The following is a 254,441-nucleotide window of genomic DNA, read 5'->3' as shown; positions in this document are numbered from 1 at the left end:
CGGAAAGACCTCTGTGTGCTCCCGTGGGTACGTGGTGTACCCCTGGTCGAGAACGACTGCTTTGAAGGAGTGGAACTTGCCCATTGTGGAGCCAGAAGGAGGAGTTAGTTAAAGTCGTCCCAAACATCATTTAACACCCCACTTTATAAGTTACACCCACTGACATGCTATTACCCACCAAAAGAGCAGGGCTACGTGATCTTAAGTGAGTGTAAAGGGGTTGACACCATCTTACACATCACTCTGAACCTGGTTCCATATTTTTCAGTCTTCTGTGAAGTTCCTAGTAAACTTTCGCGTGCTATAAAATAGCTAGCTGTAAGTCAAGCAATGCTCAAGTGATGATGGTCTTGAGTGAAGTAGATTGTCTCTTGCCTTATCTCTGGTAGATTTGAAGTGGTCCCACAGAAGAGCCAGACTTGTTATCTCCCAATGATGTAATTTCATTTGCTCCCTGCAAAAGTGTAGGGCCAGGATAGCTGGGTTAGATTTCATTTCAACTGCCCCCTCTTTGGTAGGCAGCCTGCCATGGGCCTGTCTCAGAGATCTCTGGTTTTCTTGGCTTCGTTTGTGACACAGAGCCCGCCCCCCGTCCCTTGCCTGCCCCGGTGACCCAGTCCACTTTAAGGGCTGTGGATAAGGGCCCCTATTACAAAAGAACTACTTATTCAATGAACTGGGCATCTTTGCCAAGGATGGGCTCCTGGAATTGGGCAAATTCCATGTACATTTGCCTAATCCTGGGTTTGATACAGTTCCTTGGCATGTACAAGGCTGATCCTAAGAGTCAGGCCATTGAACCCCTCCCAGCAGTTTCTGGATAAATAGAGGACATTAATTTCCAGCATCACAAAGCTCACATAAGTGTCACATCCACCCACGTCCTATGGGGATTGATCCTGCTTTGAGCAGCAGGGTTGGACTAGATGACCTCCTGAGGTCCCTTCCAACCTGATTTTCTATGATTCTCTGTGCACGGGAAAGGGTGTTATGGGAAGGGAGGTGGAGTTATTGGTGAGATCAATCACGTGTTTCACTCTCTCTCAAACTGTTGCTCTAAACTGAGATTATTGAAACTTTATCCTTGATGATAGCCCTACTTCCTCTAGCATGTGCATTTCTGTATGCTTGATAGGGTGCACAGCTCCTAAAGGCTACCCTCCAGTGGGCCTGCACTCCTGGGCTAGGCTGTGATACTCCTCTGCTCACCTTGTCAGGTGCAAATAGCTATGTTTTGCAGCCTTAGGGGGGCAGATCCTCAGCTGGTATAAATTGACTACAAGGGAGCTATGACAATTTATACCAGTAGCTGAAGACCTGCCCCAGCACAGTGAAGCAGCCCTGCTCCTGAAAAAAGACTGCAAGGCTGTTTTGCCCTGGCCCTGCCCCTTGGGTAGTCATTCGCACCAGTGCATTGCATGTGTGAAGTGGTCCCATTCCGATGTGGTAGCATTTTACATCCCATTGGCACTGGTGTAAATGATGAGCCCAGGGGCTGGGCAATGGAGAACTGGGCCTGGCCTGTTGCTCCAGCCCTGCCACCGGTGTTTCTGGAGTCAGTAAAGCCTGCTTGGCCTAATGCAATGCTGTGGAGCAAGCATGCCAACGGCATGTAAAAGAACACCCACCCCTGAAGGCTTTCAGAACTCAGCAGCCATACAGCAGCCTTGGGAGCATGTTAGCTTCCCTGTGATATCTGTCAGGAGATGAATAAGAGCCCCATCCATGCCATTTACCCTTCCCTTGATCTGTCTCGAGGGAAACAAGTGCCCCATCCAGGCCGCTTAGCTCTCCCCTACCTCAGAGCCAGACTGCATCCCTAGCTCACCTCACCAGGCCAGATCCACAGACAAGAGGGATGCACCTTTTTTTTTCTGGTGTGGCTTTTTGCTTTTAAAGGTTGCTGCTGACAAATCTATCTATTTGGGGCAAATTGTCAGTGAGAAACTTCCGCTCGAACTCTTTGGGACAAAACTGGTTCTTTGAAAGGGTAAATCCCATTGCATGAAGGGCTGAACAATGGGCAAATGTGTTGCTGCTGCTGCTGCCACTGCCGCTGCTGCTGCTGAGGCTGGGGCTGTGACAAAGAGCGGATTAATTGGTGCCGCGGCTGACTGGTTCGAGATGGCTCCACTCAGCCTGCGCCGCGGGGAGCCCCATTGACTGGGCCCCGAGTCCCACTTCTCACAAACTCCAAACAAAAGTCAATTTCTTTTTTATAAGGCGGGGGAAGAAAAAAAAATCAGTTCGTGTTTGAGCTCGGGAAGTTGACTTGTTGGATTATAGGGCGTCATGCTCTCTCTGTCTGTCTCTCCCATACTTTAAAGTTGCTTCTCCCCTAACACAAGAGTGAGGAAAAAAAACAAATGAAAGGACCAACAAACCATCCATACTGGTGTATGTGTGCATGCCAGCAAACCAACTGGGTCCTAGGTGTGTGTACTTGTACATGGGGGATTTAACGTGAGCTCTTGTTTAATGGTGATAAACGTCTCCATATATTATAAGGCCATTCCTACAGTTTTCTCTAATGCTTTGTGCTCCTTGGATGCAAGGCACTGTATGATAATCATGAATAATAACATGCTCATAGGTTTCAGAGTAGCAGCCGTGTTAGTCTGTATCCGCAAAAAGAACAGGAGTACTTGTGGCACCTTAGAGACTAACAAATGTATTTGAGCATAAGGTGCCACAAGTACTCCTGTTCTTTTAACATGTTCATAGAGGACATCATGGCCTACTACTACTTCTACCATTCTTTGTTTTAATTATGGAGGTTTTCCCATGTGGAAATGGGCAATACGCATTGATTACTTTGTGTCTGACTTCAGTGGTCTCTCTGGCTCACCCCAAACTCCCACTGACTTCAAGGTGAGATTTGGATGTACAAGGAATGCAGGTTAAGTCCCATACTTGGTTGATTTAATGCATGCATGAAAACTTTGCAACTTATAAAGGAGCAGTCAGAAATAAAAAGAGAGGTGATGTATCCTTTTCAAATATCAAGTTACATACAGATCTTACTAGACATTTCAGATTCCTGCAGTCATTCCGTGGTTGAGGTTATCTGGGCATAGTTTGGGGGTAATTAATCACTTTAATGGTTGTGATGATCTCATGACACTTGATACACCATTTCATCATATTTGGTCCTTCTTTCAGAAAAGGTGATCCTTACAATACCACACACGAAGAAGAGAGACTCTTATCAGATGGTGCTCTCCTCATTGGGGTGGTATAATGACATGATATATGCACACAAATACCAGAAAAGTTACCTGCAGTTCATTTTCATGTATTTTTGTCTTGTAAGGGAAAATCAGAAATTAGGGTTTTTCCTCCCCCTTTGACCTAGGTATCTGATGTTCCACCTATTTGCGCGCATTGCTCTGACATATAGGGGGCATATAGGCATACTACAGCACAAAATTAAAAGGCGTCCATTTCAGAGGCTTTAAAATAATATTATAGACATAATTATTAGTAATCTAAATATGAACTTTGAAGATAAAATATGTATTCGCTATGCTAATAAATTAGTATTATTAGTTTTGTAATTGATTATGTAGTAGGTAAACAGAACATGACATAAGGCTGAAGAATATGAAGTGCGGTGATTTTGATTTCCCAGGTTGATGTGAAGCTTAAGATGATTTCCATGTATTATGTGTTTATATGCTCTGGGCATGAAATTGTAATTTAAAGTCCACGTAACTGACTCTAGATTTTATTACATACACTCATGCAGCAGAAGTAAGGTGTTCTGAAAATGGGTACAATTAGAGCTGAATGTTGCATATAGCTAATAGCTCTGTAAGTCTTTTCCAGCTTGAAAAGAGCCTTCTAATGAGAGAAGGTAACTACTGTAGCTTCATCACTGAATCGGAGGGTGGAATGAAAATCTCTTGAAGCTTCTATTCTAAACCCAGCTATGTAGCAGGATCTGCTTCTACTAGATAGTAAAGCCTTTACTGAGAGTGACGGTGACTGCACTGCACCCACTGTCTGATCCTCTTACTTTTATATTCTCTGCCCCCCGCCCTGATATGTGTCCTGAATTGCTTCATGTTTAGTCATAGTTATTGACAACTGAACTCCCAGGCTCAGATAATAATGAGTCTGGGGCAGTAGACAATTAGATTATAATCACAGAAGATGATTCACTGTTTTCTTCTTCCTTAATAGAACCCACTTAGGAGACCATGAAGATTTTAAAGGCAAATTTTTTCACAAGTCTAAAAGAGGGATCTTCCTGACAGCTGGATTTTGCTCTTAAAAACTTCATGTGGAGCCCACTTAGAGGGCAGAAGACAATTTAATAATTAGTCTTATTCATTCTGCCCCTTTATTATCATGATTCTGTCGATTTCGCTACCAATAACTAAACCTAAACATTTTCAGGAGAGCACCTAACTGAGGAAGGCCAGGCCAGCTCCAAGAACAGGAATTACCAGTTTTTTTCAAAGGTGGTGGAAAAATTAAAGAGAAAAAGACTGGAGATGGGGCATTTAAATCTGACTAAAAGGCAGTCATTGGTTGCTTTAGCAAGAGCAGCTGCAGTGGAGTGAAGTGGCTGAAAACCAGATTGAACAGTAGCAGAAAGAAATGGAAGAGTATGGAAGTAAATGAGTCACTTGAAGAGATGAGAGGAGAAAAATGTACTGGAACAACTAGATCACTAGTCTGACTTCCTGTATATCACAGACCACCACGTGCACCCTAAGCCAAACAATGGAAACGAGACCAAAGTAAATGAGATCCACACATAGAGAATAGGAGAGACCTGAGATGGCAGAGAAATAATTAAATGAAATATATTGAGATAATCCTGGCCAGCGACCTGCAGCCCTGTGCTGCAGAAGAAGGTGGAAAAACTCCCAAGGTCACTGCCAATCACGAGAATTGTGACGTGGATAAGAAAGTGGCTAAAGAGGAGAAGGCAATGGATTGTGCTGAAAGGTGAGTTATTGTACTGGAGGGAGGTCACTAGTGGAGTCCCTCAAGGATCTGTCTTGGAGCAAATCATATTTTTATTAATGACTTTGGCACAAAAAGTAGGAGCGTGCTAGTAAAATTTGCTGATACAAGTTGAGGCATCATCAGTACAGAAAAGGATTGGAATATTATACAGGAAGATCTGTATGGCCTTAATGGCTGGAGTTACACAAATGGGATGGAATTCAGTAGTGTAAAGTGCAAAATCATGCAGTTAGGGTCTAATAATAAGAATTAGGGCTGTTGATTAATTGCAGTTAACTCACACAATTAACTAAAAAATTAATTGCGATTAAAAAAATTAATCATGATTAATCGCAGTTTTAATTGCACTGTTAAACAAGAGACTACCAATTGAAATTCATTAAATATTTTGGATGTTTTTCTACATTTTCACATAGATCTTGTATTCTGTGTTGTAAATTGAAATCGAAGTGTATATTCTGATTATCATTTTTACAGTGCAAATATTTATAAACAGAAGAAATAGTATTTCACCTCATATAAGTACTGTAGTGAAATCTCTTTGTTCTGAAAGTGCAATTTACAAATGTAGATTTTTTTTTGGGTTACATAACTGCACTCAAAAACAAAACAATGTAAAACTTCAGAGGCTACAAGTCCACTCAGTCCTACTTCTTCAGCCAATCACTAAGACAAGGATGTTTGTTTACGTTTACAGGAGATAATGCTGCCTTCTTCTTATTTACAAAGTCACTAGAAAGTGAGAACAGGCATTTGCATGGCACTTTTATAGCTGGGGTTGCAAGGTATTTACGTGTCAGATATGCTAAACATTCGTATGCCCCTTCATGCTTTGGCCACTGTTCCAGAGGACATGCTTCTATGCTGATGACGCTAGTTAAAAAAAAATGTGTTAATTAAATTTGTGGCTGAACTCACTGGAAAAGAATTGTACGTCTCCTGATTTGTTTTATCTGCATTCTGCCATATATTTCATGTTACAGCAGTCTTGAAGATGATCCAGCACATGTTGTTCATTTTAAGCACACTTTCACCGCAGATTTGACAAACTGCAAAGAAGGTACCAATGTGAGATTTGTAAAGATAGCTACAGCACTCGACCCAAGATTTAAGAATCTGAAGTACCTTCCAAAATCTGAGGGGGACGAGGAGTGGCACATGCTTTCAGAAGTCTTAAAAAAGCAACACTTTGATGCAGAAACTACAGAACCCGAACCACCAAAAAAGAAAATCAACCTTCTGCTGGTGGCATCTGACTCAAATAATGAAAATGAACATGTCAGTCCGCACTCCTTTGGATGATTTCAAGCACAACCCATCATCAACATGGACGCATGTCCCCTGGAATGGTGGTTGAAGCATGCACATCTGGCACATAAATATCTTGCAATGCCGGCTACAACAATTCCATGAGAACACCTGTTCTCACTTTTAGGTGACATTGTAAACAAGAAGCAGGCAGCATTATCTCCTGCAAATGTAAACAAACTTGTTTGTCTGAGCGATTGGCTGAACAAGAAGTAGGACTGACTGGACTTGCAAGCTCTAAAATGTTACATTATTTTATTTTTGAAGCAGTATTTTTGTACATAATTCTATATTTGTAAGTTCAACTTTCATGATAAAGAGATTGCATTAAAGTACTTGTATTAGGTGAATTGAAATATACTATTTCTTTTTTCTTTTTACAGTGCAAACACTTGTAATCAAAAGTAAATATAAAGTGAGCACTGTACACTCTGTATTCTGTGTTGTAATTGAAATCCATATATTTGAAAATGTAGAAAACATCCAAAAATATTTAAATAAATGGTATTCTATTATTGTTTAACAGTGCGATTAATCCCGCAATTAATGTTTTTAATCACTTAACAGCCCTAATAAGAATTTCTGCTATAAACTGGGTGCTCATCAGCTGGAAGCAAAAGAGGACAAGAGAGACCTGGGTGTGGGGGAGGACCGCAGGATGACTAGGAGCCACTAATGTGATGCCTCAACTTTGTATCAGCACATTTTATTAGTACAGTCCTATTTTTTGTGCCAAAGTCATTAATAACAATATTAAGTAAGCTTGGTCCCAATACAGATTCTTGAGGGACTCCACTAATAACCTTCCTCCAGTCCAATGACTCACCTTTCAACACAATCCATTGCCTTCTACTCTTTGCCAATTTCTTATCCACTTCACAATTCTTGCACTGATCCCCATCTTTCCTAATTTAATTCCTATTTGGTACCATGTCAAATGCTTTACTGAAGTCCAAGTATAAAAAGGATCAATTATTTTCTCAAAGAAGGAAATCAGGTTAGATTCTCACAATGAACCTTCGGTAAGCCCAAGTTGCATTACATTCCTTTTACCATTTATCTCAGTGAATTTAATTATTCTTTCCTTCACAATTTGTTCTAAAGCCTTGCAGACTTCTGAGGTCCAACTAGCAGGTCTATAACTGCCCAGATCACTTTTTTTCCTTTTCCTGAATATAGCTACAACATTAACTAATGTCCAGTCATATGGTACCACCTCTATATAGATTATTAAAAATTCTTGCTAGCAGACTAGAAATCGCATGTGCCAGTTCTTTCAGTATTCTGAGATGGAAATTATCTGGTTCCCACCAATTTGAGTGCATTACACTCTTTAAGATTTTCCTCCACCTCAAAGGTGGTCATTTCCACTTCTAGACATTCATTTCCATCAGCCATACTGCCTTCATGGCTATGTTCTATATTATCATCCTTATTGAAAATTGAGGCCAAGTATTCATTTAGTTTTTGGGTCATACCTAGATATCTTTAATCTCTTTCCCATCAACACTGCATAGCAGCCCAAGCTCATCAGTCCTTATTTTCTTATTATTTTATAACTAAAAAACCCCTCTTATTAATTTTAATTTCTTTGGCAGGAGCTAATTCAGCTTGACTTTTAGCAATTCTCACTTTAGTCCTACATTTTCTAACCTCTGCAATGAAACTTTCTTTGCTGATCAGCCCCTTTTCGCATTCCCTGTAGGCTCTCTGCTTACTCCTAATAACCTTTTGAGGTGGATATTCATCCAGATGGGCCTGGAGCCTTTCTCTACATGTCTTTTCCCCTTGCTTGGGATCCTCCTTCACATTTAAGTCCTGAAGCTCTTCAATCCATATCACTTCTTTGATTAATTCTCCAAAATCTGCCCTCTTTGAAATAAAAATATCATAGCTGCTGATCCGGTTTGGCTTATCCTTCCATTATCCTATAGAGAGATAAGTGGAGATGGAGAGAGGGATGCATTGTTATGGAGGATACAGGGACATGTTTGAAAACAAAAAGAAAAGGAACCCAAGGCACGAGTGAAAGTAGAGAGCAGAAGATAGTACAAAGCCTAGGGGTCAGTGGGGACGAATAGGCAACAGGTGTCAAGTGTTGAGGAGAGCATGAAGTTATAGATAAATACAATGGAATCAATGGATTGGCGGGAGGGTGGAGAGAGTCCAAGTCTGCAGCAAAATTGGAGTGGTGAATGAATGGGAAGTCACAAACGGGGTGAGGGGAAGCTCAAGGGGGAGGGAACAGGCAAGGCTGAAGGAGTGGAGATAGTAGTGAGAGGTTAGAACCTGAGGATAAATCGGCAAGTCAGCCAGTAGGAGAGTTGGTCCATTGCTGGAGCCCAAAACAGAGGAGGTGAGGGGTGCTGGGCTTGACTAGATAGTCATGGTGCTGGTTTAAATCCCAGGAACCTCCAGGTAGAGAATGACACTAGAAGAAGAGAGAGAGAGGAAGCCAAGCAACAAAAATGCAGCAGAGGGGGAGGAGGAGGTGCCCGGAAGACTGTAGATGGCAGGGAGAGAAAAGATGTGGGCACCAGGTGTTAGTCCCAGTTAGGATTATACTGAGATGAAGGGGAACTAAGGAGAGACTGGATGCCTTTCGGAACAGGAGATTTGAGACAAGACTAAATCTAGTCCCAGATATGGGATTATATTTGCCAAACACTGTGTACATCATGAATCCAGCTCTGTTCTCTTGTATTGTTCCATTTCTTGCCTGCATGTGCCAAGACCGTTAAACCCCTGGGACAAGGACCCTGGATATTTATTTGCTACACCTCCCTCACTCTATGGCCCTGTGTACACTTACAGGGCTGAATAGACAATAACATACCATTATGCTGGTTAACCTAGGTCGCAACAGTTGACTCATAGGGTTCCAGAAACGTGTGCCCAGAGTTTACATATCACATAAAAGGCAAACATCATGCAGTTCCTCTGCTGGATCCTCAACTGAAGCCATGCTTTCTGTTACTCAGAGTTTAGTCTGCTAAAGAGTCTGTAGTATTTTGTAGGAAGTTGCAAAAACTGGCCCATAGGGGTTCACAAAGCCCAGGGTTGGGGGACTTCCCTTTGTTTGGGAGAGCAGGAAATGTAAAGGAGAATCTCAGCTTTCTTTCAAAAACAAAACTAAATCCTCACCCTCCTTGCAGAGGCAGCCTTGAAACTACAATCAAAGCAAACTGACCTCTCCAGTTGAAAGGTTGTAACTGACCCCAGATTATTTGCTATCCCATCATAGCTACTCAGAGCTGGCCTTTTGGTCCAGAAAAACTTGTGCTATGAGTCTCTTGAAAGCTTTAGATCCAATATTTTGTGACTATCCAGGGTGAGAAATGAGAAATCTAGGGAAAGGGTCAATCTGAACTTCCCTATATATAGATAGAGAGACACACCGATCTCATCAGATCTGGAAGGGATCCTGAAAGGTCATGAAGTCCAGCCCCTTGCCTGCACTAGCAGGACCAAGTACTGGTTTTGCCCCAGATCCCTAAGTGGCCCCCTCAAGGATTGAACTCACAAGCCTGGGTTTAGCAGGCCAATGCTCAAACCACTGAGCTAGCCCTCCTCCACAGTGGGGCACATGTAATGCGCCTCTGGCCCTGAAAGGAAGGGGCGGCTCGATGTATTTTGCCGTCCCAAGCATGGCAGTCAGGCTGCTTTCGGCGGCGTGCCTGCGGGAGGTCTGCCGGTCCGGCGCCTTTGGCATACCCGCCGCCGAATTGCCGCTGAAACAGTGGGACTGGCGGACCTCCCGCAGGCGTGCCACCAAAGGCAGCCTGACTGCCGCCCTCATGCCAACCGGCAGGCTGCCCCCCCATGGCTTGCCCCCCAGGCACGCGCTTGGTGTGCTGGTGCCTGGAACCGCTGCTGCTGAAAGGTCCTGTGGCATTGGATTTTTAATTATGACATTTGTATGGCTAAAAAGATTCTTTAGGTTCATTTTTGAGGTGTTTTGAATGGCTTAGTTTCATTTTTTTCTGCTTCTGAACCTCAAACAGCAATGCTCTTAGTAACCAAGGATCCTGTGTTTGCTGGGGGATGGGTACAAGAAATCCTCCTCCCTTGAGTAATCTGTACTCACATGTGTAGTCCCATTGACTTCAGTGGAGCGACTCATGTGAACAAGGACAGCCGGCTTGAGTGAGGCTGCTGTTCTCCATCACTGGGAAATCTGAGGAGACTCAGAAGGATAAAGAGCAGGAAGCAAAGCATACCGCAGCTCCAGCAGCACCTCAGGCTTGTCTCTGTATGGGAAGACTGGCCAGACTGAATACTCTCAGTACTTAACAGTGGGTTTTCCAAGAGACTTTATGCAAAATAATTCCCCAGGTTATTTCTTCAGTGCTGTGATATCTGATGCCATTCGCCACATACTGTGCCCCTTTTACAAACTTATTGGTGTGCTGAGATGTAGGGTAGAATTGCTTCAAGATGTGAACTCCTAGCATCTGGAGTTCTCCCACAGGAAGGACTGGATGCTGATGCACCCTAGTTTGCCTCTGCTTTCCTGTCAGAGCCCTGTGAGTCCCCCACTTCAAGGCCTCAATGCCCGGATCACTGAGGGATGGGGGCTCCCTGCAGAGCCTGGCTTTGGTGCTACTCAGTTAGCCAGAGAGGGTTGCGCTGATCCAAGTGAGGTGCTCCCTCCCAAAGGCTGAGCATGCTGCTTCCCCGACATCCCTAGCCCGAGGCTGGGCCTGGAACCTCGTCCCTAGATCCCTATCGATCCAGGTTTCTATACCTTCCCCATTTTGTCCTCCGTAACATTTCCAACTCTGACCCTTTCACTCTGTCCAGGCTGCTAAACTTTAATTCAAGCCTTTATTATCATTCCTTCCTCTTGGCTACTGCAGTCTGCTTCTCTCTGACACACTCACCTCCCACCGCCATTCACATTGCAACCACGAGACTATTTCTCTTACCTGTTGCTCTGACCATATCTCCCTCCACCACCTCTTCAGATCCCTCCACCAGTGCCCCCTCTTTCGCCACAGCCCAGTCAAACTTCCTGTTCTCATCGCCAAGGACCTTTACAATGTTGTTCTGCCCTGTTGTTTGTCTCTTGTCTTTTGTGCTGTTGCTCCTCACCCAGCACTCCATCAATGAGAGAAGCTTTATCCGTCAGTATGTCAGCTTCTCCCACAACCTTCTCTGTGCTGGGACACTCTACCTTAATAAATAGATAAGGCCACTGCCCTCTCCTCCTCAAAAGCCACCCCTGCTGTGAGGCCTACGAGTAGTTTAGTTGTGCATCAGTCAGGGATAGTTGACTTCATTTATTTTTTAAAAACAGAGACCTTCTGAGCCATCAAGTTATGCAATAGCCACTTAGGGAACCAGGTGATCATATTTTCATTATCCTTGTTCTCCCTTCCACCCCTTTCCTCCGTTTGCTTGTCCATTGCTTAGCACAAAGGAGCCCTGATCTTGACGGGGCTTGTAGGAAGTACCGCAACACAAATAATAAGCAACAAGAATACTAAGTGGAGGTTGCAAGATCAGGCCCTTGCATTGTACCTTTTTCTTCCGTGATACGAATAGTTTCCTTCTTTCTTCATGTATAGTGCCATTCTGCTCTGAAAAGTGACTGCATTTACGCTAAGGCCCAGATCCTCAAAGGTATTTAGGCGCCCACCTCCAATTGATTTCAGTGGGAGGTAGGCACCTAAGTACCTTTGAGGATCCAGGGCTAAGCCCCTTTACATGGCTCTGGCAGTGTAAAGGGGCCTTAAAATGGGTGTGAATATAGTTTATGCCCACTTTAAGGCCTCTTTACACTGTGAGAGCAGTATGACGGGGTCTTTGTGTAAGTGAGAATCGGGCTCATTATGTTAGAACAGCGGTTCTCAAACTTTAGCAACCCGAGGACCCCCATTTTGATTTAAATTTTTTCATGGACCCCCAAGCCCCCTGCTCAGCCTCAGTCTGACACATTTCTAAGTTTAAAGCATTTTGTTGTGTGTTATTAAAGACTAGACCTTATGTTTATCTTAACTAAATACAGAATTAATTCGCCATATCACACTTTAAAGATGCACAGGCAGTTCAAAGGAAGTTTACAGTGCATCTAAGTTATTTATTTATTATTCATTATTCATTATGATTATAGTACCTAAATTATAGCCATCCAGACACGGGGACCCATTGTGCTGGGTTGTGTACAGACACACAGTAAGAGACAGTCCCTGTCCCAAAGGACTTACAGTCTAAGCTGAGAAAAGCCATGGTTGGAAGAAGGGAAATATTATTATCTCCATTTCACAGAAGGGGAACTGAGGCACGGATAGAATCATAGAATCATAGAATCATAGAATTCAAGATCAGAAGGGACCATTATGATCATCTAGTCTGACCTCCCGCAAGATGCAGGCCACATAAGCCGATCTACCCACTCCTTTAGCAAGCGACCCCTGCCCCATGCTTCGGAGGAAGGCGAAAAACCTCCAGGGCCACTGCCAATCTGCCCTGGAGGAAAATTCCTTCCCGACCCCAAATATGGCGGTCAGCTGAACCCCGAGCATGCGGGCAAGACTCTCCAGCCATACCCTCTGGAAAAAGGTTAAGAATATCATATCATTGACCCATTGTACTATTTACCAGTTTGGCACTTAATTGACCTATTGACTAAGCCCGTTATCCTATTATACCATCTCCTCCATAAACTTATCTAGCTTAATCTTAAAGTCACGGAGGTCCTTCGCCCCTACTGTTTCCCTCGGTAGGCTGTTCCAGTATTGCACTCCCCTGATGGTTAGAAACCTTCGTCTAATTTCAAGCCTAAATTTCCTGACTGACAATTTATATCCGTTTGTCCTCGTGTCTACATTAGCACTGAGCTGAAATAATTCCTCTCCCTCCCTGGTATTTATCCCTCTGATATATTTAAAGAGTGCAATCATATCTCCCCTTATCCTTCTTTTGGTTAAGGAAAACAAACCGAGCTCCTCAAGTCTCCTTTCATACGACAGGCCTTCCATTCCTCGGATCATTCTAGTGGCCCTTCTTTGTACCCGTTCCAGTTTTAACTCATCCTTCTTAAACATGGGAGACCAAAACTGCACACAATACTCCAAATGAGGTCTCACCAACGCCTTATATAACGGGACTAGCACTTCCTTATCCCTACTAGAAATACCTCGCCTAATGCAACCCAAGACCGCATTAGCTTTTTTAACGGCCACATCACATTGCCTACTCATAGTCATCCTACGATCAACCAGGACTCCCAGGTCCTTCTCCTCCTCCGTTACTTCCAACTGGTGCGTCCCTAGCTTATAACTAAAATTCTTGTTAGTCATCCCTAAATGCATAACCTTACACTTCTCACTATTGAATTTCATTCTGTTACTAATACTCCAGTTTACAAGGTCATCCAAATCTCCCTGGAGGATATCCCGATCCTTCTCCGAATTGGCAATACCTCCCAACTTGGTGTCATCCGCAAACTTTATCAGCCCACTTCTACTCTTGGTTCCCAGGTCAGCAATAAATAGATTGAATAAAATAGGACCCAAAACCGAACCTTGAGGAACTCCACTGGTAACCCCCCTCCAACCCGACAGTTCCCCTTTCAGTACTACCCTCTGCAGTCTCCCCTTTAACCAGCTCCTTATCCACCTCTGGATTTTCATTTCGATCCCCATCTTTTCCAATTTAACCAATAATTCCTCATGCGGTACCGTATCAAACGCCTTACTGAAATCCAGATATATTAGATCCACCGCATTTCCCTTGTCTAAAAAATCTGTTACTTTCTCAAAGAAGGAGATCAGATTGGTTTGGCACGATCTACCTTTCGTAAATCCATGCTGTAATCTATCCCAGTTGCCATCGGGCTCCTGCTCCGTAACCACTCTCTCTTTTAAAAATTTTTCCATTACTTTGCATACTACAGATGTTAAACTAACAGGCCTGTAGTTACCCAGGTCACTTTTTTTCCCCTTCTTGAATATAGGAACTACATTAGCTAATCTCCAGTCAAACGGTACAATCCCCGAATTTAGAGATTTATTAAAAATCATCGCCAACGGGCGAGCAATATCACTCGCCAATTCCCTTAATATTCTAGGATGAAGATTATCCGGGCCCCCCGATTTACTTCCGTTAAGCTGTTCAAGTTTGGCCTCCACCTCAGATACCGTAATGTCTACCCCCATATCTTCATTCCCATCGGTCCCTCTATCACTATTCCTTAGCCCTTCATTAGCCTCATTAAAGACCGAGGCAAAATATTCATTCAGATATTGTGCCATTCCAAGATTATCCCTAATCTCCACTCCGTTTAAAGTTTTAAGCGGTCCCACTTCTTCCTTCTTGGTTTTCCTCCTATTTATATGGCTAAAAAACCTTTTGCTGTTGGTTTTAATCCCCTTCGCTAGGTCCATCTCCACCCGTCGCTTTGCCTTTCTCACTGCATCCCTACACCCTCTGACCTCAATAAGGTAGGTTTCTTTGCTGATCCCTCCCATTTTCCACTCCTGGTATGCTTTCTGTTTTTTCTTAATGACCCCTCTAAGACGCTTGGTCATCCAGCTCGGTCTAAAACTGCTACCTACGAGCCGTTTTCCCTTTCTCGGGATACATGCCTCTGACAACTCCTGCAATTTCAACCTGAAGTAACCCCAGGCGTCATCTGCCTTTAGATTCCTAAATATGCTGGTCCAGTCCACTTCCCTAACTAATCGCCTTAATTTAGTAAAGTTAGCCCTTTTGAAATCGTAAACCCTAGTCTCAGATGCAATATTGATTATCCTCTCATTAATTTTGAAACGAATTAGCTCATGATCACTCGAGCCAAGGTTGTCCCCTACAACTATTTCCTCAACAAGGTCCTCATTACTCACCAAAACTAGATCTAAAATGGCATCCCCCCTCGTCGGTTCAGCAACTACTTGATGGAGGAATTCATCAGCTATTACGTCTAGGAAAAGCTGAGCCCTATTGTTATTACTAGCATTTGTTTCCCAATCTATATCCGGGAAGTTAAAGTCTCCCATGATCAAGCAGTTCCTATTAGTGTTTACCTCCTTAAAAACATTAAAGAGCTCTCTATCCGTCTCCAAGCTAGATCCCGGCGGTCTATAGCACACCCCAATCACTATCCCTGGTGAGGCTCTGGTAGTTTTCTTCCCCAATGTGACCATTGCCCACACAGACTCCGTATTATCCATTGCGTTGCTAGTTATTTCATTACATTTCACCTCATTATTGATATACAATGCTACTCCCCCACCTCTACCTTTGCATCGGTCTTTTCTAAACAGCACATACCCTTCCATACCTGTACTCCAGTCATGGCTATCGTTCCACCATGTTTCGGTTATTCCTACGATATCCGGTTTCAATTCTCGGACCAGGAGCTCCAGTTCCTCCATTTTATTACCTAAGCTTCTCGCATTGGTGAACAAACATCCTAACTTTTGCTGTTGGGCTCCTCTCACTCTTTTCACCCCGCTCGGTAGGGACACAGTACTACCAGTATGACCTGTCGATCTAGTATCTGTCCCCCCCCTCTTCCTTACACCTAACCGTCCCCCTCTGGCTATATCTGTTGTTATCTCCTTGTTCTCACTCCCAATGTATAAATTTGGCGTGGAGAGCACCAGGACCTCTCCCAACCATCTCCCCCCAGTGTCTAGTTTAAAGCTCTTTTAATCAGATGAGCCAGCCTCCCTCCAAGAAGTCTACTTCCTTCCCTACTTAGGTGGAGCCCATCCCGTGAGAACAGTTGTCTGTCCCCAAAAGCCTCCCAGTGCCCATACATCCCAAAGCCCTCCTTGTAACACCACTCTCTCAGCCAACTATTAATCTTCAGGATTCTCTCACCCCTTTGGCGCCCTTCCCTAGGGACAGGTAGGATCCCACTGAAGATCACCTGAGCCTCAATTTCCTTAAGCGTCTTACCCAACCTGGCATAGTCTCCCTTGATCCTGTCTAGATGAAGGGACTTGCCCAAGGGCACCCAGGAAGTCGGTGTCAGAGCCAGGGCCGGCTCCAGACCCCAGCGCGACAAGCACGCGCGTGGGGCGGCACTTGCCGGCAGGGGCGGCAGATTGGGCCGGCGGACCTGCCGCAGTCACGCCTGCGGGAGGTCCACCGGAGCCCCGGGACGACCGGACCTGCCGCAGGCATGACTGCGGAGGGGGCGCTCCTCCCGCGGCTCCAGTGGACCTCCCGCAGGCGTGACTGCGGACGGTTCGCTGGTCGCGCGGGTCGGCTGGACCTCCCGCAGGCATGCCTGCGGATGCTCCACCGGAGCCGCCGGACCAGCGAACCGCCCGCAGCTGCGGGAGGTCCAGCCGAGCGACTAGCGGACCCTCACCAGTCAAGCCCGCGGGAGGTCCGCTGCTCCCGGGGCTCCGGGGCGCCTCCCGCGCATGACTGCTTGGGGCGGCGGAATATGTAGAGCCGGCCCTGGTCAGAGCCAAGAACTGAACCTAGATTTCCTGTGTGCCTTACCCACAAGGTCCTCCCTAAGGATCTCCTGTTTTTGGAAGAAGGCCTCTCCACAGGTGGAACCTGGCACTGGGGACACTGAACACTTTCAGCCAAGTAAGCCACCAAAATGAAAGGGCCAGTAACGACGGATCATCTGTCTCCCCCAGAAATGTCCATCTCCTTATCTTTAATCAGTCTAAAATACACAAACTCTACCTAATTGCCTGTGATTTTTTAGTCACAGGCTGGCAGGGTTCTGGTCTTCCTTTTTCCTCTAGTTGCATGTCATTGACATTAATAGTGTCTCTGCCTACCAGTGCCAGGAGGAGAAGATATGCTTCCATTCGCATTTTTTCTTGGAAGTTTAGCTGCAATCAGCTTTCTTTTTCTTACAGAGACCTCGTGTTGAAACTCGGTTGTATGTGATCCCATAAATGGGACTGTAGCGCTCTTGCTTGGAGAACCAAGCTCTAACATGCCAGGCTATAATTAAAGTGCCCATTCCAGCTGACAGTGTTTCCAAGAGGGCCGAATCTGAATAATATGAGGAAAAAGCAGAGCATGCAGATGCTTACCTTCTTAAACCATGCAACTTCTGGAAAAGTGTGCCTTTAATTAGTGTTGTAGATGCTGCACCAGGCACAAGTCATTTGGAGCCATGCAAGAGCAGAGCTGAACGATATCTTTAAAACAATTTTCTACAAATGTTGATTCTCACTGTCCAGCTCCACTCTATATGCAACTTCCTTGTTCTGAGAAAGGCAGAGAAGAAACTCTTCAACAGATCGAGAAGGGCTTTGAATCTAAAATAACTCAGACTTGTTATTTATTATTTATTGTTGGGCTAAAATGCATAACAAATGTGAAAGGCAATATTCACCTTGATACACAGGATTATACATCCCCTCATTGAAGGCATTCAAATCATTACCAAAAATATATTCTCACACAGGCCAAGTTCTGTCCTTTTGAAGATCTGTGACCAACATATGTAAATGTGAGGGCCATATACTGTCCTAGATCTGTCCATACAGTTTCTACTGAGATTAGTGGAAGCTCAATATAGGGCCTAGAAGCAGTATATGGCTTGGTTAGGCCCACAGACAGAGGACAGTTTAAAGGGCTCTGTCCTGTTCCTGTTGAAATCAGTGGCAAACTCCCACTGACTTAAACAATTGCAGGATCTGGCAAGTGACAACAGGATTGATACCTTCTGTTTCCATTTGATATATATCAGTCAGTGTTGGTGTATCTGGCCGTGGACATGGTTGTTCAGAGCAGTATTTCTCTAAAACATGGTCAGTGTTTAATCCTTGCATTGATCCAGAGATATGTGTCAATCTGAACAAGTTTATATCTATTATATGCATCGTTCTGACTGTCCAGTTCAGAACAGGCTCCCTAATCGTATCTTAATTTTGACTTCTATGGTTACAAAATACTTTCAGTTCAGCTGCACAGCACATCTTGCACTAATTTTTATGAAAACAGCTTCAGTTTTTTCATGTTCTCTCACATATGTGTTCTTAAGTAAAGGAAGACAATTTTAAACCGTATCACTGACTTGATTATACCTGGAGTACAGCAGAACCTCAGAGTTACAAACACCAGAATTACGAACTGACCAGTCAACCACACACCCAGGGGTGAGCTGGAGCTGGTTCGCACGGGTTCGCGCGAACCCGTTGTTAAATTTAGAAGTGGTTTTAGAACCGCTTGTTAACTAGCTTCCCTGCGAGGGAAGCTTTGATGGGCTCTGCCTGGGAAGCGTGTAATTCCTCCTCCCGGCCGCCGGGGGCGCTGCGCTGTGCTGCGAGAGCCATGTGAGCTGCCTCCTGGCCCTGTTGCTGCTCCTGCTCTTTGGACCTCTGGCCCTGGGGCTCCTGCTGCTGCCCCGTGAGTCCCCGGCTGCGTCCTGCTGCTCCCAGCCCCCCCCCGTGTGAGTATCTGCGCCCCTCCCCCGCCTTCCCTGCCCCCAGCCAGCCCCTGCCCCCAGCCACCCCCTGCCCCCAGCCAGCCCCAGCCCCTGCCCACAGCCCACAGCCGCCCCCCTGCCCACAGCCACCCCCAGCCAGCCCCAGCCAGCCCCTGCCCCCAGCCAGCCCCAGCCAGCCCCTGCCCCCAGCCAGCCCCAGCCAGCCCCTGCCCCCAGCCGCCCTCTGCCCCACCCCCTGCCCCACCCCCTGCCCCCAGCCACCCACAGCCAGCCCCTGCCCCACCCCCTGCCTCTGCCACCCCCTGCCCGCAGCCAGCCCCTGCCCCCAGCCAGCCCCTGCCCCCAGCCACCCACAGCTGCCCCCTGCCCCCAGCCGCCCCCTGCCCCCAGCCACCCGCAGCCAGCCCCTGCCCACAGCCGCCCCCTGCCGCCCCCTGCCCGCAGCCGCCCCTGCCCTGCCCACAGCCACCCGCAGCCAGCCCCTGCCCACAGCCACCCTCTGCCTGCAGCCAGCCCTTGCCACAGCCACCCTCTGCTCGCAGCCAGCCTCTGCCTGCACCCCCTGCCACAGCCACCCCCTGCCTGCAGCCAGCCTCTGCCCACAGCCGCCCGCAGCCACCCCCTGCCCACAGCCACCCGCAGCCCGCCCGTCTGCATCACCTACCCACAGCCAGCCCGTGTCACTCCCTGCCTCCAGCTAGCCCTGCCCCACGCCCCTATCTGCAGCCAGCCCCACATCCACTGGTGCCCTGCAGTTCCCAGGGCAGTAACCCTGCACACCTGTTTTAATGAGGGGGGGCAGGGAGCAGCTGGGACCCACACATGTGCACACCCTAGAGTGACCAGACAGCAAGTGTGAAAAATCGGGACGGGAGTGAGGGGTAATAGGAGCCTATATAAGAAAAAGACCCAAAAATTGAGACTGTCCCTGATCACCACCCACACATGTGAAACGGAGCTCATTTCTAGTTCAGCCCCATCTTTTTAAAAAAGAACTTTAGGTAGGGTTAAAATACATCTGTATTTTCCTGGACATGTCAGGCTTTTCGGTTCTTAATCACCTCCTGGGAAAATATGGACGTATGGTAACCCTATTGGTACAAAAAATACATGCTGTCGCACATCCCTTAAATCAGAACTTTTTATAGGGAACCCGTTGTTAAATCAGAACTTTGTATAGGGAACCCGTTGTTAAGATTTTGGCAGCTCATCACTGCACACACCTCATTTGGAACAGGAAGCAATCAAGCAGCAGCAGAGACTTTAAAAAACAAACAAACAAAACAAATACTGTCCAGTACTGTGTTAAATGTAAACTACTAAAAAATAAAGGGAAAGCAGCATTTTCTTCTGCATAGCAAAGTTTTAAAGCTGTATTAAGTCAATGTTCAATTGTAAACTTTTGAAAGAACAACCATAGCAAACAACCTCCATTCCTGAGATGTTCGTAACTCTGAGGTGCTACTGTAATAATTAAATGAACAATATTATAAACCTCTATCTGGTGCAGAAGTAAAAGTCACATAATAGAATCATAGAATTGTAGGACTGGAGGGAACATCGAGAGGTCACCTAGTCCAGTTCTCTGCACTCAAGGCAGGACTAAATAATAACTAGACCATCCCTGACAGGTGTTTGTCTAACCTGCTCTTTAAAACCTCCAATGACAGAGATTCCCCAACTCCCTTTATCAATTTGTTTCAGTGCTTAACTACCCTGACAATTAGGAAGTTTTTTGCTAATGTCCAACCTAAACAGCCCTTGTTGCAATTTAAGTCCATTGCTTCTTGTCCTATCCTCAGAGATTAACGAGAACAATTTTTCTCCCTCCTTCTTGTGACAAACTTTTATGTACTTGAAAACTGTTATCATGTCCCCTCTCAGTCTTTTCTTTTCCAGACTAAATAAACCCAATATTTTCAATCTTCTCCCATAGCTCATGTTTTCTAGACCTTTCATCATTTTTATTGCTCTTCTTTGGACTTTCTCCAATTTGTCCACATCTTTCCTGCAATGTGGCACCCAGAACTGGATACGATACTCCAGTTGAGGCCTTATCAATGTGGAGTAGAGCAGAAGAATTACTTTTTGTGCCTTGCTTATAACACTCCTGCTAATACATCCCAGAATGATGTTTGCTTTTTTTGCAAGTGTTACACTATTGACTCATATTTAGCTTGTGGTCCACTATGACCCCCAGATCCCTTTCTGCAGTACTCCTTCCTAAGCAGTCATTTCCCATTTTGTATGTGTGCAACTAATTGTCCCTTCCTAAGTGGAGTACTTTGCATTTGTGCTTATTTAATTTCATCCTATTAACTTCAGGCCATTTCTCCAGTTCGTCCAGATCATTTTGAATTTTAAGCCTATCCTAAAATCCTATCCTATCCTCCCAGGTAGGTATCATCCGCAAACTTTCTATGCCATTCTATTCTCTATGCCATTATCTAGATCAGGGGTCGGCAACCTTTCAGAAGTGCTGTGCCGAGTCTTCATTTATTCACTCTAATTTAATGTTTCACATGCCAGTCATACATTGTAACGTTTTTAAAAGGTTTATTTCTATAAGTCTATAATATATAACTAAACTATTGTTGTATGTAAAGTAAATAAGGTTTTGAAAATGTTTAAGAAGCTTCATTTAAAATTAAATTAAAATGCAGAGTCCCCCAGACTGGTGGCCAGGACCCAGGCAGTGTGAGTGCCACTGAAAATCAGCTCACGTGCTGCCTTCGGCACACATGCCATAGCTTGCCTACCCTTGATCTAGATCATTGATGAAGATATTGAACAGAACTGGATCCAGAACTGACCCCTGCAGGACCCAACTTGTTATGGCCTTCCAGCATGACTGTGAACCACTGATAACTACTCTCTGGGAACAGTTTTCCAACCAGTTAGGCACCTACTTTACAGTAGTTCCATCTAGGTTGTATTGCTCTAGTTTGTTCATGAGACGGTCATGCGAGACAGTATCAAAAGCCTTCCTACTCCCCTGGAATTCAACAGGCGCAGGAGCTGGCCTGTGTTGCCCCTGGGTCCCAGCTATTTCATCTGAATCTTTGATTTAGGTCAGAGAGATGGAAAAACTCACAAAGCCAAATAGCTGCTTATTGGCTACACAGCTGGAGAGTATCAAGATGTATGTTATTCTCAATTAAACTCAGCGGCAATTTATGCTCAATGAATTCACACCTGAGTCACCTGTTTCAGACAGTAGTTGAAAAAAAGTATGGGCCAAATTAACCCCAGTTACACTGGGGAGTTACATTAGGGATGACTTTGACCTGACCCTATATACCTGATTCCCTCCTACTCCTTTTCTGTGCAGGGCCACCCAGAGGATTCAGGGGGCCTAGGGTCTTCGGCGGTGGGGGGCCCCCACTTTGGCGGTAATTCGGCGGCGGGGGGTCCTTCCGCTCCGGGACCCGCCGCTGAATTGCCACCAAAGACCCAGCACTTCGGCGGCGGGTCCCGCTTCGGCGGTAATTTGGCAGCGGGGGGGTCCTTCTGCCTCGGAGCGGAAGGACCCCCCGCTGCCGAATTGCCACCAAAGACCCGGAGCGGAAGAAGCTCTGGGGACCTGCGCCCCGTGAGAATTTTCTGGGGCCCCCGGAGTGCAGAGGCCCTGAAAAACTCTTGTGGGGGCCCCTGCGGGGCCCGGGGCCTGGGGCAAATTGCCCCACTTGCCCCCCTCCCCCGGGTGGCCCTGTTTCTGTGCTGGATACACGAAAGTATATGTGTGTGGAGGTGGAAAGAGGGGAATCAGGTGGGCAAAAGTTGCTTTAAGTCACCTCTGTGTCTCCTGAATTCTGGCCTGGATTAGGGCCTCCTTGCCCCTTCCCACTGCAACCTAGAGCAATCCAGAGCTGCTCTAAGTTGCATTGGCTTCTATGATTCATTCAAAATAGGACAGAATATCTGTGCTGCACTGTAGGGACTCCTACCTTGTCCCTAACCCTTCCCACCTCTGGCCCATCCCCTACACTGCAGGCTGTGAGAGTGGCCGGTATAAAGCCATTATTTGGGTTCTGTGCAAGCCCAGGAACCCTCCTGAGACAAAGGGATTCGGAGGGTACCATTTCTGTTTCCATTGCAGCCCCTTTATGTTACCTCAGTACAATTCACAGTCTAGCCCTATGTGTATAGGGATAGCCATCCCCTTTTGAGTAAACTACATCTCCTGCTGGGCTTTGCCATCACAAATGCAGAAGACTTATCAAACCAAAGTAAACTTTAGAAAGAAGATGGAATTCTAGTGTATCAAAAGTTAAGCGGGGGAGCCATGTACTTCCCTGGATTTGCACAGGGAATGCCTGTTGGTGACCCTGGGAGTTCTCTATATGAACGGAGGGCAGTATATAACAGGCTGCAGGCCAGACCTTACACTTGGCCTATTACAAAATTCAGTGCTATGCAACATGCACACAGTGGCAGAATCGAACCATTGTAATAAAAGACTTAACTGTTTGAAAACCTAGATCTTTTGGTTTGTTGCTTAATATTTGGGACTGCTATTGTGCATCCCATCTGAGGATCTCAACGTACTATATAAACATTACGCTATTGGCGCACCTACCACAGAGATGGAGAAACGAATCAAAGAGAATCCATGCCTAGCTTTTCACTAGAAATGCTGCAGCCGCACAGCTGCACCACTGTTGTGCATCAGTGTAGACACTCACTACAGTGACTGAGAGGTGGTAGCTAGGTTGATGGAAGGGGATTAGGCCAGTTTAACTAAGTCGCTTAGGGGTGTGGATTTTTCACACCACTGAACAACGTAGCTGGGTTGACTTAATATTTTAGTGTAGACCTGGCTTAGTGGCTTTCCTAACATCCCACTACAAGTTAGTAGCTGATCCAGGAATCGAATGCAGATAGCTTGATTGCCAGCCCTGTGTTTTAATCACAGATCAGACTTCCTCTTCCTCATTGCAAAATGTGCTCTAAATTATCCCTCCCCAGGCAACATTTTTGAACAAGTAAATTGTTGGGGCTCTGTATTCCTGTTTATATAAGAGAAAGGAACTGTATGTGAGTTTGTGTGTGAGTGTGCATATGTGTGTTATATTATTATCCTATTCTGTACTATCTTATTACTATTCTACGTTAGTTAGAGAACTGTTAATTCCATGTGTTTTCCCAAAGCCACAGAACCACTCATATTCATTACTTTTCAAGACACCATTAATTTCAGGTTTATTAACTTCAGGTTGCCACCATGAAGTTTTATTTTCCATCCTACGCCATGCACTTTAATAGCAACTTCTGAAAAGAATCCGATTAACTTCAGTAGGGCTGCATGGGTGTGAAGGAGGGCAGAATTTCCCTGAAAACATTGTAGACACAGGAAAAGGCCACCCAAATGCCTTCTGCCCACCCTTTTTTGGTTGCATCAGTCTGTTTGAAAGGGAACTGTGTTCATCATCTTTGATGTCTCCAGTTCAATGGTCTGTCCATATTAGATTCCACAAAAGGTAGTGGGCCAAATTCGTTCCGACATGATTCCATTGATTTCAGTGGTTTTACACTGATAAATCTGGCCCAATATTATAGTATTAGATGGTGTGTGTGTGTGTGTGTGTGTGTGTGTGTGTGCGCACGCACACACACACTATTAGCCCATACTCTTTGCCTGAGATCATTCAGTAAAAAGACTGATTGCTGTTGCAGTTGCAATTTGCACAGTAAATCTAAATCCTTTTGTTGACCTGCCCAAGTTCATATTCTAAAAAGGTGTGCATCTGAATTTAGATGCATTTTGCTAATTTGTTTTATTATGCATGGAAATATTGGTATAAATGGTGTTTCAATTATTTTCTAAGGCAGGGACCTATGCATTCTCTGTAGTCACAAAGACTTTAAATGGAGTTATTTTTCTCTGCCTATAATCATTCCCCCTATTAAGTATCCAGGCAGAAAAAGTAAGTTTACTGCTCCTAGCACAATGGCCCTCTTCACTTTTAGGTTTGGGAGACCTGGGTGACCTATGAAAGTTAATTAGAAGGTTAACAAAGACTAAGGCAGAGTAGAATACATCGCCTCTCCTCCAGCCAAAGATGTCATCCATTAATTAGGGAAATCGTTAAGGTGGCCTTTATTGAATCCATAGAAAATCGGCAGTTGGCGGTCGACAGTTTTGATCAGATTTTCCTCTCCCCAATAATGCTCCCCTTAATAGTACGAAAAGCCGAGGGTTTGGGGTGGGATAGGGGGGCTGGTCGGGGGAAAGTGGGGGGTGGAAAGTATGTGTTTCAGCGACATTACAGTTAAACAGCCGCCAATTGTGACGGCTTTGAGTCTCAGGCTACATTGCATACTTTCTCCATGATGTAATCTTTATTGAACCTGGAAGATGGGGTTGGGGGGGAGGGCGGGGAGAAGAGCAAGAGAAACTCATTGCTGCTGCTGTTGCTGCTGCCTCTCAGCCCTTGTAGTTAATATCCCAGTCTTCCTGGGCAGAACACATTGCTTTTGCATGGTAAAATGCTATCCATCCCCCTTCCTTCCTAACATTAAACCAGTCTGTTAAGCAATGGTCAGTGAACATGCATCTGTGCTGCAAACGTTTCGTCCTACACTCATACATTCACTTTAATGTTGAAGGGCCTTGATGGAGACTATGGCTTTTTTGCCCTCTTTGAACCGCTGCAGTTCCAGTGTCACTGTGGAAAACACCACGTGAAACATTGTAGAGTCCCCGTGTTTTAAAATGAGACTATTTTCTTTTACCTACCAGGAGCAAGGGGCGGGGGCATGATTTTTGTGACTATTTTATTTATAATTTTGCACTTCACATTTTGAACGGATGGGGTGGCTTTTCTGTTCGTGTGTCTCTACATATCTACCGTAGCAGTTATGGAAAATCTGATGCGCAGTCATTGCCAAATAAGTCCCATTGCACATCTCTCTCTCACTGGCTCTCTCTCTCCCGTCACCCGCTCAATGTATTGCTCATCACCATAATATCTGAGCAACACTTCGCATGGACATGAGGGGCTGTCATTTTCCAGAGACTGAAGGCAGGGTCAACAGTTACCCGCAAATGACATATTTATGTTTAAAGGCCCAACCCTGCATCCATTACATCTGTTGACCACAGTGAGAGTTCTGAGTACTTCAAAAATACAGGATCAAACCTTATATGAATGTACAGATACCTTCAGTGATGCCAAGTGATAGAAAATGTATTAGTAACATTTCAAAAATAAAGTAGTTGCATGAATAGCACTTTATTTCATTGGCTTTCTCCATGATAAACAACAAATGTATACACTTTCAGGCCATTAAATATTACCAGGACATTGAAAGGATGTTGTGCCTACGCTGGCACTTCTAACTCGGACAAAACTTCTCCCGCCATCAAAAGGAATTTTGCTACTATTCCATTGTACCGTGAAATAGTCTAACCTTAAAAATCTGTTGCTACATTTTAGAAGTAAATATTAAATAAGAGACATGCAGGACTACTTTACCGTCTATGTTTGTTATACTCTATAGCAAAAGTCAATACTATATTTTGTATCACATCTTTCATGCAAGTGGTACCTTAAAACGTTTTAGAGTTAAATAATACCATTACCATAGAAAGCAATTTGTCCAACTGAGAAGGAACTGGCAGCATCTCTTCCATATAAATGGTGGAGAAATCTCAATATACTCACTAGAAGCTCTTCACTGCAACCTCCACTCAAGTGAGTAGTCACCTTGCTTTCAAAGGGACTGCTTGGTGAGTAAGGATTACTTGGTGAGTAAGGGCTGTAAGTCTCAGGGCCTCTGAATGGACATTTTTAAATGTGATCCCAGACCTAAGCACACCTTGCTCCATAGCAGTATTTCTCTCCGGTGGAGTGTGATCTGAAAGGGGGGTTACATAGCTCTTCTGTTTGGGGCCTAGCTAGAGCTCATCATAAATGATTATAGAGCTCATGGACCACATGCTGTGGGTCAAGAGGGGAATATGGGAATAAAGTAGGTAAACCAGGGGATAGAGCACAGGGGATGGGGAATATAATGGTTCTATTCTTGTTTCTGTCGATAACTCACCAGAGACCAAACTTTTCAAAAGTGTCTTCTTATTTTGAGCATCTCAACGGGGATATATAGAGCCCGACTTCCAGAGGGGGTGAGCATCCATGACTCCAGTTTTGGTCCTCAATGTTTTGTGTCTTTGTTTCTCACCCTGTAAAATGGAACAGATACTTCTCCACCATTGTAAAGCATGTTGAGAGAGGAAAAGTGCTGTATAAAGGCTCAGTATTATTACTGTATTATGTAGCAGCAGTAGGTTCCACAGTAGTAAATGAAGATTAATAGATTTATAGATTTTAAATCCACAAGGGACCATTATGATCATCTAATCCGACCTCCTGCATAACCCAGGCTATGGAATGTTACCCAGAGATTCCTGCACCATGGCCATAACTTCGGGTGGAGCTCGAGCTTGTTCTTTAGAAAGACATCCAATTTTGATTTAATGACTTCAAGTGGTGGGAAATCAACCACGGCTCTGGGTAGGTTGTTCCAATGGTCAATTATTCCAACTTAAAAATTAGCACTTTACTTGTAGTCTGCACTTGTCTAGTCACTGGATTTTGTTTATGCCTTTGTCTGCTAACCAGATTTTCAACCCCTACCCTTAACTTCTCCCGAAAGAACCAAATTCCTCTGCCACTTCGCAACTGAAAGGAGAATTTTTTCTGGGAAGTCTGGAAAAAAATTGGAAAGCAGTTTTAAAATTCTGGGGTGGGGAAAGATTCCCTTTCCTGCTACAGGGGCTGTGAAAGCCCCTTAGCTAGCCAGGGAGTGTTTCCTTGGGGGTGTAATCCCTGGGTAGGCTGCCGTTTCCAAGCCCCAGTGTAGGGAATGTGCAAAGGGCCAAAAGGGGTGTATCAAGGGGAGGTGGACAGTCCTTGTAGCTCCTGCAGCTATGAGGCTTCTCCACTGTTGTGGACCATGGAGCAGGCCCTAATTAGCCTAGGAGGTTGGGCAGGGTACTGTGACTTAGATAGACTCCTGGCTGCTCTGACTTATGCTGGGAGGCTGCGGTAGCTCCAGGAGGAATCCAAAATAGGGAGGACAAAAAGGTGGCCCAAGGCTGTGCCTTTCTGTGCTGCTCCTCCTGGGGCTGTCCCCCAGAATCCCACCCTTCACGTTAAAAACATTTCCTTGGTTTTTCACTTTTTGAAAAACTTCCTAATTTTTTCTGGGTTTGGTTCACCCTAGCTCCAGAAGGGTTGGTTTATAACCACCACATGCTTTCTGTTTTGCTAACCTTGCTGAGGAGAAGTAGCTCGCAGTGTTCTGAGTGGCTGTGGTGGAGTGTATATACCCCATGCTATGGTAGGCCAGAAAGGAGTTTATTAGGGGCAAATTAGTGCAGGGATATATGAAGGAGACGCAGCTAGAGCACCTTCTTTCTCTCACTCTGCCGCCCCACCTCCACCCAGCCCAGGTAACAAACAGGGTCAGGGAGTTCCCAGGTCCAAACAGCAAGGAAAATTGGCCATCTTGCTATGCATAGGTAAGGACTGCAGGGCAGATCATCAGCCGGGCTAAATCACTATGGCTCCATCTACTTCTATGGCACTATGCTTATCTACCTCAGCTGAAGAGCTGGCCCTCTCTGCTCTTTTCATTTGGCTGAAGCAAGCCACCCTTTCCTGGCAGTTTTTCTTTTTTGTCTGGTTTTGGTCAGGATCCCAGTTCTGATTCCCCATAAGTGGGGAGAAATGCTCTGCGCAGACAAGTGAGTTCTGTAAAGAGACTCTAGGGCTGGGTTACCAATATAATTCTTTGGACACACTTTTTGTGCAGTAAATCAGGGATGTGTGTGTGTGCGCGTGCATGCGTGCCTGCACGAACAGCTTGCTGATCCAGAAAGGGAGCCCAGATGTTTGCATCTTTCAGCCACTGCAAATGGTTTACATCAGTTTATCTTTTCAAGGCTACTTTCAAAAGGAAAGGGCTAGAAATTACATTGATGTGCTTTTTAAAATTGAAAGCTGAGATTTCTCTTTCCTGGGGCCCAAAGGTTGCCTCTGCTATCAAGGAGCCCCCTCCTGCTCTTTAGTGGCACAGAGCAATGGATACCATTATTTGATAGTGTTTATAACTGTAAATTGACCTGCTGCAGACTGACTCAATGCTATGCTTCTGCAGTTGTGTGGGGATGGGAAATGGATGAGAGGTAGGAGAGCAGGGAAAGATCTGGAGGGGTTGGAGTCAGGATGGGGATATGAATGAGGGGTATAAAGAAGGGGGTGACAGGGACAAATGGCAGGGACTATCTGTTTGTATTGTGTTTGGACAATACCTAGCACAACGAGGCCCTGGTCCATGACTGGGGATATGTCTACACGGCAATTAGACACTTGCGGCTGGCCCATGTCAGCTGACGTGGCCTCGCGGGGCTCCTGCTAAGGGTCTGTCTAATCGTGGTATAGACATTAAGGTGTGGGCTGCAGCCCGAGCTCTGGGACCCTCCCACCTCGCAGGGTCCTAGAACCCAGGCTCCAGCCTGAACCCAAAAGGCTACACCGCAGTTAAAGAGCCCCTTAGTCTGAGCCCCACAAGCCCAAGTCAGCTGGTACAGGCTGGCTGTGGGGTTTTAATTGCAGCATAGATATGCCCTTGGGCTCCTAGGTGCTACTACAATAAAATAAATACAAGCCCAATTAATAATGAACTGGAGGCAGGGTACTGGGGGCATGTAGAGGGAAGATATGGAGATCTGCTCCCCATTCTTGGAATGAGGAGATCCAGGGGTGCTAGGAAGCTGGCATGCAGGGACTATAAAGGGGGTGCTGGGAGCGTGGGGATCACAGGGAAAGGCCATGGAAAGCAGAGGAGATAGGAAGTGGGGAATGGACAAATTAGCAGGAGATACAGAAGCCAGAGGTGGGGAGAAGGTTGCAGGGAATTGGAGAGCATAGAGATGGGGGCAAAGGGACCAGAAGAGGTAGAGAATAGAACAGGGAAAGGCAGAGTCTCTCTTCACGTCAAACTTTACACACTTAATATTTCTAGATCTAACCATGTAAGTGGTTCACGCCTCCCTCCACTGTCCACCCGCCTTCTGTTTTACCTGCCTGTCCCCACCTACCTTCTAAGGACTCACTAACATTTCCAGGAGAGAAGCCCTGCTTTGATGGGCATCCTGAGATCTGCCAGGCAAGGCTTCCCTCTTGCAGACTGTAGCCATGTATGCTAAGCTAATTTAAGCCTTCCCTGTTCATGAAAAAACAGGCACATTCACAAACAAAACACTAAGTTCAGAAGAGTTAAGGTTGTGAGTGTGTGTCAGTGAAGCGCAGCTAACACACCAAAGCAATGTTCATGTTCTCTGTGTAGAATTCTACACCTTTATAAAGTGTGGAAATAAACAGTGAAGGGATCCAGCCAGGTTCCAAGTGCCATATAAGCCTTCCCCATACACTATCCCCCACCCACCTCATTTACTCTTCCCTCCCAACCTGAACGTTGCCTCCTAAAGTGTGTAAAAATAGATGCAATGGTCCAAATAACTAATTGTTATGGGCTCAACTGTGCCTTTTTCATAAGTGCTGAATAAGGGGCAGCACAACTAGTGAAGACCTGAAACCAGATTGTGACCCAGAGGGTCTGGTCCCTGGTGTCCTCCTTGTCCCAGAGGGGAAATGATCGTTGCCAGCCCTATATCTGGTGCAGGTTGCTTCCCGCTCCACACCAGCAGCCCAGCTGTGCATTCTAGTGCATAGGGGCGAGTGGGCAGAGCCAAGATTTCACCTACTCCCCACCCCTGGCTGCCCACCTGTGTGGGATGGGGACTAAGAGCCCCCAGCTATTCTCTGTCAACACTGACATCCATCCCTCAGAGGCGTTACAGTCTCAGCCTATATTAACATTATCATTTTTATTATTACAGTAATGTACAGAGGCCCCAGCCGAGACTGGAGCACCATTGTGCCTGGCACTGTAAAAAACGCCGAACGGGAGACAGTTCCTGCCCTCAGGAGCTTACAGTCTAAATAGACAGGACAACAAAGGTGGGAATTCTAAACTTCCTAATCAAAGGATCTCTTTCCAATGTACTGTAAAATTAATAATACTTACACCATAATATTACTTACTACAAAAAAAGTACTACACAACACAGCAAATATATTTAAAATACAAACTTTCCAGGTCATTTACTATAGCACCATAGAACCAACACACTTCATAACACCAAGCACAGCAGTCATTCAAAGTGTATTCATTAAGATATTCTACTCCACTGTGCTCTGTAGAAACTGATAGAACACTCAGATTGCTTAATATACTCTGGGACTATCCAAAGCCTGCTGAAGTCACTGAGACTCTTCCATTGACTCTAGTGGGCTTTGGATCTGGTCCTGTGTTCCTCTTGAAATCTTTACAAACAGGTTTACACTGGCTGGTGTAATCAGAAACCAAAATTAAATTAAGAGGTCACCTGCCAGCAGCATAAACAAAACAAGGGAAATATTTCCTAATCAGAAACCACCATGGAATAAGAGTTTTGACATAATAGCAAAATCAGGGTTTGGATAACTGGTATTCTTCAACCAACTTTGTAGAAATATTCCCCGGAACAAGCCCAAGAAGAGAATCCTAATTTAGGCTATTCTTTTTCAGATGTAATTGAATTCACTTGCTTAGCTTTCTGCCTTCCCCCACCTTTTCATTCAGTGGTAATGTGAATTCTGCTAATCTCTTTGCACAACAGTCAGTCTCCTCTACTTTTACCAATGATCATTCACAGAGCCGGTAATGTAAAACAGCTTTAATCTGCCTCTCCCTGCCCTCCCTTTACTGCAGCTCCAGAAAATAGCCTTGTGTAAAAAACCCTTTCCTTCATAAAATCTATCATTTGACGTGCTTTCTAGGGCTAGTTTAGTATGCTTTTTTTTCCTCTGCACTGAGTTGTTTGTGAAATTCTGAGACATTCTAAGAAAACCACACAAAGGTCCCAGAACTGTGGGACTGGATAAAAAGTGTTCTGATATAGGTGGCAAATGGTTACACAAACCATGGAATGATAAATGGAGGAGAGAGGGGAAATATTGAACATTGAGGAAGCAGATTACTTGGGGAATGTCTTTGGATACGCTGCTTATCAATATATCTCTCTTTGTCACCGATCCTTCACACATATCAGAGTGCAACAAAAGTCCTATTGCGTGCAACTACCCGGTGTAGTATTCATAAGATGTAAGTCCTGATAAATTGGCCAGTGTTTCTGATATCTCTAAAGTGAAGAGACATGAAAACCATCTCCACAGGAGATAACATTACTTGCCAAACAAATATACGCTAACCAGTGTGGACACTGCCACCACGTTTGGTCAGGGTTGCTTGTTGGCAACCTAGATACCCTTATTTGATGCATTTTTCCACAAGATTATTTTAAAATATTAATTTTACATTTTCTCAGTCAGGTTAAAGTATTTTCAGGGGGCAGGGAGTGCGCGCGCGCACACACACACACACACACATACACGTCTCTACTCTGTGCTTTTCTTGAGTAAAGAATAGAGTTGCAGAAATTGTTAGAACTTTTATTTTTGTCATACAAATGAATCATTCCCCACCTATTTTCTCAGAATCCAAAGAAGCTACGTTTTCATAAAAAGAGCCAGTACTTTACTTTTAAAAGTGGATGAAAATTCCCATTTCTCTGCATTCCATATAACATACAACTAATTTTATAAACCACGAGGGTGCATTATTTCTGCAGTGAACCCTTGCAGTCCAAGAGTATATTTTTGTGGAATGATTTAATGGTAAATATTATTTTAATTTTCAGATCTTGGGGTCCCATTGTGTTCTGGTGAATAACACATTTTCTAACCCAAGGGAACAGTGTTACTATACATCTTTGAACTTACACAGCACTCTTCAACCATGACTCGCAGAGCATAGTGCAAACATTAACAAATAAAGCCCCACAAGACTCTTACGATACAGCTAAATCCAGGAGAATACTGTGAGTAAATCATTTAATCAACTGACATACAAATATATTTATATACACATACAAATGTGTGTGTATGTGTCCTTTTATTTTTCATAGACAAATTGGTTTTGGTTGCTTAGCCATTGTTGTCATCGTCTGGCCCTGTGCTTTATGCGTGCATTATCTGTGGCAAGGGCTGTCACTGAAGAACTGGACTTTTTAGCCATTTGTGATGCTGCAGCAAGACACACAGGAACTGAAGGGCTTTGGCACTTACACCATTGTCTTTCGAGATGGCCCGTTGCCATTCAGAATTACACACTGCGGTGTCAGTGGCATGCAGAATTCTTCACTTCCTGTCCTAAATTGTTGTGTGCAGCTAAACAGCCACTGTGCGGTTGATGTAAAGAAACTTCAGCAAAATAGCTGGTGATATAAAGTGTTTTGGCATGCGTTTAGGATGGACACATTACCCACAACTGGCAAAACCGTGAGTGGGTTATGCAGCTCCTCCCAGATGAGACTCACTAACATCTGTCTACCACACTATACCCTTATGTACTTTGCACAAGCCACATTCATTAGAGAAATGCTAACTGAGCCATGTTTCAGAGTTTAAAGACCTTTCATTAGGATTATTTCTTGTATCCCTCCAGCCATAAAGCGAAGTGCCTTAGTAATCATGGGCCAGATCATCCGCTCGCTTGTCAATACCCACAGGCGTGGGGGCTAAAAGAGGGAAACTTCCCAAGAAGTCCCGCTCAGAGAGATTCCTCACATCACGCCACCAGTGGAAGTCAGGTTTTCCCCTCCTGGAGTAGGACCCAGGACACAGGACTGGAGCGCCTCTGCTCCTTTGCCCCTTTGTATGTTTATCACATAGCTTTGCAATGTATTGCATGGATGTTACACGGGTGCAAATCTGGTGGTGATAGCCATCACCTGCAGGGTCATGTGATTAACAGCACTTATTGTTCCCCTTTGATTGCCTTACCTAATTAGTCCTTCTCTGCAAGGAACAGATTTCAAACCTCTGGGCAGCTTCAAACAGACACCTTTTTAAAACAACCTTCCTCCACAGTGGTTCCTTCCATTTGCACCCCAAAATGAAACTGGTCCAAGGCCCAGGGTGGACAACATGCAGGACTGCACCAATCGCAGATGTAAGGTCTGCTATGCTGAGGCCCTGCAGACTAGAATTCGCGTAATATACTTTTCTTTATAAGTTAGCACACATGTCTGTTTGCTGATATCTTTGAAGTCAATGGGAGTTAAACGGTTCAGTTGGGATTCACATATTCATTAATTTGCAGCAGTGACATGTACAGAGTTTAGAGCATAGAGTAGTCTTATTAATAACGTAAACAACTTCCTGCATCACAAAGCTGTTGCAGAAATTAGGTCCCATTGTACTGAGATGAAGGGAATGAGTTAGGAAATATTTCCTTTGCAAAGCAAGCTGTGCCCTCAGAGCTACAATATCATTACACTGAAGTAATCTTGGATGTTCTCCACCTGGCTAGCCAAAGGATTTCTGCAGTGCCACAGTTCATTGCAGCACAGCATGAATTTAGCATCTGTTAGCAGAGGCTTGAAGAAGTCCTTGACTTACTATGAAATTCCTATGGAAATAGATAGAACATCTGTAGGAATACAAAATAATATACTGATTCAAGGGCAACTCCAATTGAAATGTTACTCAGTGAAGAGAGAGTGCGCCATGGCATTGGGAGGGTTTCTTCAGGAGGAAATTGTCACAAGCACATGCTCTTGGGGATCCTCTCATGGCCAATTGGTGGGGTTTGTCTATTTGTGGAAGAGGCCAGGGAAAAGCCCCCACCCAGTAGATCCCTGGGGACTTGAGAGAGGACAGGGCCATTTACAGCAAAGCCCTTTGCCTCTGCCTGGCTCCTGGCTCCCTAAGACTGGTTATTGGAACTGGTGTGCTTCCCCTGGACCCCAGCCCATCCCTCTCTTTTGCCCAATCTGCCAGGTCTCCCCTGCACAGAGCTCACTGATCTGAGGGGCTTTCCAGGTCCTCAAGGGAAGTGAAGATGGTGCAGGGGAGGTGGTTGAACCCTCCTTCAATGACAGTGCCTCCAGTTAGGATGGGCTGGGGGAGTGAATGACCCCCCTCCCTAATGTTTTAACACTTGCTCAAAGTTCCATAGGCTGCAGATGGGGGCCTTGGCCTGCCCACTTTTAAGCAGTGATCCCATCAGTAGGGCAGCTGCTGGTCGCAATGCTGCTGAGATTTGACCCAGCTGCCCCTCTGAGATTGTCCCCAGTGCAACGTAAGCAGCTCAAGTTGCTGCTCTAAGTTGCAGCAGCACTTGCCTGGGCTGCCTATAGGCATCTCTACAACCCAGAGATACCCAGAATGGCTGCAGCGGCATGGCCTATGCCCCCTTCCCTGGCACACTCTCTGTGATCCGATGTGGAGGGGCCCTGCACAGAACAACCTATGGCTGTCTAAGGTAGTTCCTGCACTGGGAGGTTTCTTCCCCAGGGAATTAAGAGGCTTTTACTGGGCAGTAATGGAGGGCCGAATCCCCCTCAGAGACTCTGGAGCCATTCAAGAAGGGATCTATAGGATATGTTTGCTGTTATGTTATCTTAAACAGATTGTACTATCACAATTCCCGTACGTGACCTGTGCCCTGCGTTTATTGTGAAGCTACAGAACTGCAGAAAACTTACAACACAGGCACGGCTCCACTTTACTTAATTACAGTGTAGTAAGACCCCATTAACATACTGTACAAAATGCTATCAAAATATATTCTCTGTGACTTTAGCAGTGGAAACAGCCACAGGAACTCTCCCATTTTCATGAGGAGAGCCATCTTCTCTTCTTCCTGCTTTTCACTGCCCAGGCTTGCTCAGCAGACATCTCTTGCAGTTTTGTGTCACAGACAGATTCCTTTCTTAAACACACTATAAAAACCCAACTCACAGTTCAGTCCGTTTCCTGACCAGTCCAGGAAGGGCCATTTTAGAGCAAGACAAGAACATTCTGGCTTGGTTGAGGCAGGGTCAGATTTTTTTGCCCCTCTCTTCCCGCAGTCATCTGGGGAGCACCTGACCCATCCCAAGTGACTCAGAGTGCAGAGTCGGGCCCTTGGAGTTTGGAAATGCTTTGGCTTGCTTCTCTTGAGCTCAGGGGGAGTTTTGCCATTGAGGCCATAGGAACAGGATCAGACCCATAGGAAGGCAGATGGTGAAGGATCCTTTTAGGCTCTTTCTGATGCTTTCTGTGCCTTTGACGGAGGCAGTGTGTACAGATCTGATTAGCGCTTGTACCATAGGAAATAAAGTCAGAAGCACCTAGACTGCAAGCTCCCTGGGGCCCGGACTGCCTTTCCTGTTCCTTGTCTTGTGTGCCTAGTATAATGGGACCCTGGGTCCTTTAGTGGTGTTCCTGGGTGCTGCCACAATAGAAATAATCAGAGGGTATAAACACTGCTCCAGCTAGGTGATTATTAAATCAAAGCTTTACATCAGCTTATAAGTAAAGATGATGGATGGGCATTTCTGTAAAGGAGGCTGGCATGTTTAATATCATGAAGTGGCTTGATTGTTATCTTTTTTCTAAATGACAAGACAGGGCCATCAGCGCTCTCCTCCTCCTCCCTTCACCCTTCCAGCCACCCCCCTCTTCATAGATGCTGCTTGTTTCTTCTTCTTTTGGGGGGAGGGGGGTTTGAGAGAGAGAGAGAGAGAGAGAGACATTTTCTTTCACACGAGCCCTCAGAATTACAGTTCATGAACTATTCAGTAAACTGACCGGCGTGAACCTCCCCTTCAACGGCCTAATCTAAGGGGTGGATCTATGTGTTTTGTTGCTTGTCAAAAACAATCACTCCTCGGCCCATTACATTTACAGCACGTCGTCCTTTAATTGGTGTAACACACTGAGGGCTGAAAGGAAGAAAGTCCCACAAAAGAGCCCGAGTGAATGAACCCTGACTCACACAAAAATACTCTTCAGAAGTTCAGAGCTGGGCACTAACAAGGAGGTAGAGAGTTAGCTTGAAAAGGGGTTAAGTTCAGAAATGTGCCACCTTGAAGATCCTCCCATCAAAGCCATGATAGCATTGACAAGATGCAAGGGGGGAAAAGGTTAATATTCCAGGATTGGGTAAGGGGGTTAATATAAGGGATCGAGGATCCCTCTATCCCCCCTCCCCGATCTCTTCATTTTCATTGTACACTTCCACCGTGCGTAAGGAAAAAAACCTAACCCACCCTGAGCCTGTAAAGCATTAAAAATGGCCCAGATGAACAAAGCCTCCTAAAGCTGCTTGTATGTTTCATCCCCCACGGAATATAGTCTCCCTTTCTCTTCCTCGCCTCTCCCCAGAGCCGCTTTCCCTGGTCCTTAATGATTCGACTAATTCAACAACATCGAGGTTTAAACATCTCAAGTCACACTTCATGCGGCGGGGGTGGGGTGGTGGTGGTCCGGTGCAGTCCGAATGCCAAGGGCCAGAGCGAAGGGCTCTCTCCTAGACCTTTAACGCCAGGAAAGCTAAACTGGACGTGATCCGAGGAAGGCAAATAAATAGCAGAGGCTGGGGGGGGGGGGGGGGAGAGAAAGTCGAGTCCTTTCTCTGACAAGTTTGATTAGTGTGATCTGCATGGAATAATTATAACATATCTTCTGTGTCACAAAGTTCTGGGGCAAGACTTTTCTTCCTGTGAGCTCCCAGCCATCGCTTTGGGTTAGCGGCTGTCAGCGATGCTGGGGGGAGGGGGGGCTGTTTAAAGGGGAGGAGGGAAGAACTCGTTGCTTTTAGCCTTCGGTGCAACAGAGCTGAAAAAAAAAGTCAGATTCCTACATTCTGCTCATCTGTTCCTAATTTTCCACTGGGTGTCCCTGCTTTTCCTTAAACACACAAACACTCTCGGCCTTTGGGGGCTCTTGGCTTTCGGGGTTCTGCAGCGACAGCTGAGTTACAGCTCTGCCCCCGATACAGCTAAGCGCGCTGTATTCATTAGTAGTATTTTGTTTACCAACGTGGGTGACTTGCAAACAAACAGCCATGAGGACTGAGGCTCACTCAGACCCCTCTCCCTGAAGTCAATGAGGAGTCTGGCCTGAGTGAGGACTGCAGAATGGGATCTATAGCTGGGAGGGAGGGAGGGAGAGATCTGTAAGGCAGTTCAGGGTGGGAGGAGGGGGTGGGGGTAATCAGTATCTTCTTGTGAAACTCTGTCCTTACTTGGGACGAAGTCAACTTCCCTTTCTCCCCGTCTTAATGAACCTTCCCAGCAACTTGCACACTCAATGCATCTAAATCCCTGTCTAGATCTCAGATTGCTGGTTTTCTTTCTTTCTTTCTTTCTTTCTTTCTTTCTTTCTTTCTCCGAGCTTTTACACGCAGTTTTGCTGCTGTAGGATTTTTCTGTGTGAAGCTACAATAACTATTTTGATGTAAATGGCAGGCTTTGGGTGGGTGCCTGGGGTAGGGAGTTAATGATTCTTCTTACACTGGACTGTTCTTTCACTTTGCCTGTGTGCACCATGTTAATAAATTAATGCACCTTTCATTACTCCTACATGCATCAAACCTCAGCTTTGTGTTTTCGGGACTGACCCTCGTTCCTACACTTTTGTGAGTAAGCTGCCCCCATGCTAAGGCTGGGGCACTTTTAAATGCAGCTCCATAGTTCTGTCAAGGTTTGTAATCCGTCAAAAAGCCGTTGATTGCTGCAAGCGTTACTTTTCATTAAGAAAACTTAGAAGCAATTTGGGAGAACCCTTCTCAATGAATACATTTACCCCCAAATGCTTTTTATTCTTCGCCTATACTTGATGAGTTTCTCTGGCACAAATCAGTTCTTACAGGCACAGAATGGGCAATCCCTTGATCCCCATCAATTGTCATCCAGAGTTTGGGCCACTTTGACCGCCAATAGTGGGGAAGTCAGAGCTAATCCGCAGAAGGAATCACGGGAAAAGAAAAGCAACAATAACCAAGTCAAGCGTAAAAAATGAAAGAGAAATCTCTATTATCACTCACTACATTTCCCAGCGATGTACTGAAAAAATCAGCTCGTTTGTCATTCGAGTCAGACACCCGGAGAAGAATATGGGGTCGTGGTGGGTTGGTAGACTCACACGACGTAAGGAGCAATATTTTAGAGCGAAAGGGCCTCTTCATGTGCCAAATCCTCCTCACATCCGCCATAACCATTAAATACAGACTGACTTTATTCTGTATGGGAAGAACAAGGGGGAAAGGAGCCCTCAGCCACAGAGCTAGACAAAAAGTCCAAAGAGCGAGGGCTAGGGAGGCGAGGCAGAAGAAATAGGCAAGTCTGTAGCCTCGGCACAGAGCCGTGTGTGTGTGTGTGTGTGTATGTGACAGAGAGAATGTGTAATGCATGTGCTTCAGAGAGAAACTATCTGGGAGAGGAAATATGTGTGTGTGTGTGTGTGTGTGTGTGTGCGTGCGCGCGTCAAAGAATAAATGTGAGCGTGAGAAAGGGAGGTGTGTATGTGAGGAGAGAATGTGTGTGTGCGAGACAGTGTGTGAAACATGCCTGGGACACTCACGGGCCCCGGAGAAAGAAAATGAGAGGGAGTGAGGCTGTGTGTGTGTGTGTAAGTGTAAGGGAGGGGGTGTGTATGTGGGTAACAATGTGTATGTGAGACAGAGTGAGAAGGTCTGTGCTCTGAGCGCTCCTCTTTCTGCCTACTGCCCGTACTCTCAACCTGATCTGATCTTTCTCAAAATCCCCCTGCGCAAACCGCGCATCTAGCTGAGGACGGGGCGCAGCACGGCTAGGGACGGGAGCTGTTAAGGGGAAGAGAGACAGGGACACTTCTGAAAGCCCCTTTCCAGGCTGACACCTGCAATTACCCAAAATAAGGCCAGGATTCCTTTCCTCCGCAGCCACGTGAGGGGCAAAGTCAGCACCAAAGAGCTGGCTGCCCGTGCCAGGCGCTCATGGGAATGGCTGGTTTTTAGACAAGTAAACAACTTGACAGACCTGAAAATCACTCTTGCACGCGCTCAGTTTTCCTGATCCGCCATTGATTTCCCCCTCCCCATTTGGGTCACCTCCGCTTTTGTTTGTGGTTTGCGCGGAACCCGCACGATTTATTTCCTTTGAACTTCCAGACTAGATGAAGAGTTTGAATCAAACCTCCCGGGAAAACAACAAGAGCGGGCACATGTGTTGTGAGCAGGCTGTTCGGAGCCGGAGCGGCTAGAAGAGGGGGCTTTTGTGTAACGGAGACCCACTAAGAGGAGTCTAATTTGGTGAAGAGAAAATCAGCCAGCCTCAGCCGTCCCGTGGTGTTGTTACAGGCCATTTCTCCCTCGCTTGTGCCCGATCGGCGGGAATGTAGCACCGATGGGGAGTATGGGCTCCCCCCCATCTCGCAGACCAGGGCGAGTGCAAACCAGTAGCAGCGCTGGTGACTCCACTGGGAACAGACAAACCGTGGTGCACCCTCCGACCTCGCCTTCTCCTCCCGCCTTCAGGACACACAGTTGCTGAAATGCAGCTTCCTTGATTAGCACAACGATCTCTGGAGGGTGCATACAAAACCTGCTAGCCCGTTTTCCTTCAGCAACCCGGAACATTTCCAGCAAAAGCAACCAACCCCCCCCCCCAACAAACACCGGGAAACTCCAAGTTCAGCCCCCCTCACTAACAATTTTTTGCGTGCTGTCTATTGATCATTAATATTGGCGTGTGCGGGACGGAGGCAGTGTGGCACAGTGTGGTTTATAGTGTTAAGGACCTGGAGGGGGAAATCTCCTGCCTGGAAAACAGCTACGGTAAATGTAGCAGCTTGTTAGACCCGGCTATGTAACTAATTAAAGAGTCTGCTAGCCCTGCTTTGTATTGACATGTGCCTGTGGGTTTCTAGTACAGTACCGGAATCTTTTGTCTAAGTCATTATACACGTCTATAGGTGTGTATACACCCCCGATGTGTACATAGACACAGACACACACGTGGATACACACACAGAGAATCTCACACACTCCTATTCGCACACATAGCTATGCATCTGAAACGGCCCATATCCATCTATCTATCCACGCAGTTTTGAAATGCTGTCAATAATCACTTAGGTCTAGTTTCCAAAAGGTATCTGCTAACGATAGATCCACTTTTTTTTACTGACTATCTTTACTACTCTTTTCTCTCAACAACCCCGAGGAATATAATTCTTTTTAAAGTGGGATCGAAATTAAATTATTAATGAAATTAGCTGCCCAGGGAACCCTCGCTGCCAGGGCAGTGTTTGGTTCAGGGTACAGAGGGAATTCACCAAAGTGTAGGATGGGAACGCCTTCAAGTGTATCCGACATGAGTAAGCCCCCATTCTCCTTGCTGTCTCCTCCTCATTCATTTTAGTGTCTACTAGCGTCCAAGACACTGGGAATCTCTCTAGCAGAGTGCCCGGCCCCTTGCTCAGGCCTGCATCAAAGAAACGGGTTGGTAATTGACAGACGCATGCAGAAGACAGAGGACATTTCAAACGGGGCAGCTAGTGAGACAGACCACTCGCAATTTTTAACATAACGAAATGCTCTCTCCAGACCTTCCCAGCTCTCTCCCGGTCCCTTTTGCAAAGCGGATCTGGTCCATAGCGCTAGAATTGCGCATATCTATCTATCATCTATCTATCCACAGAGCTATAAAACCGCTGTCCCTTGGGGCGGTCAGGAATACTCAGATAATCGCTGCTTATAAGCAACATTTCCACTGTGGTGTCCTGTCCCAGATTTCCATAAAAGTGCGATCTTTGCATCATCTCTCATCTCCAGAGGGTGCTTGAAGAGCTGGAGACACTCTGCAATCCTAATTAGTGATTTTTGTCCTCTTGTTACTGGGCTCAGCAGCTCATGCAAATGAACTCTTCAGCGCAGGCACCATTACCCCAGCTCCAGAATTAACTGACTCTTATCTTTAATGATATGCCGCTGAACTCCTCGGAGCCCGGCTAGCTTTTTATCTTGATTACTCTAATCAATAAGAAATGATAGAGTAGAATTATAAACTCTATTGGCTTTTAAATGTTGCCGACAAGCCCTCGAGATGCGCGTCCCTGTCATTGTTATTTATTAAAATGATCTTCAGCTAACAGCGGATGCAAATAGGAAAATGAACAAGAGGAAATTACCCGGAGGGGCTTCCCCCCCCCCTTGCCGAGATCCCCGCTGGTTGTTGGTTTAGGGCTGGGTAGGTGTGGGACTGGAGCGCTTTGAAAACCAATTGCTCTTTTACGAGGTGCAAGAAAAACAAAACAACAAATTAGGGCAGAAGAGGCTCCCCCCCCCCAGCCCTCCGATCCCAGCCCAGCACCGGGGCTCCAGCTCCGTTTGGTGGATGTGTAACTGAGGGACACGCTCAGTCGTGCCCGATGTGCAAGGCCAGGTACAAGGAGGCAGAGGGGGGAAAGGCAATCCGCGCCTGCCCGCCGCCTGCAAACGTTAGGGGCCCGAGCCTCGCCTTCTTTCTCCGGCGAAACTGCTGGGAAGCAGGGGGCGGGTTTGCCTCCCAGGGCGGGATCGGGCCCCGATCTATGATGCTTACCACTGTGGGGTCTCGCGAAAGCAATGGCATTGGGAACAGCCACGTGCTACGTAAGGCTGGGGCCGAACCCACAGAGGGGCCGGATCCCGCAGTCGCCTCTTGACTTTCCCAGGAGTTGAATCTGGTGGCTCGGCCGGCAGGGAACGTCTCCCTCCCTCTGCTCCTCATGTCCCACCGCTTCTTGGGGTAGATGAAAACGTCTTTTCTGATCTGTCACTAGTAATTAGCGGCCCCTCCCCCCTGACACATAGATCCCCAGCTACTTTGTTTCAGGGAACTTGTTGGCGGGGCTGGGGCGAGAGGAATCTAATCTAAATATATATATATAGCAAATGTCACAGTGTCTTTTATTACAGACCCGCAGAGAACATCCAGCAGCGTGTTCCTGTTGGAAATCTACAAGTAAGGCACAGGATGGAGCGAATTTCATTTACACCTAATGTCTGATTCCCAGGCAAACATAAGTGCTGGCATAACTATGAATTTGTGGTCTCGTGAGGAAATGTGTGCAATGGATGGAACACGGAAACAGCCTGTCCGACAGCCCACTGGCATTCCCCTAAAAGCATTCCCGTCTCTTCTGGCGTACTCTTTGCTTGCATTTAGGAGTGTGCTTTATATTAATACTTGAAATGTATCTAAATTGTTAGCTGGTTAAAAGTAGATTATTTTACATACAAATTCTCAGCGACGACAAATAGAAATGAACAGATTTAATTAGCTGTACACAAGTGGAATCCCTCTGAAACGAATTCCTGGTAGATAAACACTTTGGGGAAAGAGATTGAAGTGCCATATTAGGGGATTCCATAGTATTTCCAAAACACGGCTGAAAATATTGAAAACGAGGACTGCACTTGTATGATTCTGCATGTATCGCCATTTGTAATCACGAATAGGAAAAGCACTACGCATTTATTATCATTTCATAGTACTTTAACTCCCTCTATGATATAAACTCTTGCAGCAAATAATTTTTCATAGACTTTTAATTAGCTTTCATGCAGGTCTTCATATCATTCTGGGTTAAATACATATTATGCATATAATTAATAAAAGAATGTAAACAGTTAAAAGGCTAAAAAGAGTTTGATAGAAAAATAAAAAATACAATTACATGCCCACTAACGTATTGTTTGTCTTTTGGTATGCCAGATCTATCTATCTATCTATCTATCTATCTATCTATCTATCTATCTATCTATCTATCTATCTATCTATCTATCTATCTATCTATCTATCTATCTATCGTAATTGGCATATAACAGAGTAGTCTGCTGGGCATGATTAACAAAGTAATCGTAGGCATGAGCACAGAAGTTGTGTACCACAAAGACAGACTCTTTTATGGGGGGAAGGGCTGCGTGTAGCAAAATCATGTCAAATCGCTGTTCTTAGTAACATGCTCGTTATTAGGAATGATGACTAAACCTCCAGTATTATTCTGGACTGTAAGTTATCAAGAGCCCACTAATTTCACATTAAAACCCATTGACTGCAACCGCGTGATTGAAGGGTTTTTAACAATTAACATAATCAGAAAATGAGCGGAGATAATTTTTATTCAACTCATTACTTTTTAATCATGTATTTCTTTTAATTAATATCTTCTCTGGGAAAATAACTGCAAGCCGAGTCGGAGAGCCCGTCCGGGCAGTGCGAGACAAGTGAAAGTGACATGTAAACATTTCACCGCAGCATGACGAATGGGATCCGGAGTCAGACTGGGGGACCTGGGGAGGGTGGGGGGAGCGGGGAAGCGGGGCCACACGAACACTCGTCCCCCAAAGTCACAATCTTGTTTTCAAAACGCGTCGAATTCCTCTGTGAGTGTGTGAGTAAGTGTGTGTGTGTATGTGAGAGAGTGTGTGTGAGTGAGTGTGTGTGAGTGTGTGTGTATGTGTGTGTCTAAGAGATTGAGTGAGTGTGGGTGTGTGAGAGAGTGTGTGTGTGTGACAGATTGTGTGTGTGTGTGAAAGAGTGTGAGTGTGTGTGTGTATGTGTGTGTCTAAGAGATTGAGTGAGTGTGTGTGTGACAGATTGTGTGTGTGAGAGTGTGAGTGTGTGTGTGAGAGTGTGAGTGTGTGTGTGAGAGAGAGAGTGTGAGATTGTGTGTGTGTGTGTAAGAGAGAGAGCTATATAGAGAGTGTCTCGGCCATAGAAAGCTCACATTCCGATTTCCCCTTTAGCAAAGGAGTTTCTTAGGTCAGCCTGGTGCAGGGGGCTCTGGCCATCCCCGGGAGACCCCACGTTGGCAGCGGGGGTTGCTCCCGGGATTTCACCTACACTGCAATCAGTGCCGTTACTGAGACCTAGGAGAGGTTCCGCTCCCCCGCTGCCCCCGGCAGGGATAGAGCCGAAGTCCCAGGAGGGGTTTTGTCCATTGAGCCAAAGTCCCCCCTGAGCCCAGTGGCAGGCGCGAGGCCTGTGGAAAGACACCCCAGGGAGCTCTCAACAATGCGATGCCTCCCGGACAGCATCAGCTCATTCCCGAGAGGGGGCCGCGGTGCGGGACAGCGGCGGTTGCACTCAGCGGGACAAAAAGTCTTTGCTGTTGTTGCCTCACAAATCTACCTGCTCCACTACATTCACCTTCCCCGAGACTCGCTCTGAAAGCTACTCTCGGCGGTTCCTCAGCAGCCAGCTAGATCCTGCTGGGTAAACTCCCCGGCCGCTACACCAGGGATCTCTGCCTAGTTGTGTGGTTTTAATTCTTGCTGCTTGGGAGCAACCTGACCTGGAGCGACACACCTTCATGAACGCGCCGTTCCTCCAGGATATTGGACCGTGGGTGTTTTGATGACGGCTGCCTCCAGGGCTTGAAATACCGCGACACATTTTGGGGCGGTATAAAGCTGCTCTAAGGAGCTTACTGAACAAGGGAGTCACATCAGCCGGGAGAAAAAAGAAGCAACGTCGACCCCTGGTGGAAGAACCTGGAAATCGGAATATGCTGTGGACAAAAAATAAAGAACTAACCTAGGAAAACTCCCCAAGGATCATCACTGTCTCCCCCCGCCCCGTCCCGTCCGTCCCCCCTCCCGTGACAGATGGAAAGGGACATTTGTTACAGATTCACTTTCAGATCAAAAGCTCGATCCTGCATCCGGAATAGGTACCAGAGCCCTCCAATGACATGCTGGCATCCTTTCCGTCCTTTTTATTGGCGGAAAGGATTCAGACTCTTGGGTGAAAAAGATTATTGTGCATCACAAACTCAGCTCCAATCCCCTTCATGACAGCAGCAGTTCTGGGCTTAACCACGCTACCCCAAAATGAATGGGCAGAGTATGAGGACACAGAGTAACTGGGGCAGCAACAGCAAAGGGATTTTGGCATTCAGAATAATTCGATCCTTAGTGTTTGTAATACATATCGCCATGAAATGTCGAAATAATTTACCCTTGTTACACGTTTATCATAAAGGCTCCGTTTTAGGACCTGCCATACCCAAAGGTGGTTTCAGTCTAGGGCTCTTGTGGTTTGGAAACAGGGCCTTTTAAGATGTTATCCAGGGTTTCAGGTTTAATCTGTGCAGTGCAATACAGTAGAGGCTTAAAAATGCTGAGCTGTGATTCAACATTCAACTCCAAGTATGAACTCCATGTAGACAGAGATCACAGTGAAATTAAACGAGTGAAGTGCAGTACTTCCATTGTGCAGTTCAGTGAGGAAATCTTCACTGTATGGAAGTTCCACTGAGCTCAATGATTTACATTTATCACCTGTTTTATTTTTATTGTATTGCTCAAGCCAGGCTCCCTTTCCTCTTCTGTTCCTTCTCTCATTAACACATAGCAGCTCAGACTCAGCTCCCTTCGCCCCTCCTCCCTGCCTCCTCTCAACATTCACAAGAAGATCAGGACACATTAACCTCGTCTTGAACATTTCAGCAGCTCCATTGCCTCCTGTGCTGACAACAGGTTGAATTTCCCACCAGCATGGTGGTGTGATTTGCAGCGTTTCGTTGTAAAACCCTTGCTCTCCACTGAAAGCTTCTTGGGCACATTCGAGGCTTGTGATGAAGACAGCGCTCCCTGGGTGAATGGCAGTAACAAACCAAAGCTCACAACTTCCAAGGGCTTGTTGTTCTCCGGATTGCACAGCTTTGATGAAAAATTCACTGCAGTTGTTCTTCAATCCACTTTAGACTGGGCCCAGAAGGTGAGGTGTATAAGTCAAAATATTTGTGTATATTCATGCACGAATGATAGGACACAGCAAAGCTTTAAAAAATCCCTCCCCCAAAGATTTTTTTATGGTTCTCTGTCAGAAAGGCAAGATCAATTTACAGCATGGACTAAAGGAGCAGACATTCTATAGAGGTCAGAAGGGATAGTACTTGAAAAAAGTTTAGTTGAGAATTGGATTAATGTGGGGCACAGATGTAAGGGTGTTTTTTTTTGTTTTTGTTTTTTTTCTAGTGTTAAAGGGGCCTCAGACTGCATGCAAAACTCCCCCTGGAACACAACGGAAGTTATGTCATTTTAAGAAATCCGGGATTGGGACCAGTGATAGTCATTAATTCTGAAATTAAGCACAGCAGGGAGGAAGATCTTTCTTTCTTTCTTTCTTTCTCATTGAATTTTCCCTCCCTCCCCAAAATAAGGGAAAACAGAAAATGACAAAAGAACAAAACCAAAAGGAATGGGAAAGGAGGGAAAGGAAAGGAAGAAAGGGGCAGGAGGGGGAAGGAAAGCAACATCTTGCTTTCCATCTCAGAGATTAATCAAAGGCTTCTAAAAAGTTAGACCAAATCTTCTCAAATTTGTCTGAGGTCTCTCTTCTCCAAAACATTATCCATTCTTCAGCTGCCAAGACAGCCAAGTTACTGTGTCAAACTTCTGCCCCTGGAGGCAGTTTGCTCTTCCATCAAAACACTATGAGTCGTTTGGCAACATGCACTGCTTCAGAGAATTGTGCTTTCCATGAGATGCAGAGTTTACATGGTGATGGGATAGATCCCAAAACAGTGCTGGGAAGTAATTTTTAAGGAGATATCCACTGTCATATTAATCCTCCTATCTACTTCTACCTAGAGGCACTGTATCCTGGGACAGTCCCAAAACATGTGAGCCAGTGTGGCTCTGGGAGCCCCACATTTCCTGCAGTAATCTGTTTTGGCAAGGCCTGTGCACTGTAATGAGGGCTTCTGATTTTAGATTTTAACTGCTAGACACTGATAAAATATCCTCAGTACAAACAAATAAAGAAGAAGAAGAAGAAGAAATGAAATTTGTGTTTATCCAACAAATACAGGAAAAAACACCAGCAATGGTTACTTGTATCTATGAGTTTGCTTACATAGAGCAGTAATGCAGGCTATGGGGGTGTGATTTCTAAAGTGCACTAAAATGCTGAGTACTAATTGGTCCATGTAGACCCTGCTGGTGTGCACTAAAGGTTTCCTAGTGTGCTTTAATGTAGTACAGTTTGAAACAGTACTCCTTAAAGCACTACAAAGAGATGACTTATTATAGTATATATTACTGTAATGAGTAATGTATATCATATACATTACTCATTATGGTATATGCAAACAGACGTAAAATGGAGGGACAATAACTGTGAGACCTCTCAGGATATACAGGATTCTGGGGAGCACATTCGTTTTGATAAATATTCCATTTGCCCCAAAGGCTAAGTGGAAGGATTCGCTGTCTGCCCAAATCTCTCACTACCTGGGCTCAAGTGGGCTCTAGATTAATTTTGACCAGACCTGCATAGCTGTCTTGTGATATCAAACACCTGGGTACCAATGAATGTTGTTTTAAAATACAAGAATAAATGTTTATTTATTTATTTAAATGTGGGCTTGCTCCTGTGAGGTGCTGAGTACCCTCCACTCCCACGGACATCCCATTGACTCTTAATGTTACTGCAGCCTTCAGTTTTGTCATTTTGTAGACAGACTTTATGTAGCACATCCAGATCCTCAGTATTGTGTACCTCTGATATGACATGAGATCAAGTCACGTCATATTAGTTTGCTGTCCAAGAAGATACAAAGTTTTGATATCTATCGATAAATAGCCTTCCTCAAACATTTTAGTTAAATGCTGCATGAATTGGCAATCACTGTGCAGATCAGAAGATACGAACACACAAAATCAAGTAAGAATATGAAAATGGAATGTCATCTTGCTCTAGAATAGCACAGCTAACTATTTTATCCTTCAGATCTAATCCTGCATTCTGTACCCAGGCAAAACTCCCATTGGATTGGATCCTGAAATGCTTTCTTCACAAGAGCAATGTTTGCTCACATGAGTAGTCCCATGGAAGTAGCTACTTGGACTGCTCAGTTGAGTAAGGATTACTCCTATGAGTAAGGGTTTGCCCATTGATTGGCATGGAAATATTGCCTGAGTAGTCTAGATAGTTGCTAATTTGAACAGATGTTTTGTTTTTTATAATTCACCGGAAAAGATTAAACAAAGATTTTCTGTTCAGAATTTAAAATTGGGAATGATTTCGGGTTTTTTTCAAGAGCTGGTGCAGTGTTGAAAAATATCCTTAAGGTTAAACAGAGAGAGAGAGAGAGAGAGAGAGAGAGAATTAAAAATATGTAGTGCCCAAAATCTTTCCCAGCCAGAAACACAGCTTTGATTCATTGGTTGTGTTGCCTAATAATTGTGAATCCTTGCAATGTGATGAGTGAATTTAAGACTTTAACAAACAGTATGGGATCAAAATGATGCCACTGCAATTATTTTTAATGTTTCATTCACCACATTGAACCATTTGTAGTCTCTAGAAGGCTCCTTTTTGGCTCATGCAAAGCATAAAGAATATAATCTGATATCCAATATGGTATTTATACCCCTCTAAATCAAATCCTGCATACCTTAATTCATCAGTGGCGTATTATCGCCCAGGCCAACAAGGCCTAGGTCTAGGGTGGCAAATTTGCAGGGGTATCAAATTTATAATAGCAGCATTTTTGTAATCGTGGCATCAGTGTAATCTACGAATCATAGCGCGTATTGAAACCACCAATGACGGCGCGACACCATTTAGTAAACATATTCACGAGAATCCTAAACGTTAATAATATGACCAGAAGGAAGAAATTAAGCGGTTCTCAGTTTTGGATCCATGTGCAGTCCTGTGCTATAAGCGACATTGCGCTATACAGACGCGTGTTCAAGCGAGGGTCCGCTGTACTTGTAATTTTATTTATAATAAAACTTGTAAATGTTCAATTATTTTAATGATATTTAGATGCATTTTAGTTCAAACAAATTTGTAAAATAACTAAAACAAGTTCATATGGGGCTGGGGGCGGCAATTATTTCAGGCCAAGGGGTGGCAAAATCATTAATCCGCCACTGTAATTCATGCAAGTAGTTCCACTGAAGTCAGCAGAAGTACTTACATGAATAAGATAAGCAGATTTGGCCCTTAGTGGTAAACAACTCTTGAACAATGTTTGTAAAATATGCTGCAATGTTGAACAATACTTAGCACCTTTCATTCCAGTATTTCAAAGCACTGAACAAATATTAATTAATCACACCACACAAGACTCCTGTGAGTAGGGAAGTATTAGTAACCCCATTTCACAGATCATGTAACGGGGCTACACAGCCGTTAGTGGCAGAGATAAGGGACTTGTTCAGATTCACACAGTGAGACAATAGCAGAGCCAGGAACGGAACAACAAAAGCCCCGTTCCCTATCATAGAATCAAAGAATCATAGAATATCAGGGTTGGAAGGGACCTCAGGAGGTCATTTAGTCCAACCCTCTGCTCAACCAGTGATCTAAGCACCACACCGCACTTCCTCCCATAATTTCATTGAAGGAAACTCACGTCCCATGGAACCCTTCGTTTTAATACTGGAGACCTCAAGTTTTCCAATCAGTGTAAAGACTGAGCTCCCCAGTGCACTTTCAGACTACTAGAACAATGGGTCCTCAGGCTCTGAGTAGGCCTTCGTTGAAATAATCCAGCATTCTTAAAAGGAAGCTCTTCTGTTATTGTTTTCCTTGTTAAAGGAGTACATCTCCTAATTAGCAGGAGGGTGGCGGAAAGCTGTCAGCGAGGAGCAGTGTTAGCAAAGAGGCAGAAGCTGCTATGTTAGAGCAGGCCTGCACAACTCGTAATGCGATGAAGGCCATATTACTCCAAAGAAAACAGCTGAGGGCCAAAACCCCCCAGCCCCGCGGAAACACCCCCACAGCACCTCCCGGCCCCGTGGAAACACCCCGCCCCAGCACCGCCCAACCCTGCAGAAACAAACCCTCCTTCCCCAGCGCCGCCCCACCAAAACAGCTGTGGGCCAAAAAGGAAGGTTGGGAGTGGGGAGGTGATACTTGATTTTAAATCAACCAGGGCTCCCAGCTGAAGAGGTGGCTGGGAGCCCTCAGGGGCAAATTAAAGGGCCCGGGGCTCCGGTGGCTGGGGGACTCCGGAGCTATGTGGGGCTGGGGCAGGGATTTAAAGGTCCCAGAGCTCCTGCCGCTGAGGGGAGCCCGAGCCCCTTAAATCCCAGCCCCAGACCATCCGCTGGAGCCATGGCCGGGATTCAAAGGGCTCTCGGCTGCCCGCAGCTGTGGAGAGCCCTGAGCAGGCAGCCCAGAGCCTTTTGAATCCCGGCCACGGCTGAGATTTAAAGGGCTCAGGGCTTCCCGCCGCTGTGGGCAGCCCAGAGCCTTTTGAATCCTGGCTGCGGCTGAGATTTAAAGGGCTCAGAGCTCCCCGCCGCTGTGGGCAGCCCAGAGCCTTTTGAATCCCGGCCACGGCTGAGATTTAAAGGGCTCAGGGCTTCCCACCGCTGCGGGCAGCCCAGAGCCCTTTGAATCCCGTCCGTGGCTGAGATTTAAAGGGCTCAGGGCTCCCCGCTGCTGCGGGCAGCCCAGAGCCCTTTGAATCCCGGCCGCGGCTGAGATTTAAAGGGCTCTGGGCTGCCTGCAGAGTGCCGTGTGCACGGGATTTAGAATTCCCCCACGGGCAGCATAGTGAGGCTCTGCAGGCCGCATGTGGCCCGTGGGTCATATGTTGTGCAGGCCTGTGTTAGAGGACTGACCAGAACAGATATCTCTAGAGAAATAACTAGCAAACTGGAGACATTTGCCAAATTCTTCTCTCTTCGCTCATACGAGTAGGCTTCTGCTCTGCATGTAAACTGCCTAATGACTGCAGTGTAAAATGGAATTGGGAGGGAAATAAGGAGAAAAGGATGCTAATTTGCTTCTGTGGGTATCTTTGTACAAGGAAGGTCATCTGGATTAGACCCACTCTGGGGATTAAAGATAGGAAGAGATTATTATTTTTCCCCTTCACCTTCTCAATTTCTCTTTCATAGGTGCAGTTACAATAGCTTACAGCCAGCTAAAAGTGCAGATGACATCTGCGCCAATGTCTGTAGTATTCATGTGAACTTGTTACCACTTCTGCCCTGACATACATCCCGTGTTGTCCATGGAGTGATCATTAGGGAATATTCTTCTGTGTTTCTAGAGAATAGCCAGCCCCTGAGCAGCACTTCTAATAAAGATCAATAGCAATTGTCTGTTATGAAAAGTGCAATACATAAAATCATATTGCAATTACACCAGGACAAATATAAAATATAAGATGAGATTCTGCTCTTCCTGAGAACCTGATCTAAAGTCTATTGAAGTCAGCAGAGAAGACTCTTGTTGACTTCAACAGGCTATGGATCAGGCCTGTATAGCTAGGAAATCCCACTGAAGTTCAATGGGCTTGTACGGATATGAGAGCAGAATCTGGCTCTGAATGAACTATGCATAGGATTTGCAGAATTCACTGTTTATTTTTGATAATTCTGAGGGATACTATCAATGGTTATTTTAAAGATATTTTTTCTATTTTTATTGATTTAAATGTTCACAGTTTTGGGAAATTATTGGGGGCAAACAATAGGGGATCCGAAAATAATTAGTTAATGATGGTAGATGCTGAGATTCAAAAGATGAAAGCTTTATAACTATTAAAACATATTTTGTCAACATAACGTGTCAAAATATACAAAGTAAATACCCGCAAATCAAGTCTAATATGTTCTGAAGCAACGTTTTCTTACTTTGCCTACCTGTACATTTAGATTATTACTGATGGAAGTATTTTTTGTTGGTTTGTGTGCATATGGTGAAATCAATGTTGACTGACATTTACTGATAAAAATGGAATCCTTCCGAGTCTAGCTATGCAAGAAAAGATATCTATTTATTTTTATATCCTAGTTAGTGCATTTCAACAACAAATATATGTAAACAGTTTCTTATATTAACAAATATGCCTTTTCAAGGTGGCAAGACATTAAATATATAGCTATATGGAGACGAAAATGGAGTTACCCTAGACCGACCCCAGAGAAACTTACAGCATAATTTGGCCCCATATCGATTTCTGAACATAGATAGCCATCTACCCCAAATGGATATTTTTATGATTGTTAATAACCATGTACCTTTAACATCACTGATGTCAATCAAGAAATAGTGTTACTTATGATAATTTTACTATTATGCAGTTCTTTAATGTTTGTGTCATTTTTTCAGTGTTCTTACTTCTAAGAGGCTTTTTTGCATGTTTTTTTCTTTTTCAATACGTTAGCTATTTTACAAGGATCATCCTGTTTTCCTCTCATGAAAGGTACCCAGTCTAACAGCTCTTCTTTCACTTCATGTGGCACAATTAAGATTTAATTAGAAACATATGAGTAAAAGAAATTGAGAGTTACCCAGGACCCCTAAACAAAATGTTGCACCATTAAATTGCTCAGATGTAGCATTCCCCACCTAAAAAAAATGTAAACTTATTTCAGGATGGATCTTTTCAGTATAACATGATTGCTTATTAACAATGAACCATTTCCTAGTCAGGCTTAAAAAAAACCCCTCTTATTTTGTTTCTAAAGAAAATAACCTGACAGGTGCATTAAAATGGCATTTTTATTGCATTTGATTCACAAAGAATACTATGTGCAAACATTTAAGGGTGAGGAGAGGATTAGATGGTCCCATCCATGCCTTCTCTATCCATAACAATCCCTATAGTTTTACAAAGAAGCAAATCTGAAACAGAGAGTTATTATTTTTTCTGGAATTGTGGGTGTGCTACACATGGGAGAGGGGCTAATTGTGTACAGTTGTGGGTGCAAGCAGTGGGCGTGAGAATTAATGATGGCTTTTCTGCCTGCCTCACTTTAGATCACCCCTATGGCCTGTTGTGTATTTGGTTGTCATGGTTTTGTTGCTATGGCAACTGAGTTAGATTATTATGGGTTAGCTCAACCGGTTTCAACCGGCTGAGGAGCTCTCTGTATATATGTAAATAAAATGGAGGTTTTGGTTAGCTGCCTGCTCTCTGGCCTCAAGTGATTGCTTCCTACACCGGCTGCCCCAAGGATATAACACTGGCGACGAGGGTGGGATTCCGGTGCTGCTCCAGTAACAGAAGGAAGTAGAAGTTAAGGTAAAGAACAAACAAACAAAAAAGCTGCTTGTTGCACTGACTGTGAAAGTGAAACTAAAAATCATGGCTACTCTGACCAGGCCCCTGGAGCCTTTTGATGAGAATACAGAGCAGTGGCATGTGTATACTGAGCGTTTTGAGCTTTTTGGTATTGCAAATGACATTACAGAAGCGAAGAAGGTGCCAATATTCTTAACTGTTGTAGGGGCTAAAACCTACTCTCTGCTATGCAGCTTACTACACCCTGTTAAGCCTGAGACTAAATCTTACAGTGACATTGTGGAAATCCTGGGGTCTCATTTCTCCCCAAAACCACTGGTAATTGCTGAAAGATATAGGTTCCACAAAAGAGACCAAAAGGAAGATGAAACAGTTGTACAATTTGTAGCCATTTTAAAAAAGCTAGCAGAACACTGTGAATTTAAAGAAATGTTACATGATGCCCTGCGTGACAGGTTAGTGTGTGGCCTGTACAGTGAAGCTATACGGAAGTGCCTACTGACAGAGGCTCAGCTTACCTTACAGAAGGCTGTTGATATTGCTGTCTCCATGGAACTGGCTACAAGGGAGGCACAATACATCGGTGTACCCCCTAGGGTGCAAAAAGTGTCACAAGAACCGACCCACAAAACTGTGCAGAGTCAAGAATGTTACCGCTGTGGTAAGCCGGGTCACCAGGCATCAGAATGCTGGTGTAAGGACCTGGTGTGTCGACACTGTGGCAAAAAGGGACACATTGAGTGTGCCTGTAAACAAAAGAAAAAGAGGCCTGTGGTCTGGCCGACAAAAAGAGGAACCCTGCATACCCTAGAGCAGACCCAGGATGATCAAGGTGACACCTCATCGCAAGAGGAAGTGCCACTGCATGTTTTGTCTTTGGCAGCGGGCTCACATGAATACTGGGTAACCCCGTTATTGGATGGCAAACGTATACGCATGGAACTGGACACCGGTGCAGCCGTCTCACTGATCTCCGAGACTGTGTATAAAGAAAAGCTACAGCATCTTCCGCTTAAGGCAACAAAAACTGTTCTGAAGACGTATACGGGAGAAGCTGTGCCTATGCTGGGCACTATTGATGTTAAGGTGGAGCTCAATGGACAGGTGGCTAAATTGCCACTGTTTGTGGTGAGAGGTAACTACCCAGCCTTAATGGGTAGGTCTTGGCTTGGGAAGATTCAACTGAACTGGGCAGAAGTGCACCGGATGACTAAAGAAGAAACCAGTCTAACCCCTATACTAAGGAAACATGCTGCTGTTTTTGGAGATGATTTGGGAAGTATGAAGGGAATCACTGTGACATTGAACATTAAACCTGGCAGTCCACCAAAATATCTGAAAGCCCGAACTGTGCCATATGCCATCAGGCCAAAAGTTGAAGCAGACCTGGAGCGCCTGGTCACCAATGGAGTCCTAATACCAGTTACCCATAGCTCATGGGCCACTCCTATCGTTCCAATCGTGAAGAAAGATGGCTCTCTCCGGATTTGCGGTGATTTTAAAGTCACTGTCAACCCAGTGTTGTGTGCAGAGCAATACCCGCTTCCCCGCATCGATGACCTCTTCGCAGGCCTGGCTGGGGGACAAAAGTTCAGTAAGATTGATCTGAGTCAAGCATATTTACAGATGCACGTCGATGAAAAGTCCCAAGAGCTGTTGACTATTGTGACTCATAAGGGGCTTTATCGATACTGTCGTCTACCCTTCGGAATAACATCTGCTCCCGCCCTGTTCCAGAGGGCTATGGACCAGATCTTGTGTGGCTTGTCAGGAGTTCAGTGCTATCTGGATGATATCCTGGTCACTGGAAGAAATGAAGAGGATCACTTAAAGAATTTAGAGGCTACCCTACAAAGACTGGAAGAGTATGGCCTACGAGTTCGCAAAGACAAGTGTGAATTCTTCAAGCCCTCTGTTGAATATTTGGGACATATCATTGATTCTGCAGGTCTTCATAAGGCCCCTGCAAAAGTTAAAGCTATTGTGGAGGCTCCCCCACCTCGAAATGTAAGCCAGCTGCGCTCGTTTCTAGGACTCCTGAACTATTATGGAAAGTTCATCTCACAGTTAGCCACACTGCTAAAACCACTTCATGAGCTCCTTGGGCAGAACAAGGCCTGGAAGTGGACTGAAGCCTGTGATGTTGCGTTTAACAAAGCTAAGGATGCATTGCTAAATTCTGAAGTTCTAACGCACTTTGATCCATCCTTACCACTGCAATTGGCCTGCGACGCCTCCCCTTATGGAGTGGGAGCAGTCGTGTCACATATTATGCCTTCAGGAGAAGAGAGACCTATTGCTTTTGCTTCACGCACTCTAAGCAAAGCAGAAACTAACTACGCCCAAATCGAACGTGAGGCATTAGGAATTGTTTTTGGAATTCGGAAGTTTCATCAATACCTGTTTGGGCGAAAATTTACTCTTCTCACAGACCATTGACCTCTGACATCAATTTTTGGACCTTACACAGGCATTCCCCCATTAGCTGCTAGTCGTATGCAACGTTGGGCATTGTTACTTTCAGCACACACATATGAAATCAAATATTGGAAATCCACTCTACACGGCAATGCAGATGGCCTCTCAAGGTTGCCTTTGCCGGTCAAACACCAAGATAGTGCCCACAAGGAAATCTTCTACTTTGAACAGGTAGAGAATACACACATCACTGCTACTCAGATAAAGAAGGCAACTCGCGTTGACCCAGTATTGTCCCACGTTATGGACCTGGTGATGCATGGAACATCTCGACAAACCTCTCCGGTCTCATCCGACCTTGTTCCCTACATGTCCAAGCGGACGGAGTTATCGGTCCAATCTGGTTGTTTGTTGTGGGGGAGACGTGTCATTATTCCACCACCACTGAGATCACAGATGTTAGAACAGCTACATTCCGGTCACTGTGGAATAGTGCGCATGAAGGAAATTGCACGAAGCTATTTTTGGTGGCCTGGACTGGACAGCGCTATTGAAGAGAAGGCAAAAGCTTGTATGTCATGTCAGGGTGTGAGGAATGCACCCCAGTGGGCACCCCTACACCCATGGGACTGGCCTGAAAACCCGTGGCAACCTATTCACGTTGACTTTGCTGGCCCCATTGAAGGAAGCATGTTCTTGGTGGCAATAGATGCCCATTCTAAATGGCCAGAAGTCTCTATAATGCAGTCCACTTCTGCAGAGAGTACTATCCAAAAACTACGAGGACTCTTTAGTCGTTTTGGTCTGCCAGAACAACTTGTGACAACGGACCGCAGTTCGTTTCTCAGGAGTTTCAAAATTTTATGAAAGCAAATGGGATACACCACATCACGTCAGCACCATATCATCCGTCCACCAACGGATTAGCTGAAAGATTTGTGCAGACAATGAAAAACGCTTTGAAATCAGCAAGGGGACAACACTCCATTCAAAAGCGTCTGGATACCTTTTTACTTTCCTACAGAAACACACCTCATGCTACGACCCACGCATCTCCGGCCTTTCTAATGATGGGACGACAGCTGCGCACTTGCTTTGATCTGCTGAAACCTTCTGAACCCCGACAAATTGTGCAACATCAGCAGCAATATCAAGTCATCAGACGGGCACCCAGAGCAAAAGACCGAACCTTTAGCCCGGGACAGCCAGTTTTGGCTCGGAATTATACTTCCAGAGCTAAATGGGTTCCGGCCACAGTCATCACTCAAACAGGACCTGTTTCCTACACAGTCCGGACTGCAGAGAATCTTACCTGGCGGCGACATGTAGATCAGCTGTTGCCAGGTCATGCCAGTCCTCAGGACCCATCTGCAGTTGAGGGGTCTGACTTCACCTCTTCTGGTGAGGGATTGAATCACGAGTCACCTGTTTCTGACTGTTCTCCTCCATTACTGCCGGCAGCTGAGATACCCCTTTGCCCAGCACGAGCTGATACCACCTCCTCACCTGTTCGTGCTGCGGACCCTGAGCCCCTAGTGCTTTCGGGTGCAATAACACCAGTAGTTCGCCGTAATCCACCTAGAGACAGAAGGCCTCCTCATCGGCTGGATCTTTAGCTAGGGCGAACCCACGGTTATGGGGCAAAATAATCCCCAGGGTTTAGCCGGGAATGGAGGCAGTCTACCCTCCTTCTCTAGTCTAGTGTGTGTTTTATTTAGGGGATGTTCTTATTAGGGGGGGAGGAATATGTTGTGTATTTGGTTGTCATGGTTTTGTTGCTATGGCAACTGAGTTAGATTATTATGGGTTAGCTCAACCGGTTTCAACCGGCTGAGGAGCTCTCTGTATATATGTAAATAAAATGGAGGTTTTGGTTAGCTGCCTGCTCTCTGGCCTCAAGTGATTGCTTCCTACACCGGCTGCCCCAAGGATATAACATGGCCCACCCTCAGTGGCAGTGAGGCAGGAATGCTTTGGACAGTTTCCCCCTGTTTTGGTTGAAGGCGGGTGACTTATTCATCAAGAAGGAGTTCACTTTTGGGGCTTGTTGCAATGGGGTGGGGAAGATTAGTATCTTGCAGGAGAGTTTGGGGGAATTATGCCTGCGAGTTATGGGGCTGGAGGGGTATATTATTTTTTATGAGGGAGCTGGCAGCGTATGTCGGAAGGGTGGTGGTGTGTTGGGAGCGTGAACAGGCTGCTTGAGCCTTTGTAGCCTGCCCTGGAAAGCCCTTATCCTGGAACCCAGCTCAGCTGCAGCACTTGTGGCACGATGATGGCCAGTTTGAGGTTGGCAGAGATGTTGTATAAGGGAAGTAAAGATCTGGCGGGTACTGGAATAGTGGCGAGGGTTTGGGCTCCTTGATCCCTGTGGCAGTGGACAGGATAGATATGGCAGAAAAAAGCCTGTGTGTGTCATAAACTAGAGTAGAGATGTTAAATCTGGTACGAGGTTGGCAGGGTTTGCCTGGAACACCCGCACTTTGTTAGCATTGTTAGCAGGGTATTTCTGCTGGGAAGGGATTCGTGGGTTCTGATGACTCACAGAGGCCAGTGACTTGTGAACCCAATTGGATCCAAGGGAAACATGAATGGCTCTTTGAGGAGAAAGGATTTAAGATGTGGGCTGAATAGTCTTGAGGGAAGTACCCTGGGAGCAGCTAGCATTGCAGAGAGGCTTTTGCTGGAATCTGTGTTATCTTACTGCTAATGAATCCAAACACTGAGAGATGGTGAGTTCAGAGTCTCTGGGGGTGGGTGCATTATGTTTTGGAGCAGGATGGGAAAATCACCCGCTCACAAAATGTTTGCCATTTCATTGACCAAGTTAAACAAGATACAGTTCAGGTTAACTTGGCATTGAGGCATCATGAACTCAGATTAAAGATCCTTGGAAAACCAAATTATTACTAATTGTGCCCTGTTTTATTTGGTCATTGATATGACTAACTTTTGTAACCTGGCTGCTTTTAGTACGCATCACCTTTTATGTGCAACTAATTCATTTCAGGCTGTGGTTTTCCAGATCTCATATTAAGCAGGCTACCTCAAAATTTGAACAGGAAACCTTCAAGGAAATCCCCAGGTGCTGCAGGAAGCGATGCTGGTCTTTCAGTAGGGGGCTCTCTTTCATCTAAGCCAGTGCTGAACCAATACCCAAGAGGGTGGTAGGGCATATTGTGCCACCCGGCAGTGCCATCTTTAGGATGAAGCAGAACTCCAACTCCACATCACTTGTGTGGCACTTTTCTCAAGAGAAGAAGTGTTAAGCATAGTGTCCCAAGGACTCCCAACTAAATGCCAGTTATGGCAGGGTAACTCCCTCTTGCCAACCTAAAACGGCTCTGCATTTTCCGCTGGTGATGGTATTTTTATGGCGTGCCCTGCACTGTTGTTTAGTGCTGTGTGCACTGTTCAGCAATGGCTGTGTTTCACCACTCAGGTGTCTGCACCTCTGTGTAGAGTTAGAGATTCCTATTTAGCCAAATCCTACCCAGTTGCTAGATTAACAAAGAAGTATCCAAGAAAAGGATTGGGTGTATGGTTTGTAAATCCATTGGTAAAGTTTGCTTTGGGATCCTTCTGGATGAAAGTCATTATATAAATCTGAGCTTATTGGCAGTCATGTAATTTACCTGCTTTTCTACCTTGGATATTTTTGCTCACATTTAATGTTTTGGATTACATATGACTTCAGTTTCTTGTATGAAGCATGGTCATTTAGTGAAAAGAATCCTTGTCACATTTACAGAAAAACAACAATAACCAGCTCCAACAGGATTTTTGCCTATAGACTCCATAAGCTAGCCTGATTACATATGTTAACTAGATGACAGTGGTTTTGGTTGAAAATTGCTAGGTTTTACATGGATTAAATTAGCCACAAGAGGTTGCCAACATTGGTCCTTTGAATTAAAGTAATAGAGACATATGGGATCATAGTAGTTAGAAATAGAAAAGATTTATTAGATTAAATCCATGCTTTATAAATGCAGGATACAGACCTCCAAAAGAGGAGGCATTACATATTTAACTATAATACACTAGACCCTGAGTTCATGCCAACTTCACCACGTATGCAAATTTGTAATGAAATTATTTTATTTACTATATGCTATCATTCTCCAACAAGTAGATAAGAAAAAAGCTCATCCATATAGCTTCAGTGACCATCTCTATGTTGACTCTCAAATTTATCTCTCCATCCTAATAACTGCCCGTCTTTCAGACTCAGATCTGCCAATGCTTCTGAGGCCTTGTCTACACTACAGGACTATTTTGAATCTACTTAAGTCGAATTTGTGGATTCGACCTTATGAAGTCGAATTTGTGTATCCATACTAAATACACAAATTCGAACTTCTGAGTCCACATTCACGGGGCCAGCGTCGACTTTGGAAGCGGTGCACTGTGGGAAGCTATCCCACAGTTCCCGCAGTCCCCGCTGCCCATTGGAATGCTGGGTAGAGCTCGCAATGCCTGCTGGGTGAAAAAATGTGTCGAGGGTGGTTTTGGGTAACTGTCATCATTGAACCGTCAATCACGCCCTCCCTCCATGAAAGCGCCGGCGGGAAATCTGTTCGCGCCCTTGTCTGGTCGGTTACAGCGCGGACGCCACATCACTGCGAGCATGGAGCCCGCTGCGATCATCGCTGCACTTATGGCCGTTGTCAACTCCTCGCACCTTATCGTCCACCTCTTCCACAGCCAGCTGATGAGAAACCGGGCGAGGAGGCTCCGGCAGCGCGGTGAGGAGAGTGGCGCAGGCCTCTCACAAAGCAGGGTACGCCGGGCAGTGGAGATCATGGTGGCAATGGGTCACGTTCATGGTGTGGAACGGCGATTCTGGGCCCGGGAAACAAGCACAGACTGGTGGGACCGCATAGTGCTGCAGGTCTGGGATGACACAGAGTGGCTGCGAAACTTCAGGATGCGTAAGGGCACTTTCCTTGAACTGTGTGACTTGCTGTCCCCTGCCCTGAAGCGCCAGGACACACGCATGCGAGCAGCCCTGAGTGTGCATAAGCGAGTGGCCATTGCTCTCTGGAAACTAGCAACGCCAGACAGCTACCGGTCAGTAGCGAACCACTTTGGCGTGGGCAAATCTACCGTGGGGATTGCTGTCATTCAAGTAGCCCACGCAATCGTTGAGCAACTGCTCTCAAAGGTAGTGACTCTCGGAAATGTCCAGGTCATCATAGATGGCTTCTCCGCGATGGGATTCCCAAACTGCGGTGGGGCTATAGATGGGACTCACATCCCTATCCTGGCACCAGCCCACCAGGCCAGCGAGTACATTAACCGAAAGGGCTACTTTTCAATGGTGCTGCAAGCTGTGGTGGACCATAGGGGACGTTTTACCAACATCAACGTCGGGTGGGCGGGCAAGGTTCATGATGCGCGTGTGTTCAGGAACTCTGGTCTGTTTAGACGACTCCAGGCAGGTACTTTCTTCCCGGACCACAAAATAACGGTTGGGGATGTGCAGATGCCTACAGTGATCCTCGGGGACCCGGCCTACCCGCTAATGCCCTGGCTCATGAAGCCCTATACAGGCGCCTTGGACAGTGCGAAGGAACTCTTCAACTACCGGCTGAGCAAGTGCAGAATGGTGGTGGAGTGTGCTTTCGGACGTCTCAAGGGGAGATGGTGGAGCTTACTGACTCGCTCGGACATCAGCGAAAAGAATATCCCAGTAGTTATTGCTGCTTGCTGTGTGCTCCACAATCTATGTGAGAGCAAGGGCGAGACCTTTTTGGCCGCTTGGGAGGTTGAGGCAAATCGCCTGGCTGCTGTTTACGATCAGCCAGACACCCGTGCCGAGAGAATATCCCAGCGGGAAGCGCTGTGCATCAGGGAGGCTTTGAAAGCGAGTTTCCTCGCAGAGCAGGGTAACCTGTGACTGTCTACTTGATTTTAAGAGAGCCTGATCATGGGCCTGTGTCTGTATGTGTCCAGTTAGATCTGAGCTCACAAACCCGGTTCTCCAAGTTTCCCCCACTTCCAAAGCACGTTTTAAAACTAATGAAACGTAACAGTAATTAATAATAAATCTTTCGTTGACTTTGCATTTCTGTTTCTTGGTTGAAACATGTAAGCATTCTGTGCTGGGTAAGGTGTGCACTGATGTACAGACCGCTTGTCCAAAACAGGACGGACAGCCTCCTGCTCCTACATAGGTCTGTGGGGTGGGGGACGGTTTACGGTGGTTCTGCATGTAGGGGGAGGGTTGCAGGAATGGGTGGGTTTGCAGGAAGGGGCGAGGGGTGCCGTCTTTGGATAGGGGTTTACATGACGGCTGTGGGCTGTGGGTTTGGGCGTTGGAAGGGGTGAGGGGTGTGGGGGAAGGGTGAGTATCTGCCCCTGGATGAGGGCTCTTTTTGGGGCTCAGGGCACCGGGGAGGATCGTGGCTACGGTCGAAGTGCATGTGAAGGGAAGCCTGCCTTTACATTCGGGGATGGCAGGCACCAGGACCCTGGACAAGCATACACATCAACGAAAGACCCGGGGCAGCATACACCACACAGACTGACCCTGGTGCCTAGTGACTGCAGTCTGTGTGTGCCCTGCAGTTGACCCTGCACCCAAGTCTGTACCATGGTACTGTGGGCTATGCACTGCAATTACAATCCCCCCCCCACACACACCCACAGAAAGTCTTCTGACACGAGAAACGTGACGGAAACAGTGAGTAACACCAAACCGCTGTTAATCATGTAGTACACAGTGGGGGGTTTAAACTTGGAGTTGGGACTGGTTGATGCTGTAAGGAAAGAACTTGTACAAATTTACAGCGCGAGAGGTGTCTCGAACATTAGCGGTCTGCTGCGGTGCAGGGACAGTTCTCACGGCCCCTACCGCCCCTCCTTCTTGTAACTTTGGGTGAGGGGGGGACAGGACTTCTTGGCGTTGGAGGGCGGTTGCAGATGCACTGCAGGGGGGCTCTCTCCTCCTGCCTGCAGTCTTGCAGAACATCTACAAGGCGCCGGAGCGTGTCCGTTTGCTCCCTCATTAGACCAAGCAGCGTTTGAGTCGCCTGCTGGTCTTCCTGCCACCACCTATCCTCCCGTTCCATGTGTGTGCGATGCTGCTGACACAGGGTGTCCCTCCACTGTCTCTGCTCTGCCGCCTCCGTTCTGGAGCAGGCCATCAGTTCCTGGAACATGTCGTCCCTAGTCTTTTTCTTTCGGCGTCTAATCTGAGCCAGCCTCTGCGAGGGGGATGCCGGGGCAGTCCGGGAAAGAGCCGAAGCTGTGTGATGCGAAAAAGTAGGTGATTTCCTTGAACACATACATGTTTGCCAACAGTAAACACAGTCTAGTCAGTTTCAGTTAACAAGACCAAAGAGGGAACCAAGTCTCAGGAGATCTCAGAACTAGTCCGAGATTTCGGAATACGCTCTCATTGGCGGCGCCATTGCACTGGACAGCGCACAAGCGAGGAGACAGCTGCATCCCTCTTGCACAAAGTCCTCGTAAGCCTTACAGTACATACTGCTTATCAGTTAGTGGTTAGCTGTGCTCTCCTGCTAAAGGAAATGTGCAAAGCAGAAAGGATGAGCCTTTTGCAGCCCCTCCCGCCAGTGCACGGGAACGATCAATGGATGCTTGTTCTCTGTGGCCTCTCACACGTGGCTGTTAGGCGAGGGTCATTGTTATGCAACCTAATTGTAAACCATTAACAATAGTAACACTACACTAATTGCCCTACTTAGATGCAGTATTTGCAGAACGAGATCACCCTGAGGCGGGTCACTCGTGCCCAGAAAGACAGGATGTTACGGGACGCACTGCACAGACCAGGACCATATGCAGCAATGCTAGTCGAGGCAATGGTTCCACTCTATATTCGGATGTCCTGGCGTGGAAGAGTCTGCTTCCACGGAGCGCCCAACAAGGCACCTCTTCCGACGAACCTCATGCGGAGGCTTTGCGAGGAACTGAGTGACACCTTCGTGGAAATGTCGCTAGAGGATTATTTTTCTATCCCCATTTGTGTGGACCTTCTCTTTATATAGTTTAATATTTAGAATTTTGTAAATACAGTTTCTATTTTTTCTATAACAATGTTACAAAAAATAAATGTTTATACGTGTGTAGCACTTACTGCCTGATCCTTCCCCTGATTCCGAGTCCGGGTTAACGGCAGGGGAGGGTTGGTAGGGGATCTCTGTGAGGGTGATGAAGAGATCCTGGCTGTCAGGGAAAGCGGGAGTGTGTTCGCTGTCGCCTGCGCCGTCCTCAAAAGACCCTTCCTCAGCTTCCCCATCGGCGAACATCGAGGAGGAACTGTCCCGGTACACTAGTCCGTCCTCGGAGTCCACCGTCACTGGTGGGACAGTGGTGGCAGACCCACCTAGAATGGCATGCAGTGCCTCGTAGAAGCGGCATGTCTGGGGCTGTGCTCCGGAGCGTCCGTTTGCCGCTCTGACTTTTTGATACCCTTGTCTTAGGTCCTTGACTTTCACGCGGCACTGCATCGCATCCCGGCTGTATCCTTTCTCTTTCATGGCTTTCGAGACCTTCTCGAAGGTCTTCGCGTTCCGCTTGCTGGAGCGCAGCTCCGAGAGCACAGACTCCTCGCCCCACACACCGATCAGATCCATGACTTCCCTGTCAGTCCATGCTGGGGACCTCTTTCTATTCTGGGATTGCCCGGACTCCTCTGCTGGAGAGCTCTGCATCATGGCAGGTGCTGCGGAGCTCGCCCCGATGTGCAACCAGAACGTCAGATTCAAAGTGCCCAGACAGGAAAATGAATTCAAATTTTCGCGGGTCATTTCCTGTGTGGCTGGGCAGAGAATCCAAGCTCGGACTGCTGTCCAGAGCGTCAACAGAGTGGTGCAGTGTGGGATAGCTCCCGGAGCTACTAAGTTCGATTTGCATCCACACCTAGCCTAATTCGAGCTAGCCATGTCGAATTTAGCGTTACTCCACCTGCCGGGGTGGAGTACCAAATTCGAACTAAAGAGCCTTCTAGTTCGAATTAAATGGCTTCCTGGTGTGGACGGTTGAGCGGTTAGTTCGAATTAACGCTGATAAATTCGAATTAAAGTCCTAGTGTAGACCAGGCCTGAGACACCTCTCCTGGATGTTCTTTCTTCAACTTACATTCTAGATGGCAAAGCCAACCAGAACTCATTCATTTTCCTACTAGTCCCTCAAACCCTCTCCTTTCCCCTTTCTCCATCATGATAGACAATTCTATAATCCTTCCCATTCGCCAGGGCTGTAACCCCAGTGCCCTCATTCTTGACTCCTCCCTCTTTTACCCTTCACATTCAGGCTAGTGCTAGATCCTCTTGCATCTTCCCATACAACATAGCTAAACTTTTTCCTTTCTTTTCTATTCCTACTACTAAATCCTTTTGTCCGAGCTTTGATAACCCCTATTGAAAATTTCAAGAAAACATAATGAAAAAAAAGGAATTGCAATGATTAGTGCACACCACACCTCCACCAATAGATGGTGCTGTAGCTTTATCTCAGTGTTAAATTGTTGTTGTATGTTATTATGGTGTTGTGCCTGATTTTGGTGGGGGGGGGGGGCGACAGGGCGTTAGCAGAAGTTCAGTCCTGCCTATCTGTGCTGGAGTTGGTACTTACGGTGTTCCAGTAAATCTCGGTGATTCTGCAAGGGAGTATTACAATTGGTGGCAGTGCCTTCAAGATGGCAAAACCACTTTTGCTTGAGGAGAAATGGACATGCAGATGAGACTGGAACTTGTGAGTATTTGACGGACTTTGAGCTGTTGCTCCCTGTGAATGAGTGGACTCATGAGAGAAAAGCACAGTGCTTAGCAGTGTTCTTGGATGGTGATGCCAAAGCCTTTTACCAGCAGCTTCTAGTGTGGCGAGTGAGTCTTATAGATAATAACACAAACACATATGACTGCTATGAGGGGAGTTGGCCCTTCTGAAATAGAGGCAGGAATGGCAAACCAGGAGGTGGCAGAGAGGGAGCCCCTGAATAATTATTTGTGTGCACTGCAGAGACTGCTTAATAGGGCTTTCCCTGTGTTACCTTGACTGGGAGATGATTCAAATGAAGCAGAACTTGGTGCACTGAATCTGGAGCTAGCAATGCAGACTGGGGCCTATGCCCATTGGGAAGTCATGAGAGAATACTGTGTGAAAAGTCACTTTATAAACAGTTTAACAGGGGACTTCATAACCTGTTGGTGAAGGAAGATAACGTGCTGGATAGACCTATGGACCAGCTTACACAGATTTCAAGATATTGAAAAAAAATGCTGTTTTTTTAAAGGTATCAGCTGTTAATTCCCAGCCCCACAGTGACTCCTTTATACCAGATGCAGCTCTCTGAGAAAAGATTGCTAGGAAAATGGCTAAAAAATTGGAGGATGCCCAAGTGTAAATATTCGCAGGCAGCCTGTGGGTCAGATGAGAGAGACTGTTTCCCAAGTAGATCCCAGGTGACATTTGCAGGTGCTGAGGAGGCAATGACCATTCAGGATGGAATGACCCAAGCAGAGGGAAGCCATATCAAGGGAAACTAGATGTTGCTGAGCAATAGGGTGACTGTCAGCAACTACTAGAACAGCTCTTGTGAAGAGCTGCCCCGTACCTGTTACTATGTGTCTGGAGACATCGATGGCTGGAAAACCATAATGGTGTTGGACTCAGGATCTGAAATAAGTCTGATCAATGGAGAACACCCAGCGTGGAAGGGGAAGTAAATTGTACAGCAGGAGTTAAATTGGTGACTATTAATCATCAGCCACTGGAGATAACAGGAAAAATCCAGCTCCCACTGAACTTGGGGTCTCTGCATACTAAATGGACTTCTGCTGTGCTGACCAATATTTCTAGTGCTGTTGTATCGGGAGTGGATTTCACCTGAGGGCGTCACAAGAACTCCTAGAGTGTTAATAGAACACACCTGCCCCTGGACAATATTCAGATACCTTTGCTGTGTGCAGGCAGGAGGAAAGGTGGACCCTGGTCAGCAAGTTTTGGAGGCTTAGAAGTGCCTCTACAGGATGATGGAGAGGAATTGCCCCCTGAGGTGGCTCAGCATAAAGTTGTGGTTAAAGCAGGTCATCATGCAATAATACTCCTAAGGGTAAAGGACTGCCTCAGGGAACCTGGAAGACTGGTTGAAGCTACTAATATCCAATCTGGATTGCTGTTTAGCAGAACTGTCTCAAGCTGGACCAAAGTATGAGTTCTGAGTAAGAGCAATTTATGTGACTGACCAGGAAGTGCAGTTAGTGAAAAATCAGCTCCCGGGGACAGTGTTCAGTGAAGCTGATGTCTCAAAACCTCTTTTCCTGCTTTACCTGTCAAGAAAGGAAAGCACCAGCAAGGAGAGGCAGAACTCCTTTAGGAGAAATGCCCCAATGTAGTAAGCCCTGGGAGCTCATACAGATTGACTTGAGTTTATACAAAGTGGAATTCAGTATGTGCTGATAGTGTATGAGACCTTCTCAAAGAAGGTGGTGCAGCCACTGACGGATAAAAGGACTGAGACAGTTACAGATGCATTGATGAAACACGTAGTGTTGATTGGCCCATCAAGCTGCATCTGCAGTGATCAGAGGAAGGAATCTGAATAGTTCCAAATAACCAAAATGAAGCCTAGTGTCACCCACCCCACGAATAATGAGGGAGTGGAGCAAGCAAACTGCCCCATTTGTTCTAGGCTTAGAGTCTTGGTCAATGAAGACCAATGAGACTGGGATATGAAAACACCTTTTGTCATCTTTGGATATAACACCAACCAGCACTCAGCTATCCATACTCTCCTTATAAGATTATTTCTGGACTCTGCAAACCCATGCTTCCCTGAAACTTGATGTTCAGGCAGCAAGAACTGATAAGGCGCCCTGTATCTACACAGGTAAGAGACAGGGTTGAGTCCCATATCAGTGACCTCCAGACTGCATTCAAGAAGGAGAAGGAACAGATGAGCCAGAAGCAAGTATGCCAGGCTCGAGAGGCCAGGAAAAAGAATTGCATGTCCATCCAGGAAGAAGGGAAGGTGTGGCTATGCAACTGGAAAAAGCAGCCCGTAAAAAATCCCAAACGCATTACTCTTTGGAGAGGACCTTACAAGGTAATTAAACTAAACAACTTAGCCTTGCTGATATAGAAAAGCAAGAGCTTATCCCTTTATAGTGCATCAAGAACTGGTGCACCTATTCAATGAGAGAATGTGGAGAACAAACACTGAGGATACCCAACCTCCATTCCAAACAGGATGAAGAAGAAGATTTGGAGGTATCTCAGCAGGTTCCTGTGACTTTTGGTGGGAGACCAATCATGGCCGGTGCAACTATTTAGGTAACCTAGGAGGTCGCCTAGGGTGCTAGGATTTGGGGGGCGGCATTTTCTTTGGCAGCGACCACGGCGGCCGGATCTTCGTCCGCCCTGGTTGCTGCCGGCATTTAGGCAGAGAGAGCTGGGACAGGGGAGCACAGGGAGGGCCGCCTGCAGCAAGTAAGGGGGGGGCGGCATGCAGGGGAACTCCCCGCCACAGCTCACCCCTGCCCCGCCTCCTCCCCGAGCACGCCATGACGGCTTCACTTCTCCCACCTCCCAGGCTTGCAGCGCCTAAGCTGATTGGGGCCGCAAGCCTGGGAGGCGGGAGAAGTGAAGCAGCGACAGCATGCTCGGGGAGGAGGCGGAGCAGGGGTGAGTTTAGGCTTAGGCGCCGCAAGCCTGGGAGGTGGGAGAAGTGAAGCAGCAACGGCGTGCTCGGGGTGCTTGTGCTCGTGTGCAGAGCAGGGGTGCCTCAGGGCGGAGGGTGGGGGATGGGGAGCTGCTGCAGAGGGGGGCGCCTCAGGGCGGGGGCTCGGGGACACGGGAGGGCGCAAGGTGGAAGTTTCGCCTAGGGTGCGAAACATCCTTGCACCGGCCCTGAGACCAATTGAGAAGGAGAAGGTGCCAGAGTGTCCTTGGAAACTCAACACACTGCAGTCTTCAACAGTCTGTCCATAATGGATAGGCCTACCCTGGAGGACAAGAACTCTGTACTCATTGATAATGTAAATCCAGCTGAGTGATGTCGCCATGACCAAATAAAGGACTTGAGCAGGCAGTTGAACATGGAAACCTGTGTGAGTGGTAGACTATCTAGATTCTTAGGAGTTACTGTTTAAAATTGTTATTCAGCTAGAGGTGTGGGTGAGTGGTGGGAAGTTGTAATGATTAGTGCAGACAGCACCTCCAACAATAGATTGTGCTGTACCTTTATCTTAGTATTAAGTTGTTGCCTTGTATATTCTTATGTTATTGTATCTGATCTGTGGAGTTTTGGGGGAGGATTAGTCCTGCCTGTGTGTGCTCTAGTTGGTACTTTGCAGTGTTCCAATGAATCCCTGTGGTTCTATAAGCAAGTATTACAGAAGCTATGAATTATAGGGCCCCTTGCTGAATTCACTTATACTTGTATAAATCAGGAATAAGACCACTGAAGTCAATAGGGTTTACACTGTACAAGCAGCAGCATGAGATGAGAATCAGGTTCACAGAATAAAAACAAATTGTCCTCCCAGGTTCATATCAACAATTACACAAAATATCATGAGGAATCAGAGTTAATTTACTTTTTTTTTTCAACTTGAAGTGTAGAAGAAAAAGAAGACACTTCCTACTGTTTGGTTATGTTTCTCTGTAGTCTGGACAGGTATTCAACTAATATTTGTATGAATAATTTAGAATAATTAAGTCTGAATAAAAGCACTAAATTTAAAATGCTTGGTATTGTCAGTGCAGCCCAGGTACCTCAATAAGGGGCATGCAGGCTTTACTTATGCAAGGGTTCACTTCAGTGACACTTCAATAGGAAGTCAATGGTTCCATTAGTAAGGTGATTTGTCCTGAGCTGGGGTAAATGCTCATTTAAACTGGCAGAGAATTTGGCCCTGTCTTCCAGTCACTACCATGACTCTAAGTTGGAGAAGCGAGATCATTTCTAGTTTTGCTTTGTAATTTATTCCATTCCTAATGTTAAGAAAAATAGGAAACTGTTTAGCAGTTCAATAGCAACACTTTCTTCAATCTCAAAAACTATTAGACTACTTTGTATTCTGTAGAAGCAGCAAAGAATCCTGTGGCACCTTATAGACTAACAGACGTTTTGCAGCATGAGCTTTCGTGGGTGAATACCCACTTCTTCGGATGCAAGAAGAAGAAGTGGGTATTCACCCACGAAAGCTCATGCTGCAAAACGTCTGTTAGTCTATAAGGTGCCACAGGATTCTTTGCTGCTTCTACAGAACCAGACTAACACGGCTACCCCTCTGATACTTTGTATTCTGTGTGACTCCAGCATTATGTCTTGATTTTTTTTTACAGTTTTTCCCAATCTGAACAGTCTCTGCTCAGAGATGATAATGCAGCAGTACTTCTAAAGAGAATTTTAAATTTTGATAAGAATATCCATTAGTTTTTAGTTATCCTTAGTGGATGTGGGAAAACCTGTCTCTGACCTGTAGCCTTTAATCTGGCTAAAGCTATGGATGCCATAAAAACTAGGTCCTTCCTAGCAAGCATGTAATTCATTAGAAGAGAAAACATTAGTGAGCAAGACAATCACAATGAAAGGAATGGTTACTCTTGCATCTTTCTGTGAACAAAGTGGCTTGTTGGATTCCTGGTGCTGCTTATCCCGTTTGTAAGTAGGGTAATTAACAGTAAATTTCTAGACCTCAGTTTAACAACCAGAGAGAGTGGTGGTCTTTAGAACAGCAAATTGATGAGAAGAATGAGAAAAGGTCAAGACTGGGTATACTGAATTTTCTTAAAGCAAAATCATGATTCTTTGGGGCAAAATGCCATTCCGGTTGTGATGACAGGTGTTATGCACTGGGTTGTGTGTATGCATACTGCTGCCCTCTACTGGATGGCATATGTCAGACCCGCTCATTTTTTTATCAGTTCTTTTTACTATCCAAATTAATTGATTTGTTCCCTAATCTATTATAATTTGTATTATGGTAATACATAGAGTCACAACCAAGACCAGGGCTCCAGTGTGCTAGGCACTGTACAAATACACAGTAAGACAGTCACTGTCTCAAAGGCTTTGTAGACAAGATAAAGGGTGGGAGGGGGACAGAGATGAAGTGACTAGGCCAGTGTATACAGCAGACATAGTATAGACAGTAATGGAACCAAGATCTCTTGACTCCCAGTCCAATGCCATATCTACTGGACTTCAGAGCTATTCTAATCTAATTTATGCAACACATTTCTAGTGCACCTGTCACTGTAGCATTTGGACACCAACAGAATTACGTAGGGAATTTCTGTTCTAAGGACTGTACTCCAATCCTCTTTTGTTTACTTCTCCTGGTATGGTTTCCGTTTGTTTCTGCTCATTGCCTTGGAACCTGGTTTTGCAAGCAGGATAACTAGGTAATCACAAAACTGCACGTATGAAATTACCTGTTATCCACTGTGTTGTCTGTATCCATGCCCACATACAATCTTCAATGCAGTTGCGTTTTTATCCTTATAAAATAAATCTGTCCTTGGCTCTTAATCTGATAAAGCAATTCAATGATTTGATGTTAATCAAAGACTCATAGAAATGTAGGGCTGGTAGGGACCTCAAGAAGTTACCCCTCCCAGCCTCTTGTACTGAGGCAGGACCAAGTAAACCTAGATCATCCCTGACAGGTGTTTGTCCAACCTATTTTAAAAAACCTGCAGTGATGGGAATTCCACAGCCTCCCTTAGAAGCCTATTCCAGAGCTTAATTACCCTGACAGTAACCAAGTTTTTCCTACTAGCTAACCTAAATCTCCATTGCTGCAGATTAACCCCATAACTTCTTGTCCTACCTTCAGCGGACATGGAAAAAATTGATCACCGTCTTCTTAACATATTGAAGACTGAGGACCCTGATAACAGTCTTCATTTTCTCAAGACTAAAGATGCCCAGTTTTTTAAACCTTTTTTCATAGGTCAGGGTTTCTAAACCTTTTTATCATTTTTGTTGCTCACTCTGTATACTAGTCAATTTGTTCACATCTTCCCTAAAGTGTGACACTCAGATTTGGACACAGTACTCCAGCTGAGACCTCACCAGTGCTGAGTAGAGTGAGACAATTATCTCCTGTGTCTTACATATGACACTCCTGTTAATACACCCCAGAACATTAGCTTTTTTTGCAACTGCATCACACTGTTGACTCATATTCTACTTGTGACCCACTATAACCCCAAGATTCTTTTCAGCAGTACTACCACTTAGCCAGTTATTCCCCTTTTGTAGCTGTGTACTTGATTTTTCCTTCCTAGGTGAAGTACTTGCACTTGTCTGTATTGAATGTCATCTTGTTGATTTCAGACCAATTCTCCAATTTGTCATGATCATTTTGAATTCTAACCCTGTCCTCTGAAGTGCTTATAATCTCTGTTTGGTGTCATCCTCAAATTTTATAAGCGTACTCTCCACTCCATTATCCAAGTCATTAATGAAAATATTGAATGGTACTGGATGCAGAACTGACCCCTGTGCTACCCACTAAATATGTCCTCCCAGTTTGACAGCAAACCATTAATAACTACACTTTCAGTATAGCTTTTCAGCTAGTTGTAGTAATTTCTTCTAGGCCACATTTTCCTAGTTGGCTTATGAGACTGCCATCTGAGACTGTGTTAAAAGCCTTACTAAAATTAAGATATATCTTGTATACTGCTTTGCCCCATCCACTAGGCCAGCAACCATATCAGAGAAAGAAATTAGGGAGGGAGAGGCGACTGACGACATGTACCTAAAACCACCCGCGACAATGTTTTTGCCCCATCAGACATTGGGAGCTTAACCCAGAATTCCAATGGGCAATGGAGACTGCAGGAACTGTGGGATAGCTGCTCACAGTGCACCGCTCTGTAAGTCGACGCTAGCCTCGGTACTGAGGACGCACTCCGCCGACTTAATGCACTTACTGGGGACATACACAATTGACTGTATAAAACTGATTTCTAAAGATCAACTTCTATAAAATCGCCCTAATTTTGTAGCGTAGACATACCCTTAGAACAGTGGTCCCCAACGCAGTGCCCGAGGGCACTATGGCGCCCGCCGGGGCATTTTTGTGCGCCCACCTACTGCCCAGCAGGGGAGAGAAGCCGTGGCCCTGCGCCTGCCGGGGACAGAGAACTCTGGGGCCTGCAGGCTGTGGGCGCCGGTGTTCTCGGTCCCCAGCAGGCGCAGGGCCATGGCTTCTCTCTGGCTTCGAAGCCGGAGAGAAGCCGCGGCCCCGCCCCTGCCGGGCACTGAGAACTCTGGGGCTGCAGGCTGTGGGCACCGGTGTTCTTGGTCCCCGGCAAGCGCAGGGCCATGGCTTATGCCAGAGAGAAGCCACGGCCCCGTGCCTGCCAGGGACAGAGAACTCCGGGGCTGGGGGCTGCAGGCTGCAGGCGCCGATGTTCTCTGTCCCCGGCAGGCACGGGACCCGCCTAGTGCCCAGCAGGGGAGAGAAGCCAGGGCCCCGCGCCTGCTGAGAACAGAGTACTCCGGGGCTGCAGCTGCAGGCACTGGTGTTCTCGGTCCCTGGCAGGTGCAGGGCCGCGGTCTAAGGTGGAGAGAAGCCGCAGCCCCGCGCTTGCCGGGGACAGAGAACTCAGGGGCTGCAGGCTTCATTCTATGTTAAAGTAAGAATAATAAATATATTTGGACCAGCAGTTCAACAATGTTTTACTTTTTTTAAATAAATAAGATGAAAACTGTTTGTGATATTTATTTTGTAAAAACTCCTTAATTTTTCTTACAGGTAGATAAAAAAGAGCAAATTCACATGGTAAGGTGAAAGTAATTGCCGAATAATTTAATTAATACTTTTTACATGTAAAATTACTCTTTTTATCTTATGGATTCATATATTATGTAATATTAAATATGATGTTTTACATATTATTTAATGTACAAATACAAAATAAGCCTTGAAAAATTGTTGGCGCCTGCCACACTCTTCTGAAAACATGAATGTGCTACTGGCCACAAAAAGGTTGGGGACCACTGCCTTAGAAGAAATCATCAGGTCCCCCATTGTTGTGTTTCTTCCTGTGGCTCTGCAAATGCCGGAGGACAGTTCATCTTGTGTTTGCAATATTTATGACAATAGTAAGAACTGTGCAGGCTCCATGCTTCTGTGAGAGATGGTGGGTTGCGACAAGTGCCATGTAGGTTTGTGTGATTTAAAAAAAAACATGAAAATTATAGCATATGGATGGCATTATGCAATGGAGAAAGGTGTATGATGGGCATGTGATCACTTGCTCCCAGTCACCCTTGCACAACTTGTTTCTAGCCCACAATGCACGCATTGCGAAAATTTGCCAAAAAGCAGTGTGCAGCACAGTGGCATGTGCAAGCAGCACGGTATGTATGTGCACGAGCGATATACTAACTCTGGCCTTGGCTACACTTGCAAATTTGCAGCGCTGCAGCAGGGTGTGAAAACACACCCTCTCCAGCGCTGCAAATTGCGGCGCTGCAAAGCGCCAGTGCGGTCAAAGGGCTCCCAGCGCTGTACGTTATTCCCCACAGGGAGGTGGAGTATGGACAGCGCTGGGAGAGCTCTCTCCCAGCGCTGGCGCTTTGACTACACTTAGCGCTTCAAAGCGCTGCCACGGCAGCGCTTTGAAGTGCAAGTGTAGCCAAAGGCTTTGGCAGCTTTATGCTGCCGTAACCTGTGTGGACCAAAGTTTGTAGTGTAGACGTGGCTTTTAAATGTTTTAGCTACATCAGTGGCTGGCCATTGATTACAGGAATAATAGCAAAATGCTAATGTGGGCAAGGCCTATGTGTTTTAATCTGGTCCCTAGCACCAGCGTGGTAGGTGAGTGCCTCCCCCCTATGCTTTAATAAAAAGAGAAATGACAATCTCTCTCTTTCTTCCTGCCTGTCCTAGAGGGGAAAGTTTGACTGGTTGATATGTGGCACTTATTGATGGAAAGTTATGCTGAAGAACAGAGCCGCCCAGAGGATTCAGAGGGCCTGGGGGCTTCAGCAGCGGGGACCTGGCACTTCGGCAGCAGGTCCCGGGGCGGAAGGACCCCTCACTGCTGAATTGCAGCCGAAGATCTGGAGCAGAAGCTCCAGGGGCCCAACCCCCGCGGCAGTTTTCCGGGGCCCCCAGAGCGAGTGAAGGACCCTGCTCCAGGGCCCCCGAAAAACTCTCGTGGGGGCCTGGGACAAATTGCCCCATTTGCCCCCCCGGCGGCCCTGCAGAAGAAGCGAGAGTCACATTCCTTCTGAACTGGGCCAGAGGTGTGTGATAATTATCTCCCGGGGCAGAGTGGCAGGCCCAGCAGCGGGGGGGGTGTGTGTGGGGGTGTTTTCAACCTGATGTCAGGCCCCTTTCCCTGTGTGCCGCGCATTAGCAGGCAGGGCCCCGCTCGCCAGGCCGGGAAGCCCTGCGCGGTCCCCCACCACCCAGTACAAGCGCCCGCCCGGGGCAGGCCTGAACACAGCGCGTCCCACCCTGCCTGGCCGCACCCCCTGCCCGCCAGCCCCGCCCTTCCACCCCGAGTCGAACCCCCACCAGCCAATGAGGCGGCGCGCCTGACCCAGCTCCGAACGCTGACATCTCGCCGGGCTCCACGTGACCCCGGTTCGCTGAATCGCGCCCAGGAGCCGCGGCTGCCATGGGCCTGGCCGCGCGCCTGCTGCTGCTGCTGCTGGCCCTGAGCGCGGGGCAGGGCCTGGGGTCCGGCCGCCGCCCCCCGCCGCAGAGCGGCCCGGAGGGGTGGGCGCTCGGGGGCGGGCGCCGGCTGCTGTCCCTGGAGCTGCTGGAGGAGGCCGAGGACCTGTCGCTGGCCCTGCTGGGGATGGGGCTCCCCGGGGCGCTGCCGCCCGAATGCCGGGAGCTCCTGGTGGGCTTCGCCAACAGCAGCGTGAGGCTCACCGGCTGCCTGGTGCGGAGCGCCCGGCCCGTGCGCCTCTGCCAGAGCTGCTACCGCCACTTCCAGAGCGTCACGGAGCAGCTGGAGAACATCACCCGGGCCGTGGGGGTGCGTGCGGGGAAGGGCTCTCCCAGGAGCGGCCCGTGTGTGCGTGCGGGGGGTCCTCTCACCCACAAACTTCCCTGGGGTGCGGCTTAGCCAAGCCCTAGCTGGAGGTGGCCTCCCCCAAGCTGTTGGAGAGAGGCAGGGTGGGGGCAGTCCCTTGCCTTCTTCCCTAGGCCAGCTGGGAGACTAGCTGGCTCCCTTGCCTTACCCCAGAGCTGCTGTTTGTGCCTGGCGCTGGCTAAGGACTGCACGTGGGGGTGGGTGGATGGGGAAGCTGGGATACATAGCAGGCTTACATGGAAAGCTAAGATCGTGGAAGTAAGGAAGGGAGGGTAAAGGGTCCTCCTGGGTATCCCTTTGCAAATGACTCCCCAGCAGAAGAGGTGTCCAATGGATGCTCCCTCCCATTGGAGTGAGTGTTCCTGGCAGACTTATTAATGGAATCCTGTGTGACTGAAAAGAGGAACTAGGGGTGTTGAGTAAAATGGAGGCACAGACCTTTTAGTGTTATCAGACTTGTATCCTATGCAGGGAAATAGCATTTGGAGCACGAACTTGCACTGCCTGATTACTCATTGATATTGACTGTTCTCTGGAAATGCCCAGTCTGTGGTATATGATTAATGACTTCAGGCCACATGCACATAATAAAATAGCAAAACAACATCCACTTCTTATTTGCCCTGTCACATATTTAAAAAATATTTGATCCTTAAAAATCAGGGTGTTCTAGAATTTAGAGATTCATAACTAGCTGGGCCATCTGCGTCTCACAAATGCCTAGGAGCTTTCTTAGATATGAGTCATTGCTGCTTAAAGTGTTTTGCTCTTGTAAGCTTTTTGCCCATTGCTCTCCTCCTATGTAGGACTGCTAGTTCTTGTGCCTGAAAGGAGATGCCTGTTTCTTCTCTGTGCACCATATTGTGGGGTTGGTATTGCTTGTTTATGTGTCTTTCCTGACTGCGAATACTTTTGCTTTCAGTATTAGGCTGTGTGTTAAAGCTTACTTATTTTGATTTTGTACAAGAGATAGTATGTGCCCTTCCTTTCCCTTAGCATACTTAAAATTTACAATCTGATCTAGCTCCCAAACTCCATAATTCCACCAAACTCTGGTCTTCCCCTTACAAAAGGCCAAGGAAAAAGATGAGCATTGCAGTATGTTTGGAAGGTAACGGATCTGGGCTCTGAATGATGCCACTTGTGGCAGTGTGGCATGAGCAAAGCAGTGTCTCTCGGGTACCCTGGACTCAAACCACTTTTTTGGCTCTGAAAGTCATTACCTACACCTAGAATTAATTCCACCTAGAAGTGCATATGCAACTGCAGCTTGGAGGAGCACTGTAAAGCTGCCATGTTGTGGATTGGCTTTAGCTTCTACAATAGTCCTCTTGTGGTGTAGCCCAAGTAAAGTGTAGTAGTGTTATCTCAGGGTGCAAAGGCATGTAGCATGGTCTGCATCTGAAGCAAAAGGTCTTGCTTGCCAATGGAAAAATATCCAGTAGCAAACCTGACTTGTCAATAATGGCTGCACACCATCCGTGGTGTTGATGTAATTTAGGCCAGTTCTTCCAGTTGCATTCCACATCTTACTAACGTTGTTTGTCTGGTTTCTTAGAGCTGGAAATGGTTCATAACCAAAGGATGTTAATAGTCCTGCATCTTGCAAAGCTTTCTTTAACTCCTATAGTGTATCAACTTATACACATTTTACTCCCATCTCTGAAAATGTGGAGCTTAAAGGTGGGAAATCTAGTGATCAATACTATCATTTTTATATGGGAATGCTCATTGTGGAGGGCCTCAAATGCCTTACAGATTATATACATACAACTCCACTAGGTTACTGTTCCCTAGCCATTAGTCAGTCAACCAGCTGCACCACTCTTCTGGGTAAAGGTGGGGTGCCAGACGGATAAGCCCTAACTCTGACAGGACAGGTATACCAGCTAGGACCTGGTTTTTACGTATCTGCAGATTATTTGAGGCTAATTGAATGTCATCTGAAAGATCCAAATGTAACAAACTGCATGGTACTCAGTTTCTCTCTTTAAGAAGGATTAAAGGAGTGAGGTGACCCTGCTGAGATTTGAACCAGTGGCTGCAGTGAGTCAAAATATTTTAAACCTGATGTTTAGAACTTTAAGTCATCCCTTCCACCAGTTGTCATCAACTGATGTGGGAAGTCAGGGGAAAAAGCAGCCCAGTTTCATTCTGTGAATCTAGGTAACTTAGTTTTTGTTAGTATCAGTGATTTAAACCTTTTCCCCAAAGTTAAGTCTCCCATGAATTTGGGAGTTCAACTTTTAAGGAGCCCTCCCGGAAGGTGGTAGCCCCCTGCTGCTTATGCTTTTTCAGCATTTGCTAGGTCTTTTCTGCTTTTGTCCATAACCTAGAATGGTGGTTCTCAACCAGGGGTACACACATCTCTGAGAATACGCGGAGTTCTGCTGGGGGTACATGAACTCATCTAGATATTTGCCTAGTTTTACAACAGGCTACATAAAAAGCACCAGCGAAGTCAGTACAAACTAAGATTTCATACAGACAATGACTTGTTTATACTGCTCTATATACTATACACTGACATGTCAGTACAATATTTATATTCCAATTTGTTTTATTTTTAATTATATGGCAAAAATGAGAAAGTAAGCAATTTTTCAGTACTAGTCTGCTGACACACTTGTGTTTTTATGTCTGATTTTGTAAGCAAGTAGTTTTTAAGGGAGGTGAAACTTGAGGTACGCAGGAGAAATCAGGCTCCTGAAAGGGGTACAGTAGTCTAGAAAGGTTGAGAGTCACTGGCCTAGTAGATGTGAGTGTGTGTATATGACAGTTTCCCGTAGAAATTACCAGAAGTAGCAGTAATGGAAATTCCTGTGGTGTGAGTCCTAAAATGGAAGATTTGATGATCCTTAACCTTTTAACAAATCTTCCATTTTAACAGGGAAAATATAGAATAAATAGGGAAATGGATCTCTCCCAAACTTTTGTAGGGAGCACCACATTTTAATAGAGACTCTTGTGTTGCATGTCCCATTCCATTCATGGCCACTTAACATGTTTGTCAACTACAACAATTGCTTGCCATAAGCAACAACTTTATGGCAGTATCTAAATCAACTTAGCAGCTGGGAAGCAGGAGCCAGAGTCTTATGTCGAGTTAGCTCTCCAGAGATCAAAGTTTGGGAACCATGGGGTTGAAAGAAAACTAGTTTTGAAAGAGGAAAAATATTAGTCTGTCAGACTTGTTTTGCAGTAATAACTTAACAGTTATTCCTACACTTCTTTCCCATTCACTTCACCCTACTTCTTTGGTACTCTGCTCAAACCCAGGCTGCACCGTCACAGGAATTCCACCACTATCTCTTTCCATTGTGATCCCCGAATATATTGGATACTTAAGTATCAAATCATGGTAGAGAGGAAAAAAAGGAGTTTGCTATTAACAGCACTAAAATCTTTGCTTACTATAGCCTTAGATAGTTTGTCATGACTTGCAGAAAGGACATCAGCTGTCTGTGATACGAGTCTGGGTGGTAGATGGATCCACTATATCCCAAGAGGTACGTTGTAGCTTTTCCAGGCCAAAAAGTTAACACTTGTTCATACTTTGGAAATAAAACAATGAGGAAAAGAGAAGAGGAAGTACATAGTGTTCATGGTTTTTTTTTTTTTAAGGTGGAAAAATCTGTTCTTGTATGAAGGGGTGGAAAAAAACCAACTCATTAGCCAAAGGCAAGTGACTAACTAGGTTTAAACTTAAGTGTCAGTTTACAAGGGATACCTCATCATTCTGTGCTCAGCTGTGTAGAGCTTTGCCTTGTTCTTCTCAGAGTTAGTCAGTTTAAGGCTTTTCCTTTTCCTGATACTATTTATGTTCTAACTTGGGGGCAGTCAGTAGGGGGACTCTGGGCCGCCAGATGGCTTTTGAACAGACCCTGAAATCTTTTTACTTATTTAGTATCAGTGTTGTTGTTTTTTAATTATTTTCTCTGGAGTTTGGCTCTTGACCAAGACATTGACAAAAAATAATTGATTATCCCTGTTCCTATTTTTCCCAAGTACCCTTTCCACACCATGTATCTGTATGGTTGTGTGTGGCTCTGAACTAATTCATGAACCAGCTACCCAGAAAAGCATGAGTGTAAACACTTGGACAGGGACAGTCTTTGTGTCTTGCACAGACCTAAGCAGGTGGTGGATCTTGAACAATAATAGGACTGGCATCTCTTACTGCAGAGATCCTGAGCCTGTCCTCTCATGGCATTCTTAGCTAACTAGCTTGTGTGTGTTTGGGAGGATTTCATGGGACAGGTAAAGAGAGGATTCCTTGGTCATGGTTTTCCACTCAGTTTCAGGTTAGTAGTGTGTGAGAGCAATTGCCAACAGATGTCTGTTTGGGCTGCATGAAAGCTAGGTCATGTAGGGATGTTTCTTCTCTTGCTGGGCTGCAGGTGAGCTAACCTCTCTCCTACAGGTGGCTTATCCAGGTCAGCGTTGGGGCAGACAGGCTGTGATGGGGGCAGTAACTCGTGCTCTTGTGGCTGACATTGTACCTGCTAGAGCTGAGTGAAATAGTCCCACTGAACCACAGACCCTCTTAAACAGGGCTTTCAGTTTGAGCTTTTGTGGACATAGTTTGATAGCACAGCGACGGAAACTGCAGGGGGTCTAACCCTTAAACGTCTCCTGGTGGGGTTGGGGAAGGTGCCCCCCTCTTTCTCCTAGGCTAGTAGAGGGTCCTAGATGGCCGCTGCTCTTCCTCCCTCCCTCTTCGGGGTCCTGCTTAATAGAGGCTTTTACATCCCAAATTCTGAAAGGCTCCCTACCCCCAAAACAGGGTAGCAGACACGTCAGTGCCCCCTCTGCTAGCTGGCTGTGCTGAACTAGGGCTGAGAAGTTCCATAATTCTTAACTAGAGTTGCTTGGGAACTCCAAGCTCCACAAAATATCCTCTAGGGCCAAGAGAAGCAACCAGCCTCTCTGGGTATGTCTACACAGCATTTTGGAGCCTGTGGGACCAAGCCTCCCAGTCCAGGTTGACAGACTTTGGCTAGAGGGGCTTGCGCTGGTGCTCAGAACATAGCTGTGTCGACAGCACTTCGAAGTTGTGAGATTGACTTTGAAGCCTAGGGATGGGGTGGGGGCTTCAGAGCCCAAGTTGCAGCCCAGGCCATGACTTCAAAGCGCTGTCTCCACAGTTATTTTCAGAGCACTAGTGCAAGCCCAGGTCTGTTGACACAGGCTCCAGAATGCTGTGTGTAAGGAGGCTAGTGTGAAGGGTAGTTGTCACTCAGAACAAAAGAACGTGTTTCACTCATTCAACATGGATCTTCCATTGTCAATCAACTTGTATCTCTCTATGTATCAAGCTGTTAATGTTATATTGAAATGGTGTCTTGGCTGGGGTTGGGTGAGTGATAAATTATTGATCTTCTACCCCAACCTCAGTATAACTAATTACAAATCTTATTTTCATCAGCAAATGTTTTGTAGTCTTACTGACCCTCACCAGAGCTTGTACTCCATTTGCCAGACCAGTCTTTGTGCTTAATCTGGTTTTGGTCAAAAGCAGCTCAGGGGTGAGATCTATTCTGTTGTGGTTGGAAAATCAGCCTGGGGGTGTCCGGCTGATTCTGTCAGTCTGTGGTTTGTGCGGGGGAGACAAGAAGTGATGTTCTCAGTCTCTATTTTGAGTCTTATCTGTTTTCATTCCATTTAAGAGATGTGCACACTTTAAAATGCTATTTGGAGGCTTGATGCTCCTCTGTGTTTGCAGTCAGCAATCTCTGTACCAGAAGGCTCAGATGCATGCTAGGAGGGATTGACTCGTAGCGGAAGGCAGGTTGGGGTGACACAGGGCCAAGGGAGAGCAACTTTATGCTACATATGAGACTCCAGAGGAGTCATGCTGGCAGGTGCACTAAATCAGCCAAGCAGGAGTTATAGGCTTCTTGTACCAATTGGACTTGTGGAGCTCTGAATGCTGGGTTATGTCAGCTTCCATCAGTATTAACCCAGGATGGAATCTAACTCTGTAGTTGTATTATGGGAGCACCCAGAGGGCCCCATTGTGGGATCAGGGTCCATTATGCTAGTCATTGTACACATGCATAATGAAAAGTGTCCCTGCTCTAGAAAGCACCATGCACACCAACAGCTATCTTGACTGACACTCCTGTAGTTCTCATATTAAACCCTCTAAGAACGTACCTAAGTCCCCAACATGGTTATACATCTCACAATATTTAATGTTTTTTTTTTTAAGTCCATTGTTTGGAAAGACTCCGGCTTTGCCCTGTCGGACTAGTTCTCAGCCTTTCTAGTCTCTGAAATTCTCAGAATTCTGACAAGGGATGTAAAACTGGCCACATTACTCCCGATGGGTGAAACTGACACGCTTAAAATGGCAGACTTGGCCTCCATGTCACCAGTTATCTGAATTAGTTTCAGAGTTGTTTCCATATGAATTCATAATGCTGTGGGGTTTTTTCTTCCAGAATTCTTCTGAGAGCAACTGTGCAAAAAGCCTCTTGATGTCCGATAGGGTACAGCTAGTTGTGATCCTTTCGCAGTTCTTTAACAGTACTTGGGAGAAGGCCAACTGTGCAAGTATGTGATTTGTTCTGTCCTTTTTCATGCTACTGTTATGACTCAGATGACAGATTTAGCCTTGCCTTTAAAATTTCTCAATTGATCAGAACTGAACAGCATTGATAAGATTAAGTTATTTAAACTGACAGAAACAAAGAGCTCTTTATTGATACATCCTGGATATTTTATTGTACAGGGGACACTGTTCAAAGCTGACAGGTTAAAAAAAATCAATGTTGTTTTCTTCTTCTCTTGCTTTTCTAAACACACTAGAGTCACCATACAAATATTCACCTTGTGCTAAAAACATTTACCCCTCCAAAATCAGAGCTTCTTTACTTACCACCCGTTTTTACTTTGTCTGAACAAACTATGCTGGAGATCTGCTACAGTTCTGCTGTATTTGTAGATCTCTTATTTTTGCCATGCCCCCGTTTTCCTACTTAAGTAGAAAATATAACTTGAACTATTTATTAAAAAGTAAGGTTCAGATTCTGATACCCTTACTCATGTTGAATAGCATTGTACTCACCCCACGTCACACTGAGTGACTACTGGTGATCAGACTCTGGCTCTGAAATTCTATGGGCTGGTTCTGCCTCTTATTCTGGCTCTAACATATTGCATGTGGCTCCTTTATGGCCCTTAAATGCCACCACAGGAAACAGGAAAAATTCCCCTGGCACAGGAGCTGTACCCCTACCAGGGGAGCATAGGTGCTGGAACTAAGGGTGTGGGGGGTGCTGGGCCCTGGCTTGAAATGGTTTCCATCATATACAGGGTTTACAGTTTGGTTCAGTGGCTCTCAGCACCCCCACTATACAAATTGTTCCAGCACCCCTACATGGGAGTGTGCCAGAGGTTGGAGGGGTGGCAATGTAGAACCGAGTGCTGCAAAGGATTTTGGGCTGCTACAGAGTCCATAAATAGCTCCAGGGAGATTGGTGGCAACCAGTAACTTATGTTGGGAACTACTAGCCTCTGGAGTTAGCCAGAACCCAAAGTGTGTGAAGGAGAAGTAAACAACCTCCAACTGTCCTCCCATTCTCAGGCTCCGCCTTCTGTGCTGCATCTCTCAGGAAGGGAGCACAGTCTCTATCCCCTAATGCTTAAGATGTTCCCTCACTTCCATCCTTTAGGGAAGGTCACGTTTGGAGTCTGCCAACGTCATAGTGCCCCTTTTAATGGAATTCTACATAAAACTAGCAGTCCTCGTTTCCAAGGGTCTAATGGGTCAGAGTAGAGAAAGTGGAGTAGATGGAAGGAAAGAAATACCTGCAGGGACTAGAGCAGTATCTGACAAGGAGTGTTTTAGGAGTGCCCTGCAAGGCCGGTAAAATTGGCTTCCACTTCCTGAAAAAATTGGTGTACGTTTTGTGACTGTGCTTAGTGCATTTTTCAAAAGCATTTCCATTTTTTCATAAGCATAAAGATTCCTTCTATTTCCTAGCTGAAACAGCGGACAGCTACATATCTTACACTTATATTTTCAAACAGTGCACACTAAAAGCAGCGTCTTGTGTTACCTGAAAGGATTTGAGCTCTCTCTGGGCTTTCTTCAAAATGCTCTTGATAATGGTCTTCATCTTTCACTTAACTAAGGCCAATTAATACTGAAATATATCCTAAATGAAGAGAGAAGCATGAGTGAGTTAGGACAGTAAATCTGAGACCTCTGCATAACAGCAACCAAATAGGAAAGGCAAAGCTGACTGGACTGTTTTTATAATTGAGAGCTCTTGCTGTAAAACTGTAGGGCCACCAAGGGATATGTTGGCTCTAGACATAGGTTAGAAATCAGGATATCTTGATTCATGTGTTTTTTCTTTTTGACAGATTGTTTGAAGAACAACAGTGAAGGGCTATCAAATAGTACAATAGAGTTCCTGAACTTATTCAATACAACACTGATGTGCTTCGAACATAACTTCCAGGTAGGTATCTTTGCTGTGTATCTGAGGGTGGCACTGAGCCCTCTTCTTGTATAGTAACATCTCTTATTTTCACAGAACAAACTGCCATGGATACATATTGAGCAACTGCAATTGGCAAATTCTTAAGCAGTTTAGGCAGTTAGAACAATTATCTATAAAATGCAGATGTTCACAATTGAGAGCACAAAATGCATTTTAATTGATGCTCACCTTGACTTTGTCTTATGTGCAATTACAGTGCCATTTCATATTGGGATTTCTGGATTCACAATAGCTGATGATTATATAGTAAGAGTCACGTAGTCTCTGCATACAGTAAGTCACTTTTCCTAGTTCCTTCTGGAGTTGTCACTACGTGACTTAGCCATGTGGCTCCTTAAATCATTATTTGGTTGTATTGTAGCTTAGTCCAAAAGGGCCAGCTACCTGAAAACACTTGTTAACTCATATCCATTACAATTAAACAATTAAAACTTTTGCAATTAAATATCCCTCTTTGTAAAATAAATGTGGCAATTATCTCCCAAGAAAAAGTGCATCCAAAGAATTATGCATCAAAATTTTGTAAATGATCCTAATTTAATCCTAAAACTAAATCAGATTATGCAAAAATATTAGTTGTTTCATTAAGCAGCTAATCAATAAAAACTGTCCAAAACGATAACATTCAAATTAAAGTTCTTGGTGCAGAATTAACATATGGCTCTAGAAGAGGATCTGTGGTTACAATATGCTTTGCAGTGAGCTAGCTTTCCCTGCTTTGATGCTTACCAGGCATCTTTGCCCCCCACTGTGGTGGTTTCTAGGGCATTATTTTAACCTCTATTGCCATGATCATATCCACAGAGTTCTGGAAATAAGACTTATGCTGGCGTACAACCAACTAGCCTACTAAAGAAGCACAACAGTTGCCTGTGTTATTTCTGAGTGTCTTAGAATTTTGTATAAATCCAAGCAGGTTGTAAAGATTCACTTTGGCTCTGTCCTCGTCCCTCTTCACAGACAGGTGGAGGTATGTGCTGGTTTTGTGGGGAAGCTGTGCCAAAGATGTATTTAGCGTTTTCAGTCTGGAGGGGGTGTGGTCTATGCTCATGCTTAACTGTTGTGGAAGGAACAGCTGCTGAGAGAGACCTGTCTCCCATTATTCTCACTGGTGATGGTTCCTGAGATGTGCAGCCTTTATAGTAGGTCTTCGCCAGGGAAAGAGCTTGAGCCTGGTCAATGGAGCACTTTAAAGGCAAGATCTGGACCACAAACTTAATCTAGTAATTATTGGGTAGCCAGTGGGGTGTTTGCAGCATTGATGTGCTCTCATTGACCTGTTCTGGTCAGCAAATAGCCTGGTGTTTCATTCCTAGGTTATGGAGATCATAATTTCAGGGATTACTGTGGTCAAGTCTGTATCTGTTAGGATGGAGCATCATCTCCTGGCTAGCTGACAGTGTTCCTAAAAACTATTGCTGTTTGAGTATTGAATATTGCTGAGACATTGAGGAGGACCATAACTAGAAGGCCCCTGTACAATCTTCACCATGGGGTCATCTTAGGGAGTTGGCTAAATCATGGAAATGTTGCCTTCTTCCCTCCAACCTCACCATTATCTTGCCTGGGTTTAGCTTCAGAGAGTCGCCTTTCATCCAGGTGTTGATGATCTGATTTGCCAATAGTACAGCTACAGAAAGGGGCTTTCATGGTAGATGAAAAGGAGACTAACAGCTGGGTGTAATTTGCATCCTGCTGATATTTAAGGTGAAGGTGTCTTATAGTCTCTCCCAGAAACTTGTTGTAAATAATTGAATAGGATGTGGGAGAAAGTGAAGCTGTGTGGAATTGGTCCCAATGCTTCCTCACAGCCATCTCTGCACATTACTGTTTATTCCCCCTAGGTCTCTGTGGTGAGCCCTCCACACGGTCAAGGGCTGAAGTGATCTAGAAAAATGTGTGGAGGTTGCCCATTTTCTGTGGCTAAGAGGAGATAATCTACCATTGTGACCATGACCATTGCTGAGCCATAGGTGTAAAGCCCAGCTGGGAAGGCTCTAGGATGCTGACAAAGGTTGGGTGTCGTTGGTGATGATCCTTCACTAGCTTCCCAACTGCCTTGTTCAGAAATGGGAAATAGGAGGTAGCCTGTGAAGTTGATCATACAAGAGTTTGCTTTTTGAGTGCTGGATGAAAAGTGGTGTTTTAAAGTGGGTAGTATCCAGGTCTCTTCTGTAAACTCTGGCTATTGTGGGTTCTGTCATTGTGTCTCAGTGACTAGGCTTAAAAAATACAGAAGAATCTGGAGATCCTATAATTATCTTCCCCCATCCTCCCCCGCAACCCACCCAGGTCATCAGAACTTTCAGGGAGGCGAAACTTACTACAGTAAAACTGACTTTCCTGTGTTTTTCATCTGAAATCCACAAAGGATGAAATTCACAGTTAAGTAAACTTCCAATGCATCTTCTAGTAGGAGGAGAGATGATCTTGTATTCTGTCAGCATAAGCTGGGATCTACAGTTACATTGTATTTGGGTGCCCAGCTCCCTTAGCCTCTTTTGAAAATCCCACCAATAGTGTTTTTAAGGGACTGTGTGTTAAAATATGATCTGGATTCTTGCTATTATTTACAATCTATGTAGTAAATGGGGGACAGGAACAGTAGCTATTGAAGCTCAAAATAATTAGGCCGAATTAAAATACTTATTCACTCCTCCTTCCTACCTGTGGCATATTTTTATAGACCAATGAAAAATAGCCAGTTGCGGGAGAGAAGCACCCCTGTGTTTCCAAGGCAAACTTGGTATTAACAATCTTTGTTTTGTTTTTATTCTAGACAGTCAGTAGTTTAAAAATGCATCTTTTTTGGGAAAAATAAGGTCAACTTTCAATTCACTGAGAGCTTTTTTTATTTCTATAAAATGGGCCTAAATCCCAAAATTTCAGTCTAACATTTTAGGATGTTAATATTGTAGATTTTGGTTCAAGTTCAGCTCTAGTTTTTCAAGTTAATTTTATATTGCTTAAAAATCTAAATACATGCTTATAATTTTAGGGGCAAGCAATCAGTGTTGTACCAAGCAACCACACAGAAGTATGCAGAAAATGCAACCAAACTTACAGAAATCTGAATGCCTTGTATAACAAAATGCAAAAAATGACTGAACAGGGATCAGAACACAGAACACACTTGTGTATTGATGTGGAAGATGCAGTAAGTATACATATTTGCTTCTGGATCTTATTGCTGAGCTAACACCCAATGGGTAGATAGATACGAAGAGCAATCTTCAGTGGTCCCTTAGCTGTTTTCTCTTGGTACCGCCCTTGTCCTTTCAGCGGTGGAAGCTGCTTTCATGAGCAGTTTCTTTGGTGTCCTAGTGTCACACTGCACCCACTGCTTTGTGCTGTGACTTCCTCACATCTCTCAAGTTAAGGAGGGTCAGGCTGGGTTCCAGTCAGTATGTGGAGAGAAAACAGTTAAGGAACATTTAAATGTTTCAGGAAACAGTGTTGGTGACCCAGTAGGTTGCACTCTTCTCTCTGAGTTAGTACTGAACCAGGACCCCCGGGGTACTCCATGATGCTGCTGTTCATTTGGATGAGATGTAAAATAGAGTTCCTGACCACTGGGGATCATTAAAGACCTTGTGCCACTCCTGAAGAGGAAGGGGGCTAACCTTGATGTCCTGACATATTTCAGCTTGGGCAGTTGGGACTTTATTCTTGTTTAGAGATTTTTGTGGAGGGACGATACCACTCCCTATCTCAAATTGGGGTTTGGGAGCTGGGAATTCCCTTTAATTTTTGGCTTTTATCTAACACTCCTCAGCTAAGGTCTAGTTAATGCTTCCAGTTAGTTGCTTCCGAACTACAGCAGTTGCTTATTGGGCCAATGAATATTAGGAAAGTTTTTAATGTATTTAGCTGTCTCTTAATGGGATTTTTAGCAACTGGAAAGAAGGGGAGTTAGTAGCATGTGATCGGCCAGCTTTCCATGAACCACCAGTGAGTGCTGTAAGAATCAGTGTGGGAATCACTGCTCTAATAAATATATTGGATGGAATCCTGTCTCCTTGGAAGTCAATGGGAGGTTTGCCATTGATTTCAGTAGGGCTAGAATTTCACCTGTGGTATCTGATTTTTTTTTTTTTTTTTTTGAGGGGAGATATTTTAAATGGTTCTTATTCAAGTAGATATGGTTTAAAGGTAATTAAAGGGTTTTGCAATACTGAACTTTGCAATGTTCAGTAAAAGAGTAATGCAAGCCAAGGAATGTGTTGCTCACCATGGTCATTTTCCTTTTAGATGAACATTACACGAAGGCTTTGGAGTAGAACTTTCAACTGTTCCGTCCCGTGCAGTGATACGGTCCCAGTGATTGCAGTTTCTTCATTCATTCTCTTTTTACCAGTCATTTTTTACCTTAGTAGCTTCCTTCACTCAAAGCAGAAGAAACGTATACTTATTCTGCGTAAGTAATGTTGTCAGAACTTTACTTACAGAATGGGAGAGCACAAGGAATCATCTTGGTCACTCTACTTGATCAAAATACTTGGTATGGGGTCAGGCAATTCTGCCACTGTGCCTGCAACAGTGAGTGGGAGCTGGTGTTGGCTACTTGTCCTCTTGGGGTCTGCTTTTATCACTTCAAGAGCTGTAGAGGGTGGGGAAAGTAGGTTCTTAGCCATGTGTTTCTGTTGAAAAGGAAAACTGATGTTAACAGAACACTGTTCAATAGTACGTGCTCAGTTAAACTGAGCGAGTGGGAAACTGATGTTGGGAGTCTTTATTTTGATTTTTCTTTTCCTTCTAGCCAAGCGTATCCAATCAAATGCCAGTCTTGTGAACATCCAAGAAAAATACAGCTGAGCTGCAAAACAAAACCAGAAAACTGCAACTGGGTATATATTGGGTACAATTGTGGTGGAAGGAGGACAGCACAAAAGAGGAGTTAATTATGGTTTATTGTTGCTCTGTATCATTACACAAGTTAAACAAAATGCTGTCTGACTCCTAAACGGGTATATTAACAAACATGACAAGGCAGGGCTATGAGACACACTGTGGATTTCTGATTTGAAAAATTTAGTTCTTTCCAGACTAGTGCTGAAGCTGGTTATTTTCCGATTCTTTGACTGCAGGTTTTTGTACCTTTCATCAACAGAGTGTGTACTTCTCCTGTATGTTTTTTCCTTTATTTAATTTTCTATATTGACTTCATAAAAATCTAGTATGACAGTTGTGTTCATTTCCAGGCATTTTAGTACAGTCTGAGACCTGATAACCTTTCTGATGTGGTTCTTATGAACTAGCAAAGCTTAATATAATTTGTTTTGGTTTAATTCAATAACAGAATTAGAACATTTCAAAGTAAAAATGCCATCTTACCACATTTGGGTAGACTTGTACTACAGATTTCAAAAATTAGCCCCCTTACATAGCATCTCTTGATAGACACAGCCATGCTGCTTAGTTCATTTTAGTGGTCTTTATTTAAAAAAAAAAAGAGAGAGAGAGATGCAAGGAAAGTGGTAGATTTCTGGCAACAAATACAGTAGGTCTGCCAGTGCTAGACATTAATAGTAATCATTGACAACTACAGTATTTGGCTATTTCAGAAAATGTTTCATATTAGCGCATATTTGGGCACTTGCATGCTTAAACCACTAAGTCGTTGCTTTTCAAATGGTTGGAGGCTTATTTTTAGGTATGATGCATATCTGTATGTATAGTCAGATGTGTCTTTGTGTTTGTCCCTTATTTCACTCGTTTAATCTCCTTTTTATTTATATATATATAGAGAGAGAGAAAATATTTTAAAATGGTAACCTGAGGTAAAAGTCACTGGAGATGCTGAATTGTACTTGGTGTAGAACTTCCTCTGGTTTAAGATACAAATGGGTTTACGTGAAAAAGATATATTTTAGTAGTGAGTAGGGCACTGATGTTCTATAACTCTAGAACTGGCATAAAGTGAATGTGCTGTGCCCGGATCTCTGATTTTCTGTATCCAAATTTGCAATCAATACTTTCTAGAAATTTACTGAGGATGAGGTCCATTTAGTAGATTAAAATAAACTCAAACTCTGTAGGAAATTGTAGAGCTGAAGCAAAAGGTCACATCATTGTTACTAAAGTTAATGGGACTGTAGAAAGGACACCGTTCTAAAGATGCATTAATACAGGATATCCAGGCTGGTAAATCCTAGGCCTACATTTTTCTGAATTTTCTACTATAGTAAAATGAAGAAACTTCAGTGTGGTTGTAATGAGGTTTGGAGGCTTCATGCTGCTATTCAGTCCATCCCATTTTACAACTTTAAGACTAAAGGGACACATCAACTGGGAAATCACATTTCTTTTTGAAAATGTTATGCCTATGATTATTATACAACTGAAAAGGTAGCAATTTGTTTCTTTCTTTTACCTTGTGTCTTTTGACAGCACTTTTGTGTTTAGTTAGTTTCACTGTTTTGTCTCCACAGCCAATTAGTCACTTTTTTCCCTTGCCCAAACAAACATCAGCAGGGGAGCAAAATAATCTTAAAGCACTTTAAAACAACAACAACAATAATTATTATTTAAAGAATTAAGGCATACTGTCATTTAAAAAGAAAACCAAGTTGATAATGTGTCAGTATTAAGTAACATGATGTGTTAGCATTTGGCTGATATCCATACAACTGCTTCCTGGTATTTTGTGAGTAGGAAGTATTATCTCCCTCTGTTAATCACATGAATCGCCTTGAATGGTTGATTTGTGTTGAAAGCCTAAATAGGGTTGGATTTCTTGTCTGAGGAAATATATTTTTGACACTTTGGTCTGCTATAGATAAAGTGTCAAAATAGTAGAAGAATATATTTGTTGCTTATCACATGGTTATCTTCATAGGACAGAGGGGAAAATTGCCTTTGTTTTAAATGACTATTTTTATATCTATTGTGCTCAAATTTCAGCTTACTGGGCTTTATTCAACTGCTGTCCTAATAGCATTCCTTTGATTTGAGGCATCATATGATTGAGGGCTGTTCAAAGCAATCTTTCATTCATGCTGATAAAACCAGTTTGTATGTGCAGAGTTACAGAATAGCTTTCATACCGTAAGCAGTGGCTTTTTGAGTACATTCATATTAAGTAGGTCTGAAAGTCATTACTCTTGGATATGGTGGTTAAGCACTTTATTTAAAAAAAAAAAAAAAAAAAGTAGCTTTTGTTTTTTCCTGGCTGCTAAGCCAAATGAAAGTACTCGTGATTGTTTTTAAAAAAAGCCGCAAAGTTTACACTCTAGAAATAATTTATATCCTACATCTTCTCAAATGTCACTGTTTTTCCTTTTTGTTTCCTTGTAATGCTAGCTTTCTTTACATGTTTTTAAGTGTACAGTATCTTTCATATAAAATGCATTGGGTCTTGTTAATATTCTGATGTTTCTATAAATGCTTACAGCCTCCTGTCCCTAAAGGAAGTGTGGTGGTGCACAAAACATGCAGGGAAAAAAAGCTAACTTTATTTGGCTGGTAATTTTTAACTGTTTGCCATTTTTATGACTGTATATAAGATACAATTAAAAAAATCTTACTTTGAAGTACCAGTTGTTTGTATTTTTGGTACAAACAAATGTGTTTATCCTTGGGTAGCATTGCTGATTTTAATGAGTGGTGGGGAAAGGATGGGGCAGGACAGCCCAAGAAATAACATTTCTCAGTGGGACTTAATATCCACGCCGGTAAGAGCAAAACAATGAAAGTAAAAACAGCCAGCTCGACGACGACAGTAGTATGTGACGTAGAATTGGAGGAGGTGAACGATTTTAAATATCTTGGTAGTTACATATCGGCTGATGGTAATATTCAGAAGGAGATATCTACCAGAATCGGTCTTGCAGCAACTGCATTCTATAGACTTCAGAACATTTGGAGGTCGGCCATCTTGCAAATGAAAACCAAGGTAGAGATCTACAGGTCGAACGTCCGCTCTGTGTTGCTTTATGCGGCGGAAACATGGAGGACCAACAAGAAGATAGAAAGTCAGCTTTGGGGTTTTGAAGGAAGGTGTCTTAGGCGAATTCTTAACATACACTGGCCGCAACGTATCACCAATGTTGAAGTGAGCCGATTAACGGGCATTAACAACATAGTGGATGAAGCCAAACAACAAAGATGGAGATGGTTGGGGCATGTGTTGAGAATGGGTGCTGATAGACACCCTCATATTGCCCTACGATGGACACCACAAGGAAGGAGGAGGAGAGGTAGACCATTGGGGATGTGGCGAAGGACCATTGAAGAGGAAATGAAAGGCATGGGAATGAAGTGGGATGAAATTTGCTGCCTCGCTCAAGAACGAAATGAATGGAGGAGAATGGTTGACGCCTTATGCTCCACTGGGAGTGAATAAGAGGAAGAGAGATTACTACACTTTCCTATTATGGACTTGTGTTTGAAGCACATGGTTACTATAGAAACCTAATGCAGGTAAATAGATAGTAAATGCAACTTCACAATGTTGACATTCGTTGTTAGTGCTTTGTTCTAGACCTGCAGCCAGTTATTCTACTTTGTTATATAACTTCTGACTGTGGTTAGCTCTACCCTGACCAAGAGGGTGGGCTTCCTTAGAGTCTGGGTGAAGTCTGTAGAATGGCTCTGTTGGCTGCAAAGGGCTTTGAATCAGGCCCTTGTTTCATGAGGAAAAAGGGGATACTGGGAAAAGTTGATCTATTTGCTATCGGAGGGCTTCTGGGATGACTGATATACATGTGGAAACTTCCTTAGTTTTTAAGCTTTAATTGAAGGGGCAGGGTGTGGAAACCTTACCAGAGTCATGTCCCTTCCCCTCTTCGCCCTTTGCGCCCTCTCCACCCCCCCAGTATTCTAGTTAAATACAAACACAAATAGTCCTCTTCCCCCACCCCCTTTTTACATTATAAAGCTTTTTTTTAACATCTTCCTTTGTGGGTCCCCTCTTAAGTTAATTACTACAGGTTTACAAATATAGGGTCTTGCTGCTGGTAGAGACAAGGAGTGGGAGTGAACATGAACAGTGATTGTTTTATTTTGTCAGGATTTCTTTTGGCACGATAGGCCGGTAATGCAGCAGTCAAGCTACTCCTGTTTTGAACAAGGTTTATAATTGACATTTCTGTTTCAGATCAAGAGCCCTGAAACCTCCAGCACAACAGGGATTTCAAAGCAACCATTTCGTGTTGAGTCTCCAAGTTTTTTAAAAAAGCAAACAATATATACAGCAACTCCTCACTTAACGTCCTCCCACTTAACGTTGTTTTGAGGTTACGTTGCTGCTCCGTTAGGGGACATACTCGTTTAAAGTTGTGCAATGCACAAGTTCGTAAAATTACAAGGGAGCATTGCACAAGTTCCTCTTTGCCGCCACCGCCTACTCCCTCCCAGCACTTCCCCCGCTGCCAAACAGCTGTTTGGCGGTGCTTAGGACTTTCTGGGAAGGAGGGAGTGAGCGGGGAAGCTGCTGTCCTCCTCCCCTCCCCTGGCAGGCAAGGCCACCTGGAATGCAGGGGCTTTAGGGGCTGCAGGGCCCTTTCGGAATGCGGCCCTGTGGGCATGGGCCAGAGGACTCAGGAGAAGCAGGGGCAGCCGTGCAGCCAGCGGCCGGAGAGAAGTGGTGCTTTCCCCAATAATATACTTGAAGTGGAGCATTCTTTCAAGGGGACTGTTGTACCTCTGTGTGGTTTCAGAAGCAATTTGAAGTCATTTGCTCGTAATCTGATAATCATGTTACAGGTGTGTATATATAAATGGGAGTTTATCATCTTAGATTCTTTGATCCTGCCACTCTTTTAAATCACTGTGTTCCCCTTGCCCCCAAGTGATCACAACCACCTGGTAATGGGCACCTGCCTGCCCATGTATCTTTGACAGAGAACCCCAGGCCAAGTATCATCTTAATCTGCTTCTGCCTCTTGCCACCAATCAGTTTTGTTCTTTTTTTTGCATTGAGAACTGATCTCTCTGGCTGTCCCAGTAAGGTCTCAAATTCCAAAACCTTTAAACTTTATTTAGGAAACTGAGTACATCTAAAGTAAATGGTATACAATCACACTGTGTCTGTACTAAGGTCTGGATAACTATTGCTAGATAGGGTAAAATCTTGCTGTTACTATGAATTTAAGCAGGAATAAAATGTGTATATTCTCAGAGCTCGTGGTTTGTTTTGTTTTTCCCTCTACCCTCATTATTTATATTGGGCTAATAATAGAGGCCTTGGCTAAGTCAGGGCCCTGTTGTGCTAGAGCACATTTATAATGGATAGTCCCTACCCAAAGAGCCTAACAGTCAATGCCTGATTCTGCAAAAGCTTAAGCACCTGCTAACTTGGCTCATGTGAGTAGTCCCATTAAGGATGAGCTGCAGCAGGTGTGTGAAAACAAACAGGGGTAAGGTTAACACTCATAAGCAGGGGTGGTGCTTACAGTTGTGCAGAACTTGTATATACAGCCAGTGAAGTTTTCAATTCCTGTATTTCAGTATTTTATGTATTTAGAGGGGGGACAGAAATGGTCTGTGAACTGTTTAAGGTCTCAAATCCTTAACAGAATATATACTTAAAAATGACCAGGGAAAACAGTTTCTTCCTAGCTATCTACCAGGGTCTAAATTCAGAGTTCTGCCTTGCTGCTTAGAAGACTTTGTGGTGGTGTTGGCAGCGACAACAGTGTAAGGGATTCAGGTTGTGGAGGCATCGGTGATAGCCTGAGACATGCACAAGTCTGGGTGCCAGAATTCTGGTCCTAACAAGTTACAAGCTTTACATTTAACTTTTCAATATAATTGCTTCCAATGTTCGGTCTAGACGTATATTCTGTTGTTGGTTAGGGATTCGTTAGCTTGAGTTACTTGACAAACATTAGTCTCAATATCTTGACCAATATTCCTCATAGTTCGTGTTGCCCAAGTACAGAGTCAACCAATTTGTGCTGACTGAGTCTTTTTCCGCTTTTGAGCTGGTATTTTCTTAGCCAGTGTCAAACCTGTTTGTGCTTTTACTAATCTGTATATTAGGCTTCATGCCCAGAATACAAAATTCCTTGGGAAAGGGGGATCTGTATGATCAGCAAAGTCATGATACTTCTAATTGGAATCTGTGGATAACTTCCCTCCCATCTTTTTATGGTGAATTTCCCTTAGTCACATGAATATTTCCAGCAACCGTAACCAGATAGCTCGAAGTATAAAACAATTTGTGTAATATATTTTACAGTGCATCATATCTTCTCACGCTGCCCTGTGCAAACGGTTTAAATATTGTGTGAGTTGCACCATTGAATTTTCCCAGCATTCTGTAGTGGTGCCTGTAACTACTTTCTTTGGCAGCAACAGCCAAAATAACGTATTATTGCAGCGCCCAATCAGGATAGGGACTCAGACTAAACTCTCAGGCTACAGACTAATATAAGGCAAGGTGCTACAAGAGGATGAAACAGACAGGAGGGCATGATAGCGGTATGAAGAGGAGAATGGTGACAAGAGTATGCCGATATAGACTGCGTAAAGGCATAACTTGATGATCAGAACCAAATATCTTTACTAATAAGCTGTGCTCCGAAAAGGTAAACTAAAGTAGACATCAGCAGTCTTTACAGGCCATCTGACCACTAAAAGCTTCAGTATAGTTTCTGGCGTGATCTATGCACAGGCCTCAGTGCCAGCTCCTTCTGTGATCTAATCCTAGCTGACTTCCTTTGTGGGCTTGGAGAGGCACTTGCCTATCACCTGAATAATGAGATGCATGTCTCAGGTGAGTTACAAACATCTCATGAAGTGAATTGTATGCTTCTATGTAAATAAAGCTTTTGCTTGCATACATTTTTGTTACTAGTGCAAAATATGCCAAGGCTTTTCCCTATCACTGCCTTGCTTCACCTTACAAGGCCTATTTAATTACATACCTTGCCTCCCCTCACCCATATAGTGATGTAGAGAGAGGAGGGGGAAAACATGACATGGTGAACATCACTTACTAGATCCCAGTCCTCCATCTCCTGTCTGTTTTGTCTCTTTAGTCTCAAAGATCATGGGGATGAGGTACTTGTTTCTGTATTTGTAAAGTACATAGCACACTTCAGATGCAATATACTTTCCTGGGGAGGAAGTTAAGACAGAATTGTGGTATTTCTAGTATGTGTGATGGGTTTCCCCCGGGGTGCCACTTGAAACAGGGGTACCACTGAGCTTGCCTGACTCACTAGCCTGGGCTCCCTTTAATTGTTCTGCTGTGACAAGCTGTAGACCTGCTCCTGGTCTCATGCTTTCATAGCATACATACAGGTAAAGACATACCCAGCTGTTATAACATGCAAACAGACTTTCTGACTAGCCCCTACATGGGAAGGCCTCACTTGAGTATTTGGGCAGTTCCTTAACTGCACACCCCCCTTAGAGTGCAAACCCAAAATTACACCATCTTGCGCTGCACAGAGACCTATACAACGTAAGCTCATGAAATTTGCTCCCTCCCTCACTGTGAGAGAGATGCAACAGCTTTTTGCCCCCAGTTATTAATTCCACACCCTGGGTTAAGACCAAACAAAACAAATTAATTAACTACAAAAGGTAGATTTGAAGTGATTTGTAAGGGATAGCAAACAGATCAAAGCAGATTACCTAGCAAATGAAACAAACAGGCAAGCTACGCTTCATCTAATAAAGAAACTGGTTATAACTAGCAAAATCTCACCCTAAATGTTGTTTTTAGGCAGATTGCAGAGGTTCTCGAAGGCAAGCTGCTCTTGCTTGCAGCTTAAAACTCCAGGTATTTCTTTCACAGGTCAGACACCCTCTCGCCTGGGTTCAGTCATTTCTTCCCCAGTTCAGTCTTAGGTGTTTACATCAGTCATCTTGGGTGGGGAGACAGTGAAGAATGAACAATGATTAAATAGGTTTTACGCATGGTAGGAATCCTTTGCCTTCCAGTGTGATTCCCACCCTCTGGTCAGTGGAAAAGTACTAATTTTATCATGGAGTCCAGTATCAGGTGACATGATCACATGACCCTGCAGCCATAACTCAAAGTAAGTTTGCAGGGCCCACAGGAAGGTGAGAGATTAGCATCTTCAAAGACCTATTGTTCTTCCTAAAGGGCCCTTCTAGCCAGCAATCTAGACTGATTGCATTCTGTCTAGTAGGTATTCCCTGGTGTAAACATTTGTAATAGCTGCACAGACAATATTCCTAACTTCAGATACAAAAATGATACTGAATACAATTATCCTATTTGTATTCATGTAAATCATAACCTTTCCAATTATATCTCTCATGACCTATCTTGCATAAAATACATCCTAGATATCCCATAATCACATCATAACAATATCTTAAGGAAGAATATGGGGGTGTAGTGTCACAGTATGAACCAGCAATTATGTAACTCCACTCTAGAAATGGTCTAAGGCCTGGTCTACACTAGGACTTTAATTCGAATTTAGCAGCGTTAATTCGAATTAACCGCGCACCCGTCCACACCAGGAAGCCATTTAATTCGACCTAGAGGGCTCTTTAGTTCGAATTCGGTACTCCACCCAGACGAGGGGAGTAGCGCTAAATTCGACATGGCTATGTCGAATTAGGCTAGGTGTGGATGCAAATCGAACTTACTAGCTCCGGGAGCTATCCCACACTGCACCACTCTGTTGACGCTCTGGACAGCAGTCGGAGCTTGGATGCTCTGACCAGCCACACAGGAAAAGTCCCGGGAAAATTTGAATTCCTTTTCCTGTCTGGACAGTTAGAATCTCATTTCGTGGTTGGACATCGGGGCGAGCTCAGCAGCACCGGCAGCGATGCAGAGCTCTCCAGCAGAGGAGTTCATGTAATCTCTGAATAGAAAGAGGGACCCAGCATAGACTGACCAGGAACTCTTGGATCTGATCGGTGTGTGGGGCGAGGAGTCTGTGCTTTCGGAGCTGCGCTCCAAAAAACGGAATGCAAAGACCTACGAGAAGGTCTCCAAAGCCATGAGAGACAGAGGATACAGCCGGGATGCAACGCAGCGCCGCGTGAAAATCAAGGACCCCAGACAAGGCTACCAAAAAATTAAAGCGGCAAACGGACGCTACGGAGCCTGCCACCACTGCCCCACCAGTGACCATGGACTCTGACGATGGGACAGTGTCGACGGCCAGTTCCTCGGCGATGTTCGCGGACGGGGAAGATGAGGAAGGGTTTGTGGAGGACGAGGCAGGCGACAGCGCTTACAACGCTGGTTTCCCCGACAGCCAGGATCTCTTCATCACCGTCACGGAGATCCCCTACCAACCCTCCCCGGCCATGAACCCGGATCCTGAATCAGGGGTAGGAGCAGTCGGTAAGTGCTTTAACCATGTAAACTTTTATTCTTAATATAACAGGAATCTGAAGTATGTGAAAAGGAGGTCTCTCTATATATGGGGATAGAACAGAAATCCTCCTGGGAGATCTCCACGAAGCTCTCCTGGAGGTAATCGAAAAGCCTCCACAGGAGGTTCCTGGGGAGAGCTGCCTTATTGGGTGCTCCGTGGTAGCACACTTTTCCGCGCGAGGCTTTCATGAGGTACTCAGGGAGCATTGCCTCCCCGAGCACGGCTGCATAGGGCCCTGGTTTGTGCTGGCTTTCACGCAGCATGCGCTCTCTATCTCCTTCACTGACTGTCCTCAGGGTGATCTCGCTCGGAGACTCCTGCATCTAATTAGGGGAATTACTGTAATGTTACGCCTGGTCCAAAGTATTTTTAAAAAATCTCCGGACAGATAGCATAGCAGAGACTCAGCACGCTGCTGCGTGACGAGCGTAACGGAAACCCAAAGAATCAAATGGACGCTCATGGAGGGAGGGAGCGGGGACTGGAGGACTCAAGCAATCCCACAGTTCCTGCTGTCTCCGAAAAGGATTTGCATTCTTGGCTGAGCTCAAAATGCTTCTAGGGTCAAAAACAGTGTCCGCGGTGGGTCAGGGCATAGCTCGGCAATTTACGCAGCCCCCCACCCACTCCCAGAAGTGAAAGGGAAAACAATCCTCTCTTGACTCTTTTACATGTCACCCTATCTTTACTGAATGCTGCAGATAGACGCGATGGTGCAGCACTCAACACCAACATCCTTGCTCCCCCCACGCTATGGATGGCTGATGGTACAATAAGACTGATATCCATCATCATCATCAGCCTATTGGCACATGGGGCAGTGCAAAAGGACTGGTAACCATGCTGACTAGCATCGGTAAGGTCAATCAAGGGCGCCTGGCCCTAATTTTTCCTGGTAGATGGTACAGTATGGCTGATAACCATCGTCATCATAGCAACAGGGGGCTGAGCTTCATCAGCCCCCACCCTTCATGTGTAAAGAAAAGATTCAATTGCCCCTGGACTAGCAGCAGGATGCTGGGCTCCTCTCTTCCACACTCCTTAATGTCCTATCTGGACTATCATAGCAACTGGAGGCTGCCTTCCACTCATTTCTCACTAACAAGTCACTGTGTCTTATTCCTGCATTCTTTATTACTTCATCACACAAGTGGGGGGACAATGTTATGGTAGCCCAGGAAGGCTGGGGAAGAATGGAATGAACAGGTGTGGTTGTTGCAGGAGCACCCCCTGTGAATAGCATACAGCTCATAATCTATGCAGGATCTGACACAGAGCAGCTGTGCTCTCTGGTTCTCTGATACAGTGGTTCTCTAGTACACTTGCCCATATTCTAGGCAGGACTGATTCTATTTTTAGATACCAAAAAGGAGGGATTGACTCAGGGAGTCATTCCCAATTTTGGCTTTTGTGCCCCTGGCTAAGAGCAGCCAGGGGCACTTATGACAGCAGCAAATGGTGCAGTGCAAAAGGACTGGTAACCATGCCCATCTTATTACCAATTTATGGTATGGTAGATGGTACAGTATGGCTGGTAACCATCTCTGCTGTCATGCAAAAGCATGCTGCTGTGTAGCGCTGCTGGACCGCCTCTGTCAGCGGCATCTAGTACACATACGGTGACAGGCAAAACAGGCTCCATGGTTTCCACGCTGTGGCGTCTGCCAGGGCAATCCAGGGAAAACGGGCTTGAAATGATTGTCTGCTGTAGCTTTCCCGGAGGAAGGGATGACTGACGACATTTACCCAGAACCACCCGCGAAAATGGTTTTTGCCCCATCAGGCACTGGGATCTCAACCCAGAATTCACAGAGACAGACTAGACTGTGTTCATTGTTCTCAAAAATTTATCTTTGCAAGGAATTCACTCCCTTTTTCCCATCACACAGCTTCGACTGTCTCCAGACCTGCTACAGCATCCCCCTCACAGAGGCTGGCAAAGATTAGGCGGTGAAAGAAAAAGACACGGGACGAGATGTTCGCTGAACTTATGGGGTGCTCCCGAGACGAGGCGGACCAGCAGAGCCAGTGGAGGGAGACCCTCTCTCTGTACCAGCGCTCACACAGCGAACGGGAGGAGAGGTGGCGTGAGGAAGACAAGCAGGCAACTCAAACGCTGCTTGGACTAATGAGGGAGCAAACGGACATGCTCCTGCGCCTTGTGCATGTTCTGCAGGACCTCAGGCAGGAGGACAGAGCCCCCCTGCAGTGTATCTGCAACCGCCCTCCCCCGCCACAAAGTCCCATACCCCCCTCACCCAAAATAACCAGAAGGAGGGGCGCCAGAGGCCGTGTAAACTGTCACTGCACCCCAGCAGAGTGCTCAAGTACCGAAAAGCTCTCATACAATCACCTTTACCAGGGTACAGACATGGGGGCAGGATCAGCAGCAGGTCACACACACACTGCAGTCAGTACGCACCCTGGTCGGTATGGGAGGTGGTTTGCAGGTTCTGTGTGGGTGGGGGGGTACGTGACTTTGTAGCGGGGGAGGGAGGTTACAGATCTCATGCAACGGTCCCTGTCCTGGACCACAGAGCCACGCAGCAGAGGAATCTGTATCCGTCCTCCCCCGCCAAAAGGCCACATAGCCCCCGCACATAGAGTCCCAAAAAGGAGGGATGGCAGGCTCCATTGAAACATCCAGTCCGGCACTGCAGACAGCTCTGGGAGCAGGAGCCTGTCATTCCTCGAGTTTACAGGCGGTCTTTACATCACTGCACACCCTACCCAGCACAGTCCATGTCCCAGTTTCAACCCTGTAACGCAAAGTCATCAATAAAGAAACCTTTGTAAAGTTACAGTGGAACATGTATTTTATTTTTAAACGTGTGTTGGAAGTTGGGGAAGCGGGGTGGGCGGGGATGTAACTGCAGATGCTAGTCAACAGTAACTTGGTAAAGAAACAGGGGCAGGTTCAGCTTCTCTGTAAAGAAACTGAACAGTCACAGGTCACGCTGCTCACTGCTCGCTGGTACTTGAAGAGTTCCTTGTCTCTGTGCAAGGCGCCTGCACAGAGCTTCACGAGCCAGGGCATTAGCGGGTAGGCTGGGTCCCCGACGATCACTATAGGCATCTGCACATCCCCAAGACTTATTTTGTGGTCCGGGAAGAAACTGCCTTCCTGCAGGCGTCTAAACAGACCAGAGTTCCTGAAAACACGCACGTCATGAACTTTGCCTGGCCACCCGACGTTGATGTTGGTAAAACGTCCCCCATGGTCCACCAGTGCTCGCAGCACCATTGAAAAGTAGCCCTATTTCTCAGCAGCTGACTGTGGAAGAGGTGGACGATAAGGTGCGAGGAGTTGACAACGGCCATAACTGCAGCGGGATCCGTGCTCAAAGTGCTGTGGCGCCCGCGCTGTCACTGAGCAGAAAAGTGCATGAACAGATTGCCCGCAGGCGCTTTCAGGGAGGGAGGGAGGGAGGGCGTGATTGACGGTTCAATGATGACAGTTACCCAAAACCACCCTCGACACATTTTTCCCCCCAGCATGCATTGGGGGGAAATCCCAGGATTCCAATGGGCAGCGGGGAGTGCGGGAACTGTGGGATAGCTTCCCACAGTGCACCGCTTCCAAAGTCGACACTGGCCCCGTTACTGTGGACTCTCACAGTCGAACTAGTGTATTTAGTGTGGATACACAACTTCGACTTCATAAGGTCGATTCCACAAATTCGAATTAAGTTGATTCGAAATAGTCTTGTAGTGTAGACATACCCTAAGTGGAGGCTGCTCTTAGTTTCTTAACTGTATCTAACAATATACTGGAGTGGCGAGGGTCTGATCTATATAGATATAACTATAGGCAGAAGATGTGAGCTAAGTAGGGTCAGGGTTAAGGTGGCTTTGTGGAAGCTTAAGTCTGAATTTCCTAATTTTCTAATACTGGTGTGCAGGGTGAGAGGAGTTGGCCTATAACAACAAATGGTAATTTTTTAGTCCTTTTGTTTTAATTGGCAAATGGTCTTTCAGAAAGTAACTGAGGTTGGCTTGCTGTGTTCTAAACAATATGCAATGGGGATTAACCCTAGGAATTTAAGAATACAACACAGTGGAAATGGCCTGCCATTAGTTGGGTTTGGGCTTTTTCCTAATATGCACCTTCCTAGAAAATGTGCATGAACAAAATCTGAATCATAAACTGGAAAACACACGTTTTGAGAGTAAACTTTGTTGATTCAGACTGTGACACAAATTTGCATCAAGTACCTGTGTTTAAAAACTCCTAAATAATTTTGAGTTTGAGTCAGACTGGAAAAGTCTTTTCAGATTCAGTGAGTGTTCTGAAATCTTCACCTACCCTTGTGTGAAGTGCAAATATTGGAAAGTTATTTCAATTATTTAAGAAAAGACCACACTTGCTAATAACTCAGTAAAGCTTTAACTGAAATAGTGAAAATTCCACCCTGGTGCCAGCACAGTAAGTATCATGGATTGCTGCAATTAAAATCAGTGCCTTAAGTTATTCATAATACTCTGTCTGGGCAGCATTCCCACCTGCTTAATCTTCACTATACAAGCGTTTATTACAACTGACTGTTGAAAAACGCCAAGCTAAATCGGACATGAAAAAAATCAATATGATGCCCTAAACTGCTTTAATATGTCTTTCCTCTTCTGTAATCCCACACATTACTGATTTATTTGCCATAATGAACATGCCATTCAACTGAAACAAGATTAGCTTCTTAAACTGCAGTATTAAGCACAGAGCAACTTTAATGCTGCTTTATGTTTCATTGTAATGCTCAGCAGTTAAACTATACGGGTGTTGTCTCTTTCCTTCCTCTGTAATAAAAAGAGTTTGTTTGAGGATTACAAATTGCTCCAGGGTGTTATTTTTTTTTAGATCATATGAAGCAGTAAATTTGCATCTACATTCAAATGAGGCAACCTCTCCATCCAAACATAGTGCAACTGAATTGCTGAGCAGGATTGGTACACAATTTACTATGTTCTCTGCAGAATTTTCAAGAGTTAACAGTGATGTAAATGGCTTACATCAAACTGATCTCTGGTAACACTAAGGGGCAGCTAATGGTGCACAGAATATTATCCTGGATTTTATGCAACCTTTTGTTTAGAAATTGAGAAACTGTCATTTAAAAAGTCAACAATTTATTGTGCTTCAGGAAGTGTGTGTTATAATCAGAGCAGATATGTCTATTCAGAGAGTGGTAGAATGATCATTTCAGATACAAGTGCTTTCAAGCTGTAAGACTGCTGTGCATGCGTCTGACGAAGTGGGTATTCACCCACGAAAGCTTATGCTCCAATACATCTGTTAGTCTTTAAGGTGCCTCAGGACTCATTGTTGCTTTTTACAGATCCAGACTAACATGGCTACCCCTCTGATGCTGTGCTCTGTACATGCAGTGAAGTTATGACATGTTTTGCAATACCATGATGCCAATGACTGAAGAATGACTTCATTTCACAAAACACAAGAGTGTGGCCCAAATCCACAGAAGTCAGTGCGCTATTTTTGAGCGAGTAACGCCAGCAGAACTTGACCTAATATCAAAATGTCTACTAGAGATGAGAAACAGAAGCATTGCCAAGCAAACTTTAGCTGCTATCACCTAATCCAGTTTTAATTGTTTTTAAAGTTGCATCTTACTTAATAGTTTGTTTCTAGGAGGATCATTTAAAAAAAAGGATCATTAAACTTATAGAGCACTTAGGGTGTTAAAATTATCTTAAATCTTAATATATAGCTGTTTCTTTTAATCTGAGGGCGTTCAAACTATTTTACTGAGAGACATCCCTGTGCTACACCTACCTCTAGAGTGGTGGAGAGCAGCTGCTGCCATGTACAGAGTAAAACTACACAACGGTTTACGCAGGGAACGATTTAGGACAGTAAAATTAATGTAACTTTTCAAACTGGAATTTGTCCCGAATAGTGGAGCTAATATCTAGTCTGGCAAAAAGTGCTTTTAAAAAAAAAAACAAAACCAAACCACTACCACCAAACATGGCCAGGTCCATGGCTTGGATCTCATCTGACATATGGACCTCTAGCAGTACAGTTTCTCCTACTGCATCACTGGAGCTTTAGTACAGTAGTGAGCTTGGAGGACAGAATGCTACTCACTGAACCATCTCTACAACTTCCTGCAGCACATGAATTTTCCTTGATCTTCTATGCATGTACAGAGCAGACCTGACCCTGCTTAATTTGCATCAAAGCCTGAGGTCATAAGGTGGTGGGGCAGTCTAGTGAATGTGTAAGACTGCACTTTGCTGAATAGAAAGCTGACAAATGCCACAGGACCCTCCAAATTTAACAGCTGTAAATTAGGATATTTTAATATTTCCCTCATCAGTCACAAAATTACTGTTTTACAAGGCTGTATTCCCTGCTTGCTGATTAAAAAGCCAAGCTGCATTTGGTTAAAACACCAGTATGTTCTCCATCATTCTAAAAATTGCTGTGAATTTTCCAGAGAAACTGTCTGCAGTACAATTTATATTTCCCTTGCTTCAAAAGACCATAATTAGCTCCATATGTTATTTCAGTAGCATTTATAGATGCTGGAGTCAAACTTAGCATATTAAAAACACTTAAATGAGCTCTAAATTATCCTGCTGAGCAGAGGGCACTCTCCTAAAGATGGAGAACTGAGTGATACTGACATTTTGATCTGCTCTGAGTGTCATTTCAGGTTTGGTTGAGATGTGTAGTAGCCTAAATGGAATTTGGGAGTTAGCAATTGGTTGACTGTTCAGATAGTCTCAGAGGGTTTGGCCTGTTAATCAGCTAGACTATCCTGATTATTATTAGAGTGAAAGATCCGATGAGCACCTGAGTATCAGCTTAAGCTAATCACGTCTTAGAAACCTGCATTATGCCTTCTAGCAACTTCTTTTTTTTTCCCCTTCTCTTTCTCCCCCTCCCCCCGCCCAATTTATCAAAAACTCTTAAGTAGGAGCATTCCTAGCAAAAGGAAGAATAGAGGGATTCAAATCAGCCATTGCTGAAGGGTATAGGAAAAGATTCACTGTAAGGAGTTGCAAGAAGGAACACTGCTTATTTTTAAATGGAACAGTCTAGAGCAAGATGTCTGAGGTGAGAGATGAGCATTCCAGTGGTAGAAGGGGATAGGACATGGTGCTGGGTTTCACATCTTATCAAGAAAGTGATGTGATATGGCACTTGCTCAATATAAAAAAAAAATTAAATTGAATGTGTTTTTATGCAATTTCTTTGCTATAAAGAGAAAATAGATTCCTCAGCAAGTAGTCTACAGTTGTATCCAGTGTATTAATAACTTCTATGAAATCATAACATTGAATTGTTAATATGAACAAAGGAATCTTTTTCTCTGTTACAGTAGATTCCATTGATCTTTTCATGGGGTTGTGTAGGTGTATCTGACAACAGATTATGACCCAGATATCTGCTTTAACTACTTCTCACTGCAAAAGAATTGCCTGTTAATTACCACTCATTTTGTAGAATGTTAGATAACTAGATATTCAAAATCAGGAAAGGCAATGTTACTAGCCATTCAGCTGAATTACTGTAACCCTGTTTGTGAATGCCGGAGTTCACATTTTGTGTAAAGATCAGGAAGTGTGTTCACTAACTCTTAAATGAAGCTAGAGAGCCCAGGTTTATTGGTGAGCAGTGAGCATAGAGCGTGGATACAAATGGATGTGGATAAAGGAGCAACAGCAGCACCAAAACTGAGCAAGGGCAATGCTGCTGCAGGACCAAGAAACGCCCCCAAAAAATTTGGCTGTGAAAGTTAGAAATGCCTTTGGTCCGCTTCAGCTTGTGCAACTGGCTCTTACGCAACACATAACCCCATCTGCCCCTGCCCCTGCCAGTGTTTGTGGAGCTATATTTCTACTAAGATTAACTTTTTTTTTTCTTGAACAGTTTCTCCAAACTACTTAGTACAATCTAGCTTTCAGCACATGTGTTCCCTTCAGTCTATTGTGACCAGTTCAGCTACAATTGTCCCCGGCTGTTGGATACCTTGCTGTGGTGCTTTTTGACCTGAAGCATGAGCAGTCCCTACATGTCTTATTTAAGTGTTTGTGCAGCATTGAGTGCAAGGGGCCCCTCATCAGGGGCGGCTCCAGACCCCAGCATGCCAAGCGCATGCTTGGGGCAGCACGCCACGGGGGGCGCTCTGCCAGTCGCTGGGAGGGCGGCAGGCAGCTAGCCTTCGGCGGCGTGCCTGCGGAGGGTCCGCTGGTCCCGCGGCTCCGGTGGACCTCCCGCAGGTGTGCCTGCAGAGGGTCCGCTGGTCCCGCGGGACTGGCGACCGGCAGAGCGCCCCCCGCGGCATGCCGCCGTGCTTGGGGCGGCTAAATGTCTAGAGCCGCCCCTGCCCCTCATCCCTGAATAAGGTCCTTAGGTGCTACTATAATACAAATAACACAGGAGTAGCTGGGTGCTTCAGTACCTAGAAAGATCACCTCCCTTGGTGCTGAAACGCCGTCCTCTCTAGGCCACAGCCGTTCTCTGTTTACAGCTGTACTAGTCAAGAGAGGAAGCAAAAATATCCTTCACTTCAGGGGGAATTTAGGGAGGCAACTGTAATCTACCCAAGGGAAATCTGACCAGACTGCTGGGATAAATTCATAAGCCTAATAGCCACCAGTACTCTGGGATGTCGTCTCCTGCTGGACTGTACCCCCCTAGCATGGACATGGGACACTGGTTCAGTGCTAAGTGCACCGCCTACTGCTGTCTGAGTTCCCTAGTGTGACAGAATCCAAGAGCAGTAGTAAGGGGAGAGGGCTCAAGTACATGTGTGCCTAATGCCGAAGGAGTAACTGATAGTGTTAATGATTCACTATCATTTCCAGTCATAGAGATTAAGGCCAGAGGGGACCACCCGATTGCAGTCTGCTCTCCTATACCACCACCACCACCCGCCCACTAAACTTAACAACCAAAATCAGACCTGAAGTATTACAGACTATTGTCTGCCACAGGCACAGAAAAGAAACGACCAAATGCACCAATGCCTGAGGCCCCAGCAATGGCAGGGAATTGATTTGAGCTATACCCAGATAATCCTGGCAAATGACCTGTGCCTCATGCTGCAGAGGAAGGTGAACTTCCCCAGCCCCACCCCTGCAAGGTCACTGCCACTCTGTCCTGGGGGAAAATTCCTTCCCAACCTCCCATGTGGCAGTCAGTCAGACCCTGAGCATGTGAGCAAGAACCAGCCAGCCAAGCACCCGAGGGAGAATGCTCAGAGCTTTGGCCCACCCCAGCTAGTGTCCCATCTCCAGCCGTGGCCATCCCTGATGCTTCAGAGGAAAGAAGGGAGAAATGGCCAGAGGGGATTAGACAAATCCACAGTCTGACTCTCTTTAGGAACGCTGCAACATCCTCATCTTCCAAAAACGTTTCATCATAGCATGAAGGATGTACACAACACTGCCTTCTATGCATCCTGCCCATATAAAATTAAACCTGAACCAAATCAATCAAAACAAAAATACCCCAAGTGGAGTTTTTACCCTAAAAGGGAGAAGTGCCAGAGAGCCCACAGAGTCCACTGGGGCCTTCACTAGTACTATTGATTTTACATGGTTTTCAGAAACTCTACTGATGGGAAGTGATATAAAACTTAAGATAGATAAACCTTATGACAGGGACACCATTCCCCTACTCCCTTAGCCTATGAAAAACTAGCTCATGCTCTTTGTTCTACTGCTATAGGCCTTATAGCATCAAATGTCAAGGGAACAATTTTTACTGCACCACAGGAATTAGCATTGGCGCAAGTACCATGATAAGATGATGCTCCCGTCACGTCATGATCCTTGTCCCTGTACAGTCAATAGCAAAATTTCCATTTACCTCAGTGGGAACACGCTGAGGCCCCATATGCAATGAAACCAATCTATTCTTGTTCACGCTTTAAAAAAAAGAATCTAGCGTCCTCAGCCTAACCTGCAGCTGCTCCAAGGATGTTAAAATGCAATGCCAATGAAACAAAAACTGTAGTCCTCCTAGGCACTCCCACAATATAAATAAAATAATATTAATAGTTGAGCAAGTAGAGGGGCATTATCTGTCACATTGGTATTAGTCAGCACAAGCTTTTTGGGCATCAGGGGGAAGAGCACAAGTTAAAACCAAAAACTGGAGGAGCAGCATCAACCGAAGCAAACTCAGCCCCCAATGATTTAAATTTATTCTAAAATTAGGCCGAGACACCAGTTGGGCTCTAGCAGAGATATGTGGTTCAATAATGATACTCCCGACATTAGTTTATGTACGGAAATACTCACTTCTGCTTGTGAATATCGCTGCTTCAATGATGCAATGCTGTTCACAAGCTGATAAGGAAACGAGAACTTTAAATCTGTTCCTAAAGTTAAATTGCAGGAAAAAATCAACTGCTTTTCAACCACAGCTTTAAAGTGGCAATATTTTAGCTTGTCCCTCATGTCAGACATTTTCCTTCTGGCTAAGAATCTCTTTGGTGGCAGTGCAGCTTTTAAATGGCTTATTTGTTGTTGGAGAGTGACTCAAAGTGCCAGGGAAATGCCAGCAGCTGGGCTTACACCTACAAGCTGGTGTTAAAGACTTTTCTAACTGTTTGGAGAAAATTGTCTTCAGAGGAGGCTCTTTCTCTGTGTCTTCTGCACCCACAGGAGAATTTCTGGGAGATCTGAGGTTAGAGTGCCCTGCTGGGAGGTGGGTGAGCCCTTATTCAAATCCTTTGTATCCCTCAAGCAGAGGGGGAAACTGAGTCTTGGTCTCACACATCCCTTGTAAATGCTCTAACCACTGGACTAAAAGTTGTAAGAGGCGGCCTCTGGAATAGGCCCTGAAGGTAAATACCTATCTTCCCTGAGTTCATGGATTGTTGTGGGGCTGAGGTGGGAGATAGTCATCCAGATACCTAGAGGGAGGCAGCAGTTTACATGTCCAGAGGCAGACACTTAGGCATTGAGGGAACTTTTACAGTGAAAATGTAGGGACCAAGTGAGTTTAGGCACCTAGAGTGTTCAGTGGCAGTTGTGTGGATCACAGTGGAGCATAAAACTGGGGCTTAGGCTCCTAAACTACAGGCTTAGATACTGAAGTCTTGGGTGTAGGTGTCTAAATACCTTTGTGAATTTGGATCTAAGTATCTTATGAACCCAAGTACCATTTTCAAAAGTGGCTTAGGCACTTGGGAGCCTAAATCCCACTGACTTTCATTGAGACTTCAGTGCCTAAGGCCCAGATCTTCAAAGGTATTTATGTGCCTAAATTTATTTCAGTGGGAGTTAGGCACCTATATACCTTTGAGCAGGGGTCCCCAACCTTTTCAGGACCAGGGACCGGTCATGCCTGCGGAGGGAGCGCTCGTCCCGCGGCTCGGGTAGACCTCCCACAGGCGTGCCTGCGGGAGGTCCACCGGCTCCGGTTGAGCTGCCGCAGGCATGACTGCGGACGGTTCGCTGGTCGCGCGGCTCAGCTGGACCACCCGCAGGCATGCCTGCGGCAGCTCAACCGGAGCCGGTGGACCAACCGCCGGCGTGCCTGCGGGCGGTCCAGCTGAGCCGCGCGACCAGCGAACCGTCCGCAGTCATGCCTGCGGGAGGTCCACCGGAGCCCCGGGAGCAGCGGACCTCCCGCAGGCATGACTGTGGAGGGAGCGCTCGTCCTGCAGCTCGGGTAGACCTCCCGCAGGCACGCCTGCGGGAGGTCCACTGGGTCGGTTCGCGGCCCGGTTTGTAAGAGGCCGCGGACCGGTACCGGGCCGCGGACCGGGGGTTGGGGACCCCTGCCTTTGAGGATCTGGCCCTACATCACTTTTGAAGTGCAAGTTAGTTGCCAAAATCACTTAGGTGTGTTTGACAATGTTATCCAAGAGATGCTGTAGCTCAACCATAAGCTATGCGGCTTGCTGCAGGAATCAGGAGTTAAATTCTATGACCTGTGTTGTGAAGGAGGTCAGACTGGATAATCATAATGATCTCTTCTGGCCTTAAAATCTAGGAAAGACATTTATCAGTTCCACTGTGCTCTTACTTCTTGGCTTCAGGTGTCTCATATGGCAGTGCTAGCCTGTCTTGCCTCATCTATCTTCTTGTTAGGTCTGTTATTGGAGGAAACAGCTTTGTACTGTTTCATCAGTGAAAGAAGAGTTTCTATAGTATTGCACTAACTTTCTGAGAGTTTAAGTTCAGCTGCCCTGAACAGGATAGGAGAGGTTCAAAGTAGTTTGGGATGGAAAGCACCTAGGTGATCAGGAAGTCTATCCCCCTGAAAGGGCAGGAGGGATTCACCTGAAAGAGAATATTGGAAATTAAATTGATACTATGCAACATCTTAGCCAATAGGTCAAGCAATGATGATATTACAGCTGAATCATTTCACAACCCAAAGACGTTTTATAGCACAAAGTTATAGTAATTGTAATTAAATGCCATTTTCCCCACACTGCTTTCCAAAGCCTCAAACGGAACAACAAATCTGAACATGTTTTTTTTCTTTCCCCTAATAAAATATGCCACATGTTCAGGCACGTGCTTGGGGCGGCAAGCCGCGGGAAGCGCTCTGCCGGCGCCGCGAGGGCGGCAGGCAGGCTTCCCTCGACAGTGTGCCTGCGGAGGGTCCGCTGGTCCCGCGGCTTCGGTGGCCCTCCCGCAGGCACGCCTGCAGGAGGGCCACCGAAGCCGCGGGACCAGCGGACCCTCCGCAGGCAAACCGCTGAAGGCAGCCTGCTTGGGGTGGCAAAAACCCTAGAGCCGCCCCTGCACATGTTGAATGTCACTAATTCAGCAAAGCCTACCAACAAGAAATAGATGTCGTAAGGTTACGTTGGGAAAATACTAAAGATGGCCAATGTAGTTCCTTTGGGCTGTTTTGATATGGAGCTAAAACAAGGTAAGGAGACAGATTGCAGAGCTTAGTACAATGCTTTTCGAAGGGAGAGCTAGGAAGGGGTTCACTGATTTTTGCCCTACACCAATGAAGCCCATGGAGCAGGGCTGATAATTTCATTTTTCTGTCTTTGGAAGCATCTGGCCTAGCTGTGTAATTTGGATGCTGCATAGCACAATGACATTCAAGCCTGGTCTACACTAGGCGTTTAAATTGGTTTTAGGAGTGTAAAACCGATTTAACGCCACAACCGTCCACACTAGGAGGCACCTTATATCGATTTTAATGGCTCTTTAAACCGGTTTCTGTACTCCTCCCTAACGAGAGGAGTAACGCTAGTATCGGTATTACCATATCGGATTAGGGTTAGTGTGGCCGCTGATCGACGGTATTGGCCTCCGGGCGGTATCCCACAGTGCACCAGTGACCGCTCTGGACAGCATTCTGAACTCGGATGCACTGGCCAGGTAGACAGGAAAAGCCCCACGAAGTTTTGAAATTCATTTCCTGCTTCCCCAGCGTGGAGATCTCATCAGCACAGGTGACCACGCACAGCTCATCAGCACAGTTAACAATGCAGTCTCCTGAGAATCGTAAAAGAGCCCCAGCATGGACTGCACGGGAGTGCGCGAGGTGTTTAAAACATTCACGATTGCGGTATGGAGCTGAGCAGGGTCCATGCTTGCTGTGCTATGGCGTCTGCACAGTTCACCAAGCAAAAAAGGCGCGAAACGGTTGTCTGCTGCTCAGGGAGGGAGGGGTGAGGCTGTACCCAGAACCACCCGCGACAATGATTTTTGCCCCATCAGGCACTGGGATCTCAACCCGGAAATGCCAAGGGACGGGGGAGGCTGCGGGAATTATGGGATAGCTACGGGATAGCTACCCACAGTGCAACGCTCCAGAAATCGACGCTAGCCTCGGACCGTGGACGCACACCACCGATTTAATGTGTTTAGTGTGGCCGCGCGCACTCGATTTTATAAAATCTGTTTTACAAAACCGGTTTATGCAAATTCAGAATAGTCCCGTAGTGTAGACGTATCCTCAGTCATGCCACACTTCCTTTTTTTGGCATGGCTGCTCTCATGGGGCTTGAGCCTGCTCCCACTGAAGTCAATGGCAAAACTCCAATCACACTTCTATGTAGCAGTATCATGGCCAGATTGTAAGTGGTATGGGGCTGAGACTGTCTTTTTGTTCTTCTTTGTACAGCACCTAGTACAATGGGGACCTGGTCTCTGACTAAGGCTCCTAGGCACTACCACAATATAAATAAGAATAATAGTCATAACTTACTTGGGCAAAGACTGAAATAATGTTGTGTGAAGAGTGATATTATTTAGCACATAGAGCATTTCACATCTTCAAAGAAGTCTGTAACCAGAGGTTGTGTTTAGTAACCAGTGCTCCATATAAACCTGACTTGTTAGGGAGTGTGATTGTGTACTGCAATGATATGGTAGACAGTGGTGAAGGTGAAGCTGGAGAATGGTTTCTTGTGTCCAGTTTTCTTCATTATACCTCATCATTTTTCCTGGCATATTTTAAGAAAGCGACTGTGTAACACCTGGTGACTTTGCAGGTGTACTTGCTCAGTGTATTCCAAGTGAGATCTGCTCACTTTAATTACAAATAAGTAAGATTTTAACCTTTTACTCCTGGTCAACTGCAGAAGTAATGGACCTCCAATAAAGTGAACTGAACTCCCTTCTGGCTTGTGCATTCTCAACAGAATTGTTAACCAAGTTGCTATTGTGCAGGGTCATGTGCACAATGTACCAATGACACCCACTCGTTGATACACGTGCAGTCCAAATGAAGGCAACGGGATTGCACAGACGTAACGAAGGTCATAATTTGTGGATAATCGGGTTGCACATATGACTCAGAGCAGCATTTGGTACTGGTATTATAGCTGTTAATGTTAGATTTACGAACACCCCTCCACCCCCGAGATTTATGATCTTCAGCTGCAGCTATGTCTAAAAATGTGTATGCAAAATTCTCAGGTAATCAATCATTTGGAAAAATCTGTTATGAAACTGTCTGTGTCTTATTTCTTTAGTGCCTGAACTGACTATCCTGTACATGTATAAGACAAAGGTATTTAAGTCCGGCAAAGCAATCTTGTGCCTTGTTCTCTTTTTTTTATTAAAAATTAATTCAGTGTTTGAACTTTAAAAAAGAGAGTGACTCTAAACAGATCAGACTATTGCATGAATGAACTGTAGGATCATGTACATAATCAAAGTGGAGATTAATCTGTATTCTTTTAGCATTAGGACCTTGTATGAAATCATAAAATGTATTCTTCACCATGGACATTTTAGAATCGATTTTAATGTAACATCCGCTGCAGGTTAACACAAATAGGTATATAGCAAAAGCTATAAGGAGTACAGGTTTTGTGACGATTGTCTACAATCCTAACACTTTTTTCCCCAAGTAAATTTTTTTTTAAAAATGTCAAAGCATATTACTTTTCAGTTGTTGTAGTGAAGAGCAATAGTGGGCAGCAGTAAGGTGACAAATAAGAGAACTCTATGTGCAAAAATAATATAATTTACTGGCTTTCCGGATCTGGAAAAAATGGGGAAAATTCCAAACGTTATTAGACAAAAAGCTAAGAGAGCCCTTGTTACTCACCAATGGAAAAAAGATAGATGCTGCATGAAAGGAGGAACAAAAGAGGGGGAATTCCAAGCACATGAGCCTCTTGTGAAAAATGACTAATTAAAGGACGCGGGTAGCTCAACAATTGATCTTGTTTTAATGAGAAAATATTTTAGGAGCCCTTTGGCTTGCCACATTTAAAACCCAGGAAGGATCAGAGCGTACGAATGGACACTGGGACCTATATTTTGTTATTTCTTAGATGTAAAGCTAATTTCAGGAGCAAATTTCATAAACAGTGCCTGCAGTGATAATGCCTAGCACTCACAGTCCTTCTGTGTGTTCAACGCACTGTACAAACACTAGCCAGGTCTGAAAAAAGCCCACTGAGGTAGGAAAGGAAGTACTGTCTTGGGACAAACTAATCAAAGCTGCTGCAGGGGGAAGTGTAAAGCATGCCCTCCTGAACCAGCAAAGCCCATAGAACCCTGTGAAAGTAGAGGCGGTTTCTGACTCTGCCTTTTGGCAGGAGGTTGAATTCTACCCAGAGTACTTCTCCCAGTATTGAGCAGTATAACAGGAAGGTGGTGGTTGCCTGAAACTTCCCATCCTATTAGCAGGTTTTGATTCAGCTGGCAAATGTTAAGTGGGTTCTACTGACTCACTCATGTGGGTGGGTCATTATTCCACTTGGATATAAGGGAGGTGGAGGTAGTTGTCCTGAGGAGCTAGGATTTGAGTTGAGCTACCCAGTGGGAGTAAACCTACAAGCAGCCAAGCCTGGGGAGACTGTTTAAGCTGAACTTCACCTTATTGTTAATTGCTGTGTTGATAAAACCAAATCCTAGGAAGGGGGTGAGTTTGGACTCCACATAAGGTCTGAACTATCTGAGAGTAAAGTAGTAAAGGTTCATGTTCTCAGAGAGCCATGGCATCAATAGACTTTCTGGCTGCCCTACCTACACCCTCCTTGGTCTACTTTTAGAGCTGTGTTGGCCCCTCTTGGTTTCTCCCCGAGTATGAGGGACATTATGAAAGCTTTGTGCCAATACAACCTTCCTCCCCTCTTCCCCACCAGCTGCAGTTTACACCAGCAAGAGCCTCTCAAACCATTAATAGCGGCATATGATGGAGATGGCACATAATCTCCATTTTATAGAGAGGAAATCTGAGGCAGAGATGTGCACAGACTTGCCTCAGCCCCCTAGTAAGTCAATGGCAGAATCAAGATAGAAATTCGTGAGTTGTCTACTCCCAGTGTGGTTCATTCCTCCTGATGAGGCTGCCTCTAGCTTGGGGCATCATCAGAAGGCATGATCCTATAACAGGAACTGCTAGCTTGGATCCTATGGAATCATATTGAAGTCAATGCAGGATTGGGCCCTAAGCCATGGCTTGCTCTGTCTTTTTAGTGATTTTAGCACAATTTTAAGATTGCTCAGCCTGTATCAAGTGCAGTATGACTCCCTAAAGGTTTGGAGTATTCTGCCTCCCCAAGGTACAAAATAGCCTGAATTTGCTGACTTTCTGGGCATGCTGCAAAGCCCATCTGTTTGAGTGGGCCTTGGTGGAGGGCTGAGGCCACTTAGAGTGGGATTTCTATTTAGCAAGAAAGTGCAATGGGGGACTGAAGTGGTGTTGGTCATATGACTGGGGATCCAGATTTGTGTGGTACAAAGAAGCGGTTCTGCTTTGGTTAATCTTTGCTTTGTATTTCCTGGTTGTGTTTTTAAATGTCTGTCGAGCACTCAGAACTCCGGATGGATAACCTTTGATGTGCAGTGTGTATAAGACCAAAATCTAGATAGCTAGATAAAGGGGTAACACTTGTATATTTTGAGAAGAACCAGCTCTATCTTGGGCGGGTGGGGGGTGCGGGGACAAGTACATACACAACATAAACAGACATTTCTCAAACTGAGGTGCCTGAACAGCTGCAGGGTAATATATTTTTAATATTTATACAGTGAAAACATGAAAAGGATTAACTAAAAGAAGAAACTTTTGATCTTGTCCACTAATAACCATATCAAAAGCTCTTTTCAATGCCTTTTGTTGAAACATATAAAAGTCATGAACTCCCAGGCTCCTAGTTAAATACATCACAGTTTATGGGCCAAATTATTGCCCATTGTAAGCAACACCAAGTCTGAATTTGATCTACATTTTTAAAGAGATGCTCGTATCATCATGCTCGTATAGGTTCCAAGAAGAAATTGGATGAACATGTTTAAAAAACTGTGAACACCTTTGAACAAAGAGGCTAGTCCCCAACTAAGGTAAACATTACCATGCTAATTACCCAGGGAAGCAGAGGAGTGAGGCACCCTGGATAATACCTTAGATGGAGATGTAATAAAAAAGTCTTAATCGGAAAAAAGATATAGATGAACCCTTTCTAAATACTTAAAATTATCTTTTGGGATGTGAAATTTCAGTTTGCTATAAACATTCAGCCTTTGGTTTTAGTGTTTATTCAGCCCAAGATGTGGTTCTTTCCTTATACATGAAAAACACCCTCCAGTTATTATTAGAATGGTAAAACTTCAGTGTCTACTGAAAACAAAATGACACACCCAAAAAAATAAAAATAAAAAACTACTTAATTCTCTCCTCCTGACCTGAACCAAGGGATTCAGATCTGGAAAGAACCTTGATGGTTATTTTTTATTGTAGTTGAGTGACTCTGAGAAAGGCAGGACTAATGTTATTATTGTTCCTTGTATTTGTATTATGGTATTAGCTAGAGGCTTCAGCTGAGGTCAGAGCCCCATTGTGCTCCATGCTGTACAAGCACCCAGTAAGAGACAGTTCCTGCCCCATAGAGCTTACTGTCTAAATAAACAAGACAGGCAAGTGGTGGGAGGGGACACCAAAACACAGAGAGATGAAGTGACATGATCAAAGTCATGTTACAGGTGTGTATACAGGAGTCTGCATACATGTCAGGTGCCAGTAGATGTTTCTCAGGAATCTGTAGCCTAGTTGCTAGGTTTTGTAGGACCAACACAATTTCTCGTTATGTACTGCAAATGGCTTCTTCTGGCTGCTCTTTACATCATCTTTACATTAACAGGATGGCAGAAGTAAAACAGCTTTGATTACTTTAATTTTTATTGTGGCAGATCAGAGGAATTTCAGCAATGCCTGGGGGCAAGACTCCACTCCTTGCTGCAGGACAAATGCATGGGGATAGCTGTGAAAACTTGAACAAGACCATGTAGCAGGTGAGAACTAGGAATGGAACCGAGATCTCCTGAGTTCCAGAGTAGCATTCCAGCTGCTGCACTGCAGTACCTCTCAGCATGGTCTTCTAGCTTGTTCTCTCCTCCCACGTGATGCCTTTGGATCATCCTTAATCTCTCAGGTCAGTAAAAGTATCACTGAACCTTTCATTAGAGACTAGCTCCAGTATCTCCTTACTCGCATGTGACCCAGATACTAAACCTAAAAAGGTGTGCAATCTCCTGCATTTTCTCAGTCCTTTGGATGCACCTAGCTAAACAATCAGCCCTTGCTGACTTTTGTTAATTTCAAACCTCTCTGAGGGAGTCATAGGAGCTTGAGATCAGCACTTCCTTTACAAGATCTCTGACCGAGCTGTCTTTCTCCAAAGCAGAGAGGCTTTGCCCAAAACAAGTGTTACAACAGGGATCGGCAACCTTTGGCACGTGGCCCACCGGGGTAAGCACCCTGGCAGGCCGGGCCGGTTTGTTTACCTGCCGCATCCACCGGTTCAGCTGATCGCAGCTCCCACTGGCACCAGCACATCCCTTGGCCCATGCCGCTTCCCACTGCCCCCATTGGCGGGCCGCATGCCAAAGGTTGCTGATCCCTGCGTTACAACCTAGCCCAGTACCACTCTGTACAGTGACTAGTCTGTTGGCAGGAATGGAAGAAGGGGTGGGTCAGCTAGGAAAGGTACCTCTTGGAGCATAGGTGCTGGAACTAGCAGTGCAGGGGGTGCTCCAGCATCCTCTGACTTGAAGTGGTTTCCATCATCTACAGGGTTTATAGTTTGGTTCAACGGCTCTCAGCACCCCCACTATAAAAATTGTTCCAGTGCCTCTGTCTTGGATGTCAGAAAGCATAGAGGATAATGTGAGAACTGCCAAAGGCCAAGCAGAGCTGGACCTTGCAAAGGAAATTAAAACCAACAGAAAAAGATTCTTTAGCCCTATAAATAAAAAGAAAACAAGGAAAGAAGAAGTGGGACTGCTAAGCACTGAGGACGGGTTGGACATTAAAGATAATCTAGAGATGGCCCAACAGAAGAGTTGGCTTTTCCTCCGCTAGTTTAGGGATAGGGTCTGTGCACTTTGTTGCATGCCCCCCACTAGGAGTGTGGATGTCAGCAGTGGATGTCATGGAGAGAAGCCTGGCTCCTTGCCAAATAAGGGGTGGGGTCTTCACAGCCATCACACTACCTAATAGGGACCAGCCAGAATCTTCTTGCCTTAAACATGTAAATATCAGAGCTGGTTGAAAATGGTTTTAAATATCTGATATTTCAACAAAAAATGGCAAAAATATAGAACATTTGTTCTTCAGGTTTTTTCCCCATCTCTAATAAATGTGATGACTGGGATGTCAGGTCGCCATCCAAACCCTCATTGCAGCAGGGGCAATGTTCTCACTTTTGCAAGACAGTGTGCCCAGTTCTTATTTAGACAAAGGCCCTTTTACACCACTCTGATAAAAGGGACTTTATAGGCACTTGAGGCCCCTCTGTGCTGTCAGAGTGGTGGAAAAGGGCCTTATTGTATATGAGAATCAGTCCCAATGGAACTTGGATTAAGTCAGTGGTAAAACTCATTTATTTCAATAGAATCAGGATTTGGATCTCAGAAATTTGCAGATCATAAGAAGAAACTTGAGCCCATAGTGAAGGTAATTGCCATAGAACTCAGTACAAGAGGACTTCTCTCTTGTTGCTATGGTGTTCTATGCTGTACTGACTGAACAGTACTTTTCAGTACAATCATTTTCCATAAAGATTACGTAAAGTCAAATATTTTTGAGGCTCTTTATCATGTGTGAAATCTCTTTATCCATAGTATGCATTAGTATTTCTCTCTAAACCAACGAATACACTAAAGCTGAACTCAAAACTTTACCTTCCAGCTGTAGCTGCTTAGCTGCTCTCCTCCTCTCTACTTAAAAACTTTTTTTTAAGGCGAGAGCCTGAGAGAGGTCAGATGGAGCATAAGTGCCCTGCTTTTTTCTTTCATTAGCACAAGTGATGGCTACCCACGGATTCAAATTTGTTTCAGCTCTTACTAGAAGCTCTTTGGAACATGAAGCACGGATTGATTGTCAGTGAAGAGGTTCTGGAATAATAAACACAGAAGTCACACACTAAAGGTTCTGACATGTGATCTGACAGAGGTGATGTCACTAACAGCTGACCTATCATAAGACCTTAGGAAAAAAGCCAATGGGAGTCTTATTTTTGAGTTTCTAGTGCACAGCTCCCTGCTAGTTTGTGCTTGGAAACAGATTGACTAACATAATAGAGTGATTTTGTAATCTGTCATAATACCATAAGCTACAGATCCACAGACTTTGACCCCTCACAGGTATAATAAGCCCTTTTATTCAGCTGCACATGCTCTCTTGATGAGGGACAGAGGGTGGGCTTTTTCTAATTATATATCCAAAGCATATGTTTTGCCCAGAAACAAAGCATTATATTCATTAGTAAAATCCTATAAGCTAGATTCTTTTTATTAGCCAGTTAACTAATTGACAGTTAAGAACTTGTATTAATATCATGCTGCAAAACCATGCAGTCACTTAATCTGACAGCTTTATTAAAATTATAGTAGTGCCCCTCAATGCCACTATGGTTAAGGGTCTGTCAGCATTTCCATTATAAACTGTATTTAGCAGTTTATAGCTCAACAGTAAAAATTCACGGTCTTGCAAACTGTCATACAAGATCTCAGCCTAGCAATAATTTATTTATCTTTTAAGACTGGGGCAGGGAGAGAATGTTAGGTGTTGTTTTTTTTTTAATCTGTTTAATCTATTTTAAGTGCAAAATATTTTGGAAATTGACTTTTTTTCCACTCAGGTACATCCAGACTACCCGCCGTATCGACGGGTAGCGATCGATTTTTTGGGGATCGATATATCGCGTCTCATCTAGATGCGATATATCGATCCCCGAACACGCTCCTGTCGACTCCGGAACTCCACCGGAGCGAGCGGTGGTAGCGGAGTCGACAGGGGGAGCCGCGGACGTCGATCCCGCGCCGTGAGGACCTGAGGTAAATCGATCTAAGATACTTTGACTTCAGCTACGCTATTCATGTAGCTGAAGTTGCATATCTTAGATCGATACCCCCCCTAGTGTAGACCAGCCCTCCGTGTTGTCACACGCACATCATTACACAGTTGAAGGAGTAATTTCAACTACTCAGAGTAACTGTAGCCACTTAGGAGAAAGATCTGAGCATCATTGTTGAGATCTCTATGCATAGGGTTACCAGATAGCAACTGTGAAAAAACGGGAACAGGGGGGTGGGGAGTAATAGGTGCCTATATAAGAAAAAGTCCCTCAAAAATGGGACTGTCCCTTTAAAAACAGGACATCTGGTCACCCTATCTATGCAGGTCTCTGCTCACTATGCAGTGGTGGTTAAAAAAGGCAAACCAATGCCAGGCTGCATAAGGAATGGCTTAAAGAATAATACTGAAAGTATTATAATGCCATTGTATAAATGTTTGCATCAGATGGTCTCACCTCTTCTGAGTGGTGATTCTCCGTGATGGTCCATGTTTTAAAAGGCTGTGGTTGCAGAAATACATTACAAAGTGTAGTGTGACTCTGTGATGAGTAATAAAGATTCTATAGGATCAAACTGTGCCCTCAGCTACCTGTACAGCCTCAGAATTTGGCCTACAGAATAAACTGGTGCTGATCCATGAGTCAAGGAGAACACAGCTTTACTTTCAGAATGCCAGGAGGAGTTTGCAGGACTAGCAGTTAGGAAAAAACATCTGCTTACTTGTAAATTGAGCATATCCGATCTGGAAATCAAACAAAAATAAATATAGAACCTCACAATTATATATTTGAGTCATTTGGGGATTTAAAAAAGAAAGCACTTTCAAATTGGGTGAAAGGAAGGGGAATAGCTTTAAAATACTGTCCCACAGAATGTAGAAATGGTTCAGCCTACGTAACTCCCACTAAGTTCAATGAAAGTTTTGCATGTAGCAGGACTGCAGGACTGGGCCAAAGCTGTATTTTGTTCACTGAAGTGGCTTGAATCAAAATATGGCCACTGCACAAAGGCGGAGAGTATAGTAATAATTATTGTCTGGAGCTATCAGCTGGCTTGTAATGAACTATCTGGGTTTGTGTACCACTCCCCCCTGCTGGATGGAATATATACAGTTTGCTCAAGTTTTTTATCATCTACAGGCTGAACTATAGCAGCTGCTCCATTAGTTCACTGAACAGAATATTATGTTCTGGCACTAAAGGTCATCAGCCCTATTCTGGATATCCTGTGTATGCATTTCACTGCTGACCCTGGTGTCTCTATATGTAGGTAGCTATAACTCATTGCTGCTTTGTTTTTTGTAGTCTGTCTCTAACTCTGTAAAGATCTTGACTCCTCACTAATAAATCCTGTTGCTACTGCTCTGGTCCTACACTGGGAGTGTAATAGTCTGAACTGCTGCCATGGTAAATCAACTCGGTTTCAGAGCTCTTGTTGTCTCTCCAGTGGAGTGTCTTACAAAAGAGGGTTTCATATTATCTAAATTGTGAATGCAGATTTGCTAAAGCTTTATGGGATCCAAAGGTCTGGTGGAGCAACATGTGAAGGTGAAATGGAATTGCAGGCATAGTATATGTCAGATGTTGGGGGAGGAGTGGTGCCATTTCCTCACCAGCTTCAACAAAAAATAGGCAGGAGGAAAGGGGGAGAACTCAGTGTGGGCAGAGAGAAGTACAGAAGACCTCCCCACAAGGAAATAAAAAGGGGAACGTTTGTATTGTGGTATGGGACAAAGAGTCAGGAGATCTGTTAAAAGGTCTGGAATAGTTTTCCTGCTTCTTTCTCTCTTGATGTCTGAATTTAAAACGTGGCTCTCCTCTGAAAAGTCATTCTATTAAAAAAAAATCCAACCCACTTTCTCATAACTTTGCTGCTTGGGAGTAAATACTTATTTTTGTCACAGAAATGACTGACTACGTGCAGGGAGCAGATCTGCTGAGCAAGAAGATGCCATTTTTACAGTCACTGTTTTGGCTGCAAGTCCACTTTAATATTTGTTTGATTTAGTTTTTTAAATATTTTCCCTCAATTCCTCTTCAGACTCTGCAATAACTTTAAATCCAGGCACAAAGTCTTTACCCCTTGTGTATAAAGCAGATTGAGTGCTGTTAGTAAAAATAGAGAGGATAGATAAGTAAGAGAATTTTAATATAACTGTAAGTCATTAACAAAACGTGTTAAAACCCTTCTGACAACCACATCCATAATGCAAGCTCTTATGAATGACATAATGTTCCCAGTCCTACAGTCTTTTCTCAGGCAAAACTCCCACTGATATCAATCAGATATTGATGTCACTGACAGTTTTGCCTGATTAAAGGACTATAGTACTGGGCCCACTGAGAAGTAAATAAAATGCATGAGAGAACACTTGTTTAAAAAACAACCACCAGAGGAATGTCTGTAAACACTGTAGTGTTACCTTATTCTAAGCTGTGGTGTTTTGGATCAATACTGTGGAGTGGACCGTAACATCATGATTCCTGAGCACTTTTGGTGTAGCAGTGGCGTAAACAATACCTTTAATACTAAATTGGAGGTAAAAGGAATTGGGTGATAACCTTTTTTTAAAAAAAAGTGATTTTGCAAGTCTCCGTGCAAAGACCATTTGAGTTCTAAACCTTATAATCTGCTTGGAAAATATTTTAACCAAGAGGGATCTTAGTGACTGACTCAGTTATGTCTTCCCCAATTCATAGGGTCAGTCATCAAAACAGATATTGGTAGAGGGACTTTGAATCCCCAGTATTTATCAGCAATGTACAATTTAATGCCCACTTTTAAAGATTATACTATTTAATAATTTTAGACCAGATTAAAAACGATGGCTTAAAATTGTTAAATTAAAGAAATAAGAGAAACCGAGAAAAAAGGCTTTTCAGATAATCCATTTACTGCATCTTTGTTGTGCCTATCCTCATAATATGCTTGAGTCTCAGTTGCTGGATTTAACCACAACACTTGTTAATTTCCAGAGAAGCAGCAGTGGCCTCTCCAGCTTCTACTGTTGTTGTTTACAATGTTACTTTTCTGTTTCAACTCTTTTTAAACACTTCAGCAAATCCACCTCTTCAAGTGCACAACCCTTACTGGGGTATTAAACTCATTCTCTGGGGAAGCTGCTCTCTTTGTGGGTGAGATGGAAAGGGGAGAGGGAGAGTTAATTCCCCGCTCCAATGTCTGATGAAGCTGGAGAAATACCCCACTTGGTTGACCAAAAAAAAACGCAGAGAGAAACATCATTCTAAACTCCCAGGGGAATGTGATACTTCCAGCACTTTGGGTGAGGCCAATGAAAAAAATATCAATTAAAGGAACACTGGATTAAATTTTCCCATTCCATAGGAAAAAAAAAACACTGGAAGGGGGAAAGTACTCAAATTCAGACCAGATTCATTCTTGATGTAACCCAGAGGACTTTGCTGGAGTTATACCTGCGATGAATTTGCCCCTTGAGTTTCAGTTTGGAGATTTAGAGGGATTCTCTCCGTCAGGAAGAGTGGTTCATGGCAGTGCTGAGGTAGGGATAGGAGTTAACTTGCAAATTGAAAAGTATATAGAGCATCCTTCCCTAAACGCTGCAGATTGTAGAAAAATCGTTAGGTGTGTTGGCCCTAGGGTGACCAGACGTCCCAATAAAATCGCGACTGTCCTGATATTTAGGTGTTTTCCCGTGTCCCGACCGATCTTTGGTTCAGACGCAATTTGTCCCGATATTTCGTTCCGCCAGCTGCACTTGCTTTTTAAATTAATTATTTATTGCTGCTCTGCTGGCAGCACTCGGCCTTTCCCTCCCCCCCACCTCGCTGCTCCGCCGGCAGCACTCGGCCTTCCTCCCCGCCCCCCGCTGCTCCACTGGCAGCACTCGGCTTTTTTTCCCCCCCCCCCCCGTCACTGCTCCGTTGGCAGCACTCTTTTTTTTTTTTTGCTTCGCTGGCGCCCCCCTCCCCCCCCGTGTCCCGATATTTTCTCCCTCTCATCTGGTCACCCTAGTTGGACCTTCCCAGGTCTCTTCCTTCCTCCTGGCAGCATAGTTCACCCAGGACCAGGAGCGTTATTGTCCTTGGATCCCATACTGTGGGTGCCCCACTGTCCCCCTCTGCAGGTGCAACATTAGTTGCTAGCAGGTTAGTAAGGGAGCATGCTGCATAGAGCAGCTGTTTTCTTGACTTTGCCAATCTCTCTACCTAGGAACACCCCAAATTTCCTGTTGTATGTAACCACACATTTGAACTGAGGAGTTTCTACAGGCTATGGGGACTATGTCATGGAATTTCTGTTTCCCCACTTCCATTGTGCTGTTTTGCTACCCGCTCTCCCACTGGCAGCAGGACTGGCTGAATCACCCTGTCAACCCATGGAAATGTCACCAGCCTGCAAGAAACTGTGCCAAGGAGAGCTCCAGTCCCTTTTCCGTCCCACATTGGCTTCACCTCTAGGTGTAGCCAAAGCACAGGGGTATCTGCAGAGTACTGGTGGAGGCGGGAGTGATGCTATGAATGTGGTACTCCTGTGCAAACTCTAGAGAGACAGGCCAATGAGGGCACAACTCTAGTTCAGTCTTGATCACCATTTAACCCATGGCTTCTTTGCTAGGAATGCCAGCAATGGTGTCAATATGGTGATGTTCTTAGTGATGTGAACACCTGTCCAACTGGAACTGGTCTGAGACACATTACCCCTATGGGACAGTACATTTACCTTCATAAACGTGTTTTTCTTAATCCCATGGAATGCTTGATGACCAAGACTTTTTTTTATTGATCATCCCATGTCACTAGACACTCAGAGGCATTTCTAAAATAGACCAAATACAAAGGCTCTTATGTACTGCTGTCTGCATAATACAGATGGCACTGCGTCCTGATGAAGGTGCAGAACAAAGACCATATTTTGCATTGCCACTGAAAATCACTGATTGCCTGAGGCAGATCCCTGCATATATATACTGTATTGTCTCTACAGTCCTTCTACTAGCTGTAGTGTATCACTGGTTACAGGTGCTCCTGAAGCTCCTACAAAGAACTATTCTATCAGTAATTTCCATTTCAATAATAAACATGTCACACAAATCTGTTGGGGTTTCTTCTTTTCTCCTTACCTAAAGATAAAATGAATGTTAAAGTTTTTCCTTTTTATACAGTGCACTTGCACTAACCCAGGTATAGTAGGTACATTAACCCAGATTCAATAGGTTTATATGACGTATTACTAGGTTTTTGAAACTAGAATAATTACAGAGCTGTCCAATTGTTTGAAATCCATCATCTTCCTATCATTTAACTTATTTAGCAGTGGCACGAGATTGAAAGCTTTAAATTTTATATTGTTTTATTGCCATCTGCTGGTCATTTACAACCCTTGAATACTCCGGCTGTTGCAGGATTCTGTAGCACTTTCTTGTAGTTATTTTTGAAGGTGGTCATTAGCTCACAGAAGTTAAATGTAGTGGCATAAAAGCTGAGTGTGTGTGACACAGAGGCCCATTGGTGCCAACTGGCAAAGGGGCTGTTACTGTTCTTTACAAACAATTCCTGTCACAGACCTGGCAAACTCACTACACCTAATACATCACTTTATGGTATTTATCCATAAAGGGTAGCATGTGAGACCCCTACTGAAAGCTTGTAACTTATGGATACTCATAATCATTGTGAGAGGTGTGTACAGGTAATATTTATGGAATAATGTAACTATATGGAAAATTATGCCCCTACAGTCTTAGAATGAAAGTGGGTCACCAAGGAATCATATGTTTTGATGATGGCTCATTCAAGGTGGAGGGAGCTGTCATCCCTCTCTGGCTAGCGGATTATGTAATGTATTGCTCAGTTGTCTACCTTTGCACCAACCCAGAAAAGTCAATGGAAAACCATCAAAGACAAACTATAAACATCAAAACCACTTGGCAGCAAAAAGGAACGATGACATTGAGGGGATCATCCTGCCTGTGAATACAGACAAAAGACTGATTCAGTATACCGCAGGCTGGAGAAAGACCCCTTGGGGCTAGCAAACTGAAAAAGACTTAACTTTGGGGTGATAATCTACTTTATTAGATAGGAAAGGTAACTCTTAATAACTGTAGGCTCTAGTTTTCATTTTATGAGTTTGTTTTGTATAACTGGTTGCTTCTAACACTCACGCTTGTGTCTATTTGAATGTCTATTATTGCTTAAAATAAATATCCTTTTGTTTAACTATACTCAACCTCAAATGCTGTATGTGACAAAGCAGCAAAGAATCCTGTGGCACCTTATAGACTAACAGACGTTTTGCAGCATGAGCTTTCGTGGGTGAATACCCACTTCTTCGGATTCACCCACGAAAGCTCATGCTGCAAAACGTCTGTTAGTCTATAAGGTTCCACAGGATTCTTTGCTGCTTCTACAGAACCAGACTAACATGGCTACCCCTCTGGTATGTGACAAAGGAGCCATGGGCTAAAGGAAAACAGGTAAACTGCAGTACAGTATTCCTTTGGGAATGGAGTATCTGGGATTTCTGTGGGTATCCAGGAATCAGGGGCTAGATACCACAGGGGGACACTTTGAAGGGACTTGGGGATGGGGGTGCATGTATTATCAATTGGCAGGTCTGATTAGTCCAGAAGAGAGTGCTTGAGTGGCTGACAGGGTGGTTGCGTTAGGAAGCTAACAACCAGCTGGCACAGGCAAGACTCCCTCATGCTGGAAGGTGGTAACAGGGTGTCTCACAGCCCTGAGTGCCTCAAGAAGTGTCACAGTGTATCCTCTCAATAATAGGGGTACCTGTTAGATTGCCATTTCCATCCCACCATTTGTAACCTCTTCCCGCAACTCCTGAGACAGCAAAACCCACTCACACCCGTCATTTTACATACACCTTGTATTTATGTACCCACTCTGTGTCACTGTACAGGTGTTCCTTCTCTCATGATTAGTAGCCTGTGCTGTTGCACAGGTGTAATTTGAAAGGTCATGTGCAAAAAAGCTGAAAATGGCTGAGAACTTAAAATTGGACAGTAACAGACCATGAATCCTAGTGATGATTGAACCTGGTGATACAGTATTGTAAATAAAAAGAACCCGCAACCATGCTTGTAGCTATTTCCATCACTTCACACTGGCTCAACAGACATTCTAGGCTTTAGAGTGATGTTTGGGGTTCTTGTGTGTACTAGCTGTATTGATTTGTGTGTGGGTTGTGTTGGGAGAATTATGTTGATTTGCGAAGGTGGCAAATGAGGGGTATGTGCTGTGGTGAGCAGCTGTGTGAGGTTGGGACTATTATGTATGCTGGTTTTGTTTTTGTTTGGGTGGTTGTGTTGGTCTGTGCCTAGGGAGGATTGTGCTGGGAGATCTGAGTGTTTGACAATTGGGCCAAGTTATTCAGCATCTGTGCTGTTTCCCTCATACAACCAATGAAACTGGTACATGAAAATTAGCTGTAAAGACAGTGTTTCATTACCTCTTATTACAGTGGTCTAGGACAGTGGTTCTCAACCAGGGGTATGTGTCCCCTGGGGATATGCAGAGGTCTTCCAGGGGGTACATCAACTCATCTAGATATTTGCCTAGTTTTACAACAGGCTATGTAAAAGACACTAGCAAAATCAATACAAACTAAAATGTCATACAACTTGTTTATACTGCTCTATACCCAGAAATGTAAGTACAATATTTATATTCCAATTGATTTATTTTATAAAAATGAGAAAGTAAGCAATTTTTCAGTATTAATGTGCTGTGACACTTTTGTATTTTTGTCTGATTTTGTAAGCAAGTTGTTTTTAAGTGAGGTGAAATTTGGAGGTATGCAAAACACATCAGACTCCTATAAGTACAGTAGTCTGGAAAAGTTGAGAACCACTGGGCTAGGACTCTTGACATGACATAGATACATGCCTTACATCACACAGGTGTAATTTGCAAAGTCAAAATGGTTAAGAAATTGGATGGGAACAGGCCACAAAACCCAATGATGATTCAACTTGGTGATATTCTGAACAAAAAGAGCTTTCAACTATGCTTGTAGCTGTTTCCATTGCTTCATGGTGACTCAATGGTCAGTTTAGGCTTGAGTGACACCCAGAGTGACATTCCTGGAGTCATCTTATATAGATTACTCCTCCTGTTGAACCAGTTCAACTACCGTCTCTGTTGCCATGATAAGATTTTGGGTTCTCCCCAAAGAGATCCTGAGATCGTATCACTCTGTTGGGCGTCTCCAGGTCTGGTTCCTCATCCCTCTGGCCACTGAGCTATTATTTTTCTCCTACTCCACACCCATCATAATTAAACTACTAGGTGCTCCCATACCATTTAGTAACACAGCAGGCTGGGTGGAAGGGCAAGTCCTGAGAATCTGATCCAGCTGTTCATAAAATGGGCACATTTGGATCTCAGAGCTTGACCAATAGTCCAATGGCTTAATATACTGGACCTTAATATACAGTTCATTTATCTTTCCATGACACTGATTACCACTTCTGCTGACACCCATCTCCGCCACACAGTCACCTGGTCATGCACCAAGGTACTGCATATGACTGAGCTCAGCAGGCCCTGCTGCTTCTTCTTTCCCAAGATAAATACCAGGGCCCACACATTGGCCTTGAGCCTGCTGGCAGGCAGTTTCTAGGACAGTGTCTTCTGAGACATGCTGGTGAAGCAACTGGATTGCAGTAGACGTTGATCCGTGTGAAAACAGTGTTCAAATGAGCATGTGTGTGTGCGTGCACCACTATTTGTGTAGGTAAATGGCTTTTGGCCAACGTGATCCCTCTGCAGTGGAGTGCAAAAAGGAAACCAGACTGGCCACTTGATAAATGACCAGTTCACCGTGGAATTGTAGTGGGAGGACTATTTGCACCATTAGAACAATTACAACAGCAATCCACACTCTCAAATGCACTGCTCTGGTGGAGGACCACATAGTTATTACTGGTGGAGTGACTGCCTGTATGGCATGGGGAGGAGCATTTTGTGTGTCGGTGAAAAGGGTGTTAAAGGCATGCTGAGACCAAAGAGTGGTAAGCACACCAAACTTCTCTAGTATAGACATAACTATCCAGTGGGGGTTTCCTTTGTTCTCCTGTAACATCTCCTCTTCCCTCCTAGAGACCAAGATGGTGCCTTTTCTGCAGGCAGCTAGGCTGTTTTCTCCTTCACTCTAACTCAGGGGTGGGCAAACTATCCGGCCCATCAGAGCCTTTTTAATCCAGCTCTCGAGCTCCCACTGGGGAGCGGGGATGGGGGCTTGCTCCACATGTTCTTTGACTCCCGGAAGCAGCGGCATGTCTTCCCTCAGGCTCCTACGCATAGGGGCAGCCAGGGGGCTCCGCATGCTGCCCCCACTGCAAGGGCTGGCTGCAGCTCCCATTGGCCGGGAACCATGGCCAATGGGAGCTGCAGGAGTGGTGGCTGTGGATGGGGCAGCACGCAGAGCCACCTGGCTAGCTCCGTGCCTTCACGTAGGAGCTGGAGGCTGGACATGCCACTGCTTCCGGGAGCTGCTTGAGATAAGTGCTGCCCAGAGCCTACCCCCCTGAACTCCTCCCACGCCCCATCCCCCTGCTCCAGCCCTATCCCTCTCCTGCCCTCTGAACCCCTCAGTCCCAGTCTGGAGCACCCTCCTGCACCCCAAACCCCTCATCCCCAGCCCCACCCGAGCCCAAACCCCCAACCAGAGCCCTCACACATCCCCACCCCCACTTTCGTGAGCATTCATGGCCCGCCCTACAATTTCCATACCCAGATGTGGCCCTCAGGCCAAAAAGTTTGCCCACCCTGCTCTAACTGGTCTTCAGACAGGAAGCAGCTGGGAGAAGAGGCCAGTATTGGCTCTTTTGCTTTCCCACTACCAGTCCTCAGCCAAGGGTAAGCATGAGTTCTACTGCTGGTTATGAATGCATACAGCCACACAGGTGGACTGTGGTAGCAATATCAAGACTCTTTATTAATGTATGAGGAAGAGCTTGGATACTGGTCAAAACTCTAATGTATTTAAGGGGGTGGAGGGTCCAACTAAAAGTAACAGTATGCAAGTGCTGGGCATCTCACTGGACAAATCTCACAGCCCTGTGACATGCATCCCTGTGATGTCATGTGTCCAGCAGAGCTACACATGGACAGCAGGAATTCCTCTTCCCTGTTGCCAAAGATGGTACCTGTTGCTCTCCTGCTTCACAATCAGAATAAACTGGCAGGGAGAACGGAGGTAGCAACAAAGTAAGAACATAATGCCAGCTGCAGCTGCCCTAGAAACTTCCCTGACTGCCAACTCATTCAATTGCCCCCCGCCCACGCACCACCGTGACCACCAATGTTCTCATACACTGCTTTTCATCAATAGATCTCAAAGCACTTTACAAAGGTGATTAGTATCATTATCCCTATTTTATAGATGGGGAAACTGAGCACAGAGCAGGCAACTGACTTGCCCATGGTCACCCAGGGGCCAAGATGGGACTAGGACTCAGGTCGCCAGAGTCCTAAGCTTTATCCACTAGCCCACAATGCCGCTCCTATATAACACAAGCAGTATTGAGTCCCGTGGCACCTTACAGACTAATAGACGTATTGGAGCATGAGCTTTCGTGGGTGCTGCTTTTACAGATCCAGCACTGTTCTGCTGCTTTTACAGATCCAGACTAACACAGCTACCCCTCTGATACTTGACAAGCAGTATTGTCAACAACCAATGTTCAAAACTCACAAGTTGGGCTTAAAAATCATGAGACTGGCTTAAAAATAATGAGTTTAAAAATTATCTGGAGTTCTTTCCCCTCCCCTTCTGATTTCTGAGCCTTTTCCATTAGGGTAACATTGTCAGCCTTTTCTCCACAACTGTGAGGGATACAAAGGTATTTCTTCCCCTTCAAATGAAAGCTGAGATTCTCATGTATTCATTCAACACTAATTATTGTGAGAATTGTCAACACTGGGTAGGGTTTGGAGAGAGGAATACCAGTCACAAAAGCCTGGCATACCAGTAGCTTGGGAAGAAGGCCAGGAAAGAGAAGGGATGGAAAGGAATGTTTCAAAGGTTTACAAAATCTAAATGCAAAATTTTGCAGAATAGGTGGGGATGATTACAAAGAATCATAGGAAAAGTAAAAACCATCATTGTTAAGCTGCAGCGTGAGAACCCAGCCCTGGAGCAACTGAGCTGAGACTTTCTTCCTTCTCTGAACTGCCTCTCACTGCTGCTGTGACGTTCCACAACACCTTCCAACCCTTTGTTTCTGGGATATCATGCCATATCAAGATTCTCCCTCATGCTGTGATTTCAGTAGCTTCTATTGTGATGTCACTCCTTTCCTGCTGCTAAAATGAAATGATAAATCCCTCCCCTTATGACATTACGCCTCCTGTCATCCCTAATTTGTGATGTCATCACTACTCCTGTGTAAATGGGACACAGGCCAATCCTGGGAGATATCACAATGGCTGCTTTTTATGGCACTTCAGCAGCAGTGCAGTGACACATGTCCTTACTAGTGGAGCTGGGTGGAGTAGTTTGTTCTTGAGGAATCTTCTATGTTAGTCATGTGTGAATGAGCAGTGTCATCAATTCTAAACATCTAAAAATGAGTCAAACAGCATATAATCATAAGATTGGCTTAAATATGACAGCACCAACCCCTTTTATATTATGTCCAACTTCAACCCTTTAGGGGAAGCCTCCCAGCCTCAATTTGAGCATGATCATTTAACATTGAATTTTTAACCTGAAAATACACACACAAACGTGAGCCTTTACCAACAGCTCAGAGAGCTATTTATCCCTCCCCATCTCTTCCTTGTTTCATTCAATCTCCTGTCCTTCTTACATTTACTCTCTGTGCCCTTCTGGTCTCCCATTTCTCACCTGTCTCTGTATTTCCCATCCCATCTCCCTTTGCCTTTCCATATACTTCCTTACATTCTCAGTCTTCCTCCTGCTTCCCACATTCCTCCTGCATCCCACACAGTATACCCACACTGCACAGTTCTTACAGTGGTGTGTAGAGTATAGACACTGCATATCCCCCTAGCAGAGGTATAAATAGCAGTGTAGATGGTGAGGCACTGTTCAGGCAAGTAAAGACATGCAGACCCTTAGGGTATATACCCTACATGGCTCTCTACACACTCAAGTAGCGTCTCCCGCCTACACTGCCATTTTAATAGTAGTATAGTGTCCTGCTGTTGGAGCCCTTCCCCACTGCTTTCCCCGACAGAGCCTTTCGCTCTGGTGTGTAGCTACACGTACCCTACACGCCACCACCAATGAGCGTACAGCGTGGATGCAGCCATAGTCTCCAGTTTCCGAGGCAGAGAGTTGCCATCTTCTCTGGGAGCGATCTAGCTCCAATCCCTATGGAAATATTCAAAGGCAAATGGAAACTAGGGACACAAGGCTGGGGACACTCCAGTCACAAATTGCCGCCATTGTGAAATCTCTATTTTAAATTTAGACACAAATAAAGAGAGCTATTTTTGCAGTTTGGAAAAGCATTCTCCAGAGTTAAACCTCAGGGCTATTATAAAATTCTGAATGAAAATATGATTTAAAGATATAATTATTATTATTTATTAAAAAATACCTCACTACTTTCTGCAAAGGGCATAGGTAGGGCCCTACCAAATTCAGGTCCATTTTGGTCAATTTCTCAGTCATAGGATTTTAAAAATCATATTTTCAGCTATTTAAAACTGAAATTTCATGATGTAATTATAAGGGTCATGACCCAAAAAGGTGTTGTTGGGGGTGTGTGTCACAAGGTTATTGTAGTGAGGGTTGAGGTACTGCTACCCTTACTTCTATGCTGCTGCTGGCGGCAGCACTGCTTTCAGAGCTGGGCAGCTGGAAAGCAGCAGCTGCTTACTGGGAGCCTAGCTCTGAAGGCAGAGCCACCACCAGCAGCGCAGAAGGATGGCAGGGTATAGTAGTGCCACCCTTACTTCTGTGCTGCTGCTGGCAGGGCGCTGCCTTCAGCACTGGGTGACTGGCCAACAGCAGCTGCTTTCTGGCCACCCAGCTCTGAAGGCAGCACAGAAGTGAGGGTGTCAATACCTCAACATCCCTTTTGGGTCAGGTCCCCCAATTGTAGTGAAACCTGTATAGTGTAGGGTAAAAGCACACAAAAGACCACATTTCACAGGGGGAATAGATTTCACAGTCCGTGATGTGTTTTCCATGGCCAAGAAATCTGGTAGGGCCCTAGGCCTAGGGAAACAAAGGGCTTTGACAGAGGGCACCTTATGGCTCCATTCTCACTGGAGAGGCGACACATTTTTAACAAAGGGAAAAGTTAGTGAGTTTGATTCTAGAAATCATGAGCAATACCCCCCTCCCCCCAAACAAAACACCACGATCCAGCCCGGGGACCGAAGGCGGCTGGTGGGGGGCAGAAGAGCAGCCAGGGCAGGGCAAGAGCTTCTCCTGACCCACTAGCTGGCCTCCCTACCTGCGGCTGCAGAGCAGCTTGCTGGTACGTCACAGTGGCCTGGCCTGGGCCCATAGCGAGCCTAGCCAGACACAGCCCCGGCCACTGGGGCTCAGCCCAACACAGACCCGGCTCTGGGCACGGCCCGAGCCCCCTCCCCGGGCCTGGCCAGAGACAGACCCGCCCCCACACCCGGCCTCAGCCAAACAACAACGCGCCCGTCGGGTCCCAGCTACAGACTCGCTCCCCCCGCGCACGCGCACGCGCACGCTGCCCTCGCTCCCTGCGGGCTCAGGGTTCCAGTCCCAGGCACGTCCCCTCCCCCAACCCGCCCCCTGTCGGCGGGCGGGGGAAATGGATGGGCCAATCCAGGCGCGGCGTGTGACGTCACAACGGCTATGGTGGCTGCATAGTGACACGTCTCGCTGTGTGCGGCTCGCGGGGCGGCCTTGGTTCTCGCCAGATCCCGGATGCTGGCTCGGCCCGCCTGAGCCCCGGCGGCGTGGATGAGCGGCCATGGCGGGGCAGCAGTTCCAGTACGATGACAGCGGCAACACCTTCTTCTACTTCCTCACCAGCTTCGTGGGGCTCATCGTCATCCCCGCCACCTACTACCTGTGGCCCCGGGACCAGCACGCCGGTGAGCCGCCCGCCGCCGGGCCTGGCCGCGGGCCTCTGCCCGCCGCCCTGCCGGGGCTGGGGGGAGGATCCCACGCGCCTTCCGCCCCCGCTGCCCGGGGAGGAACCGGGGGGGGGGGCTTGAGCGGACCCTTCCCGGCGCGGGGCGGGGCGGGGCGGGGGTGAGCGCGTCTGGGCGAGCGTGACACCCCTTCCCCCCTGGGTGCTCCGCAGCTGGGCAGACCCCTGCCCGTGGCCCCGTCTCTGCCTTGCCGTGCTGGAGGGAGGCTCGGGGCGGCCCCGTGCCCCGGGGGCTGCTGCAGCCGGGTCAGAGACTTGCCCTGAAAACCGTTAGTGGCCGGAGTCGGTTGGGTGTCGCGTGAAGAAACAAACTCCAGCGCTTCAAACCGTCTGCCCAAGAACTCCGGCTCTGCGCTGCTCAGCGACCGCGCGCGGTTGCGGAATCCTTCTTTCGCGGCTTCCCCGGAGCCTTTCCGGGCTGCTGACCTGGCTTCGTAACGCAAAATACTCGTGGGGGATGGGGGGCGAGGTGCAGCAAGGAGACAGCCCTCTCCTGCTGCTCTTACACCGCCTGGAGCAGAAAGGGCACACGCACAGGTTGTGTTGTTTCCCCTCTTTGCAGGTGACCTTTAAATGTCCCAGGTGGATAGATAGGGCTTCTCTGCATCCTGTGGGAGTTTGCTCTTCCACAGCCTGATAGATGTGTGTGTTTCTCTTGAGTCCCTTGGTTTCATTCTGGTTTTATACATCTATTCCCCTGGTATTGTTCTCCATCCTTAGCAGGAGAGAGCTGTTCAGGCTTTTGCATTCTGACAATATGAGCTGCTCAAAAATAGGATGGTTTTGACTGTGAGATAAGGACATTAGACTGAGAGAAGCAGTATTGAATTTTTCTAGTCCTTTGTACAGTTACTGTTTATAAGATGAGGTGTAATCGGTAATATTCACATAATACAAATAGGTGACATTACTAGTCTTTTATAATGAGTGTTTGTTTTGTAGCAGGAAAATTTGGGATTTACTGTATCTGTTTAGTGTTTGAAATAAATTAAAGCCATATTCTTTAACAGTATTTTAAATTATTTCTTTTGTTTTTTGTTTCCAATTAAAGGGAAGCCTCACTGATGAAAGGAATGCTGAACAAATAAGCTTCTGCTCCTAAGAGTATATCTGTACTGCAAAGAAAAGGCATGATGTAGCACTGGTAACAATAGCACTGTAGCTGAGGTGGCACAGACTTCAGCATGAAGTAGCAACCAGAGTGCAAGTCCCCTAGGGAGCCTGGGTACATACTCTGGTTGCTAGCCTGTGCTGAAGCCCACCATGTCTACATTGCCATTGTTACCCATGCTAGCTAGATTAAAGTTAATACGGGTATGCTACCTGTACTATAGTCATACCTTCATTTGCATTGTAGATATACCCTAACTCTACTAGCCAGAGGTAAACAAGAAAGATAAAGGTGTGAGGATTTGCAAGCTCGGCTTTATGAGCTAAGATGTGAAAAAATTATCTAAGTTATATCTGTCTTGGTGACAAGCCTAGGCCTTTACCAGTTTCAGTTGTTAAGGAGGATGCTGTCTGTAGAACCTGTTTAAAGGATTCATCTTTTGTCTTTGGCTAGTAAGTGTTGTACAGTTTAGATATTCTGTTTATCTCTATCTTCTATTCATCCCCAAGCCTCAGCTGTGGGTTTTATTTTGAGTCCTTCTCAAGTTTGCGTAGATCCAGTACCTGGGTCTCTTACTTTTTTTTTCCAAACAGCAGTTGCATGAAACTGACATGGTTGTTGGTGGGTTTCACAGTTACTCTTCAGAACATTGTGGGCAGCTGCCATGCTGTCACTCTTATTAATGTTACTCAGCTGCAGCTTGGCAAAGCTATATAAGCATCAGCAGAAGCACTGGAAATGTCTGCTGACTCAGAAAGACAACATTGCACAGCCATCATGGCTAGGAACTGACTCGCTCTCAAAATGAGAGCTTCAGTTCTTCAGAAATCAATGCCTTAAGTTTCCCACTGGTGAGTGAATTTCTCAGGCCCTGGTCAGTTGGCCTGTAGGCTGGATCTACACAAGAATTGGCAGACATGGTTGAGTGTCAAGCACTGCTTCTCACTGATTTTCCCTGATCTGGCATTGTGGGGAGAGCCTGCTGCTTTTAACATTTATTTTTTTGACAAAATGATATTGGGAGTAATTGATTGCATGTTATTGCATTACCTTTATTACCTTACCTTAGGTGGTAAACTCTGTTCTCCACACTAACAGGGCAACAGCACTCCATACTGGTTATTTGGAGGGGGAGGGAATGGAGGAGTGGTATTTGGTAATATCCAAGTGCAGTTAAAAATTCCTGTGTGTGGATATGCTCCCAGTCTGTGTAAGTGACTTGGTAGTGATTAAGTAATGGACTCCAGATCACATCATAGTTTGTGTTCTACATGACCAAAAAGTTGTTGTGGCTATGGAAAAAGCCAATTGGATACTGTACAAATAGCTGTCCACTAATTTTTCAATGCATTTTTTTTGTTTCGTTGTATACTTTCAGTTAAGAGTATTGTGCTTGTTTAAACTTAGTGTGTGGAGTGCACTAATTCTGCAATGTTTCTAGTGCACTCAACCGAATGTCAAAAAGACTAGTGTTCCGCAGATAGCTTTGTGTGTCTGAATGTTTGCATATGACAATTTGAATTTGGTGTCCACTACATGTAATCTGTAAACTATAATAATGGTGGGCTTAATTTTAAAACCACAGGATGGTGAAAAGTAAGTGCTGATTGCTTAATCTTGGCTTTTCACTCTTAAAACCAGAGTGACAATCATTTTAGTTTTCAGTAAAATATGCAGAAGGCTGAGCTAAGAAGTATGCTTTAAGAAGATAAAGTAAAAACTGATGTTCACTGCAGGCTATCACAGAGTCTCTTATGAGGACCTAGACTTTAATATCTGTATTAACATCTATGTCCTCTCTGTAGAGGAATATTTAGAGGAATAGGGTCTTTTAGTAAATGTTTGTAGAATGAGATGAAAATACATATTCCTTTTTGTTACAATGTGAATACGAGAGTAGAATGACATTGGGCCCAAACCATTGTTGTTCTGCCTAACCATTTAGAAAAACATTTAAAACAATGTGAATAGAGTGCAAGTGGTTAAAATTGCTATGAAATAGTGTTTCTGCAGTTTCTAATGAGAACAGTGTAAAAATATTTGAAAGGCCACTCAGAGTATTATTGGCATGAAAGTGACTTGTCCCTCTCTTAAACACAGGATAAGTGATAATTTTGAGATGCCTTTATGAAGAGGATGCATCCTGACCCCAACATCAAATGTTTACTACCTCTATGCCTTGAGGTGTGCACAGGAACCAGTAGATATATAAGAATAGAATTAATACGGTATCTCATCAGCTTCCTGTTTATGTTAAATCTTGCTTTAATTAAAGATTTTGGTGCTTATGGCTTTATAGATTACCTGTGATGATTAGACTATTCCAGTCTCTGACCTCACAAAGAGCAAGTGTGGGTTTCCAAGACATTTTGGAAAAAGCCTTATGAAGTACAATTATAACCAACACCAGGGAAAGCAGTTATTTCTGTTTATATTACTTTCATTGCTCTGGTAGTCTCAGCTAAAATGATAGGACAGTGTATCAAAAAACATAACTAAACATGCAGGTAACTGGTTTGAAGGAATGATACTATACAAGAGGAACTCTTCTTGCTTCCCCACATCTCTCTCAATGCTTATTGTGATGTTTCCAATGCTGTTTTAAAGGGTAAACTACTTAGTTATAAAATGCAAGTTGAAGGCATCGAATTACAATACAAATCCAACAAAAAAGATGCATTTGCCTAACATACTGGGTTATCTATTCTTGGGCATCCAGCAAGAATACTGTGGCAGAAATTACTTTTAAGATTGTTGTGAACAAAGGTAATGGTTTAAAAAATGATCTATAAAATAAGGAGGTAATTACAATTTGAATGTGGTGCAACTCCAGAAGACTTTGAAAGCCAATTTTAATCTACTTTTCCATCTATCTTTTTAAAGACAAGAATAAAGATAGAACCAAAGAGCTTGAAGGGATAGATAAATATCCCTCTGAGTCCATTGATGATATTGGATTTGTTCTCAAACAGTTTGGTTGCAGGGTTACATAGGAGTTAAGTCTCAAAATCCAGGAAGGAGATGAAGAGCAAGAGGTGAATAAGCCTAGTTGTTGGCTAGTATACTGGCTGGCCCACAATGCTGACGTGTTTCTTACTGAAGTGATGTAAGACTGACAGTGCTCACCTAGTTATCAAAGTGAAACACAACATGATTATATAAACTGCCTACCTGTTCTCTAACAGATGTTTGTATGCTCTTGTTCGTGATATTGCAGCCTGCTATCAATGCAATTTTAAACTTGGTTAGAGTGCTGTAAGCACACATATCTAAGGTTGCGAGTCTGTCACGGAGGTCACAAAAGTCACAGATTCTGTGACTTTCTGAGACCTCTGTGACTTTGCAGCGGCTGGTGTGGCTGATCCCAAGACTGCCCGATCAGTTGGCCCTGGGGGCTTCCAGAGCAGCAGAGGTCCCGTGGGCAGCCCCGGAGCAGTGGTCCCGGGGACCGCCTTGGAAGTCTTTGGCGCAGTGGTCCTGGGGGGCCTTGAAGCAGCAGGTGGCTGGAGGGCAGTCAGCTCCTGCTGTTGGAGCCTAGGCCAGCCGTCAGCCCCTGCCCCTCCGCCCCCAACAGCGGGGCTCCAGGAACAGCTAAGATTTAGTCAGGGGTATAGTAAAAGTCACGGACACGTCACGGGCGTGAATTTTTGTTTATTGCTTGTGACCTGTCCATGACGTACTAAAAATACCCATGACTAAATCTTAGCCTTATACATTTTTGTGATGTGACATGTGGAAAGAATAAGGTCTTTGTTCTGAAGATTATCGGCTAACTTGGACAAAACAATACATGGGACAACAGTTCAAGCGCCTGGAAACATTATACTCTCTCCAGTGGGGAGATGAATGTAAGCAGAAGAGAGATTTGAAGGAGGAGAAAGCATAGTACACGAGAGAAGGGAGTCTGTCAATCATAGGGGATGTCTGTTGCTGATCACAGTGGAAGAACTGAAGTTGATCTGTAATGACTGAAGAGGGATAATTGCTTTTTTCTTTTCCAGTTAAAAATCAATATAAATGTACTTGCATAAAATGGATAATGAATGTACAGCTGGACAACTTAGTCGTAGAATTCCTTGCAATGTATTTTAGATGCATCCACATGCGAACAGTTTATAGATGTATGTGCACTCACTTATTTTTTTTATGAATTTGTTCCTCAATCAAATGTAGTTACAAAGTTTTCCTCAAGCGCCACTGTGAATTGACAGGTTTCAGAGTAGCAGCCGTGTTAGTCTGTATCGGCAAAAAGAACAGGAGTACTTGTGGCACCTTAGAGACTAACAAATTTATTTCAGCATAAGCTTTCGTGGGCTACATCCAAAGAAGTGAGCTGTAGCCCACGAAAGCTTATGCTGAAATAAATTTGTTAGTCTCTAAGGTGCCACAAGTACTCCTGGTTCTTTTACTGTGAATTGAATCACTAGTGAAACCAACATTCATAGATATTTTTAGGGTATGAAATATTTATTAAACCTTTCATAATGCTGTTACATGCATAGAAAAAAAATAAACCCAACCACCTTTTTTGTGATCCAGCTCTGCGTTTGAACTGGGACATGACTCCATTTCTTGTGGTTGTGATACTGCAGAATGGTGGATTTTAGGGCATTTCAGTGCTGTGTAGCTAGGGGAGCATAAAAAGACAATAGATTCTTCACAGGGTGGCCTCTAAATTATTCCCAGTTGTTTGTTGCACCACCTTGTGTTGCTGAGGTTCCCAACCTAGTGGAAAGCAGCATCCTCCTTTGACAATGTCTCCATAAGTGCCATCTCTTGACACCAGACATTAGGAGCTGAGGTTATAAAAGTGCACAGAAAGCCCCACTCCTTCGGCTCTTCCCTTGGTCCCAGCCCAAAAATAGAAAAATGTAGAAGTTCTTTGAGTGTTGTTAGGTTACTTACCAGTAACTTTCTTTATATAGCACTTTTTTCTGTAGGTCTCAAAGCACTAGTGAAGTAGATGAGTATTATCTCCTCCTTAATGACATGGAACTGAGGCACAAAGGTTAAAACCTTGTTCAGTACCATACTGTAAATCAGTGGTGAATAAAACTTGGATCTAATTCCTCTTATCCCCTGGATCATGTTGCTTCCAAATAAACAGATGAATTCCATCCTTATTTTACCACCCTCATTTATGTGTCTCTGTGCATAAGTGTTCGATGGGGGCAAACAGAAGCAGAAAATGGGGACGCCTGATATCAGGAATTCAGGAAACTTAGATTTTACAAGTTTTACATATTTGTTCTTAATCTACTGGTGAAAAATGGCTCATAGCACTGATAGTTCAGGGGCTACCAATATCAAAAAATGTAAATAAAACGGACAGGTTTCAGAGTGGTAGCCATGTTAGTCTGTATCAGCAAAAAGAACGAGTTGTGCTTGTGACACCTTTACAACTACAATACCCACCTGCTGAAGTGAAGAAACAGATTGACAGAGCCAGAAGAGTACCCAGAAGTTACCTATTACAGGACAGGCCCAACACCTTCAGCCTCCAACTAAAACTTCTCTAGCGCATCATCAAGGATCTACAACCTATCCTGAAGGATGATCCCTCACTCTGAGATTTTGGGAGACAGGCCAGTCCTCTCTACAGACAGCCCCCTAACCTGAATCAAATACTCACTAGCAACTGCACACCACACAACAAAAACACTAACCCAGGAACCTATCCTTGCAACAAAGCCCGTTGCCAACTCTGTTCACATATCTATTCAGGGGACACCATCATAGGACCTAATCACATCAGCTACTATCAGAATCTTGTTCACCTGTACATCTACCAATATGATATATGCCATCATGTGCCAGCAGTGGCCCTCAGCCATGTACATTGGCCAAACCGGACAGTCTCTATGCAAAAGAATAAATGGACACAAATCAGGCATCAAGAATTATAACATTCAAAAACCAGTCGGAGAACACTTCAACCTCTCTGGTCACTCAGTTACAGACCTCAAAGTTGCAATATTACAACAAAAAAACTTAAACAGACTTCAGTGAGAAAATGCAGAATTGGAATTAATTTGCAAACTGGACACCATTAAATTAGGCTTGAATAAAGACTGGGAGTGGATGGGTCATTAGCAAGAGGAAATAGTTTACTTTGTGTAATTTCCCCTCCCCTACTGTTACTCACACCTTCTTGTCAGCTGTTGGAAATGGGCCGTCCTGATTATCACTACAAAAGTTTTTTTTTCCTCCTGCTGATAATAGCCCACCTTAATTGATTACTCTCATTATAGTTAGTATGGCAACACTCATTTTTTCATGTTCTCTGTGTGTATATATCTTCCTACTGTATTTGCCACTGCATGCATCTGATGAAGCAGGTTTTAGCCCATGAAAGCTTATGCTCAAATTTGTTAGTCTCTAAGGTGCCAAAAGTACTCCTGTTCTTTTTAAATAAAACTGTTAGTTCTCATTAGAAACGGAAAGGTGGAAAAACCTGCATTAAATTCCCTGATCTGATCTTGTGCTCCCATTGGAGAAGAGCTGTAGAGAAAACATACTCTCTGTCCAGGGGTTCTCACAACAAAAACTTTGGTGGCCTCAGAGTGCGGCCACCAACTCTTGCTGGTGGCTGCTCTGACACTTTTTCCTAAAATACTTAATTAACTTTAGGAAAAACACATAAATATGCACATATACATGTCCAAATCAGTGTAATTTATTTATGTACGGCTCTTTGTAGACTCAATAATAAAAATAATGTACAGTTGTCTGTATTCTTTACTGGACCCAAACAGAATAGAAACACAAAGTGCTTTGCATGTTCTTGTCTTGATTTTTTGGGGGAGAGGTGTTGCTTTTTTAAAATGGCTTACTAGCTAGTAACTCTGTTTCTGTGAAAAGTGATATTTGTGTTTAATATCACTTTTCACAGCAGCAGACTTGCTAGCAAGAAGGCAGTGAAAAGTGATATTTGTAACAGACTTACTCAGCCCTGGTAAACCAGAGGACAGATTAAGCCCTGGATGGGGAGGTGGGTAGGGAGGCAGCAGGGGCCAGAGGTGATCTGGTGGTGAACCCAGAGCCAGAGCCCAAAGCCCTACAGCCTTAGGATGGAGACTGTTGCTGTGTGGCTGGAGGACAGAGCCTGCACCCCAGAGCTGAAGCCAGAAGCCTGAACCCCACCGCCCCTGGGAAGGGGGGGAACTCACACTGGCTGCCTGCTCCTCTGGTGTTTGTGGATCCATTGCTCCCCACCACCTCCCTGTCCTCAATCACCACTATTAGGATATAGATATTCAGGCCTGTCTGCAAAGGCCTATACTTTAAGAATTTAGGTGTATTTTTATCACTTAGTTAGTTAGAGAGAGATAAAAGAAAGAATAAAAAATCACTGTCTGTCTGTGTAATGGCCTTCTCTTACTGTGACAGTGTGAGCCCCTGTTTAGTCATATTGAAATAAGGCAATCTGGGGCTGTTAGGAGGGTGATCCGATCTATCACCTCCAGAGAAAGGGAAGAGCCTAGAAAATGTAAAAGGAAACTTTTAGTTTGATAGCATCCTGTCCAGCAAGAATTCACTTATGTCTGTATAGATGTAGTTGTAAAATCCTCAATTCTTTATTGTTTTGTATGTTTATTTGCATGGTCTCTGTCTGTTTCTGTCTGCTGTATAATTAGTTTTGTTGGGTGTAAACCAATTAAGGTGGTGGGATATAATTGGTTAAATAACCATGTTACAGTATGTTAGGATTAGTTAGTTAAATTTCAGTAAAATGATTGGTTAAGGTATAGCTAAGCAGAACTCAACTTTTACTATATAGTCTGCAGTCAATCAGGAAGGGGCGGGGGGTTGGGAACAGGGACTGGGGATGGGGGAATTGGGATCATGTTTTGCTAAAGGGGGAAATGGGAATGGGATGGGAACAGAAACAGGGACACAGGCAAGGCTCTGTGGTGTCAGAGCTGGGAAGGCGGACACTAAGGAAGGAAACTGGAATCATGCTTGCTGGAAGTTCACCCCAATAAACATGGAATTGTTTGCGCCTTTGGACTTCGGGTATTGTTGCTCTCTGTTCATGCAAGAAGGACCAGAGAAGTAAGAGGGTAAAGGAATAAGCCCCCTAACAACCACTGAGGAGTCTATGGCCACAAGAAAAGCGCATGGTGGCTGCTTTTGAGAATGCTGGTTTAGGGAGTGCTTTATGTTGCTCAGTACTGAGCAGGTGAGCCAGTCTGATGTACATAATGTTTCTGTGGTTATGTTTACACTACCGCCCCTGGTTTTAAAATCCTGGGCATGGCGCTCACACAAAAAGAGGAGCATGCATGAGCACTGCGTCAGGAAAGCACGAATGGGAGCACTGGCCGCTTCTGTGTACGTACATTAGTATCTTTCTGCAGACAAATCCTGACCCTGGTGCAGTCCAGTGGCACTCCTAGCAACCTGATAACTTGGAGAGGCTCTGGGGCACAGGATGGGGGGAAGGATAGGCCTGCTTTCTGCTGCAGCTGTACTTCATCTTTCTGGTCCCACCCCCTTTCAAGGAGATTGGCCTATGCTACTGCTATTTCCTTACAAAGGGGTGTGGGGTGGAGGGGTCACTTACCATTGCTTTCCTGGCACATAGCCTCTTCTACATTTCCCATGTCCTGCAAAAGAGCTTAAAGCAGCCAGGTTCTATCTGAGCCTGTAGTAGGTTCTGAATGGTGAAGATGAAGGGGACCCATTCACTGCCTCATGAATTACTTCCATGCACCCTTGAAGTGTGCAGCATTGAAAGAGGGCTGTGCCAGTCGTCCTCCCCAAGTTGTGCAAGAGTCTGGGGAAAGAGACGCTTACCTGTCCCCAAACTCAGATTGGCTTTGCTGCTCTTCCTGTTAACCACCTTTTTTTCAAGGCCTGGAGAAAAATGTGTTGGTGTGCTTCCTCGGGGCATTGCACAAGCAGTAAGATTCTAGTGTGCCAGACAGCAAAATGGACTAGATGTGACATGCTGTTAAAAGCACAAAGCAAACAAACGGAAAACTAGAGATTTTTTTCTTTATTTCAGGTGTTGTAATGTTTGCTGTTTGTAAAAGTAGGTTAAAATATGACTCTTTTAGAACACGTTTTAAGTTTCTGTAGAAGAAATGTACGTTCAAGAGTAGGGTTAAAATTCTTTTCTTGGTATGGGTTGACAGAGGCTAATGTCAAATGAAGGAAATGTGTAGAGGAGCAAGATGGCTTATTGCATTATGATGACCACCCCACTGGCCTATATTAGAAGCTGTTTCAATATCAGCCACTTGCCACTATCTCTTGGTGGAAGGTAGAAACTTCTGAGCGCAATGCAGAGATCAGATCCTCAGAAAGGGGGTCTGCAAGCATAACTTCCATTGTAAATTTCAAGAAATCTGTGATTCATGAATCTCATTGAAGCAACTTAAAATGGTATTACTCCATTAATAGCGGCTTTTAAGATAAAGTATAACTCACGCAGCAGTCACAAATAAGTATTCAGTGAGGGTCAGTGCTAATAAAGTTAAAACTGAGGCTTATGGTGGATTTAAAAATGAATGATTTGGAGGGATAAAGGGAGAGTTCTAGACAGATGGGGAGGTCACATAGCTGAAAATTACCAATTCTTCCAAAAACTGACTCCTCATGCTAAGAGTTGCACAAAATTAGCACTTTCAATGAGTGTCTACATCTTTTCCTTCCTTCAGAGGCTTTAAAGCATAACTTTTAAATTTGCTTGCTCAAAAGGGTTTCTCTTTATTCTTACATGTATATTAGGGTGATCCTTGCGTTCCTGCAAAACATAAAAGGATTTGTGTGCCTGCGCCACCAGTTAAGCATTTATTCATTTGAAGATTGGTGCTAAGGAAGAGTGCTATAATGAAATTATCTCCTTTATTTAAAACTTCCTTTGCACAGAAAATTCTTATCACAGTGGTTTACAATCTAATAAACAAATATCTGATGGGAGTGAGAATTCAATCTTAAAATAAAAAAAATACTGAGCCTGGTTGGTTCAAGTATTCAAAACTAGATGAAGTAATTAGTAGGGTGGAAGAAGAGACATTTAAACTTAAGTACATGATGTGGCATTTTGACATGATCATGACCAATAAGAACTCCTCTTACATATAATGAAGAATTTGAAGGAGGCATAAATGTGCTGTCCAGAGAGGCAGGATAGTCTCGTGGATTAAACTAGGAGTCAGGAACCGATGCATTCAGACTTCTGGTGTGGCCTGGTGCAATCTCTGGCTGAGTCCACATGTGGGGGACTCAATCACCTGAATTGTATTGGACCCAATCTTTTAATCCCATATACTTCCAAGCCAATGAGGTTTGAGCAGCATCCAGACATTCTCTAGTCCTGGCCACCCAGGCATGCTATCAGGATGCAGACTCTGTCTGGCATCCCTCATTTGGCTGTGGAACCCATCATTAACACAGGGTCCTGAGATCAGTGTTGATACTCCTAAACCTCCCCAGTAGCTAATGCATGCTCTCCCAGAGTCCATCCCCGCAGGCATTCTGGGTTATAGTGCAGTCCTTTGGGGGCAAGGAACAGTTTTAAAGGAAAGAACCTGTGGGTTTTGGGCATAGAGGATTATTAACAGTTAATGGTTCTATCAGAAGCCGCGGCTGTTTGTATTTATGAATTACTGTAGTGCCTAGGGGTCCTAGACAGGGACCAGGACCCTGTTGTGCGGGGCACTTTTCAAACACGGAACACCAACGGAGTAGAACTATTCAGTGTTGATTCAATGTTCCTTGGTGGCCTTGTCATGTCTTTCCATCATAGTACCTTGCTACATGTCCGTTTACTACTACCAGATTATGATTTAATTCACTATCAGTTTTAAAAGTACAAATTAGCATGAAACCAAATGGAATTCGTGACTGGACACCATCATCTTCCCCAAACTGTCACACAGGACACTTACTTTGTTTCCCTATAGGAAAATTGGGGAGAATACCTACTTCATAGGTGCATTGTGAGAATTAGTACTAAGTATTACTAATAAATAAATAAATAAATAAATAATGAGATAAAGGATTAAATTATGTACTTCAGAGTAATGAAACAGATCATCCACTGTTTGCAGGGTGGGAATCCTGATTGAATCTTTAATATTAAACTTTGTAGGAAAATGATATACTTAGGTCTGTCAGTTTGCTATTTTGAGAGATCTGACTTGTCAATATATACTGCTCTATTCAGTGGAAAAAACTGTTAATGCAGAATTAAGGTTGCTTGGTGGTATGTTGTCCCCTTGCAGAACATTGAACTGAACAAAACTCAAACTTCTGAAAACCAGGAAATGCATGGTTAAGATTGCCCAGGCAACCTTAACTCTGCCATATTTCAGTAATGCCTCAGTTCACCCCATCAAGTATGCTCTTAGTACACTGAGCATGAGCCTGACAGCTTCAACCCTGGGTGTCAGGGCTCAGGTTACAGGGCCTCCATTTTGGGCTGAAGCCCTTGGGATTTGGCCTTTCCGCCTGGGAAAGCAGGGCTCGGGCAGCCTCCCCTTCTGGGGTCATGTAGTAATTTTTGTTGGCAGAAGAGGGTCGCGGAGCAATGAAGTTTGAGAACCCTTGGTGTAGACACTAATACCAAAGGGAAGGGTTTTCCTGTTGATGTAGGTAATCCACCTCCTTGAGAGGCAGTAGCTAGGTTGATGGAGTAATTGTTCCATCTACTTAGCTCTGTTTATGCGGGTTGGGGGGGGGGGAATTGGCTTAACTAAGGGCTTGTCTACATTTACATTTTATAGTGCTTTAACTTGCTGGCTCAGGGGTGTGAAAAATCACCCCCTGAGCGCAGCAAGTCTGAGTGCTTTAAAGCGCTAATGTAGACTGGCTTCCAGCGCTGGGAGCTAATCCCCTCATGGAGGTGGATTACCAGGAGTGCAGGGAGAGCGCTCTCAAGTGACCACACTTGCACTTCAAAGCGCTGCCGTGGAAGCATTCCTGCAGCAGCACTTTGAAGATTCCAGTGTAGACATACCCTAAGTCGCTCAGGCATGTGAATTTTTCACACCCCTGAATGTAGTGAAGCTGATTTAATTTTTTAGTGCAGATCAGTCCTAAACAAGCACACTTATTCATAAGGTGAAAACAACCTACACTTATGCTAATAAGCTTAGCAGAAATCATGCCTTTCCTCTCCCCAGCTCCAGGAGGGCTCTGGTAGGAGTCAGGTCTTCAAAACCCCACAAAGGGCTTTTTCTGTGGCTACACGTTCATAACAGCTTTAGGTCAGGACAAGCACACCCATGCATAGTTTAGTTTTTCTTCTATGCAGTTTGGGCCTTTGCTCTTCAGGTTCTGGGAACAAGTAATCAATAAACAATGGTCCCTTCCTCAGGGTGTAGCTTCAAAAGGAGGAGTTTTGCATAACTGGAGGTGGGAACTGGCATTCAGCTCCCTCTAGAGATTCCCCAGGTAAATACTTGATACTTTTTGTCCCGAATATCTATTCTCTCCTGGCACGTTGTTCAATACAGTCCTTTGATGTTCATAATGCTTCCAGGGTTCACATCCTATCTCCCTTTTAGAGAGGTTACATGCAGTCCTGGCCCACAATAATATGTAACTTTTTAATTAATACAATAAACTCCAAAGATACTTACTGAGTTATGTTTAAGGTTTTGCAAGGATATTGTAGGAAAGTGCCATATCTGTCACTCCCTGCTAATTATATAATGTACACAATTCTTCACTGAAGTGATGCATTCTGCATCCTGAAGGTTCACATGCAGCTCCTCCCTTTTGTTCACATGCATCGGGTGTGTGTGTGAAATTATAGGTATCCTCAATCATAATCACAGCTCTGTCACACGTCACAATAAAACCCACACATGGCCTCACATCACTATCACACCTTTACCAAGCAGGCCCAACTACTGCCTCCACCTATTAGTGTAGGTACACTTAACAGCCAGTACACTGACTTGTACCTGGAGTGTATCCAAATAATTGCCATTGGTACTGCCCGTTCCATGGAACAGAGGAAACAAGGTGTGGGCAACTGTTTTTATTCCTTTTTGCTATTTAGTAGTGTTAAATGAAATCTTGTAGGGGTGAGGGAATGGGTTGTAAAACGAGGTGAAGAGCTTGCACATACCTTTATTCTGCCAACTCCACAGTCGCTTAAATGTGCAAGCTCTTCACCTTGTGCTGTGTCGCCACCATGCGGAATACCAAGTTGAGCAAAACTTAAGCTTCTAAAAACCAGGACACGCACAATTAAGGTTGCTCATGCAATAGGGCATATGACACATTGCTGAAAGACAATAGAGTTCAAGTTGCATGCTATTCCACAAAGTGGCGACATAGCACCAAGCAGCAACTCTGATAACTTTTTTGTCATTCAATTTAGTTTTTTGAACAGGAGAAAATATGTTGTTAGGAGTTAGTCATTTAGGCAGTTATAAATATCACGTCCTGCAATTCGTGTATGGAGCTAGCCACCCCCATCAGCTGTGCCCCACTAGCCCTGCTCCAGCACATCAACCCATTCAGTGCATTCTTCCCCCCCCTCCCCCAAAAAGCTGTAAGTGGGCCTTCCCACCACAAGGGGGGAATTCATCTCCCTGAAGTCTTCACTCCCTGGTGTGCACACACTTCTGTTGCTGTTACTTCCCCCTTTTACAATCCGACATGCATCCAGTGGCTGGAGCAAAGGAAAAGTATGGTACAGTGGAATAGCTGTGTGCAGGAAGGTTGGCAGAGCTGGGAGTTTAGGGTAGTTGCAGTACGCTGACAGATCTTGCAGGTTGTGGTGCACTGGCAGAGCTGGAGGCTGCAGGGGGGTTGTGTGGGGTGCTGGCAGACCTGGGGTTGCAGGGCACTTGGGGAAGTGGCAGAGCCGGGGGATGCCCTGGCTTTCTTATGAGCCCCCAACCTCTTTCACCTCCCCTGCTATCCCCTGCCTATTTATCATAGAATCCTGGACATGTAGGGCTGGAAAGGGACCTCAAGAGGTCATATAGTCTAGCCCTCCTATGCTGAGGCAGGACCAAATACAACTACACCATCCTTAACTGGTGTTGTCCAACCTGTTCTTAAATCCTCCATTGCTGGGGATTACACAACCTCCCTTTGAAGTATGTTCCAGGGCTTAACTACGCTGCTAGTTAGATATTTGGAAAAATATCTAACTTAAATCTCCCTTGCTAAAGATTAACCCCATTACTACTTGTCCTACATTCAGTGGACATGGAGAACAGTTGATCACCAGCTGCTTTATTACAGCCCTTCGGTTGTCTTTTCTCAAGACTAAACATGCCCAGTTTTTTTAACCTTTCCTCACAGATCAGGTTTTCTAAACCTTTTCCCATTTTTGTCATGATTATAGAGATGCTCCCACAAGAACATAGAGAAGACCTTAAATCCATTGTGTCTGAAGGACAGTTAATAGCCCAGATGTCGCTACAGGCCGCGTTAGATGCTTCTGATATAGTAGCATGCTCAACATGCTGCTGCTCTGCTATAGTTTGAGCATTGCTTCCTGTTTTTAAAATATGGCTGTCTTAAGGGCTCTAAACTCCACATACTTTCCTGAATAATCTTGAAATTTGCTGTGCCTCATGGAACTTTGGAGATAAGATTAGTGGTCAGAATTTGACATCGTTTGGATAAGGGTTTCCTGAGAGAGAGACCCCGTTAAAACAAACAACCTCCTCTCACTGTCCCCCGAACCCTAAAACCAAGTTGTCTACAAAATCACCTTGTTCTAAGACTTTTTTGTGTGTGCACACCCCCTGGGCTCAAATTAATCCTCTAATGGTGCCCAAACTGACCTCAGCCATTCAGGATTTATCTCAGTCTATCCCTTTGGGCAATATTAGGATGGAAAAGAGTCTGTAGAAGCATATCTGACAAAGTCCCAGAGTAGCTGAAGGATACAGCATGAACCCCAGCCATACTCGTTGACTGTGCGTTCAAGCCTGCTGGTTTTTTTTGTTTTTTTTTAAAGTTGTGAAAAACTGATCTTTATTTTCCAGAAATATACAAACTTATTCTCTCATTTCTCTATCTTCTTCTTCTACTCCTCTGATGTACCGGACGTTGTTACATCTTATCAAAACTTCACCAAGGTGTCCTGACAATGCACCGTCTATGTATTCTTCTGTTTGCAAGCTGCATGTTCATGTACCCATCAACAGACACCAGGTAGCCCTTGTACTCCATCCCCAACTTCAGCTTCACCATCACTGGCTTCCCTCTCAGCCCATTCAGGAAGGGCTTGGGGTTCAGGGGTAAGCTCATGGTAACGCAGCCTGGCACAAGGCAGTGGTAAAAACAAAAATTACTCGCAGGGCCGCACGTGCGCCCTGTTCCTATTGGGAACCACTACTAAAGGACCTTCCCCCCAGCCTAAGGGGAGGATCCACAGGGCCTGGAAACCACATGTGCGCCCTGTTGGTAGGCATGTGTGTGTGACTGCTGGGCATAAATATAAAGTAAACAGTGAAATAAGGTATTTATTTTTTTGGTTTGGCATAAGTGGCACAGCTTTGCGAGATGATGCTATAACTATTTCATAACTAGTAAATCCATGTGGGTATTGGTAGCTTCTCATATGCTGCAAGATATTGTATTGTTCCTGAAAAGTTTACTTCAGAAAGTGAGTCTGTTAGTCAAGGGGTTCCTTAGAAGGTGAAGAGATTAAGGACTTGGTATACCATGACAGTGAATAGGGAACAGCTCCTGATGCCAGTGAAGGGTCACCTCAGCATTGGCTTTCTCCTCTCTCCACTATACCCACCCAGACACTCACAAAAGTTGGGGAGGGGGATGCCCTGATCAGTTCGGGACAGTGTCTGGTCCCTATCTAGGGTTGTCCTTTAGCCGTGTTACCATGTCACAAAGGCTTTGTTTGCCTTACTTTCCCAACCCTTTTGAAGTCTACTTTTGATACAGCAGGTTGTAATGAGGTGTTCTATAGAGACAGCTCCTTTGTGGGAATGTGCTGGCTCTTAAGGGCCTTTCTGTCTGTTCACACAGGGAGGGTGCGAGGTTTCCTTCAAGGGGGTTAAGGAGTGGGTCTGCTGTACTGCGCTGCTAGTCAAGGTTGTGACTAGCATAATTGATTAGGTCTGTTGGTTGCTGTAGTAGATAGAGATGTCATCTGAGTTGGGTTGAGTTGCAGTAGTTTTTACCACCTACTTCCATTAGATAGACTTAGGCATCCACATAGCCTTCTGTACCTAGAGAAATATTTTGAAATCTGGCAATGGGAGCCAACTTCCTTGATTTTAGGGGTTTCATCCTTAACATCATAGTATATGTCCTGGAGGAGTCTCGTGTCATGCTGTCAGTGTCTAAGATCTCTGCCTCCACCTGTGTTTTCTCCCTTGTGGAGTCTGTATGGGGGTTGTGGCAGCCAGATCCTTCTCATGGACTCTTTGGGATATATCTACAAAGTAAAGGTGGACTGTAAAAACTGCAGAGAGACAAGATGAGTCTTGGGGATCTGATGGCAGCAGTATGAGGAGTGTAGTATGTTGCCTGCTTTTATAGCTGCCAAGCATGGAGACTGGGTGTGTCATGGATTGGATATTCATTCTAGTTAACTGTCTGCAACCAGGTCCTCTGGGATAGTGAAATGGGGGAGGGAAAGAGGAGGAAAGGGAAGAGCAATGGCTCTTTTCTGGAAACATGAAAATGGTGCTTGGCATTTCAGCAGAGGAAAGCAAATGCAGAATTACTGCTTGTGGCCAAGAGGGTACATGAATTTCTGTCCCAGTATGTGAACGGGGTAGAGATAGTGTCTTACAGTTCTTAAAGAAGCTCTGTTACCTGTAACTGATTCTCTGCAGTAGAACTGTGTAGATGTAGACTGCAAAGATTAATATCTCACTCAATATTGCCTACCTAGGCTTTCTGTAAAGCCACATGGTACTGTTCTGGTGCCTTCCTGTGTTACAATTCCTGAAGTATGTGTGTCATCTCTCTAATATCCTGGGAACAACATGGCTACAACTACCTCTTTACACTCTCATGCATTTCTACATTGCTTCCATGGGATGGCGAGAACATGAGTGTTCTTGGGCTTGTATTGGGATCAAAATAGCATTTCATGGGGAAGTGAGTGAAACCCTGTATCATAGCAGTGATGTGTGAGGTAGAAAGTATGGGGCGTACATGTTGGGTAATGCTGGATTTAGGTGAATATTGTTTCTTGAGGTTACTTTAAGTCAGTGGTTCGCAAACTTTTGTACTGGTGACCCCTTTCACATAGCTAGCCTCTGAGTGCGACCCCCACCTTATACATTTAAAAACACTTCTTTATATATTTAACACCACTATAAATGCTGGATGCAAAGCAGGGTTTGAGCTGGAGGCTGACAGCTTGCGACCCCCTCCCCCATGTAATAACGTTGTGACCCCCAAGGGGTCCTGACCCCCAGTTTGAGAACTCCTGCTTTAAGTGGTCTGTCAGAAGGGGGAGAGTATTTGAGAAGTAGCTCCTTGCAAGAGAAATGTGGTGGCTCTTAAACAAGCTTTTTTGTTTGCCTCTGGAAAACCATAGGGAGAAATTGGGTTCCTGGTCTATTCAATACTTCCTGTAAATGTACCTTGGAGTAGGACTGCTCATACTCAAGCTTCTACTGCCATAAGTTAGGCTACTTGCTCTCCAGTACCAACAACTGTTAGTGACGCTTTCAGTGATGACTATAGGGGGGAGAGTTAGCTCAGTGGTTTGAGCATTGGCCTGCTAAACCCAAGGTTGTGAGTTCAATCCTTGAGGGGGCTACTTAGGGATCTGGGGCAAAATCAGTACTTGGTCCTGCTAATGAAGGCAGGGGGCTGGACTCAATGACCTTTCAAGGTCCCTTCCAGTTCTAGGAGATTGGTATATCTCCATTTATTTATTTAACATCAGACAATTTGTCCTCTGTATCATAGTCTGTTTTTATGGCAGTTGAGGGAGCCTTCTCTAGACCTAGGTCATGGCAAAAGATGTCTCCCTCTGAAAGCCGCCTTATCTGTGGACATCTTTTGTCTTGCCGGATCCATCTGGGGGTTGTTGCAGCAGAATGTTTCCTTCAGAACTCCAGGAAACAAAGCTACAGTGCAAGCATTGCAGAGAAAGGTGACTTGCAGGGATCTGGTTGACTTTTATAACCGCCAAGATAGGAGAAAAGCCTTGCCTTATAGAAATAAGCTCACAGGCAGTACAGTACTTGAATCAGATTGCATGAACCCCTCAAAAAAACCTTCCTTGGAACTGTTCATGTGATTAGGCTTAGGACACTATTGTCGGAAAACCTTTGCACACAAAAGTGAACACTTGACACCTTAGCACTGATGCTTTCACAGTGTTTCACAATGCCAGAGTGCGTAGGGCAGGGAGGGGCATTCTTTGCATACTAACAGAGTGGGTTTTTTTGTTTTTTTTTTTTTAAATTTTGGCCAGGTACTCATGAAACTCTGTGTAGATAAAATTGAGTTCTGTTGCTCTCACAAAACTAGTGTAGCATCAAGGAGAAGTATTCTCATGTAAACTTACACCTACTACACAGGAGATTGTGAAATGTTCCTTACAGGCCTTGAGTAGCTATGAAATGATGGGACAGACCATCACATGGTCCTTGCTTAGCGACCCGAAGCATAGCTCTGACAGCTGTCAATCTCCTGCACCACTTTTCTCACTCAACAAGGTCCCCCGCTTGTCCAGCTCTGTATACCCATGTATGCCAGCCTTCTTTCTTGCACGGTGCAGAATTTACAATGCTGAAGCTATTACATGCTGAAAAACAGTATGGAAATACTGAGGACTGCAGTGTATCTTGAGTGAGACAGTGTAGGGATTTTTCTTTATGCTATGGAGGGGAGGATACCTCTACTGAAATAAGAGGTAGTGGGTGCTGGAGTATGTTGGGTGGGTGCCAAAACTTTTATTAAAACAAAATCTAGAAAACATATCTAAGTTAAGATGATAAACTATAAAAATAAAACACTATCAAATCAAATTAAGATCACATCACACAAATTAGTCTCAGTAATGGATTGGAGTTACGTCATTAAATTAATACCAAAAATAATTATACTCCTTAAAATGTACAAATGGTTAAGAACATGGCTGTCTATTTGGGTATAAATCCTAACTAAAGAATTTTACCATAGTCAATCAAATCTATAATTTGAAGCTGATTAAATATCTTAATATTGAAACCAGTTATAAAGCTTCCTTCTTAGCCACCACATAGGAATTAAAGTCTGACACTTTCCTCCCCTCCATACCCCTCAAAGGAGATATTAAAATACAGACTTTAACAGAATTCTTGATAGACAAAAGTTTAACTTCCTATTTATCAGAAATTAGAGATGATAATCTCAAGTCTTTCACGACTTTTAAACACAGAACACACTGTAATGAGTGTCCTTTGAGACAATATTTAGGGCTGTTTAAACCCGAGGAACTCTTTTCAGGTGCCTTCCCTGGGTTTGTTTTATGTATGCTCATACCACATGCATGCACACAGCTACACTTACTTACACCCTTTAAAAAAAAAAAAAAAAGGCTGGAGCATCTCTGGGTTAATAAATAAATAAAACAACCCAGGGTAAAATATGGAAACTGGAAAAATAAGATACTTGTGTTCACAAAGGGTTCATGAACTTTTCAATGTTTGCATGCAGCCTACTGGACACTTGTAGGCAGTTAAGGAGTCATATAGTGATGTTCTGCTGGCACAATGTTTCCCACTAGCGGGCTGCCTCTGGTGTAGGGAGAGACTGGTCAGAGGCTGGAATGGCTTGTGGCTGTTGAGACTTCCTCTCCCCAAGGAGATCACCCTTGGAAATTCTGGAACTTAAGTCTTTCCTCAGTTTTCTTGTTGATCAAAAGGCTTTGATTCATATGGTTGATGAATTTTGCTTGTTCCATCCAAGATCTTTGGGTCAGTCAGATATGAGGCCATTGTTAACAAGCATCAATGTTGGAAAAGTCCCTCTAAGCCAGAAATTAAAAATACACGTTTTGCCTGTCACAGTGACTCTTGGTCTGTGACCCTGCAAAAATGAGAAATCCAGTCACGTAAAACCTCTTTTGAGGAGGCTGACATGGTCTTATTTGGGTGAAAGGTCTTAAGATGATACTGTGTCAATAGTTTAGGGAAAATTCAAAAGGAACCCCTATAAAATAACTAATAGGAAAAACTCTAGCTTAACAAAACCAGTCACTCTATATTAATTTATCAGCAAAAATAAAATTAATTAAAACATGACAAATTTCATCATCTCCACTTTCTTCTCTGCTAATCTAAATATAGACAGATGTTCTTCTTGCAGATAAAGCAGTTTTAGTTTCTTGTGAAATCTACATCATGATAGAGAAAAGTTACTTCAAAACTAATCAAGAAGCCCATTTACAATATAAAATTAATGCTATAGAAGGTCTATACAGCCATATAAGTTATGCTTCTCACAATGGGTGGGATTCTCTCCCCAGCAAAGCCATTATGGGGTTCCATAAACTGTCTTCACTTTCCATCACAGTGTACTGCCTTTCCTGAAACCTCTCTCACACCACTAGCTTGATCCCAGGTAATATCAAAATATAATTAAAGCTCTTTTAATATAGACAGATTGCTCCCACTCTTGGGGAAATATTTGTACCATTGGTTTGCCCCACCCACTCTGAAATGTTGGGGGAAGCTAGCCTCCTAGTTCTTTGCTATTTATTATGACATTTGCCAAACATCCTGTCAGAACTGGGACCTTGTATGAGATGCTCTGCAAGTATATAGGCAGATTTCTGCAAATCTGCAGAGATCTGCTTTATAATCACAGAACATGTTTGCGGATCAGATGCGGATACAAATTTTGTATCCATGGAGGGTTCTACATATAGGTAGATATGGTCTCTGCCCCCAAAGAGCTACAGTCTAACTAAAAATAAGACACACAAAGTGAGTGTTACAAAGAGGAAGAGAGTAACAGTATTTGAAGGTTTTTAGTTCTTCCAGTGCCTCGCTCAAAAAACGTCCCCAACTCGCACTCCCCAGTTGTATTCCAAGATCCATTTCATATGTAATCTTCTTTTTCTGCCCCCGCATACTGCAGCTGATATCAGAGGGGGAGACCATTTGCCTGAGTTGACTAGCTTTAAAACTGTAAATGTGAGACTTGTAGGGCATGGAATAGACAAGCTTCATCTCCTGACTTTGTTTCAGCAGTGGTTCTTGTTTCAAGATGTACAGAAAAAAAAAATTGGTTCCTGTAGTAGGTAGCGTAGCAACAATCCAAGTTAAACTCTTACTTACAAATTTGGTACCATTTAAATGCTGAGGAAACAAATATCTAATTCACTCACTGCTTTTTTGATTATGAAGCTCTTTCAAGTCTCAAACTGGAATTGCACTGCAAACTCCAAGATGATAACATAGCTCACTTGTCACTTTGCATTTGACGTAAATTCTAATTAAATTTTAACTAGCTTTTTTTTTTTTTTTTGGCAGAGCAAATTCGATTAAAAAATATAAGAAAAGTATATGGAAGATGTCTGTGGTATCGTTTGCGGCTATTAAAACCACAACAAAACATAATTCCTTCAGTAAAGTAAGTATATTTCGTTTGCGCAACTTCTCATTTAAATTACCACTGTAGTTTGTATTTTATTTATTTATTTTTTACATAAATTTGAAGTTTTAATTAAAGCAACTGGAACTAGTTCTATAATAAAGTAATAGCTTTCATAACTTTTTAAAGAAAGGGACTATTGGAATCTGCTACACTTGCATAATGAAAAGTTGTTAATGATTAATATCTAATAGGGCTTGAAATTCAGAGAGAAGCTACTCATGTTACAGCTTCTTAAATTCCAGTTCAGTTAACCTAGTAGACCTCAACAGTAATCAACAATTTGACCTGGATCTTATCAATAATGGAGCAGAATTCTGTTGTCCCTTCCCTCAAATTAGCAATGCTATTGATGTCATTCAGTTAATACAATACATAGAAAGATGTTCAAATGTTTTGCTCGCTTAAATGTAATGCCTGTGTTCTTATCCCCCGCTGTTTGTTACCCTTTCTCACATTTCCTCCTCTCTCCTCCCCTTCACTTCCCAGCTGTTCAGTTTTATTCCTTTTTTTCTGTATTTTGCTTTTTTTTTAAAAGCAGAACTTGCATTCATTATTGGTGCAAAATATTCTATGTAAATGAGGAACAGAGAGACTTTCTTGTTTGTTAATCTTTGCTGTTTTTCGGGGGAGATTTTTTGATGTGTGGGAGTAGAAGGGTGTGGAAGTGGAGAAACTGTCACTGTTTTGCCCATCTATGTAAACAGCAATAAAGAAGCCCAGTCATTCAGAGACCCATCAGTGTCCAAAGCCAAGGGTATTCATTCTAAAATTGTGGTTTTTTTTGGATCTCATTATTTAATGTGGGATCCTTAAATTTAATTATATATAAATTAGCTTCACAATTTACTTGTACAGTGTTATGTTAGAAGTAAAGATGATTATGTGTATTTTGTTTTACCCTTCATATTCTTTCCAAATAGGAAAGCAATTCTTCTTGCTGGATGGGCGCTGTTTCTGTTTCTTGCATACAAAGTTTCCAAAACAGACAGAGAATATCAAGAATACAACCCTTATGAAGTCTTACATTTGGACCCAGTAAGTAATAGTGCCCTTGTTGGGTAATGCACATTACTTTAATATGTCATACTTAGGACTTGCTTTATATGTAAAATTAAGCCGGAGGAAATACTAGTGAGGGCCTTTGTGAGGGTTGAAAGCATATCTCAAGATGCAGTTAACTTTTACCTTCTGAACATTGCTAGTGTGTATTGCAGAATAGTGATGCTGCCTTAGCTTAACTTTTAATTTGTAACTATAATACCAAAGTCTCTTCAAGTCTCTGATGCCCTTATACAGTATATTGAGATGAAGATTTCAGTTTTCATCTGTTTTGAATGACTCACGTGATTGTGCTAAGCATTGTCGGAAAAAATTTCAGAGCAAAGACCAGACTTATGTGGACTGTGCCGGAGAGAATATCGTTATGGGCTGTGAGCAGTCATGCATATTGACAACATAGTAGATCTACCAAGAGAAGTTAATCTGAGGTGCAACATTGCACAAAAAGCCCTTTATGCACCTTAGAATTGTGGAGCAGTTTTGGTGGTGCAGGCTGGGTAAGCTGTATAAACAGTCCCTACTTCATATGGTTCACATCTGCCTGTTGTGTTCTAGTCTCTTTCTTCTTAATGTAAGGTAAATTGTGCCATTTACGTAAGACTACTCTTGAGGCACTTCCTTCTTTGTTCAAAGCTCCACAGAACTGTTACAACGGGTACTTCAGCCAGTTTGTGGTTTGGGAGCAGAACCAGACACGTCAATAACTGGCAGCAGGGGAACGCGCTGCCTGCTGAAGTTCCTTCCAGTTAATCTTTGAGTAATCGTCCACATGGATTCCACTTGTGGTGTGCATATGCCCCATGCATGCAGAATTCAGATTTTTTGACCACTGTGTTCATTGGAGGGGCTTCACCTGCATTTTAGATGTCCTTGTGCATCCCCCCTTCCCACCTGAGGGCATAAAGAGTGGCGCAGATCCAACCATCCTTCAGTTCCTTCTTACTGCCCATGGCAGTGAGATGGAACCCCTGCAGTGTCTGCCTGGTATTGCTATTGAAGGAAAAATGTTGCAATTTTCCCTGGTGGTCAGGGACTCCTTGTTTCTAAGTGGGGCGAGATTTTCACTAGAAAGAGTGGAGTAACTATCCAGGCCCTTCACAGGCAGCCAGATGCAGACAGGCTTTCACGTCAGACCTCTCCTTTGGGCACACACTTTCTCAAGTGGCATCAGAATAACAAAAATAGATATGAACTGTGATCTGACACAGAAGAGTCTCCACAGGCTTTCAGAAGCAATGCAAATATGGCGAGACCGTGTTGCGCGTTTGGTTCCCCTCAACCTAAAAATCCCACAGCCTAAGGGCTTCTCCCTGTGGGGTGAAAAAGACATTGGGATTTGAATCTGTTTTACGCAGGTATATGGGACTTTGATCCATGGGATCAGATGCTCTGGCAAATCAGTTCCCAGCTATCTTAGTGATACAGTGGAAAATTTATGGAAAACAGGGTATTCAAAGTCATCAGAAAATTCAGCTCGCAGTCCTGCCAGACACTATAGAAAGGAATACAGATCATTTGGCAAATTTAAGGGATCTGTGAAGTGTTTCTTCCTGTTTTACCCCTTTGCATGTGGAAGCTAAAACAAGTGCAGGGTGAATAACTGCGCTCCATTGCCTCAGATGCAGGTCTCCCAACCAGCGCTGGCTGGTGTTAGATCCCCAATTGATGCCAGGCTTTTTCAGTTTGGGAGCAAAAGAGTTACCTATATCTTTGACCAAATGAGGTCACTATATATTGTCCAGAGAGAGTACCCAGTGCAGCTGTGCAACAATTACAGGAACAGCTTTGTCGCATTCCCAGCCTCCTCAATCCTGGAAAGGTCATGACATGAATGAAATCATCCATCACCTACTTCAGATCAGAGTATTACAACCTGTTCCCCATCCTATTTCTAGCCTGAGAAAATCAGGGACAAACAAAGCAGAGTCCTGTCTGAAACATCTAAATAGGTTCCTAAAGGAGGTTCAACTTCAAAGCATTTCCATTTTCAGACAGTCCGTATTGTGAGGCATTGACCCCTCTCTCTGCTGGTTGGATTCAGAACAAAGATTGACAGCTAGCCTGTGGCCAAGACCACCTCTCTGTGGAGCACCCCTGAGTTCTTTTCCTCTGTTTTTGGGCAGACTGTAGACCTAGTGGTCTTCTCTTTATAGCAGTGCCTATCAGGATAGGACATAGTCACATTCCGATTTTTTTTTTTTTAATTGGAGATGCCCAAGTTGTTGTTGTTGTTTATTATTTATTTTAATGCTCTCTGTTTGCTGTGGGTGTCTGAACCAGATTTGCCTCAGCCCCTGTCCTGCAGGATGTATTGCTGCCAGAACAGATCTGTTTTCCCCATCTTTCATGCAGTGGCAGGTAGGGAAAGAGAGGGTCACAAATGCCCTCGAGTCTGTCTTTTTCCTGTTCAGGACTATTAGGACCAGATTGGTGTGGCTCTTGCATCCTCTTTGCAGCTAGACAAAGGGCAACCCGAAGGTGCAGGGGTGGACCAGGTCCTTATGTAGCCCTCCAGCCATGGGGCCTAACCCGTTCAGCCAATGTGAGGGCCAGATCTATGCCAAGCCAGGAAATTGGACTATGGAGTGGACCCCCACCCTAGTTGGTATGCAGTAGGCAGCACAGGCAGATCTCCTAGCCCAGAGCCTTCTGTGGGGAAAAGCTGCAACTGCCTGTGATAAACAGATCGTCTGCTTAAACTCCTCATGTCTGCAGTGCAGACTGTTGGGAGAGGGGTGGGCAAGTGACAATTCATTTTCTTCCCCACTAATAGCTCCATGGGGATTACCACCCCACCTCAACCTCAGTATTGTCCTTTGAAATAATGAAGTGGTTGCACTTCAGTCTGGGTGGACAGGCAGGTTACATGCCAATGGAGCATCTTCCGACAAAGGAAACAGCTTTGGAAGGAGGGAGGGATTTTTTCTATCTGCCCCCCTACCGAACCCTTCTGTCTCTACCCGGGAGATGGCAGGACACTTTGGAACAGGGGTGAAATGTGACGTTGCCTTAGCCAGCCTGCCCGCAACCCAAAATATTTATTGTGGCCTGAATGGGACCTCAGGGTGGAAACCTGTGGCTACTTTCACCAGAAAAGGCAAGAAAATAAAACTTAAAAAAAAAAAAATTTGCAGGTTCAAAATGCGCTCAGTTCAGACTTTAGCCTTGAGTTGCCCATTACAAGCAATGAGGAAGGTGTACTTGTGTGGACGCCTTCCAATGGGCCAGATTTTATATGAGAGTGCTCCAAAAATTCCTCTTACCAGAGTAGCAAGAAATTGCAACCAGTCGGGATTGGAGAGTCACCCTTCTTAGGTCAGTCACTTAGTCCCTCAAATGGTGGATTCCAGCAGGGGTATCTGATGTCAGAGCTGGTGAGACTTGTTTCAGCCTCTGCTTTGCCTCCTAGTACTATGCTTTCAAAGGAGATTGAATGGCATACACTGGATGTAAGGAGAACTTGCGTTTCTGTGCACTTGAGGTAGATTTCATCAGAAACCCACAGCTTTCTTCATCTTATCACTCGTCAGTCAAAAGGAGAAAAAAAAACAAAAAACCTGGAGTGAATCCACCAGGCAACATTACTGCCCATTCTGAGGGTTCAACTACCTCTTGGGCAGAAGAGTCTTGTGCTTCATATGAAGAAATTTGAAAGGCAGCTACATAGTCATCATGGTTAATGTCCTTTCTTCTTTTAATATAGCTTTTTGGGCGGGTAGGGGGAAGGTACTTCAGAATGTGCTGCCACAGCAGTAATTTTTGGGGTCAGTCTTCCATGTATATAGTTTGAATCCTCCTGTCTAACAGTACACACTGCAGGATATAGGGAGGAGGAGCTGGTGAAAAAGAACATTTCCTTCTTACCTGAGAGCTTTTTTTCTAATGTCCTACATGTCTTCTGGTCTGGTCCACTTCCCCAGAGATTAACTAGTTTCAGAATTGAAGTAATTGGTTCTCTGTGTCTGAGAGCCAAATGCAAATTTTTAGCAGTACCTTGTTTTAGTGTCCATAGTGTGTGTAGGGTTTTTTTGTGCATTCTGAATTTCAAGATCCTAAATTCAAAGGCACTACCTGATGATACCTTGTCACTGTTGAGCATTTTGAAATATTCGCACTTATTACCAACCCCTTCTGATTCACAAGCCAGGTGACAGTGAAACCACTTTAATTGAATTTCAATTATTTTTTAATTAAATTTCACACTAATATTTTGTATAAGGAACATAACAAATGTACCTCCTAGCTAATTAATTCTGTATTAGCAGTATAGCATGCTGGCATGCCCCCTCCTCCCCCTGAATCTAGACAAAAGGCATGGTTGCTTCACCGGGATCACTCTGAAACCAGAGTGTAATGAAAATACAGTACACAAGGCCCAAGTACAAGAGATCCCCAAAGAAGAATTGAAGTTAAGGATTGCTGCAATGAACAGAGAAGCCATCAGTAAGAAGCTAGAGCTGTTCGAAACACCCAGAGGCAATACTAAACATTGTCCGTTGTAGAGAGGCATCACCATCAGTCAGTGTAAATGAACACACTTGGAATTCACGAAATGCAAGAATTTGAATGTAGCTGTCCCATTGGTTCTATGATATGATACAATACCAAGGATAGTAGAGACACTAGTAGTGACAAAGCATGTACAGGTCAGTCCAACAAAGATATTTGATACTAACCTTATCTATTAAAGAATGATAGACTTAGAAGCAAGTTCACAAGGGGTTGACATCAAGAATATTTTTGTCATATGATTTGGATCCTTTACCAATATTCACTGACTCGGGTGACCTGAAGATTGCCATGGCTAAGTCTACCTAAAGAAGCAGCTGCAGACAAGAGGGGTCAATAAAACATATTCACAAGAAGGCACCTGCACAGTCATTGGTGGTTCTGCAATTCTTTGGGTAGTACAGGTGTTAGTAAGTAGTGTCATCAAGTACTCTGTGACCAATTTCAGAGTCTATATATTGAACACAAGCTAGCAGCAGGTGATCTATACCTTGTCTTTGACAGGTACAAAAACTTCAGCGCAGAGTGGCACAAGATCTAGCAGAGCTACTGAAGCAAGCAGAGCGCATCAGTTCACTAGAAGTACACAGTTACCTCCATAGAAAGTTGTCTTGATAGTTACTGAAATTCAGAAACGATTGACATCATTTATACAGAACTCATTTAAGACAAGAAGTTTCACCAGTGACACACACACTAAAGCGCAAGCTAATAATAAAAGGTAGAGACAACACCCCAGTTGAAATAAACCAGCAAGGTGTAGCAATCAACAGGGGAGATACAGCCACCTCACATGAGGAAGCTGACAACATCCTTGTACAACGAATTATGATTGCAAAAGAGAAACTAGTGGGAATATCCATATTATCAGATGATACTGATGTTTGTCTTACTCTTGCGCCATTGCCTTAAACAGGGCCTCACGTCTTTAGTGAATATGGATCAGTGAAAGAGAGCTATAACAGACATTTGTGCCACTTCAGAGGAACGCCAGAACATTGTACCAGGACTGTTAGCTGCCCATGTACTCTCAGGCTGTGATACAATAGTTTCTTGTTTTGTTCCCAGTAAAGGCACTGTGCTGAAAATTCTGTGAGTTGGATACTGCCTCTCTCCATGGTGACATCAATGTATAACGGGCAGCAAAAATTGGCAAACATACCATGTGAAGACCAGAACTCAGTTCCTTATCACCACCAACTGAAACATTTATAGGAAATGTAAAATGAGCACATCTTCAGGCATATGTGTGGGAAAGGTGCTTTGGCCCCAGACGCTCCACTGCAGTACGGATGGATATGTGATGACAGTTCCAAGTCTGTTTTCAAAAAACTGTACCAGACAATTTGTGCTTGCTCCCAGATACTCTGAAGTTAATAAAGTGCTCTTGTGAGGGTGATTCGCCTTGTAAATCAGAGATTTGGCTGCAGCAGCAACAAACCAGCATGTACCATATTCTGTGGATGCCAAGGAGGTGTGGTGTGTTGCAATGACCTGACAAAATCATCATTTGCAGATGAAAACAGCAATGACAAGAAGTGACATGTATTATTCGTATTGGGACACTCAGTTGTAGTTTGAATGAGAGGACACTAATAATCACTAATAATTATGCTAAAATTATTGTAATTTGTTGAATACATTTATAATTTGAGTATTTTTCACATTAAAAAGTGGTTACTGTATCGAATGAAAATTAAGGTCTGTGCTATACCCCCAAGCCGCCTCTTATACCCTTATTATTCACATATGTATTATTGATATTGCAAATATTAAATATATGTGTTTCATATATTAGAACTCTTCTGCTTTGATTTTTTTATGCCCCATTTCATCCCACCCTCACCACACCTCTTGCCTAATCTTCCTGATTATGCAAGAGGTATAGTGAGGGTGGGGTGAAATATTGGTCTTTCAACATGCTTAAAAGCATGTCATCAAGCAGATTCCAATGTATGATCTTGACATACAAAATGAAAAAGCATGGACCCTAAAGCAAGGTTGACTACAGTGGCTGCTGGACTATCTCCCCTGTTTTCCCAGATGAGAATGGAAAATACATGTTTGCGTAGAGGAATGTTTGTCCGTTTGCTAAATCTCTGTTAGTAGATTCAGTTAGTGTGTTTTAGTTTTGGGAAGCTATAGTACTGGGGTTTTCCACAGATGGGCAGTCCTGGCCCCAGGCTGGCCATCACTCTGTGCTTTGCCTCTAGGCAGCAGGGAGAAAGGGAAAGCGCCACAGGACAGACTGTTGGCTGTAAGTATTAGAAAGGAAATTCACAGGTAAGAAGGAAATCTTCCTTTTTACGAGCCCACAAACAATTCTTACATTTTGCAGATGGATGGCGTCATTTTTCTTTTCTCAACTTTGGTCATTACCCTTTGACCTGACCTGTGTTCCCAGGGTCTCTTTCAGGATCGTGGTGGGCAATAATATTGGCTTTAGGTAAGAAGGAAATTCACTTCTCTTCCTGGAAAATGTTCTTCTCAAGGTTCTGTACAGTGGCAAATATGAAGGAAATACACAAAATAATATGGTTCTTGGAGTGTTTTTGATTCAAGACAGACACAGGGTCAGGGTGCCAGGGAAGTTGATCACAGACCTGGATTGAGGAAGAATACAGTCAGGTACAAGGAGATCTTATCTCAGAAGAATGTTAATAGAAGGTGAAGATGGCTGTAATGGAAACAAGCGGTGTCACAGAAACAAAAATACAATTCTTTTGTTGTACTTTATTGGGAATTCTGATGTCCCACATCGGCATGCTTTTAATGATCCAGAATTCATGTTATACAGAAATTCTGGGCATCCCCTTTGCATCTTACCGTATCTCATCCATTGGCAGAGATCGAGCTCCGGTTGTATATTCTCTGCTCCCTCAACTGGTAAATAAAGAGAATCAGATTTTGTTTTTTAAAGGGATCTTCCTGTTTCAGTTCAGGAAATAAATACCAGAAATAGATAGCATAGCACCTACCGGCTACAACACAATGATTCACTGAGGTTGTGGGGCACGGTTTCCTCCATGAATAACAGACATGCTCTAGTCATGACAATCAGTATGTCTGGGAAGGCTTTTAAATAAGCAGGAAGAACATGATTAGCCCTACTCCAGAAAGAAAATTTCCAGTTCTGGATGGAGCAAGGTTTCCTATTTCTTTGTGAGAGAGGACAGATTATCCATTGTGTTAGGGCACTTGCTTAGGACTTGGAGACCTGAGTTCAGTTCCCTTCTCTAAGTGGCTTTGAGCAAGTCATTTAGCCTGTCTGTGCCTCAATTTCCTATCAGTAAAATGGGGATAATTATACTCTGTACCTCACAAGGATGTCGAGGATATATACATTAAAAATTTAGGTGCTCAGATACTGTGATAAAGGAGGTGCCATAAAAGTATCTTAGATATAGATATGTGCACTACCCATTAATGGGGAAGATGAAAACCAAGCCAAGCAGAGGTTGCATTGGCAGAGTGGCACCTGCATGCAGAAATATCTCACGTAGTGAAAATCCATGTTATGTGCTGCTGATGGCACAGGTAACCTTAATTCTGGCACCTCCTAACTTTTGAGTACTTGACTTTTCAACCGTAATGTTCATTTAATGTAGTTTGTATGCAATTTCCTACATTTTTGAAAAAGCAAACTGAAAAAAACGACTTAATCATGTGTCATGATGTTGACACCCACATGGGTTATCAGTAGGGTTGGAACCTTTAGCCCCACCACACAGGTCTCTGCTACTAGAACTGGCGGAGTAACTGATAGCAGTAGTAAGTGATCATCAGCCACCAGCACTAGAAGGGAATGGGGCACTTTGCGAGTGGATTTGGCTGATATTTGCTGACAGAGGAATCCTAAGACTCAGAAATCTTCGGTTCTACTTCCAGGATCTTGGGCTCTAGTGATCAGACTCTTCTGCTCATTTTCCCCAAGTTTTGACTTTGCAACTCTAATGTTCTCTTAAGTCTGGTCTACACTATGGGGGGGGGGTGTCGAACTAAGGTACGCGACTTCAGCTACGCGAATAGCGTAGCTGAAGTCGAACTACCTTAGTTCGACTGACTTACCTGTCCAGACGCGGCGGGGTCGAGCTCCAAGGTCGACTCCGCCACCGCCGTTCACGATAGTTGATTAGACGCGATAGTTCGAACTCCGAGAAGTCGAACTCACCGCGTCAACCCGCGCGGTAAGTATGGGCCTACCCTTAGTGTGCGTGTACACATAATATAGGATGTTATGCATTTTGGATGTCCAACACTTAAGAATCATCCTGCTTCCCATCCTGTAGGTATACTGCTATGATAATCCCTTTGTAAGGGGGCTGTGGACCTTAGCATGAAGTAGAATTGGAAAATATATTTGTACTTACCTGAAAACTTCTTTTCTTTGAGTAATAAGGTTCACAGATCTGACCCTGGAAAGAAATGGATCATCCAGAACAGAGATGAAAATAATCATCCAGGAATTTGGGTTTGTCCTCATTACTGGAATTTACCATGCTTTGTGGCAGGAGATACTGTTCGTTGTCCTCAAAATATAGTTAACACAATATTTGAGTTCCGTGCTATGGAAGCTAGCTAAACTAGAGGGAATTTTGGGGTGGGGGGTGGGGCATTCCATTCTTTCCAGTGACTGACAGGTCTGGTTCTGCACCCAAGCTGCAAACAAGCTGAGGTACTCATTGTAGTAGATCTGTTGAACTTATTATCCAGAGACAGGAAATCTTGAGGTAAGTGCAGATAAGTGTTTCCTGATCACAAGATATGTTCAGCTGAGTGTTAGATTTATATCAGTTGAAGAAAATCCTTTTTTTTTTTTTTGTTTTGATGGATGAAAAAGATCATTCAGACAGCACCTTCCAGCTCTGTCTTCTGAAAATTTTCAGTGTTAAATTGCATCACAGGGTTTGAGTTCTGCAGGTTTAATGATATTTGGCTTTTTTAAAAAAGGAAATGCTTTGAATGTATATTTTGCTGTTTGAATAGAACTCCCTATCCTTATGCTGATTGGTTCAGAAAAATACTGCAATCAAAGAGAAACGTGTAGAATAGGCGTTTTTGGTGTAATGTGTTTGGTAATACAGTACTAACATGAAGCTTTTCTTTTAAGGGAGCAACTGTATTGGAAATTAAAAAACAATACCGTGCGCTGTCACTAAAATACCATCCAGATAAAGGAGGAGATGAAGTTATGTTCATGAGGATTGCAAAGGCTTATGCAGCGTAAGTTCCTGTCTGTTTCACAGAGTAGGAGCTTGGTGTAGGTGGGTGGGAGGGAAATCAAAATATAACCTTAGGATATCAGCAGAGACTAACTTTGATATCATCTATGAATACTAATTCAATTAAATACATAATAAAGTTCAGCTGCTTTTCAGTCTGACAACTGACTCATTTACTATCCAACTGAATTGTTTCTAGCAGTATTTGTCAATATGCTCTAAAATGCTAATTTGATTCAACTTTGACTTCAGATAGTTGATATGGTGATATACTTTCTATGATGTAAAGTTAAAATTGTGTTGAACAAAATGAGTACTGTCTGGCTTTAAACTAATTTTCAAAATTGCCATAAAAGGTTAATTATTTGATATCCAAGTTTTGGGTTTGAAGCATCAGTGTACTGTTCATTTTCATCTGGCAATAAAGGTAGCTACAACTAAAGGGAAAGAGACATTGTTTCAATTCTTCTGCTTTCATCCACTAGTGGAGACATCCCATTTTGATCTCTGACTCATTTCTTTTGGAACATTCCCTCACCACCTTCTTTACCTCTATTGTCTTCTTGCCTGGCTTGTTCTCCAGACCTTTGAATTTCATGCTGTCTTATTTCTTTGATTTAATGGCCTTCTCAAATTACCCTAGTAGTTTTTAACTGACTCTTGCTAAATCCTTATATACTGTAAAATGATCATTTAAGATGAATTGTGTATTAGAAGTGGTCCTTAGAGCAGGTTTTGTTGTAGAACAGGAGACAGAGTTTTTACCAGAGCCAGCCCAAAACTATGGAATGAACTCTCACAGGAACTAAAGACCATCACAAATCTCTCCACCCTCTGCCCTAAGTGCAAGGCATGTTCCTTTGATCTTGATTTCTCTAATATAAGCATATACCATGTGTATTTAAAACAAACAAACAAAAAAAATCGAAACAAGCACTCCATTACATGCAGCGCTACCTCTCGGGGAAAAGGATGAGAGAACAAACACGTGACAGATGTTAGTCATGTTGTTTAATGCACTATTGGAATGCACTCAGATGCTAAGGTGATGAGCCCACTTTAAGAACTTGTTATAGGATAGAGTAGAAGACAAGTTTCTGTGTTAAATGCTTTACTTAAATGCTGATTTTTTTGGTCAAAATTCTAGACTGTTTAATAGGGTGTTATGAGGAAAGTTGTCCCTTGTTTCAATGGTAAACTGCCTAATTGACAATTGCTAGCCAGGTGGCTTGTTACAGATTCAGTAATATCTTGTTTGAAATCATTGTTTCAAATCACCGTTTGAAATCTGTAAATTAAACACAGCTAGAGTACATAACAGTATGTTCATGGTGGAGCCAGAGCAGAGATACCAGATGGTGCCCCAAAAATTGGTGTCCAGTGAATAGTCTGGCAGAAGGGGTTTATAAAATGTCCTTTATCTGTATTCAGTGTGTTGCCAAAGCTGTAGATTTTGAGTGACTGCTTTTTAAAATGAGTCTGTTTTGGTTTTGCTTGGTTTATCTGGTATTGTTTGGACAGCTAGGATTAACTTCCTTGGACTCAGTGTCTGTGTGATACTAAATTAATGGAACTTTATAGCTGAGAATTTAAACACATGTCAAGATAGTTCTACTTTCCAGAATGACTGTCATATCCCTTGCACATACATAATTTGTATTTGTCTTAATATAAATTGTGCAGCATGACTGAGTTACTGTTCTGTGGGACCCATAACCTTAAAATTCTTGACTTGTGCATTTAATTTCTCAACCAGTAACATAGTTTTTGTGCTGAATTATGTGCAATGTGAGTTTCAGATGGATGAGTCTCCAGATGTATTTATATAGCTAAATCTCTGCACCCTAATGTGGCTCTTATTTTTTAAAAAAAGTCACTTATGTACATGAGTTTCAAACACACACAACTTTATTTTAAAATTAGTTTTTTTCAGGTCATAGGAACCTGTCATTGAGCTGCGGAATTGCCTAGAAAAGCTGTAGCTGTTGGGGGTGCATGAGTGATTTTGCATGAGGTTGATGTTAACACTCTGCTCTGTTTAAGGAGGTGCACCTCCAGCTGCCCCAGTCTCTTTCTGAGTAGTAGAAAACTAAATGGAATGCACCTTTGTGTCCTTAGGAGAGATTATTGTAGTCTAGTTCTTTTAATATTTGTAAATAGTTTGTGTTAGTGTAGAATAGAATAGCATGATGTGTGTAGCTGCCTGTTTGGTGTATCCTGAGCCCTGTAAGTGCATCAAGAACTGCACTTCCTGCTCTTCAATAATTCTGGAGACAGATGCTCATATCTGAGATCTTGTGTGTGTATTACTCTGGAAAGTCTCCTGGTAGGGACTATACCAGCCTCCATGTCAAAGTCCTCTAAGGTACATCCTAGGATGCAATTTCTCATCCAAGGATCAGTGCCACTCTCCTTATTGAGTCAGCTAAACCAAAAGTGGCATCAAAAACCTCACATGGATGATGCCCAGACTACTCACTGGATACCAATTTTTTGGGCACCATCTGATATCTATGCTCTAGCTCCACTTTTGCAGGTCTCTCCTGCAATCCCTCAGGGTGAGAGAAAGGAGAAAAGGAAACATTTGACCTCACTAGACAGCCATAAGCATCATCATCATCATTCCTCCTCTTACCTGCATCTGATAATGTGAGGGCCTTAGAGATTCTTGACCTGCACTAATGTCACCTGCCTTCAATGCTCCTTTGAAGCCAGATGTTTTGTCACTTATAAATCTGGATAATTCACTTTTGCAGACCCTGGTAACACCATCAGTATCTCCGTGCCTGAGGAGGGGTCTTCCATCGAGGCTATGCCTCTGTATGCAGTTTGACTTGACAGTTACTGACTTTGGTTTCCGTCCAGAATGTCCTGAGGAATATGGGATCCCTTTGAAATTGAACCTGGAAGGCCCACTACCTTGTTCGATGGAGCCCAGTCACCTTTCTTTCCCTAAATACAGAAGTCTGAAGGGCCTTCTCCAGCTCCTCTTTTGGCCACGCAATCAGGACTCCCTGCTGGAAGTTGCCAAGCCTAACCTGGTGATGAACTCAGCACTTTCATTAACACTAGCACCCTTTCTTTGCTTGATGCCCCTGCCTCCACTGATGTTTATTTTTCAGTTGCTGCCAAATTCGGCACCACTGGATCCACAAGAGGAATTGCTTCTGTCATGTGAGTGGGATGAGACCCCCCCACTGAGGGGTGGTACAAAGCTCCTGTCAAAGAATGTACGAATGGTATCTCGCTGGAGGATCAGGATCAGGACTGACACCTCATAATTTTCTCCACCTGATAATCAGAGGCAATTCCAGTTGCTTTTGGAGAGAATGGCTAATACCTTCCAGTATCAAGTGGATGTGTTGGCACTGGAGTAACCTGATCCCTTCTTTGATATTTTTCCAGCTGCAAACTAAAGAGAAGCAGGCCATCCCTATCATTTCAGGTGTCCTAAATCTGATCAAGGATATTTTGCTCTCTCCTTTTTCCTTTCTACTAGCACCCAGGGGAGCTCACAGGATGTGCCTTGTGCCAAGTGAGAGGCATCAGTTTCTACTCCAACACCCTGGAGCTAATACCATGATGGTTCCACAGCAAAGGAAGCAGCCAGAGGTAACAAAGCTTCTCACTCTACCCCTTCAGAAAGGGAAGAATGCAGACTAGGTGCCTGGGCGGAACAATTTAAGAAGGTGCCTCAGGTTAAGATCTGCAAGCCTCCTGAATCCCAGGAAAATATTAAAGACCTTCCTTTCACAGGCATGGGCCTCTTCAGTGACAGGACTGATGACACTGGAAAAGATTACCATGAAGGTTGCTGCCATGTCTTTGGGCATGACTCGGTCCATATCCTCTATTCTGAGGAGAGCTTCCTACCTGTCACTTCATCTCCAAAAGTGGTCCCTCTCTCTGCAACAATAGCAGCCTCAAGGGGGCAATGATTGCCTTCTTCCAAAATGGCTGTTAGCAAACTGTCATAACAGAATAGGAGTCGGATACCTTGTTATACATCAGCTCAGCCTGTGACATCAGTTTCCAAGCAGCAGTTCTGATGGGATGGTCAAGAGCTGCGTGATGAAATCTATTACTGAACCAATCCTCCCGCCCTTCTCTCTCCTATTTTTACATTGTCTGGTGCAGGTTACTTTAGATTGTTGCGTACCAGACAATCCATGATGGTTACTCCATTCAATTCTGCACCAAAGCACATTGCTTTCATCCCCCTCTCTCTCTCTTGCGGGACCTATCTTATAAGAAAGTCCTGCTAAAAGGAAGTGAGTCCCCTCCTACGGAAGAGAGCCGTAGTGGGAAATGTCAAGAAATTGATCAAAACATTTAAGTTCAGGATACTCATGCCAGAAGACATCATTCCTTACTTTTTCAGGGGGATTGGTAGGTGGCTCTTAAAGGAATCCTACTACTTTCTTGTGGCAGTCAAATGCACACACTTCAAGTTTCTCAGGTTCCATGTGGGCACAGGTCCATTACCATTTCAGAGTCCTTCCATTAGGATTATCTACAGCACTGAGAGTCCTTCACAAAGCCTCTCTCATTAGTAGCTACATATCTCAGATGCTAGGGCACGTTCAGTTACCTGTACATGTGCGACTGGCTCCTAACGGCCACTTTTATCACAGAAGAGAGATCCTGCTGACCTTATATGTTCAACCTCTTGCAGTCTCTGCTAAGCAGCTGAGAGAAAATCATCTGTCCAATCTGCACGGAGTATCTCCTTCACTGGAGCAATCCTAGACTCCAAGTCAGGGCCTTTCTCTCAGAAGAGATTCCTAAAAATAAGACTCCTTGATAATCCTCAAACACGCAGTACAAGCCACACAGTTCTTAAGACTCCTAGGCCTGAGAGATTTCTTGAACTCTGTTGCGTCTTTTGATCATTAGTATGTCCCTGCCAAATTCACAGCCATGAAATTAGACCTCCCCCATGAAATCTAGCTAAATGAAGGGAGAAGGAGGGGCAGGGATGGGGCAACCCAGCCAGGGGCTCCATCTGCTAGTCTGCCAGGCTGGGACTTTCTCTTCCCCAGCACGGCTGCTCTTGGTGGGAGATCAGCCCCACCTCCAGGTACCTCCCCAGCTGCAGGAAGCTCTGTGGTTGCGCTGCCTTTAGAACTGGACTCTGAAGGCAGCAGCCATGGAGATTCTTGCAGACGGAGGAAGTTCCCGGAGATGGAGGTGGATCTGATCTCCCCCGTGCTGCTGGGAGTGCCCCACCCTGGGGTTCCTAGCTGTTAGTCCCAGCCAGGCTGGGAGGGGACAGGACTTTGTCTTCTTCTCCCCAGCTGTTCTTGGAGCAGAGGGTTAGGAGATCAGACCCTCCTCCAAGTACCTCCCCGGGCTGCAGGAAGCACCATGGCTGCACTGCCTTCAGAGCTGTACTTCCTGCTTCAGAGCTGGATTCTGAAGGCACACAGAAGTCACCCTCAGTTCTGTGCACACAGATAAGAGGTCTCATGAGAAATTCCTGCTGGTGTGGAGCAAACCCCTTGTAAGTCTTCTCTCCCATCACCTTGATACCCAGGGTTATAAGGAAGATGAGGTTAGACAGAGCCAGCAACTTGATAACACCAGTGTGGCTGTGCCTGCACAGGTACATCTTCTGCAGGTGGCGAGGGAACGGTCATTACTGATACCTCTGTCTCCAGACCACTTATCTCAGCAGAAAGGGAAGGTCCTACATCCAAATTCAGAGACACTCCCTCAAGTAGCATGGAGGAGATTAGTTTACTAATTAGCATGGACTGCTTCTATACATAGAGGATTCAGGCCATTATTTTACATTTTAGAAAGAGTTCTTCCTTGAAGTGTTACTAATAGGGCTGGTCAAAACATTTCCATTGAAACAGTTTTTGACTTAACACATTTTTTTCTTGAAAAGTGTTTGTTTTTCAGTTGAAAATGTTGATATTTTTGTCAAAATATTTCAGCTGAAAACAAATACTTCAGCCAAAACTGAGAGTTGTAATTTGCTCCTCATGTATCCATTCTTCTCTAGGGGCTACATCTGGACTACATCTCCCATAGTGCAACAGTGTCTCCCCTCTTAGAGTAAGCTGTGCATGAGGGAATCCCTGGCTGTAGACCACTGTGGGAGGCGTAGTCCGGTTGGGGTCCCAACCAATAGAAGAGGATGGGAAACATGAGGAGCATACTACAGCTCATACTTTTGGCTGAGGTATTTGAGTGTTCAGTAAAAAATTGAAATGTTTTATGTGGAAAATCAATTAAAAGGTTTCATTTTCATCAAACTCTTTTGCAGAAAAGAACCCTTTTCTGGATTAGCTCTACTTGTAAACAGAAATGGAAATGATTTACCATTTGGAGCGATAGTAAAGACTCTCAACTGGAGGTCCTGTAGTTCTAGAGTATGTTACCCCTTAGGTCTTAGGTTCAGCCTTAGCCTCCTTTAAGGTTCATTTGGTAATATCTGCTCACCGTGATTTTAAGAACAAACCTCTTCTCTCAACCCATGGTGTTCAGGTTCCTTAAGAGTATAATGAATGTTTCCCTACCATCAGAGAGAACCTCCAGTGTCTTGGTACTTAAATCTTGTCCAACCAAAGTGTAGTCTGTTGTTTTGAGTGCCTCTGCTGTTCCCAGTTGAGGTAGTATCTCTTGGATACCACCTCTTAGGTAGCCAAGTCCCTCATCTAATTTAATAAATTAAACCAACACTTAAGCTCTGCCTGGAAACTTAGGCAGCAGATTGTGTGCTCTTGGTATAAAATGTCACATTCTGCATTAATTTAAGTGGGCTAGTTTCTTCAAAAGGCTTTTGTTTTAAAGTATATGTAATATCATCAATACCTACTTTGCGTTGTTATGAATCTTCTCTGGCTTTGAACGTTAAACCTACCTTTATTTTGGCCAGCATGTATTGATGTAGAGCTTTTAAAGCTTATACTTTCCCCTTTCCTAAGTAACTGAAGACACTACTACAGAATTCTATGCCTTTCCAGGTGTGAGGAGCTGAAGATTAAGCTTAGAATTCAGATTCTTGTCTTCTCCTTTGTCATACATTCTGCTACTTTTAGGCCATCAAACCAAACCAGATCTCAAATGTATTTAATGGGGCTTCATACTTTTTTTTTGTTTAAATCTGTATTATTAATGATGCAGAGAAACTTACTGTACATTCTACTAACTTGCTAACTTTTCTTTAAAATTAGTTTAACTGATGAAGAATCTCGAAAAAATTGGGAAGAATTTGGCAACCCAGATGGGCCACAAGGTAATAATTATAAGTGATATTTTTACTGTAGCTGTTGAACCACAACCTGTGTAGTACCTCAGTACAGTTGAGTCAGACTCATTTCTCAGTGTATGTAAAATAATTTTTTTAATTTAGCTGAAGGAACTTGGTGGTTCTCAAAATGTAAAATTTTAGAAATAAGGGTTCTATGATAGATGGGGAACCCAGAAAGGCTTTGCTAATTTAGAATTGTTGTTAGAACTTTGTTTTAGACAGTCTGCCAATTTCAGTAAGTATCCAGAGAGAATTACCAGTAATTAACAGAATAGAGGGCATGAGTTGCAAACAAAAAAATGTAATCTTTTTAGTTGTCTTATAAACATTTCAAAAACATTTTCAGTGCCAGTAACCTTTCAAATGTTTCTTTATAACATGAAGATCTGCTAAAGAGAAATTACAGAAAGCTGTTTACTTCATTATAACCTATAATCTTTAAATGTATGAACGAGGTCTTTCATTAAGTTGGACAATGTTATTCCAAAAATTCATGCCTGTACACTGTTATGGCTCTATACTGCCAGCACTTTGTTATAGAACTCCCATTGATGTCAGTGGGAGTGAGATGTCTTCCCTTCTTAATACTTAAGGGTCAGATTCTGCCACGTTTACATTAAAGTGCTACTTCATAACATGAGTAAAGGTGACAAACGGGCCCTCCATAAGGTGCTCAAAGTAATATTAGAACTGGTCACACTTTGTATTGTAGCATTAAGAGTATTAAGATAAATTCCAGAACAAAAACCTTGTTGTTCAAATTTCAAGTGCAATAGAAATATAAAAATGTTAGGAAACTTTCAGTTAAGATTTCCCACACTAACAATAACTTGTAAGTACAGCATATGTTACAATGGAGATAGGTGAACAAGGTTAACAAAACAATAAAAAGAACTCCCAAACTTTACTTTATCCCACAAAAGGTGAGAGTGTTGCAACTCTCTTCCCAGGTGTGATGGGGGCTCAGAGGACTGGGCAACCTTGTGATTAGTGCACAGATACTTCTCTCCTGCAACCTGTCCACCACCCTTTGCTTAGGCTTTTGAGCAATTTTTAACCTGTTCCTCCAGTCTCGGAGCATGGTCAGAAGCTCTGGAGGAGTGGGGCTACCTGGGCCCAGTATTGTCTTTTAACCCCTTCAGGCCTAGCGTGGGGTTTGTATACCCCATCACACCAGGCTCCAACAGTAATGACATTCCATCATGTATAGCGTGCTTCCAAAACCTAACATGCCACACTTTCAACGTTTCCAAATACTTTGTACAGTCTGGAATGTGACTGCCTGGGAAGCCCAGAGCAGGTCTAATTTAACACGGGCATTGCAGTTACCTGGGTGATTGGCTGCAGATGCTATCAAAGACTCCTCTCACTAGAGAAGAAGGCATCAGGCCGCGTCCAAAATGACTCTAGTAGATCACAAGGCATTGGTACCAAAGACTGAAGCCTTGTGAGTGGCCCCCTCACCTCTGTTTTCATAAGAACATAAGAACGGCCGTACCGGGTGAGACCAAAGGTCTGTCTAGCCCAGTATCCTGTCTACCGACAGTGGCCAATGCCAGGTGCCCCAGAGAGAGTGAACCTAACAGGCAGTGATCAAGTGATCTCTCTCCTGCCATCCATCTCCATCCTCTGACAAACAGAGGCTAGGGACACCATTCTTTACCCATCCTGGCTAATAGCCATTTATGGACTTAACCACCATGAATTTACGCAGTTCTCTTTTAAATGCTGTTATAGTCCTATCCTTCACAACCTCCTCTTGAATTCACAGTAAATCCAATACAACCTGTCCTCAAGTACATCACTGTTTTTTAACCAAGCTACACTGCAAAATCCCACAACATAGTCCACACCAACTCCATGCACACAATCTTTAAAAACCTGGCTCTGTTTTCACCATCCTGGTGTCTTACACCAGACCTGGACTCTTTCAGTTGTCCTCTGTCCCTCCACCAGGACAGCCAACTCAGGCCTTCCTTCTGGGGCACAACCATGCTCTTCCCAGTGGGAGCTCACAGCCCTTCCACTGGGAGCCTCTCCTGGTTCCTCTGGGACCCAACTTCATGGCAATGAGATGCCAGTGGGTAAGCCTCTCCGCTACTCCCTCCCTTCAGCCCTCTGCTCCAGTTTAGAGGCAGCAGGCATCTCCCTCTGCGGCTCCTGCCTGCCTTCAGCCCTCTAGTCCTGGTTCTCTCCGACAGAAAATCCTTTGTTGCTCTTGTGCTTTCAGCCCTCTGTCAGGAATCTCACTTCCTGACCAAATCAGTCTGCTCTGACCCTTTTAACTCACTCTTATGTCTCTTATAGTTTCCTAGATGCTGCTCCGCTCTCTTAATTAGCTCAAACAGGGAGCACCTGAACAGGAATAGGAGAGCTGAGCTCAGTTTCAGGCCAGCCATCCTGTTACAAGTCACTACTGATTTTATTTTGTGAAGGTATGGAAATGGGCATTGTGTGGATAATCATAAGTTTGGAGACTTAGACTTTTTGCAGAAGACATCTGTCTGATAAATAAATCAGTTGAAGCTATGCAGTGAAAGACAGATGTTCTCTCAAATTCTGCCGAGCAAATAGGTCTTATCAGGAAATCAAAAATTGAAGTTAGGAACATTCATTTACCTGCTGATGATTTTATCTACTTGGAAGGTGAAGCCTTGCAAAGCTGTTAATAAATTTATTTATCTGGGTAATGTCATTCACCATAGTGCATGTTTGATATAAAGTCCAGAATAAATAAAAAAGTGCCATATCTCAAAACAGTATGGCTTTCCAGTGTGACTAGCAAAAAGACCCAACTTAAGATCTTTAGAAGCAACATCCTAAGCATCCTTGTATATGGGACAGAGTCCTAGGGAAAAATGAGTCTGTCTAGGACAAACAGCTTTCAGTGCAGGTGTCTGTGTAGAGTATTCAAAGTAAAATGAACTTATAGAATAAGTAATAAACCGTTCCTAGAATGGGCACAACTACATACAACAATGCAAGTAGAAAAGAAGAAGAGAGAGACATATTTGGGATATCTTTTAAGAATGCCTGATGATAAGCTACCTAAACTAGCATTTCATTGGCAACTCAGCAAGAGATGGAGAGGCTGACCAGAGGCACACTCCATAGCACAATAATGGCTGAAGTAGTATGATTAAATTTGAATATAAAAGACCTGGAAAAACAAGCCCAGCAGAGTGGTGATTGACACTGTTTGACTTCTGTCTTATGTATCTGATGGTGCGGGACTGATGAGGATCTAATGTTATTTGGCAGCTTAAAAAAAAGTAGGGCTAGCACCATGTGACCAGCCAGATTGCCACAGACCACTTGCGGTCGATATACTATAGTTCGAAAGCCAATATTATAATACATGTCTACATGAGGTGAGTTGAGGCTGGTTTGGAAACATTTAAATGAAAATTTCTAATTTTGGTTAAATGCAAAGTTACAGGTGAGAACTAACAAACGTTGTTGGATTTTTTTTCTATTGCACAGCTTCTCCCCTCAGTCATGGCTAAGTGTAATGTTTCCCACATGTGGAATGCAACGTTGTTGCTGGAGACTTAAGGAGTAAGTCCTGTCCTTCAACTCAGGACAGCTGAATTACTGTCTCTGGTGGCTAAACAGACTGGTGGGTCAGTTTCTCCTGACCACTTTGTTGTAAAACATTTGTATTCCTTTTTGTGCAATAGCAAATTAATTTCAGCTTCTAGCTCCTCTCCTGAGCCAAGGAATCACTTAAACAGTGAGTTTCTAACTGTCTTGTTTTTCCAGTACAGCACCTGTTGAGCAGGCCCCTTTGCCCCCCACAGTGGCAGCAAAGAAGCCTTGTAAGCATTGAGTCCAAGAGATGTTATAGGCAGCTTTTCAGAGGGTGAGATATGCCCTGCTGCCCCAAACAGCCAATAATTGCTTTGCCAGTGCATGAGGCTTTGAGCTGCACATTCGTGCCTGGCCCTTGAACCTGTTCGAAGCCTTTCTCCACCATGGGAAGGTTTGACCAAGAGTATGAGGATTTGAAAGAAAAAAAGAACCCGTTGCATCCTGCAGAGTAACTGGCAAACTCCAAAGATTTCAGATGCCAAAAAAGCAAAAGCAAAGCATCTTCATTGTAAGCCAGCCAAGTGAGGAAATGCTACACATAAATTTCATTCTCAATTATAGCCATTCACACCAAAAGATTTTCCTATACTTAGGGCATGGCTACACTTGTTAGTTAGAGCGCATTAAAGCAGCCCAGTGCGCTGTAACTCATGATTCATCCACACTGGCAAGGCACATAGAGCGTTCTGACTCCGCGGCTAGAGCGCTCCTGGTGCTCCACCTCGGCGAGTGGAATAGCGTTTGATGCGCCCCCCTGGAGCGCCGCGGTGCCAGTGTGGACACTCTGGCCTGTTAATGTGCTCTGATAGGCCTCCAGAAATGTCCCACAATGCCTGTTCTAGCCATTCTGGTCATCAGTTTGAACTCTACTGCCCTGCCCTCAGGTGACCAACCATCAGACCTGCCCTTTGAATTCTCTGGGAATTTTGAAAATCCCCTTCCTGTTTGCTCAGCCAGGTGTGGAGTGCTCTCAGCAAATCTTTCCAGGTGACCATGCCTCCAGGTACCAGGCAATCTCCAATATGGAGCAATGGTGAGGTGCTGGACCTCATCAGTGTTTGGGGGGAGGAAGCTGTCCAGTTCCAGCTGCGCTTCAGCTGTAGGAATTACGATACCTTCGGGAAGATATCAAGGGACGCGATGGAAAGAGGTGTGACAGGTTGGAACACAGAAACCCCCTTGGGATTGCCAGCTGATGTGCCAAGACTACTTCTGCCCCTGCTTTCCCTGCCAGCTTGGGACTTCAGCACCCTGTCTTGTTGAGCCAGACACACCATTCTGCTCCAACAGAGACCCAGGGTCTGAACCATGTGCCCGAAAGCTGCAGACTTAACTGAAAGCAGTTTAAGAAGTGTTCCTGTCTTTAACACTCAGATGCCCAACTCCCAATGGGGTCTAAACCCCAATTAAATCCGTTTTATCCTGTATAAAGCGTATACAGGGTAAACTCATAAATTGTTCGCCCTCCAGATCACAGATAGAGAGAGATGCACAGCTGTTTTTGCCCCCCAGGTATTAATACATACTCTGGGTTAATTAATAAGTAGAAAGTGATTTTATTAAATACAGAAAGTAGGATTTAAGTGGTTCCAAGTAGTAGCAGACTGAACAAAGTGAATTACCAAGCAAAATAAAATAGAACATGCAAGTCTAAGCCTAGTACAGTAATAAAACTGAATACAGATAAAATCTCCCCCTCAGCGATGTTTCAATACGTTTCTTTCACGGACTAGACGCCTACCTAGTCTGGGCACAATCCTTTCCCCTGGTACAGCCCTTGTTCCAGCTCAGGTGGTAGCTAGGGGATTCCTCATGATGGCTGTCTCCCCTTTGTTCTGTTCCACCCACCCACTTATATAGCTTTTGCATAAGGCTGGAATCCTTTGTCTCTCTGGGTTCCCACCCCTCCTTCTCAATGGAAAAACGTTAAAGATGGAGTCCAATTCAGGTAACATGATCACATGTCAGTGTAAGACCCCAAGCCTTCATTCCTCCCAGCCTGACCACAGGAAGGCCTGCCTGCAAACAGAACCATCCACAGTCAGTTGTCCTGACTGATGGGAGCCATCAAGGTTCCAAACCACCATTAATGGCCCACACTTTGCATAATTACAATAGGCCCTCAGAGTTATATTTCATATTTCTAGTTTCAAATACAAGAGTGATACATTTATACAAATAGGATGACCACACTCAGTAGATTATAAGTTTTGTAACAATACCTTACAAGAGACCTTTTGCATGAAGCATATTTTAGTTACATTATATTCACACTCGTCAACATACTTTCATAAAATCATATAGAGTGCAACGTCACAAGGGGCCATGACCGGGATGCACTGCATTGCAGGGTTAAAGTGAAGGAGCTGCGGAATGCCTACCGCAAAGCCTGCGAGGCAAACTGCCGTTTCGGTGCTGCCCCCGCAACCTCCTGTTTCTACAAAGAGCTGGACGTGATACTTGGGGGCGACCCCACCTCCACTCTGAGTACCACAATGGGCACTTCAGAGCCCAGTTCAACAAAGCAGGAGGAGGAGGAGGAGCAAAGCGGGAGCGAGGGTACTGAGGTGGAGGAAGACACCTTGGAATCCCTAGATGCATGGAGCCAGGAGCTGTCCTCAAGCCAGGAGGAAGGTAGCCAGTTGTGGTGGCTGGTGCTTGGGGAAGGACAAACGCCAGAGGAGGTGCCCGGTGAGTGGCTTTTATTTTGGGGAGGAAATTGTTCAGTGCGGGCTCTTGGGGCGAGGAGGGTTAGGGCTGCATGCATGCCTAGCTGCGGAATAGGGCATTGATGTGCTCTCTCACATCGCAGTAATCATCCTCAGTGATCTCTTCAGAGGTCTCAGACAGAACTTGGGCAATGCGCTTGCGCAGGTTTCTTGGGAGAGCCACTGTGGTCCTTGTCCCAGACAGGCTAACATGTCCATGCCACTGTGCTGTGAGGGGTGGGGGGGGACCATTGCTGCACACAGGCAAGCTGCATATGAGCCAGGGCGGAAGCCGCATTGTAGTAGAAGACCCTCCCTTGCTTCCCAGGTCACCCGTAGCAGTGAGAGATCTTCCAGGACGAACTCCTGTGGAAAATGTGGAGACAGTGTTCAGAATAGGGGCTCCCTGAAGCTGTTGGCTCTCCCCAAGGCACGGAAACCCGGAGGACAGTACAGCCATGAAACAATCATTCCTCCTGGATCCTGTGCTTACTCACCATTTTGGGGTTCCCGTGGGTCATGTGCGCTCGCTTTGGGACAGGCAAATTATGCTATTTTGTAGACTATGTTTGCCCTCCTTAAGTATGGGGGAATCATTGCTATGTCTGGTGTGAACAATGCTGCCTCTGTTAAGTGTTGCATTTTGCCTTTACAGATGCAACCTTGAGATCTCAGCCGTCCATGTTATCACTGGCTGAGAGGCTGCAAAGACTCAGGAAGAGGCCACGTAGAAGCAAAGAAGACATGTTGCATGAAGTAATGCAGCAGTCACTTAACGGGAATCTAAAAGCGCAGGAGTGGAGGGAGAGTGAAAGGAGGATCTGCTAGCAGAATGTGGATCAATGCGGATTTTCGGCACAAAAGTGCGGAGCTGCTGCAGCAAAGCACAGATCGGCTGATAAGCATCATGGAGCGCCAAGCAGACTTGCTCCAGGCGCTCATAGCCATGCAGGCAGAGCTACTGCCCTCTCCCCCCCGCAGCCCTTGTCCCAAAACTCTTTTCCTTGTGCCCCCATATCACCTCCAACTCACTTTCCACAACATCTGGGTTCTTATCGCCACCAGCTGCCTCCAACACCTGTAGTTTTCAGGGTCTGGGTGGTGAAACTACAACCCTTACCCACTGCACTCAACCCCCATCACTATGCAGTATAGCCATCCTGAGGAGTAGCACTCATTGCACAGCACTCCAGACCGGAAGGCTGAGTATAACAGGACATATGCAAATCTGTGATTGTACCATTCCCCACCTCACCCCTTTGCCCTTTCTGTTTCCAAGGCAGTTGTTTCTTTTCAATAAATGAATTTTCTTTTCAATAAATTGATTTTTTTGGCTTTGAAAAAATTCTTTATTGCATAAAGTAAAAGATACCTTAGCCCAGGAAAGCAACAGGCACTGCAAGTCACAGTAGCAAATACAGATTCCTACTAACATTGGAACCACTGCACTTCACTCCTGTGCAGGGCACCAGACATTACTGGTGGCTTTCAGCCTCAAATTACTCCCTCAAGGCATCTCTAATACTTGCAGCCCCACGCTAGGCCCTTCTAAGAGCTCTGCTCTCTGGCTGTTCAAATTCAGCATCCAGGTGTTGAACTTCTGAGATCCATGCCTGAGTGAAGCTTTCACCCTTCCCTTCACAAATGTTATGGAGGGTACAGCACACAGATATAACCGCGGAGATGCTGTCATCGGCCAGGTCCAGCTTCCCATACAGAGAGCGCCAGCGGCCCTTTAAATGGCCAAAAGTACACCCCACACTCATTCTGCACCGGCTCAGCCTGTTGAACTGCTCCTTGCTGCTGTCAAGGCTCCCTGTGTAGGGTTTCATGAGCCACTGCATTAAAGGGTAAGTGGGGTCTCCCAGGATCACAGTGGGCATTTCGCCTTCACCTACAGTGATCTTCTGGTCTGGGGAAAAAAGTCCTGGCTTGCAGCTTCCTGAACCTTCCAGGCCAGTGTTCTGAAAGATGTGCTAGCCTGCGTTAATGTCAATGAAATGCCCACAGTGATCCACAAACGCCTGGAGAACCGTAGAGAAATACCCCTTCCAATTAATGTACTCGGAGGCTAGGTGGGCTGGTGCCAGAATTGGAATATGCGCCCCATCTATTGCCCCTCTGCAGTTAGGGTAACTCACTTGTGCAAAGCTAGCCACAATGTCATGCACGTTACCCAGAGTCACAGTTCTTCTGAGCAGGATGCGATTAATGGCCCTACAAACTTGCATCAACACGAGTCCAACAGTCGACTTTCCCACTCCAAACTGGTTAGCGATCGATCGGTACCTGTCTCGAGTTGCCAGCTTCTAGATTGCAATAGCCACCTGCTTCTCCACCATCAGGGCAGCTCTCAATCTCGTGTCCTTGCGCCATAGGGTGGGGGCGAGCTCTTCATACAGTCCCATGAAAGTGACTTTTCTCATCCGAAAGTTCTGCAGCCACTGCTCGTCATCCCAGAATTGCATGACGATGTGATCCCACCACTCAGTGCTTGTTTCCCCGAGCCCCAAAGCGGCATTCCACAGTGGTGAGCATGTCCTTGAATGCCACAAGCAATCTTGTGTCATATGCGTTACTCGAGTCGATATAGTCATCGGAGTCCTCACTGTCAGTTTGGATCTTAAGGAGTAACTCGACTGTCAAACGTGATGTGCTGGTGAGACTCGTCAGCATATTCCTCAGCAGTTCGGACTCCATTCCCACAGACCGAAAGGGAAGACAGAGCGCGCAGCACAATAAATGTTGAAAGATGGCACCAAATGTGCACGGAAGCAGAGGGATTGCTGGGATGCAAACCGATGGGACAGGACCCAGAATGCCCTGCACCTCCACCTCCTTCACACAAGCCAGAGCGCCAGAATGGGAAGAGGTGCTCTGTGGGATAGCTGCCCATAATGCACCGCTCCCAATGCTGCTGCAAGTGCTGCAAATGTGGCCATGCCAGTGCGCTTGCAGCTGTCAGTGTGGACAGACTGCAGCGCTTTCCCTACTGTGGTCTCCGAAGGCTGGTTTAACTCAAAGCGCTCTACATTTGCAAGTGTAGCCGTCCCCTTTGAAAGTAAAATGTGTTTAGTGGCTTGTCATTTAGGGGTATGATTCTCACTTGGCGTGAGACATCTTGGGTTATGTGCTGGTCAGACACTTTATGTGAGTAGTAATGAGCAATATCTCCTAACTCAGTGACTACAAGGAAGCTGGGTTACACTCATGCATAACAAGCAATCATCTCAAGCAGATCACCTCTGCATCCCAATTTACAGCTGTGAGGATGTTTGAGGAAACATTGGCAAAAAAAGTAGCTGAATATGTAGAAGCTACATCCCTCACTATCAAAACCAGCATAGCAATCTATTGGTCACTACCAACACCAAAGGTATTCAAGGGGAAAGATTGTAAAAGATGCTCTATTAGGATAGTGCTAGGGGTCTGCTATAGACCCCAGGATCAGACTTGGATATGGATAGAGATCTCTTTAATATTAGAGAAAAATAAATATTTTTGGGGAATTGTACCATAATGGGAGACTTTAATTTCCCGGGTATAGATTGGAGAATAAATGGTACTAGTATTGGTTGGGCCCAATTATTCCTGGATGTGATAGATGACTGCTTTCTTCATCAAATTGTCACTAAACCAACAAGAAGTGATTAAAATTAGGCTTGGTTTTGGTAAATAGTGGGGACATGATAGAAAAGTTGGTTGTAGGAAATAACCTTGGATTGAGTGATCACGAGTTGATTATTTAAATCAAATAGAAGGATAATCAAAACCAGGCCATCAACTGTTTTTTATTTCAAAAGAGCAGACATTGGGAAATGGAGGGAATTAGTTAAAGAAGTCAACTTGACTGAAGAGCTCAAGGATTTAAATGTGGAGCAAATTTGGAATTTCTTAAAATCAACTATATAAAACCTGTCTGAAATAAGCATCCCAAGTAAGAGGAAATAACTTATAGCCTCAGCTAGATGAATAACCACCTCAAAAAAGTTCTTAGGCGTAAGCAGGGAGTCTATAGGGAGTGGAACAAGAGGTTGATGAACAAAGAAAGCTACATTGTGGAAGTTAAAAAAAAATGTAGGAATAAAATGCGAATTGCTAAAAGTCAAGCTGCATTAGCTGTCACCAATGAAATTAAAATAAAGAGGGTTTTTTTGTTACATAAGTAAAAAGAGAATAAGGGAGGATGAGATTAGGCCACTATGCAGTTGATGGGAAGGAGATTATATATAATCTAGGTATGGCCCAAGAACTAAATGAATACTTTGCCTCAGCTTTTAATAAGGATGATAATATGGAATATGTGCATGAAGACAGTATGGCTGATAGAAGTGAGTGTCTAAAAATTGAAATTACCACATCTGAGGTAGAAGAAAAACATAAAGAGCTTGATTGTGATCAGGTCAGGGGGACTGATAATTGCCATCCCAGAATACTGGCTTCTGAGATTATAATATGGTAGAAGGGATTTGTAATGAATCTATCTATTTGGAGGTAATATCTTAAGAGTGGAGAATAGCTAATGTGATACCTATATTTAAGAACGGAAGAAAAAAGTGATCTGGGTAGTTATAGATCTGTTAGTCTGACCTCAGAAGAATGCAAGGCTTTAGAACGGATTGTGAAGGAAAGAATAATTAAATTCACTGAGATAAATGGTAAAGGTAATGTAATGCAATTTGAGTTTATTGATGGTTCATCCTTCTTTGAGAAAATAATTGATCATCTTTTTTAGATAAGGGAAGTGCAGCAGATTTAATATACTTGGACTTCAGTAAAGCATTTGACATGGTATCAAATAAGAATTAGTTACATTAGGGAAGATGGGGATCAGTAGGAGAATTGTAAAGTGGATAAGAAAGTGGCTAAAGAGTAGAAGGCAATGGATTGTGCTGAAAAGTGAGTCATTGGACTGGAGGGAGGTTATTAGTGGAGTCCCTCAAGGATCTGTATTGGGACCAAGCTTATTTAATATTGTTATTAATGACTTTGGCACAAAAAGTAGGAGTATGCTAATACAATTTGCTGATGAGGCATCAGTACAGAAGAGGATTGGAATATTATACAGGAACATCTGTATGACCTTGATGGCTGGAGTTACAGAAATGGGATGGAATTCAGTAGTACAAAGTACAAGGTCATGCAGTTAAGGTCTAATAATAATAAATTTCTGCTACAACCTGGGGGGAAATTCTTTCCCCACCCTACATATGGCGATCAGTTAGGCTCTGAGTATGGGAGCAAGGTGCAGTCCAAGCACCTGAGAGAGAAGGCTCAGTGTTACTTCGGAGCCCTGGCCCATGCTGCCCAGTGTCCCATCTCCAGTCACAGCTGTCCATGATGCTTCAGAGGAAGGAGATAAAAATGTGCACTTAGGGTCTAATAATAATTTCTCCTGCAAGCTGGAGGTGAATCAGTTGGAAGCAACAGACAAGAGAGATCTGGGGTGTGGGTCAGTCACATGATGGCTGAGCCACCAATGTGATGTGGCCGTGAAAAAGGCAAATGAAATCCTAGGATGCATCAGGCAAGGCATTTCTAGTATAAATAGAGAAATATTAATGCCATTGTGCAAGGGACTGGTGAAAACCTTATTTGGAATACTATGTATAATTCTCATCACCCATGTTGAAGAAAGATGACTTTAAATGGGAACAGGTGCAGAGAAGAACTACCATGATGACCTGGGGAATGGAGGGTCTATTTTATGAGAGGAGACTAGAAGAGCGTGGCTTGTGTAGTCTAGCAAAAAGAAAGTTGAGAAGAAGGGATGTGACTGGAGTTACAGAAATGGGATGAAATTCAGTAATACAAAGTTCAAGGTTCTGGAACAGCCTTCCCTGTAGGAGTTGTGGGTTCAAACAACTTAACTAGCTTTGAAAGAGAGCTGGACAAATTTGAGTGTAGTTGTATGATGGGGTTGCTTGTGATGGTAGGGAGCAGTGCTCAGTTCCAGTTTATCTTATGTTCTTAAAAGTTCATGCTTCAGGGTTTCAGCCAGCCATGTGCTGGAGTAAGGATGAGATTTCCCCTCCTCCCCCTCAATGTATTCAGCTTTTTAAAATCTTCCTCTGAAACATCAGGAATGGTCACAGTTGGAGATGGGACATTGGATGGAGTGGGCCAGGGCTCTGAGGTCGCTCCAAGCATTCTGTGTCTCAGGTGCTTGGTGGGCTGGTTCTTGCTCATGTGCTCAGGGTCTAGCTGACTGCCCTATGTGGGGTTGGGAGGGAAATTTCCCCCAGGTCAGATTGGCAGTGATCTTGAGGAGGTTTTCGCCTGATTGTGCAGCGTGTGGGTGACTTGCCAGGGTTATCTAGATATTTCACTTGATCATTTCCCTGCCATTCCACTGGTGCCCTGTAGTCTCTCCTGTTCTCTGCCTATGGTGCTTAGTAGTCTTGTCTCTTGTGGGCAGCAGTATTTTCATCTAATTTCGGTTATTGGGTTTAGTGTGTGAGTGGTGGGTGGTGTTAGTGGACTGGGTGGGATATAGAAGTGGTCTCTGATGGCCATGAGTGGTCGCTGAGTCCCGACATGGCCGGATCCGTCTTCCAGCTAATGGGGACTCCCCAAGTGAACCTTTTTAGCAACAAAGGCCAATAGGAAATGCCATCAATTGTGTTCCCAGGGAGGTCTTAGCCAAGACTCATTGACACATAAGTTCCTGCTGTCTTGGAAGAACTCCATCCTGTATGCCTTCCATCTGATTCCATTACTGCCCAGAGTTTTGTCCAAAATCAAGCAAGACCAGGCTCACCTCATAGCACCTGCATGGCCTTGGCAACACTGGTATTTGACCCTGCTACACTTGTCACTCAGACCTCCACTTTCTCTCCTGTTTGACCCAGACATGATTCATAGGGCCATAGGCACCTGCTCAATCCCAACCTACAAGCCCTCCACTTGACAGGTGGATACTTTATGGTTAACACTGTTAGAAAGGGCTTGCTCTAAGTATGTTCAGGAAGTACTTCTGAGTAATACTTCTGGTCCCAACAGAAAGATGTCCCCCTGGAACAAGCTCCCATCAGTCACATATTAGATTACCTTTTACACCTAAAACATCAACATCTGGCAGTTACCTGTATCAGAGTACATCTGACAGCTATGTCAGCTTTCTACCCCTTAGTGGACAGTAGATCCCTTTTCCCCAGCCCCATCACTGTTAGGCTTCTTAAAGGTCTTGGACAGATTATACCCACAGTATGTGATCCTATTCCTTCATGGGATCTGAACTTGGTGTTGACAAAATTAATGGGGACCACATTTTGGACCTCTTGTAACTTGTTTTCTGCTCCCTAGCTACAGAGGTGTTATTTTTAACTGTGATTACCTCGGTGAGGAGAGTGGGTGAGTTGAGAGCCTGAGTATCAGAGCCTCCCTGTACAGCTTTTCATAAGGATAAAGTTTACCTCCACTCTTGCCCTAGGTTCCTGCCAAAGGTGATGTCTAATTTTCACATTAACCAGGCAATTTATTTACTGACTCTTTCCAAAGCCTCACTCTCATAGAGATGAGGAGAAAATTAATTTGTTAGATGTGATGGGAGCTTTAGTTTTCTACATCGACCTGTACTAAGTTGTTTAGGTATTCACTTCATCTGTGACCATAACAAAACTGCATTGAAGGACCAGCTAGTTTTCACTCAAATGATTTAATCCTGGATTTCTTTGTGCATTCGTTTATGCTACAAGTTGGCTAATGTGACTCCACCAGTTAGGGCGTTGTCCCATTCAACTAGTGTGCATGCAGCATCACCAGTTTTTCTGACTAAAGTACTTATTCTGGACATTTGCAAAGTGGCATCTTGGTCATCAGTGCACACATTTGCTTCTCATTATGCTATAGCCCATCAGTTCAAGAGAGATGCCACTTTTGGATGTGGTGTTCTCTAGTTTCTGTTGAAGTAGATCCCAAGCCCACCTCCAAGTTGTTCTGCTAGTGAGTCACCTACAGTGGAATAGACATGTAATCACTTGAAGAAGTGGTTGCCTACCTTTCCATAACTATTCTTCGAAATGTGTTGTAAATGTCCATTCCATGATCCACCCTCCTTTCCTTCTCTACTGGAGTCTATCCGGTAAGAAGGAACTGAGGGAAGCTGGGGACAGCTCTCCCCTCTTATACCTGCACATGATGGCAGAGGGCACTCAAACCGTCTTGATGAGTATCACTGAGGAAAAATGTTCTGACAATTGTGCACAGAGCACACACAAATCTATAGTGGAATAGACATGTGCAACACATCTTGCAGAACAACAATTACAGAAGGGTAGCTAACCATTTTTTTCCCATCAAGGTATTTACTGTAGGTGTTTGTACCACTGGAAGCATTACGAATCTGGACAACTGTATTAAACTGTTAAATCCTTCTATTCACCTATTCTCTTTTGATGTATTTGTACATCTTGCACGTAGTTATTGAGCCAAAATAGTTTTGGTGAAATTTTCAGAGCTTCAGAAACTCTTATCAGTTCTCTGCATCCTTTAGTAGACATATTTCCAAAACCTTTTTAGTTGACTGAATTTTAGAATTTTGTTGGTAAATTCTGACATGGAGACAACCTTCTCCCTCCACCCACCCTCTTTTAAAAGTCCCTCTGATTTTCAAAAAAATTCCTTGCCATTTTGTAACAGGTTTGTTTTCTCTTATTCTCTCCAGCTACGAGCTTTGGTATTGCATTGCCAGCTTGGATTGTGGATCAGAAAAATTCTCTCTTGGTGAGTTAATGTAACTTTATGTAATATCCCATGACACAGCCTCAGGCATTAATCCTGCAAGTATGTTAAGCCCATACTTAACTTTATGCATGTGAGTATGTATTGACATATCAGATGTTTCTACTTTCAGGCCCATCATCACTCATTTAGAGTGTATCATTCTTCCCTGTTTCCATGGAGCAAATTTGAGAATAAGAAGTGATTAAAAAAATGCTTAATTGTAATCTTTTTGGGAGTATGGTGCTAACACATGCAGAAATGATGTTGACATGGTAGCCTGGTCATTATACCTTCTATAAGTGTACATTTGCTGTTGCATAGAATAGCTTAAGTCATAGAGTCATAGGACTGGAAGGGACCTCAAGAGGTCATCTAGTTCAGTCCCCTTCACTATTGGCAGGACTAAGTATTATCTAGACCAGGAGTTCTCAAACTTGGGGTCGGGACCCCTCAGGGGGTCACACGGTTATTACATGGGGGGGTCATGAGCTGTCAGCCTCCATCCCAAACCCTACTTTGCCTCCAACATTTATAATGGTGTTAAATATATAAAAAAGTGTTTTTAATTTATAAGGGGGGGGGAGGTCAGAGGCTTGTTATGTGAAAGGAGTCACCAGTACAAAAGTTTGAGAACCACTGATCTAGATCATCCCTGACAGATGTTTGTCTAACCTGCTCTTAAAAATCTCCAATGATGCAGATTCCACAACCTTCCTAGGCAATCTGTGCAAGAACAGAATCAAATATACACGATTTCAACGTTTTGTTCTTTATATAGAGATGTAGCATTTAATTTCTATACAACTTACTGTATCCTAGCAATTCTGCACCCACAGTTTAAAAATCCTTTCTATTACATTACATTGCTACACATTAGTGCTGACCCTTACCTACTTGCTCAAGAATAGAATAACTAGATGCCTTACCATAAAATCACTACTTAGCAGACAACTTTTGGATAATTAAAACAACCCATCCAAGACAACAGATAGGCATTTTAAAGAATGTACTCATACAAAACACTTACTATATTTAATTGGTGAAAATTTCTGAATGAGATCTTGCTTCTGATCCATTTAGTTGTTTTTAGCCTTCAAAATCATAAATCTCAAGATGGCTCCTACAGCGATAGATGTAGCTAATTAATGCATATGTATGTAACAAAACTACTTGTGTGAAATATAGTTAGTAATAGACTGGTATATATCAAATATCTTTCTTTTTAGGTTTTGCTGGTATACGGACTAGCATTTATGGTTATTCTTCCAGTTGTTGTGGTAAGTATTACCTAAACTAAAGGAAAAAATCTTTATTTTTATGAATGGTGGGGAATGAGGAGCTCAAGTCTTATTCCTAAAACAGCTTTGTCTACAGTCTAGTAACTGTTTGCTTCCATTTTAAGTGCACTTGCAGAAAAGCTTTTATGAAAAAGGATGCTATGCCATGGTGCTTAATTCTGTTGAAATTTATGACCCATTGTTTGTAGAATTTGCCCATCCCTTTGTCATGTATTTTTATGTATACACAGTATTGTCAGCCTCAGTCAGAAGTCATGAGTCAGGTCCTCAGAATATTAGCTGAAACATGAAATGTTTAAAAACTGCTGGATTCTTTTCATCTGCCTCTTGGTATTTGACTTTTCAGGATTCATTTTGTCAGGCTTTTCTCTGAAATTCTGAGGTTCTAAAAACTTTTTAAATGAAAGTAGGGATTCTCAGGACTCCAAGAGCTGGGATTTTAAGAGAAAACATTGACTATCCTGAAAGTTTACAACACTGTATATATTCTGCTGCATAGCTTCTTTCCTCATTCCTCACAATTGGGGAATACCTTTCATCTATGGTGTTTGAAGGCAATTCAGGGTTGTTGCTGAGCCTCAACCTTGAACAAAGGCCACTCCAGGGATGGGACAAATTGATGGTTCAGTTTCTCTTGATAACTTTGTCTTATAATTTTAATTTTTATTCATTTTTGTGTAGTAACAATTTTATTTCAACTTTCAGTTTTGTGTGAAAGCTTTCTCTCTCTCTCTTCCTTGGACTCTCACTGTGAAAACTCCCTTTGTGCTCTCCTTTTGCCATGCATAGAGTTTAATATGGAATTTTGAGACGCTGGGTACTACTACACATGGCCAGCTTACAGGCAGCTCAGCTCCACCACTACTGATGGCAGGTGGCTACTGAACCAGAGTGTGGGCTAGAGAGAGACCATGCTTCTGCTGACCTTATCTGCCCAACAGAGCAGCACTAGATTGTGGCAGGATGTAGGAGGTGGGGGAAAGCGAGCAAGTGGGGGGTACAAAGAAGTGAGTGCATGTAATAGAATGAATACATGTGGTGATTATTTGTATTACTGTAGTACGTAGGAGCTTCAGTCAAGGACCAGGACCTGATTGTGCTAGGTGCTGTACAGACACAGACCAAAGGACTGTCCCCACCCCAGAAAGTTTGCAATCTAAATATAAAACAAGATACAATAGGTGGAGATAGATGGGGGTGTACAAGGAAACAGTGAGATAATATTGGTTATAGAGAGGGGAGAAGACTTGGGTTAAGGGTATGGAGAGAGGAGATGGGAGGATAGGTGAAAGTAGGGGTAAAGAGAAGGCAAACGCATAGAAAACATAAACGGGAGGATTGGGCACCATTTTCTCTTTCCCCTATCTGTCAAAATCACATAAGCACCCCTCCCTTAGAACAAGTAGTATTCTGTTTTATTCCCCTATGAAAATCTGGTCACACTAGAAACAGTGTTCATGTTTCATATCTGAACTATTTTTGTTTAAAAGTATTGTAAACATTTGCACCAGTTCAGAGGTTCAGTGGGACCTTTATGAATCTGTGTACAAATTCATCAGACTGTTGAGCTTAACCTATTTTGACCATTCATATTCTACTGATATTACAAAGCTGTCTTGGCTCATCAAAGACCATAACTGGCTTATTTAAAAACTCTTGTTCTGCAGAAGCCAAAGTAAAGGGCACAGTGAAGAAAATGTGCTGTAAATGTGTGTGTAGGGACTGAGCGTAACCTGTGGTGGTTAGGAAGCTTAGGTGACTAGCTTTCAACTCTAGTGACTGGTTTGTATCAGTTTACATTTTCAAGTTTGTCTCTGCAAGAAAAAGAGCTAGAAAAATTAAAAAACATAAAAGCTGAAGTTGTTGTTTACATTTGGAAGTCCCCCAAATTTGGAAGAAAGGGAGGGGTGGCTGTAAATCTCCTAGGCTAGCAAGGCTCAGCTGTGATGCTAATACATTAGATAAAAATAAATTTTCAGAATTATTTTACATAATTTATACTGTTGATTATAGATTTCTTGAAGAATGAATGCAAAACAATTAGTTTGTTTCTAGTCACTTTCACCTTCTGGGTGACATGAGCTAACACAATCTTGCAACCTTTGGTTTATAAACACTTCAGGGGGATATTTTTGGTAACTTTTAAAATGTTAGAATGACCTTTAGTCTTAGAGTTGGTAAAAGCTGATTTTTACAAAACTGAAATTGAACTGACATTGTTCCATCATGACTATGTTAAGATGACAAATTCAGACTCTGTAGGGTGAATATAATTTTTTTGTTTTGGATATGAATATTGGAGGTTGGTTCTGAATAAATCCTGAATTGAAAAGCAATTTAGTTGTATTTTAATGTATTATAGTATTTTATAGTTATAATTAAAAGATTAATCCTTGACAAGTATATCCTTATTGAATGTCTTAGGGTTCTTGGTGGTACCGATCAATACGCTACAGTGGAGATCAGATTCTCATCCGCACAACTCAAATCTATACATATTTTGTTTATAAAACGCGAAATATGGATCTGAAACGTAAGTAAAAAAGGCATGTGAAAAAACAGGGTGAAGTTGGTTAAAGGTACAAAGTTGCCTTTTAAACTCCTTGGGGGTTCACTCTTCATTTGAATACCTCAGTGCTTATATGGGGTGATTAATGTAACCCCATTGTAAGGTTGGTTAAATGGAGGCACAGAAGCTGACTTGTCCATGATTACACGTAGAGCCAAAGCCAAACAGGATTGTAACCTAGGTCTCCATGCCCTCTTTACTCCTGCTGTAAACATGCTGTCACTCATAAGCTTACTGTTGGAAAAATCCCAAATACTAGAATTCTGGGGACCCAGACTATTTTTAAACATTTACATTACCAAAGAGTATCAGAGGAGTAGCCGTGTTAGTCTGGATCTGTAAAAAGCAACAGAGAGTCCTGTGGCACCTTACAGACTAACAGACGTATTGGAGCATAAGCTTTCGTGGGTGAATACCCACTTCGTCAGACGCATGCGTCTAACGAAGTGGGTATTCACCCATGAAAGCTTATGCACTGATACGTCTGTTAGTCTGTAAGGTGCCACAGGACTCTTAGTTGCTTATTACCAAAGATTTAAATGTAGAATCGGAGGCACCAGACATAATATCATAGCCAAAGTTTCTGTCATTGTAAATATCTGCTCTGAAAGATTTAAACCTTGCTCCATGCCAAAACATGGAATGTCCTTTTCAGATGACTTGTTCATTCAGTGTATATGGCATGCCTAATTTTCTGTCTACTCATACTAGGTTTTTTAAATAAAAAATCTTCATAGGTAAAGTCTGCAGAACTCTCACAATGGGTCTAACCCCTTTGGAGGCAGAATCAGACCTATCAATCAAAGCAGGGTGATAGTTACTGCACCCTTGAAGACCTGGTTAGTTTCATCTGTCTACAATAGCTGAAGGGTTTACCAGACCTGCTAGAGCAACCAGAAAACACAATGATTAAAATGGGATTATCTTTATTCTTAATATTTGACTTCCTGGATGCTAAGAGTTACTGAGGTGTTGTTTTGCCTTGGGGGCTCTGGAACAAGATTGCTGGAAACACCCCTTTTGGTACTCCGGTAGCTGGCTGCGGCATATCTAGGTAGGCTTTCTGGCAGGAACACCTCACAGGCAAACAGAGAAACAGAAGATTTCAAGGAAGAGTGCAAAAGTGCCTTCATTAACCAAACCCTGCTCATGCCATAGGTCGGCCATGTCCCACTGCTTTTTCACTCTCCTCTAGCTGTAGAGGGATATGAGAGAGAGAGAGAGCAGCCCAGACATGGAGTAACAGGCAGGCTGTAGGGGGCCTCTTGGCTGACCACTTTTTTCTGACCATTTCCTCTGCCCTCTTTAGCAAGAAGTTAATCAGCCCTTATGTAACATTGCCTTGCTCACTTTGGGATTTAGTGAGATAACAGGGCTTCCCTATGTGAGGGCTTCCTCTGACCCTCTTTGAACCTCTGTAAAGTTCAAGGAGCCTATTAAAGGTGTGTCTTCACAGCACAGTTCTTGAGTATTACCCCTAACTTGGCTCCTGTCCCCACACACAAATCTCTAGCTCTAGTTAAATGGTGCTTTAAGATCGAGCTAGTAATACAGTGAAGATGCAACATCTTGAATTACAACAACTCATCTAACCTAATCTGCCAATCCAGTCACTGTGTGATGTCAGTCAAATCATTCTGTGTAACTCGAGTGGTGTTTTGAAGCGTGGTTGCTCTCACTGGAGCTAGGCTAGCTCGAGTGCAGTTAGCTTGAGTTAGTACACTCGAGCTAACTTGCAGTGAACTCCACCCATTAGAGATCATCTCAAGAGTGAACTTTTCCAGAGTTACTCATTTCTATAGCACAGGAGCAGTTCTCTCTTCAGATTTCCTTTTCATTGATATCCTATTATCTTAGAAATGGAGGCCACTCTCCCTCTGTGCTACAAAGAAATGGGGGAAACCCTGTAAGGTCAGGGAGAAATGTGAAGATACTCAGCAGTAGGAAGTTTTTATCTGAATTTCTTGTTCTACCTAATATTCTGTGAATTAAAGTTTAAAGGAAATAGCTCGACAGAGCAGCTTTAGAAGCATCTCAAACTGGCTAGGTCTTCAGGGGTGTGGCTACTCCAAACCTGTCATAATTGACAAGTCTGGTTCTGCCTCAAAACAACTGCAAGTAGGGGTAAGACGTATTGTAATGGATCTGCAGTCTGTCCTGCTCGAAGAAAGGAAATTTTTGCATAAGTTATTATATATTTTCTATGCTCTGTGATATATCAAAAGACAAACTTCCTAGCAATACAATCGAGAGAAACTAAACTCTCCCTGCTTAACCCATGCCCTGAAAAAAACCTAGAGGAACAAATGTACCGTACAATATATGTCAAAGGCAGAAAGGAAAAACTTATTCTATTGGGCTAACTGGGGAAATAAAGTAGAGAACCCTTCCCTGAGAGGACCAAGCCTCCAGGCTCACAGAACTAGGGACAGTTATTTCAATCAACTAGGCAGTTGTCAAGCACAGGTGGTGAGCACAATTTCCTATCTAAATCAATCTGACAGGGGCTCTACTAAAGTTTATCATTATCTGTTTACTGTTACCATTGTATTGGAGCACTTCACAATCTAATGTATTTATCTTCACAATATACTTGTGAAGCAGAGAAGAGCTACTAACCCCATTTTATAGATGGGAAATTGAGGCATAGAGAGGCTAACTTACCCAAGGTCACACACAAAAGTCTATAGCAGAGCAGGGAATTGAACCTAGTTTTCTTGAGTCCTGTGTTAGCATTCTACCCCGAGGGCCATCCTAAATGGGATGAGATCAGCATCGTAGGTGGAGAGGATGGTATGTGGGTCAAAATTAACACAAGTGAATAAAGAAGAAAGGACAGAATTGTGAAGGGCCTTGAAGTTGAGTATATGAAACTTGAACTCAGTATGGTTCACTATTTCACTAGAAGGGTGGTGAATCACTGTAATGGTTTACCTAGGGAGGTGGTGGCATCTCCATTCTTAGAAGTTTTTAAGGCCCGGCTTGACAAAGCACTGGCTGGGATGATTTAGTTGGTGTTGGTCCTGCTTTGAGCGGGGGATTGGACGAGATCAGTGGTTCTGAAACTTTTGTACTGGTGTCCCCTTTCACATAGCAAGCCCCTGAGTGTGACCCCCCCCCCTTATAAATTAAAATACTTTAAAATATATTTAACACTATTATAAATGCTGAAGGCAAAGCAGGGTTTGGGGTGGAGGCTGACAGTTTGTGACCCCCCATTTAATAACCTTGTGACCCCCCTGAGGGGTCCTGACCCCCAGTTTGAGAACCCCCTGGACTAGATGTCCTCCTGCGGTCTCATCAACCCTAATATTCTATGATTCTATGGTGGCAAACTAGCCTCTTCTCTGCCTGAGTTCTCTCCCCCATCTGTAAAGGGGATACTGATACTTATGCATCTTTTTGTAAAGTATTTTGAAAACTATATAGTAAATGCAGTAATAAACCTTTGTGACTACTAAACTGAATTTTGTGAGCCCACTCTGTACATGTGTCCTACTGTGCTGCCTATGCATCTTCTTAGCAATTAAAATGTTTCTTTTCCTTCCCCTTTCTTGAGGATTAAGGGACTAAGGGAGGAGATGAGTTGATCATCACTGTGGGCAATGAGAATACTGTATGACTAGGTGTTTTAAATCATCAGAGTTGCTTTTCTTCGTGCTACGGTCCACAGATCCTTTACAATAGGTACTTCGGTCTGCTTGCCGGTTAGGGGCAGAACCAGACTTTACAGTCACTGGCAGAAGGGCAATGCCTCATCTCCTGAAGTTCCCTCCAGTTTTTCTGGTTCTACAGAGGCTGCTGGCTAGACCAGGCTTCTCTGCTGCAGCGTTTTTTCTGAAGGAAATTCCAAATTTTATTTTGAAAATGACGGGTCTACAATTTTTAACCTTGGTTTTCAAAGGGGTCTGCACCATTCATTTGAAATGTTTTAGGGGTCCACAAATGGAGAAAAAAGGGTTGAAAACCACTGTTGTAGACTAACAATTTGACTCCGTAAAATGTCTGCGTAATGTCCAGCCATGTCCTATGGCTGCATTTGCCTTTTGATGGATTGTCCCCTCAGCTCTGCTTCGCCTTCAGAGGTGTTTGTAGCAGCTGGTGCTCCTGTAGGCTGCAGGGAGATACATAGGCCAAGACAAACCAGAGGTGAAAGAAAGGTTCTCTGTCTCCTGTTTCACCCTACTCAAATCTGAGATCTCCAGGGGAAGCACAGACTTATCTGTCCCATGTGGATCCCATGTAATCAGGCTTGGCAAGATTTGATTTAAAATAACAGAAATTGGTAAACATGGATTTCAGCTGACACACTAAAATCAACAACAAAAAATCCAATGGTAACAGTTGGCTTGAGTGCAGGACACCTACCCCCACCTTGTGCCTGTAAGGTTGGGTGTCACTGGCCTTGCGGCAGCTCAAAGAGCCCTCTGCATCCCCCTGTCACAAGAGTGAGAGAGATGTGCTGTGACAGTGAAGCTGCAAAGGGCTCTTTGCACTGCCGCAGGCCTGCGACACTTGATCCCTGGAGGCGCAAGGTGTGGGGAAGGCTGTGTTCCCAGCAGAGCAGAACAGAGACCCCTGTGGGAAAAAATAACAGGAAATAAATTAAAGAATAATATCTGACCTTTCTCCTCACTTTCATGGAGTGCAGCAGAGTGGATAATCCTCAGTGTCTGGTTTCCCCTGCTTACCTGTAGAGAATACAAACGGGGGATAAATGCAGAAAAAGACCAGGTCATAGACTTGTGCTGATTGCTCTAGGTGTGTACCTCTCCACCCCTTAAGGAAAGAAGGCCAGCAATCCAGAACAATTATAGAATCAAATAGTAAAATATATTTAAAACTAAGAATTGAAGAAGACTATTTCAGGCAAGAGTGTATTAAGTATTATGAAACTACACTTAGGAGGTGTGCAGTTGCCCTAGGCAAGATCTAGTTCAGGGGTAGGCAACCTATGGCACGCGTGCCGAAGGCGGCACGCAAGCTGATTTTCAATGGCACTCATACTGCCCGGGTCCTGGCCACTGGTCCGGGGGGCTCTGCATTTTAATTTAATTTTAAATGAAGCTTCTTAAACATTTAAAAAACATTTTCTTTACATACAACAATAGTTTAGTTATATATTATAGACTTATAGAAAGAGACCTTCTAACAACATTAAAATGTATTATTTGCACACGAAACATTAAATTAGACTGAATAAATTAAGACTTGGCACACCGCTTCTGAAAGGTTGCCGACCCCGATCTAGCTTTATATCCCTTCTCACACGCCTTGGGAAGGGAGCACTTGATGTCCAGAGGAGTATCCATTGGAGCTGTGTAAGAATTACAGGAACAACTTTTGTTCCATTCGCTATCTCTTCAAGCCCTGGAAAGGCTACATCATAATGGAAATCATCCATCTACTTCAGATTGAAGCTGACACTCCCCATCCTGTTTTTAGCTTCAGAGAATGGGACAAGCAGGCCCTGTCTGAAACATCTACATAAGTTCCTAAAGGAAGATTGTCTTCACGCCATTTCTATTTTACTATTGTCAGACAATTCTTATGTTTTGTAGATGAATGACAGCCTCTTTCTTTCCCTGACTTCAGTTGCTACCATTTGATCTTACGTGAGCTTTGCAGCATCATGGTAGCAATAATATTGGCATTAGGGAAGATGGAAGTTCAGTCTTCCTGGAAAATGTTCTGCTCAGGGTGTTCTGTACAGAGAGAAAGCTGAAGTAAACACACTGAGTAATACAGTTCCTGGGGTATCTTAGAATCTAGACAGTCTGTGTGTGCGTGTGTGTGTGTGTGTGTGTGTGTGTGTCTCTCTCTCTCTCTCGTGTGCGTGCGAGAGAAGACAATCATAGGCTTGGGCTGAGGAAGAATACTATCTCAGGTACAAGATCTCATCCCAGGAGAATGTTAACAGAAAATGAAGATGGCCATATTGGAGAACAAGTGGTTTAACAAACAAAATTTCATTTCTTATTGAAGCCTATTGCAAATTCTGATCTCAGACAGGCATGCTTCAATGATCTAGAGTTCATATGCTACCTATCCAGTAATTCCAGATATCCTCTGCATCTTGCCCTATCATCTGTTGGCAGAGATCTAGCTCCAATTGTTTGTCTGCTGCCACAACTATTGAATGTAGAGTCAGATTTTTATTTTAAATGGATATTTCCAATTCAGTTCAGGGAATGGGTGCCAGAAAGAAAGCACAGCATCCATGAGCTGGAACACAGTGATTTATTGAAGTCTTTGGGCACTGCTCCTTTCATAGAAAACAGATCTGTTCTGGTTACGACAGTCAATTTGTCTCATAGGGTTTCATAACAGGGAAGAATACAATGGACCCTACCCCACAGAGAAATTCTCCTATCCTGAGTGGAGCAAAAGTTTCCTATCTCTATGTGCATTGCCTATCTAGGGGGAGATGAACACTAAGATATACATGGTGGAAGTCAGATTAGCAGCATGGTTCCTGCACCCGGAAATATCTCACTTATCGTCAGTCAGTTGGTTAAGCTGGTGATAGACCTATTTGCATCTGGAAACGGCTAATAAAATGCACTGTGCCCTCTCTTTGTGTCAGGATCTGTGATGTGAGGTGGTGAATGACCTCTCATAAAGTTGGACAAGGTCCCAGCTATGTGTCTATTCCCCTTTTCCACTGCTTCCCAGAACAGTACAAAAGCTAGAAATGAGAGAGTAGCAGTGATACTGTTTCAGTCTTTCTATCTGAAGAGACTATAGTTCTCAGGTCTGATTAACCTAGCATTGGATCTTCAGATCTCTGTATCTCACAGAGATCTGAAGTTTCAAATCTAATCCTCCATCTGGGACCAGACAGGTTTAAAATGAATACTTGGATGAAGTGACTGTTGCTCTCATGCACCTCAAAAGAGAAAGCAGCAAAGAGAATTTATTCTTCTAGCTGGTACATGTTACCATGTTAAACCAGTGAAACATACCCATAAGTTCCTCCAGGAGGGCTTTATTGTGGGTAAAAAGGTGAAGTCTCTGTTGTATAATGTTCCTATCATGTTCAGAAAAAGGAAGCTATGTACAAATCCCAACACTAGATGCTACTGAGGGCATCAATTGCATTCCACAAGATCACAGAGAAAAACCTTGGAACCTCCTTCTGCTCCTTACAGCAATACCCAGATCAAGCCCCTGCAGGAGGTGTCGTCATATTTCCTAACCAGTAGGGTAGGCCTTCTGATGGCTGCATTCTTCAATCAGCTGAGTGTTTGTTTGACGTCGGAAGATATCTCCAATGTACTTTCAATTCAGACAGGTAGTCCTCACCATTGTCAGCATTCATTCCCTAAGTAAATTCAAGAAATATTTCTCCTTTGGTTAAGCTTCAAAGTACAGTCCTTAGGAGCACTAACACTCTGAGATTAATCATGTCTCCTCTTTTGCGATCAGCTAGATGGCCATATGACCATCAATACATAAATTCATCTAATTCTGCATATTGATCATCCAATCTTTAGCCAAAGCCATTTCCTTTTATTTGGCAGACGTCTTCCCCTGGGCACTAAAGTATGAAGAAGATATTTATATATAATCTACCTCATTTTGGATATCCACATTTAAAGGCTGATTCTACTGTGGGCATCCTGGAGAGACACTATCTAAATCCCATTGTAACAGTTCTGTAGACCTTAGCACAAAGAATAATATGAAAATGTATCTGTTTACCTGAAAATTTCCTTTCTTCGAGTAATAAGGTCCACAGGTTTGTCCCACGTTGGAGACAAATGGATCATCCAGAGTAGAGATGGAAATTGACATCCAGCTATTTAGGTGTGGTCATTAGGTGGAATTTACCATGCCCTGTAACAGAAGAAATTTATTGTTTTTTCCTCCAAAGTATAGTTAACTCTCTAATGTGGGAAATTAGGTTTGAAAGGAAATTTTCAGGTAAGGATGGCTAAATCTTCCTGGCTTCATTAAAGGAATTCCTGCTGTTCATGTGTAAGGAATTAGTTTGTAGAACTACTTTTTACTGCAAAGGGTTCATCTAATTTAATCATTTAAAAAAAATCTAGTACTTAACAATATTTGTTTTAGAATTAAAGGTTCCCAGAGACACTTGAAAAAACTAATCTAGTCACTTTATTTTGACTTCAAACAGAAGCATCCCAGTATAGAGCTGACTCTCAATTTGAAGGATAGGCAGCGTAGCTTTACAGAATGTCATGCCTGTGTGCTGTAAATTTTCAAAAGCTTGACTTCTTGAACCTTATCTTGCATGGCTGGGCCTATCTTCCCATTCCTGGCATTGCAACCAGGAACATGAGGGTCACAGCACCACTCTGGTTTGGCCAGTTTAAGTCAGAGTGGTGGCATGATCCCTGCACCAGGCTGCAAAGCCCAGACTGAGGAGCTGGGCCCAGCTTGACAAGACTGGAGTCACCAGTTCAGGGTGATTTCTGTGCATGCAGAAATAGCTTGCTAAAGCTTGAACAGAAAATGTCACGTGAAAACAATATTTCCCTCCCCCCCTTTGTACATCCCCTAAAGTTTTTGAACTTTAGGGGGTGCAGAGAGACAGCCCCAGCCACTTCAGTTGATGTGCTTATGCAAATTTCCCCTCACATTAGAAGACTCCCTGCACAGCAGCTTCAGCTGCTGCCAGGGAGATGGGACCAGAGACTTTTGCTGTCTTTGGGGCTGCAACTATGTGACAAGTCTACTTCTTTTAAAACCATCAGCATATCCTGCTAGATGTGATATCATGTGGAAAGCCCATCTTGCAGCCCAGAGTTAGTTTGACTGATTTTTGTCAGGTGTTACACCAAAGGCAGCTGTAACATTGGAGGCAGTACTGGGTCTACTGAATATCTTACTCAGAGTAGGGACTTGCTCATGATGTGGTGGGATTGAAATAGCTGGGAGTTTTCTGTTTGAGGACACTGAAAAGTCACTTATCTGGCATAGTGGGATCTTAATTTCAGTAAGTGAAATTCTAGAACTTTGTGTTTACTTTGTTGTACTTTGTCCCCAATTATCTTTGCAGGGCTTATAATGGTTTTAGCAGGAGCCTCTGAATTTGACCCTCAGTATAACAAAGATGCTACAAGCAGACCAACAGATAACATTCAGATACCTCAGGTTAGTTAATCCTGAAAGATTCTTCACTATTGTGAGAACTAAAGACTTAAAAGGGTGAGTTGGTTAGGCTTTTAGATTGGCTGGCTGGTTGGTATCCATCCAGATCCTCAAAGGTTCTGGACCCACATTGCTTATTGAAAGAAAACTACATTTAATAAAACACTTAAAGAAAAATAAAATCAAGCAATATCACCAAAGCTAAGCTCCTATTAATAATATTAAACTAAACTAAAAAGGAAGCATTACAACAAATCCAGATCAACAGATCAAACAAGTTAGTCCATATTGGATGGGAGTTAAGTCATCTAATTAGTTATATCAAATTAACACTAAAAATAATCAATCCTTAAATTCAAAGGAATAATTTAAGAAATTGGCTATCTCTTTGGTTACAAATGCCAACTAAAGAATTTTATCAGACAATCAAATCTATAACTTAAATCTGATTAAGTATCTTAATACTGAAACCAAATTATCATCTGTCTGAACCACCATCTCAGAGCCAATATAAAGCTTTCTTCTCAAACTTCAAATCTTGTGAAGTGACTAACCCTTCTCTCCCCTCTGGGTCTCTAAAAGGTATTATATTGGAACTGTGCAGCTTGTTCCAATTAGGTCGTCCTTAAGTAGCATAAATTTGGAAAAGTCCATCTTAAAAAAATTACTGATTTAAAAGTCTTTTGCATACCTCAGAGACTGTTTCCCCACTAATATATATTTATTTGAGGAAGCTGGTATGGTCTTATCTGGGTGACAGGTATTAAGATGAAATTATGTCACCAGTTTACAGAAAGTTTAATATAAAAACCTTATAAAAGTAGCTGATTGGAATAAACCCTAGTAACAAAGCCTATCACTCAACATTAGTCAACAAAATTAAAAATAAATTCAAGCTTATTTTCAGTTTCATCATCCCAGTTTCTTCTTGGCTAATCTAAAAACAAATATTCTCATTCTTGGAAACGAGGCATTTAAGGTATAGTTCTGTTTTGGAACAGGGCTATAAATCAAACATCTGTTCTTCTGCAATCTTCATCTTGACCCAGAGAAAAGTTACTTAAAAATGTATCAAGATGAAACCCATTTGAAATATAAAGTTTAAATTTGTATGTAAGGTCTGTATATCGATACAAGCTGTTTTCCTTGTGCTGTTTATTATTTTGGTTCTAACATAGCCATTTGTATGTGTAATTATTCTGTTTCCTTTAGCTAATCAGAGAGCTTGGAAGCATTAATTTAAAGAAGAATGAGCCTCCGCTTACCTGCCCTTACAGCTTGAAAGCTAGAGTTCTCTTACTGGCTCATCTTGCCAGGATGAAAATTCCTGAGACACTTGAAGAAGGTAATTATGATTCTCCTCTTTAAAAGGCTCTTTAGGAATAAAGGCATCACATGTTGCATTGTTTGTAAATTTGCTTGTTTTGGTCCAATTAGACACTTTTTGAACATTGTCAGTTTCAGATTAACTGTACCTTTGACCCCCACCCCCTTCTTGGTCCCTCTTGAGGCATCTACTTAATGTTTTAGGCTTTCCAGCTGTCACCTCTCTTCAGGTGGAGAGCTGAATCTTTCTCCTTTCTGACTGGGAGCTGCACAGCCACCTGCCTTGCACTGTGATATCTCCAGCAAGCCAGTCTGCTCATGCTTTGCTTTCTCTTTGAGGGCTACGAATATCATATTGCTAGCAGTTACACATTACCACACAGCTTTTTCTAAGCAAGCACCTTTATTCTTAAGGTAAAAAAGCATTATAGAGAGAACCCATTAAAAACACTAAAAGTTCCTATGCACATGCTAAAAGTTTACCAGAGTCCACCCATTGGGGCCCTAGTAGGCCGAAGTCTCTCCAACCCTTCCACCAGGGTAGAGGCCCTTGGCCAGGAAGGGCCTGTCCATTTACTGGATCAGAAAGAAGGCCCTGAGTCAGTTTAAACACAGCCTTTTTATATCAAACATCCTTTTTGTTTTTTGATCTCTGGAAAACCCAGTTTGAGCCGTTTATGCGAGGCTCCCCAGAGGGTGGTATCTCATTGGAGATATTTACAACCTAAGTGTTTTACTGTAATCACCCTTCACTGTTTTTAGTTCTTGGTGGAGCTGTGGCAACCCTCCCTACCCAGAGTTGCATACAATATCTGCCCACAGAAATACATAAACTTAATACAATATGGTCCCCAAGAGGTATTGTATGAGGTGGCAGTATGTGTCATACACAATAATCTATATGCTATGTGAAAACTGTTTCAAAATAAACATATCTTAAACTGACTGCGCTTGTGGCTCTCATTTTTTTCCTCCAGCTAAGCATGGAATGCTCATACCCATGTTTAAAATGTAGATCGCTGGTGTTTATTTCAATCAATGAAAATATTCTTTTGAAAAAGAATAAAATTTGAAACTACTTAAAATGAGTCGTAGGTAGAATTATACCACCATGTTGGAATAAATCCAATGTGGTGGTTTAATTGCTTCCCCAAAATTTTAACTTTTCTTGGTTTTGGTGGTTTTTTTGAGAGGGTGTATGGAGGTGGGGAGAGACTGAGGAAGAAAAGATCAGAATTCTAAAATGGTAGCTGTATTAGAAGGTCACATATCACATTTTTTTAAAATGCCCTTTTTGTGTTGCTTCATGTATGCAGGAAGCCTAAAAGCTGTCTTTGGAGGTCAGAATAGATTAACACAGTGGTCTCCTCTGGATTTACAGCATATACTTTATAGACAATTTTTCTTCTGCTTGTTTTTTTAACCTTAGAAAGATCAGAAATGTAAATCTGATCTCCCCTATGATCAATGGAGGACTTCTTGGGGGGGTCTCAGATGTATATTGCAAGTTTCATGCTTTATAGTTTAAGGAATGTGGGTGTTTTTAAACTTGAACAAATGCATCCTTTCAAACAAGTATCTGTGAACCATTGGAATTAGATGTGTTTAACAAAAGTGAACAGTTCTCCTTCAAGTGATTTCACACATCTATGTTCCACTGTAGGTCTATGTGCCCTCGGTGCATTCGTGTCAGACTTCTGTTAGCTGTACCATCAGGTGGGCTGGCCCCCACTATTCTCATGTGCCAAGCCGAGGGAATAAAGGGGCATGGTTGCCATCTTCCTCTAAATTTCTTATTGACTGTAGTGAGTGTTGGAGCTCTGTTGCTCTTGAGCTTTGGTTAACCAGTCTTCAAAATAAATAGTTATGTCGAACATCATTGTAGCTTAAGTTTAGTGTAGTTAGTAAAGTAGTTAATTGGGATTTAACGTGTGGCAATCCCCAGGTTTCAAACCATGTGCCATGTGCAGGGCTGTGATCCTTGTTAGTGACACATTCAAAAAGTTGCCTAATCTGATTAGGTGGGGAACATGTGAGGGACAAATGTCCTGTTTGTCCCTCCTTCCCAACAAGAACAAAGGGATTTCTGCCTTTAAAGTACATCTTCTCAATAAGGCAACATGTGCCTCTTTACTGCCTGAATCTGATGGTGAGAGGCTGGAGAGTTCATCCAAAAAGAGTGCCACGCAGCTGCCTCAGCCTGAAATCCAAAATTGAGTGAGAAATGTCATTCATCTTCTTCTGCAGCCGCCTTGAAGCACTCAAAACCCTCCTGGTTCAGATGGACTTTCAGAGTCTCACTCGTCTTCTCACAAAAAAGGTCTGAAAAAGTCCTCCGGTGCAGAGGCAAGGTCTGGTTGTAAGCACTGATGCTGTCTGAGGTGACACTGTTGATTCTGGCTCCACTGGGGCAATCTGTCGTGGAATGTATATATGTGCAACACATATTGAAGAACAATTACTATATGTGTAACTAAACATCTTTATTTAAATGTCTGACTAAAAATCCCTTTCCTACTCAGTTGCTTCATTTTCAGTCTACTGATTCTTGATGTCATAATTTCTCTAGTTCTCTGTAGTGTCTTCCAACATGATGATGATTTAATTTCTGTTGTAAAATACAAGTAGAAAAAACTTTGATTAAAAACCTTTCAGGCCTTGATGTGGAAGAGTCAAAAAGAGCATAAGCCTATTTTTTTCCTTAGGAGGTAACCTTTAAGAGTAATATTTTTTTAAAAAGTTCTTTTAAAATGACATTCTAAATGTTATTGTCTGACTTTTATTGAAATGTGTGACCTTTGTGAGACTTCTTATATAAATACTTCTGAATTGTTGGAAGGCGGTGGGAGTTGAGTGTGACCAGCATCTGGCAGATTCAGACCCATTGTGGTTTAAAATACACGTATGTTAGACAATTGCATGGAGAGAAGGAAAAGAAATAGGGGGTGGGACTGAGTAGGTGATTTTGTAAATAATAACAGTGGACAGAGGTGGGATGCACATAGTTAGAGAAAATAGTGAGTAAGCAGAGAATCTGAGGGTTTTATCAAATCATTCATCTTGCAGATCAGCAATTTATCCTGAAAAAGTGTCCTGCTTTACTTCAAGAAATGATTAACGTAATCTGCCAGTTAATAATAATGGCGCGTAGCCGTGAAGGTAAGGAAGAAATCTTATTGTATTGTATTTAAACTAGAAAATCTCACTCTTTATTGGACCTGCCTTTAAAGAGTTGCTGAGTTTATGGGAAAACGTTGCTATTGTATGTTTAGATATTTCTCATCCCTTTATGTCAGTGGTGGGCAACCTGTGGCCCATCAGGGTAATCTGCTAACAGGCCGCAAGACGGTTTGTTTACATTGACCGTCCGCAGGCATGGCCGCCCACAGCTCCAGGTGGCCACGGTTCACTGTTCCCAGCCAGTGGGAGCCGCAGGAAGCAGCGGCCAGCATGTTCCTGCAGCCCGCAGCTCCCATTGGCTGGGAACGGTGAACCGCAGCCACTGGGAGCTGCGGGCGGCCATGCCTTCGGACGGTCAATGTAAACAAACGGTCTCGCGGCCCGTCAGAAGATTACCCTGATGAGCCGCAGGTTGCCCACCACTGCCTTATGTTCTCAATGGAAAAGATCTTTCTGAAGAGTTACGCCGCCCATGCCCCCCATTTGCACTGTAAGGGTGTGTCTACACTTGGAGCTCGGAAGCAGACATAATCACATTAGCGCATATTGAGCTAGCGTGTGGTAATACAGTAATTCCTCACTTAACCTTGTAGTTATGTTCCTGAAAAATGCGACTTTAAGCGAAACGATGTTAAGCGAATCCAGTTACCCCATAAGAATTAATATAAATAAGGGAGTTAGGTTCCAGGGAAACTTTTTTTTTTGCCAGACAAAAGGCATTATATACATTTTAAATAATTTTAAACAAGCAATTTAATACAGATATTAAACAGGCTGGCAGCCCCCCATCAGGTCCCCTACGCCTCCCCTCTCCCTCCTCGCACCTCCCACCTGCTGGCAGACCCCGAGGATCAGCACCTTCCCCCTGCTCCCCCTGCCTCCTGCCCGGGGCAATCAGCTATCCTGTGGTGTTCAGGAGGCTGGGAGGAGGAGTGAGGATGCGGTGCGCAGCCTCCGCCCTCCCTCCCCTGCCTCTTGAATGCCGCAAACCAGCTGATTGCCGCAGGCAGGAGGCGGGGAGAGCAGGGGGAAGGTGCTGGTCTGTGGGGTCCGCTGGCGGGCGGGAGACGCTGGGGGTAGGGCATCGGGGAGCTGATGGGGGGCTGCCAGCCGTGGACAAAGCAGGCTGCCAAACGATGTTATAGCAGAGCATTGCACAACTTTAAACGAGCATGTTCTGTAATGGAGCAGGGACGTAATGTCAAAACAACGTTAAGTGAGAGGACGTTAAGTGGGGAGTTACTGTACAGGCAGTGGTGAGTGGTGGCCCAGGCTAGCCGCCCTTAGTACATACCAGTGGGGTCCAGGTAGGTTGTATCTGTTACCCGAAATTGGGCCAGCTAGTAAGCTTAGGGAGGATTAATGACCCACCAGAGTATGTCAGAAAGCAGCACGTTTATTATACTGACAGCTAAGCTCAAAAGAAGGGGGAGGGGGTCACACTAACACTCGCATACTCGTGCTCCCAGGACAGGCCTGGCATTGGAGATGTCAGGATCCTTCAAGGTAAGTGTCCCCACAACACAGCAATGGTGCAATGAAGGTGAGTCTTCCCAAGGCGCAATGAAATGCAACGCGGCAAACCGCTGACCAGAAGGTCCGGGCAAAGGGCCTTTACGAGAGGTACAAGCTTGTCAGTGCACTACTGAACACATGGCCTCTTCCCCTTTTAAGGACCTGCTCTGCATGGCCTGTGACTAGAGGTGACTTGGCCGTGTCTGGTTGGTCACACTCCACTTCAGACAGTGTCCATGCATTGGGGGTGTGAGCGCTGCTTAATTAGAGTCCCAGACACTTTGTCTACCTGGGAGCTCTTTTGATCTTCCAGCTGTTCAGGCAGCCCATTCATTCCACAAGCATTCCAGGAAGGAGGGAGAGGGGGAAAGCCACTTCACAGGTATTCAAAGGGGGAGGTGTAACAAACCTTTTGAACATGCAGGTTATAAGCATACAGATCACTGCTGCTCCTACAACAGTATTTGGGCAACATACTTGAGCCACCATCCATGCTACCCTGGCTGCACTGCTACTTTTAGTGTGCTAGCTTAAGCAGAGCTAGCACAGATACATATGTGAGCTGGGAATCATACCTGGCTCCAAGTGTAGGTGTACCTAAAGCAGTGAATACCCCCCTTTCTGTGTTAGAACCCTCCCCTACACTGTCTTGTGATTGATTAATACCTGATGACCCCATATCCCCGATGCATTGTGGCATTGCCATTCAACAGTGGAGTTACAGATCTCTGGAAAATAACAAGTGCATTGAGATGCACCCTCAATATCTGATCTTACCCCTTTGGTGACTCTTAAGGTCTAGTCAGCATTTCAGTTATAAGTGCTCTGCCCTCTCCTTCAAATATAAGTATTAAAAATACTCTGCAAGAGAAGAATCATAAGTATTTGTAACATTGCAAGAATTTTCCTTTTTTACTTGTGGCCTAAAAAACACTGGTAAAGCATAAGCAGTTCTTTTGTGCACTTCCACCCAACTATGGTTAGGGCCCTTATTAACATTAACAAGGTGTGTGTATATAGAGTATATGTGGGACATTTATAAGCATATTTTTCCAGTTTGTTTTTAAAAGAATACCAGTAACCTCCTCAAATTAATCTTTCAGTTAATTATTTTGAAAATGCTGCCATCTCTCTGGAGGAATTATGCAAAAATATTCTAAAGCAAACTAGTTAGTTTCTGTTATCACAGGAATTCGTAATCCTGGTGCTTAATCCTTTTACTAAAAATTAGAACTGAAAGCTGTTTGACTGTAATCAATAGGCAGGCTACACCACCTCTCTCCTTGATGTCTGAACCAACCTATAATGGTTAGGAAAGAAATCATCCTCTCATACAGCCCTTTGACTAGTTTGGCACAACCTGAAGAAAGGAAAATTAACAGGCACTATACTGTAATCAATTTCATAGGAAGATGGCCATCAATACTAGGCTCAAACGGTAACTATAAGCTTTACAATGCAAATGACACTTTCTTTATACTATAAGGTACATCTTTCTTTATGAACTTTTAAAGTTGCTGGGCTGATCAAAATATTTTAATTTAACATGTAGTGTTATACATGTCCAAAGTATACTGGAAAAATATGTAAAAAATGATCTTGTAAAATTCATTCTCCCCAAGAAAGGGAGTTTCGTGCTCCATCATTGGGATCTTTGGAAAACTGTATGAAGCTTTCCCAGATGGCTGTCCAAGGGCTTCAGCAGTTCAAGTCTCCCCTTCTGCAGCTCCCTCACATTGAAGAGGACAATCTTAGGCGAGTTTCCAATCATAAAAAGGTATAAAACTACAGATAATGCTCAGTCATTTTTATCTTTCCATTATCTCCTTTAACCTGCCTCTGTCTCTCACTAAGCAAACTTATTAATAGTTGACAGAATAAAAAGCATTTGTTCAGGAATGCAATATGTCATGAGTCCTTGTGCTTTATGTTCCTTAAACTGTATCACTGTTTGCCTTAGCAATAAAAAGGAGAGTGACTATTCACCACAGGTAGCAGAGGTTATGATCTGTGATATGGTTAAGCATGGGATATACTGGACAAAACAGAACATCTTTCTTACTTTAGTAAGATCAGACTGTGCCCTCCAATAAAATAATCTACAGTTTTTTGTGAGAGTATAACTGAAATATCAAACCTCTGAGTTAATTGCATAGTTCCTGAACCTACTTCTGAAGACGGTACATTTTAGATACGATTATGGAGTATCAGAATAAGAAAATGTAACAATTAATTAAACAGAAATTTAATTTGTACTTTATTTCAAGGTTTGTAATCCTTTTAGTGGGAATGAATCAAACAGTTTGCTTGTGTCAGCACTGCTGTAATACACAAATGATTACATTAACTAGAGTTTAGTTTTGTGCAATGTTCTTTTGTAGTATTTTTCTTTTTTCTTTTTTTAACCAAGTTCAAAATCAAAAGTATCCAGGACATGGTGAGTTTGAAAGGCTCTGATCGCCGCAACTTACTGCACTTCCTTGAAGATGAAAAATATGATGAAGTTATGGCTGTATTAGGTAGTTTTCCACATATCACCATAGATATAAAGCCGCAAGGTAAGATGGGAGGTCATTTCATTGCTGTATATGTCATCCCTCTTGACAATTTGATAGTCTGCTGGCAGTAAGCAGTGAGGACTCTGAAACACCAATTCCTTACATTATTTATGTAACCTGGAAAATGGCAGACTTTCCTGAATGACAGGCTCTTGCACTTCAGATTTATAGTTTGAGGAAAATGAAGTACATTAAAGCATCTTGCGTATTTCCAGGCCATCAGCAGTTTCCTCTAGAGGAACTGATGTAGCATTTAATTGTTTGATTTAGCATTGAGAGAGCAGCGTATAATAATGGTTGAGATGGCACTTTATTTTTAAACCTTTGTATCCCTTGCCTTGTAACATTAAAGAAAAAAGATGGTCAAGGATTTCATGCTTGTGCTTAACCCAAATATTAAACTATAAATTTTTTATTTGAGACATTAAATCGAGATCCAGGTCATTAAAGAGTTGAGGGTATTTTTGTGAGAGGGAAGGTGTGTTAACCTTGTGTGATGAGTGTATTCTGCTTGGGATAATCGCATAGTACTTGGCTAAAATTCACAACAGTTTCAGTTGCATATGTTACTTTCCTTCGCTTGCTCTCTGAAGTTATTGTGCTGTTAAACGATTGCCTTTAGGCTGCCTCTTAGTGGCCTTCCTCACAGGGAAGTTGAGATAAAGGTCTGAAATATTTGCATAGAATGGTCTTTCAAAATTTGTGTTTTCCAAAATCTGACACGTTTTGTTCCGCTAGCCTAGTGTTGGATTTGGCATATACATAGTCCTCAGTAAGGCATGTGTACCTGGTGAATTTAAGTTTCAAAATGTAAAAATAAGTAAAAACAATATACCATGCACTTTCAAATCAGTATCTTACCTTTACCAATGGTTAGTGGGCACAGAGTGCTGCTGCTAATTGTGTTCATAATTGTCAGAGAGTCCTTGACAAACTTGTACCTCCTCATGTTCTGGCAAGCTATGCCTCCCCACGCACATTTTGCATTTGACAAATACACATATTTAAGAAGTTTTGCCACCGAGGATTTAACTTTTTGCTCCTCCCCAGATTGACTGTTTTTACTTCTAATTATAGGTAATGGATGTGTGGAAAACTATTTGAGGAATGCTTTTATTTTTCATACCAGAATAAAAATGTAGTAGTTTTCAGTCAGTAGACTGAACATTCAACATTACTGCATTCTAAGATATGAACCCGTAAGACCGCTGACCATACTACAGGTCTTCTGATCAATATTATAGTTAAACTATTCATTGCTGTTCCTTTATTTTTTCTCCCTCTTTTTGAAAAGGAGTTAAGTGCATGACTCTTAATGAACCTTTGAAATTAGGATATTAATCATTCAAAGATCAGGAAAATCATAGTTATGGTTCCCAGAACAACTGTAACTTAGTCCCCTTGCTCATATGTGGTATTTTATAATATTAAAGTTTTATGTTTTAATATACAATGCTACATAGTTATGGATGCTGTGGGAATCATAACTAACTTTGAATATCCTAACTTTCCTACAAGTTAAATCACAACCTCAATGTTTACTTCGTGTAGTTTTATGCATTTATTGCTCCTCATTCTGTTAATGTATTCTAGGTAATAGAGACTGTTTAAAGATGCAGATGAGTCTTCATTCTTGCAAATATTTTCAGATTATTTTCTGTTAAATATTCTCTGGAAGATTTGTGATTACACTCATACTTTTATCTGTCACTGAAGTAATGCTTAATTTAAAAAATAAATATGAAACTGATTAAGAAACAAAGGTTAAATGGAAGTATCACTTTTCTTTTACCTTAGTTTTGGATGACGAAGACAGCAACAATATTACAGTGGGATCGCTAGTCACTGTTTTGGTCACATTAACAAGGCAAACAATGGCAGTAAGTAGTCAAAGTATTTACAACTTTGGATTAATTGCAAATGCATCATGATAACCTAGAATGTTTTGTTAGGGGCTAGTTTCTTGATAATTTTGTGGTAATTGATTTAAAAACACCATTCTTGAATCAAGCTCTTCCATTGCAACAAAAAAAACTTCAAAAACAGACTCCAACGAGAGATGGCTGAATTGGAATTAATTTGCAAAATGGACACGATTAAATTTAGGCTTGAATAAAGACTGGGAGTGGATGGGTCATTATTACACAAAGTAAAACTATTTCCCCATGACATACACCAGGACTCGTCTGTGTTTGGCACTGTACAAACACACAACAGACGGCCCAAAGAGCTTCCAATCTAAGTATAAGATGAGAGAACAGATGTATACAGGCAGATGGGGGAGTGGGGGGGGGGAGGAAAGAAAAAAAATGAGACAGTATTGGTCAGAATGATAGGCAGTGGTTTCTGCACACTAGTTGCCTACTGTTGGCAAAATTTTTGTAAGCATCACAGCAAAGGACAGTTTTAAGGAGGGATTTGAAGGAAAACTATAAGAGAGCTTTGCAGATGTTTTCCAGAGTGTCTCCCAAGTGTGTGGGGCGACATGAGACTCTTGGCAGTCTCAGCGAATTGGTCACTGACAGAATAGGTTTGGCAGCTGAACTGTCCTTTCCCCTTCAGTGGGGTCCCTTCTGCTTTAGGTTCAGGTGTAAAGTGACAACATGGTTTAGGGACACTTTCACCACTTCTGTACTTCCTTTTCTAAAGATAAGACTTCTGTTTTCTTGTTGTAATTCTTCTATCCTGGGACTCTGAGTTCAGTTAAAAGTGGGCAGTAAAGGGTAGAGAAAAGCCATCTCTCTGTCCATGGTTCTTATAAGTATTGTACATGAGCAAACGTGGAAAAGCAGTTCACCGCAGCTGAATGCAGAATATTCACCTAAGCTGTGTCTGCACTTAAAACACAACAGCTGCAGCTGTGCTGCTGTAATGCTTCAGTGTAGACATTCACCACAGCAACGGGAGGGTTCTCCTGCCATTATAGTTCAGAGGTGGGGAACCTTTTTTCTATCTGGGCCACAAAAAAAATCAGTCACTGGCCACACACAATCCCGCAGGGGACGCGGAGGCTCGGGGCTTCCCCTAGGTTTCAGGGTGGGGCCAGAAATGAGGGATTCAGGGTGCAGGAGCTGGCTACAGGCTGGGGCAGGAGCGAGCTATGGGCTGGGGCAGTGGTTTGGGGTGTGAGAGAGGGTGAGGGCTCCTACTGGGGGTGCAGGCTCTGGGGTGGGGCTGGGGATGAGGGGTTTGGGGTGCTGGAGGGGGCTCCGGGCTGGGGCAAAGGGGTTTGGAGTGTAGGAGGGGCTCAGGGCTGGAGCAGGAGGTGGGGTGCATGTGGCGGTGTGGGGTCTGGGAGGGAGTTAGGGTGCCGGGGGGGGGGGTCCGACCTGGGGCAGGGTGTTGGGGTGCAGGTAAGAGTGCAGGCTCTGGGAGGGAGTTTAGGTGTGGGAGGGGATTCGGGGTGCAGGCTCTGGCTGGGTGGCACTTACCTGAGGCGGCTTCTGGTCAGTGGCGCAGCAGAGCTAAGGCAAGCTCCCTTCCTGTCCTGGCTCCGCACTGCTCCCAGAAGCAACCGGCATGTCCGGCCCCTAGATGGAGGGGTCAGGGGGCTGTGTGCGCTGCCTGCACCTGCAGTTGCTGCTCCTGCAGCTCCCATTGGCTGCTGTTCCCGGCCAATGGGAGCCAGTGCTGGGGGCGGGGGCAGCACGTGGAGCTTCCCAGATCTCCCCTCTTCCCGCAAGCTGCGGGGGGCTGGAGAGGGCAGCCCCGAAGCTCATAGCTTCCGGCCTGCGACGCAGACATATGCCGCGGGCCAAATTAAATTAGGCAGCAGGCCGGATCCTGCCCTTGGGCTGGACGTTCCCCACCCCTGCTGTAATTGAGCCACCTCCCCAAAAGGCAGTCTAGCGCTGTCTACACTGAGGGTTAAGTCAGCATAGCTGCATCTTTCAGGGGTGTGGATTTTTGATACACCTGAGAGACGTAGCTATGCTGGTGTAAAATTTCAGTGTAGACCAACCCTCAGTGTATGAAGACTACAAAGAGGGAGTACTGTCAGTATAGAGAAGCACTGCCACCTTCTTATGAGCAAAGAGGCTCAGGCCTTGTCTACACGACACTGTTTTGTCAACATAAGTCAGCTTTCGTCAACAAGACAGTGGAGGTGTACACACTGAAATGCTCCCACCAATGTAACGCCCCAGCGATGCTGACATAATAAAACCACCTTGACAAGAGGCATAGGACTTATGTCGGTGTAGCTAAGGTAAGGCAGTGTCTGTGTAGACATTGTGTTCTTTACATCCACTGTTGGCTGTCGTTCATGTCAATTTTATGGTTCCTGAGCCGTGAAATTGACAAGAAATCCAGCTCTCCAGCCTGGCTGCTGCCAGATGTCTGCTCCAAGCTGGGCTGCCACCCAGGCTTCTGGCTTGGTCTGCCACCTGGGCTCCCCGCTGGCAGCCGTGCTGCCCTCCAGGGTCCTAGCTCCCTGCTGGGAGCACGGTAGCTGACCAGACTTCCAGTGTGGATCTCCCTGCCATAGGCAAGAAACTCCGGGCAGTTTCCCCTGCCACCGCACCTCCTCTCTGGGAGCAGGAAGGCAAGAAGCCCCCAGTGGCTGGTGAGAAGCCCTGCGCCACTGCCCCCCAACACCTGGCTGGGAACCCGGAGGCAAGAAGCCCCGAGGAGCTGCCTCCTTGCTCCTGGCTGGGAGTGCGGAGGCGAGAAGCCCCGAGGGGCTGCGTCCTTGCTCCTGGCTGGGAGCGCAGAGGTGAGATGTCCCAGAGGGTAGCCGAGCTCCCAGTGGGGAGCTGCACGAAGCTGAGAGTCCTGGCTCTCAGTCCCCCACACTGCCCCTCTTCAGTTGGTGGAAGTGCTCCTGGTGAGGCCACGCTCCTGGTGAGGCCACACACCACTGACGGAGGATAGTATGGACATCAGCCACCGGGGTAATTAATGCAGTGGCTGTAAGTCAACCTAACGTAAGTCAACTGAAGATTGTAGTGTAGAAATAGCCGTAGGCCATGTCTGTGCTACCACTTTTATCAGCAAAACTTACGTCACTCAGGGGTGTGAAAAAACACTCCCCATAGCAACATAAATTTCCCCAGCATAAGTGGTAGTGTGCACAGTGCTATGTCGGTGGAAGAGCTTCTCCCTCTGACATAGCTACCACCGCTCATTGGAGGTAGTTTCATTATGTTGATGGGAGCGCCCTCTCCAATTGGCATAGAGTAGCTACATGAACAATCTTACAGCGACACAGCTGCATCAGTATAGCTGTGCCATTGTAAGGTCTCTAGTGTAGACATAGCCTTAAGGACTCTTAAAGAAACCTCTCTCATCTTTGGTCTTTTGTACATGTGCAGTAAAGGAGGCAAACAGGATGCCAAATTATACATGTAAGGACATATAAATAACAGGAAATCTATAACTTGTATAGCTATAATATTATCACCTTATAGAATACCTTAAAGAAGATAAACTGTAGTTGCTGAATGAGTGGCAGTGGTTGATGCTACATTTCAAAGTCTAAACATCTGTGTGATGTTTGAAAATTTTTCAGTTTTTTTAAAAATGTCCTTAACATTGTTTCTAGGTTTAAAAAACCTAGATGAGCTCCATATAAAATCCCTTGAGGAAACTAATAATTCTGTCTTTAGAGTAGGGTTTGAATTGTGTGTAGTAAATAAAGCCTAGGGCCACACATTGAACAAAGAGGATAATACACAATATTGAATAGATGTTCATCAGTGGGGCACGGTCCATTTTGTGCTCTGAATGAGGCGAGGCAGGGGTCCTGTAAAACCCAGTGGTATGTGATCATGAAATTGAAGATGGTGTCATAATCCACACTCTTAAGGGGGCTGAATTTAGGTTGTACAGACAATCTCAATTCTGGCATTTCCTAACTTCTGAGTGCTTGATTTTACAACCTTAACAATGTTTAACATGACTTTGTGTAATTGTAATAAGTATGTATGAAATAAAATTGAGGAGATTAAATCTCACTGGTAAATAGTGTTTTGGATAGTTGTGTGTTTAGGCACATACAATATGGACTAATACAGCAACTTAGATGAATTTGCTATGCACCATAACCTTGACAATATGCACTAAAATTCAGTCACTTTTACCATGGCTGCGGTGCCCCACAAAAAAAACCCCAAAAAACTCCCCCCCACACACACAAAAAAACCCCAACCTCTTTAATCAGGTTTAGTGGTATGTTTAAACTTACTATGGTTGAAAAAGTGAACAGATATTAGTGTCCAAAATTTGAGTGTTCATTGGCAAAGGGGAGCTGTGGAGCCAGCACGTCGGACAGGGTGGGGATAGTGCACCTAGCCATGCCTCCGCCTAGGAATAGCAGAGACATGTTGCCACTTCCGGGGAGCCATGCGGAACCACGCTGACCAGACTATAAAACGCACTTTCAATGAAGATCAGATATGCCAGTTTATGGAGCTTGCTGGTTGGTAAAGGGCCAGATAACACAGCTTTTACTGTAAATCTTTCAGCACAAGACAACCCTTTAATTATTCTGAGAATTTTTTTTAATAGATGAACTATGCTAGTGTTAGTAAAATCCTATACAAAAGGTTGAAATTTTGCTTAATCTGTTTCATACTGGTCAATTAGTGTCTTATGGTTATCCCTGAAAACTGAATTCTCAATAATGAACAAAACCCCTCAGATTTAGTCTAGTTAAATTTACTTTAATATCTAAGTGACAGTGTAATTCTCTAAGCATCAGTGCAGGTTGGCACAGACAAAGATTAAAACTTCATTTTCTCCCTAATCAGGAAGTGTTTGAAAAGGAACAGTCCACCTGTGCAGCAGAAGAGCAACCTACAGAGGATGGGGTAAGTTGAGAATTAGACTATATTACAGTGCCTCTGTTTCCTAGTTGAAGAAATGAACCTTCATTCAGATTTTGAGTGACTCATTCATGTACTTGTGATAGATTTTTTCACAAAGTCCTATACAAATAAATATCCAGTAGAACTTAGCTTTTAAAGTAGGATCATATCTTAAAACATTTGAAGCATATGAAGATGGCTGCCTCAAGTTAAAATATTTAGTGTAGTTTAATCTGCCTACTATTTAACCACCATGTTTTCTTACAGCAAGGAGATGCCAACAAAGTTAAGAACAAAGGATGGCAGCAAAAGAATAAAGGAACCAAGAAGGCTTCAAAATCAAAGAAAAAGAAACCTTTGAAAAAGAAACCTGCTCCTCCTCCATTGCAGCAGCCAAAGCAGCAGAAGCAAAAGCAAGCTAATGGGGTATTTCATTGAAAGATTTTAAAGCCAGAGGGGACCGTTAAATCACCTAGTATGACCTCCTATATATCTCAGGCCATTAAATTTGACCCAGTTATCCCTATATTGAGTGCCAGGAACTTGTGTTTGACTAAAGCAGGAGTGGGCAAACTACGGCCCGGGAGCCACATCCGGCCCTTCAGATGTTTTAATCTGGCCTGCCAGCTCCCGACGGGGAGCGGTGTCTGGGGCTTTTCCTGCTCCGCATGTGCTGAGGCTCTGTGCGGCTCCCAGACACAGCAACATGTCCCTACTCCAGCTCCTACATGTAGGGGCAGCCAGAGGGCTCTGTACGCTGCCTCTGCCCCAAGAACCACTCCCGCAGTTCTCATTGGCCGGAACCATGAACATTCATGGCCTGCTGTACAATTTCCATACCAGATGTGGTCCTCAGGCCAAAAAGTTTGCCCCCTTGGACTAAAGCATATCTTCTAAAAAGGCATCTGGTCTTGATTAGAGGGCTTCAGGAGATGAAGAATCCACCACTTCCCATGGTAGTTTGTTTCAGTAGTTAATCACCCTCATTATTAAAAATTTGAATTTGTCTGGCTTCATCTTCTATCCACTGATTCTTGTTAGGCCTTTCTCTGCTAGGTTAAAGGGCCCTTTAGTACCTGATATTTTCCCCCGGGAAGGTACTTGTACACTGTAATCAAGTCACCTCTTAATCATCTTTTGATAAACTAAACAGATTGAGCTCCTTAAATTACTCAGCATAAGGTAGTTTCTTCAACTCTCAAATAATTTTTGGGGCTCTTTTTGCACCCTCTCCAATTTTTCAATATACTTTAAAAAATGTGACGCCAGAAGTGAATGCAGTATTTCAATATTCTCATCAATAAAAGAAGTAAAATAATTTATCTATTCCTATTCCTTTGTTTATATATCCAAGGATCACATTAGCCTTTTTTGCAACATCACCACATTGAGAGCTCATGTTGAGTCACTTGTCCATTATGACTCCTAGATCTTTTTCAGAGGTATTGTTTTCCAGGATACAGTCCCCTATTTTGTAGGTTGGGCTGCATTCTTTGTTCCTAGGTGTACAAGATTCCATTTGGCTATATTAAAAAACTTTTTGGTTTGAGTTGGCCCAATTTAGCAAGAGATCCGGGTTGCTCTGACTGTCCTGTCATCATTTACCACTCCATCACTCTGTGTGTCATCTCTGAATTTTATCAGCTATAGGTTTATATTAGATCATTGATAAAAGTAATGAATAGCATTGGGTCTAGTACTGATCCCTGTTGAACTCTACTAGATACATCCCCATTCTATGATGATTCCACATTAACAATTACTATTTGAGGTCTGTTAGTTAACAGGTTTTAATCAATTTAACGTGCTTTATTGGTAGTGTATAGGGCTCATTTTTAATCAGCATGTCATACAGTACTAAGTCAAACCCCTTACAAAAGTCTAACTATATTACATCTATGCAGTTATCTTTATCAACAAAACGTTTAATCTTAAAGAATTAAATCAGGTTTGTTTGACAAGACCTGTTTTCCATAAAGCCTTGTTGACCAGCATTAATTATATTTCCATCCTTTAATTCTTTAATAGAATCCCATTTCAGCTTTTCCATTACTTTCCCTGGATTGATGTCAGACTAACTGGCCTATAATTACCTGGGTCATCCTGCTTCCCATCTTCTGATTGTCACGCTAGCACTCTTCAAGTCTTCTGGAATTTCCCCGGCATTCCAAAATGTATTAAAAATTAACATCAACAAGCCAGAGATCTATACAGCCAACTCCTTTAAGACAATTGGGTGCAAGTTGTCCAGGTCTGCTGATTTAAAAATATTTATTCTTGGCAAATGTTAAATAACATCCTGTTTAGTTACTATGGGACTGGAATGTACATCATCTCACTTCTTTCCAAATACAGAGCAGAAGTATTTATTGAATTCTTCCACCTTTCTGCATCATTAACTATTTTACCATGTCTCCCGAGTAATGGGCCATTATTAGGTTTTCTTTTGTTCCTAATATACTTACGGAATTTTGTTTTTACTGTCCTTAGCCCTTCATGACTTGGATATTTTTCCTTGATGTCATTAGTTTCCTTTATCAGTGTCTCCAATTCCGTAACTTTTAATTTATATCAATTGCTACCAACATCCCTTTTTTGCATTTGTTTTATATATATAATTGCTGCCTTCGCTTTCTCATTGTACCAGGAAGGACTTTACGCAAAGTCTTTCTTGATTGTAGAATGGTCGCTTTTTGGCCATCTAACCAAAGTCTTCCTAAAGAACTCCCAGTTTTCATTCACCTTTTTCCTCCCAATCAATTCTACTCTTACTTTTCTTCTTCTTTGGAAAATTATCCCTTTTTGAAGCACTATGTTGTGTGTATTTTACTGGTTGGGACTGTTCTCCATGATCTGGTTACATTCAATATGGGTAAACAATCACTGATCCCAAGGCAACTACCAACTTCCAGTTCAATGACTAGTTCATCTATAATTGCCACAGTGAGGTTCACAATAGTTACCTCATGTTGGGTGCAATAATTTTTGTGTTTAAAAAATTATCTGACTTCTAGAAACTCTAAGGGTGTTTTGGTACTGGCTGCATGAGACCTGTATGTGTTTCCCAAATTGAAGTCCCCACAACAGTGTTTTTATGAACACGTTAGAGAGGTGTGTAAGGAGTAACTCTCCCTCTGCTCTGATTTGATTTGCTTCTTCCTGGGCTTTGTTAGTGAATTGGGAGCATATGGATGAACGGTATTTTTGTTTAATAGTTAAAAAAAATTAGCCCAAATACTTTGGGAATGACAAACACGACTGAGACACCAATTCTTAGAGAAATTCAATTAGACCATGACATTAATGTTGAAGATACAGGGGAGGAGAAGAGATGGTTCTCTTTCAAATGATATATTGCTGTGTAAAAGGTGTGTGCTGTCCCTGCTTGCCCCCTTGTGGCCATGTGCTTTGCTATGGACACACCTGATTAGGTTATCAATAAAATTTAGCAAGGCTTTTATGCATCAAACAATGTCCCTTTTAGAGGGAATCACTTATTAATGGAAAATGTAATAAATTCAAGTAAGTCCTTTACCCGGGCTTCTTACCTGGAAGGTATATTTCATCTGAGTTTCAGTCCTGCCTGAGTCTATTCATCCCACTCTCAGGCACTTAATCTGCAAGGCACTTTCAATCGTATTTCCTTTAATGGTGCCAGGGCTTCTGCAGGGCCTTCCTGACTACAGCTCTTCTCCAGGCAGCGCGAAGCTCCTTGCAGGCTAGGCCCCCTACAGCTATGTGGGAAGTTCCTCCCTAAATTCCTTATCATGGGAATTCTCTTGCTCTGTTCCGTGGGAGCTCCTCTCCCTTAGGAACACTTGAGTGCTGGTAACCTTTTATCAGGTCCATGTGCTTGTTAGCCAATTAGATGCCAACCAGCCATTTAAGCAATAAATTATTTACAGGTGGGCTGAGATGGGCTTGTTCTCCTTACACCCATCATGGGTAGACCGGGCCCTAACTCTCCTTAAAGGGGTTAACCACCCAATAACATGTGAATACAGAACTGGATTTTTAGAGCACTTCACATATTAGTAATGAAAAGTGTGTATAATGGGGGACTCACAATAGTGAACTAAAAATTGGTAGTTCCTAAATAGTGGACAAATATCCCAGCTATTAAGTCTTTCAGTATTGCTGCCTCTGACATCACAACTCTTTTAGTACTTTAGGATGTTAATTCCCCCTATATATCAACCAGAAATGGTCTTGAAATCTGTTTTACATTTCGTTCAAAGAACCCTATCTGAAACAATGCAGTACCCACATGGCACTGCAGTGTCACATATTAGGTACTAGTCCTCAAGTGGGACTTAAGAGCCCATGGCCTTTAGACTTGGAGCACAGGAATGCTGCCCATGGGAATAACAGATCGTTTTGTTTTTGTTTAGGAAGTTGTAATAAGGGAGGAAGAGGAAGAACTTTCTGATAAAGGAAGTGAGTCTGATGAAGAAGACACTAACAGGGACTCTCAAAGTGAAAGAGATGATGGAAGTGAAAGAGACTCCGACAGAGAACAAGATGAGAAACAAAACAAAGATGACGAAGCTGTAAGTCTCACTTTGTGGTGAAGGATGATTCTGCTTCTGGAGTTGTGGGGAAAACATATTTGTATCTCTTTAGCAACCACCTCAGGCTGAACAACACAAGGATGAAGTAGTAGCATCAACTCTCTCAGGAGAAAATCCTATCAAGCCTTCCCCTTCCAGTGTGAGGGTTGCCATGATGCATGTCCCTTAGTGCTGTGTTCCTTTACAGAAAGGAAGGAGAGAAATGTTAAAATTACAGGACAAGAGAAATGAAAACTTAAACTTTAGCAGAAGACTGTACTAAAGTTTTTCAACTTAATTTGACAGTTAATCAACTCTGATGCTGTGAGATTTCAGTATAAAACCTCCCCTTAAATTTTAAATCCTTGACACGCAGTAACTATTATGCATTGTACAATGCATTCTACACACATGTAGCAGTGGGAGAAGTATGTGTATGTATATAAGTTTGTATATGATGTTTGGTAAGTTACAATTGTGAATTTGGGTTGTATTGGCTCCAAGAGGTGGTTGTGCTAGGGTCTCACACAACAAAATAGTAGCCCCTTCTCCAGAGATCTTACAGTCTAAGATAAGAGAAAATGGTTGGATGCAACAAACAGGGTGAGCACAAGGTAGTAGTGGGATAATTAAGTGTCTTGAACAATGGTCGTGGCCAACCAACTGCTTAGCCATTGATAAGTATTTTGTAGGCAACATAGAAAAAGTAAGTTCTGAAGAGTGATCTGAAGGAGAATAATGTAGTGGCCTTGCAGATTTTTACAAGGAGTAAGCACATTTTCAGAAGTGTCCATATGGCTGGTCTCATGTATTTCGCTGCCATTTGATTTTTTTAAGCATCAGGCTTTAGAATTTGAACCCTGTCTACACTTGCCTGTTTTTTGTACAATATGAAGCTTAGCACAGTCATTTACCATACTGTCTGTGTGCTGTTCTTGATGTGCTGGGATTTCATTTTTAATAGGAGAAGAGATGACTAAAGTAACTCTTTAAATCCTTGTCTTCAACAGGAGTGGCAAGAATTACAGCAAAGTATACAGCGAAAGGAGCGGGCCCTTCTGGAAACCAAATCAAAGATAACACATCCTGTTTACAGTCTTTACTTTCCTGAGGTCAGCAATAGTGAACTTGATTAGAGCTGTGACAAATGGGAAGTAATACAACCAAAGTATATAACTTAATAGTTTAGAATTTATATACTGCTTTAAAGTTAAAATTCTAATTTTTAAAATTGCTAATTTATACAGAGCAAAATTGCTGATTTGCTTGAGACTTGTCTATATATATATATATAAAAAGCTACTTCTAGTATAACTCTTTTTTTAAAACTGAATTTTTCACTGGATTCTCAAACTTCAGTGTGTGAATTCTCAAGTCCTTGTTGAGCAGAAATGATATAAAACTTCCACAATTAACTTTTGTTCTCCTCCAGCTGAGCTGTTGCATATAAGTTGGTCACAAAATCGTATCTGTCAGTCTGCTGCAGAAAGCTCTCCTTGGATGGTGACTTATACCCCTTTTCTCATTCACCATTCTCTTTATGGAGTGGTATAGCAGAGCAGCAGTTCTGCTATCGTTAAGGTTGATAGTCATCTTTCAAACAGTAAGTCACTATCCTAAATAGTCTAAAAACGCTATGCTGCTTCAGATTATGTAGAAATTTACTGTGCATTATGGGAGTATAGGGTAGCATTAGTGGTCCAGTTTGGGGTTATTTGAGCAACAGGATCCCTAAGATAAAGCCACTTTAAAGTTAGATGTTTACAACAATCTCCTGGCGATTCTAAAGGGGTTTTGTTCTGTACAGGTGAGGCTGATTGACTGTAATCCTCCCCAAACTGATCTCACCTGCTCAGAATTGACCTCAGTTAGTGTCGCCCCCACTGCCTCTTTTGGGAAGCAATGGTTTGGAAGTTATTGAAGGTTAACTTTAGACAGGTCAGCTGGAGCCATACTTACAAGCCAAAGAGTGAAACATGCATGTGTAGCAAGACTAGAGCTTGTTGCAAGCTGGAGGGTTTACAGTCAGCCTTTGTTCACTCTAACTGGGTAGCTCAAGATGAGATGCTGAGCATCTGCCTAAGCAACACGCATGCACTGTGAGCTTAGGCCTTACCATTGGCAGTTCTGAGAGAATCTGTGTTGTGCACATTAGTTCTCTGCCTTCATTCTGAAGGAGCTCCTTCTGGAAGTTTTGCCTGAAGACTAAAGTTTCTGGGTTAAGAGCCAATATTTTTAAAGTGCTCTAAAATCCACAGGGAGTCTGAGTTAGAAGTATTGTGAAAGTAATTATCATCAATTAATTAGAGGGAAAATAAAAGATACTAGTAAGAAGTTAAGGTAGTGTAATCATGACTCATGCTGCTTGCCTGTTCCTGAACAATGGGACTGAATGTGATTAGAGGAAGCAAGTCACTGAGTCATCTGGTCAAGGAGTTAACTATAACACAGCCCCCCTAATGTGCTAATAACATTTTCAGATTCTCAACTTTTTTGGTGCAGAGCTAGGGAATATGGCCGGGGGGGAGCGGGGTGGAGCAGTGAGGGAGGTATCAGAGCAGTGCAGGCAACAGAAGTGGGGTTGACATGGTGCAGTGTCTGCCCCTTTGCTACTTAGGGCTGTGCTCTGGCCCAGCTACTGAGGACCCAGCAAACCTTATTAGTGTAAGGGATCATCCCAACACTGTTTTTGAAAACCCAGTTTCAGCGAGTAGAATTTGAACAAAGAACTGGGTTTCCAAAAACATAACTTTCTATGATTCCTTAACAAATAAGGGGTCATCATCAAAGGGACCATTTGGTCTTAAGGAGCTCAAAAGTGTGGACACAGCAGAACCATAAGATGGGAAATTGGGTATTGTTGGGTTAAAAGCACTCTCCATGCCAGTTACTAAGCTTAGCTGATTTTAAAGTTTTAATAAGAAAAATTTAGGACAATTAATTAAGCATAAAGCAGTTAGATGAGGATAGCATGAAGATCAGTTTTTCAGTCCTGGGACGTAGGTAGGCTTTCTGTCATCATTAGATCCATGCTAGTCCAGTTTGTTGTAAGTCCTGTGTTGCTCCACCCTCATTTATTACACGCACACCGTTTATACATTGTCTCGTAACATTGCACAGGTTCAAATTATCAAAACTACCTCAATTATAAACATTTCATTTAAAATCTATTTGAATACCTATTTACTTATCTGCTAAAACTCCAATTGATACCTCATATCTATTTTTTTTAAGCATTGTTTCCATGTATTCATTATTTCGTACAACAGTTATCTTATTTTTATGGCCTTGGAGTTGCTGGTTAGTTCTGCCCAGCCAGTGTTTATCCTCCCTACTCTGTCTTACTAGTAAATTACACATTGTATGGTTTGCTTCATCCTGTTATCCACACATATCATATCTGCTGTAGATAAGACAGAAAACAACTTTTTTCATTTTTTTCCAACCTTTGAAAGCTGTCAGTAAGTCACATACAGAAAGCAGAATAATTCCCTTTTACACTTTCTTATAACACTATTAAATATATATATATTTCTCTAGTGTTGTTTAATATACATTTGTCTAATACAGTTCATTATACATTTCTTTATAGCACCTTCTCCTCCTGTGACATACATGGAGGGGAAAGAAATGGAGCCATCTGCACCCTCTTCCACTCCCACCATACTCCCCTACAGATACACCTCACCTACCCTGCATCACCCAACAATTCCTGTTCCATCAGTGGCTCCCCTTCCCTGTACTGCTTCCTGATCAGTGGAAGGAACCCAGAACTCCCCTTGATCCTCTTGTAGCCCCCATCAGTGGGGAAGGAACTTCAGAGTCACCTTTCCCTCTCAATGCTTATGCTTCTAGGGGGGAAATGGAGGTCAGAGCACTGCAGGATAGTGTGGGGAGGAAAGGCACATGGTCAGAGTTGTACAGTGTAGGATGTAGGGGGGCTTCAGTTCTGCCTCCCGCAGCCATGCGTCCGAACCATTACTGTCCCCACTTTAAAATACACCCCCACTGACTCCATGTCAGTGGCTTCAATGTTTCTTTACCTTCTGCCCAGCTCCTCAGCCTTTGGGGCCCCTGTCGATGCCCACTCCTCCATTGCTGGGGAGGGAGGACTGAGCTGTCTGGGTTGGCAGAGAGATGAGAAGATTCATGGGCACTGAAGTCACTAACATGCAGACAATGTCTTCTGTATCCTATATAATCATTTCCAAGGAGCCAGCGGCAGTGGAATGAGGAGAACTGAGCTTTAAAACATAGGGGTACTGAGAAGTTATTTTAAGTAAAAATAGGAAATTAACTGCCCAAAAAGTGTAATTCAGACTTAAGGTTGTCCAGTGATGCCTAGTGCTGTTTCAGAACATCAAGTTGCGCTCAAATCTCTGAAAACCAGCAAATGAAGAGTAATGATACACACTACCTCCATAACACAACCTTAACTCTGCCCTCTTCAGGCGATGCCGCAACACATCAATAGCACATACTAGTACCCTACTCTTACAATTGCTACAAATACTGTGGATACAGACTGCACTGGGTACTGAGCACAAAACAAAACTTGTGTTAGAGCAAGGTGTAGTGAACAGGAGCTGTCTAAACTCAAACCCTGAGCCTGCACAAATCACCCCAACGTTGCTAAATGTTACCACCCCTTCACCATTGCCAGGAGTATTCTGTCTGAGACATTGCTTTCACTTACCCCACTCACTGTTCACAGGAGATCGCAGTCATGTATGCCATTGGACTGCTGAAAATCCCCATGATGAGAAGACCCCGGTGCACTGCTACTGACTCACCTGCAGAACAGCACATTGGCATACTTGATCCCTTGAGGTACACATGCACCTCTCCTCATATCACAGTTACAAGTCTTCCAACTCCAACTAATCCATCCACCATTCAGTGTAGCTACATCTAACACAGTGAATGTAGCTGGAGTGTGTGCAGATAAATGCTGCAAATCAAATCTGAAGTTTAGTGCAAACGACACCTCATAGTCCTTCATGTGCTACTTATGGCACTACCTTTACTGAACAATTCCCAGTTGTTATTGCCAGCTCAAGGGAAAGAGTTAAGGTTACTTTGTGTGGGTGGCATATATTTTAACTCTGTATTTCCTGGTTTTCAGAGGTTTGAGCGTGACTGAACGCAACATTCTAAAAGGTCACGAGTGAGCACTGAGCAAACTTAACTCTGCTTTTACAAACTTCTTGGGCAGCTAATTAATTTTGTTTGCCAGGGCTGTATCTTCACTTTATACATATTCCTAAATAAATAAATCTCTTCTGTTCCCTCAATCATAGATCCAAAAACTGCACAGATTGTGGCTTCGACATTTTTAGGTAGAATTATGCCCCAGTATTCCAGCTCCATGAACATACTGGTTCCCTGGCATGCCTGCACTTGTACCCATCTGTTAAAAGGCATTTTGCCCACTGCATAGTAGCCTGCCAGGTTCAAGTAGGCATACACTGTCGAGTCCAACCAATAATCAGTTTGGAAAGAATAGGAAGGTGACACCTCTCCTGCAAGATTATTCCTCTGTGACAATACCAAATTAGGATTGCATGTTTAATTACAAGAAGTTGTATCTGTCGACCCCTGTGAAAGTTATAGCAATGAATGTCTCCTGGTTTTTTTTCCTGTTACCATTATTGTAAAAAATTGTTTTTAACACCAACTTTGTGGCATAATCCATGCCCTAACAACTATATCTATTGCTCAACTGTATGTTAGAATGTAAGGGCAAGAGGTACAGCATGTAAAAGGTCAGGATGGTAATTGGCCACCTCCATAAATATTTGAACACAGTATTACAATGCAATACCTAAAATATTCATTGGAGTAGGGATTGGAATCCAACTTTCGCCGCTCACAGGTGAGTGCCCTAAGCCTACAGAATCATTCTTGCTCTTTCTGGACCATTATATATAAAGTATTTCCTACAAGGTAGAACAGCTTCAACAGGAGTTACTGAGAGTGAGCCACCCCTAGAATACCCCATAACTCAGTGGTTAGGGTACTTTCCTGGGAGGTGGGAGACCCAAATTCAAGTCCTTGTTCCGCATCAAATAGAGTGGGTATTTGAACCTGGGACTTCTGCATCCCAGAAGAGCTCTCTAACCATTGGGCTATTGGTCATAAGGGGGGACCTCCCCCTTCTCCTGTGTTTTGTGAATGGTGCTGAAGTCCCTTGTCAATCTAGCCTGAAAAATCAAAACATTTCATTTCATTTCCTGACTTTTCAGCTAATTAAAATTGACACAAATTCTCAAAATATTTTGGTTGACCCAAATCTGCATTGGTCAATGAATAATTTTGGATGAAAATTTTTGCTCATCTCTACTGTTTCTCATAATTCATAGTGCATACTTAGCTCGCGCTTTAGTTATCCATTGCTGCATAGCTGCCACTGACTCTCATATACTTAAATGCAAATTTCTTCTGCATAGGATCCTTCTTCTCTATTGAAAATTATTTAAAAATAGTAATCTGATCTTGAATTTTAATTATTAAAATAAAAAATCAGTCTGTCCTCAATATCCACATGTGACAACATGCATATAGGAAACGTAATAAAAAATTAGTATTTTTTTTTAAACTTATAGCAACAATCTAAACCTTTAAAAAACAGTTTATAGATAAGTTCCTGCATGTCCTGTCTTCAGTGATTGGCCCACTAAACACACAAAGCCATGCTACTACCGAGTGGAGATGCGGGCGCTTTCCCACTGATTGATATACTGTAAAAATGGAAAATTAATATGTCAAGTTAATTTCACATTCCCCTCACCTTGAGCTGATCAATGCAAAATAGATTTTGTGCTAATCAGCCTTAGTGTTCTGTAGTGTGATAGGAATCCAGGATTTCTATTGGTGGTAGTAAAAAATAGATTCTGCTATTTGTCCCATGTGTGTGTTTTAGTGGGATTTCTGTGATTTACTAGTCTTAAATTTCTCACCTTTAAAAAGTAAAAGAGAACTTGTAATCTACTATAATTTTGTAATTTAAATTTCAATTTAATTGATTACTGTGCAATCCTGTAGGCTTCTGAAATATCTGCAAGCAAAAAATGTAGGTAAAATACTAGTTGAGGTTGAAAGTATTTCAGTGAAGTCCAGACATCATTTCACATTCTACACATCGTTAATAAAAAATGTCTCCCACCTATGGAGGTAGTCCAGTGTTGCTAGAGGTTCTAAGCCTAAGCCCTGCCCTTCAGCGTGGACCACCAGCAAAGTTCCTTCAAAGCTGTACAAACACTCCAACAACCATTCATTAGCATTGAGACAACTTTCATATAACGTATTAATTAATCATAAGGCAACAATATGTCTAAGTCTTCCTCTAGAGAGATTTCAATTTGTTGCGTATTGTATTGCGACTGTTTACCAGACTACCAACCTGAGATGAAAGAGGAGAAAAGTTGCTTACAGAAACTGGCATTCTGGTTTCTCCTAACCATTTTTGTTTTATAACCAGAAAAGACTATATGCCTTCCCCTCTGTTTTCTCTAGTATAGTGCCTCTTGAGTGGGCTGTGTATGCTCTGTGTTTACACTACAGCGGCATAGCTATGGTGCTGCAGCTGTGCCTCTGTAACACCAGAGTAGACGCTTCCTGCATCAATGGAAGGGGTTTTTCCGTCAATGTAGTTAATCCACCTCTCCAAGTGCCGGTGGCTAGGTTGCCAGAAGAATTCTTATCTACCCTAGAGGTTAAGTCAACCTAACTGTGGCACTCAGGGTCTGAATTTTTTAATAGCTCTGAGCGATGTAACTAGGTCAATGTAATTTTTAAGTGTAGACCAGGCATCAGTAACCTCTTCCTCTCCAATGTGCATTATGTACTGTAAGTTTTTAACTCTTACAAGGTAGTTTATTCTTATATTTATGTCTGCACTGTAATAAATTATTATGGTATACCAGGCCTTACAAAATGTTACCTCTACTTTACTAATCTTTCATATTATTTTTTTAACAGGAAAAACAAGAATGGTGGTGGCTGTATATTGCAGATCGGAAGGATCAGACATTAGTATCTATGCCATATCATGTGTGTACACTAAAAGATAGAGAAGAGGTAACGTATTTGTAGATTTGAATATCAAACACTTAATTTTAAATATTTAAAATACTTTGAAGAGATTTACATGAAATATTAGTATAATTGCATAGCATATTCTGAACTGTAATGCTGTGTTTCCATAATCTTTTTTTCTTAGGTAGAGAGAGACTAGATACAGTTTGTCTTCATCTGACTGATAAAAGTAGGCCAGGATCTTATATTACTGTAAAACTTTGTGGAGGGGAATAACTTTTGAGAAGTTTTTATTCTGGCTGCTTCTCTTTCCAAAACTGAGGTTGAAAAAGGAGAGTTTGACCAGTAGGAACTGTGATTGATTCTGGCATGAAAAGTTGATGGCCAGCAGGATTCATATGCATAGACAGCTTTTGAATAAAACGGTTTAACCGTAGGACAGCTAATATTGATGACTTCTCTGTAAAACAGAGATTTAGTGAATTAGTAATCTCAGCAGTTGGTGTTGGATGTGAAAAATTAAAAGTTGGAACATTCTTCTTGGAAGGCTATAGTGTTATAAAATAAAACTGTTACATGAAAAGAATCAGTATAAGACAAATTACTTAATTTCATCTGGATGGTTTTTGATCTCACACAGCATGTGGGGAGGTTTACTGTGTTAGGGCTGACCTGATTTCTAAGGTCAGAAAAGGACATGTGAATGTTCTGTTACTTTGTTATACTACATGGGTTAATCTAGCAATGATTTAAGTCATTATAAAGTATTTCTGAAAATGATGTCTTTTGCTTTTTTTATTGCTTACATCAGTTCATCCTACAGATTTTACAGAACTTTGTTCTTTCAACTAGATTTTATTTATTATTGGAAATAAAACTTAGATGAGATTTTTCAAGTTTGTTTGCCCAGACTACCAAAGGCAAAGCTACAGGGCCAGCTTTACGCCGATTCCCCAGAATCGGGCCCCGCGCCGAAGAGGGGCTCGCGCCTAAGGGGGCCCCGCTCCAGGGATCTTCAGCGGCATTTTGGCGGCGGAGTGTCCTTCCATGCCACGGAAGACCCGGAGCAGACCCCCCGCTGCCGAAGTGCCGCCGAAGCCCCAGATCGCCGCCGAGTATTCCAATTGGGTCCCGCAGGTCATAAAGCCGGCCCTGCAAAGCTAGGTAGTAAGTGCAAAAATCATCCAAGTTAAGCAATTATATGCAGTTCAGCTCCCTCTGTGTTTACTCTTAGCACTTCACCTTTTTTGTTTTTCTGGGACATCTGAGCAAATTCCTACTGCCACAGAAATATCTACTTGTCGTTGCAATTATTGATAGTTGCTTTTTAGTTGTTAAAAGTAGAATTGTAAAATTTCTTTCATCACTTCAAATTGCATTAATTCCTCCCTATTAACATCCTATTGAATGTTTAATCCTTTCACTCTGCATACAAGAAATAAGTGCTGCATTTTTACTTAACTATATTGCTAATTAAACTGCTGTATGATATAGCAGTAGTGATAAGGTACATGAAATACTTTCCACAGACTAGCTATTAATCTCTAATTTTACTATCCTTTTTTATCTTCAGAAGTACAAAATAACTTTTTTTTAAAAACTTTTAAAAAAAAAATTAGGGTCATTTTTCCAGGACAACAAATAGTAAAAATGTGACGTAGTGATAAAATTAATCCTTTGCTTCAGCTATTGTGCTTAGATATCCCCTCTCTTTGGTACCCATTTGTGGTTATTAGCATGTATCTCTTGCATGTATTTTACTATGCTGTGGCTTGTGGACAAAGTAGCACCCTTAAGTAACTTAACTAAAAATCACTATTATTTTGTGATATGTACTGAATGTTAAAGTACAGAAGCCAATTATAAGTTGTTCATACACATCCTTTGAAGGTCTGCTCAGAATAAAAAAAATTTGAAATTAATTGTGTTTTCTAGGTAGAACTGAAGTTTCCTGCGCCAGGCAAACCTGGAAACTACCAGTACACGGTTTATTTAAGATCGGATTCGTTTATGGGTTTGGACCAGGTTAAACCATTGAAGGTGATATTTTAACACTAGTAGATTTCTTGCTGTAAATCACCTAGCACCGATGTTAATGTGCACATAGCTAGGCAGAAGTGAGGCCGCATGAAAACACCGTCTTTCAGGTTTAGAGTCAACAGTTATAAGGCTTAAGATTTCAAATCTGAACAGTCCTTTAGTGTAAATTACTTGCCTGATATAGGAATGCTAATATAGACTCTCTTTCACATTTAAAACAACATTATGAATCACAACCAGTTTTTTCAGGAAATACCAGGCATGTGGTCACAAACAGCAATTTCATTTTATTAAAAAGAATGAGGAGTCCTTGTGGCACCTTAGAGACTAACAAATTTATTTGGACATAAGCTTTTGTGGGCTAAAACCCACTTCATCAGATGCATGAAGTGGAAACTACAGTAGGAAGATAGATAGATAGATATGTACACACAGAGAACCTGAAAAAATGGGTGTTGCCATACCAACTCTAATGAGACTAATCAATTAAGGTGGGCTGTTATCAGCAGGAGGAAAAAAAACTTTTGTAGTGATAATCAGGATGGCCCATTTCCAACAGTTGACAAGAAGGTGTGAGTAACAGTAGGGGGAAAATTAGCCTGGGGAAATAATTTTTACTTTGTGTAATGACCCATCCACTCCCAGTCTTTATTCAAGCCTAATTTAATGGTGTCCAGTTTGCAAATTAATTCCAATTCTGCAATTTCTCGTTGGAGTCTGTTTTTGAAGGTTTTTTTGTTGGAGAATTGCAACTTTTAGGTCTGTAATTGAGTGACCAGAGAGGTTGAAGTGTTCTCTGACTGGTTTTTTAATGTTATAATTCTTGATGTCTGATTTGTATCCATTTATTCTTTTCCGTAGAAACTGTCCGGTTTGGTCAATATACATGGCAGAGGGGCATTGTTGGCACATAATGGCATATATCATGTAGATGTACAGGTGAACGAGCCTCTGATAGTGTGGCTGATGTGATTAGGTCCTATGATGGTGTCCCTCGAATAGATACGTGGACTGAGTTGGCAACGGGCTTTGTTGCTAGAATAGGTTCCTGGGTTAGTGGTTTTTGTTGTGTGGTGTGTGATTGCTGGTGAGTGTTTGCTTCAGGTTGGGGGGCTGTCTGTAAATGAGGACTGGCCTGTCTCCCAAGATCTGAGAGTGTGAGGGATCGTCCTTCAGGATAGGTTGTAGATCCTTGATGATGCTCTGGAGAGGTTTTAGTTGGGGGCTGAAGGTGACAGCTAGTGGCGTTCTGTTACTTTTTGTTGGGCCTGTCCTTTAGTTGGTGACTTCTGGGTATTCTTCTGGCTGTGTCAATCTGTTTCTTCACTTCAGCAGGTGGGTATTGTAGTTTTAAGAATGCTTGATAGAGATTTTGTAGGTGTTTGTCTCTGTCTGAGGGATTGGAGCAAATGCAGTTGTATCTTAGAGCTTGGCTGTAGACAATCAATCGTGTGATGTTGTCTGGATGAAAGCTGGAGGCATGTAGGTAAATATAGCAGTCAGTAGGTTTCCGGTATAGGGTGGTGTTTATGTGACCATCACTTATTAGCACTGTAATGTCCAGGAAGTGGATTTTTTGTGTGGATTGATCCAGGCTAAGGTTGATGGTGGGATGGAAATTGTTGAAATCATAGTGGAGTTCCTCAAGGGCTTCTTTTCCATGGGTCCAGATGATGAAGATGTCATCAATGTAGCGCAAGTAGAGTAGGGGCGTAAGGGGACGAGAGCTGAGGAATCGTTGTTCTAAGTCAGCCATAAAAATGTTGGTATATTGTGGGGCCATGCAGGTACCCATAGCAGTGCTGCTGACTTGAGGTATACATTGTCCCCAAATGTGAAATAGTTGTGGGTGAGGACAAATTCACAAAGTTCAGCCGCCGGGTTTGCCGTGACATTTTCGGGGATACTGTTCCTGATGGCTTGTGTAGTCCATCTTTGTGTGGAATGTTGGTGTAGAGCAGTGGTTCTCAAACTTTTGTACTGGTGACCCATTTCACAGCACAAGCCTCTGTGTGTGATACCCCCCAATAAATTAAAAACACTTTTTTATATATTTAACACCATTATAAATACTGGAGGCAAAGCAGGGTTTGGGGTGGAGGCTGACAGCTCAGGACCCCCCAGGTAATAACCTCACAACCCCCTGAGGGGTCCCGACCCCCAGTTTAAGAACCCCTGATGTAGAGGGCTTCTACATCCATAGTGGCCAGGATGGTGTTTTCTGGAAGAACACCATTCCCCTACTGTTACTCACACCTTCTTGTCAACTGTTTGAAATGGTCCATCTTGATTATCACTACAAAAGTTTTTTTTTCTCCTGCTGCTAACAGCCCACCTTAATTGATTAGTCTTGTTAGAGTTGGTATGGCAACACCCATTTTTTTCATGTTCTCTGTGTGTGTGTGTGTGTGCGTGTATTCTGATGAAGTGGGTTTTAGCCCACGAAAGCTTATGCCCAAATAAATTTGTTAGTTTCTAAGGTGCCACAAGTACTCCTCATTCTTTTTGCTGATAGACTAACACAGTTACCACTCTGAAACCTGTTCATTTTATTAGTCACCCAATCTCAGATAAGTTTGTATATGTATTTAAATATACAGGTGTGGTTTTGTCGTTGGGGATTTCCCCCACAATTCAGATAGTAAAGAATATTCTTTTTTCAGAATTTAGACACACAAAATGGATGAGAAATTCTAACACACCGCACTCCCCAAAACCAACTTGTTTATAATTTTATGTGGTATAAGAAGCAGATGACCGTTTTTCATGCTTTTCTGATTGGTATTTGTTGTGTCTCATTCAATCACCTTTTTTCTTCTTTCTCTTTCTCTCTCTCTGCCCAACCACTCTGTGCAGCTGGAAGTTCATGAAGCTAAACCAGTGCCAGAAAATCATCCACAATGGGATACAGCAATAGAGGGTGATGAAGATCAGGAAGACAGTGAGGGCTTTGAAGATAGCTTTGAGGAAGAAGAGGAGGAGGAAGAGGATGATGATTAAACAGTACTATTAATTAACTACAACATTTGCATACACTGCAAACTTTTGGTCTAACTGTGGAACTGTACAATAAACAAGAAACACAGTGCAAAAGCATTGAGAAGCCTGAGTTTAGTTTCTCTTTACCAAATGTGAGTGCATTATGTAACTTCTCAGTGAAGGTCAAACAAATGTTATGATTGGTACAACGTGGAAGATGCTTATGGCTTGCTACAGCCATTAAATGCAGGATGGTGCATTTATTTCAATTGAAAATAAAATCTTTTTTATTATAAATGTCCAAAAGTGTGGGCTATATATTGTCTGATCAATTTAGGGTCCAATAAAATAAAAGGTACTGTTAGCTAGGAGCAATCTTTAAATCAATTTTTCTGCATTAGGAATTTATTTTGGAAAATGTTTAGGTATGATTTACATCTCAAGTCCCTGTTGATTGAAACTACATCTGCTCAAGTTTCAATCTTTGTAAATTCTGTGATACTTATTTGATATTTTGCAGTGATACAGCTCAAATCATAGCTTTAAATTTTCTGTTTTTCTTATCTTGGTCATCACAAGTTGGTGGTATACCTCTGGGCACATTCCATGTAGTCTTGGGGGCTGCCTTTTAGGACTCTACTGCCTTTCCTTCATTGCCCAGAATTATCATGCAGATTATGAACACTTCTCGACAAGGTCATAAGATGTTATTAATGGCTTAAAACATTTTTAAGCCTGTACTTCAGCAGATCAGTGCAGGATCTGATTCTTTTGATAAACTATGTCTAAAAATGAGTGTGGAACCATACGTTATACAAAGTTGGTAGCTTATATGTAATACCTTTTGTAAAAGGTTCACTCTGAAAGTTGAAATACATTCTTAATTCTTATCTACCTGACACTGTCAGAAAACTTTTAAGGAAAAAATAGTGTGCAAAGGAGGCATGTTTTGTATCAGTTTTGAATTCCTAACAATAAACTGGACAAAATTTGATGACTCTTTGCATTTGTAATAGTGTGCATCCCTTTCTTTTTTATCCCTGCCACAGGGCTGAATGGGGTCAGTAACATGGAACACACACTTTATTTTCCAAGCAAATATTTACTTAAGGGGTGGGGCACCCTATGTGGCTGCTAATGTAACAGGTATTTCTGCACAGCTCAAGCAAAGTGCTTATAGTTTTCCCACCCCAATATAACTAGTAAAGGTACTCTGTATAAATATGATTACAAATGTCAATCATGTAAAAAGAGGTGTATTTCCATTACTAAGTGCTAAAGAACTACAAGACTGCAGTACGATAATACATATTGTGACAATTATAAGGTTGTCCTACAGGGAAATTTCCACCCTATGGAAGCCACCCAAAGGCCAAATAACTGCTCGCTAATTTGTGATCTTGTTTATTAAAAAGGGTTGTTATTTTAAATGCAAATTTACATTGATATAGTCTTTGTAAAATTTAAAGATGTCCTAAATGTGAATATACTATCTCTTCTGGAGTATAGCACTTCGTTAAGAAAAACAGTCATTTGCTTATGTAGCAGCACCAGTGTGGTAGCTGCTTAGCAGATAAGTATGAAGATTGGACTCCTGCGTGAAAGCCTGTTTCAGTTTAAATGGCTTGTCACCTTTTAACACCAGTGGTGAGCATTCTTTTGTACTTTGTAGTTTGTATGGTTTGGGATTAATTTTATTGTCTACTACATTATGCAAATAGGTGATGCAATAATTCTTTCCCAGAGAGTTCCAGTAATTTGAACTGTGAAACAGACATTCCACTGTTGAAAGAAATGGGAGAAGAGGAATCAGACCTACTGTATCAAATAAGCAAATTAAAAATGTTATACTTTAATTTAATTATGTTAACTTCACCTGGAAAAAACAATTTACTGTAACTTTTCATTGTGCTTAAAATGCAGGAGGTGGCTTAGAGAATCTGGGATAGGTGATGTATTCCTTTATGCTAATATTTAGGCACTTAATTTCCTGACATTGGGAACTACGAGGTGCTTAGCACTTCACTTCCCTACTTTTAAAAATCTTGAGTTTAATATCTTCCAAGGCCTAACACACAGAGAAGAAAAGATTGCATTAAGAGAAAATAAATCATTAAACTCTGATCCAACCACCAAGCATATTTACATAAAGTTGATAATATGGAAGCATTGGGAGTACTTGGAAAGTTAGAACCTACAAACTAGGTTGAATTCTGTATTTATAAAAGAAAAGTCAAATACCTAAAACTTCCTTTGAGTAAAATATTGGTCTAAATGTATCTACGTTGAACGAAGATAAGTTGATAACTAATGCCGAGAAAACAAGCAATGGTCAAAATGGTCACTTCACAGTGTGAAGCAGAAATACAGATATTTTAGGAGATGATAGATTTGGAATATGTTGCGAAATAGTTTATCTAGACTCAATAACATTGGTTTTCAGGCAACTGCAGAAAAATGATGATGGGAAGAAGCATAAAATAGCATTTGAGCGGTTAAAACCACTGATCACCAATCCACATTTTTAGAAAAAACACTATTCTATCAGTTGCATTGTCATTAGTTGATCCATCTGAAGCAATGTGGGCCAGATACCATGCTCACTGAAGTAGAAAGACACCTCTGTTGTTTTCAATTGGTTTTGAATCAAGCCATGTGTGCATACTGCAAGATAAGCCAGTTAAAGCCAGCAGGATTATGCCAAAAAAAAAGGCACAAAAGCTACACCCAAATTTGATATGGGCAATAATAACCTTTTGTCTAAACACGGTAACAAGTGCCATCCTTTATAAAATTGTACAGGAGTGAGAAGTGGTGGGAAGTGTGTGTCATTGTAACATGCACCTTGCTGGTGCATTAGAGGCAGTAGGCATGAAATTCATTTTATCCTCATAAACCGTGACTCAATGGACTTTATGCAGTTGAAGAACAAGGGGTTGGAGAAATGGAATCCCCCTGCTGCTACAACCAACCCGGTGCTAGGATGCTTTAGGTTATTCCTATGTCACTTGTGCAGTTACTGCATACAAGGAAACACGGATCTTCTGGCTCCTCCCATGGGCTGGCACAGACACACCTTTATCTCCCTCCTGCACGCAGGAATTGCAGATCTCCTCCCACCTTGTAGGGTTGTTCCACTGGCAGCCTTCCTGGGCATCTCCACTGGAGGATTAAGAGGTGAACAACTTGCACTGGCACTTTGCACTAGGGTTTATTTCACCATGGAATATCACAGCATGCAGTGACCAAATACAATCAAAATGAATTCGTTGAGTGCTTGCTTATGTAGATTCCATTCTAGGTGTGCAAGTGCCCACGTGCGTGATCGCTGGAGATTTTTGCCTTAGTGGTATCTGTAGGGCCGGCTGTGCCACTCCCTTGAGTGCCGTGCTCATGGGTCAGTATATCAGGCGCCACCCGCCGTATGCCCTCTCAGTTCCTTCTTACCCCCTGTGGTGGTTAGTCGGAGTGCCTTTTCTTGCATAGCAAAGGCTAACGGTTTAGTCTCTGACTTTGAGCCTTAGGACCTTGTAAATAGTTTGTTTATGGTAGTTAGTGTAAAGTAGTTAAGTGTAATTACAAGTTAGAGTCCAAGCAGGGACTTCAGTGGTCTTCAGGATTTAAGCCCTGTATGGACTGTAACAGGCTTATGCCTGTAAGTGACCCCCACAGCAGCTGCCTCAAATGCTTGGGGGAATCACATGTGAAGGACAAGTGTCATATTTGTAAAAATTTTCAACCCAGGACTCAGAGCGGGATATTCATTTGTGGACTATCTTCATGGAGGCTGCCCTTTTGTCCAGCTTCCGAGCTGTCCCACCAAGACTTGCCTTGTACCTCGTCCTTGGTGCGCAGCGTACCCCTGGCACTGAACTCTGCCCGGCACCATTCCCTGTCATCGGTGCCCAAAAAGAAAATAAAGAATCACAGCTCCCCAGCACCAAGCAAGAAGGGCCATGGGACTTTGGGCAAAGGACCCATTGGGCCACCTGGTCACTCCGGAGCCATGTATATGTGCCACCCTGGTTGGGGCCCACAGCCCCTTAAAGGATCCACCACCGACTCCCGGGCGCAGTAGGGGACCCAAACTCCTGACAGCATCAATGCCTTTCCAAGCTCCCCCCATGCCAAGAGAGCACAGGCCTCTGCCCGCGCTGCTGGCACCACAGGAATGAGGGCAAGCCAGCCGCTAAGACCTCTCAGGGGCCAGTGGAGCACCGCCATCCCCAGAGACAAGGCAGCACTCTCCATCTCTGCGCCACAGATCTCCAGAGTTGTAGCCCAGATCCTCGGTTACCAGAAGTGCGATTGCAGTCCCCACCATCTCAATGCAGATTGCCTAAGGGGAGGTGCCGGTCCCTGTACTACCAGCACCGTTCTCTCTCCGACCAGTCATCCTCTTGGCGCAGATCTCTGTCGCCTGCACCATGGGAGCGCTACCTGTCATGACTGTGGTCCCCCCTGGCCCAGGCACTTGTCCCCTCAATACCAACACCAATCTCACTCCAGGCACCGTTCTCCGGCAGCGACGGTCAGCACACAGATTTAGGCAGCGACAGCCTCACCGTGGTCACCGGAAGGGGATTCCTCTAGCACGGAAAGGCAGTTCAGCCCCTCGCCCAGACTCCACCGCTGCGATTGGGCTCCCAAGGCTGCGTCAACATCAATGGTGCCGCCTTGGCCACACAGTCGGTGGCCAGCGCAGTAGCCTTATTTGAACGTGTGGGGTGTGCTGGTCATGACGATGCGCCCTTCACACTGCTTATCCGCTGCTGCCACAGAAACACAGTTGGCGGCACTGGGCTCAGTGCATGAGTTGCGCTCGGAGGTTGGGGTAGAGGAGACTGTACCCACCCCTAAATCTCCCTCCCCCATGGGGGACTATGCCCCGGGGCCTCCCCAGGTGGTACAGTCGTCGTCTTCATCCCCAGACAAGGCAGTTGTGGGATCCTCGAGGGCCAGCCCACCGGACAATTTTAAAGAACACCAGGACCTGCTTTGACGGGTGGCAGAGAACTTGGGCCTAGAGGTGGAGGATATGGCTGAGCAGGCGGACACCTTGTTCAATGTCCTCTCAGCCTCTACCCTGGCATGTGTTGCACTAACCATGCATGACAGGGTCCTGAAAATTGCCAAGGTCCTCTGGCAAACCCCATCGTCCATCCCTCCCACCTACAAAAGGGCCGAAAAAAGTACTTTTGTCCTGGCCAAAGGCTTCGAGTACCTTTTATACCCACCCACCTCTGATCTCACTGCTTGGCTCTGTGGCCAATGAAAAAGACAAGCAGGGGCACACCAGCTCAACTTCCAAAAATAGAGAGGCCAAAAGATTGGACCATTTGTGGAGAAAAAATTATTCCACATCCAGCCTGTAATTTTGGGTGGTGAACCATCAGGCCTCTTGAGCAGATAGAATTTTAAATTACGGGACTCCCTACATAAGTTCTCCCACAGGGTTTGGCCCAAGAATTCGGCACCAGATAGAGGAAAGCACCGCCGTGGCTAGGTGCTCCCTCCAAATGGCATGGGACTCAGCAGCCAGGGTTGTTGCATCAGCAGTGGTTGAGGCACAGCTCCTGGTTTCAGACCTCCGGCCTTTCCCCAGAGCTGCAGACTTCGATCCAGGACCTCCCATTCAATGGGAACGGTCTCTTCTCCAAACAGATGGATGTGAGGTTGCATGGGTTGAAGGACACTTGGGCTACCCTTCACTCGCTGGGCATGCTGTAGTCTGCACGGAAGCCGTTCTGGCCACTCCTGTTGCCAAGGCCTTGGCAGCTTCATCAGGAGTCTGCAAGGCGAAGGGATAGAGATGAGTTTTAGTCATCGCTGCGCTTCCTCCTCCCACACAGCCCGGCCTGGCAAAGCATCCTGGGGCCCAGAAGTGCCCACTTTGAAGGTGCACTCGAGAGCATATCCCAGTCAATTTCCCAAATGCACCTTGTTCTTTCCTTGACTGTCTTTGTCCCTATGTTTCAGCCTGGTTGTGGGTCACCTCGGACTGCTGGGTGCTGGACATAGTATCTCAGGGCTATACCCTGCAATTTTTGGCTGCCCCTCCTTCTCACCTCTCCTTCCTCTTCAGGGAACTCCTTGTCCAAGAGGTCGAGAACCTCCTGCACCTGGGTGCAGTGGAGGAGGTCCCTTGGGACATGAAGGGAAAAGGGTTGTATTCCTGCGACTTCCTAATCCCGAAAGCAAAGGGGGGCCTCAGACCCATTCTGGACCTGCATCGCCTCAACAAGTCTCTCAGAAAGTTGAAGTTTCTCATGGTCTCTCTGAATCCAGGAGACTGAAACACCACCTTTGACTTAAAGTACGCTTATTTCTGTATTCCCAGGTCACAGATGCTTCCTCTATTTCATAGTGGGCGGGCACCATTTTCAATTCAGGGCACTGCCCTTTGGCCTCTCATCGGCCCCAAGGGAGTTCACAAAATGTATGGCACCAGTGGCTGCTTATCTGAGATGCTGAAGGGTCCAGGTCTTCCTATATCTCAACGACTGGCTCACCAAGGGCAGGCCTCAGGAGCAAGTGCAGAGGAGTCTCGATCTGGTGCGTTCCACCAGCTGCGACCTAGGCCTGTTAATAAACAAGAAAAAATCCACCTTAACACTGGTCCAGGGAATAGAGTTCATTGGGGCAGTTCTCAGCTGCATGTGAGCCCAGAGCCTTCCTTCCAGAGGTGCGTTTTCAGGCTATGTCAGACCTGATCTCCATTGTGAAGAACCATCCACTCACCATGGTTCATACCTGCCTTCAGTTGTTGAGCCACATGCACATATGTGGTCTGTCATGCCGGGCTTCATCTCCGGCCTTTGCGAGCATGGCTGGCATTGGTCAACATCCCTAACAGGTAGTCAGGGTTCCAGACCAGATCAGGTCATCTCTGGATTGGTGATTGGACCCCAGGCCAGTGTTGGAGGGAGTCCCTTTTGTGACCCCGTCCCCATTGCTGACCCTGGTCTCCGATGCTTCAGACCTAGGCTGTGGAGATCACTTGGGCAAGCTGAGCACCCAGGGTTGCTGATTGCGGGGCGATTTGGCCCTCCATATCATTGTCAAGGAGCTCAGTGGTTCGCCTGGCCTACCAGGCATTCTTGCCCCACCTGAAGGGCAAGGTGGTGCAGATCCTGACGGACAATACCACCACAATGTATTACAACAGGCTGGGCAGTGCCAGATCTTTGGCCCTTTGTCAAGAAGCTCTCCGCCTTTGGGATTTTTGTGTGCTGCATGCCATTCATCTGATAGCCATGCACCTGACTGGAACCAGGAACGTCCTGGCAGATCACCTCAGCAGGACTTTCTCCTCTCGCCACAAGTGGTTGCTTCATCCAGAGGAGATCAGCATAATCTTCCAGAGATGGGGAACTCCCCAGGTGGATCTGTTCGTGTCCACGCTGAACAGAAAATGTTACATTTTCTGTTGAATCCAGGGAATGACAGGAGCTCCCTGTCAGACACCTTTTTCATTCCATGGTCAGATGAACAGAATTTATGCCACAGAATTTACTTTGACAAATATCATCCTGGTTATTTTGGGAAAGTTGGTATGAGACACTAGTTGATGTATGCTTTCCCACCAGTGCCGTTGATTCACAGGGTCCTTGTGAAGATCAAGCAAGACAGGGCGAGAGTTATCCTAATAGCCCCCACTTGGCCTCACCAGCACTGGTTCGGCACATTGCTGAGCCTTTCAGTAGCTGCACAGCTGCAGCTACCCCGGTGGCAGGATCTGCTGTCATAGAACCATGGCAGCCTTTTGCATCCGAACCTGGCGGTGCTGCACTTGACAACTTGGCTTAGCCCATGTCCAGCAGGTCTTGCTGGGTAGCAGGAAACCCCCCACCAGAGTGACTTCCCTGGCCAAATGGAAAAGGTCCATGTGCTGGGCCTCAGAACAGCATATTCGATCTGAGCAGGCCCCACTGCAGGAGATCCTGGATTATCTTCTGCACCTCAAACACCAAGGTTTGTCCCTGTTGTTGATCAAGGTCCACCTGGCTGCTATCTCGGTTTTCCATCCTCCATTCCAAGGCAGGTCAGTCTTCACTCAGGACATGACAGCACTGTTTTTTGAAAGGTCTGGAGTGTCTCTACCAGCACATGCAGGATCCTCTTTCCCCTACCCCCCAGGACTTGAATCTCGTGCTGTCAAGACTCATGGAGCCTCCCTTTGAGACTCTGGCTTCCTGCTCTCTCCTGCTTCTCTTCTGGAATGTCTCATTCCTGGTCGCAGTAATGTCAGCCTGCAGGGTGTCTGAGATCAGGGCGCTTATTTCAGAGCTGACCTGTAGTGTCTTCTACAACAATAAGGTCCAGCTGCAACCGCACCCGGCATTCCTGCCCCAGGTAGTTTCCTAGTTTCATATTGGCCAGGACATATACTTGCACGTCTTCTTTCCAAAGCCTCATGTGTCCAATGAGGAGTGCAGGCTACACAGATAGAACAAAACCGTTCCGTAAGTTGTTCATTGAGGTCACAGATGGCAGGAAAGGTCGCCTGGTGTCTGCTCAGAGCATTTCATCCTGGATCATGGCCTGCATCTGCTACTGCCATGAGCCGTCGAAAGGGACTCCGCTGGTGATCATGACAGCACATTTGTCATGGGCAGAAGCGCCATCAGTGGCCTTCCTGGCACAGATACCAATCCAAGAGATCTGTAGGGCTGCTACCTGATCATCTGTCCACACATTTGCATCTCATCATGCGCTGACCCAGCAAGCTCGAGACGATGCTGGCTTTGGCAGAGCAGTGCTGCAAGACCATGAACTCTGAGCCCACCTCCATTGATACTGCTTGTGAGTCCCTTACAATGGAATGAGCAAGCACTCGAAGAAAAAAATGTCCATTCCATTACTCGCCCTCCTGCCTTCTCTTGGAGTTGTTGGCAAGAAGGAACTGAGAGGGCGTGGACCGGCAGCGCCTGCTATCTCGATGTATGAGCGCAGCACTTAAGGGAGCACCACAGCTAGCCCTACAGATTCTGCTAAGGCAGAAATCTCCAACCACGCATGTGGGCGTGTGCACACCCAGGGGCAGCTCTGTCTTTTGCCGCCCCAAGCACGAAAGTCAAGCAGCCTTCGGCGACGAGCCTGTGGGCGGCCCACTGGTCATGCAAATTCGGTGGCATTTCTGCAGGTGATCTGCCGGTCCCACGCCTTTAGTGTACCCGCCACCGAATTGCCGCCGAAGCCACAGGTGGACCTCCTGCAGAAATGCCGCCAAATCCACATACCAGCGAAGGCCGCCTGACTGCCGTGCCGAAATGCTGCCTGACTACCACCCTCACAGTGACCGGCAGGCCGCCCCTCGTGGCTTGCCGCCCCAGGCACGCGCTTGCAGCGCTGGTGCCTGGAGCCGCCCCTGTGCACACCTAGGATGGAATGGACATGAGCCACACATCTCCAAGAACAAAAGTTATGAAAAAGGTGGGTAACCATTTTTTTCCCCTGGTTAGGACTAAATTGCCAATTGGAGTACAGCATTGAGTCTTATCCTCAATGTACACATGAATCCCCATGTAATAGTGGTAAAGTATGTATAGGAATAAGGAGGAATCAGATTGCCCTTTATATTGAAATGTCTTCGTTTCAGTGCTAAACATTTAAAAACCTGATTGATGATGAACACTATAGTAACTGGCATTTTCTTAGCATCTCCCATGTGACAGGGTTGAACCTGTTGCATAGCAATTAAAAATCTACATCATAATAAAAATACTTTCAAATGTACAAATTCATTAAAACAGAAAAACAAAATCCTAAATTAAACAACACCTTTTCCTCTTTTTAAAGGCTACTTAATGTAATTCCTGATCTGACTCCAGCAGGGGGAGACAGGTGCATAAATTTCTTTAGGGAAAATTTTTTTCCTCTGATCAAGAGGAAACCTACAAAATTTTTAATTCTCAGGTGTTCTTTTCCTTTTGGGTGCAGGAGGGTGTTGCATGTGCACTTAACTTCTTTCAAATTATGCTTTTAAAACAATTCACTTCATCTTTAGGTTGTGGCAAAGTAACTGGAAGTGCTAATTAAATGATCCTTAGAACTGATCAGTTGTTTGAATCATAATTCTAGTTGGTGTTCTAAATAATAGAATCCTAGCAGGCTAACTTTGTTTTAAAAACCATCCACCTTTCAAACATAGGATGGGGAATTGCATAAAAAAGGGTAATTGTAAAACATAAACCCGTAGTTATAAATGTCAAACACACGAAGTACATATTTGAATTCAATATGGAATTATTTTGAGGAATGGCAGAAGTATGTTATGATGAAACATTCTTGGTGATATAAGCAATTAATTGTGTGTATTCACATAGCTCTAAAAACTGCAGACCTTACCATTTTCACAGCTTCCTGGTGGCCATTCTCTGTCCCGGTACAACTAAATATTATTGAAGTTTAACCCATTTTAAACTTAGTAACCAGAGATTTAGCGTTTAAAAAAATATTTAGGTATCTGTCACCTAGAAGCTAATTATAAATTTCTGCTGTAGAAGGGAGACCGTTTTAGAGCAGGAGTCAAAAGGCAGGACTCCTGAGTTTTGTTTCTTCCTACCTCTCCCACGGGCTCACTATGGTCTTTGAACAAGTGCATCACTTTGCATTTATTTTCTAGCATTAATACATTAATGCATTAAATAGTGGCAATACTTACTCAACTTACAAGTGTTTGAGGTTTAGCTAATGTAGATCCTCCAATGGAACACATTAGATATTTAAAGATTTTTGTATTTCTAAACTGATTGTACCTTTTGAAGCCATGAAGTGTAATGTACCTGGAGTGTCTAGTTGGTGACTGTCTACATCTTTAGAGGAAGGTAGACCGTTCAGTTTTTAATTTATATAAAGCTGTATTAATCTTAAAAATATTGTTAGTTATCCTAGAATTTTAAATCTAATAGGGGCTTGACAGGGACTGTGATGGAGAAAATCTTCCTTTTTATTAAAATACATTACGCTATGATTCAGCAAAGCACTTAAGCGTTTGGTTAACTTTTAAGCACTTGCTTAAATTTATCCCTATTCAGCAAAGAAGTTAAGCACAATTGCTTTTACTGAGTTGGGGACTTAATAAATATGGAGAGTAAGTAGAAAAGAGTTATTATGCAAGATAGGTACAATGTTTACATACTTATGTTAGCATTTAACTTGAGTGTAGATTAATTACAAATACAGTACAATATATATTGATATACATGGCTTGTACTTGCCTTCCTCCACTTTCTTGTGTAAACCCCTTAGAAGCCACTACCTTAAACACACAGAGACTTCACTTAAATAGTTTGAAATAATCTGCTGCTAAAATAACTGGAATTCTAGCATTCAGTTAAATGCTTAAGTAAGTTAATTTTAATTAAATTATGTATATTTGACTTTGCAATAATGAAATTAATATAAAATATAATTGACATGATTGGACTCAAAGCTGGTATAGAACCCTGCTTTTTCTCAGAAAGTTATGCCCACTGAAGTGAGGTAGAATTTACTTTTTTAAGCAATGTGTGAAATAAGTGATCATTTTAACTGTTTTACTTAGTCTGGCCTTTTTGCCTTTGCTAAAAATGAAATGGAAAAATAAACTTTCACACCTGCCATGTAAATGTAATGGAACAAAGGGAGTTCCACAGAACATTATAGGCAATACTTTCATCTTTAATTTCCAGGAATTTAAAATAATGAATGTTTGCTGTCTCTGAAAGCAAGGGAGCTGACTTCCTCGGAGAATCAGACACATCACTGAATGTTGGCATACGTTCCCATCCACATTTTGGGGAATGATCCTGGGGAGTCCTGCATGCAGAATGGCTGCAGGATCAGGTCCTTACATTCAATTAAAGGGAATTCTTGGTTGAGTCTTACATCTCTGCAACTCTGAGAATTTTCACTTTTGTTTCTTTCAAGCTGACACTTTATCCCGATTCTTCTATCGAACACAGGTAGGCAGATTCGTACACCAGTATAGAGTTCTGTTAAAGACGGGGCACTCTACACAGAAGCAAGTTACTGTCCACATGGAGCAGGATCTAAATCTGCATAACATTTTGCGCTAGGAAAGGCTGTAGAACGAACATTTTACAAAATGTAATGGCTTTGGTGTTCTTGAGCCTTATGGCTCGTTGACAGATTTAACTGTTCTTAGAAGAGCCATTTGGCCAAATTCACCACTGGTACAAGCACATGCATGTCCAGTGAAATCAACACCACCTTCTACTGACTGTGAATTTGGCCTATGGACTTTGTGTAATGTGGATGATCAGTCAGTGAGAAATATTTATGAATACAGGCTCCAATTTTGTGCGTGTGCGTGCGGGTGCATGCAACTACAGTACAAAGGAGCCAGCTTAAGACAGATACACTATTGACAGCTAAAGTTTCAAGAGCTGTTAACAGTATCTGCAAACTTAAATGTTTGGCGATTTCCATTCCTGTACATTCTGAGGTCACGGTCGTTACGTTTTATATATATGTTATGAGCCCTTGAACGCTTGGAGAAGAAATCTCTTGAATTATAAAGGAGCAATAGACCTGGCAGTATAAGAGGTTCTTCCCAAACCACCTGTAAGTTTGAGGGGACTGATCATAAAGTGGGGGTGAGGAGAGGTTTGTGCAAACCAGGCTCCTGGCTACCTGCATTCATTGGAACATCACAAGGGCGCTCAATTTAAAATATGTAGAGCAGAGTAAATACCCTCCTGTACCTTTCAGTTGATTGTGTGGGTATATAGAGAGAGTCCTTACTCATCAGTAGTTCCATTAACTTCACTGACTTTCCCCCGAAATTGCCCCCTGGCTATCAGTGGATTGCTGTGCAGGCGTGGGCAGTATGTTGTTCACTTTGGCATTTTATTTTTCTCCTGTGCAGTCAGTCTTTTGCTCATATATCTTGACTGTACCATTTGGATGTACTAATTTATGCAGGTGCGGTACAATCATTTATATTCAAGTTGAGCAACCAATTTACTTACATCCAAAGCTCTAGTAATTACTGTACGTAAATCAAGTTAGATGAGATTAGGTTAGAAAGGATGAAAAATATGCACTGTCCATGACAGGGTGGTGGCGTGACATGACAGATTTTAGGGCAAGCTATTGATCACTTGAGACACGCAACTTGTTTCAAAATGAAAATCTGAAATTTGCCACATTCTGCTTTGTTTCGCTTTTTCATTTTGGGTTGATTTGAAACTCAGATGCACGTGTGTGCACACAAATTCAAACAAACCCCTAGAGATGAAATCCCCAGAGTTTTGCATTGCTCTGCTCATTGTTTCCTAGAATGAACTGATGAACTCTACCTATGAGCAGGTTCTAGCCTACTATTTAAGATGAGAGATCTTTTTTACCCAATTACTTTCTCTTGAAACTCCATGTGGCTTACGTGGCTACTATATATATAATATATTCCTGCTGCCCCCACCAAGTTATGGTTTAATTTTTGCAGTTAACTTTCTTACATAAGGTTTTCTCTTGGTTGTATGTTTTTATAGCTCCCTACAGAAGTAGATTTGTTGGGCATATTCAATCTCTACTTTTTTTTTCCCCTCTGGCAGACTCAATAGTTCCCAGATTGGGTTCACTAAAATGATAGGAAGCTGCCCCCTGTAAGTATATGTACACACGCCCTGGGTTCCCTACCAATAACTACATTTAAAATCTAGAATATCACCTAGCTTCCTAATACATTAAGAATTAACGTGGAAGCCAGTAGATGATAAATACACCAGCAGCATATACCCATTCAACTCCACTTAAAATCCCAGTCCCTCTGCCCTCCACAGAACTCCTATCATACAGGTGGGATTTACAGTGGGTCCTGGGTGTTAGAGTTCTGGCTATTTCAGAATCAGGTAGGGAGCTAATTCCAGAGCCCCCCACAGAGAATGCGCTTGCTGCTACCCCTTCTTTTTCATGACAAGGTGAAGGCAGGGGCGGCTCTAGGAATTGCGCTGCCCCAAGCAGGGCAGCACGCCGCGGGGGGCGCTCTGGCGGTCGCCGGTCCCGCGGCTCCAGTGGACCTCCTGCAGACGTGCCTGCAGACAAAGCTGCGGGACCAACGGACCCTCCATAGGCATGCCTGCGGGAGGTCCACCCGAGCCGCCTGCCGCCGTCCCGCGGGACGCCGCCCCAAGTGCGCGCTTGGCGTGCTGGGGTCTGGAGCCGGCCCTGGGTGAGGGTCAAGCTCAAGTGTCCCCAGCCTTAACTGGAGTAATGCGGCATGAGGCAAGAGGTGACCCCGCATGTGCCTGGTCTTTTAGAATAGTTCTGTTTATTTCTATTACAGTAACACCTAGAGGCTCCCAGGTGGGGATCAGGGCCGTATTGTGCTAGGCCCTGCGTACCTATGTACACACACACACACACACACTCCCCTCTAAAAACACTGGTCTGCCACCAAAGAGTTTACAATCAAGACATTGGATGAGACAACAGGTGGATAAAAGCAAATAAATGAGCTGGAAAGGACAAATTAAAGAGTAAAACAATCCTGATTAGCAGCTTAATAAGTGGAAGTGTCAGCACACTGACTGCCTAGCCACTGGTTATAGGTCAAAGCCTACACCCTAAAGCTCTATCCAGAGACCACTCAACAGCATAAGCAACTTCTGCACGTACTGTTAAACACTAATTGTAAAAAAATTAGAACCATATTATTCAAACCCTAGCACCTTTTAAGAGAGAAGCCTGGTCATCTGGTCGAGCATAGGACTGGGAGACTTGCAGGAATGATGGCAATTAATCTTTGTACTGCACTTTGAAGTGTTAGGTAAGTGCTAAGAATTAAATATTACAATAGTTCCCAGCCTGCCTGTAACACCAGCCTTTGTAATATAGGTTTCAATGGGTTTAAGGTTATAGGCCAGGCAGTATTAAGGTAATTCATAGACATGGGCAAAGCTCTTTAGGATGCACTTCATGACAACCTACAAATGATGGAAATATTGTAACAGCAGAGGGACATTGATACATCTCTATATTTAGGGAAAACCCTAAAATCGCTTGGCAAGAAATCACCCCCAGAGCTATAACAAAATTAAGCTAACTACAATATGATTTTTAAAATTCATTTTTGGGTGTTAGTCAAATAACTCAGATACTTATAACAAAAGAGAAATTTCCTTTCACTGGTACCAAGCATAGTTCGCTTCTGGAGTGTGCAAAGTTTGAGAGTCTTGTTTATAAGAGAATTTGACAAGCCGTTGCAGAGTTATACTTGGGTGAAGAACATGGGTAGTTTATTGTATTCCTAACTGGATGTAACTTTGAAGTCCTTAGTTTTCAAGCCTGTTGGATTTAAAGCCCTGTTTTATCCTAGATGTGAAGATAACCTCACAAGGTATTTGAATGGTGAATTGGGGGGCTTTGCTGCATCTCCCTTTACTAATCTTTATTCTTTTGAAGGGAACACCGTCTAGTTGAAATCTAAGCAATTTTAAAATATGAGTTTATAGTGGTTTCAGGCACTACACCTGCTCATGAATACCCAGTCACTATTTGTGGTTTTGCACTCCCACTTTAGTTCCAGTTCTGACACTGACGACTCCTGTGTTCATATATGTGTCTTTGGCAAGATGAGTCGGAGGTTAATCTGTAAAACGTAATAATACATCCAAGGGCCATTGCAATGATTATAAACGTTTGGAAAGTGCTTTTGGAAAGTGTTCTATAAATTCTAACTTATTGCTGCTTTCCTTAGAATAGCCATGAGAAGCTCTACGCGTGCAATAAACTTTAGCATTCATATTTTATTTAAAATTTTTAAATAAGGAAAAACTAGGGCCAAGGTTTTAAAAGCTGGAGCCTGTAGTTAGGTGCCTAAATCCCTCTAAATAAGTGACCTGATTTTTCAAAAGTTGCTGAGCACTGAGCAGCACCCACTAAAGTCAAGAGGTTGGGTACTCAGTGACTACTGAAAATCAGACGGCTTATTTAGGCCCTGACATCCATATTAGCCACTTAACGCTAGCCACTCATTTTTGAACATCTTGGCAAAATATTTAAAACCAAATTTAATGATTGTGCTGTATATGGAAAAAAACATTTTGAGTGCACTGCAGAAAAACAAAATGCCAAAGCTAGCAATATACTGAAAGGGCAGTATTCTGATATTAAGCAAAGATGATTATGGATCATGACTGGATTTGCTTCTAGACATATGAAAAATAAAGACCACTTGTCCAATAGATTTTTCATTAGATGCTGAAAAAGTGTAATTCTCAAAATCCATTTGTCTGGGTTTTCCCTTTGCTGTGTGTTCCAGCCCTCTTTACACTACAGAGAGTTATTAATGGTCTTTTTCTTGATACTCCTAACCCAAGAAGCTTTAAAAGGAGAGCTGCCTCGGTTGATCTTCCTAAAGCTCCTGATCCAAATAAAAGGTCAAACACTATTATAAATAATAAAGTTTTTGCATGTGTGTCACTCTGGTACAGACCAGTTAATGACATTGCACACTTTGGCTGCTGAAGTTGTGTTTCAAGCATTGTCACTGGATTCATTTCACTGTCCAGCTAATGGTACAGCCAGACAACAGATGCAAACATGATATACAGTATTGATTTAAATACATATGATGCTACTAAAACATTTTCTTAAATAAAGGATGCCCAGACAATTTTTGTTAGCAGTGTTGCTATAACCGTGTTGATCCCAGGGCATGAGAGAGACAAGGTCGGTGAGGTAATATCTTTTATCGGGCCAACTTCTGTTGGTGAAAGAGACATGGTTTTGAGGTCCTCAAACCCGAAGAAAAGCTCTGTGGAGCTCAACTTGTCTCTTTCGCCAACCAGAAAAATATTACCTCACAGACAATTTTTGTCTTTGTCTGATTATAAAAATGTACTAGGATTGTACCTGAAAATAAGCCAATGTTTGGCCCAGGTTCTAAATTATATTCTGTTTCACCTCTTTTTGAATTAATGAGATGGTGACTGAGAGAATTCAGATTTTGTAAATTATGTGTAGCAATTTTTAGTCTGTCTAAAATCTAATGTTCACAAACACATCTGGTTTCTCATTTAAGTAGTATTCAGCTGCTTATGCTGGCTTCTTGTGCTACACAGTTATAAGCAGCGATTAGCTTTCAACACAAAGTGTGGCAGACGGGTGGATTCATCCAGGTTTGACCATGCTGATATGGTTTATTTAAATGAGTCTTAGACCAGCTGAATTAGATGTTGATTTTAATATGTCCTGCAGATGTGCGCTCAATTGTGATTCCACATTGGACAGCAAACATGTTGTTAGTAATGTTTCTCCTACTACAAGGAGCTTCTTCCGTAGATAGGCAGAGATTTATTAATGGAAAATGATGCAAAATATTAAGAGATGTTCTGCATAGTGCTGGTTTCTGTGGAACAGTCCTGGAAACTGAACATTAGTGCTAAAAGATTTTGGGTGAAATCCTAACTCCCTGTGAAGTCAATGACAAAACTCTTATTGACTTCTCTGGACCCAGGCTTTCACCCTTTGTGAGGAATAGATATAAGGCAAGAGTGTAATCTGATGTAATTTTCACAAAGTGTCTGAATCTGTGAGGATCTGAGCCCTGGCAACTCTTACTGGTTTCACTGGGACTCTTGAGAGCTCAGTGCTCCTGAACATCGGTCTATAAATGTTCAGTAGGGTTAGCATAGGAGACCACACCAGTATAGTATGTTCATTCCAACCATACAATTGACTTTAAGACTTCTGGTCTTAAAAATCCATAAATCTATGCGTGAAAGTGCCATTTTAATTGATCTCCTAGATCATGACTATTATTCAAACTTCTAAAACAGACCATAAACTGTACCACCAAATCTGACTTGGCTACTGGAGAGAATCTACTTCAGGAATCATAGTTTCTATTTCTAGCTGATCATATAAAGAGATGATACATAAGGAAGTTTT

At 43.8% G+C, this 254,441-nt stretch overlaps 2 protein-coding genes, 2 long non-coding RNA genes and 1 pseudogene across 4 annotated transcripts; 3 read left to right on the top strand and 2 right to left on the bottom strand.

Moving 5' to 3' along the window:
* Positions 1–75,671: 75,671 nt before the first annotated feature.
* On the top strand, positions 75,672–92,152 carry OSTM1 (osteoclastogenesis associated transmembrane protein 1). The gene is made up of 6 exons (XM_045011662.1): positions 75,672–76,047; positions 82,551–82,662; positions 84,481–84,578; positions 87,619–87,777; positions 88,872–89,037; positions 89,380–92,152. The coding sequence occupies exons 1-6, from the start codon at positions 75,682–75,684 to the stop codon at positions 89,433–89,435; spliced, it is 957 nt and encodes a 318-aa protein (XP_044867597.1). The 5' UTR covers positions 75,672–75,681; the 3' UTR covers positions 89,436–92,152.
* Positions 92,153–92,872: 720 nt separating this feature from the next.
* Positions 92,873–93,790, top strand: LOC123367199. Its single transcript, XR_006578351.1, has 2 exons — positions 92,873–93,041; positions 93,718–93,790. It is a non-coding gene; the product is annotated as an uncharacterized LOC123367199 (long non-coding RNA).
* A 36,893-nt stretch (positions 93,791–130,683) lies between these two features.
* LOC123366565 lies at positions 130,684–134,408 on the bottom strand. The gene is made up of 3 exons (XR_006578141.1): positions 134,145–134,408; positions 132,947–133,051; positions 130,684–132,275 (listed from the first exon to the last, which is right to left on the bottom strand). It is a non-coding gene; the product is annotated as an uncharacterized LOC123366565 (long non-coding RNA).
* Positions 134,409–134,511: 103 nt separating this feature from the next.
* Positions 134,512–237,534, top strand: SEC63 (SEC63 homolog, protein translocation regulator). The gene is made up of 21 exons (XM_045010157.1): positions 134,512–134,763; positions 157,368–157,467; positions 158,412–158,526; positions 168,170–168,282; positions 175,466–175,527; positions 190,507–190,565; positions 191,792–191,842; positions 194,288–194,396; positions 203,458–203,552; positions 204,762–204,894; positions 207,942–208,034; positions 211,193–211,347; positions 211,981–212,128; positions 213,926–214,008; positions 218,878–218,937; positions 219,202–219,360; positions 223,326–223,484; positions 224,495–224,596; positions 231,465–231,563; positions 233,457–233,561; positions 236,418–237,534. Exons 1-21 carry the CDS (start codon positions 134,640–134,642, stop codon positions 236,559–236,561), a joined length of 2,268 nt encoding a protein of 755 aa, XP_044866092.1. The 5' UTR covers positions 134,512–134,639; the 3' UTR covers positions 236,562–237,534.
* Positions 150,915–151,218, bottom strand: LOC123366564 (annotated as a pseudogene).
* Positions 237,535–254,441: the final 16,907 nt, after the last annotated feature.

Source organism: Mauremys mutica, chromosome 3 (genome assembly GCF_020497125.1).
Source record: "Mauremys mutica isolate MM-2020 ecotype Southern chromosome 3, ASM2049712v1, whole genome shotgun sequence".
Classification (NCBI taxonomy): domain Eukaryota; kingdom Metazoa; phylum Chordata; order Testudines; family Geoemydidae; genus Mauremys; species Mauremys mutica.
The sequence above is the reverse complement of the archived record's forward strand: the minus strand, read 5'-3'. Positions and strand labels throughout refer to the sequence as shown.

Coding starts and splice junctions, on each gene's coding strand:
- OSTM1 (XM_045011662.1), top strand. CDS start 75,682: ATGGGCCTGGCCGCGCGCCTGCTGCTGCTGCTGCTGGCCCTGAGCGCG. Junction 82,663..84,480: donor GGAGAAGGCCAACTGTGCAA/GTATGTGATTTG, acceptor TCTTTTTGACAG/ATTGTTTGAAGAACAACAGT. Junction 84,579..87,618: donor GCTTCGAACATAACTTCCAG/GTAGGTATCTTT, acceptor TTATAATTTTAG/GGGCAAGCAATCAGTGTTGT.
- SEC63 (XM_045010157.1), top strand. CDS start 134,640: ATGGCGGGGCAGCAGTTCCAGTACGATGACAGCGGCAACACCTTCTTC. Junction 157,468..158,411: donor AACATAATTCCTTCAGTAAA/GTAAGTATATTT, acceptor CTTTCCAAATAG/GAAAGCAATTCTTCTTGCTG. Junction 218,938..219,201: donor AGCAACCTACAGAGGATGGG/GTAAGTTGAGAA, acceptor GTTTTCTTACAG/CAAGGAGATGCCAACAAAGT.